The sequence below is a fragment of the Nuphar pumila genome, chromosome 10, assembly GCF_984573655.1.
Source record: "Nuphar pumila chromosome 10, dmNupPumi1.hap1.1, whole genome shotgun sequence".
NCBI classification, from domain to species: domain Eukaryota; kingdom Viridiplantae; phylum Streptophyta; class Magnoliopsida; order Nymphaeales; family Nymphaeaceae; genus Nuphar; species Nuphar pumila.
The window spans coordinates 98,395,196-98,680,357 of NC_143258.1; the positions used below are offsets into that span (position 1 = coordinate 98,395,196).

The 285,162-nt window shown below is 37.0% G+C and overlaps 4 protein-coding genes and 1 pseudogene across 10 annotated transcripts; 3 read left to right on the top strand and 2 right to left on the bottom strand.

Annotated features, from left to right (window-relative positions):
- The first annotated feature begins 3,609 nt into the window (after window positions 1-3,609).
- On the top strand, window positions 3,610-33,019 carry LOC149827535 (ubiquitin-conjugating enzyme E2 34-like; annotated as a pseudogene).
- Window positions 33,020-70,162: 37,143 nt separating this feature from the next.
- LOC149827536 (ubiquitin-conjugating enzyme E2 34-like) lies at window positions 70,163-78,379 on the top strand. 3 transcript variants are annotated; one of them, XM_090019441.1, is made up of 10 exons: window positions 70,163-70,231; window positions 73,575-73,739; window positions 74,029-74,083; window positions 74,709-74,747; window positions 74,929-74,992; window positions 75,120-75,181; window positions 75,267-75,306; window positions 75,408-75,435; window positions 77,223-77,314; window positions 77,599-78,379. In XM_090019441.1, the coding sequence occupies exons 2-10, from the start codon at window positions 73,683-73,685 to the stop codon at window positions 77,858-77,860; spliced, it is 699 nt and encodes a 232-aa protein (XP_089875567.1). In that variant the 5' UTR covers window positions 70,163-70,231; window positions 73,575-73,682; the 3' UTR covers window positions 77,861-78,379. The 3 variants fall into 3 exon arrangements, with proteins under 3 accessions (XP_089875567.1, XP_089875568.1, XP_089875566.1); XM_090019442.1 differs by having other exon boundaries at window positions 70,169-70,239; XM_090019440.1 differs by having other exon boundaries at window positions 70,172-73,739.
- Window positions 78,380-93,372: 14,993 nt separating this feature from the next.
- On the top strand, window positions 93,373-212,096 carry LOC149827537 (lysine-ketoglutarate reductase/saccharopine dehydrogenase bifunctional enzyme). Of its 2 annotated transcripts, none has more exons than XR_016434912.1 (25): window positions 93,373-93,506; window positions 109,241-109,519; window positions 109,601-109,687; window positions 109,786-109,915; window positions 110,350-110,523; window positions 112,350-112,432; window positions 115,869-115,985; window positions 116,206-116,281; window positions 124,925-125,096; window positions 126,138-126,234; window positions 126,407-126,573; window positions 150,668-150,725; window positions 150,955-151,095; window positions 165,087-165,422; window positions 187,439-187,519; window positions 188,597-188,662; window positions 189,636-189,753; window positions 202,123-202,252; window positions 203,212-203,291; window positions 208,901-209,059; window positions 209,209-209,396; window positions 209,746-209,854; window positions 210,653-210,814; window positions 211,061-211,130; window positions 211,760-212,096. XR_016434912.1 is itself a non-coding variant. In XM_090019446.1 (25 exons), exons 2-25 carry the CDS (start codon window positions 109,271-109,273, stop codon window positions 211,816-211,818), a joined length of 3,180 nt encoding a protein of 1,059 aa, XP_089875572.1. In that variant the 5' UTR covers window positions 93,373-93,506; window positions 109,241-109,270; the 3' UTR covers window positions 211,819-212,096. The 2 variants fall into 2 exon arrangements, 1 of the variants encoding a protein (XP_089875572.1); XM_090019446.1 differs by having other exon boundaries at window positions 209,138-209,396.
- Window positions 212,097-229,192: 17,096 nt separating this feature from the next.
- Window positions 229,193-230,450, bottom strand: LOC149827538 (RING-H2 finger protein ATL2-like). The gene has a single exon (XM_090018533.1). The coding sequence runs from the start codon at window positions 230,448-230,450 to the stop codon at window positions 229,671-229,673; it is 780 nt and encodes a 259-aa protein (XP_089874659.1). The 3' UTR covers window positions 229,193-229,670.
- Window positions 230,451-246,669: 16,219 nt separating this feature from the next.
- On the bottom strand, window positions 246,670-254,499 carry LOC149827539 (Pentatricopeptide repeat (PPR-like) superfamily protein). 4 transcript variants are annotated; one of them, XM_090020341.1, is made up of 4 exons: window positions 252,146-254,499; window positions 251,866-252,007; window positions 247,021-247,145; window positions 246,670-246,923 (listed from the first exon to the last, which is right to left on the bottom strand). In XM_090020341.1, exon 1 carries the CDS (start codon window positions 254,210-254,212, stop codon window positions 252,152-252,154), a length of 2,061 nt encoding a protein of 686 aa, XP_089876467.1. In that variant the 5' UTR covers window positions 254,213-254,499; the 3' UTR covers window positions 246,670-246,923; window positions 247,021-247,145; window positions 251,866-252,007; window positions 252,146-252,151. The 4 variants fall into 4 exon arrangements, with proteins under 4 accessions (XP_089876467.1, XP_089876466.1, XP_089876465.1 ...); XM_090020340.1 differs by adding an exon at window positions 250,530-250,605 and having other exon boundaries at window positions 246,670-247,145; XM_090020339.1 differs by having other exon boundaries at window positions 246,670-247,145.
- Between the last annotated feature and the right edge of the window lie 30,663 nt (window positions 254,500-285,162).

The following is a 285,162-nucleotide window of genomic DNA, read 5'->3' on the forward strand; positions in this document are numbered from 1 at the left end:
TCCATGATGTTGCAATCATCTCGTATGCCGATGAGCACCTCCTGCGAGAGAGTAGAGGTGATATAGGAAACAGGGGTCTAATCCCTCTTCATCCAACTGATATATGTTGGATTCTGAATGGTGGATGACAACACAACCACCCTTTTATCATCCTTTTCTTCTCATAATGTGAGCTCTGGTGGGATCTTGACTGATCCATGGAAGTGCCCTGCAAGATCCTGACTTCTAATGAATGGTGAAATCTATATCTTCCAATTCACAAAAGTGGAATGGTTCAATTTTTTAAATACTAGCTGAGGTAGAAAATTGGAGGATAAGGCTAGATGAGGATTTGGATCCATGAAAACAATGAATATTGTGTAAAGGATGAACAAAGTTATACAAGAGAGAGGAAATATGAAAAACGTGAATCATGGGAACAAATGGATTCCATAGGCACAATAAAGAAATTGTTTCCTCAATATTTCATGTCACAATAAGTAAAGAAATCAATCAGAAACCACCGAGAGAAATAAATGAGATCTGCGTTTTTTTTTTGTAGATTAGATCAATGAAACAGAAACAACAAAAAAATATATCAACAGATCAAACAGTCTTCTATTTTTTTATGATGACCTGAAATAATATGCCATGCGGAAAACTCAAAGAGATATATGGCAAAGTATGGGGATCGATGGAAAAAAAATCTTAATATTTGGGACGTTTTTCAGATTTGTAACATACCCAAAACAGAAAACTTAGAGAATGAAGGAAAACATATAGATCGATTTATATGTTATGATGAAAAGAGAAAGAAGACGATGTTGGGTCAAGAAAATATTAAGAAATAGCAACAAGAGTTGGATTAGAAACAAGAGATAATGAAAAGAAGTGACATATCAAAGAGAAATAAGAGATATGGATGACTTGGAGAAGAAGAAATCTAAGTCAGGGTCTTTCAAGTACCATAATGAATCATTCTTCAATCCTATACTCTGATACCATCTTAGATTTTTGGAATCTCTGCTGCATTACCCAAAGATCTGTCACACGAGAAGAGGAAAGATGAAGAAGAGTATTTGGGGGCTGAAGATAGGATGATACCCAATGCGGGTCATCCCTTAGAATCTCACTAGTTATATTAAAAGCACACAACATATTACAATATTGCCCCTCATGAGAATAGTGGTTACATACAATAAAAATTACAGAAATACTCCTATACACATTAAATAAAATACAACTATTCTAACATTTATATGGTTAGATTTAACGTTTAGTGGCCAGATCCATTAAATAAGAGTATGCACCACCATATGGTATCATGGTACAGAACTACCATATATATAAATTCAAGGTTCATTTAAAACCATTAGGACTTCTCCAACATTCATGATCAACTTGCATAACTTTATGCAGCATACTTTGTTGCATTGTGATTCTGGATGAAACCATGGATATGTTTTATAGGCTTATTCATATGGGAATCTTAGTCGAGGAACCTTGATAATCATCTTCTTTACTGTGATTACATTTTTGTTATGCCTTCACTTTTCATTACTTTTGTTTACAATATAATTAGTGTCAATATCAATCTCTTGTTTGTGTCATAAATTTGATGTAATACAGAAATACGTTCAGCCATTTGTCTCAAGTATTGTAACAATGGAATCTGGCCAAGTCCTTGAAATGGCAAAAGATGCTGGTGGTGGACGCATTCTTGAGGCCCTTCTTTCTTCTGATGTTTCTGCAAAACGGAAGTACAAAATAATAGCTAAGTATGCTCTTGAAACTAAGCCGAGAATATGCTGGCTTGATTTTCTGATTGTGTTAGTCAGTAGCATTTATGTGGATACTTTTATCCTGACTCAAAGTTATGTGTTCATTTTGTCTTTGTCCTGAAAAAGATTGTCCTTGCAGTGATGAGTTAAGAAACCCTATTTTGATGACCATGATTGCCATAACCGCAGGAATCATTAAAACAAGCCATTTTGCGTTGTTTGATGTGACTGATGGAACTACTTTCACATAGTTTCATAGCCAATTTTGAAATATTTGATTTGATACATTCCATTCAGATTGCAGATTAACTAAATGTGTATTCACATAGACAAACATGCATAAAGTTTTGTTTGAGAATTGAGGACTAGTTTATATAGGAAATTCCCGCACATGATGCCATGACAATGAGTATGTTTAGTTGGGGTTTGCCTGATACAACCTTGGATAAAGTGCCATTTCATTATTTTCATCAGTAAAGCATGTAAGATGTGGGTTTTTCCCTGGCACTTATTTTGCTTTTCTGTTAACATTTTTTGGAAGCACATGCGGCCTTACCTAGATGCTTGCTGCAGATAGAGGATTGAATATTAGTTTGTTTTATTCAAGATGCAGTTGCATTTAACTAATTGCTGACTGCGTTTATAACTCTTGCTTTTATTGTTTATCTTTTTAATAGACTTGAAGGCCATTTTGGTGAGCTTGCGATGCTGCCATCTGGCTCCTTCACAGTAGAGAAGTGCTTCAATTGTGGATCATTGTCCTTAAAAGAGCTGATAGTGTCCGAGTTGACTTCTATGCAAGTAGAACTTTTCAGGACAAAGCATGGACCCCATATGTTAAAGAAATTTGATGTGTCCAGGTTTCTCTCTCTCTCTCTCTCCATTAGAATATGTATTTACTCTAACCGTCTATTGCTGTATTGAATTTGGTTGTGAGCGGAGTGTAAGGTCATTTCAACGAGTCCATGGAGGAGTAGAGGGACGTTTGAGTTCTTTGCAGTTGGGCTGAACTGCTATAGTGTGCACTAAAGTTTCTCACATGTCCGTCTCTCTACAACCATGCAGTTCTGTCTTTGAATCTTTTGTGCTTGAATAGTGTTGGAAATTAAAGTTGTAGTTTATTTTTTATTGTATATTGTTTGCAACAATGTGCAATGACTGAATGACCCATCATAAACTCTGATGTGTGGCCAGTGTTTGCTACATTGTGACTTGAATCTAGACGTGGGAATTGGAGTTGACCTGACTGGTCAGTTGCTTTTCCTGGGTTCTCTTTTGGAACATGGAGTTACCTAGTAGTTTACACTACCTGTCCCCTGACATGGGATCATGATTTTCAATATCATGAGCAAAGCCGAAGAGAATAGCGTTGAAGTATTACTACAATTCAAATATCAAATGATACAGTGGGTACTTAACCTTGCTGTTGGCTGATACATTTTCTGCTGGCAACAGATTTGCCAGCCGACCCGAACAGTGGAGGTCCATGCAATCATCAAGGCAATCAACGCAAAAGGAGTTTTCTAAGCTGTTTGGATCCAACAATACATCTGAGGGAAGTGGGCTACCAGTGTCATCTTCTCATTCATTAGATGAAAGGATCGGAAAGGATAAAAAAAAGGATGGCATCCCAACTGATGGAAGTGATCGTGCTGTAAAGTTCTTGGGCACAGATATGCCTGGTCTTGATCTATCAATGGCTAAGTTGGGATTCCCGATGAAGAAACTGGCTAAAAAGTCTGTAAATTTCGTCACCAAACCCACAGTCAGGTTAGAAGAGGAAGGGCAAAACTCTGTGTCCAATAAAAAAAGAATGGTGGGGGCGGATACAAGTGGAGTGACTAATAGTGATGAGACTGACATTGAAGTCAAGAGGGAAGATGAAGTTGGACTTTCAGTTACTAATATGCAAAAGAAAGAGAAAGGAATGAAGAGAGAAAAACATGTAGCTTCCTTATCCCCATTCAAAAGACAAAAACTTGGTATAAGGTAACTCCAATTTCCTTTTTCTATACCATAATTTGTTGTTGCCTCATTTTTTTTTCTTTAGTCTTCATATCTGTTTTCTAAAATCAACAAGTCAATCTGGCTTTGATGGTTTTTCAAGAGATATATATCGCCAAACTGTTTCTGTTGTATTTCTAGCTTCCAAATATAAGGTGCTTATGCTTGTGTATGAATTGTTGGACATCTGCATCTTGCATCTCTGTACCTGATGCCCATACCAGTTTTTTTTTCATGAAAATAAATCTGGGCAATAACCCTATGCATTAATTTGTAGCATTAATAGCACAGATTAAATGAACCATGAGTTCATACATCGTGCCAAATCTGGAAGTTTATCCTTCCAGTACATCAAGTTCCATGAACTAGAAACAACATTCTACGTGTTCAGGACCACCAAGTTTTTCACTTTGTTTTTATCTGACGTAATACCTCTTTGCCTCTCGAAGTGCTATAATGGGCTTTGCTCTAAGACCTCCTAGCTTTGTACATGTTTAACTTTGCTATAAGAAGTTTTTGCTTTCTTTTCTTCTTGCTCTTTGCCTTCTTTCTTTTTATGTGATCATGTGTGTATGCTTGTGTTACTGTGTCTGCACATCCATCGAGAGGCCAGCCCTTGGTGTTGGGGAGCACTGAGGCGTGTTGCATGGGCCTTCACTTTCAGCCCATGATACTACATTTGACATTAGGTGAAGAAAATGATTGATGGACATGGTAGAGCAATTATGATTCAATGTTAATAAAATGTAGACAACGTAAAATCGACCATCTTCATCCATCTTCCTTCGTGTTGATCTCGTTACACCATCTCTTGTTGGATCTTATGTTAATCCTATAAACCTGGCTCACCCCTTGCAAGGTGATATTTAATTAAAAAATGATTGTATTGTCCTTATAAAATATCGTGTTTTTAAAAAATGTCTCACAATTTGTTGAAAATCTCTTCATTATCAAATTTTTTATTCTCTACTGTTTTTGGACACTTTTTTTTGCAAATATAACATGATGTTTGCAAAAATCATTTTTGTGAATCCTTAAAAATGTGTGAACCTCTTTTTACTAAAAAAAATTATGTTTGAGGACATTCGTAAATGTGTATGTATTTAGTTACAAGTCTGCAAATATAGTACAACCTTCGTAAATCCTGTAAATCCGAATGTCCTTAAAATGTAAATTCTTTTTACTAAAATTGCATAAGAGGCACACGTAGGAGGACATTCCCAAATGAGTAAGGACATTTGCATGCCAAGGTCAGGATATTTGTAAATGTTGGAGTATTTAATTAAAGGAGGCTCACTAATATGGTACATTTTCAAATTATGAGAATCTCTTTACTAAATATTCACATTTGTGATTGTCCTGACCTCATGCAAATATCTTCACACATTTGCAAATGTATTAAAATACTATTTTTTTTGTATTAAAGGAGGTTCACATATTTTTGGATGTTCACAAAAATTATTTGTGAACGGTGTGCTATATTTGAGAAAGGGGAAAATGTTTTAAAAAAAGTTGAGAATCAAAATTTGAATAGGGTTAGGATTTTGGTAAATTGTGAGGCATTTTGAAGATCCCACCATTTTACAAAGAAATTATGGTCATGTTCCCCCTATTAATCTTTCAAGTAAATCAAACTCGGGATAGACAAGGCCTCTCCCTGTGTTAATAGATTTTTCTGTGTCTTTTAAGGGCTAACAACTTTTGTACTCATTGCAGTCCCTGCCACCAAACGGCATTTGCAGCTCACAAGGTGGAATCCAAGATTCTGTGTTAGGACATGTCCTGCTTAGTCCGCTTCATCTTTTCTATTCTCTTTACAAGTGTCATGCGTTTGAATTGCATGCATCGACAGGACACACGCCCGTCTGTGGACAAGACACTTCTTACTGTCCTACCCTATCCACGGGCCAAAAAAACTTTCTTTTTTTTTGGGTGCGTCTGTGACTGTGTGTCTGCCGCTGTTCTGTGTTGTTGGTGGGGTGGTGGGGGTGCACGGGCATGGAGCAGCAACCTGTTTCAGCCACTGTGGGATGCACCAAATCCCCATCCTTGCGTCCTGCATTTTTGTGGGCATGCGGATGTGCATGGGCGCACTCTTGGTGTGTCCTGCGGACGGGGATTCAAATGCATCTCTTTGTCACGCCACCTTTTTTCTAATGGTGAAAGCTTCTATGCAAAAAGGTGGAAAACGATTTCCCAACAAGTCTTTACCGAGTTATCTTCTCGAAAAAGCAAATCTTTCCCGAGTTCTAGTTATGACTTGTTGAATCACCATATAAATTCTATGATGATTCAAGGAGGAGCCCACAACGGGCCTGCTGAAGCTTGTTCAGCCTTACGACCTATAGCGTCTTGCTCTGTTATGATCTTGGGGATTTTTTGATGGAGTTCCATAGCCGAATTCTGTGTCTGTAGGCTTGTTCCTCTTGTAGCTTCTTCTTCATCTACGCTGGAGTCACTCCTCACCTAAACAAGGGTGAGACAGTAGAATAGGGGAAAGATTGAGGGAAATGAAGATGGGCTGCTAAAGGAGTTTAGAGAGAGAGATACTTTGTTAGTCCTCCCTCCGAGGGCGAAGAACCTCCATTTTTTATCTTAATTCAGCAGAGAGAAACATTACAGCCATGTTCCATTAGTTATTGCCCTAACTAGCAGCTGACAAGAGATATCCAAATACTACTTCCGTTTTATACAATCGACTAAAAACATGACCTAGCTACTACTAGTATATTGTGCCTTAACCATTCAATGTTGGTGGGTTCAGCTCAGCTGAGCTGTCCCTAAACTTTGGATGGGGCAGTTTGCTCCCATCTATCTAACCAATTAGATCACATGTGAAAAGGATGGATGTGAATTGGGATTCCCATAATAGGTAATTGTGATTGATAAGAAATGATGAAAGTTGTTAAGTGGCTGAGAGGGAGATATTGATTGGCATACCAGGTTTATTTTCCATAACTAAGCTTACCAACGATACAGATGATGATTGGAGCCATACAATCAGGAAAATTTGAGCCCCAAATGATGGACTTAAGTTACTAATATTTACATCTAGTGGTTTACTATTACCACCGAGGTGGTATCTGAAATGAAATGGGGATCTTCGAAACACGAGCTTAGATTAACAAGGGCAAGTGTCAAGAATGACACTAAAGCATAACCCTTAAAAAGGGTATAACTGAAAACAAAATAAAAATAAAAATGTATTCTTTATTGATATGAAAAACCAATTGCTTAAGAAGCATTGGAATAAAATACAAGAGGGGCTGCACCCCTTTATATACACAGCTGAAAGAGGACTCAATAGAGCTTTTGGACACAGTCCAACAACTCTATTTAGAGCTGTTGGAATGTGTCAGTCCAACAGCTCTATTAAGAGCTGTTGGACTGTGTCAGTCCAACAACTCTATTGCTAGTCAAGTCTGGACAGGACTTGACTAGCAACAGTCATTCTAGTTCAAACTGAACTAGATGACATAAAGACAAAAAATAAAAATAAAGGAAAAAAATTACAGAAAAGAAAGAAATGAAAAATGTATTTATATATATATAATAATATAATATTATTATATATACATATGTGTACAGTTTTACATTTTAACAGTCCCCCTCAAACTTACGGTACAATGAGCGAAAGTTTGTCTAAGAGAAAGTGAAATCGGGGAGTAGCGAGAGGCTTTGTAAAGAAGTCTGCTAACTGATATTCTGAAGTGACATATGGCAGATCAATTATCTCGTGTAGATATTCCTCTCTGACGTAGTGACAATCCATTTCGATGTGTTTGGTGCGTTCGTGCAATGTTCTGTTAGTGGCAATGTAGATCGAACTTTTGTTGTCATAACACATTTGTGAAGCCTTTGTTGCTTCAGCTCCCATGTCATCAAGCAGTCGTCGGAGCCAAACTACTTCCATGGTCGTGGTTGCCATGGCTCTGTATTCAGCTTCGGTGGATGAGAGAGATACCTTCTGCTGCTTTTTACACCTCCACGAGATCAATGATTCCCCTAAAAAGACACAAAAGCCAGTGGTTGAGTGTCTGTTATTGGGATCACCTCCCCAATCAGCATCAATATATGCAATTAAATCAAGAGAAGAGGAGGAAGATAAGAAAAGTCCTCGTGAAAGAGAGGACTTGATGTATCTGATAATACGTATGACTGCTCCCATATGAATAAAAGTAGGAGCATGTTGAAATTGACTTGCTGTATGAACAACATGTGCTATATCTGGTCTGGTAATGGATAGATAGGAAAGTGCCCCGACAAGCTGTCTATAAGGAGTAGGGTCTGCAAGAAGTTCTCCATCATCAATCTTCATTTTAACATTAACAACCTCTGGAGTGTCAACTTTCTTATCATCAGTAATACCAGACCTGAAAACAATATTAAAAGCAAATTTAGTCTGAGATAATAAATATCCTCTAGGAGAATAAGCAACTTCAATGCCTAAAAAGTATCTCAACAAGCCCAAATCAGTCATTTCAAAATGAGATTTAAGAAGTGTTTTGATTGTTTCAACTCCCTGTTTATCGCTTCCGGTGATGATCATATCATCCACATAGAGAAGAAGCACAATGATCCCTGCATCAGAATTCTTAATAAACAAAGCAGTGTCAGTTAAACAGAATTGAAAACCAATATCAATCATAACACAACTAAACCTATCATACCAAGCTTTTGATGCTTGTTTAAGTCCATAAAGAGCTTTTTCTAAGCGAAGGACTTTACCCTTAGAAATACTTGACCAGGAGGGGGTTCCATGTATACTTCTTCAACTAGCTTTCCATTTAAAAAAGCATTTTTGACATCCATTTGAAAAATAGACCATTTTTTGATAGAAGCTAAGGCAATTAAGGTTCGGACAGTAGTCATACGAGCCACCGGAGCAAAGGTTTCTTCATAATCAATCCCATATTCTTGGGCATAACCTTTGGCTACTAAACGGGCTTTATATCTTTCAACAGTACCATCACTCTTGGTTTTAATTTTATAAACCCATCGACATCCTATAGTTTTCTTCCCTGAAGGAAGATCTTGAATATTCCATGTAGAAGCCTTTTCAAGTGCATCTAATTCAGCTTTCATGGCTTCTATCCATTTGATATCATTTTTTGCTTGAAAATATGTGGATGGTTCTTCATATGAGTGAATTAATGCAATAACTGCCCTATATGTGGGTGAGAAAGACTCGTATGATACAAACTTTCCTGGAGGCCTCGAGATTCGGGATGATTGTCTAGTTGGAATGTTAGAATATTTTTCAAGTGCACATGGAGGATTAGACTCTTGTCGCCTGGAATATTGAATACTAGTATCTCTATGAACTTCTTCATTTTCAACATTAAGATCAATAATTCTTTGATCATCATCAAAGTTACAATCAAGGTCATATTTATCAGATGTTGATATTAGATCTAGCAAAAAGGAGTACTCAGTGACGTCTTTTAATTTTCTAAAATCAAAGAAGCTCTCCTTTTCAAGAAAGGAAACATTTCTAGACACATATAGTTTATTATTTTTGAAGTCAAAACATCTATAACCTTTCTGGTTTTCAGCATATCCTAAAAAGGCACAGGGAATCGCACGAGGGGAAAATTTATCATTTTTGTCAGTAAATATGAAACATTTGCACCCAAATATTCTTAGTCTAGAGTAGTCTGGAGAAATGTTCATAAGTTTTTCAATGGGAGTGATATTTTGTAACGAAGAAGATGACATCCTATTAATGAGATAGGTGGCAGTTAAGGCAGCTTCTGCCCAAAAGTCTTTCGGGACTTGATTTGCTATTAATAAAATCCTAGTGGTTTCTATAATATGGCGATGTTTTCGTTCTGCCAGTCCATTTTGTTGAGGTGTATAAGGACAAGATCTTTGATGGGTGATGCCATGCAATTTAAGATAATTTTGAAAATCTGTGGATAAAAACTCTCCCCTTGAATCTGTGCGAAAAATAGTAATATCATTTTGAAACTTGTTTTTAACCATATTATGAAAAATTTGAAAGTATGAAAATACTTCAGACTTATGTTTGAGAAAGTACATCCACGTATGTCGGGAGAAATCATTGACAAAAATAACATAGTAAACAAATCCTCCTTTAGAAATTACTGGTGCAGGACTCCAAACATCCGAGTGTATTAATTCAAGTGGTCTTGAAGAGAAAAAGGTTCTGTTCTGAAATGGTAATCTTTTCATTTTGCCGAGAATACAATCTTTACAATCAAATGATTCAGAGTTACAAAATTTCCCTAGATTTGGAAAATGTTGGATTTTGGCTATATGTGGGTGACCAAGTCTCTTATGCCACAGTTCCAACTCTATTTTTTGAATATTATAACAAAAAGCTTTCTTCGGCATTTCCAAAAAATCCATGTAATAGAGTCCTCCTTCTCTATGGCCTTCCCCAATCAGCTTGCCTGACTGGCGATCCTGTACCCAACAACCATGAGAAGAAAAAGAAATATTACACCTATAATCAGAAATTTGAGATACAGATAAAAGATTTAAATTTAATTTGGGAACATGTCTAATTTCTGGAATAATTTTTTTTTTTGTTTTATAAATTTTTTCAAAATTTCCTATTCCTTCTATTTCAAGAGAAGTCCCATCAGCAGTAAAGACCTTTGACACACTTGTTTTATTTTTAACACATTTGGATAGACTTTGATTATTTGGGGTCATATGAAAAGATGCACCAGAGTCAAGAAGCCAAGAAATTTTACCTAGATCAGAAAAAGATGAGGCTGCTGCGCCGGTTGAAGCTTCAGATGAGGAAGAGACACCTTTGATGAGAGGCTGAAGAATCTCCATTAGTTGGGCCAGGAAAACTGGTGCATCCTGATCTTTAGGCTCCGATCCAGCAATTGCAGCTCTTTTTTCTCTCAGCTCCTTAAGTTTGAGACATTGTGGCCTGTAGTGTCCCGGTTCATGACAGTGATGACAAATAACTTTCTTCTTATTATAGTCACCATTTTGTCGGTTAAAGTGAGGAGGCCTATATGATCGAACATGATTCCCTGGTCTAGACACGGCTAAAACAGAATCATCTTCAATTTTTAAAGAACCTTTCCGGAGACGATTTTCTTCCATTGTTAACTCTTCAATAGTTTCAACAATAGAAGAAATTTTTCCCCGGTGAAGTAGGGCCGATTTAGTGGTTTCAAATTTCGGCCTTAATCCAGTGATAAACTGGTAAAAATGTTCAGCATCGAGTTGTTTCTGACGAAGCTCGATGTCTTCAGCACAATGCCACTTTGGTTCTAAAAGAGAAAGTTCTTCCCAAAGTTTGGACAACCCATTGTAATATTCACGAATAGTTTTGTCTCCTTGTGTCATCATTCGAACTTTTTCTTGGAGGTTGCACACGTGTGCAATATCTTTAAGGGAATACATATTCTTAAGGTATTCCCATGCCTTGTCAGCATGATCAAATTTGGCAAGACTTGAGCATTTTTTAATGTCAACGCTATTGATAAGCCATGACATTATCTTTGCATGAGATATTCTCCATTCTTTCCATTTCTTCTCGTATGAGGCAATAGTCTTGATTTTCTCTTCTTCCGATAGAGGGACCTCTTTATCTCCCTCCTTTTTAGTAAGAGATAGCTTAGGTTCCGAATCGGAACCATCCACAATCCCCCATAAGCCTTTTCCCCATATATGGTGCTTCATGATTGAAGCCCATGTTACATAGTTTGTATCGCTTAGTTTCATAGGCATGATGGTGACTTTATCATTGTCATCCATCGATTACAAGGAGAGAAAAAATAAGGATAGAAGAGAAATAAGAAGGAAAATGAAAAAGAAAAAAAAACAATACAACAAGATGTGAAATCTTCTCTAATGAAGTGATAAAACACTTCTCTTCAAGTGGCGAACACTTTTGCAAACGGGCACGGAAACCGAGGCAGCTTCTCTAATGAAGTGATAAAACACTTCTCTTCAAGTGGCGAACACTTTTGCAAATGGGCACGGAAACCGAGGCAGCTTTTCCTCAAGATTTAGTACTTCCGCGGCTCTGATACCATGAAATGAAATGGGGATCTTCGAAACACGAGCTTAGATTAACAAGGGCAAGTGTCAAGAATGACACTAAAGCATAACCCTTAAAAAAGGTATAACTGGAAACAAAATAAAAATAAAAATGTATTCTTTATTGATATGAAAAACCAATTGCTTAAGAAGCATTGGAATAAAATACAAGAGGGGCTGCACCCCTTTATATACACAGCTGAAAGAGGACTCAATAGAGCTGTTGGACGCTGAAAGAGGACTCAATAGAGCTGTTGGAATGTGTCAGTCCAACAACTCTATTGCTAGTCAAGTCTGGACAGGACTTGACTAGCAACAGTCATTCTAGTTCAAACTGAACTAGATGACATAAAGACAAAAAATAAAAATAAAGGAAAAAAATTACAGAAAAGAAAGAAATGAAAAATGTATTTATATATATATATATAATAATATAATATTATTATATATACATATGTGTACAGTTTTACATTTTAACAGTATCCCGAAGGCTCAGGATCGAATCCCTCTGCCACATGGGGCAGCTGTTGTTCTGGTAGGGGGTTCGCCCAACCCCAGCTTGCCTTTCAAAAAAAAAAAGTGGCTTACTATTTCTCGAAAGAAAAATATTTACGAGTTGGTAAAATAGATGAGCACCATATGTCTAATTTTGCTGAACAGATTTAAGAGGCGTCCCGTGTACCAACCTTCACACTGGCGGCCAGGGCCAGCTGCCCTCTTTGAGATTTGAGGCCACTGCCTAGGGCCTCAAATGAAAATATATATATAATGCTTATATTTCACATGCTGAGGGCCTCCAATGAAACATAGCACATGATGAGGGCTTCCAATGAAAAAAAATATGGAGAAATATGGGCCTCCAATGAAATATGTCTAGCGCCTCAACTTCTCTTGAGCCGTCCGCCCCTGCTGGTGATCTTGTCCATTGTCTTGGACTTGCCAGTTGTACCCGCAAGGGTGCGATTGGCACGTCTTGTGCAATGCTTTATAAAGAGTCTGCACAGGACACACGATGTCCTGTACTAAATGCTGTGCACCCTCCTGTGTATCAAACATGGGAAAGCACCCGGGCAGGGACCAGCCGGTCCCGGCACAGGTGTGTCCTGCCTATCAAACACACCCTTATATTGCAAAAGATTAACTCTTTCATTCAAGTTGGTATCTCCCAAAGCACCAAAAAGAGGTCAAATGTTAAGCTTGTGTTAATGAACTTTGGCCAATATACAATAATTAAGGGCAGAAGGTGACTGCCTTTTTCTTTTCTTTTGGAAGGAGACCAAAGAAGGCACAACTAATTGTGGGATATGCTAGGCCAGACTGGCCCATTGCCAAACCCAAATTATTATATAATGTGGACAACGGGTCGGGCAGACCATGGGCCGGTACAACAGCTCAATCGATCAGTCCAAATTGCGGGCCAATTTCCCACGAGAGCCGATCATATGATCTGCCCAATTACAATGGATAAAGACTCTAACATCCCCACCTTCTATTACTCCCATCGCACCATTCCTTGTGTATATGGTGGGCCCAACCATGAAGGTATTGATGTCATCCTCAATGGCAGTAAGGGTGTAAAGGGGTTTGGGTTTGGTTAGGACCCAGGTGGAATCAGACCTGATCCCAATTTTTGGGTATGGTAACGGGTCTAGACCTCGGTTTAATCAGACCCGCCGTAAGAGAAACCAGACCGGGGTAATACTCGGTAAAATACTATTTTTTTTCATTTTTACAGTGAAATTTTGTGGGTCTTGATCAGAACTCGGGTTGGGTTCAGGTCTGGTATAAATTCTCATAAACTATACTTGAATCCATGTATTAATCGGACCTTCGGGTTTGGACCCAAGTCTTAATTGAGTCTTCTTATTTATCACCATACCTAGACCCTATAGGGTTTGGTTCGGGTCTGGGGTAAACCCGATCCATTGACACCACCCTTAATTGGCAGTCACGGGGACGCAAACCGTTTGAATCCACAACAGAGAACCAAAATTTGCAAAACCTCCATCTTGGATTCGACCCATTTGCATCCTTAGACAGCCATCATGGTGGTCGTTGGTCAGCCAAATGGATGATGGGGTTAGAGCATTTCCCAGTGGTGATTCGGTAGATCATATGATCTGCCGTGGTTGCCCACCCCTATTTCCAATAGATGATAATTAAGCTCGAGTCACATGATCCAATCGAAATCTGACTCTTTGATGGTCTTGGGCCCATCATCAAATCAGATCCATACCATAGCTGTTCTAACTTCTAGGGTTGTGGAACAAGACGAGTAGCTTGTTGTTTGGCTTGGCTCATGTAAGACCCATAATTTTTCAGTAAATTTTTTTGAATAAATTAATGAGGCATTTCATATGAAAATAGCATATTAACCTGAAATGTGAATCGAATCGATTTCTACGAACCAGTTATACTTAGGATATTCATATCTTTATGAATATATGCTCAAACAGTTAGGGAGCCATAACTTTCTCCTTGAGTAAAATCAGGAGATTTGTATAAGCCAACTTTCTTAGTTATATCGATACGAAGAGAATGACGTACTCAGAATTTTTTACAAAAAAACTATCGAAAACCCAAAATTTTTGCAAGACCCACAAAATGTTAGTAGGACCCACGAAAATATTTCTCAGAAAATATCTTTTGGGACCCACAGAATATTTTATGTAGGCCCCACATAAAATGAACCTTCATTCTTTATCCTGAAAGCCCAAGGCAAATTAAAAAAAAGGAAACTTGGAGACCAAGTTTCCTTTGGTTATAAATAGCCCCATCTCTCTCTCTCTCTCTTCTTATAAAATCGTCCTCCCCTCTCTCTCTTGCTCTCCTTCTCTCTCTAAAATCTCCCCTACCTAGCTTAGCCCTTTTGAGCCTACCTGACCTGGTTTGAGTCTGCCTGACCTGGTCAGAACCCACCTCACCTCATCCAAACCTACTTGATTTGGCTTAAACCTAGTTGGATCTAGTCAAAGTCAAATTCCTTTTTGGTCCTAACCCATATTTGGTTTACCTTACCTAGACCTAGCCTACTTGGGCTAAGTCTGAACCTACCTAACCCAGTTGACTTGGATCGAACCCAATTTTATTCAAACTGCTTGGGTTTAGCAGCTTAACCTGCTCTTCATCTTTCTCAACTAGGACAAACTCATCTGACCTAGTTTGACCTCTCAAAGAAAGTTTTGAACCCAATTTAAAGCAGACATAGCGTTCTAGAATCATTCTTCACCGATCGAAGGGTAAGTTTGATTCATCGATCACTCTCTCTTAAGTATTTGTTGATTTGTGTTGTGATATATATTGTATACGTTCTGAAGTAAAATCTGAACATAATCTTTGGTTTATGCTCTCTGAGACACTTTGGTGTTTACGTGCATCTTCTTGTGACTATCGTTGAATATTTTATGATAAAAAAACTCTTGCTTAAGGCAATATATCTGTATTTGAGATTGCCATCATGTCGAATAATACCAAAGCTATTCTTTTCTGCATATTACATATATATGCATTTGCTTATGCTTTTAAGATTATCGTCACGTCGAACGATGCCAAGACTCCTACTTTCTGCAATTTGCTTATGCTCTTAAGATTGGTGTCACGTCGAACAATGTCAAGACTATTGCTTTCTGCAATTTAAATTACGGATTTAAGATTGTCATCACGTTGAACGATGCCAAGGCTCTTGTTTTTGTAAATATACATATATATTTGCTTTCTGCAAGTTATTTAGTTTGGTTTCTCCCACCGAATATTAAATATGTATTCATTTACGCTGTTGCATTATAAAGCACAGGCTCTTGCTTATATTATATATAGTGCGCATAAATGAGTGTTCAAATAGAGATCAATTCCAAATCGCCAATGTGATTCCATTGTCGCTCTTCGATCAAGATTTTGTTTGATGAATGAATCTCCTATTGAAAAAGCTTTACTTTTGCGCAAAACTACTTTTTCGTAAAAACCTAAGTCACTTGCGCATGGCCTAGCTATGGCCTAAGGTTCCAACAAGCTTCGATGGATACAAAGTACGCACAGTGGTGTGCATCCATCCTCGAGTTAAAGCCTAGCAATTTCTTCACCAAAGAGGACAAATGTTGAAATTTCTGAAAAGATATTCACCGAGCTTAAAAGAAACAACACTTTCTCCGTCAAAGAGAGAAACTGTTGCTGAAATTTTTGAAGAAGCTCAACCTGCTCAGAAAGAGCGTAGCATGTTACTCCATCATACAGAGGAGGTGTCAAGTACTTTGTACAACTTAGAAAGGGTCATCACACTTCTGTCGTGAAAGCAGGAGAAGTATTATCGAAATGGTTAGCAAAAGAATTGCCTTAACCGGTTGAATGACACAAGGATGCCCTATTGTCGAAACGCTGCCAGAATGACTCATTCTCATGTTTACTTCTAAGGGCACTTTACTCGTAAGGGTCGAAGAGCTAGAGTAGTTGTTGCGCCTTGACTAGGCCAAGTACTCATTGCGGTAATATACATCGAGCAGTCGATCCGTTGAGATCGTGTCATATGCATGCTCATTGAGATACTGTTGCATAACTAGACTTGTAAAGGCCGGAGAGTTAGAGTGCGTTGTCTACCCAAAAGAGGTGAGGTGCTCGTGATGGTCGTAGATGCTGAGAGCAAAGTCAAACATGCATATGAATAAAACTTAAGGTCACAGACCCTGCGGTTTTGACCGCACTGGAGAATACTGAATGGGGTCGGGTACATATGTCCTCAGTAAGGGAGGCACTGCCTTTCTGAATGGCATGCAAATATCCGACAAGTAACAGTTAGACCGGCAGACCCATTCACGACTTTTGCTCATGTGGTAGATGGTGATGGTACAACTGCGAGTGACATGTATTTGATTATGAACCTAACAGAGTTCAAGGGGGCTCTCATCACTCAGGGGGTATGGAGGTCATGGTTATCCTTAAATATCTAAGGATTAAACCCAACTACTGTAGCATAGAATGCAACCCAATCGGTTTGGTAGGGTTATCCCAGTATGAGTTCTACTGCCCTACCATGGAGAGGGTCTCTAATGCTCCCAAAATTTTAACCTTAATTATTGTTCAAATTTTGAGGCCATTTTTTTTATAAGTCCAAGTAAATCGGATCTTATAATGCGGAAATGATTTCAAAAAATGGTTAAGACTTTTGGCAAGGTTATACAAAAAACAACAATCAAATCAAAATGTATGGGATATACACATTTCAAACGACATACAATATAAGACTGAAATATGAAAAGTTTTAATTTCATTTCAAATCAGAGTATAAAAACAACACTTCAGCCTCTACATTATCAAGTACTTAAAATGAAAAGATCATGAATACCAAGATCGCAAGGTAAGAGTGGACCCTCAAGGATGCAGCTCGACCAGCCCTTTGTTCAAACTACTCATTATACTTTACCTACATTACCTGTCCCCCATAAAACGGGGTCAGACTCACTAAAGTCTGGTAAATTAACCCAAACTCAAACTTATAGAAAACATATCAAGCATTTAAAAGTAAAGACATGATATATTATTCATCAATTATCAGGTGATAGACCAAGGAACAACGTCCTATGAGTCATTCATTTTAAGCATTCGAACATAAATCATTTCATCACTTAATATTTTATTCAACATTAACTCACACAATAAAGCATAATCTACATGCATTTAAGTCATACAAGTCATCGCATAAATATATATATGCATCTAAGACATTCAGATCATTGCATCATTTTCATATGCATTCATAATTCTTATAAACAATAAGTCAAATCACATTTGATTATTCCTGCGTGAAATACACGCACATACATTCTAACTAATTTAGTTAGATATTCATGATACACATCAATCATGATACATAGGTGTGATATATTCACTCAAACAATCATAATGCAATCATTTGCAATAAAACTATGTAAGTGTGATGTATCATTCACCTAATAACTCAAAACTAGTCATTTATAGGCGGGCCACCTATACGCTAACATAAGCGTCACAATTATAACCTCATATCAAGATTTAAAATCAATAAAGATCTAATTCTCACATTTGAGTTCAGCATATAATCATGCTATAACAGAAAATCCAATTCTATAGATTCATAACTGGGAATCTTAATCAACTCAGAAGATCACCACAATTCATCATACTATTTTTTTTAATCATAATAAATATTTACAAGATCTATGCCAGATCACTTGGTCTGGGAAATGTACAACCTCACAAGGAGTTATCGCCCTAGACGGATGGTCTGCCTGGTCTTGGACAATGCACTTCCTCACAAGAATATACCATCTTCGTGAGCTACACGCTCTTGGACAATTCATTTCCTCATAGAGACTTACCGCTCTAGCTAGATTACCTGATCTAGTCATGCATACCATCACATAGAATCATTTGGGAGCAGTTCTTCAACAGGTACCATATTCAATAAAACTATTGTGATACCTGCATCAATATAATTAACCACTCTCAGGGTCGATAGCCACCAACACGGCACAAACATGTATACAATCAATATGCTTCACATCATACATCACTTCATATAGCACTTAAATCATAAAATCACACATTTAACCAATAACGTTTCATGAACCATAGTTCACTATTGAACTTAAACATTTATCGCATGCCTTCATAATTTTATATCACAGTATTTAAATCATATCATACATAAACATATTATCCTACGCACCATATCATCGCTACAAGAAACATTGCATTTCGTAAATTGAACCTCGAAGCATGCATAAACAAAAGATGAGTTCTATGCATGCATACGTGAACATGCACATTTCATAATACGAAGCAACTAAATCTCAACATACATAACTCCTACATAGTTTGAGATTTGCACACACGATAAAAGTCATATGCATTGTTCATCACATGAATCGATATATCACTTTAGATATAATTGTATAAGGGTAGGTCAAAATCTCATTGACCATCCCACCGTACATCATACACATATATTTCTCAAGAAAATAAGACATACAAGTTCAAGACAATTTATAACATTCATAGTATGCATCGAACACAACTTACACAAATTCATAATAGTTATATGTGCACCATGTATCAAATTCATGCAAATACACAAAGCAACATAGTATGCACAAACCAAAGTATAATGGCACACATTGCGTACATATTATACATTCATAAGTGTATGGGCATTCAAACTCACACACAGGTGTACCTACAACAAACACACTCCATATTTCGCTCACTACAATCATGACAAACATGATCTCTGAACTATAATCACAAGAGTCCTAGATATCCATAACTAAGTGAAGTGTGTGAGCATAACTTGTATTTGCAATTTATTTAGATATTCAGTGCAACAACATCATGCTTACAGAATTAGTGCCTAAACATACTCTCTATAAGTTCAGTTAAGGTATCTTACCTCAATAATGTTAAGAATAATTAATCGATATCCAAAAGATAGAGGGGTTTCAAAGTTTGTAAAGACCGCTACCCAAGCAATACAATAAACCCTTCGTGTGTGATCGTAAATGCCAAAAAACTCAAAAAAAAATCAATTATATCAAGATTAGCCAAAAATAGCAAATTACACTATAAACCATTACCAAGAGCCACATAACGCACAAATACACTCCAATAATTTATAAACTTCATCAAAAATATATTTAAATATAATATATATATATATAAAAATAGTAATTTGTAGTCCAAAATAGTTCTATAAATATAAATTATGCTCTGATTTGCTTGAATAGAAAAATAAACAGGTAATATATCAATAAATAAAATTCAAAAGCTAGAAACACATTTCTAATTTAGAAATAAAAAATGAGTTCTTTAGTTATTAATAGTTCTTAAAAATTATGGGTTTTACAGGGTCAACAAGCCTCTGGGTATTTAAAAAACATAAAATAATCAACCCCAGAACATCACGTTAATGCCTGGGCAAAACTTCTCCCGTGTACCAGGGGGTGAACCGCTAATAACGAAATAATGCATTAGTTCTAGGTTCAGTGATGTATGAATATATGAGTGAGTGGACGTTGTTCTGTCAAGTCCTGCATAACCTTGAGAAAGGTGTCATGATCGGTATACTACTGGACCGATAGGACAAATACACATGTTATATCCGCACGACTAAGCTGTAATATCCTAAAATTTCTAAGTTCTTTTCTATAGCATTGTGAAATGTCTTGAATTTCGTGCTAATATAGAACCCTAATTTCTTTAAAAATTAATGTTCGAGTATATTTGTAAGGCTTAGGGGGTTTAATAAGGTTGAATTGTAGTAAATATAAACCCTACACGGTTTGAATAATTGATAAAACCCTAAGTGATGCCTAATTGAAAATGTCTCTCTTAAAAAGAAAATATTGAATTTTCTTTAAGTAAAGTTAATTAAATAATGTGAATTAACAAAAGTAGGTTGTGAACATATACTTATTAATATGCTTAATAAGTTGTAATTAGTGGATAATTAATGTCTTTACATTTTATATGATTTGTGGTTGTATAAAACACAAAACGATTTTTGTTGGAATTCTATGGTTTTTTAATTATAGTTTAATAAAATAGATTTTTGTTATAAATTAAACCCATTTTATTAGTTTAGTAGGAGCCAATAGGTGGGCCGTCCCATCCTATGTGGCATATTACTTTAAATTTATTTTGAATTTTAAAAGTCTAGTGAATTTTAAGTTTATTTAAAACTTGAAAATCAAAGTGGAGATCAAGGGCTCCAAATTGAGTTTCATTAAAGTGATCAAGGGCTGGAATTAATTCCAGACCATAACCTAACTTAGAGAGCGTTATAAAACCCTCCCATAGCCCACGCCTCCCTCATTTTGGGCTGGAAAAATTTGAGAGCTTCTCTCTCCCCCAAAAACCCTCTTCTCTCTCTCCTCTCTTTCCCTTCCCTCTTCTCTTCTTTTTAGGGTTTCTTTTGGTTCTTGAGTTTAAGATCCAGACCTCAAGGGGTGTGGAGAGGGATCTAAGGTCCTCACCTTGCTGGAAGGAGGAGCTGGTCGGTGGATCGAGCAAAAAGAGTCGTTCATCCATCAAGAAATATATTTTTTCAACAAAAGTTAGGGTTTCTATGCTTTTCTTGCAAGAACGGAGTTCTTGGCATGGATTTTGATGCTTTTTTATGAGTTTAGATCATGATCAAACCCTCCTAATCGTGGGTTTGACTCAGATCTAATGATCCATGGCAAAAACACATTTTTCCCTAAAGAAAACCATTTTTGAAATCGGGTTTATCATAAAAATCAGTTTCTTAGAAATAGATTTGTAAAATATATTTGTATTTGATTTATTCCATGATTTTTATGCAAATATTAGTTTGGATTGATAGATTATGAATTGTTTCATCTACTGTGAATATTTTAGAATTTTCGGAATTTTATTTCATGCGTATTTCCTATTTCTTTTAATTTTTCTTGGGATTCGGGTGACTCAATTTGATTCACCTAAATGCAAATCTCGAAATTCCAGGTTTTCCACTTGACCTTTGTTCAGTAAAATGGTTGTTTCTCCCTCGTCCTGAGGAGTTTTGACGAACGGATTGTTGCCTTGGAAAGCTAACTCCATTGTGCATCCACTGTAGAAATTTGGGCTCTGTTCATGGACCGAGCACGTATCTGTGACAGCCGAAACAAAAACTGATAGGTCTGTAGTAAAACATGCATAACTTCCTCATACGAAGGAGTTTTTACGAACGGTTTGCGGCTATGGATAGCTGACAACAATTCCTATATACTGTAAAAATTTCAGCTCTATTCATGAAGCCAAAAATTTTCTGTGAGCTCTGTACCAGTAGGACAGAGTTAAGAAATTGGAAAAAAATTAGGGCAAATTCATAAATCAAGGCTCAAAGGGTGCATAGTATATATGTTTTTATTCAATTTCTTTATAGAATTAGTATGCATTATGTGAATGATTATGTAGGTCTGATTTTATGCAATCTTATATGATTATGGCATGAATTGTAAATGGAAGGTTACACATTAAAGATTTAGGATCAAAAGGTCCAATGAATACAAGTTTATGTTTTAAATTCTAAAAATGTGTTGACTACATGTATGTTCATGATATCGTGATGATATGATTGTTTCATTGATATGGATGTTCATATATATTCTCTTTGTTGCATTGGCCATTGACATGTATGTGCCTTATGATGTGTGAAAATGAATAAGATATTTATGCTACGCATGTGTTCAAGTGTCTGTTACAAGTTTAATTAAGTGATTTTGTTCAATGTTTTATAAGAATACATCCATGACCATAAAGTGGTTTAAGTTTATTGTTGCATAAAAAGTATGACTGTAATCAAGTAATCATGTGACATTAAAACCCAAGATATTTGCTGGGAGAGTAGCAAATGATACAAAACTTCGTGGGGCAAGTCTGTTATGGGCACGGAAGGTTGCTCCTCCCCTCCTACGATTTTAGGGGGAAAACCTCTGCATTGGACTGCAACGTAGAGGTTATTGTACTCATGAGGAAAAACTGATGCATCGGGTTGAAAGGTGTTGGGAATCTCTATCGTATTAACGTCCCTTACCCCGTCTTAGTGAATGGACCTGACCAGGCTAAAGCCACCCCTGTATGTAAAACACGTCCTGTGTCATGGTCCTGATCTGAGAATGTCTGCCTGTGTCGTATCAGCAGGGCTAAGAAGTGATAACTTAAATGGTGTGTGCATTAATTTGGCATCGCATGCATCATCTAATTAAGAAAATGTAACTAAAGATAAGAAAATATGCATGCATTGAAAGAGCTTTTGCATATGGTAAGTCATTCATATTATCTGTTCATGCATGGTGTATTTTAAATGTATGGATTTATGTTTTTCTGTTATATATGAAAATTATAAACATGCATGAGTTGTTGTATGATTGTTTAAGTTAAATTAAATGTTAAACCATGAAATTTCTATTGAAATCTTTGTCTTGTTATTCTGTCTTACAAGTTTAGCATATTTACTCTACTGACACATGTTGTCTGACCCTATATGGTTTAATATTTTTTAGGTAATGAGTAAGTACTTACGTGCGAAGGCGGAAGGTTGCGACGGGGACTGAGCCTACCTTTCCTCTGCTTCATGAATTCTAAACTCTGATTTTTACTTTAATTTAATTCAAGGACAAATGTGATTAATTTGGATATTTGTGAAACCTAAATATTATTTCATGCATAGTTAATTAGTTGTTAAAGTTTAAATTCTATAATTGTATGGTTGCAAGCATTCATCTGAAGTAGCACGCCAAGTTTTATGCCCAATGTGTTTTCTGCTGTTAACTGCTAAAAGATTTAAATGTATTTCAAAAAAAAAATTCCACCAATTTCGGGTTATAAAAATTGGGGTGTTACATAAGCAAAGCTCGAGGTGCTCGCGTTGGGGTTCGTGGGATATGGATATGCCAAGTCTTGGAAGCTTGAGCTTGACATCCCAAATGAAGTGCTAAAGAGGCTGTTGCCAAGTCGTGGAGACTTGAGCGAAATGTTCAACTCATAGCCCTATGGAGGCTCTCACGATATACACTAAGTCGTAGAGACTTGAGCGTCGTTGCTGCGAACTGGGACCCTGAGTGATCTTTGTATGAGTTGATACTTGTTTGAATATGTGAATTAATGCTTACTTACCAGACCAAAAGTGGTTTTGACCCTGTTTAATGAGGATTTGAGGTGTTGAACCTGCGATGCGATATATGGAACAAGGCGATATCAAGTTCCAGAGTTTCTCTAGACAGTTGCACTGCTTCTTTTATAAAACTAAATATTGATTTTCCAAATAGTGACATTTTTAATAAATAAGTGGTTTTGACAAATGAAACACCTTGGTGGTCAATGAGTGCTTGGCCACATACTTGTGACTTGCTCGGAGTTTTCTAAAACTGGTGACCCATTATCGTCTATTTTCGTTGCTAAAACCTTTCTAAATTTCGCTACAAAGAAAAAAAATGAAATTCATGAAATTTTTAACTTAACTTTGCTTTAGAAATTTGGGACATTACAAAAATGGTATAAACCTTTGTTCGTGGTATCGCATGTAAGTAAAATTTTATACTTTTTGATTCGGTAAACCCATGTCAATTATATATAGTAACTCATGATTAACGAGGCTATTGTTATCGATGCAAGTTCATATACGATGAATAGATTTGCCCATACAAAATCCAAGTCTGTCAGTATTGTGGTGAAGATGGGCATTCAACCAATGAATGCCAAAAGAAATATATTGTCGACCTCGTGCATCAGTGGACCCCATCACTCGAGGGTTGGGAGTAGCAATACCCTATCAACTTTGGATGAATCACCGAGTCTAAGCTACTTCGACTTGAACTTCCTTGCAGAATTCAATAATTCGCCAAGCTACCATCGGGCATCATCTACACCTAGCATAAATGATCCAAATGAAGGATACAACTCCTTCTATTTGCCAATTATAATTTTGGATTCCCTGAGTCATGATACTGACACATCATACGCTGAACCAACATCACTAGTCTATCAGCTAGATTCGCTTGAGTGTGCAGAAGTGCTGCTTGAGCCAACTCCAACTGCGCCTAAGTCAAGGTGATGTGGCGATCAACGGGTCTATCTGAGGTCATTTATGTCAAAAAAGAAACTCAGTTCTTAGAAACTGGTTATGTTTGGAGTCGACAGACTCATATGTATGGTTTTTCGCCGCCAATGTTCGACGATATGGCATGACACTTGTATTTAAAGGTGATGTATGTATGTTGTGTTGCAGTGTATATATAAAAGTAAATAAAATTTTACTTTCCTATATACATCAAGAAACTGAATCGCATTGCTTTTATGTGATTAGATAAATGACTCCTACAACAAGAAGAACCACATCGAGTGAGGAGTCTCACATACAGGAGTTTCTGTTAGAGACCATCAGCAACGTTATGACTGTCATTCGTAAAATAAGGCAGGAATCACGATCACTTGCCCAAAAAAAAAGGATTTTTGAGTAAAGAACTTCTCTCCACCGACTAAGAGACCATTGCAGATGGAAGAAGTCATTCAGCTCTACAAACAGTCCAAACTTTGTTGTCCGAGGTGTAGCTCACATCACCCCAGAAGGGCTTGTCCTCGCGATACAGGGGGTTGCTTATATTGCGGCAAACAAGGCCATTGTGTAAAAGAATATCGCGAGAAGGCCTCATATCATCAATGGAGGAATATGGGATCTGAATGACCATCTCAACAAACACAACAACGTCTCCTATCCCAACGGCTGTCACTACCTAAGGCAGAGCAGAAACCTATGGCGAGCCATGTCTATGCGGTGTCAACTGAACAACTCATGGATAATGACTGTATCAAGGAATCTGAATACCTTGATAACTAGAGTTATGTTGGATAAAAAGGTAGTCTGAAGACAAAATTAAAGGAATGCTAGAGCCTAGACAAGTGGCTCATGACCTTATGTATGGTCATCAGAATCGATATATATTTTTGTTCTCCAAAATAATCTTAGACCTGTCAAATCGAATTTTAAGTGCTTATGTCTAAATTGGTAGTTATCGACCCTATGAGTGAGAAATTGAGTTTGCGTAAGTAGAATGCTAAAAATCACTTAATAAATTAAATCATTGAGGAATTGTTCTTAAGAAGAGAGTCTTGTGAGGTTTTACATATTCAAGATCAGATAGTTTATCCAGGGTGAGTATGTGAGGATGTACCGCTCCGCGTGAGTGTACATGTTCTAAAACCAGTAAGTTTGGCTAGTATGATTCTGTGAGGGTGTACTAATCCAATATCAGGTAAGTCTGGCAAAGGCGAACTTGTGACAAAGCACGTTTCTAAGACCAGGTAATCTGACAGGGGACTTATTCCAATATGGTTAATCCTTTTGAAAATTATCTGTGTGTATGAAATAGTTACACAGAGCGACTATGATTAATAGCCAGTTGGAATGAGATCGATTTAACAAAGTTGTCATTGTTGTAGCAAAATTTGAACTCAGATATGAGAAGCATACCCTCATCGATCATAGATTATGATATGAGGTTATGAATGCGATGTCAAGATATGTTGATAACATTTATGAATTTGATATACAAGAGAAATATCTCGAGTTATTCACGCGACACTCTTAACAGAATTTCGAGGATGAAATTCTTTTAAGGGGCTAACGATGTAAGACCCATAATTTTTCGGTAAAAAATTCTAAATAAGTTTAGCTGCCAGTGCCGTTTGCATTTACCTCCTTCATGTCAACAACTTTGCAGCATTATTGTGATTTCCTCAAGATCCATCTTGCATATTTCAGTGTTAACATATTACCATGAAGATTTCTGTTTTGATATCTGCGGGTTGTGAAGCTTTGGAACTTGAATACATTTTCCTCTTCCTCGTGCATTACTTTTCCTTTATGTGTATTTCCCAAATGAAGATTCCCACACTTTTCTTTCTCATCCAAGTTACCATCATGTTGAGGCAGCATTGGCCATGCTTTTTTCTGTGCGAGCACAATCTTCCTAAAGAAGTGCTGAATATTTGCTGCTTGATGTATAATGCAAGTATTCTGGCCTGCCTTTAGAAAGAGTTGTTTAAATGTAAATACCACTAGTCATGTTTATCCTACTCACTGTATCATCAGCGAAGAATGCACATACTAGTAAGAATGTTGAATCCTTATTTTTTGGTGATTTGTGTATTGGGAACTTATTGCTAAATCATTCCATTTGCTCTTTCTGTCTACTGGTCTATTACTTCCTCAGATGTTCCATTCATAAATGATACTTTCCTCGATTTCTAGCTTTTGCTGATTTCCATTATATTATTCTTTGTATCTTTTCCAATAGACATTAGTTCAATGATTTACTGACCTTTTTGCATATTTTGTTGAGCCGCCTCTTTTTGCATGTGTGGATTTCTCCCATCTCTATCAATTCTTTGTCCATTTGTTTTTCTTTCTTTTTTTCCTCCTGCTATAAACCTAAATAGAAACATCACTTAGAAAGGAGAGATTGTGAAAAAGGTTAAACAAGGAGTCCTTTGCATATTTTGTCGAGCTGCCTCTTTTTGCATGTGTGGATTTCTCCCATCTCTATCAATTCTTTGCCCATTTTTTTTTCTTCTTTTTGTTTTTTTCTCCTGCTATAGACCTAAATGGAAGCATCCCTTGTAAAGGAGAGATTGTGGCAAAAGTTCACAAGGAGTACCACCAAAGTTTCACATCAACATGAGGGTGCAAGAAGAAGAAATATGCTTTCTTTATGTGATTAGGAGAGAAAGCTTATAATGCTTACCAGAACCTGCTGTTGTTTGTATTTGTAGTCTGGTCACTGTGAGCACTGTCAAAACCCATACGAAAAAAGTGAAAAATATGTCTTTTCTCCGGTGCCAACTTCCTGGCTGTGGGTCACAGTGTTATGCCATTGCCAAATTTTACCCACCATACGAAAAGATGAACTCTACAGAATGTTCGTGGAACATTATTTTCTTGTCCTTGAGCAGTCTTGATAGGAAGATCTCATGAAAGAAAAAAGATGAATTAAAGGAACTGTGGCACATCAGCTCCAGGCAGAATGTCGTTGCCAGTCAAGATGGCAATCTCTAGTTTGAATGTCCATACTAAGCAATTTGTAATGTATGACTAGCCAAGCAAATATTTTCACCCAAGGGGAGGACCACTTTCCCTACTATTTTCTGATAAGTATTGGTAAAAGTGCTCGTTCCAACAATTTCAAGTAGCAACCACTTGCCCCTGAATCTTTCTAAATGATCCACCTGTGGATGCGTTTCACTAGCAGAAACCATTTGTTTGTGAGCCCATCCTCCGTTGACCTTCACTCTGAGTTCAATGTACAATCCTGTTCTCTCTGGCCTCACAAAAGAATCCCTTGGAAACTTTTGACTTTTATGAAAAAGATACCTTCAAAATGGAAGAAACTAAGTACTGAAAAAAGACAGCACAACCTTTGTGAAATCTTGCTTTTAGTACAGTTGTTTATTGGGAATTTTCCTACTTCATTTTGGTACTTCCAATCCCCTTTGAAGTCATAGGAAATATTTCTGGGAATAATATTGGAGTGCTACAAATAAATGGAAAAAAGGATTGTTCTTCTTTTTCATTTTGTGAACTATGGTTTTATATATTATTTTTCTATATTAGGTTTGGGGCAATTTTCCTTAGGTTTATCATTCTTTTAAGGGTTCATCAAATAATATTTTGTTCTCTTGGCATAAGACTGCACTTTGCACATCTGGTTTGAATGAAACTGGTGGCTGTCCCCCAGCTTACCTGGACAAAAGAAAAACTGGGGTCAGTTCTAGAAGTGAACTATCATGGTGGAGAAATAAATAAAACTGCTATTTTTCTATTCCCCCCTGCCTAGTGCATAAATCCATATTCAAGTTTTTGTGAAGCCCATGACCACCTTTTATATTCTGAAACTGTTCACTTCCATATATTTGTGTAGGCTTTGAACAAGCAACATCTTCAGGAAGCTTTGCAGATTATAAGAGAAAGGTGCTTGTAGGTGTTTCTACTAACTAAATTAGAGGGTTTTTCTTCTGAAGCCTTTTTCATGGCAGAGAGGGCTTGTGTCAAGCGTCTTCAGAAGGAATATCGGGCGCTGTGTAAGGTATGTATACTCTTTTCTATCTTTTATTTTGATGTTTTTAACCCTCACGTTCGCCAAATTTTTAAAATTTTATGCTTTTGATGTTTTCATAGAGACAGCTTGTCTGTGTTATAAGTCTTTCTTGAAAAAGGCTGTTTTTTTCTTTTTCTGTTGAGGCTTAGCAACACTCTGTCATTTTTCATTGGTACTTAGTAATGCTAGCGGTGCAGCAAGCAGTTTTTTTGTTTCTATTTCTTGTATTATATGCCTTTATTGCCTTAGTGACTTTAAAGTATTTCTGAATTTTTAGGAGCCGGTTCCCCATGTTTTAGCTCGTCCAAATCCAAACGATATCCTTGAGTGGCGTAAGTATAATAATTTATCAAATTCATCTTTTATTGGTTGTACATAACTCATGCTATCAGTATCTATTCTTTACCATCTGTCCTTTCTCAAGCTCTCAGTGATCATATCAAGGTGCTTCATTTCAGCATTCCAGAAACCATGACCATTATGCTCTTATCGTCTACGATACGGGTGTTGATGACTGATAAGCTTTTATTATCATTGGATTTTGGTTGTTTTATGAGGCTGTGAAGGTGTTGATTGAAATGACAGATTCCCAAAGTGGAACAAAGAATATGGCTTGCAGGGCTTTATTGGACACACACTCAATATAAAATACCCCTCTTCATCCATGCTTGCATTTGATGACGAGTCTCAATGCTCGTATATAAGTCTAACATGTATTGAGTGCCAAGTACTGCTTAATGTCAGATATCACAAATTGCCTATTTCTACCAAAAACTACTGCCATCTGACTACCTTTAACTGTGGCTGAAGAAGGCTTTCCTTTGACATTTATGGACATTGCTTTTGTATGTTTTAAACTATTACTGTTTCTATATTTTTTTTTTTGCCATCAAGTCCTTCCAGTCTTCTACTTTGGAGCTTGTGGAGATGATTTTCTTTTTCAATTTATCCTTTCCAGATTATGTACTAGAGGGAAGTGAAGGCACACCATTTTCAGGTATGTGAAGCTTGAATGACAAGGCACACACAGACACAGATTGTGGTGTAGATTGAAGTGTTATGATATGCCATTGTAGTTCTGCTGGATTGTCATCATCTAGACTAGTCTAAGATGAGTTTTGACTCAATATTGCCTTTGTATCATATATTGTCTGAGAACTTTTCTTAATAACATGTAGGTGGTGTTTACTATGGAAAGTTAAAGTTCCCCTCTGACTATCCATTCAAACCCCCAAGCATCAGGTACATGATCACTTGCATTGGAATGAGCTTGGAATTTTAAGAGCTGATATTAATGCATCTCATGCTGTCTAATTTTCCCCATCCTTGAATATCAAAATCCTGATGTTAATGTCTTTCTTTATGCTAGCATGAATACTCCTAATGGCCGATTTGCTACACAGAAGAGAATCTGCATGTCTATGAGTGATTGTAAGTGTCTGCCTATCTTTGGAGAATAATCATATTATTTCATGTGTTTTTTACATGCTGAATGTTGTTTCCCATTTTACTTCAGTTCATCCTGAGACATGGAACCCCATGTGGTCAGTTGCAAGGTGTGTTGAATAAATGTTTTGACTTGGATATATATTACACTCTTAGTCCTTTATATGGTTTATATTTACTAACTTTTCTGCAACTATAATTTCTTTATCAGCATACTCACGGGGCTTCTTTCATTCATGGTGAGTGTGGTTCGATTTTTGTGTCAGTTTTTTAGTTCTTTATAGCTATCCTATAAAGCTCTATGTGGAAGCGTTTTTTCCCTTCAGTTCTTGTCCTCGATTATAATTATGGGGTCCAGTTTATAATTCAGGAGTCTACACTAGCTTTGTGAAATTTTGCTATATTTGTTCTCCTCAAATATGAATTATATCTGATACTGTTGAACTTCAGTCTGAGTAATTTGATGTTGTTTCCTTCTGTGATAGTTTAATGTAGATGTGGGGCATGTGCATATATGCACAAATACAAAGCGCCACCACCCGATGATCCCTCCAGCTCATTTGGACACCACCATAGAAGCTAGTTTAGTCCTGCAGGCATTAACCTGACATCAGACTTAGCTGATTTGTCTTTTGGCTAGGCTCAAGTTCATGTTTTTGCTTCACATAAACTTGCAGATCCTATCTTGTCAAGTGAGTGCTGAGCTATGTAACACAGACTCTTCTAAAAGGTCGACGCACTCGAGTCGAACTTGCATCAATGCGGGTTGACACTTGGACACGGCTTCTGCAGTGTCAGGTGCTATGTAACATGCTATGTAACACGGACTCTTCTAACAGGGCACCGCACCCGCATCGCACTCACACCCATGCGGGTGCACGACTTCCTTTGTGTCAGGTGAAGTCAACCACACTGAGGTCCATTTCTATCTACAAGTAGATTCAGTTAACCCTAACAAAGTCTAGTTTTATCTATATTATATATAAAAATACATAAATGCACACACATACATGTAGTGTTAACTTAAAACTGTTATATATATAGATATATATATATATAATTTTTTTTCCCGCACCTCCGTTCCCAAGTTTTTTTAAAGTGCTGCATCCGCACCCGCACCTATGTGACATAGGTCAGGTGTGGCTAACCGCACCGGAGTCCATTTCTATCCAAAACTGGACTCAGTTGACACTAACAGAGTCCATTTTTATCTATAGCATATACTTAAATACATATTCGCACACACACACACACTCACTATATATATATATATATATATATATATAGAGAGAGAGAGAGAGAGAGAGAGAGAGTAATGCTACTGTTCTCTGGGAGTACCTACTCCCACATATTAGAAATCATGGTTGTAGGTTGTATCTTCTCAATTAAACCTTATGGATGCACTCAACATAGTTTATTTGATAGGAATCATGCTTTGGATCATGTTTTTTTGGACATAAAAATATGATTTTTTAAGTCATGAAATTTTGCTACATTGTGAGCCATTGATTTTTAAAGGTCTTAAAAATCATACATGTATGCTATAATCTCATGATCCAAAACTTGTTTTCTATTAAATAATGCGTATAGATCATCTCTATAGGGTCTGATAAACAACAAAAAAATCAGAAATTTGAAAATTTTAAAGCTTCTATTAGGTGGGAGCACCTTATCATTTACCTATATATATCAGCACCCCCACACCCAAGTTTTTTGCAACTGCCATGTCGCACCCTTCACACCTGCACCCGCACTTATGTGACATAGGTTCTCAGTCATACCAACTTTACTGAGGCACAGTGTCCTTGATGTTTCAAGTTTGGGTCCTTTTTAATCTTTCATCTGTTAGGTCTTTTGTCATTTTATTCCAAAAGATTTTATGCCCTGTAGCTTAACTATATCTTTTAACCCGTGCAGATGGATAATAGTCCTACCACTGGCAGTGTGTCTACTACTGATGCTGAAAAGCAAAGGCTTGCCCAGGCTTCACTTGCATTCAACTGTAAGAGGTAAATGAATACTTTGATTCAGCAAAGTTTCCCATGCTTGTATAATTTTCATTGATGATCAGTCTTTGTTGTTGGGTTGGGCCCTGCCTACTTGGGGTTCTCTATTACTAATCAGGTCTTCAGCCCACACCAGGCTGTGCTTGAAAAAAGGGAGCAGCCTTTGGAATTGACCTTTATAAAAGTTTCACACTTCCCACTAAACGATAGTTTTTACGTTCTATGTTCATCTTCTGATGCTTTAGTTTGGAAGAAAACCATTTTTAATTATTTGTTTTCTTTTGTAGTCCAATGTTCAGAAAAATGTTCCCAGAATACGTTGAGAAGTACGACCAGCAACAAAATCCAGAAAAGCTGAATTCAGATAGATTGGCAGAGAAAGAACAACCTCATGCTGCATCTTTAACTGGAGACATCGAAAGAGAAGCCAATGACAGAGTGGTTGACAAAAGGAATGGGCGGCATACTAAAAAAAATTCCATTTTGGCTGCTGTTTTTTATATTCTCAGTTCTTGGTGCCATAATGGCATTGCCGCTTCTTCAGATTTAATTTTCTGCTAATTTAGAAGAATCAAGCTGCCTTGGTCCTACTCAGTGCAGATGTCGAAGAATTCCTCGAATGATTCTGGTCGATCTATAGGCCTTTCTGAATGCTGGTTGCTTTAGACGTACATCTTTGTATATAGTTAAACCTCTGTAGACTGGTGTACTGAATCAAGGATCATTAAGCATCCATTGAAGTTCAGAAGTAGGTGATTGTCTTGGGACATGACATGGGTGTGCCTCAGACCCAATTTCTTCTGGAGTTTGACTTGGGGTTGCTTCACCCTCGGTGGTTCCGTAATTTCTTGCATTGAAGTTGCTAGTAAGCGGTTATTGCTTCTTCAGTCACTTGATCATGTTTTTCTCTTAGAAATAGTTGGCTCAATTCCAGGAACGACTTTGGTTGGGAACAATTAGGTCAGACCCTTAAACTGTGTTCATCTGGTGACTTATTAGTGAACTTGCAAGGACTCAAGAACTGGGTATATCTGATCCTTATTTTTGTTCAGAAATAAAAGAAATAAACTTTGATCACACACTGATGACAAATGGGTGTGAGGCCATCTGAATTAATGGAGTTAGTGGTTGAGCCATGGCTCTTTTTGAATCATGATTCTGCACTGAATTGAATGAATGCAATATTTGAAAGTCATTTTGAATGAGCAATGTGTTCTATGGCAAAAATTGCTAGAGAAAGGTCCTTGGTTGAGGATGGACTTGCTCTGAATACGTGCATGCAAGCAAGTCTGGCTTCTTCCGAAGTTGTTCTCGGGCTTCAGGTTCCCTTTCTGATGCAATGCCGTTAACGCTAGATATTCTATGGGCATGTTTGATGGCAGTGATTTTTTTTTTTTTTTGCCCAAGAAAAAACTTCCGGGTTTTTGTGGATCCCACGTGCATCATCAAACGCATGACTATATCCTCCCTTTTTTCCGCTGTTTTGAGGCTTAACTTCCTTCAGAAAACGGAGAGAAAAAGTTGGAGAAACTCATCACGTTCTGCAAACACACCATAATTGTAATGCTTGAACATTTGTGTTTGAGGCGTCGGTCTTCTAAACCTTGATACAGCTCGCATTTGGACAGCCATGGTGGAAATTCTCAGGATTGAGAATTCTGCTTGTGTGGTTTAAACACAAAAGTCCAGAACTGTATGGGATTTAGACAGATTTAGGGTTTTAACGGGTATTTACAGTTTCTACCTGTAATGGTGGCAATTTGATTTCTTGAATATTGTGTGGCTCGATGTGTCCATAAACCCAGAGTATTGGGAAAATATAAAGTTTTTTTTTCTACTGCCAATTCTCTCTTACTCAACTGCACCTTTTGATACCAGGCATATGGAATTCAGAAATGAAGCATGAAAAGCATCATTATTCTTTAGGTCTCAACAAGATTTAACTCCTATGAGTCGCCTTTCCTCTCTTGTTTGAAAGCTGCCCTCCAATTTGTGTGAACCACTACGTCTCCTTGCCAACTGAGGATTTTGTAAAAGACTTTAGCTCTTGACGTTTTTCAATTTCTGAAATGAAAATCGGTGATCAAGACTGAAACTTTCATCGATAATCCATCTGTTGATAGGTTGATGAACTCTTGTGGATCTTCTCACAACCTATTCCTTATTAACCACACTTGGCTGCTCATTATCTTGTTGATGCCCATCATGAGCATTACTTCCACATTTGACGGACCTGACCATATCTAATCTCCTTGAATCGGTGAATCTCTATCGTCAAATTTACAAAAGATACCGAATGCATCAATTTACAAAAAATGAGTGTAGCTGAGATGCATATGCTGAGATGGATGTGTGGAAATACAATAAAAGATAAGATTCGGAACGAGGAGATACGTAGGAAGGTAGGCGTTGCACCCATTGAAAATAAGATGAGAGAGAATCGTTTACGGTGCTTTGGACATATTCGACGAAGGCCTAATGATGCTCCAGTTAGAAGGATGGAGAAATGGGAAAATATATTAGTTAAAAGAGGTCGGGGTAGGCCCAGGAAGACATGGATGGAGGTGATAGGAAAGGATATGAATGCTTTGAACCTCACCGAGGACATGGCATTGGATAGAAATGAATGGAGGAGAAGGACTCATGTGGAAGACCCAGAATGATTTTCTTTGTTGGTTCATATCGCCGACCCCAATTGTTTTGGGATGAAGGCGTAGTTGTTGTTGTTGTTGTTGGACCGAATGCATCAATTTTATTTTTTCATAAAGCAAATCCAAGAATAACGGGAATAATCATCAATAAAAATAACATAGTATTTGCTGCAAGACAAAGATGCATTGGGAGCTGGACCCCAAACATCAGAATAAACAAGTTCAAAAAGCTTCAAAGCCCCACCATTCCAAGACTTGAAAGGCGAGACGTGACCCTTACAAATATGACAGCTAAGATATAAAGAATCTTTATTACAGGCTGGATTTGGAAATTAATCCATCAGACACAAGTATCTCAACAAAACCATGATTACAATGAGCAAGACGAAAATGCCATGTAGATTTATTGGACTCTGCAACATTTGAAATGGAAACAACAAGAGAAACTGACTTCGAAGTTGAGACACTAACAGGCGACTCTGATGAATGATCTTATTGATGGTTCATATATTTTTACGTCATTCTCCCTCAACGAACGTATTCTTCGTGAGAAGATCTTTCACATATACAGAAAATGAAGTAAATACAATGTTGGAATTTGTATCATCAACAAGTTTAGATACAAAATTTAAATTCTTCTAAATATTAGGAACACAAAATATTTGACAAGGATAAAAGATTAGAAATTGGTAGAGGAATTTGAGCATTGCCAACATGTGTGATTCCTACCAAACTATGGAATTAATTTGAACACTTACTTACATCACCTGTAGTATGAGTGAGGGTTCCAAAATCAATGTACCAATAACCTTCTTCACTCTTTTTGAAGTTAAAACCCACAAGAGCAGCAATAAGAGAATCCTTTTTAGTTCCTGGTTGGTTGTTAATACACTGTCTCTAGTTGGAATTTTGACCTTGAATAGCTGTTTGGTTCTTATTTTGGACAATCTTGACCTCAAGATTGTAGTTGAGGTCATCCTTCAACCAGCAGTTGGCCTTTAGATAACCCTTCTTCTTGTAGATATGATAGGTTGGAGCACCTCCTCCTCAATTTTGATTAGGAACTCCTAAGAGCTGCATATTAGGCAAGGGCAAAATACTCCTGCCTCCTTGATTGTTTCCATGACCATGACTGCGAGGCTCCCCTCAAAAGATTCCATGTCCTCGACCTTGTCCAGCAGCAGTATTAAGAACATCACTAGAAGACCCTACACCTTTGCTTAGATCCTTCAAACTGTTCAGAGATAACTCATAATGCAAAAGCTTAGATGTAATCTCATCAAAGGTAGGCAAGGCAGAGAGAAGAGACAAAGTAGTGGATAAGACATGAAACTCCAGTTCAAGTCTACCCAAAGCTTGTTGAACTTTTCCTTTTTCTGTATCTCACATCCAACTATGTCTAGTTGGTCCGTGATAGACTTCAACTTGTTATGATAATCAAGAACACTCATGGACCCTTTCCTGAAATTCCTTCACTAATTTAAATACATAATTCCGGCCTTTGAAATATGTGAATAGGTCTGAACCAATCTTCCCCAAAGCTCCATGATGTTGCAATCATCTCATATGCCTATGAGCACCTCCTGAGAGAGAGTAGAGGTGATATAGGAAACAAGGGTCTAATCCCTCTTCATTTAACTGATATATGTTGGATTCTGAATGGTGGATGACAACACAACCACCCTTTTATCATCCTTTTCTTCTCATAATGTGAGCTCTGGTGGGATCTTGACTGATCCATGGAAGTGCCCTGCAAGATCCCGACTTCTAATGAATGGTGAAATCTATATCTTCCAATTCACAAAAGTGGAATGGTTCAATTTTTTAAATACTAGCTGAGGTAGAAAATTGGAGGATAAGGCTAGATGAGGATTTGGATCCATGAAAACAATGAATATTGTGTAAAGGACGAACAAAGTTATACAAGAGAGAGAAAATATGAAAAACGTGAATCATGGGAACAAATGGATTCCACAGGCACAATAAAGAAATTGTTTCCTCAATATTTCATGTCACAATAAGTAAAGAAATCAATCATAAACCACCTAGAGAAATAAATGAGATCTGCGTTTTTTTTTTGTAGATTAGATCAATGAAACAGAAACAACAAAAAAATATATCAAACAGTCTTCTATTTTTTTATGATGACGTGAAATAATATGCCATGAGGAAAACTCAAAGAGATATATGGCAAAGTATGGGGATCGATGGAAAAAAAATCTTAATATTTGGGACATTTTTCAGATTTGTAACATACCCAAAACAGAAAACTTAGAGAATGAAGGAAAACATATAGATCGATTTATATGTTATGATGAAAAGAGAAAGAAGACGATGTTGGGTCAAGAAAATATTAAGAAATAACAACAAGAGTTGGATTAGAAACAAGAGATAATGAAAAGAAGTGACATATCAAAGAGAAATAAGAGATATGGATGACTTGGAGAAGAAGAAATCTAAGTCAGGGTCTTTCAAGTACCATAATGAATCATTCTTCAATCCTATACTCTGATACCATCTTAGATTTTTGGAATCTTTGCTGCATTACCCAAAGATCTGTCACACGAGAAGAGGAAAGATGAAGAGTATTTGGGGGCTGAAGATAGGACGATACCCAATGCGGGTCATCCCTTAGAATCTCACTAGTTATATTAAAAGCACATAACATATTACAATATTGCCCCTCATGAGAATAGCGGTTACATACAATAAAAATTACAAAAATACCCCTATACACATTAAATAAAATACAACTATTCTAACATTTATATGGTTAGATTTAACGTTTAGTGGCCGGATCCATTAAATAAGAGTATGCACCACCATATGGTATCATGGTACAAAACTACCATATATATAAATTCAAGGTTCATTTAAAACCATTAGGACTTCTCCAACATTCATGATCAACTTGCATAGCTTTATGCAACATACTTTGTTGCATCGTGATTCTGGATGAAACCATGGATATGTTTTATAGGCTTATTTATATGAGAATCTTAGTCGAGGAACCTTGATAATCATCTTCTTTACTGTGATTACATTTTTGTTATGCCTTCACTTTTCATTACTTTTGTTTACAATATAATTAGTGTCAATATCAATCTCTTGTTTGTGTCATAAATTTGTTGTAATACAGAAATACGTTCAGCCATTTGTCTCAAGTATTGTAACAATGGAATCTGGCCAAGTCCTTGAAATGGCAAAAGATGCTGGTGGTGGATGCATTCTTGAGGCCCTTCTTTCTTCTGATGTTTTTGCAAAACGAAAGTACAAAATAATAGCTAAGTATGATCTTGAAACTAAGCCGAGAATATGCTGGCTTGATTTTCTGATTGTGTTAGTCAGTAGCATTTATGTGGATACTTTTATCCTGACTCAAAGTTATGTGTTCATTTTGTCTTTGTCCTGAAAAAGATTGTCCTTGCAGTGATGAGTTAAGAAACCCTATTTTGATGACCATGATTGCCATAACCACAGGAATCATTAAAACAAGCCATTTTTCGTTGTTTGATGTGACTGATGGAACTACTTTCACATACTTTCATAGCCAATTTTGAAATATTTGATTTGATACATTCCATTCAGATTGCAGATTAATTAAATGTGTATTCACATAGACAAACATGCATAAAGTTTTGTTTGAGAATTGAGGACTAGTTTATTTAGGAAATTCCCGAACATGATGCCATGACAATGAGTATGTTTAGTTGGGGTTTGCCTGATACAACCTTGGATAAAGTGCCATTTCATTATTTTCATCAGTAAAGCATGCAAGATGTGGGTGTTTCCCTGGCACTTATTTTGCTTTTCTGTTAACATTTTTTGGAAGCACATGCGGCCTTACCTAGATGTTTGTTGCAGATAGAGGATTGAATATTAGTTTGTTTTATTCAAGATGCAGTTGCATTTAAATAATTGCTGACTGCGTTTATAACTCTTGCTTTTATTGTTTATCTTTTTAATACACTTGAAGGCCATTTTGGCGAGCTTGCGATGCTGCCATCTGGCTCCTTCACAGTAGAGAAGTGCTTCAATTGTGGATCATTGTCCTTAAAAATGCTGATAGTGTCCGAGTTAACTTCTATGCAAGTAGAACTTTCCAGGACAAAGCATGGACCCCATCTGTTAAAGAAATTTGATGTGTCCAGGTTTCTCTCTCTCTCTCTCTCTCTCTCTCCATTAGAATATGTATTTACTCTAATCGTCTATTGTTGTATTGAATTTGGTTGTGAGCGGAGTGTAAGGTCATTTCAACGAGTCCATGGAGGAGTAGAGGGACGTTTGAGTTCTTTGCAGTTGGGCTGAACTGCTATAGTGTGCACTAAAGTTTCTCACTTGTCCGTCTCTCTACAACCATGCAGTTCTGTCTTTGAATCTTTTGTGCTTGAATAATGTTGGAAATTAAAGCTGTAGTTTATTTTTTATTGTATATTGTTTGCAACAATGTGCAATGACTGAATGACCCATCATAAACTCTGATGTGTGGCCAGTGTTTGCTACATTGTGACTTGAATCTAGACGTGGGAATTGGAGTTGACCTGACTAGTCAGTTGCTTTTCCTGGGTTCTCTTTTGGAACATGGAGTTACCTAGTAGTTTACGCTACCTGTCCCCTGACATGGGATCATGATTTTCAATATCATGAGCAAAGCCGAAGAGAATAGCGTTGAAGTATTACTACAATTCAAATATCAAATGATACAGTGGGTACTTAACCTTGTTGTTGGCTGATACAGTGGAGGTCCATGCAATCATCAAGGCAATCAACGCAAAAGGAGTTTTCTAAGCTGTTTGGATCCAACAATACATTTGAGGGAAGTGGGCTACCAGTGTCATCTTCTCATTCATTGGATGAAAGGATCGGAAAGGATAAAAAAAAGGATGGCATCCCAACTGATGGAAGTGATCGTGCTGTAAAGTTCTTGGGCGCAGATATGCCTGGTCTTGATCTATCAATGGCTAAGTTGGGATTCACAATAAAGAAACTGGCTAAAAAGTCTGTAAATTCCGTCACCAAACCCACAGTCAGGTTAGAAGAGGAAGGGCAAAACTCTGTGTCCAATAGAAAAAGTGGTGGGGGCGGATACAAGTGGAGTGACTAATAGTGATGAGACTGACATTGAAGTCAAGAGGGAAGATGAAGTTGGACTTTTAGTTACTAATATGCAAAAGAAAGAGAAGGGAATGAAGAGAGAAAAACATGTAGCTTCCTTATCCCCATTCAAAAGACAAAAACTTGGTATAAGGTAACTCCAATTTCCTTTTTCTCTACCATAATTTGTTGTTGCCCCATTTTTTTTCTTTAGTCTCCATATCTGTTTTCTAAAATCAACAAGTCAATCTGGCTTTGATGGTTTTTCAAGAGATATATATCGCCAAACTGTTTTTGTTGTATTTCTAGCTTCCAAATATAAGGTGCTTATGCTTGTGTATGAATTGTTGGACATCTGCATCTTGCATCTCTGTACCTGATGCCCATACCAGTTTTTTTTTCATGAAAATAAATCTGGGCAATAACCCTATGCATTAATTTGTAGCATTAATAGCACAGATTAAATGAACCATGAGTTCATACATCGTGCCAAATCTGGAAGTTTATCCTTCCAGTACATCAAGTTCCATGAACTAGAAACAACATTCTACATGTTCTGGACCACCAAGTTTTTCACTTTGTTTTTATCTGGCGTAATACCTCTTTGCCCTCTCGAAGTGCTATAATGGGCTTTGCTCTAAGACCTCCTAGCTTTGTACATGTTTAACTTTGCTATAATAAGTTTTTGCTTTCTTTTCTTATTGCTCTTTGCCTTCTCTCTTTTTATGTGATCATGTGTGTATGCTTGTGTTACTGTGTCTGCACATCCATTGAGAGGCCAGCCCTTGGTGCTGGGGAGCACTGAGGCGTGTTGCATGGGCCTTCACTTTCAGCCCATGATACTACATTTGACATTAGGTGAAGAAAATGATTGATGGACATGGTAGAGCAATTATGATTCAATGTTAATAAAATGTAGACAACGTAAAATCGACCATCTTCATCCATCTTCCTTCGTGTTGATCTCGTTACACCATCTCTTGTTGGATCTTATGTTAATCCTATAAACCTGGCTCACCCCTTGCAAGGTGACATTTAATTAAAAAATGATTGTATTGTCCTTATAAAATATCGTGTTTTTCAAAAATGTCTCACAATTTGTTGAAAATCTCTTCATTATCAAATTTTTTATTCTCTACTGTTTTAGGACACTTTTTTTTGCAAATATAACATGATGTTTGCAAAAATCATTTTTGTGAATCCTTAAAAATGTGTGAACCTCTTTTTACTAAAAAAAGTTATGTTTGAGGACACTCGTAAATGTGTATGTATTTAGTTACAGGTCTGCAAATATAGTACAACCTTCATAAATCCTGTAAATCCGAATGTCCTTAAAATGTAAATTCTTTTTACTAAAATTGCATAAGAGGCACACGTAGGAGGACATTCCCAAATGAGTAAGGACATTTGCATGCCAAGGTCAGATATTTGTAAATGTTGGAGTATTTAATTAAAGGAGGTCACTAATATGGTACATTTTCAAATTATGAGAATCTCTTTACTAAATATTCACATTTGTGAATGTCCTGGCCTCATGCAAATATCTTCACACATTTGCAAATGTATTCAAATACTATTGTTTTGTATTAAAGGAGGTTCACATATTTTTGGATGTTCACAAAAATTATTTGTGAACGGTGTGCTATATTTGAGAAAGGGGAAAATGTTTTAAAAAAAGTTGAGAATCAAAATTTGAATAGGGTTAGGATTTTGGTAAATTGTGAGGCATTTTGAAGATCCCACCATTTTACAAAGAAATTATGGTCATGTTCCCCCTATTAATCTTTCAAGTAAATCAAACTCAGGATAGACAAGGCCTCTCCCTGTGTTAATAGATTTTCCTGTGTCTTTTAAGGGCTAACAACTTTTGTACTCATTGCAGTCCCAGCCACCAAACAGCATTTGCAGCTCGCATGTTTCAGGTGGAATCCAAGATTCTGTGTTAGGACATGTCCTGCTTAGTCTGCTTCATCTTTTCTATTCTCTTTACAAGTGTCATGCGTTTCAAATGCATGCATCGACAGGACACACGTCCGTCTGTCGACAAGACACTTCTTACTGTCCTACCCTATCCACTGGCCAAAAAAACTTTCTTTTTTTTGCAGGTGCGTCTGTGACTGTCTGTCTGCCGTTGTTCTGTGTTGTTGGTGGGGGGGGGGTGCGCGGGCATGGAGCAGCAACCTGTTTCAGCCTCTGTGGGATGCACCAAATCCCCATCCTTGCGTCCTGCATTTTTGTGGGCATGCGGATGTGCATGGGCGCACTCTTGGTGTGTCTTGCGAACGGGGATTCAAATGCATCTCTTTGTCATGCCACCTTTTTTCTAATGGTTAAAGCTTCCATGCCAAAAGGTGGAAAAGGATTTCCCAACAAGTCTTTACCGAGTTATCTTCTCGAAAAAGCAAATCTTTCCCCAGTTCTAGTTGTGACTTGTTGAATCACCATATAAATTCTATGATGATTCAAGGAGGAGCCCACAACGGGCTTGCTGAAGCTTGTTCAGCTTTACTGTAAAAACCCCTCCGGCGAAGTCGCCGGAGGGGATAATCTTAAAAAAAAAAAAAAGGTAACGGTTTCCCTAAAGGGGAAACCGCATAACAAGAGAGGGGTGAGGATAAACCTCACACCCGAAATCTGCGGGAAGGAGGGGGCCGAGGTTATCCTCAGCCCCTCACCCTGCGTGAGGGTTATTAAAACCCTCACGCAGGTTCCCCTTTCCGCACCCTGCACAGAGTGAAAGAGAGCGAGAGAGAGGAGAGGTGCTTACCGGCGAGGACGGCGGCGGCAGCAGCAAGGTAAGCCCAGCTTCCCCCATCTTCTTCTTCGTTCTTATTTCCTATTTTGAGCTCGAAGGGCCGGCAGCCATTGCTGCCGGCAAGTTGCAGGTTTAAAAACAAAAAAATCTGGTTTGCCTTGTGTGCGACCCAGACCGACCCGCACCCAGGCCGAACCGGGTTGGTCTAGGTCGCACCCAGACCGAACTCGGTCTTGTGATTTGGTTGAACCGGTTCGGATCGAACCGGTTCAGGTCGAACCGATTCAAGCTGAACCGGTTCGGGTCGAATCGGTTCGGGTCGAACTGCTTCAAGACAAACCAGGTTGGTTAATTCTGGTTCGGGTCGAACCGGTTCAGACCGAATCGGGTCTGAACCGATCCGGCTGAACCAAGGTCCGAATCGAACCAGTCGGGTTTGGATCTGGGTTTTCAGTCTGGGGCCAGTTCAATCTGGACCTGTCTCAGATCCAGATTAACCGGGTCCAGATCTGACTGGATCAGTCTCGGATCTGGACCCAGTCAGTCAGGTCTGGACCCAGTTAGGTTATCTTGGATCCAGTCAGGCAGATCTGGATCCAATCAGACTATCCAGGATCCAGTCCAGCAGGCCCAGATCTAGTCAATATGTCTTGGATCCAGTCAGGCTATTCTGGATCCAGTCAGAATAGAATTGATCTGGTTCAGATCCAATCAGACTATTCTGGATCCAGTCAGACTTTCTGGATCCAGTCAAACAGTTTTGGATCCAGTATGCAATGGATCTGAATCCAAACAGACAGGGTTTGGATCCAAATCAGAATTTGGATCAGAAAATAGTCTCGAATTGGCCTGAAATCCGAAATGTGCCAAGATATCCATTTGGATACTTGAGATCCATTTTAGTAAAATGGACATATCTTCGCACTCCAAACTCGGAATCGTATGAGGTTTGATGCGTTGGATTCGTATTGAAGAGGGGAATCCATTGGTCTATGAACTTTAGTCAAACTAGTAATACAGAAACCGTGGTTTCTTTAATAAGATTCGGGAGGGGTATTTTGGTAAATTGATAAGAGGTTTCGTGAATTAATCTAAATATGTTACTTTAATGACCAGATCCTATTGTTAGAGCTTCGTGAGGCTCGATTTCGGAGAGAGTACGTTGTTCGCACTTGAGGTAAGGGATATTATAAGTAGTTTTAGAGGTGAATAAACTTGTTTCACGTTGATTGTTATCATAGAAGTTATGTGATTAGCATGATAGCTTTTAGTGAGACCATGACATGCATATATTCCATGTTTGACATTATGAGTTCATTTAAATACATGTTTATTATGAAATACATGTTAGTTGTATTATGAATGATGAACATTGTTAGAAAAAGTTGATTATGAAAATAAAATGAAAAGTTTTTTTTAGCCACGTTTTCTCTGTGTAAGCTTTGCACTCTTCCCTCTGGGAAGTAATACCAACCGAACTCGAACTCTTGAGGTTCCAGATCAAGGTGTTACAAAGTGGTATCAGAGTCAGGTTTACACAGAAAAGATATTCATCATTCATAATAAGACTCAATGACAAGATGAAAGTCTCTACATGATTAATACATGTTAGTGATTAAATTATTGCGTAATTAGGAATGGCTAACGAACAAGGAAACCACGAAGTCCCACGGGCTCAAGACCCAGTTGAGCCTCCCGTATTAAGAAGAGAGGAATTCTTCACCGCAATGGCGATGGTTACTGGAGTCATCACGAGCATGACTCAAGTGGTTAGAGAGTTAACACCACAGCCTCCTCCGATCTACATTATTCTCAGAGACCGAGACATTTATCATCAGAACTACCCCTATACTACCCAGGGGTCACATCCTTCACCTTACGGAAGGAGGAATCGACAATGCAACTGTCAGAGAGCAAGGTCGGCACGTGGGAGGATGGGAGGAAATCGGATGGCGGCTCAAGGAGACATCGGGAGAAGAGCAGCTCCGAACACAAACTTTGTGCCTCAGGGAGGGTCTCGTATGGCCAGAGCATGGGGACGACATATGTCCTGAGCTAGTTATATGGCAGCCATGAGTGGGGGAAACCAGAGGGTTCCACCTCCATTCCACGAGCTTCTGGTTGAAGAAGCTCGGAGAACTGCATTACAGGCAGCCGAAGCAGCTCGGCAGGCAGTGGGAGCCAACCAAGGTGACTCAGGGTTTGGGCAAGGGCGAGCGATTTCGGGAAATTTGTGAGAGGGAAGTGAGGATGAAGATCTTACAGTTGATCCTACTTCACCTACCTACACTCTTGCTTTACCCTAATATGACTTGAATACTTCTCCTCTGACCCACCTTCTACCAATGCAAAAGAGTTCAAGAAGAGAACCAAGCTTCAGATAGATCGAAGAGGAACATGACGATGAATTTAGGGATACTTAGCTTTATTTAGTCTAGTTCGATTATCTATTATTTTGCTTTGTGTTCTTTTTGTTTGCTTAGTAATATTTTATTTATGTGTACTTGGATGAGCAATGAAATAAAATACGATATTTTGAGTAACTAAGTGGCGTAATCGTTAATATGTGATAGAATTTTATACGAGTATAAATGAATCGAATAAGAAGCCTATTACGTTATTAATTTAATGTAGCGCATGGATTGTTTGACTCTATAGTTACACATAGTTTTACCATTTCAACTTTTGGGAAACGGTTGTCAGTGGCACCTTCACGATTGAGTGTTTCTTACTTAATAGAGACACCCATAGTTGCAACAACCATTGTGGATACAGTGCATCTTAATTGCGTTGTAAAAAATCGAAGATCGCGAGTTGCCTGTGAACTTGTTGCAACTCGACTTCAAGGATCTAGGTGTTATTCTAGGCATAGATTGGTTGTTGAACCATCATGCCACTATCAATTGTAGAAGAAAGTGTGCCAGCTTTCAAATACCCCATACTCCAACTTTCACATACCAGGGTGTTAGAAAGTTACCTAAGTCGGCTATCATATCGTGTTTAAAGGCCAATTTATATATTGAAAATGGATGCATGGGATTCAGATGTAGACATAGTCCGTGAATATGATGATGTTTTTCCAGAAGATCTACCAGGTCTCCCTTCTGATCGAGAGACTGAATTTCAAATCGATCTAGTTCCGGAAACAACACCCATTTCAAAGGCTCCCTATCGGATGGGACCTGCGGAACTCAAGGAACTCAATGAGCAATTACAGGAGTTATTGGAGAAAAGATTTATTCGACCTTCAGTATCTCCTTGGGGTGCTCCAGTTTTGTTCGTGAAGAAGAAGGACGGATCACTGCGTATGTGTATCGACTATCGTCAATTGAATGCAGTAACCATAAAGAATAAATACCCATTGCCGAGAATTAATGATTTGTTCGATCAACTGCTAGGAGCGGCATGCTTCTCGAAGTTAGATTTGAGATCAGGTTATCATCAGCTGAGAATTAAGAAAGAAGATGTAGCTAAGACAGCTTTCAGATCAAGATATGGCCATTATGAATTCATGGTCATGCCTTTTGGTCTGACTAACGCACTAGCTGTTTTCTTGAATATGATGAATAGAGTCTTCAGACCCTATTTGGATAAGTTCGTGGTGGTCTTTGTTGATGACATTCTCATATACTCTACCTCGAAGGAGCAACATGAAGAGCATCTGAGGATAGTTCTACAAACACTTAGAGAATATCAACTCTATGCCAAATTCTGTAAGTGTGTTTTTTGGTTAGAACAAGTGTCTTTTCTTGGACACATTGTTTCTAAAGATGGGATTATGGTAGACCCTGCAAATATTGAAGCAGTCACCAATTGGTCAAGACCCAAGAATCCTACAGAGATTCGCAGCTTTTTGGGATTAGCTGGGTACTATCGAAGATTCGTTGAAGGATTTTTGTTGTTGGCGGCTCCTATGACAAGGCTCATAAAGAAAGATGTAAAGTTCGAGTGGAATGATAAATGTGAGCAAAGTTTTCAGGAGATAAAGAAGCGTTTGACCACAACTCCAGTGTTGGTCTTACCTTCTGGATCTGGAGGTTTCACTATTTATAGTGATGCCTCTCATAAAGGATTGTGTTGTGTTCTGATGCAACACGAAAAAAGTGATAGTTTATGCATCTCGTCAACTCAAAACTCATGAAGTCAACTATTCGACGCATGATCTGGAGTTAGCAGCGGTGGTTTTTGCCCTTAAGATATTGAGGCACTATCTCTATGGCGAGCAATTTGAGGTCTTTACCGACCATCAAAGCCTTAAGTATCTGTTTTCTCAGAAAGATTTGAACTTAAAGCAAAGGAGATGGTTGGAATTTCTGAAAGATTATGATTTTGAGCTAAAATATCATCTTGGTAAGGCGAATGTAGTCGCTGATGCTCTTAGCAGAAAGGCAGGAGCTCTAGCTAGACTTGCAGACTGAGAGTTATTTTTCTCGGTGGCTCATCAGAAGGCAGAAGCTCAATGCTTACCAGGTCAATTATTATTCATGCAAACCACATTGAAGTCAGAATTGTGGGATCTAATTAAGGAAAAGCAACCCATAGACCCAGAATTGATGCAAGTAAGAAAGAAGATTTCAGAAAATGTAGAATCGCAATTCAAAATTGATGATCAAGGACTTATTAGATTTCGTTAGAGAGTGTGCATTCCCAATGATGATCAACTTAGAAATCTGTTGATGGAAGAGGCACATCATTCTAGATATGCCATTCACCCCGGTAGCACCAAAATGTACCGAGATCTGAAAGATACGTTTTGGTGAAGTGGTATGAAAAGAGACATTGCTGAGTTTGTTAGCAAATGTCTAGTATATCAGCAGGTGATGATTGAGCACCAAAGACCAGGTGGTCTTTTGCAACCACTTCCCATACCCGAGTGGAAATGGGCGGATATATCAATGGATTTCGTTTCGGGGCTTCCAAAGACAAAGAATGGGATGGATTCATTATGAGTGATTGTCGACAGGCTAACTAAGTTAGCCCACTTTTTAGTTTGTAAGACCACTCACTCGGGTGACCAATTGGCTCAATTGTTTATTAGAGAGATTGTGAGGCTTCATGGAGTACCACATTCAATTGTTTCAGATAGAGACTCAAAGTTCACATCGCGGTTTTGGCAAAGTTTTCAAGAAGCTATGGGGACACAATTAAAAATGAGTACAGCCTTTCACCCTCAGTCAGGATGGTCAGTCAGAGCGAACCATTCAGACCCTTGAGGACATGCTCCGGGCATGTAGTTTGGAGTATAGCGACTCGTGGAATGATATTCTGCCATTAATGGAGTTTGCCTACAACAACAACTTTCAAGCAAGTATAGGCATGGCTCCATTTGAGGCATTGTATGGTCGACGATGTTGAACTCCCTTGTGTTGGGATGAGGTTAGAGAAAGGAGTTTGTTAGGGCCCGAGATGGTTCAGCGAATGACATACCAAGTGAGATTCATTCGAGAGTGTCTTCTCACAGCACAAAGTCGACGGAAGAGTTATGCGGATAAAAGACGTCGTGAGTTGAAATTTTAGTAAGATGGTCACGTGTTTTTAAAGATATCTCCGTTTAAGGGAGTAATGCGTTTTGGTCGAAGAGGAAAGTTGAACCCCAGATATATTGGACCATTTGAGATACTTGCGAGGGTTGGTCAGACATCATACCGGTTAGCTCTACCACCTTCCTTATCTCGAATTAATAACGTGTTCCATGTTTCCATGTTGCGGAGGTATGTGCCAGATCCCTCCCACATATTGGATACAGTCGAGACTGTATTAGATTTACAAGATGATTTGAGTATGGGAGAAAAGCCCTTCGAAATCCTGGACACGAAAGTGCAAAAGCTCAAAAACAAGGAGTTATCTCTGGTTTTGGTTAAGTGGAGTCATCACAGCAATAAGGAGGCTACTTGGGAGCGTGAATCCGATATCCGCGAGCAATTTCCATATTTGTTTTCAAGTAAGATTCAGGACGAATCTTCTTTTAAGGGGGGTAGAATTGTAAAAAAACCCTTCGGCGAAGTTGCCGGAGGGGATAATCTTAAAAAAAAAGGTAACGGTTTCCCCAAAGGGGAAACCGCGTAACAAGAGAGGGGTGAGGATAAACCTCACCCCCGAAATCCGCGGGAAGAGGGGGGGGGGGGGGGGGGGGGGGAGGTTATCCTCAGCCCCTCACCCTGCGTGAGGGTTATAAAAACCCTCACGCAGGTTCCCCTTTTCGCACCTTGCACAGAGAGAAAGAGAGCGAAAGAAAGGAGAGGTGCTTACCGGCGAGGACGGCGGCGACAGCAGCAAGGTAAGCTCACCTTCCCCCATCTTCTTCTTCGTTCTTATTTCCTATTTTGAGCTCGGAGGGCCGGCAGCCATTGCTGCCGGCAAGTTGCAGGTTTTTAAAAAAAAAATTAGAAACAAAGAGTGGGGGAGAGAGAGAGAGAGGAGAGAGGGGATCGGCCAGCCGGCCGACGCCGGTGGCCGATCTCCCTGCGTTGGGGGCGGCCGGCACAGGCCACCGGTCGATGCCCTCCTGGGTACAGTGGAGAGGGTCGGCAGGTGGCCGCCCCCTCCCTGTAAACGAAAGGGGCTTTGCCCCTTTCGGTCCCTTTTTAAGCAAACCGGGTCAGTCTGGGGTGACCCAGACCGAACCGGGTCGGTCTGGGTCGCGCCCAGACCGAGTACTTTGAAAAAAAAAATCTGGTTCGGCCTGGGTGCGACCGAGACCGAACCGGGTCGGTCCGGGTCGCACCGAGACCGAACCGGGTCTTGTGATTTGGGTGAACCGGTTCGGATCGAATCGATTCAAGTCGAACCGGTTCGGGTCGAACCGGTTCATGCCGAACCGGTTCCGGTCGAATTGGTTCAAGCCAAACCGGGTTGGTTAATTCTGGTTCGGGTCGAACCGGTTCAGACCGAATCGGGTCTGAACCGATCCGGCTGAACCAAGGTCCGAACCGAACCAGTCGGGTTTGGATCTGGGTTTTCAGTCTGGGCCCAGTTCAATCTGGACCTGTCTCAGATCCAGATTAACCGGGTCCAGATCTGACTGGATCAGTCTCAGATCTGGACCCAGTCAGTCAGGTATGGACCCAGTTAGGTTATCCTGGATCCAGTCAGACAGATCTGGAACCAATCAGACTGTCCAGGATCCAGTCCAGCAGACCCAGATCCAGTCAATCTGTTCTGGATCCAGTCAGGCTATTCTGGATCCAGTCAGGCTATTCTGGATCCAGTCAGAATAGAATGAATCCAGTTCGAATCCAGTCAGACTTTTTAGATCCAGTCAAACTATTTTTTATCCAGTATGCAATGGATCTGAATCCAAACAGACAAAGTTTGGATCCAAATCAGAATTTGGATCAGAAAATAGTCTCGAATTGGCCTGAAATCCGAAATGTGCCAAGATATCTATTTGGATACTTGAGATCCATTTTAGTAAAATGGACATATCTTCGCACTCCAAACTCGGAATCGAGTGAGGTTTAGTGTGTTGGATTCGTATTGATAAGGGGAATTCATTGGTTTATGAACTTCAGTCAAACTAGTAATACAGAAACCGTGGTTTCTTTAATAAAATTTAGGAGGGGTATTTTGGTAAATTGATAAAAAGTTTCGTGAAATAATCTAAATATGTTGCTTTAATGACCAGATCCTATTGTTAGAGCTTCGTGAGGCTCGATTTCGGAGAGAGTACGTTGTTCGCACTTGAGGTAAGGGATATTATAAGTAATTTTAGAGATGAATAAACTTGTTTCACGTTGTTTGTTATCATAGAAGTTATGTGATTAGCATGATAGCTTTTAGTGAGACCATGACATGCATATATTTCATGTTTGCATTATGAGTTTATTTAAATACATGTTTATTGTGAAATACATGTTAGTTGTAATATGTCATGCATGATAGAAAGCAATTGTAATTGCATGTCTAATTGATTATTAATATCATGCATCATGAATTAAGTTTGGATTAGAGTCTCATTTAGTTCATTCATGTAGTATGAATGGATATTTAGAGTTCAGCATGCAGTACCCCTTAATTCTCGGAAGTGACGACCTGTGGCCTGGGCTACCTGGTTCGCGGCCAGAGTGCAGCCACCATGGAGAGTGGGCCGCCGGTGATTTAATGATGTAGAGACACTACATCATTGTGTGCTAAGTGAGACCGGTGTGAGTCCTAACGTCAACATGAGATTAAGAATGAGATTGTTGTGATTAGTCATGACACCACTCGAGAGAGAATGAGTAAAATATGAATGTGAGAATATTGTTCAAAGTGTGAACTTAGTTATGGCTTAGGATTTCACTCACACTGGTTTGAGACTCTAAAGGATCATTGATGGTTGATAACCATCATATTTAGGATGTAGCATGAACCATGCCGAGATTGAGAGCTTGACCTCCCGGCTAGCCACCGATGGGGTTCCCGTGGAGGTTCACTGCAGTGCCTGGTGGTCTGGGGACCACTGGGAGTGTATGGTTCATTATCTGGCCAATATGTAGAATTGGGGTGTTCTACAGGGTTGCTACGGTCATAGATGGCTATTACCGGTATAGCCAGCCTAGAGAAAGTTGTGTGAAAGAGAGTATTTGAGAATGATAATGGGAGAAATTAAAATATACAAACATGTGTGGTGTATCGAGAATTAAAATAAGACTAGGGGCTTAGAGCCCACTACAGTTGTAAATTGTTGTTTATTTACTTATGATTATTCCTTACTGGGTTGTAGACTCACCCACATTCTTGTTTAATTACAACTGTAGGTTCTAGGCATTAGATCAGTCGCTCGTGAGAAGCTTTTTCAGTCTTCAGCGGAGCAGTGGTATATTTTACTTTCTTTGTCATTGAAAATAATGTAATTGCTTTTCTTCTATTATGAATGATGAACATTGTAAGAAAAAGTTGATTATGAAAATAAAATGAAAAGTTTTTTTTAGCCACGTTTTCTCTGTGTAAGCTTTGCACTCTTCCCTCTAAGAAGTAATACCAACCAAACTCAAACTCTTGAGGTTCCAGATCGGGGTGTTACACTTACGACCTGTAGCGTCTTGCTCTGTTATGATCTTGGGGATTTTTTGATGGAGTTTCATAGCCGAATTCTGTGTCTGTAGGCTTGTTCCTCTTGTAGCTTCTTCTTCATCTACGCTGGAGTCACTCCTCACCTAAACAAGGGTGAGACAGTAGAATAGGGGAAAGATTGAGGGAAATGAAGATGGGGTGCTAAAGGAGTTTAGAGAGAGAGATTCCTCCCTCCGAGGGCGAAGAACCTCCATTTTTTATCTTAATTCAGCAGAAAGAAACATTACAGCCATGTTCCATTAGTTATTGCCCTAACTAGCAGCTGACAAGAGATAACCAAATACTACTTCCGTTTTATACAATCGACTAAAAACATGACCTAGCTACTACTAGTATATTGTGCCTTAACCATTCAATGTAGGTGGGTTCAGCTCAGCTGAGCTGTCCCTAAACTTTGGATGGGGCAGTTTGCTCCCATCTATCTAACCAATTAGATTACATGTGAAAAGGATGGATGTGAATTGGGATTCCCATAATAGGTAATTGTGATTGATAAGAAATGATGAAAGTTGTTAAGTGGCTGAGAGGGAGAAATAGATTGGCATACCAGGTTTATTTTCCATAACTAAGCTGACCAACGATACAGATGATGATTGGAGCCATACAATCAGGAAAATTTGAGCCCCAAATGATGGACTTAAGTTACAAATATTTACATCTAGTGGTTTACTATTACCACCGAGGTGGTATCCCGAAGGCTCAGGATCGAATCCCTCTGCCACATGGGGCAGCTGTTGTTCTGGTAGGGGGTTCACCCAACCCCAGCTTGCCTTTCAGAAAAAAAAAGTGGCTTACTATTTCTCAAAAGAAAAATATTTACGAGTTGGTAAAATAGATGAGCACCATATGTCTAATTTTGCTGAACAGATTTAAGAGGCGTCCCATATACCAACCTTCACACTGGCGGCCAGGGCCAGCTGTCCTCTTTGAGATTTGAGGCCACTGCCTAGGGCCTCAAATGAAAAAATATATATAATGCTTATATTTCACATGATGAGGGCCTCCAATGAAACATAGCACATGCTGAGGGCTTCCAATGAAAAAAAATATGGAGAAATATGGGCCTCCAATGAAATATGTCTAGCGCCTCAACTTCTCTTGAGCCGTTCGCCCCTGCTGGTGATCTTGTCCATTGTCTTGGACTTGCCAGTTGTACCCGCAAGGGTGCGATTGGCACGTCTTGTGCAATGCTTTATAAAGAGTCTGCACAGGACACACGATGTCCTGTACTAAATGTTGTGCACCCTCCTGTGTATCAAACATGGGAAAGCACCCGGGCAGGGACCAGCCGGTCCCGGCACAGGTGTGTCCTGCCTATCAAACACACCCTTATATTGCAAAAGATTAACTCTTTCATTCAAGTTGGTATCTCCCAAAGCACCAAAAAGAGGTCAAATGTTAAGCTTGTGTTAATGAACTTTGGCCAATATACAATAATTAAGGGCAGAAGGTGACTACCTTTTTTTTTTCTTTTGGAAGGAGACCAAGAAGGCACAACTAATAAAACTTGTTGAGTGCGCGTAGATCAACAAGTCAAAATCCAACGAAGTTGTTGCTGAAGTTTGGAAAAAAAATGATACATAGTTGCCTTTAAATCATGTATATTGTTGCGTGGGAAGAGAAAATTTATATTAAACAGTTGAACTCTGAAAAAAATGATAAATTAACTATTGGACTTTGCCAAATAATGTATTGTTGTCTTCAAAAAAATATGAACCATTGGACTTTTCTAGCATGTATAAGTTGGGAAAAACGTAGGGAATGAACATTAGTTTTTTAAATAGTAATAGACTTTAGTATGTTCATAACATGGATTATTGTTAAACATAGAAAAGGTTTATAGATGAGTGCCACATTGTTATACATACAATTTCAGGCTAAATTGCTTGGTCATGGAGTACTGATGGCGAGCGACCTCACCCAAATAAAGGTTGTGTGCAAAAGAAAGTTATGTTCCTTTCTTAGCAAGTGGGTCATGCAGACGGGGTCAAATGAGATAGCTGGATGGTTAGGTGGCACTATCTGAACCGAGGGGTCACGGGTTCTAATCCCACATGGCTTGCCTCATTAAGGATGCAAATGGGTCGGATCCAGGATAGAGGTTTTTCACTTATTGGCTCTTTCGGATACAACCCGTTTGTGTCCCTGACGAACAAAAAAATTTTCTTGAAAAAAAAATCAATTTAGTGTAAGATTTTCTCTCCAGGAAAATCTCAAAAAAGAGATTTGTGTGTATGCTTTAACTAGGGGTGACCAGCGGGCGAGCCGGTGTGGGCTGGGTCAAAAGCCAGTGTTTTGGACTCCAAGCTGGGCCCAGCGAAGACAACAGACAGATTGGCCAGACCAAATTGTGGGATATGCTAGGCCAGACTGGCCCATTGCCAAACCCAAATTATTATATAATGTGGACAACGGGTCGGGCAGACCATGGGCCGGTACAACAGCTCAATCGATCAGTCCAAATTGCGAGCCAATTTCCCACGAGAGCCGATCATATGATCTGCCCAATTACAATGGATAAAGACTCTAACATCCCCACCTTCTATTACTCCCATCGCACCATTCCTTGTGTATATGGTGGGCCCAACCATGAAGGTATTGATGTCATCCTCAATGGCAGTAAGGGTGTCAAGGGGTTTGGGTTTGGTTAGGACTCAGGTGGAATCAGACCTGATCCCAATTTTTGGGTATGGTAACGGGTCTAGACCTTGGTTTAATCGGACCCGCCGTAAGAGAAACCAGACCGGGGTAATACTCGGTAAAATACTATTTTTTTTCATTTTTACAGTAAAATTTTGTGGGTCTTGATCAGAACTCGGGTTGGGTTCAGGTCTGGTATAAATTCTCATAAACTATACTTGAATCCATGTATTAATCGGACCTTCGGGGTTGGACCCAAGTCTTAATTGAGTCTTCTTATTTATCACCATACCTAGACCCTATAGGGTTTGGTTCGTGTCTGGGGTAAACCCGATCCATTGACACCCTTAATTGGCAGTCACAGGGATGCAAACCGTTTGAATCCACAACAGAGAACCAAAATTTGCAAAACCTCCATCTTGGATTCGACCCATTTGCATCCTTAGACAGCCATCATGATGGTCGTTGGTCAGCCAAATGGACGATGGGGTTAGAGCATTTCCCAATGGTGATTTGGTAGATCATATCATCTGCTGTGGTTGCCCACCCCTATTTCCAATAGATGATAATTAAGCTGGAGTCACATGATCCAATCGAAATCTGACTCTTTGATGGTCTTGGGCCCATCATCAAATCAGATCCATACCATAGCAGTTCTAACTTCTAGGGTTGTGGAACGAGACGAGTAGCTCGTTGTTTGGCTTGGCTCGTGTAAGACCCATAAATTTTCAGTAAATTTTTTTGAATAAATTAATGAGGTATTTCATATGAAAATAGCATATTAACCTGAAATGTGAATCGAATCGATTTCTATGAACCAGTTATACTTAGGATATTCATATCTTTATGAATATATGCTCAAACAGTTAGGGAGTCATAACTTCTTCCTTGAGTAAAATCAAGAGATTTGTATAAGCCAACTTTCTTAGTTATATCGATACGAATAGAATGATGTACTCAGAATTTTTTACAAAAAAACTATTAAAAACCCAAAATTTTTGCAAGACCCACAAAATGTTAGTGGGACCCACGAAAATATTTCTCAGAAAATATCTTTTGGGACCCACAGAATATTTTATGTAGGCCCCACATAAAATTAACCTTCAGTCTTTATCAAGAAAGCCCAAGGCAAATTAAAAAAAAGGAAACTTGGAGACCAAGTTTCCTTTGGTTATAAATAGCCCCATCTCTCTCTCTCTCTTCTCATAAAATCGTCCTCCCCTCTCTCTCTAAAATCTCCCCTACCTAGCTTAGCCCTTTTGAGCCTACATGACCTGGTTTGAGTCTGCCTAACCTAGTCAGAACCTAATTCACCTCATTCAAACCTACTTGATTTGGCTTAAACTCAGTTGGGTCTAGTCAAAGTCAAAGTTCTTTTTGGTCCTAACCCATATTTGGTTTACCTTACCTAGACCTAGCCTACTTGGGCTAAGTCTGAACCTACCTAACCCAGTTGACTTGGATCAAACCCAATTTTATTCAAACCACTTGGGTTTAGCAGCTTAACCTGCTCTTCATCTTTCTCAACTAGGACAAACTAATCTGACCTAGTCTGACCTCTCAAAGAAAGTTTTGAACCCAATTTAAAGCAGACAGAGCGTTCTAGAATCATTCTTCACCGATTGAAGGGTAAGTTTGATTCATCGATCACTTTCTCTTAAGTATTTGTTGATTTGTGTTGTGATATATATTGTATACGTTCGGAAGTAGAATCTGACCATAATCCTTGGTTTATGCTCTCTGAAACACTTTGGTGTTTATGTGCGTCTTCTTGTGACTATCGTTGAATATTTTATGATAAAAAAACTCTTGCTTAAGGCAATATATATGTATTTGAGATTGCCATCATGTCGAATAATACCAAAGCTATTCTTTTCTGCATATTACATATATATGCATTTGCTTATGCTTTTAAGATTATTGTCGCGTCGAACGATGCCAAGGCTCCTACTTTCTGCAATTTGCTTATGCTCTTAAGATTGGTGTCACGTCAAACAATGTCAAGACTCCGGCTTTCTGCAATTTAAATTACGGATTTAAGATTGTCATCACGTTGAACGATGTCAAGGCTCTTGTTTTTGTAAATATACATATATATTTGCTTTCTGCAAGTTATTTAGTTTGGTTTCTCCCTCTGAATATTAAATATGTACTCATTTACGTTGTTGGATTATAAAGCACAGGCTCCTACTTATATTATATATAGTGCGCATAAATGAGTGTTCAAATAGAGATCAATTCCAAATCGCCAATGTGATTCCATTGTCGCTCTTCGATCAAGATTTTGTTTGACGAATGAATCTCCTATTGAAAAAGCTTTAGTTTTGCGCAAGACTACTTTTTCGTAAAAACCTAAGTCACTTGCGCATGGCCTAGCTATGGCCCAAGGTTCCAACAAGCTTCAATGGATACAAAGTACGCACAATGGTGTGCATCTATCCTCGAGTTAAAGCCTAGCAATTTCTTCATCAAAGAGGACAAATGTTGTTGAAATTTTTGAAAAGATATTCACCGAGCTTAAAAGAAACACACACTTTCTCCGTCAAAGAGAGAAACTGTTGCTGAAATTTTTTAAGGAGCTCAACCAGCTCAGAAAGAGCGTAGCATGTTACTCCATCATACAAAGGAGGTGTCATGTACTTTGTACAACGTAGAAAGGGTCATCACACTTCTGTCGTGAAAGCAGGAGAAGTATTATCGAAATGGTTAGCAAAAGAATCGCCTTAACCAGTTGAATGACACAAGGATGCCCTATTGTCGAAACACTGCCAGAATGACTCATTCTCATGTTTACTTGTAAGGGCACTTTACTCGTAAGGGCCGAAGAGCTAGAGTAGTTGTTGCGCCTTGACTAGGCCAAATACTCATTGCGGTAATATACATCGAGCAGTCGATCCGTTAAGATCGTGTCATATGCATGCTCATTGAGATATTGTTGCATAACTAGACTCGTAAAGGCTGGAGAGTTAGAGTGCGTTGTCTACCCAAAAGAGGTGAGGTGCTCGTGATGGTCGTAGATGAATATTACAACATATTTATAATTATGAATATGCGCAAAAGGAAGGGAAATGACTAAAATACCCTTGCGGGTTTTATAAGAAGAGAGAGAAACATATATATATAAAGATAGATACATATACATATATACATCATGTATATATGTATATGTATCTCTCTTTATATATATATGTAAATATTTACATAAGAGAGATACAATTTAACACCCTCCCTCAAACTTAGGGCACAATGACCAAAAGTTTGCTAACACCAAGGAACAACGTCCTATGAGTCATTCATTTTAAGCATTCGAACATAAATCATTTCATCACTTAATATTCTATTCAACATTAACTCACACAATAAAGCATAATCTATATGCATTTAAGTCATACAAGTCATCGGATAAATATATATATGCATCTAAGACATTCAGATCATTGCATCATTTTCATATGCATTCATAATTCTTATAAACAATAAGTCAAATCATATTTGATTATTCCTGCGTGAAATACACGCACATACATTCTAAGTAATTTAGTTAGATATTCATGATACACATCAATCATGATACATAAGTGTGATATATTCCCTCAAACAATCATAATGCAATCATTTGCAATAAAACTATGTAAGTGTGATGTATCATTCACCTAATAACTCAAAACTAGTCATTTATAGGTGTGCCACCTATACGCTAACATAAGCGTCACAATTATAACCTCATATCAAGATCTAAAATCAATAAAGATCTAATTCTCATATTTGAGTTCAGCATATAATCATGTTATAATAGAAAATCCAATTCTATAGATTCATAACTGAGAATCTTAATCAACTCAGAAGATCACCACAATTTATTATACTATTTTGTTTAATCATAATAAATATTTACAAGATCCATGCCAGATCACCTGGTCTGAAAAATGTACAACCTCACAAGGAGTTATCGCCCTAGACGGATGGTATGCCTGGTCTTGGACAATGCACTTTCTCACAAGAATATACCATCTTCGTGAGCTACATGCTCTTGGACAATTCATTTCCTCATAGAGACTTACCGCTCTAGCTAGATTACCTGATCTAGTCATGCATACCATCACACAGAATCATTTGGGAGCAGTTCCTCAACGGGTACCATATCCAATAAAACTATAGTGATACATGCATCAATATAATTAACCACTCTCAGGGTCGATAGCCACCAACACGGTACAAGCATGTATACAATCAATATGCTTCACATCATACATCACTTCATATAACACTTAAATCATAAAATCACACATTTAACCAATAACGTTTCTTGAACCATAGTTCACTATTGAACTTAAACATTTATCGCATGCCTTCATAATTTTATATCACGGTATTTAAATCATATCATACATAAAGATATTTTCCTACGCACCATATCATCGCTACAAGAAACATTGCATTTCGTAAATTGAACCTCAAAGCATGCATAAACAAAAGATGAGTTCTATGCATGCATACATGAACATGCACATTTCATAATACGAATCAACTAAATCTCAACATACATAATTCCTACATAGTTTGAGATTTGCACACACGATAAAAGTCATATGCATTTTTCACCACATGAATCGATATATCACCTTAGATATAATTGTATAAGGGTAGGTCAAAATCTCATTGACCATCCCACCGTACATCATACACATATATTTCTCAAGAAAACAAGACATACAAGTTCAAGACAATTTATAACATTCATAGTATGCATCGAACACAACTTACACACATTCATAGTAGTTATATGTGCACCATGTATCAAATTCATGCAAATACACAAAGCAACATAGTATGCACAAACCAAAGTATAATGGCACACATTGCGTACATATTATACATTCATAAGTGCATGGGCATTCAAACTCACACACAGGTGTACCTACAGCAAACACACTCCATATTTTGCTCACTACAATCATAACAAACATGATCGCTGAACTATAATCACAAGAGTCCTAGATATCCATAACTAAGTAAAGTGTGTGAGCATAACTTGTATTTGCAATTTATTTAGATATTCAGTGCAACAACATCATGCTTACAAAATTAGTGCCTAAACACTCTCTATAAGTTCAGTTAAGGTATCTTACATCAATAATGTTAAGAATAATTAATCGATATCCAAAAGATAGAGGGGTTTCAAAGTTTGTAAAGACCGCTACCCAAGCAATACAATAAACCCTTCGTGTGTGATCATAAATTCCAAAAACTAAAAAAAAAAAAATCAATTATATCAAGATTAGCCAAAAATAGCAAATTACACTATAAATCATTACCAAGAGCCACATAACACACAAATACACTCCAATAATTTATAAACTTTATCAAAAATATATTTAAATATATTATATATATAGTGATTTATAGTCCAAAATAGTTCTATAAATATAAATTATGCTCTGATTTGCTTGAATAGAAAAATAAACTGGTAATATATCAATAAATAAAATTCAAAAGCTAGAAACACATTTCTAATTTAGAAATAAAAAATGTGTTCTTTATTTATTAATAGTCCTTAAAAATTATGGGTTTTACAGGGTCAACAAGTCTCTGGGGTATCTAAAAAACATAAAATAATCAACCCCAGAACATCACGTTAATGCCTGGGCAAAACTTCTCCCGTGTACCAGGGGGTAAACCGCTAATAACGAAATAATGCATTAGTTCTAGGTTCAGTGATGTATGAATATATGAGTGAATGGATGTTGTTCTATCAAGCCCTGCATAACCTTGAGAAAGGTGTCATGATCGGTATACTACTGGACCGATATGACAAAGACCCATGTTTTATCCGCACGACTAAGCTGTAATATCCGAAAATTTCTAAGTTCTTTTCTATAGCATTGTGAAATGTCTTGAATTTCGTGCCAATATAGAACCCTAATTTCTTTAAAAATTAATGTTCGAGTATATTTGTAAGGCTTAGGGGGTTTAATAAGGTTGAATTGTAGTAAATATAAACCCTACACAGTTTGAATAATTGAGAAAACCCTAAGTGATGCCTAATTGAAAATGTCTCTCTTAAAAAGAAAATGTTGAATTTTCTTTAAGTAAAGTTAATTAAATAATGTGAATTAACAAAAGTAGGTTGTGAACATATACATATTAATATGCTTAATAAGTTGTAATTAGTGGATAATTAATGTCTTTACATTTTATATGATTTGTGGTTGTATAAAACACAAAATGATTTTTGTTGGAATTCTACGGTTATTTAATTATAGTTTAATAAAATAGATTTTTGTTATAAATTAAACCCATTTTATTAGTTTAGTAGGAGCCAATAGGTGGGCCATCCCATCTTATGTGGCATCTTACTTTAAATTTATTTTGAAATTTAAAAGTCTAGTTAATTTTAAGTTTATTTAAAACTTGAAAATTAAAGTGGAGATCCAGGGCTCCAAATTGAGTTTCATTAAAGTGATCAAGGGCTAGAATTAATTCCAGCCCATAACCTAACTTAGAAAGGGTTATAAAACCCTCCCATAGCCCATGCCTCCCTCATTTTGGGCTGGAAAAATTTGAGAGCTTCTCTCTCCCCCCAAAAACCCTCTTCTCTCTCTCCTCTCTTTCCCCTCCCTATTCTCTTCTTTTTAGGGTTTCTTTTGGTTCTTGAGTGCAAGATCCAGACCTCAAGGGGTGTGGAGAGGAATCTAAGGTCCTCACCTTGCTGAAAGGAGGAGCTGATCGGTGGATCAAGCAAAAAGAGTCGTTCATTCATCAAGAAATACATTTTTTCAACAAAAGGTAGGGTTTCTATGCTTTTCTTGCAAGAACGAAGTTCTTGGCATGGATTTTGATGTTTTTTCATGAGTTTAGATCATGATCAAACCCTCCTAACTGTGGGTTTGACTTAGATCTAATGATCCATGGCAAAAACATGTTTTTCCCTAAAGAAAACCATTTTTAAAATCGGGTTTATCATAAAAATCGGTTTCTTAGAAATAGATTTGTAAAATATATTTGTATTTGATTTATTCCATGATTTTTATGCAAATATTAGTTTCGATTGATAGATTATGAATTGTTCCATCTACTGTGAATATTTTAGAATTTTATTTCATGCGTATTTCCTATTTCTTTTAATTTTTCTTGGGATTCGGGTGACTCGGTTTGATTCACCCAAATGCAAATCTCGAAATGCCAAGTTTTCCACTTGACATTCGTTCAGTAAAATGGTTGTTTCTCTCTCGTTCGGAGAAGTTTTGATGAACGGATTGTTGCGTTGGAAATCTAACTCCATTGTGCATCTACTGTAGAAATTTGGGCTCTGTTCATGGACAGAGCACGTCTCTATGACAGTCGAAACAAAAACTGATAAGTCTGTAGTAAAACATGCATAACTCCCTCATACAGAAGAGTTTTTACAAACGGTTTGCGGATATGGATAGCTGACAACAATTCCTATATACTGTAAAAATTTTAGCTCTATTCATGGAGCCAAAAATTTTCTGTGAGCTTTGTTCCAGTAGGACAGAGTTAAGAAATTAGAAAAAAATTAGGGCAAATTCATAAATCAAGTCTCAAAGGGTGCATAGTATATATGTTTTTATTCAATTTCTTCATAGAATTAGTATGTATTATGTGAATGATTATGCAGGTCTGATTTTATGCAATCTTATATGATTATGACATGAATTGTAAATGGAAGGTTACACATTAAAGATTTAGGATCAAAAGGTCCAATGAATACAAGTTTATGTTTTAAATTCTAAAAATGTGTTGACTACATGTATGTTCATGATATCATGATGATATGATTGTTTCATTGATATGGATGTTCATATATATTTTCTTTGTTGCATTAGCCATGTACATGTATATGCCTTATGATGTGTGAAAATGAATAAGATATTTATGCTACGCATGTGTTCAAGTGTCTGTTACAAGTTTAATTAAGTGATTTTGTCTAATGCTTTATAAGAATGCATCCATGACCATAAAGTGGTTTAAGTTTAATGTTGCATAAAAAGTACGATTGTAATCAAGTAATCATGTGACATTAAAACCCAAGATATTTGCTGGGAGAGTAGCAAATGATACAAAACTTCGTGGGGCAAGTCTGTTATGGGCACGGAAGGTTGCTCCTCCCCTCCCACGATTTTAGGGGGAAAACCTCTCCATTAGACTGCAGCGTAGAGGTTATTGTACTCGTGAGGAAAAACTTATGCATCAGGTTGAAAGGTGTTGGGGATCTCTCTCGTATTAATGTCCATCACCCCGTCTTAGTGAATGGACCTGACCAGGCTAAAGCCACCCTTTATGTAAAACACGTCCTATGTCATGGTCTTGATCTAAGAATGTCTGTTTGTGTCATATCAGCAAGGCTAAGAAGTGATAACTTAAATGGTGTGTGCATTAATTTGGCATCGCATGCATCATCTAATTAAGAAAATGTAACTAAATATAAGAAAATATGCATGCATTGAAAGAGCTTCTGCATATGGTAAGTCATTCATATTATCTGTTCATGCATGATGTATTTTAAATGTATGGATTTATGTTTTTCTATTATATATGAAAATTCTAAATATGCATGAGTTGTTGTATGATTGTTTAAGTTAAATTAAATGTTAAACCATGAAATTTCTTTTGAAATCTTTGTCTTGTTATTCTGTCTTACAAGTTTAGCATATTTACTCTACTGAGACATGTTTTCTGACCCTATATGGTTTAATATTTTTCAGGTAATGAGTAGGTACTTACGTGCGAAGGCGGAAGGTTGCGACGGGGACTGAGCCTACCTTTCCTCTGCTTCATGAATTCTGAACTCTGTTTTTTACTTTAATTCAATTCAAGGACAAATGTGATTAATTTGGATATTTGTGAAACCTAAATATTATTTCATGCATAGTTAATTAGTTGTTAAAGTTTAAATTCTATAATTGTATGGTTGCAAGCATTCATCTGAAGTAGCACGCCAAGTTTTATGCCCAATGTGTTTTCCGCTGTTAACTGCTAAAAGATTTAAATGTATTTCAAAAAAAAAAATTCACCAATTTCGGATTATAAAAATTGGGGTGTTACATAAGCAAAGCTCGAGGTGCTCGCGTTGGGGTTCGTGGACTATGGATATGCCAAGTCTTGGAAGCTTGAGCTTGACATCCCAAATGAAGTGCTAAAGAAGCTCTTGCCAAGTCGTGGAGACTTGAGCGAAATGTTCAACTCATAGCCCTATGGAGGCTCTCATGATATACACTAAGTCGTAGAGACTTGAGCGTCGTTGTTGCGAACTGTGACCTTGAGTGATCTTTGTATGAGTTGATACTTGTTTGAAGATGTGAATGAATGCTTACTTACCAGACCAACAGTGGTTTTGACCCTGTTTAATAAGGATTTGAGGTGTTGAACCTGCGATGCGATATGTGGAGCAAGGCGATATCGAGTTCCAGAGTTTCTCTAGACAGTTGCACTGCTTCCTTTATAAAACTAAATATTGATTTTCCAAATAGTGACATTTTTAATAAATAAGTGGTTTTGACAAATGAACCACCTTAGTGGTCAATGAGTGCTTGGCCACATACTTGTGACTTGCTCGGAGTTTTCTAAAACTGGTGACCCATTATCGTCTATTTTCGTTGCTAAAACCTTTTCTAAATTTTGCTACAAAGAAAAAAAAAATAAATTCATGAAATTTTTAACTTAACTTTGCTTTAAAAATTTGGGACATTACAAAAATGGTATCAGAGACTATGTCTAAGAAACCTGATTCAAGATCCGTCTTGTTCGTGGTATCGCATTGTAAGTAAAATTTTATACTTTTTGATCCGGTAAACCCATGTCAATTATATATAGTAACTCATGATTCATGAGGCTATTGTTATCGATGCAAGTTCATATACGATGAATAGATTTGCCCATACAAAATCCAAGTCTGTCAGTATTGTGGTGAAGATGGGCATTCAACCAATGATTTCCAAAAGAAATATATTGTCGATATCGGTCAACAGGTGTCGCTTGGTCTTAAAGATGAGACCTCGTGCATCAGTGGGCCCCATCACTCGAGGGTTGGGAGTAGCGATACCCTATCAACTTTGGATGAATCACCGAGTCTAAGCTACTTCGACTTGAACTTCCTTGCATAATTCAATAATTCGCTAAGCTACCATCGGGCATCATGTACACCTAGTATAAATGATCCAAATGAAGGATACAACTCCTTCTATTTTCCAATTATAATTTTGGATTCCCTGAGTCATGATACTGACACATCATACGATGAACCAACATCACTAGTCTATTAGCTAGATTCGCTTGAGTGTGCAGAAGTGCTGCCTGAGCCAACTCCAACTGCGCCTAAGTCAAGGTGATGTGGCGATCAACGGGTCTATCTGAGGTCATTTATGTCAAAAAAGAAACTCAGTTCTTTGAAGCTGGTTATGTTTGGAGTCGATAGACTCATATGTATAGTTTTTCGCCGCCAATATTCAACGATATGGCATGACACTTGTATTTAAAGGTGATGTATGTATGTTGTGTTGCAGTGTATATATAAAAGTAAATAAAATTTTACTTTCCTATATACATCAAGAAACTGAATCACATTGCTTTTATGTGATTAGATAAATGACTCCTACAACAAGAAGAACCACATCGAGTGAGGAGTCTCACATACAGGAGTTTCTGTTAGAGACCATCAACAACCTTATGACTGTCATTTGTAAAATAAGGCAGGATTCACGATCACTTGCCCAAAAAAAAGGATTTTTGAGTAAAGAACTTCTCTTCACCGACTAAGAGACCATCGCAGATGGAAGAAGTCATTCAGCTCTACAAACAGTCCAAACTTTGTTGTCCGAGGTGTAGCTCACATCACCCCAGAAGGGCTTGTCCTCGCGATACAGGGGGTTGCTTATATTGCGGCAAATAAGGCCATTGTGTAAAAGAATATCGCGAGAAGGCCTCATATCATCAATGAAAGAATATGGGATCTGAAGGACCATCTCAACAAACACAACAATGTCTCCTATCCCAACGGCTGTCATTACCTAAGGCAAAGCAGAAACCTATGGTGAGTCATGTCTATGCGGTGTCAACTGAACAACTCATGGATAATGATTGTATCAAGGAATCTGAATACCTTGATAACTAGAGTTATGCTGGATAAAAAGGTAGTCTGAAGACAAAATTAAAGGAATGCTAGAGCCTAGGCAAGTGGCTCATGACCTTATGTATGGTCATCGGAATCGATATATATTTTTGTTCTCCAAAATAATCTTAGACCTGTCAAATCGAATTTTAAGTGCTTATGTCTAAATTGGTGGCTATCGACCCTATGAGTGAGAAATTGAGTTTGCGTAAGTAGAATGCTAAAAATCACTTAATAAATTAAATCATTGAGGAATTGTTTCTAAGAAGAGAGTCTTGTGAGGTTTTACATATTCAATATCAGATAGTTTATTCAGGGTGAGTATGTGAGGATGTACCGCTCCGCGTGAGTGTACATGTTCTAAAACCATTAAGTTTGGCTAGTATGATTTTGTGAGGGTGTACTAATCCAATATCAGGTAAGTCTGGCAAAGGCGAACTTGTGAGGAAGCATGTTTCTAAGATCAGGTAATTTGACAGGGGACTTATTTCAATATGGTTAATCCTTTTAAAAATTATCTGTGTGTATGAAATAGTTACACAGAGCGACTATGATTAATAGCCAACTGGAATGAGATCGATTTAACAAAGTCGTCATTGTTGTAGCAAAATTTAAACTCAGATATGAGAAGCATACTCTCATCGATCATAGATTATGATATGAGGTTATGAATGCGATGTCAAGATAGGTTGATAACATTTATGAATCTGATATACAAGAGAAATATCTCGAGTTATTCACGCGACACTCTTAACAGAATTTCGAGGATGAATTCTTTTAAGGGGCTAACGATGTAAGACCCATAATTTTTCTGTAAAAAATTCTAAATAAGTTTATGAGGCATTTCATATGAAAATAGCATATGAACCTGAAATATGAATAAAATCAATTTCTACGAATCAGTTATACTTAGGTATTCGTATTTTCGCGTATGTATGCTCAAACAGTCAGGAAGTCATAACTTCCTCCCTGAGTAAAATCAAGAGATTTGTATGAGCCAACTTTCTTAGTTATGTCGATACGAAGATAATGACATATTCAAAAAAATTCAAAAAAAAATCACCGAAAACCCAAAAAATTTTGCGAGGCCCACAAAATTGTTGGTGTGACCCACGAAAATATTTCTCAGAAATTATCTTGTGAGACCCATAAAATATTTCATGAAATATTCTATATAGTTCCCAGACAAAAGAAACCTCCAGTCTTTATACAGAAAGCCAAGAGAAATCAGAAAAAAAGAAACTTGGAGACCAAGTTTCCTTTAGCTATAAATAGCCCCCCTCTATCTCTCTTCTCATAAAATCCCCCCCCCTCTCTATCTTGCTCGCCTTCTCTCTCTAAAACCTCCCATGCCTAGCCTAGCCCTTCTGAGCCTACCTGACCTGGTATGAGTCTGTCTGACCTAGTTCAAACTTACTTGACTTGGCTTGAATCCAGTTGGGTCTAGTGAAAGTCTCTTTTGATTCTAACTCAGGTTTGGTTTACTAGACCTAGCCTACTTGGACTAAGTCTGAACCTACGTGACCCAGTTGACTTGGATTGAACCTAGTTTTGTCCAAACTACTTGAGTTTATTACATTGACTTTCTCTTCCTCTTTCTCAACTTGGTCGAACTCATCTAACCTAGTCTGACCTCTCAAAGGAAGTTTTGAACCCAGTTTGAAGCAGACAAAGAATTCTGGAGTCATTCTTCATCGATCGTAGGGTAAGTTTGATTCGTCGATCACTCTCTCTCAAGTATTTGCTGATTTGTGTTGTGATATATATCGTATACATTCTGAAGTACTATCTGACCCTAGTCTTTATTTTATGCCCTCTAGAACATTTTAGTGTTCACGCGCATGTCCTTGCTACTATCATTGAATATTTTATGATAAAAGCTTCTGCTTAAGGCAATATATATGTATTTGAGATTGTCATCGCATCGAACGATGTCAAGGCTGTTGCTTTCTGCATATTACATATATATATGCATTTGCCTATGCTTTTAAGATTATCATCGCATCGAATGATGCCAAGGCTCTTCCTTTCTGTAAATTGCTTATGCTTTTAAGATTATCGTCGCGTTAAACGATGCCATGGCTTCTGCTTTCTGTAATTTAAATTATGCTTTTAAGATTGTTGTAACGTTGAACAATGTCAAGGCTCCTAGTTTCTGCAATTTAAATTATGCCTTTAAGATTACTGTTGCGTTGAACGATGCCAAGGCTCCTAATTTCTATAAATATATATGTATTTGCTTTCTACAAGTTATTTAGTTTGGTTTCCTCCGCCGAACATTAAGTATGCACTCATTTACGCATGCCGCATTATAAAAGACAAGTTCCTACTTATATTACATATAGTGCGCATAAATGAGCATTCAAATGGAGATCAACTCTAAATCGCCAATGCGATTTTATTGCCGCTCCTTGATCAATATTCTGCTTGATGAATGAATATCATATTAGAAAGGCTTTGCTTTTGCGCAAAATTGCTTTTTCGTAAAACCTAAGTCACTTGCATATGATCTAGCTATGGCCCAAGGTTCCAACGAGCTTCGATGGATGCGAAGTACGTCTAACAGTGTGCATTCAACCCTGAGTTAAAGCGTAGCAATTTCTCCATCAAGGATGAGAAATGTTGATGAAATTTCTGAAAAGATACTCACCGAACTTAAAAGAAATGCACACTTTCTCCGTCAAGAAGAGGAAGTGATGCTGAAATTTTTGAAAGATCTCAACTAGCTCAGAAAGACCGTAACATGTTACTCTGTCATACATAGGATGTGTTGCCCAAATTTTGTCAAGTACTTTGTACAACGTAGAAAGGGTCATCACACCTCTGCCGTCAAAGTAGGAAAAGTGTTGTCGAAATGGTTGGCAAAAGATTTGCCTGAACTGGTTGAATGACACGAGGATGCCCTACTGTTGAAACGCTGCCAGAATGACTCATTCTCATGTTTACTTGTAAGGGCACTTTACTCGTAGGGGCCAAAGAGCCAGAGTAGTTGTTATGCCTTGACTAGGCCAGGTGCTCGTTGCGGTAATATACATCGAGCAATCGATCTATTGAGATTGTGTCATATACATGTTTATTGATATACAATTGCACAACTAGACTCGTAAGGGCCGAAAAGTCAGAGTACGTTGTCCACCCGAAAGATGTGAGATGCTCGTGATGGTCGTAGATGTCGAGAGTAGAGTCAAGCATGCATATGAATAAAACTTAAGGTCGCAGACCCCACGGTTTTGGTCGTGATAGAGAATACTGAATGGGGTCAGGTACATATGTCCTCATGCAGGAGGCACTGACTTGCCCGAATGACATGCGAATATCCGACAAGTAACAGTTAGACCGACAAACCCCTTCAAGACTATTGCTCACGTGGTAGACGGTGATAGAACAATTGCGAGTGACATGTATTTGATTATGAATCTGACAGGGTTCAAGGGGTCTCCCGTCACTCAGGGGGTATGAAGGTCGTGGTTATTCTTAAATATCTAAGGATTGAACCCAACTATTACAGTTGATGATGCATCTGAACGGGCCTGGTAGGGTTATCTTAGTATGAGTTCTATCACCCTACTATGAACAGGTTTAACAGGCCTCTGGGGTATCTAAAATACATAGAATAATCAACTCTCAGAACATCACGTTAATACCCGGGCAAAACTTCTCCCATGTACCAGGGGGTGAACCGCTAATATCGAAACAATGCATTAGTTCTAGGTCCAGCGATGCATGAATGTATGAGTAAATGGATGTTATTTTGTAAAGTCCTGCATAACCTTGAGAAAAGTGTTATGATCGATATACTACTAGACCGATAGGGTAAAGACCCATGTTGTATCTACACGATTAAGCAAAGCTCGAGGAGCTCACACTTGGGTTTGTAGGATACGGATATGCTAAGTCTTAGATACTTGAACTTGACATCCCAAATGAAGCCCTGAAGAGGCTCATGCCAAGTCGTAGAGACTTGAGCGAAATGTTCAACATGTAGCCCTGTGGAGGCTTTCGTGATATATGCTAAGTCGTGGAGATTTGAGTGTCATTGTTGCGAACTGTGACTGTGAGTGATCTTTGCATGAGTTGATACTTGTTTGAATGTGTGGATGAATGCTTGCTTACGAGACCAATTGTGGTTTTGACTCCGTTTAATGGAAATTTTAGGTGTTGAACCTGCGATACGATATGCAGAGCAAGGCGACATCGAGTTTCTCTAAAAAGTGTTGTATTGCTTCTTTTATAAAATTAAATACTGTTTTTTCAAGCAGTGATGTTTATAATAAATAAGTAATTTTGATAAATAAAACACCTTGGTGGTCAATAAGTGTTTGGCCACATACTTGTGACTTACCAAGAGTTTTTTAAAACCGATGACTCATTATCATCCATTTCCACTGCTAAAACCTTTTCTAAATTTCACTGCAAAAAAAATCTTGAATTTTTTAACTTAGATTTGTTTTGAAAATTCGAGACATTACAGCTCAGCTCGCCAAGCTACAAGCCAACTCGTTTAGGTAAATGAGCAAAGCACAGGGTAAGCTCAACTTGGCTCGATGCATAAACGATTGTTTTACATATTATATATTATATATTTATATATATTATATATTATATACATAATATGCATATTATATATGTTTTATACATATATTATATATACTTTTACATATTATCAAATTTTAAAAACATTCAGAAAATTCCTTCTGGAAAATGAACCAGCTCGTGAAGCTCGGTTCGTGGTGGCACGAGCCGAGTCCGAGCAGGAGTGGGGCCTTAGCTGCCCAACCCACTTCCCACTTTGCATCTTTCACATGGTCAGTTTGTGACCAAAGAACCAATGGGCCTATTTTATTCCGTAACTACCCCTATGAAAGCACATCTTAGATCATTAAATATTGAGGAGAATTGTGGGTACAATAGTGATTTGACAACCGCGTAGGATGATTGTTTCTCATTATAATCGCCGGAAACCCAAACGAGAACGAAGTTCTCGAAATCCATCGATTTTGTGCTCTTTCCCATCGTCTCTTCTTGCGTTCCATCGTTTCCGTTGTAAGAGGGTCTCTCTCTCTCTCTATCTCTCTTTGGGTGAAACTGTAGTCGCTTGCCATTATTTCGATGAAAATATGCAATCTGGTTTCCATCTTTAATGTCTTTGTGGTCAGATTTGGTATTTTTCCATCGAAATTCGAATTGGGTGTTGGCGTTTTTTTACCACATTGGCGCATTCACGAGAAAACCCCTAAATCCTTTTTCCTGCTTAATTTGGTTTTTCGATTTTTATGGCTTCTATGCGTTTGAATTTATGATTTTGTTCTCTTTATCCCAAACGCCTTCCCCATCTCTTTTTTTCTTTATGGGCAGGGCGGCAGAGTCGTAAAAGTTGTAGTGATTTTCTTTTTACATGAAATGGGGATTCTTGAGAATGAATTACAATGCCATTTACAACACATGGATTTGAGATATTTATTTGTTGGTGTTATAGAGTGTTTGCGTGAGGATGATTTACTTGTTGTTGAGATCAGTGGGATTTTTGGTTATCTGATTCTGAGTTGAGGTTTATGTAGATTGCGTCGAAACTAAAGTTTAGAAAAGCTAAAGAGCTTATGTTGTTTGGGAATTAGAAACTGGATGTGGATGTGTTGATTTTAACTAATGCGGAGTTGTGGTTTATGTAGATTGCCTTTAAACTAAAATTAGGAAAGGTAAAGAGCTTGTGTTGTTTGGGTGATACTTGGGAATTGGAAGTCGGATGTGGATGTGTTGATTCTCTTTCGACTGTTTGTCAACCCAATTCCTCAACCGAATCTGCATCGGTGAAATTCACAGCTACATCCGGATCGTTTGAATTGGAAGCCGGATGTGGCCTGCAAGGAACCACGCATTTCACTGAATCCGCATGGGTGGCTAAGGGGATCCCGGGAGCACACCGTACATCAGAGTCCACAATCTGGGTCATTCCTAGAAGCTCGAAGTGCTACAGTTGAAGGATAACATGAGCTGTTTTGTTTCCTCATAAATAAAATATCGTGACCTTTTTTAGATATTTACGATAAGAGTGCATGGTTACTTCATTGGCTATTGGTATTTGGCATGTGATGCTGCAGGGGTGCTTATTTTTTTGTACAGAATTATTGTTGTATGTAGTTTAGCTGCCAGTGCCGTTTGCATTTACCTCCTTCATGTCAACAACTTTGCAGCATTATTGTGATTTCCTCAAGATCCATCTTGTATATTTCAGTGTTAACATATTACCATGAAGATTTCCGTTTTGATATCTGCGGGTTGTGAAGCTTTGGAACTTGAATACATTTTCCTCTTCCTCGTGCATTACTTTTCCTTTATGTGTATTTCCCAAATGAAGATTCCCACACTTTTCTTTCTCATCCAAGTTACCATCATGTTGAGGCAGCATTGGCCATGCTTTTTTCTGTGCGAGCGCAATCTTCCTAAAGAAGTGCTGAATATTTGCTGATTGATGTATAATGCAAGTATTCTGGCCTGCCTTTAGAAAGAGTTGTTTAAATGTAAATACCACTAGTCATGTTTATCCTACTCACTGTATCATCAGCGAAGAATGCACATACTAGTAAAAGTGTTGAATCCTTATTTTTTGGTGATTTGTGTATTGGGAACTTATTGCTAAATCATTCCATTTGCTCTTTCTGTCTACCGGTCTATTACTTCCTCAGATGTTCCATTCATAAATGATACTTTCCTCGATTTCTAGCTTTGGCTGATTTCCATTATATTATTCTTTGTATCTTTTCCAATAGACATTAGTTCAATGATTTACTTACCTTTTTGCATATTTTGTTGAGCCGCCTCTTTTTGCATGTGTGGATTTCTCCCATCTCTATCAATTCTTTGTCCATTTGTTTTTCTTTCTTTTTTTCCTCCTGCTATAAACCTAAATAGAAACATCACTTAGAAAGGAGAGATTGTGAAAAAGGTTAAACAAGGAGTCCTTTGCATATTTTGTCGAGCTGCCTCTTTTTGCATGTGTGGATTTCTCCCATCTCTATCAATTCTTTGCCCATTTTTTTTTCTTCTTTTTGTTTTTTTCTCCTGCTATAGACCTAAATGGAAGCATCCCTTGTAAAGGAGAGATTGTGGCAAAAGTTCACAAGGAGTACCACCAAAGTTTCACATCAACATGAGGGTGCAAGAAGAAGAAATATGCTTTCTTTATGTGATTAGGAGAGAAAGCTTATAATGCTTACCAGAACCTGCTGTTGTTTGTATTTGTAGTCTGGTCACTGTGAGCACTGTCAAAACCCATACGAAAAAAGTGAAAAATAGGTCTTTTCTCCCGTGCCAACTTCCTGGCTGTGGGTCACAGTGTTATGCCATTGCCAAATTTTACCCACCATACGAAAAGATGAACTCTACAGAATGTTCGTGGAACATTATTTTCTTGTCCTTGAGCAGTCTTGATAGGAAGATCTCATGAAAGAAAAAAGATGAATTAAAGGAACTGTGGCACATCAGCTCCAGGCAGAATGTCGTTGCCAGTCAAGATGGCAATCTCTAGTTTGAATGTCCATACTAAGCAATTTGTAATGTATGACTAGCCAAGCAAATATTTTCACCCAAGGGGAGGACCACTTTCCCTACTATTTTCTGATAAGTATTGGTAAAAGTGCTTGTTCCAACAATTTCAAGTAGCAACCACTTGCCCCTGAATCTTTCTAAATGATCCACCTGTGGATGCGTTTCACTAGCAGAAACCATTTGTTTGTGAGCCCATCCTCCGTTGACCTTCACTCAGAGTTCAATGTACAATCCTGTTCTCTCTGGCCTCACAAAAGAATCCCTTGGAAACTTTTGACTTTTATGAAAAAGATACCTTCAAAATGGAAGAAACTAAGTACTGAAAAAAGACAGCGCAACCTTTGTGAAATCTTGCTTTTAGTACAGTTGTTTATTGGGAATTTTCCTACTTCATTTTGGTACCTCCAATCCCCTTTGAAGTCATAGGAAATATTTCTGGGAATAATATTGGAGTGCTACAAATAAATGGAAAAAGGATTGTTCTTCTTTTTCATTTTGTGAACTATGGTTTTACATATTATTTTTCTATATTAGGTTTGGGGCAATTTTCCTTAGGTTTATCATTCTTTTAAGGGTTCATCAAATAATATTTTGTTCTCTTGGCATAAGACTGCACTTTGCACATCTGGTTTGAATGAAACTGGTGGCTGTCCCCCAGCTTACCTGGACAAAAGAAAAACTGGGGTCAGTTCTAGAAGTGAACTATCATGGTGGAAAAATAAATAAAACTGCTATTTTTCTATTCCCCCCTGCCTAGTGCATAAATCCATATTCAAGTTTTTGTGAAGCCCATGACCACCTTTTACATTCTGAAACTGTTCACTTCCATATATTTGTGTAGGCTTTGAACAAGCAACATCTTCAGGAAGCTTTGCAGATTATAAGAGAAAGGTGCTTGTAGGTGTTTCTACTAACTAAATTAGAGTGTTTTTCTTCTGAAGCCTTTTTCATGGCAGAGAGGGCTTGTGTCAAGCGTCTTCAGAAGGAATATCGGGCGCTGTGTAAGGTATGTATACTCTTTTCTATCTTTTATTTTGATGTTTTTAACCCTCACGTTCGCCAAATTTTTAAAATTTTATGCTTTTGATGTTTTCATAGAGACAGCTTGTCTGTGTTATAAGTCTTTCTTGAAAAAGGCTGTTTTTTTCTTTTTCTGTTGAGGCTTAGCAACACTCTGTCATTTTCCATTGGTACTTAGTAATGCTAGCGGTGCAGCAAGCAGTTTTTTTGTTTCTATTTCTTGTATTATATGCCTTTATTGCCTTAGTGACTTTAAAGTATTTCTGAATTTTTAGGAGCCTGTTCCCCATGTTTTAGCTCGTCCAAATCCAAACGATATCCTTGAGTGGCGTAAGTATAATAATTTATCAAATTCATCTTTTATTGGTTGTACATCACTCATGCTATCAGTATCTATTCTTTACCATCTGTCCTTTCTCAAGCTCTCAGTGATCATATCAAGGTGCTTCATTTCAGCATTCCAGAAACCATGACCATTATGCTCTTATCGTCTACGATATGGGTGTTGATGACTGATAAGCTTTTATTATCATTGGATTTTGGTTGTTTTATGAGGCTGTGAAGGTGTTGATTGAAATGACAGATTCCCAAAGTGGAACAAAGAATATGGCTTGCAGGGCTTTATTGGACACACACTCAATATAAAATACCCCTCTTCATCCATGCTTGCATTTGATGACGAGTCTCAATGCTCGTATATAAGTCTAACACGTATTGAGTGCCAAGTACTGCTTAATGTCAGATATCACAAATTGCCTATTTCTACCAAAAACTACTGCCATCTGACTACCTTTAACTGTGGCTGAAGAAGGCTTTCCTTTGACATTTATGGACATTGCTTTTGTATGTTTTAAACTATTACTGTTTCTATATTTTTTTTTTGCCATCAAGTCCTTCCAGTCTTCTACTTTGGAGCTTGTGGAGATGATTTTCTTTTTCAATTTATCCTTTCCAGATTATGTACTAGAGGGAAGTGAAGGCACACCATTTTCAGGTATGTGAAGCTTGAATGACAAGGCACACACCGACACAGATTGTGGTGTAGATTGAAGTGTTATGATATGCCATTGTAGTTCTGCTGGATTGTCATCATCTAGACTAGTCTAAGATGAGTTTTGACTCAATATTGCCTTTGTATCATATATTGGCTGAGAACTTTTCTTAATAACATGTAGGTGGTGTTTACTATGGAAAGTTAAAGTTCCCCTCTGACTATCCATTCAAACCCCCAAGCATCAGGTACATGATCACTTGCATTGGAATGAGCTTGGAATTTTAAGAGCTGATATTAATGCATCTCATGCTGTCTAATTTTCCCCATCCTTGAATATCAAAATCCTGATGTTAATGTCTTTCTTTATGCTAGCATGAATACTCCTAATGGCCGATTTGCTACACAGAAGAGAATCTGCATGTCTATGAGTGATTGTAAGTGTCTGCCTATCTTTGGAGAATAATCATATTATTTCATGTGTTTTTTACATGCTGAATGTTGTTTCCCATTTTACTTCAGTTCATCCTGAGACATGGAACCCCATGTGGTCAGTTGCAAGGTGTGTTGAATAAATGTTTTGACTTGGATATATATTACACTCTTAGTCCTTTATATGGTTTATATTTACTAACTTTTCTGCAACTATAATTTCTTTATCAGCATACTCACGGGGCTTCTTTCATTCATGGTGAGTGTGGTTCGATTTTTGTGTATCAGTTTTTTAGTTCTTTATAGCTATCCTATAAAGCTCTATGTGGAAGCGTTTTTTCCCTTCAGTTCTTGTCCTCGATTATAATTATGGGGTCCAGTTTATAATTCAGGAGTCTACACTAGCTTTGTGAAATTTTGCTATATTTGTTCTCCTCAAATATGAATTATATCTGATACTGTTGAACTTCAGTCTGAGTAATTTGATGTTGTTTCCTTCTGTGATAGTTTAATGTAGATGTGGTGCATGTGCATATATGCACAAATACAAAGCACCACCACCCGATGATCCCTCCAGCTCATTTGGACACCACCATAGAAGCTAGTTTAGTCCTGCAGGCATTAACCTGACATCAGACTTAGCTGATTTGTCTTTTGGCTAGGCTCAAGTTCATGTTTTTGCATCACATAAACTTGCAGATCCTATCTTATCAAGTGAGTGCTGAGCTATGTAACACAGACTCTTCTAAAAGGTCGACGCACTCGTGTCGAACTTGCATCAATGCGGGTTGACACTTGGACACGGCTTCTGCAGTGTCAGGTGCTATGTAACACGGACTCTTCTAACAAGGCACCGCACCCGCATCGCACTCACACCCATGTGGGTGCACGACTTCCTTTGTGTCAGGTGAAGTCAACCACACTGAGGTCCATTTCTATCTACAAGTAGATTCAGTTAACCCTAACAAAGTCTAGTTTTATCTATATTATATATAAAAATACATAAATGCACACACATACATGTGGTGTTAACTTAAAACTGTTATATATATATATATATATATATATATATATATATATATATATATATATATATATATATATATATATATAATTTTTTTTCCCGCACCTCGGTTCCCAAGTTTTTTTAAAGTGCTGCATCCGCACCCGCACCTATGTGACATAGGTCAGGTGTGGCTAACCGCACCGGAGTCCATTTCTATCCAAAACTGGACTCAGTTGACCCTAACAGAGTCCATTTTTATCTATAGTATATACTTAAATACATATTCGCACACACACACACACACACACACTCACTATATATATATATATATATATATATATATATATATATATATATATATATATATATATATATATATATATATATATATATATATATATATATATAGAGAGAGAGAGAGAGAGAGAGAGAGAGAGTAATGCTACTGTTCTCTGGGAGTACCTACTCCCACATATTAGAAATCATGGTTGTAGGTTGTATCTTCTCAATTAAACCTTATGGATGCACTCAACATAGTTTATTTGATAGGAATCATGCTTTGGATCATGTTTTTTTGGACATAAAAATATGATTTTTTAAGTCATGAAATTTTGCTACATTGTGAGCCATTGATTTTTAAAGGTCTTAAAAATCATACATGTATGCTATAATCTCATGATCCAAAACTTGTTTTCTATTAAATAATGCGTATAGATCATCTCTATAGGGTCTGATCAACAAAAAAAAATCAGAAATTTGAAAATTTTAAAGCTTCTATTAGGTGGGAGCACCTTATCATTTACCTATATATATCAGCACCCCCACACCCAAGTTTTTTGGAACTGCCATGTCGCACCCTTCACACCTGCACCCGCACTTATGTGAGATAGGTTCTCAGTCATACCAACTTTACTGAGGCACAGTGTCCTTGATGTTTCAAGTTTGGGTCCTTTTTAATCTTTCATCTGTTAGGTCTTTTGTCATTTTATTCCAAAAGATTTTATGCCTTGTAGCTTAACTATATCTTTTAACCCGTGCAGATGGATAATAGTCCTACCACTGGCAGTGTGTCTACTACTGATGCTGAAAAGCAAAGGCTTGCCCAGGCTTCACTTGCATTCAACTGTAAGAGGTAAATGAATACTTTCATTCAGCAAAGTTTTCCATGCTTGTATAATTTTCATTGATGATCAGTCTTTGTTGTTGGGTTGGGCCCTGCCTACTTGGGGTTCTCTATTACTAATCAGGTCTTCAGCCCACACCAGGCTGTGCTTGAAAAAAGGGAGCAGCCTTTGGAATTGACCTTTATAAAAGTTTCACACTTCCCACTAAACGATAGTTTTTACGTTCTATGTTCATCTTCTGATGCTTTAGTTTGGAAGAAAACCATTTTTAATTATTTGTTTTCTTTTGTAGTCCAATGTTCAGAAAAATGTTCCCAGAATACGTTGAGAAGTACGACCAGCAACAAAATCCAGAAAAGCTGAATTCAGATAGATTGGCAGAGAAAGAACAACCTCATGCTGCATCTTTAACTGGAGACATCGAAAGAGAAGCCAATGACAGAGTGGTTGACAAAAGGAATGGGCGGCATACTAAAAAAATTCCATTTTGGCTGCTGTTTTTTATATTCTCAGTTCTTGGTGCCATAATGGCATTGCCGCTTCTTCAGATTTAATTTTCTGCTAATTTAGAAGAATCAAGCTGCCTTGGTCCTACTCAGTGCAGATGTCGAAGAATTCCTCGAATGATTCTGGTCGATCTATAGGCCTTTCTGAATGCTGGTTGCTTTAGACGTACATCTTTGTATCTAGTTAAACCTCTGTAGACTGGTGTACTGAATCAAGGATCATTAAGCATCCATTGAAGTTCAGAAGTAGGTTGTCTTGGGACATGGGTGTGCCTCAGACCCAATTTCTTCTGGAGTTGGACTTGGGGTTGCTTCACCCTCGGTGGTTCCGTAATTTCTTGCATTGAAGTTGCTAGTAAGCGGTTATTGCTTCTTCAGTCACTTGATCATGTTTTTCTCTTAGAAATAGTTGGCTCAATTCCAGGAACGACTTTGGTTGGGAACAATTAGGTCAGACCCTTAAACTGTGTTCATCTGGTGACTTATTAGTGAACTTGCAAGGACTCAAGAACTGGGTATATCTGATCCTTATTTTTGTTCAGAAATAAAAGAAATAAACTTTGATCACACACTGATGACAAATGGGTGTGAGGCCATCTGAATTAATGGAGTTAGTGGTTGAGCCATGGCTCTTTTTGAATCATGATTCTGCACTGAATTGAATGAATGCAATATTTGAAAGTCATTTTGAATGAGCAATGTGTTCTATGGCAAAAATTGCTAGAGAAAGGTCCTTGGTTGAGGATGGACTTGCTCTGAATACGTGCATTCAAGCAAGTCTGGCTTCTTCCGAAGTTGTTCTCGGGCTTCAGGTTCCCTTTCTGATGCAATGCCGTTAACGCTAGATATTCTATGGGCATGTTTGATGGCAGTGATTTTTTTTTTTTTGCCCAAGAAAAAACTTCCGGGTTTTTGTGGATCCCACGTGCATCATCAAACGCATGACAATATCCTCCCTTTTTTCCGCTGTTTTGAGGCTTAACTTCCTTCAGAAAACGGAGAGAAAAAGTTGGAGAAACTCATCACGTTCTGCAAACACACCATAATTGTAATGCTTGAACATTTGTGTTTGAGGCGTCGGTCTTCTAAACCTTGATACAGCTCGCATTTGGACAGCCATGGTGGAAATTCTCAGGATTGAGAATTCTGCTTGTGTGGTTTAAACACAAAAGTCCAGAACTGTATGGGATTTAGACAGATTTAGGGTTTTAACGGGTATTTACAGTTTCTACCTGTAATGGTGGCAATTTGATTTCTTGAATATTGTGTGGCTCGATGTGTCCATAAACCCAGAGTTTTGGGAAAATATAAAGATTTTTTTTTCTACTGCCAATTCTCTCTTACTTAACTGCACCTTTTGATATCAGGCATATGGAATTCAGAAATGAACGCATGAAAAGCATCATTATTCTTTAGGTCTCAACAAGATTTAACTCCTATGAGTCTCCTTCCCTCTCTTGTTTGAAAGCAGCCCCCCAATTTGTGTGAACCACTACGTCTCCTTGCCAACTGAAGAGCTTAATGCTAATGATCTCCAAGGCCTGAAAATTTAGTGTTGGAAAAATAGTCCCCCTGCAAAAAGCAAATTAAGCTTGTTATCCCTGCTAAACCAAGCCGTTTTCCAACAGTCTTTGATTTTCTGTGAAACTATAGGCCTTTCCTCTCAGCCCTCTCATTTGTTCTTTCGACAAATTTTTAATCTTTACATTTTTAATTTTTGTCACTCTACTTAGGGATGCAAATGGGTAGGATCCAAGATGGTGGTTTTGCAAATTTTGGCTGTTCTGGATCTGACTCCCCAATGTATTTAGCTGTTCCAGATCCGAATAGTTTGCATCCCTAACACTACTAGTGCTTTGGAGATTCTTTTGGGGAAGCATATGCTTCACCATCAGCCTTGAAAGTATCCTTCTCAACTTGTCTACAAAGCATTCTATCAAACTTGCTGGCCTTGATGCTTGGATTTCAATCATTATTTCAGCCTTCAACCCAGAAATAGAAGTCCCTGTGAGGGTTTCTTGTGATCACCTCGTAAAACCGAGTTACTCAACCTCTCGAATTCCTTTTGATACTCAGGGATGATCCTGGGTTGTGAACCCACTATGGGGTAACATGCAGGTGGAGGGTCCAAAGCATAGAATAAAGAATTTAACAAATGATTCCCAACACAGTATGCTCAACTTATAAGACAATTTATAAACCCATGGGGTAACATGCTAGGCATAAAAAATGACCATTTGTAAGACAAAAAAGACCCTTTATATAAGTAGTCATCCTTCCAGTATGTTTGATGGCTTGCTCAAGATTGAACTGAACGAACGAACAAAACAGAGAGTACGGTTACAGTGATACAGATGAGAACTAACAATTTGAAGTGAGGTACTACTACCCTCTAACTTGGACAAGACTAATTGGTAACTTCAGCAAGGAAAGTGATACGTGGTTGAAGTAAAGTTAAAGACTAAAGTTAATTCAGTGCCAGCGGGGCTCCGCGTGGATGGGAGGAGTTTTCACTTGTCAGTGCAAGTCTCCTTCTTGTGGTGGGACGTTGCAGGCAGGGATGGGCAACATCCCAGCTGTCCATGAGCTCAGCTCGCCGTAGGTCGGATTTGGGTCAAGGTTTTAGGCTCAAGTCTGTGAAGTACCGAGTTCGACTTGTTATATATGTTAGGGATGGCAGTGGATCGGGGGGACAATGGTTTCCTACCCCACCTAATTAGGGATGACAGTGGACGGGGGAAAGCAGGGCCCCGCCCCCTCCTGGCCCCATTTGGACCAGGGATGAAGGGTATGAAACGGGGATGGAGGTGGGCACGAAGGTTAAAATCCATCCCCCGTTCAGGGATTGAGGCGGGGATGAATGTACCCTTTTCCCCGCCCCGCCCCACCTCATTCCCGTTTGAACCGGGGATGGAGGACATGAAACGGGGATGAAGGCGGGGGTGGAGGTTAAAATCCATCCCCGTGTGGGGATGGAGGTTCGGATTTTGAAACAGGGCAGGGGTAGAGACCTTGTCCCCCGCCCCCACCCCAATTCACTGCCATCCCTAATATATGTGGACCGGCCCACAAGCTATCAGACCGGCAATAGGCTTGAGTTATTTATTATTTTTTTAATAATATAAAAATTAAAAAAAATAACTATTGTATAGTAACTTGATAGCTATTACTATTAAACTAATTAATTGGGTGCATGAGAAGTTGAAAACTTGTTAATTATTATTATTATTTATAAATAATTTGGGCCGGGATATATATATATATATATATATATATATATAGAGAGAGAGAGAGAGAGAGAGAGAGAGAGAGAGAGCTCTACCTCTTTTAATACACTTATGATGCCCTCCTCGGGCCTCAATACTATGTATGATTTTCAATATTAATAACCCACTAATGACAGCCAATGGTACGCGTCTCCTTGTGTTGGGAGGTTGCAGATTCAAAATCCAATGGTATACTTGTATAGCTGGTACGGTAGCTTGCCTTTAAAAAAATCGACTAATGACATGCATGACCATTAGTAAACTCTAAATAAACATTTTATATGTCATTACCTATAGGGGTGTCAACCGGTACTCGACCCAGATCAAACCCTATAGGATCCGAGTATGGTGATAAATAAGAAGACCCGATTAAGACCCTGGGTCTGGACTCGAAGGTCTGAATTAATACATGCAAAGGCATAGCTAAGGCGGGGGGGGGGGGTTAATTTTTTTTTAAAAGCCCTGTCCTAGCCCAGCCCTGATTCCATATGAAATAGATTTTTATCCATTTTTGTAGACCAGCCCTGACTGTAGCAAAAAAAAACTTTTGTGGGGGGGGCAGCACCCCCCTCCCCCCTCACATAAATCCTAGCTACGCCACTGAATACATGGATTCGGGTATAGTTTATGAAATTTTATACCAGACCTGAGTTTTGATTAAGACCCATAAATTTTCAACTTAAAAATGATAAACGATATTATTTTGTGGGGTTCTTATCGGGTCCGGGTATAATTTCTCTTATATATATAGTAGATTCAATTAGACCCGAGTCCAAAGCTACCATACCTGAAAATTGGGTTCAAATCTGGTTTCACCTGTGTCCGAACTAAACCCGACCTGTTGACACCCCTAATTACCTAGTGCCCATCCATGTATCCACAACGTGCATAACTGAACCAATATATTAACTTTCTATGTACCCGCCACTTGCATATGACTACATCATCCAAAAACAGTGATAAAGAGAAAAAATGTTCAAAATAAAAATAAAAACTGCCAAGAGAAAATTTTCATATTTGCCGACATTTTCAGAGACAACACGATTATCGCCTCATTGAATAATACCTGAAGAAATATTACATGATATTTAATATATGATGAAAATGAAAACTAAATATCCGGAAAAACACGTGATCAAATATTTACGGTTTGGCTTGGCCCAAGCGTTACCAAAACCGAGATAAGGGCTGCTATTTTCAGAACCACGTGTCATGGTTTTTAGTCTCTTTCAAAATACACTTAAAGTTTGACCATTAATAAAAAAAAAACACCAAAGTTTTAAATATTTTAAAAAGCACCTAAATTTTGGCACTCTTAATTAAACTTTCATCCATTTAAACCAGGTTGTCACTAACCCAAGATGAGTTAAAAGAGTTAATTTACTAGCTAACCCTTCAAAGACTCTGTCACTCTCTTTTATAGGTGTATTTTATTAAAATATGATGATGAAGATAACGTGATAATTCTAGATGACATTTAACAATAGTAAACTCTTCAACCTTTTTAATTAACCATGATATTTTTAGGTGTATTTTGTAAAAGAATTCATAACTTAAACGCCTTTTTAATTATATACCAAACTTTAAGTGCTTTTTTGAAATTTTCCCCCAAAATAATACACCAGCAAAGGCAATGACGTATACAAAGTTCAAACGTTAACGCATTTAATAACACGACGAAATTCTAAGTCGTGTCACCAATCTTATCACAACTCCATGAGGTTATCTTTGTGTGTCATGCTCCTTCTCTTCTTCCTTTCCTGCAATTAAAATGTGTGAAGTGAGCAATCAATCGCATGGCACACTTTGAGTGTATCTCGAAACCTGCTTTTGGAATCATAACTGGCACCTTATCCTTATCCGGGCTTCTTCAATTAAGTCCATCAATTGCTTCTTTGTGTTTCTTACATCGAGCTTGATGGGTCATCTTAAGACATTCAATTTGAATAGTGTTTTAGGTGTTTATAATCTCGCTTTCATCCATTACTTGATCTGAAAATATTTTGGTGACCGAATAATAAATTTTTTTTCGAGGTTTGTGGTGGTAGCAGAGTCTTAGCCCAACCCTGATTCCATATGAAATAGATTTTTATCCATTTTTGTAGCCCAGTCCTAGCCCAGCCCTGACTGCAGCAAATAGTTTGATTTGTCCATATGAAATAAATTTTTATTAATAATTGTAGCCATTTTTTATTTTATCTCAAAAAAAAAAAATTTAGGGGGCGCTGCCCCCGAACCCCCGACTATCAAACCAGTTTTTTTTCCTACACCCCTGTTTGCGCCCCCCCCCCCCCCCCCCCTCACATGAATCCTAGCTACACCACTGGTTAGGACCGAGACTAGAGTTCACTACAAATATATTCCGGGTGCCGGAGTATGGATTGGTATAGTTTTACAATTTTTCTTTTATACCAGTTAGGGTTTTATGCCTTCTTTCTATATATATAGTCGATTTTCTTGAGAGTTGGGTACGAGAGTTGCAGGTATATTGGGGATTAGAGTTTTTTCTTGCATCCTGCAAGTTTTTGCTCTTTCTTTCGCCTGTTAGGTATGAGTGTCGAACCACGTAAATCTCAGGTTTTCTCTTGTTTTGTTTCTTCTCTCTATCTTGTGATTTGTATAACACATGATAAATGAAATGAATTAGAAACAGTTCCTTTAGGGTGTGTTTGAATGTGTTTCTCAGGGGATGGGGTCTTCATCAAACAGTAGATGCATGAACATGCTATTCTGTGCATCCCACAAAACACTGGTGTTGCTAGGGGTGTCAACAAGTCATGTTTGGTTCGGACTCAGGTAGAACCAGGCTCAAACCTCATTTGAGATTATGGTATCCGGTATGAACCCGGGTTTAATTGGATCTACCATAAGAGAAGCACACCCAGATCCTATAAGAATTACATGAACCAGATCCACACCATATGGCCAGTAGAATAATATTTTTTATTTTTACATTGAAAATTTGTGAATCTTAATTGAAACTCGGGTCGAGCTTGAGTCTAGTATGAAATTTCACAAATCATACCCGACTTCATATATTAATCAGACCCTTTTGGGTCCAACCGAGATTCTAATCAGGCCTTCTTATTTATCACCAAACCTTGACCCTAGCTATAGGGTTTGATATGGGCTGGGTTTGGGTCAAACCTGACCCATTGACACCCCTAGGTTTTGCATTTCCCCTTCCCCCCAAAAAAAACGGTGTGATAGGGATGGTTTAAAAAAAAAAAGTAAAAGAAAAAATGTCTTCAGGACAGATAGGACAGTGTGTCCTGAAGAGGGTGTTCTGTCCAAACCTAGACAAGCATTCCAACTTATCCTTAGATCACCTAGTATTTAAAAAAAAAATACACCAAATTTTCTATTGCCTAGCCATATCAGACCGGCCTTAAATTCAATGGTCCCATCGTGACAGGTGCTTGAGAATGACATTAATGTCTCCAATGGAAGCCCTTTTGTACTTTTCAATACCAACTAGGTCAAATTGAAGCCCTTTTGTACTTTTCAATACCAACTAGGTCAAATTGATGAAGCCTTTCTCTTATCATTTTGTTTATATATTTAAAAAAAAAAACAAAAAAAAAAAACTCATCCGGGTAACTTATGACAACCACGTCTGCTTTGTCATATTGAGTTAGGTGACCAACCATTATATTTCTTGAATAAGAGAAACGTGGAGGAGGCAACCAACCAGTGGGAGTCATAAATATATTGTCATTGCTTGGTTCTAGTTGATGAGGTGCTTGGGTGTGATCACCATGAAAATGTGGATTCGAGTCTTCACATTAGAGAGTGAAGTTGATTGGATACAGTTGGGATTAAGTTTGATCCAATCCTAACTAAATTGTGCACAGTTGATCTGAATTCTAGTCGAGGTCTAAATGAAATCCGATAAAATTAGGTTAATCTCTCTCTCTCTCTCCCTCACACACACACACACACATATATATATATATATATATATATAGAGAGAGAGAGAGAGAGAGAGAGTAATAGGTAGGTGCTAAATGATACATGCTAAATGAGTTTTTTTGGGGTTTTTTATTTTATTTGTAAATTTTGACCTTACATATGTGATCTATGTACTTGATTTTATAGGGATCAGCTATTGAATTGTTCTATTTCGACACATAGATGAGTTTTTATAAGGTTCAAAAAATCAACCGTCCAAAATCTTTGTAAAATCTTGAGGCTCCAAATATCATTTTTTTGGTCGAAAACACATGATCCAGGTGTGGATTTCTCATAAATCGACCATTTCCAACACATTTATAGGATCAAAACTGCAAAAAAATACCAAAAGGGCATATAAACCCATTTAACACTTATCACCTACCCATCTCTCTCTCTCTCTCTCTCTCTCACTCTCTCTCTCTCTCTCTCTCTCTCTCTCTCTATATATATATATATATATATATATATATATATATGAGAAAACATTTGAAAATGGCACCATAAGGTACAAACGCCACTAAAAGTCATAGGCACAGGTTGTTTTGATTGAATATCATAGATGTGTTCAAGTAGTAGGAACCAAAATTTTCAATCATGTCGGTCGAAAAAAAATTTGAATTATGTTTTTTTTATTAAAAAAAACAAATTTATGACCCAAGAAAGTATCTCACATGTTAATTTTTGAAGCCTTATTAAAGCATGACTACATGTCATAATCTGACGATTCAAAAGCCGGTTCCCACTAAGCAAAACACATGTATCTTAACAGTTAGTTTTATGAAAAATCAACAAAAATTAAAATAAAATAAAATAAAAAAGATGTATGCACCTCGTGTCACCGTTACCAAATGTTATCCCCACATATATAGAATCTGATAAAAGAAGACCATAAACAAGCTTTTGCATTTAAAAAGTGCAGACTAGTCAGATTTGATTAAAATCCAAATACATATTGATATTTAAGTATTGATCTAAACCTTCTCCTAATCTGAAAATCCTAATTGAGTATATCTAAATAGGATTCATGAGATAAACATATGGATCCTATTTAAAAGAACTAATGTGTTCATATAAGAAGTTCGGCAAAACCCTATCCATTTGCACCCACTTCATTCAAAAGGTAAAAGGGTTTAGGACCATCTTCAGTCAGCTTCTCAACAACCTAAGAATATGGGACCACATTGGGTGTTACCAATAACCCATGACCCATGCCCCATGGTATTTGTAAACGCCTTTTGCAAAATACAAGGGCTGGTTCTTCATTTTCGACTCTGACCAGACACCTACTCACATATGGGCGAAAATACAGGAGTTCCCAAAGCCATGTCAGATTCAGGTCGGCCCAGACTCTGATTTGGATTTGAACTTGTTAACCGGATCCAATATGAGACCCGTACATGCATGTCATGTTTTATTTTATAAGTAAATCGATCACATTCAGACCTTACATTTGGTTTGGCCTACACTAGTATGTCAGAGTCAAGAACCAATCGCGTCCTTGGATTTGGATCCGGGCTGAGATCCATTTTACAAACAAAAATGAAACCATATCCAGACAAACCATCAGCCAACGACTCTCCTGTCAGTTTTTCTTTTTTTATATTTTGCCTGGGGAATCATGTCCGGGACTGGAGACATCTTTAGGCCTATGGTGGGCTTCGGGTAACGCTACCTGGACAGACTATCTGACAGCTTGCTGCAACTACGCTAACCCCTTTGGAGTTGTCCTGTCAGTTCTCACCTAAAAAAACATGACAAACAAGGCAAAGCCAGCGCCACGAGATCTTTGATCCTGGACAAAAAAAGGTTAACGATGTGACATCTCTCATTTGCTCTCATGTCACAACACATAACAACGAGTTTGGTTAGTATAAGGGAAACTCAGGAAAAGCCGTGAAGTTCCTGATCTCTTCCACATGACAACCATAAAAGTAGTCCTGAAAGTTGCTGCGAAAGCGATGGGATGGCCCCTATTTTTACTGGATCCGGACCCGTTTTCACGTGGAATATCTATGAAAAGGCACACTTCGTTTCAACACAATTACAATCTGTGCTATTCAAAGAGATAGGGATGCGAGCAGTTTGGTTTCGGGTCGGACTAGCAAGTACCAGATCTAAATATTGATCAAGCAGATTCAGATTCGGATCTTGAAAAGCTCATACCAAATCTGTTTTTTTGCATGCAACCGGATTTGGATATCTGTCTAGTTCGGATATCTATCAAATTCGATTGTAAAAAAATAAAAACTGTATCTACATCGATTATAATCGGATATGGTTTTGGTTTACCAAGCCTGCCTAAACGAAATCTGATTGGATCAGATATCCAATAAAATCTGATCCCTTGACATCCCTACAAAGAGATCAATTTTAGAGCTCCCATGTGTTAGTGGAGAAAGGTTTTGTGCACTCGTGGGTTCCAAACCTTTTAGTGAAAAGCTTTAACCTTATTATTATTATAATTATTGGGATAATTCAGGGGAAAAGCCCTCATCACAGACCGTATATTGGTTGGCCTCTGGCTGGTAAAACCCTTGAGGTCTCCTCTGCCCACTAGGGAGTACACACAGCTTTTGACCTTGCAGCAAGGTACGCCACCCATGGGTTTCGAACTTGTGATGCTCGATCAATTTAGTGACATTCACATGGTCTCTACCAGCCCTTGTGTGCTATTATTATTATTATTTGCACATCTTACTCTCCTGACATACATGTTTGGATTATAGAAAGCTGACATTTGGATCATGTTTTTTCACTGACAGGTATGTTGGGTTTTTTTAAGGATAAAAAAATCAATAGCTTACAATGTACTGAATTTTCAACAATATTACTTAAAAAAAATACGATCAAAAGACCAATTCTTATTTTTTTGACCAAATACATTCATAGCTTCAGATTTGGTCAAAATAACCTCCTCGTATGAGTTTCAAAAGCTACAAAAGTAGCTAATATTTTACTATTTTTGGCCTCAATTTAAGACCCATATGAGCCTCCAAAGTTTTCCCAATAGCCTCAGCTGCCCTATTACAATGTTTCTTTCTTTTTTTTTGAGCTGCAACTAGAGTTAATCATTATCATCATCATTATTTTTTGAAAAGGCAAGATGGGGTTAGCAAGATCCTTACTTACTAATATCCTGTCAAACTCGGACAAAATGAGAAAGTTCGCATATATTTTATGCAAACTTTTTCAAGTCCGCATATATTTTATGCAAATTTGAAGAAGTCTATATATATTTTATATGGACTACCTCAAGTCCGCACAAACATAAGCGATGATGAGAAAGCTCACATAAAATATATACTTACTAGATTAAGTTTGCATAACACATAAAATATAGGCAGACTTGAGGAAGTCTACATATATTTTATGCATACTTAAAAAAGTAAGCATAAAATATATATGGACTTGAGAAAGTCCACAAAAAATATATGAAGGCTTTCTCAAGTTTATATTTTGCATATTTAAAAAGAAGTGTCTATCTTTAAGAGAACATTTCTCTCCAACTGCTCATTAGATCAAGGTGATCTTGGTGGCAGTGAAAAGCTAATGTCCGGTCTTGTTTTTTTCCTTTTTTCTATTTTTTAAAATTTTTGGCGTGGATGATCAGAAAATAGTATAAAATAGATGAAAAAATGTAGTCGTTATTTTTCATCTTCTGTTTTATGAACATTAACGGGGTAGTGAATTAGATGTCGTTGGAAATATATTTTTATCTAGTTTCTTTATTTTTTGTATTTTTTTAGAATCCTTAGTGAATTAGATGTCGTTGGAAAGTTTCTTTATTTTTTTGTATTTTTTTACAATCCTTCATTTTTTAGGTTGAAACTTTCTTTGAAATATATATTATTCGGTTGCTTCAATCTGCACATGTTTCTATTGCAGCTTTGAAACTCATAAATGAAAACCTTAAAGGATTTTCAATTCTGACTCAAAACATAAAAATTATAGGCATGTATCTCAGCTCTCTAATGACTATAAAAACACAATTTTTTGAGGTCAGATCAAAGAAATACAAATCTGAGAATAAACAATCACATATTTAAAAGAAAGTTCACATATATAGGAGAAAGTTTGCATGTGCAAAGGGTAAAAAGGTCTTTTTAAATCTATATATTTGCAAATTTGGACATGGAAAGAATATCAAAAAATGATTAGTTTTTAAGAAAACATGTCAAATTAGATGCATAGTACGATCATTTTATGTTTTTTTCCCTCCTAATGTTCAACACTCTTGACCAATGACATGTAATCAGGATTCCATATCAAGGGAAAATTTTGTGCTTAACTAAAAATTATTTTGAAAAAACTGTGAAAAATTTCATGTGTAGATAAAAATATAAACAAATATAAATAAATAAAGATTAAAAAATAATATTATAAAAATATCTTGATAAATTTGTATTAATGATAAAAATAATAACTTGAAAATATCAACACTTTATTAATTTGGATCATTTTGCATGCTGAATATATTGCCACAAAGTCATGGGGTACAATATAGCAAGCATTTGCGATTATGCACCCTGACTATCTTCATTTGGTTGGTATTTTATATTGTAATTCATATACATACAATGTTAAACCTTGAAAACTTCACAGCTTTCCATGTCCATACTTGCAAGCCGCTTTCAATTTTTTTTCTCAATCTTCCTACTCATATAAATGCATGCGTGCGCGCGCACACACACACACACACACACACATATATATATATATATATATATATATATATATATATATATATATATATATATATAGAGAGAGAGAGAGAGAGAGAGAGAGAGAGAGATGGGATAGAGAAAAACCCCAATAAAGGGGTTTGAGTCAAAGTGGGCAATGCCTACCACACCCAAATCCACCCACTCTCAAACAAATACTGACCAACCATCACAGCCCACAAGTGGCACATCTTTAGTTGACATATTTTAGTGAATACACACATATGTGCCTACCTTAATTTGGATTTCTAACTAAAAACATGAAAGTTATAGGTTTGTATCTTAGCTTTTCAGCAACTATAAAATACAAGTTTTTGACGTTGGATTATAGAGATATATATTTGAGAACATAGGCACTTTTGAAAAAATAATCACATATTTGAGAAGAAGTTCGCATACATAGGAGGAAGTTCACATGTGTGAAAGGTAAAAAGGTAATTTTAAATCTAAATATTTATGATTTTGGACATGAAAAAAATATAAAAAATTATAAGGTTTTTAAGAAAATACATCAAATTAACCATATAGTATGGTCATTTTTTATTTTTTTTCTCTGCTTGTGTTCAACACTCTTGACCAATGGCATGTAATTAGAATTCCCCAACAAGAAAAAATTTCGTGCTTAACTAAAAACTATTTTAAAAAATGTGAAAATATTCATGTGTAGATAAAAACATTAACAAATAAAGATTTTTTAAGATTTAAATTTTTTTAATATTATAAAAATATCTAGATAAATTTGTATTAATGAGAAAAAATAATATGTAAATATCAACACTATTAATTTAGATTATTTTGTGTGTTGAATATATTGTCACAAACTCATGGTGCACAATATAGCCAACGTTTGAGATTCTGCCCTTGACTATCTTCATTTGGTTGGTATTTTATACTGTAATTCATATATACAATGTTAAACCTTAAAAACTTCACAACTTTCCATGTCCATACTCTCTAGCCGCTTCTAAATTTTATTGTCAAACTTTCTACACACATATATGATGGGTAGGTGTCTAACTCCTTTTTGTGCTTACTGAGCTTTGGAAAGATTGTTTCTATTTTTTCTAAAATTTGACCATACAGATGTGATCTACATGCTTGATTTTGTGGGATTCGACTTTTGGATCATCCAATTTCAACACCAAGTTAAGTTTTTATAAGATTTAAAAATCAATGGTCTACAATTTTAAAAAATATTCAATCCTTAATAATTCATTTTTTCTCAAATACAAGTGTGATTTTCTAGCAAATTGATCATGCAGAACTCATTTGTATGATCAGATTTTTGAAAAACAACGTGAAAGCCCCTATCCAAGGTTAATACACAAGCTGTAAACACAAAAAGCATCAGACACCTACCCATATATATATATATATATATATATATATATATATATATATATATATATATATATATATATATATATATATGGACTAGGGAAAATCCCTAATAAAAGGGGTTGAGTCAAGGTGGGGAATGCCTACCTCAACCAAATGTTGTGCCTCTCTCTCTCTCTACCCAGTGGATACACACACATATGTGCCCACTGTAATTTGGATTTTTGGCTTCATCCGCAAACACACACACACACACATATATATATATATACATATATGTCTAAAGAAAGAAAGATCCAAAATCTACAACTGATGATAATCGACGATGTTCCTTCTTTAACAATTGAGTTTTTCAATTATCAAATTTATATATTGAATTTTTGCAAAATAACCGTATTGTCCTTATAAAAAAGGCATGTTTTTCAAAATGCCCCACAATCTTCATTATCCTCCCATATCCACAATCATGGATGTCTCACTTTTTTAAGACATTTTTATCTTTGACACTAGTGAATCTCGTGAGGTTTGCATGGTACCATGCAAATCTCCTGTAAGTATTGATCGATAAGGAGGTTCGCAAATGTGTGGTGACATTCATATATATATATATATATATATATATATATATATATATATATATATATATATATATAGTACAACATTCACGAACAACCATGTGAATCTCTTTTAAATAATTGATCATCAAGGAGATCCATAAATGTGTGGTGACCTTTGTTTATATATAATACGATATTCGTGAGCTACCATGCGAATCTCCTTTTAAGTAATCGAATGTGAAGGAGGTCTACAAATATGTGGTAACATTCACACATATATATATTAGCCAATTATCTTTAATTATGGATTGTCAAGGAGTCCACAAATGTGTGGTGACACACACCCACACACACATATATAGTATGACATTCATGAGCTACCATGCAAATCTCCTTTAAGTAATTGGAGGTCCGCAAATATATGCCTTGAATCGGCAATTATGTTGTGCTTCCCACCGTACTCCAATAGTCTCTTATTGTGACTTCTTTGATGATCTATTACTTAAAGGAGATTCACATCATAGCACACGAACATCAAGAGGTTCGCTAGTGTTAAAGGTTAAAATTGTTCTTAAAAAGTTGAGACATTCACAATTATGAACATGAGGGGGTAATGCAAATTGTGGGGTATTTCAAAATATGTATCATTTTGCAATGACAATACATTCATTTTTCTGTTAGATTTTTTATCATTTATTTAGTGAACGACATGTTTTGAATTATAAATTTTTGATGTTTAGATGTGTTTTTGAAAGCACTAAAAAACAACTGCCCATGATAATTTATATTGTAAAGTTTTAAATGCATTGTGAGTAGTTGATTTTTCACTTTTCAAAAAACATGCCTATATGTCTTAAAGTGTTTCTGTAAAGCATATTTCTTACTAAATAAATTATAGAGAACAAATATATGAGGTCTGATCGTCAAACATTGGAAAAGGATAGTCATTCGATCATCATTGAGTGTAGATTTTGGACCCTGCTTTTGTTGGGCGGTCCTCCCTTCCCTGTATATTAATGAGATGTGTTTAACATTGCTTATTCACTAAAAACTATGCTTGGAATTGAAGCCAATTTAACAAAATTCATTGATTTTCATGTAATCAAAATTTTCATGCAATGTGAACTGTTGAATATTTTAGTGCTCCAAAACACATTTAAACATCAAAATTATTAATTTAATATATGTTTCTACTAAATAAATTATGGAATTCATATCCAAAGGTTTGAATCAAGCTAAAAACACACAGACAACTATATTATATAAATGATTTGGGAGCTACTCTCTCTCTCTGACCTTAATTTACATTTTTTTATCACGTGATACAACCCCTTGACAAAAAAGGCTTGTTTAAAAACGTGATACATTAACGGAAACAAGTTTTTATCGAGTCAAAAATCACATATATATTTTAAAACACATGCAAATGCTAGAATCGCAAAAAAAAAAAGCAAGAAAATGAGAATAAATGTTTTCAGCCAAGTTTTTTTTTTCATAACAGGTATGGCCATATGACCTCGAATCCATATCCAATTCATCACACATCGGATTAACTTCAGCAAGGGAACCCAATGCCGAACATTCGGACCCGGTTCGGTTCTGATCATTCTGACCGTAATCCGAGCAGCGGGACACTCCTGTGGCTCACTGAAAATAGTAAGGGCAAAAAAGTAATCTCAAGGAGACACTCTTTAGTAACTCCAGCGAGTGACGTCGGGCTCCGCGCATTTCGTATTTCTTTGGCTACTTCTTCTTCTTTCACATTTACAAGCGCCACGCTGCGGATACGTTCAAACCGGCGACGCTATAACTCCTTCTCGTCGTTCCGTGCAATTTCCTGCGAGCAGCGATTTTCAAGGTACGTTCCGTTCGTCGTTAAATTCAGCAATTTCACGGGATCTCCGTCGTCCCGTTAACCGATGAAAGTCGAACGTTTTCTTTCCTTTTCTATGTAAACGCGATTTCCGTGATTTTTTTCGTCCTGTAAATTCCGATTTTATGCAAGAAGTTTGAGGAAGGCGAAGGATTTCTTTAGGTTTTGATTCGTGGAGAAGGTGAGAGTCTCTTGTTCCGTTTCAGTCATGCGCATCGAAATTCACGTTATTTTCGCTTGACAACGAGCGAAATAGCTTGAATCCGAAGTTGGATCGTGTTTTGTTGAGCTGTTGTAAATCGAATTAGTTTTACAGTGATAATATTGGTTATTCGTATAATTACTCCCATTTACAGTAAAAATAAGGGGTTTTATCTGATTTTGGTTAGTGATTTACCTTAATGTATCACGTTTTCGTTAAAATTAGTTCGTTTTTTTTGCGGTTTTTATGTGGTATATTTTTGGATTTTCATGTCAAGGAGTTGTGGAAATTGTTTGGATCGTTGAGGGAATTTGAGTTATTTATCAAAGATTTTATTTTTTGGAGCTTATTATTGTCTTTTCCTGCAAAAGTTTGCGTTTTTTTAATCATGTTTTAATTGTACTCTATCTTAATTTTAATTTTCGGTTTGGTTATTTCAGAAGCAAATGGAGCTTTCCACTTTTTTTTGGTTGAATTTTAGGAAGTCAAAATCTACTCTTTAGTTGTGTAGAGAATGTGAGTGATATATGTGATTTCAGCATTATTTTAATTTTTTAGTTTTTCCAAACTGAAAATTTCCAAAGTCGCTATCAGAAGATGTTAGTTGTCCGTGGCTCTGTGCTTGTAGAGGTTACTTACATGAGACGCTGCATTACTTTTTCCCATTATTTAGTTTATGTAATATTTTTAACAATGATGAGTGCAGTAAATCTAGATTGTTCATTCAGTATTTATATTTTCATGAGTTTCGTGAAGGATATGTGAAATGCGTCGGTCCTTAGCAATCGAGTCACGGATGGACAAGTATGTGTGATTTTTTCTGTTGTTTTTCCGCTTTAAATAGTTTGCCGGGGTACTTTCATGTCAGATTTTAAGTTTGTTTGAGGAAAAAAATTTGTAATGTGTTTTGTCCAAAGAATTGGAAGCTTGTTCTCTGGAGTCCTTATGTTTTCTTATGTCAACTTAAATGAAGCCCATATTGTAACGACCCCGACTCATATCCCTTGAAAATACATATATTTTTTTTAAGACAAGTTGCGAAAATATTCCCAGAGATCCGGGGCCTTTACAGTTCCACTCACAATTGGATAACCATCCACCACAATAGAGCTTATACTTATCATTCATACCAAACCAAACCATTATTCATTTATTTGAAAGAAAGAATGTTTAAGCAATAATTGTAAGAGACATATCAGAGTTATTTAAATGACATAAAAGTAAATAACAAAAAATGAGCCACACTGTCCCTCTGTGAATCGTCTAGCAGGAATGTGGCACTTGTAACTCTCCCAAGAGCCAGTCGCTTCACTGATCGCCTGCGGCTGCCAAAAACTATAGAAGTAGGGTGTCAGAACCGAAGTCTTGAGCACAGGTACTTCTAATGAAACAAGTGAGCATAACGAAAACAAATAAGATTTCATACAATCATTTAGAGGAAAGCAATTATGACAACTTCATAATTTCAATTATGCCTTCATGCAACAAGGAATGATTTCTAAGCAGAAGAGAACATTAAGCAATATCAGGGATCACAATTTAAATATGCAAGACATTTAGTATGCATTAGAAATTAAACATCATGCATTCACTATCATGTAATAATTAAAGGAACAAGTACAATATGCATGTTCTACTGCATAGCAGAAATATGCATGATTTATATGCAATGCATGAACATTTTATTATCTTTTCTTAAAGTTTTCTTTTTCTATATGCATGCCCTATTAAATGCATGTAATTTAAGTTTCTCTTTTTAATTACTGTTGCCCACGGATACACCAAACAGATACAAGCCTCGAGGTCAAGTTAGGTTCCCAGGGTAGCTTAACATACAATTTGTATTTTATTATTAGGTTCCAAACTTTGCCCTCGACCGATATTAGGAAACATCACCATCCATCGAAACATTAGACCTCCACATCTAATGTCGGGGACACCAGAGACACCCCACGCCCACAAGTCTCACTTCTTTGGTACCAAAATTACAGTTGTGTCAAACACACCACTCCAGGTAAACTGGCGGACTCTCCCTAAAACCATGGCTAAGAGAAAAAACCTCCATATCGGGTTCAGGAGACAAATAAAGCATACCGAGTTTTTGTATCCTCACAGTCTCCCTAAGACCGGAACTCTAAGATCCCATTCTCCATATGGGAGATCCAAGAAAGTATATTACACTGTTCTTAATCATTATCTTTTTATTTAAAAGTAAATTATTGAGTTATGCAATTCAGCATATAAAAACAAGGCAAAAGCTCGCATCTACCCCTGCGAGATCCATCACGAGACTCCTGCTCGTAGAAACACATAGAACAATGCAATATAGTGCAATAAAAATAAATATGATTTTTGCGATGCATTTAAACAATTAAAGAAAGAGCAAACAAAGCTCAAGGCTCTCCTGTGATGATTCATTTAGACCATCCATTCATTCATATGCAAAAATCTTAAGGAACATGCCAATGCATTCTGTTCATATCACATGCCTTTCGATGCACAATCATGAATGTCAATTTAGAGATGTGCATGAAATAATAATAAACCTATGCATGTGCATGAGTTTACAATTTTGTATTCATCATATGCTTTTATTTGATTCACATTTATGTCAATTGCCTGACTTCAGTCAATACATTTATTCACGGCAAATGCATACATAAATTCACATGTTCATGTCTCATGCAAGCTTTCATTTGCGAACCCATTTAATTTAACATATGAGCATTCCTATCGTTGTCTTCATGTAAAACATCTTACTTTCACGTGTGCACTAGCATAGAGAACAACTATACAGTAACACCAAGAACATGCAAGTCATAAACAGTCTAGGCATGTGTTCAGAGTCATTCTTTATGGCTGAACATGTCATGAGTGAGAAAATCTGGAAGTTTGCATGCTTGATAGATCGTCATACAAGCTCAAGTAGGCACTAACAACATGCATAAGGTAGGAAAGCAGTCGTGTCAAAATGTGAAATCCATTGAGCAACAAAACTAATCATATGCATATAACACAAATTTTATGTTCATTGTATGAACAACAGCCTGTACATCAAATCCCATTAGGCTTGAGAGAAATATAACACATAACAACAACAACAACAACTACGCCTTCATCCCAAAACAGAAACATAACACATATAACACAAATTTTTTTTTGAGATACATGACCCATCCACACCCAGCCAACTCAGTAGGCTGGGTTTCCAAACATGTCGGCTGAGTTTGTCTGGACTGAACCCAGGCCTGAACATACCCAAACAGGCCCATACACAGGCCCAGCCCGGGCCTGTGTGCACGCTGTTAGGGCTAGCTAACAGCCCCACAACTACAAATTTTCTCTGTTGTTCCCCACATAACCTTCCTCAGAAGATGTTCCAACAATATCTGACTGGTCATAGAATGATTTTGATTGTGAACGCTCTTTCTTACTTTGTAGAAAGTTCATAAGATCTACCTCTATCCGAGGAGTGTACTGCTTTAGTGCTCTCCTCATTGCATTTTGTTCCTCCACAGATAAGCCAATAATAAAATTTAAGACAGCAGCAGAATCAAAATGGGTATAAACTGATATACTACCAGCTATAACTGTCTCTTTAAGCTTCAAGTTCTTGCCATTAACCAGAGGTGCCAACTTAACAAACCGCAATTTCAACAATCCACCACCACTAGAACCATCAGGATTTGTTGCATGTGCATTGAAGGAATTAATAGCAAATTCAATTACGGCAATTTTGGCTTTTGGTGACCGCTGCTCATCCAGTGAACGAAGAAAAGCAGGAAGCAATGAATCTATACCATATGTGTTACCAACTATTTCCGAGGTTGTTGAACAAGACTGCCCAACAAGCTCCTTTAAATCTATTAACCATGAGAAAACATGAGGCAAGATCCTCTCAAGAATACTTTCAAAAGGTTTTCTGAACGCTGGAATCATCTCAGTCAGTGTTGTAAAAGTTGCTTGAGCTACTTTATGATGTGGGTCATCTAAGTGCTGAAAAAATAGCTTCATAGTTTTTCTCAAAATTCTGGGTAACTTCTTGCATTTCTTTAGGACCTTGCTGTACTAAACTGTGGATAAAATTAAAAGCAGAAATCCTTACTGACCAATTGAAACTAAGACTCAGTCCCTCAGTTAGAGCTTCATTCAATGACATAGGACCATCTGAGTAGCTAGACATTTCTCCGATTTGAAGATGACTTTCCTCAAAACTATTTCTTCCACTTAAAGAGACCCTTCCAGGAGTATGCTTTCTCAAAAGTGGTCTCTGGAAATTCGGGATATAATTATTCTGGAGGTCTTTGTAAGCTGGATCTTTATAAGGTGTATCCAGCTACTGCCTATCATATTGCATATACGGAAACCTCCTGGTTGATTTAATATCAACAATATCTTCAATGCCCTCATGTGAGGACATAGTAACCCCTTTTGGCCGTGTGAGTGAGAGACAGGGTTGACAAGTGATAAAACATGCTGTACTACAAGAAACAATGAATGAAGCTACATGAAACCTGTGTCTCACCTTTGTTAAAAATAAAATTGTATCCAAATACCCAATAAGGGTATTTTTGTCTTTTATCATATAGTACAGTCCACTAAGGACTGAAATGTAATTTAACATTATAATAAATAAATAAACTGTCATACAGCTTAGGCACAACAATCATATTTATGGCTGTTGTTCACAACAGTAAAAAATATGACTGTTGGGCAGCAGTCCAACTAGACGTTGGACTGCCACCCAATGGAAGGCAGTCCAAAGAGCTGGACTGCCTCTCATGTGTTGGAGTGAGGCTCTATAAATAGAGCCTCACTCCCTTGTTATTCCTCAATGCTTTTAGAAGCATTTGAGGGTTTTCTCTAGAGTTTTTTCCCATCTTATAGGCTTGTATGCCTCTTGTGTTGTTTGGTATTTTTATCTCTTTTGAGATTGTATTTGGTCCATTAGTGACCAACTTTAAGTGAGTTTATTAAAGCCCTTTGTTGGCATTGTGTTTGTTTCCCTATTGTTCTATTGTACCTTGTTTCATTACATGGTATCAGAGCGAGGTTCTTGAAAGAAGGAGAATCTCGTGAAGGAAGTGTTCTTCGATCATTGATCATTCCCTATCTTCTCTAGTCTAAACTCAAGTATTCATTATGGGAGAAAGAGAGTTCGCCACCGTCATCACCTACAAACTCAATGAAAACAACTACTTGATGTGGGTGACGACTATGGAAAATCATATCAAAGGAAAAAATTTGTGGGGTTTTGTTAGTGGTTCTACTAGTGAACCACAACTCAAATTGACTAGAAGAGAAGGAGATCAAGTCAAAGCCTTGTCCGAAGAAGAAAAAGAAAAAGCCTTAGAAGAATTCCAAAATAAATTGGAAGATTGGGAGGCAAGCAATGCACAAATACTCTCATGGTTTATGAATACCATGGAGTTCAAGATCGCCACCAATATCATCAAATTCAAGAAGGCATGTGACGCATGGAGCTTTCTAAGAAGTACTTTTATCCACAAGGATATGGCTAGACTTTATTATCTCCAAGATAAGGTACGTAATTCAAAACAAGGAGATAAAAGTGTAAGAGATTTTTATGGTATTTTATCTCCTATTTGGGATGAATTAGCCATGTTGGAACCAAAATGGGAAGGTTCGGCTATTGATATGAGAATGACCCAAATCGAAAGAGAAAATCTTTTCTCCTTTCTTTATGGCCTTCGACCGAAATTTGAGCAAGTAAGATCTTCCTTACTTCATAGGACCACTTCTCCTTCTATAAGTGAGGCCCTTGCTCAAATTTGTCAAGAAGAGACAAGATTTGGAATGCACAAGTCTAATGATGAGGTCCTTGCCATGGCAAGGCCCAAAATTTTTGTGAAAAATATAAACCACCTCACTTTGAGAAGAAGTTCAATGGAGAAGAACACAATGGAGGAGGATACAAAGGAAAAATTATTTGTCATCATTGTACGGAACCCGGACATATAAGGCCAGAATGTCCTAAATTTAAAAAGGTGGCCGCCTTAAGTGAAGAACCTCAAGAATCAAGAAAAGGGGGCAGCTTCAATGAATTAAATCTTGCTCAAATAGCAGAAGCCGTCTCACAACTTCTTAAGGCTGCACCTTCTACATCCGGAGCTGCCATCTCTTCCTCGTCTCCTCCAGGTAAGACCTCTTGGATTCTAGACTCAGGTGCTTCTTTCCACATGACTCATAATGAGTCTCTATTATCTTATTGCACTAAATCATATTTTTCATGTGTGTCAACTGCCGATGGTACCTCTTTAAAAGTCAAAAGCTTAGGAAACCTTGATGATATTTCAAAAAAAATCTTTGTTCCAAAAGTAAGAGTCATTCCCAAACTGGATTTGAATTTTTTTTCGGTCTCTCAAATTGTTGACTATGGTTGTAAAGTATTCTTCTAATATAAGGCGTGTTGGGTGCAGGATCTCCAGTCAGGGAAGCTGATTAGGCAAGGCCATAGACGAGGAGACCTTTACTACATGGATTTCCTGTGTTTACCAAAATACTCGTTTTGTAATCATGTCAAAGACATTAATATAGATCTTAGGCATAAAAGATTAGGACACCCAAGTATATCCAAATTATCTCTTTTTCCATTTTTGGAAAAATTTTGTATGTGAAGATTGTATACTTGGAAAAATGCAAATGATACCTTTTGGGTCTAGAACCTCTGTGACACATAAAATTTTTGAATTAGTGCATTCGGATGTGTGGGGTCCCGCCCCTGTTATGTCAAAAGGTGGTTATTCATACTATGTTACATTTATAGATGATTTTAGTAGACATACTTGAATTTACTTTCTAAAACTCAAATCCGAAGTTTTTTCATGTTTTAAAAACTTTCATAATCTAGTTAAAAATCAATTTAAAACAAATATTAAAGTCTTCCGCTCCGACTCTTGGGGAGAGTTTCTTTCAAATGAATTTCAATTATATCTAAAAAATCATGGAATTGTGCATCAAAAATCATGCCCTAGGATACCTCAACAAAATGAGATTTCTGAAAGAAAACATCGTCATATCATTGAAACTACTAGAACCCTACTTATTTCAAAAGAAATTCCAAAGCAATTTTGGGCTGAAGCTGCCCTAACCGTAGTCTATCTGATAAATAGAATGCCTTCTCAAACTTTGGAAAACAAGTCTCCTATTGAAAAACTCTTTAAAATTTCTCCTGATTTAAAAAGGCTAAGGGTATTTGGTTGTAAATGCTTCGTGCTTCTTGAAAAATATAGCAAACTCTCTCCTAAAGCCATAAAATGCGTCTTTCTTGGTTATGCTGATAATAAAAAATGATATCGATGTTATGATAAAACAAATGATAAACTCTATGTTTCTAGAAATGTTACCTTTCTAGAAAATGACAGTGGATTTGATTTTGAAGTTCCTAAAAAAGAATCCAAGTATGCTTTCTTATTTGATTTGTTACCCAATAAAGGTATTAATAATGATATTGAAACCTTCGAGTCTATTAATGACTCAAGTAGTGAACCATCTCAAGATCTTCTTCAATACTCTAGACGAAATACTGGGGAGCATCCATGTGCCCTTGACAGATATAATCAATTAACAAATACTGAAGAAACTAGTGTTAGAAGGTCAGAACGAACACATAGGCCTCCAAGTAGGTTTGTCTCATATGAATCCTTCTTACCAAACTACATGGCATGTCTTCTAGCCATTCATTCCTATCATGAACCATCCAACTATAACGAGGCCAAAAATATAAACGAATGGGTTGAAGCCATGAAAATTGAATTAGATGCATTACACAAGGCTCACACTTGGGCAATTCAACCTCTTCCTATCGGAAAGAAGACAATAGGGTGTAGATGGGTGTTTAAAATTAAAACAAAAAGTGACGGGTCTCTTGAGAGATATAAAGCAAGACTTGTTGCAAAAGGATATTCTCAAGAATATGGTATAGATTATGAAGAAACCTTTACCCCAGTAGCTCGTATGACTACAGTTAGAACTCTAGTTGCTATAGCATCCATTCAAAAATGACCGATATATCAGTTAGATGTTAAAAATGCATTTTTGAACGAAAACTTAAATGAAGAAATATATATGGATCCTCCCCCTGGTCTGTCTATTAAAAAAGGCATGGTCCTTCGTCTTCAAAAAGCCCTATACGGGCTTAAACAAGCCCCTAAAGCATGGTATGATCGGTTCAGTGGTACGATATTAAAACTTGGATTTAAATTTTGTTACACTGACACTGCTCTTTTTGTGAGATCTACAGGTACCTCATTGATCATTCTTCTTTTGTATGTTGATGATATGATCATCACAGGGAATGATCAAACGAAAATTGAAGATATTAAAATTTTGCTTAAAAAATCTTTTGATATGACTGATCTTGGTTTTTTGAGATACTTTTTAGGAATTGAAGTAGCCTACTCACCAAGAGGATATATTTTATCTCAAATCAAGTTTGCAGCTGATATTGTTGAGCGTTAAGGAATCACGGACACAAAATATGCTGATACTCCTGAAGTAATAAATGCGAAAATGCGAGCTGAAGATGGAGTATTATTAGATGATCCAACCCCTTATCGACAACTTATTGGATCGTTGATGTACCTGTCCATTACAAGGCCAAATATTGCGCATGCCGTATATTCTGCAAGTCAATTTCAACATGCGCCCACAACCGTCCACATGAGTGCAGTATTAAGAATAGTTCAATATATCAAGAAAACTATATCTAAAGGACTATTCTTATCCTCTTTCTCATCTTTAAGTCTTATTTCTTACACTGATTCTGACTGGGGAGGAGATCCCAATAACCGTCACTCAACTACTGACTTTTGTATATTTTTAGGTGATTCTCTCATTTCTTGGCGATGCAAAAAACAACAGAAAGTGTCTTTATCCTCTACGGAAGCTGAGTACAGGGCAATGGCTACCACAACCACTGAAGTTGTGTGGATGAGAGCACTACTTTCCGATATGGGTGTTGATGTCTCAGAACCTTCAAAGCTATGCTGTGATAATAAAAGTGCCATCTATATAGCCAGCAATCACACATTTCACGAGCGAACAAAACACATTGAGATGGATTGTCACTATGTTCGCGAAGAATATTTGAAGGGGACCATTACATTGCCATATGTCCAGTCCGAATTTCAGATTGCAGACTTCTTCACCAAAGCTCTTCCACTACCTCAATTTTTGTATCTTCTTAGCAAACTTTCGGTGATTTCCCCATAAGTTTGAGGAGGAGTGTTAAAAATAAAATTGTATCCAAATACCCAATAAGGGTATTTTTGTCTTTTATCATATATTACAGTCCACTAGGGACTGAAATGTAATTTAACATTATAATAAATAAATAAACTGTCATACAGCTTAGGCACAACAGTCAAAATATGATTGTTGGGCACAACAATCAAAAATATGACTGTTGTGCACAACAGTCAAAATATGATTGTTATGCACAACAGTCAAAATATGACTGTTGGGCAGCAGTCCAACTAGACGTTGGACTGCCACCCAACAGTCATAATAATGATTGTTGGAAGGCAGTCCAAAGAGCTGGACTGCCTCCCATGTGTTGGAGTGAGGCTCTATAAATAGAGCCTCACTCCCTTGTTATTCCTCAATGCTTTTAGAAGCATTTGAGGGTTTTCTCTAGAGTTTTTTCCCATCTTATAGGCTTGTATGCCTCTTGTGTTGTTTGGTATTTTTATCTCTTTTGAGATTGTATTTGGTCCATTAGTGACCAACTTTAAGTGAGTTTATTAAAGCCCTTTGTTGGCATTGTGTTTGTTTCCCTATTGTTCTATTGTACCTTGTTTCATTACAACCTTATATGCATATAGATACATTTGAGAACGTTAAAGGAATATATGCACACGACAGTCCATTATCTATATCAGTCATGGGATCCAATATTTATCAAAAAAAACATTAAAAGAAAACACTTCTACTATTACTAAAATTTTTGTTTTAGAAGGTACAAAATTTTTAACAATGGTTGACAAATCTTTTTAATAAGATTTGGTGGACAAATAAGATGCCTAATGAGTGGAGGAAGAGTACTTTGGTGCCTCTATATAAGAATAAGGGTGATATACAAGATTGCACAAACTATCATGGTATAAAACTCATGAGTCATACTATGAAACTTTGGGAGAGGGTGATTGAGTCTAGGTTGAGGAAGATTGTCATGATATCGGAGAATCAATTTGGTTTTATGCCTGGAAGATCAACTATGGAAGCTATACATCTTCTTAGACAACTTATTGAGAGAAATAGAAAGAGGAACAAAGATTTGCATATGGTTTTTATTGATTTGGAGAAGGCTTACGATAGAGTACCTAGGGACGTTCTCTGGTGGACAATGATGAAGAAAGGTGTTTCTCTCAAGTACATTAGTATAATTAAAGATATGTATGAAGGAGTAGTAACCAATGTCCGCACTTGTGGAGGGGTGACAACCAATTTTCCTATAACGGTTGGGTTACATCAAGGATTTGCTTTAAGCCCTTTCCTATTTGCTATAGTGATGGATGAGCTTACAAGATCAATTCAAGAAAATATGCCGTGGTGTGCGTTGTTTGCTGATGATATTGTTTTGATTGATGAGTCTAGAGCTGGGGTTAATGCTAAGTTAGAATTATGGAGACAGACATTGGAAGCAAGAGGTTTTAAGTTGAGTAAGAGTAAGACAGAATACATGGAATGTCGATTTAGTAAGCAACGAAGTAGTGATGGGAGTGTAGTGAAGCTTGGTGAGCACGAAATACCGGTGGATGATTCTTTCAAATATTTGGGATCTATCATTCAAAAGTATGGAGAAATTGATGGATATGTAAATCATAGGATAAAGGTTGGGTGGATGAAATAGAAGAGTGCAACTGGAGTGTTGTGCGATCGTAGAATGCCATTGCGGTTGAAGGGAAAGTTTTATAAGACGACTATTAGGCCCGCTTTACTATATAGTACGGAATGTTGGGCTGCCAAGAGACATCATATTAAAAAAATGAGTGTAGCTGAGATGCGTATGCTGAGATGGATGTGTGGAAATACAATAAAAGATAAGATTCAGAACGAGGAGATACGTAAGAAGATAGGCGTTGCACCCATTGAAAATAAGATGAGAGAGAATCGTTTACGGTGGTTTGGACATATTCGACGAAGGCCTAATGATGCTCCAGTTAGAAGGATGGAGAAATAGGAAAATATATTAGTTAAAAGAGGTCGGGGTAGGCCTAGGAAGACATGGATGGAGGTGATAAGAAAGGATATGAATGCTTTGAACCTCATCGAGGACATGGCATTAGATAGAAATGAATGGAGGAGAAGGATTCATGTGGAAGACCCATAATGATTTTCTTTGTTGGTTCATATCGCCGACCCCAATTGTTTTGGGATGAAGGCGTAGTTGTTGTTGTTTGTTGTTGTAGAAGGTACAAAAATTTTCTCTTTTGAAAATGTGAAAAGAATAAAAGATAACACACATATGAAAGAGGATCCATGGATCTTCATCCATATATCATAAAGTGAACATATGGATTCACTCTTTAATCGTGGATTCACACCAAATATTGCATGGAAAGTCAAATCGGCATTCGATTTCTCACTCAATCCAAAAGAAAGAACTCGTACCTCAAAATCGATGCAGGGGCGAGTGTGCTCTGTTGCGCAAATATGCGGAAGTGTGAAAACTTATAAGGTTGTAGCCATACTAAAGAATAGAAAGGGACATGGGTACAACCCCGGTCCGCCTAACAATAGTAAGCGATGGGACAGGGGCGTAGCCCTTGTCCGCCATACTACTGGTAACCCTAAGAAGGGGGCAGTGGCAGGGCTTGCCCTGCCGACGGAGAGTAAGAGCGGCAGGGGCCGAGGCCCCTGTCATACCGAATCTGACGAGTGGCGGGGGCCTAAGGCCCCTGCTTATCGGAGAACAATGAACTAAGGCCCCTGCCTGACAAACCTCGAATGGCAGGGGCTGAGGCACCTGCTTGACAAAACTAAATTGACGGCAGGGGCCAAGGCCCATGCCTGACAGTAGCGGACGATAGGAGCCGAGGCCCCTGCCTGTCAGACATCGAATGGCAGGGGGCCTCGGCCCCTGCCTGAACAAGACGAACAACAGGGGCCTTGGCCCCTGCAGATGGACCTCGAAATTGCCTAACAAAAATGACGAAGTGGGAGGAAGAGCATGGCAGTGGCTGCCAGCCTTCCGACAACTCAAAGAAGGGGGAAAAAGGTGCGGCAGGGGGCCGCCGGCCTCCTGTCGACTTTTCGGCGACCACAAAAAGAGAGGGGGGGACAAGGAGCGATGGAGGGCGCGACAGGGTCGTCAGCCTCTTGCCGACCCTCCGTCAAACACGGGCTGAGAGAGAGGGAGGCAGGGCTTTGCCCTGCCTGTCGAAAGGCTTAGGTGGCAGCCAGCCATAGGCAAGGCCTCGCCCTGCCATCAACGAAACCGAGCGGCAGGGGCGGGACCCCCTGCAGGACAAATATCACGATCGGCAAGGGTCCAAGCCCTTTCCGAATGAGAGAAGAAGGAGAAGATAGAGGGAGAGGGTGTGTACCTTCGAGGTCGCCGGCACCGGCGATGGCGGTCGCGAGGATGTAGGGGTTCTCTCGCACGCCGAGAGCAAGAGACAAGGAGATGAGCACAGGGAGGGGAGGAGGAGGAAGGCACAGGCAATGGGTGCCTCCCCACCGTGCCTTTAACGAGAATCGGGGAGCCGAAAAGGGAAACCCCCAAAGGGGTTTTCTGTTTTCGCAAAAAGGATAGGGGAGCACAGCTGCGGCACAGGGGGAAAAGAAAGGTTTTTTTAAAACCCTAACCCCTGCGCTGCGGGTATTAACCCCAATGGGTCCGGGTCCAAGACTCGCGAACTTGCCACAGATCCGATGCTTATTAGGGTCCACGATTTGGACCCATACGAATCCAATTTCGGGTCTGAAATACCGTTTCATAATATATATATTTTGTATTTTAAAATTTGATATATATATATATATATTCAATAGGTCTATATGTATATGAGGTTATACGTATATATGGATCCTGGATCCGGAACTCGGATCCCAGGCCCAAATCAAACCATTTACGTATTAAAAGAATTTCCCATTAATAATAAAAAAATGTGGTTATTACACATATTCCGGAAAAGATGGGTCAAGCACATTAACTAAGAATGTCCCTCTCTTATTGTCTTTTATTTGAGAATGGATGCAATGGGGCATAGTGAAGTTTGGTTCCATACAGTTCTCTTTTAGTTCCATGAATAAAAAAGGCCTGCATTATATGCCTTCCGGAAGCATTTGCAGATTTTATATTCATTTAAAAGTTCTTTTTCTTTTCAACAATATTACTTTGATGATTTCTTTACTCTCTATTTTTGTTTGCTGATCGATGCGAGTTAGACACGTGAGTTAGATTTTTTTTTGAAGAATAGGACACAAAGACATAAATTTTTAATTTTTAGCTAATAACAATTTATTTTTTTATTTATGTCATAAACACTTCACTTAGCATGCATATCCCGTGCCAACATGACATGACACTTGACACTTTATGGACACTCCAAGGCACTTCATTGACACAGTCAAACCAGCTTCAAAGGTTGTCAATGTTGGGCCGTTAACTTCATCTATTTCCTTTTATGATCTTATTTACTTCACTGGAGTTACTTTTTTCTTTGAAAGTTTGTCATGGATTACATTATAATTCAATTCTGACTTAGTTTCATTATTTGTGCTCCAAATTATGGTGATTTAGAATTTCTGTTTTATACACACACACACACATGCATATACATATGTGTGTACAGCCATGTCTCGTGTCCTAACTTTCGAGAATTGTTGTATCGTACTAAGCACATCTGCATTTCCGTCCATGTGACATAGTTTTCGATGTTTTAATATATAAAATGTATTTTTTATTAAAATGTAATAAAAAATATTTAAAATTTATTAAAACATAATGTGTTCAGATTATGTCAGTGTTATAGCATGATCCATGCATTATAAGTGTTTGATAGCACATCAATCAATAAAGTTTTTACAGAATTTTTAAATGGAAAAGTTATTGTTTAAAAAAAAAGCTGGCTTAAATAATGTTATTGCGGGATGTAAGGGTAATGATTAGTTTTATGGACAGATTAGGAAGCTCCATGGACAACTTGATTTAACTCCTCAAGTTCTTCCTGTTTTGTTATACAACTATTAGTACCGTTAGGATGGTTAAGTTCTATTTTGCATTCATCTGTTGGTCAAACCATCAAAGTTTATCCGGCTTTCCTATATGATGTGCAGTTCTTTCTAATCCTTCTCACTGGTTACCTTAAAGGCTTTTGTTTGTTTTTCTGGCCACGCTGGATCCTTTACATGGTTTTCATAAGGGTGCCAGTTTTACTTGTGAAATGACAACCTGCTTGCAATCTACTTTTAAAAATTCATGCCAATGAATATTTTGCATTCAACTGAGGAGTTGTTGGGAGTGTTGATCTTCTTGGTAGTTTAAAATAGAGAACACTGAGATAATTTAAGAGTTTGCAACATTTAGTAGTTATATGTGATTGTTTTTTCTTCATTGAAATGTGGGCCCAAGCCCATTTACTGGTTTGATGCACAAGATATATGGGGATCCAACAATGCTCTACCATTATAATAAACAGCTCGTGACTACTGATATCTCTTTTGTGTACAAAACTAGTCCCAAGTTAAAAGAGATGGACCATGTTTTAGTTATGCATGTTGCTTGCTTCTGTCTGGCTATGAATTTGTACTTTTTCGTGCATGGGTAATGGATGATGATGTTTTCTTCCAGTTGTTCAAAGGTGCAAACTTGAATTAGAGAACCACAGAAACTGTGTAGTTCTCATGAAACTATCTCTGCATGAAGTCTTTTCCATATTATGGAGTATATTAAAAAAAATTGTGCAACAATTTGCTATGAATTATTTCTGAAAAAATTTATGTTCCACGGGAAGAGCGATGTTGATTTGAGCAAAATGACACAGATAAAGCTGGCTGATAGGCAATAGATGCTTCAGGTGATATAGTCTGTTTGAGTCTTTAAATTGTTGAAGAGTCTTTTTCATTTGCCATTATATCTTGATCAGATGTCTAGTGGCTGTGACTTTTGCAGTATAACACCCAATTGTGGATATTTTACTGAATGCTTGATTTGGAAACCGTAATATTTGTGTCAGCTTGGTTATATCTCAGCATAGTAAGTTCCAATAAGTGTAGAATTCTTGGAATTGGATCCTTCTTAAAGATACTTATGACAAGCTTCATCCATAAGATAGATATTTTAGTTTCAGCTCTTGCATTGACTTTGGTATATTTTTGTGGTTGTAAAATAGGATAGCAAATGACAAAACTATTTATGTTGATCACTAAGGAAATTCTCTAAATTATTTCTTCAGCTACAAAGCATTGGTTTTATTGTGACTACATGGATGTAACTGGATGTCACCAAGAATACTGTCTATTTTCTGAATTTTCTTTGACCTATTTCCAGATAATACATCCTTGTTGCGTAGGGTGAAGTATGATTGGAAATGGAGTGGTTGGAATACTGTCTGAGTCTTGTAACATATGGGAAAGGAGAGCTCCTCTTAATCCATCACATTGTGCTCGGCTTCTACATGGTGGCACAGCTAAAAGTGGAGTCAGTCGCATAATTGTACAACCATCCACAAAGCGCATCTACCATGATGCACAATATGAGGATGTTGGTTGTGAAATATCAGATGATCTGTCAGAATGTGGTCTCATATTGGGTATCAAGCAACCGAAGGTGTTAATGCAAAGCATGCTTTGAGGTGCTACAGATCTAATGAGAACAAATTGGCATCATCCTTTCTTTCATTTCTTGCAGATGGAGACAATTTTACCTGATAGAGCATATGCATTTTTTTCCCATACACACAAAGCTCAGATAGAAAATATGCCCATGTTAGACAAGGTGTATCTTTGGACTATTACCAATCATTTTATTTGATATTGTTTTTCATGTGTGTTAAATTGAACTCAAAACAACCTTGCGGATTTCTTGATATGCAGATTCTTGCAGAGCGGGCTACACTATTTGATTATGAGCTTATTGTGGGAGACAATGGGAAAAGGTTGTTGGCGTTTGGAAAGTATGCTGGAAGAGCTGGAATGGTAGACTTTTTAAGTGGACTTGGAAAAAGTGAGTATAAGTAACAATTCTTCATTGCTGACAAGATTTTTTTTTCTGATTATATTATGCATACAAGTGATTAGAACACGTATCAGTACTCTCCAGCTTTATAAAGAACGAGCCCAGCATAGTAATAGATATTGAGTTTCCTTGGAAATAACCAGATTTCTACTAATATCATAGTTCATATTTTTGTCCTTTATAAATTTTGAGATCTGGTTTCGGTGAAGGTGGTGCACTCTGATCATAAAGATAGATAATTCCCAAAATATGGAGTACCAAAAGAAGCAGTGGGGATGAATTTCGGCATCTGACAACAGCTTAAATATAGGAACCAAATGCAGACAGTTGTTTTCAAGGAAATGAAATGCAGACTACTTCATGTTATGAGTTTTCAAATCTCTACTCTGTCAAGTGTTTGACAACTTCTTTGTTGTTTTCAGGATATCTGAATCTTGGATATTCGACACCTTTCCTTTCTCTTGGAGCGTCTTATACTTATCCTACCTTATCTGCTGCAAAGGCTGCAGTTATTGCTGTGGGTGAAGAAATTTCAACATTTGGACTTCCCTCTGGGATTACTCCTATAATCTTTGTTTTCACAGGTTCTGGAAATGGTAAGAACTGAGAAGTGTAAAAGATATTGTTTGTAGAAAATTATGTTTTTCCTACTTAACGTAAGTGGATTATGGATGACTTTTTTTTTACCCTAGCGACCATTTGTTGATTCCGTTATATAGGAAGAACCAGGAATAATTTTGTACCATGCTATATATTTGAACTTCATAGGAAGGAACAAAGTGATCTTTTATTTTTTTCATTGTGTTTTGCTAGAAAGCTTTTCATAGGTTCAAACTAAGTTTGGTATTTAACACACAAGGAGTTGTATCTCAAGAAATTGACAATGGACCTCATTAAGTGGGTCCCAATCCAGATCATTGTGACAAACAAGTTACCATTAGTAAGGTTGCCAAAGGTGTTGCAGCATGATATCAATGAATTCAATCAAGAAGGAAAGCTGCAGCTAAGCAAACAAAATCAGAAACCATGTGATATCAATGAATTCAATCGAGATGGAAAGCTGTATCTAAGCAAGCAAAATAAAAAACCATGTGATATCCTGCAGCTAAGAAAATCAGATGAGAAACCATATGAGATCTCTCAAAGTGGTAGGATAAGCTCAAAATGTTGACAGATAAAAATGAGAGGACGTGTGGATAAGGCAAACCTGAATTCATGCCTACAATTGAGATGAAAATTGTATTTATTCATGATTGAATAATAGAAAGGTGTGTGAAAGGACTTTACCGTGGATGTAGGTTCATTAGAACTGAACCACACAACCTGTTTTGTTTGTGTGATTGTGTTTGCATTTCTGTAAGTCAAGTTTCTTGATGGTAGATATGGAAACTATGGCACCCAGACACTCCATTTTTCCCTCCGTACCAGTGTCAATGCCCCGACACGGCATTTTACCCTCCGTACATACAAGTTTGTATTCAATTTATAATTTATAATTATATTTTCAGTTTATAACTTCATATTTTCAGTATATAATATATACTTTAGATATAGCATATATATTCAGATTATATTCAGTTTATTTTGAATTTATTTTGTATTTATGTGATATTTAATAAATATATGTATATATATAGCTGTGTCTTCATACCCACATTTTTTGAAATTGCTGTGTCGTACCCTCCATATCCGTACCCGTACCCAGGTGACATAGTGTGGAAAACACAGAAATTTAATGATGGGAAATATTGTTTGAAACTGTAGTTTTGTACTAGAGTAGGTAAATGGATATTCTTACCTTGAATTTCTTGATACTATGGACTATTGATTAGCACAGTCCCCCATCAGGAAACCGTACAACCAATAATGTGGTGCATAATCTGGATTCTTCTATCCATCATCATCAGCGTCTGGACAGTCATAGGACAATCATGAGTTATTTGTATTTTCTAAATCTTTTGTTTTCATTCAGCAGAAAAAAATGTGAATAGAATTTAGCCTGTTGGATTTTATTTCAAGTCTAAAGAAGAGATAGAAGTCTTTATGAAGAATCCCAAGAAGTCCATTTTCTCATAACTATTAAATATTATAATTTCTCATCTTTTCTACTGTTCTCTGTGATCCAGCAGAGCTTTCCTAATGAACAATATAATGCTTTATATGTGCAGAATGCTTTATCATAAGATTCCTTATTAATGGTTAGAAAGTACAGTGGTGCTATTAGAAGAGATTGTTTCAGTTCTTAATAGTTCATGACTTCTTTGAAATCTGTTTGTTGTCGATTCACAACTTTATCACCGTATATTTTTAATTTTTTTACCACCATTACTGTTCAAAATTTTAGTGATCAGATCATGATTTGGTATTGTTTTAACATGCGACATTATCTCTTACATATTTAATATATTTTGCTACATTTTAGTTTCTCAAGGTGCACAGGAAATTTTTAATCTGTTGCCTCACACATTTGTGGATCCTTCAAAGCTTCCAGAGCTTTTTAAAATGGTAATTGTGTATGTAAATTTTCTTTGTTATTTTTATCTTCTCTTGTTAATTTAGAAAAAGTTCTATTTCATATTCTTCTCACACCTGTCAATTATAGTATGACATGCCATCTAGTGTAATACCTTCCTATTTAGGGAACTTCAGATGGATCTTTTTGTTTATCCTTGGATTCATGAATGATGGATGTATTGATTTAAAAAATGGGAAACGTGAGAAATTCATACATGCGATCTTCGGTACAGGGTTATTTGTTGTGAGGATGTGTATTTTGAAAAGTCAATCAGTCAAGTTTCCATTGAGAGAGGGATGTGGCAGAGAACAATACGAACCTTTATTCTAGAGAATGTCTGTCTGTTAGTGGATCTTTCATAGTTTCAAAGCTTTGTCTTCCTTGCATAATTAATCAGGACATTTTGATAGTTCAAAATATTAGAACCCGGGTTACCGGAAATGCTCTAGGAGGATGGGAAACACATTACTTGGGAAACCGACAGTTAAAACTACATTTGTGAAATGTTTGAGAAACACTAAAAAATTATGAGAAATGTGTTTCCCATACTGTGGAAAACATGTTGCGCACCTTAAGGGGGCGTTTGATAGTGAAACTTTTGGTTATTGTGTGGGGCCCACACACCCTATCAAACAGGGAAGAAAAAACTCCTTGCTTTTTATTGTTGGGAGGTTTTTCTTCCTGTATTTTTTAGGAGAAAGTCTCCTGGGGTACCCAGTGACTTCCCGCCCCCGCCCCCGCCCCAGATAAAGTTGATCGATATAACTTTATCTTGCAATTAAGGGAAACACATTTTCTTTTTTTGGGAAACGTGCTTCCCTTTTGTAGGCTACAAATTTCTCATGTTTGATTTTATTGTATTGTGTTATTAAGGCTTTTCTTCTTAAATGTTTCCCATTCATGTCCCAGTCATTTTTCCCCATTTCTTGTTTCACATGCACCTGACAGACCTCGTTTCCCTTTTCCATTTCCTTCTTGGCAACCTTTGCTGAAACTGTAGCCATTAACATTTTTGTATAGGAGCAAATTTGTAGTCATTAACATTTTTGATTAGGAGCAAATTTGTAGTCATTAACATTTTTGATTAGGAGCAAATTTGTCTGTTTATGCTTATAGCCTATTTTTGTTATTACTTGTATTTCTAGGGTATTTTTATTCTTTACTTCATGTAATATAGCCAAGGCAATGAAGTTATAGGTTTTAACACTAAGTATTCTTATCTCTGTCTCTTTTTACTCCTATATTGCATAGTTCTGTTATTACTTGCACGTTTTAGGGGTATTTTTGTTGAGATGTTCTTTACTTCATATAATATACTCAAAGTAATGAAGTGATGAGTAAGTTTTGATGCCCTAATTATTCTGAAGAGAATGATCAAGCATTTTTAACAATGGTAATATCCCAAAGATTTTCAATAAGGTGTACTATCAGTAAATGGTCTTTTTCAAAAGAAACATATTTTATGCAAAACTACTTCTGGTACACTTTATAGGATGTGTGGAAAAGAATGCTACACTAGTGTGACCTTCTTGGGCACCTAACTTCCTTTTCATTTTCTATTTTAGAGAGTATAAGTTTAGGTTCTCTTTCGGTGCCATCAATCAAACCCCATAGACCCTTTTTCCATATTTTATGTCTCACTATGGATGCCCACATCACATAGTTAGTATCGTTGAGTCTTACAGAAATGGAGACGACTACTTCTATTTCGTCTTACAATAATGAGAGATAAAAAGAAAGAGAGAGAAGAGATGAGATGAGAAGACAACAAGAATGCTGTTGAAGAAAAACTTTGATGGTGTGCTTCCCAATACAACGATCTCACAAACCGATGCTCCATCAATGTCACAAACCTCCTCTTGGTCTTTTCAAATGAGTCACAAACCAAAAGGTATCAAAGCTCTAATACCATGTAATGAAACAAGAACAAGAGCAACCAAGTGCCTCTTATGAGCTTACAAGAACACAACCACACCACAATAGACCACTAATGGGTCAATGCATATCACCCACACAAGGGTCAAGAGAGAAGAAATAAATGCTCTTTGTATTACAAATGCTTGAGAAAACATTGATGAGATAAAAGGGGAGAACCCCTATTCATAACAAGAGAAAGGGAGAAGGGGGCAGCCCAACGGTCACATTCCAACAGCTAGTTGGAGCTGTCCGTGTTATGTACAGAGAAAAGCTAAAAAATAAAAACAAAAAAATAAAAAACACAGTCAGCCCCTAATGGGCTGACGACTATTACAAAGTAAAATGACCGAAATACCCCTCGATGGGTATTTCGGTTTATATATATGTATTAATATATACATATAGATATAGATAATGCACATACATATATTAGATACACAATCTTAACAGCCTTCCTAGGAAGACTAATAGTGAACACTACAGGTGGCAGAAAGAAATGCAGAAGCTTTTAGCAGAATGATAAAAAATGCACACAACACTAATCGTATGTATGCTCCATTAGGAATCTTATCTCTACCTGTGGTGCCCATTTAGGGAATGCATTGTGAAAATGGGTTGGTACAGTATTTTAATTAGTATTTAAATTTAATTTTATAGATTATTGTTGCAGAGTTTGGTGCTTATTTTGTTACATATTGAATCTACTCGCTTTCTTCAAGGGAAGTTGTGAATCAACATGACCAAATGGCTTTATATGATGCTTAAAAATCCAGTAGATGATTTGAATGTCTCTGAAATTTGCTTAGTCCAGTGCTGTACCAGGATGTCAAGACTAATCCACTGTCAAAAGTCTTGTATGAGGAGCGCACCATGCTGACATAATCTCCAAACTTGAAACGTATTCTAAGATATATGAAGTGGGGCATGCAACTATGTTTTTGCTAATGAACAACAAATTTCTATCCTCGTAAGAAACTTCAGGAAATAAAAATTCTGTTGCACTGCAACATTAGTACTTGTTGATTGTAAGCTATTAAGAAAACTCAGGAAATAAAACTTTGTTGCATTAGTTGAGATTATTGAATATATTGTGAATGTAATTCTAGGACTCTGCTTGCATATACTTGAAAATGGACAGACAAATGATTTGCTCTTGTACATTTCCAAAGTCAATAATGAAGCCCATGAAATAATTAATCATATAATATGAAATGCTTAGGGTTCTTTTTATGACATTGAGATTTGTGAGAAATGAAGTGTACTGAATTTTGTTTTTGTCAGTCTTCTTATGAAGGTTGGGAGATTTTATGTGTTTCAATCATAATTTTATGAATAAATCAGACATAACCTAGACGTTTATGAGGTGCAAGAGTAAAGATGTACTCTTATTCTTTGTTTGTGGTATAAGTTAATTTTTCCTTTGCCTTATTTATGTCTGTTCTTATGATCTTATGAGCAGTCTTATTGACCATATTCAACTAGTCTCATTGCATATTGTTTTTCTTTTAGGATGATAATACTGCTCGACAGTCGCATGCATCAAAGAGAAGCTTCCAATTATATGGCTGTGTTGTAACCTGTAAAGACATTGTTGCAACCAAAGACCCATCAAAATCCTTTGACAAAGTAATCTGTCTCATCCACTCTCTTAGTTGATATCCATCTTAAGAATGGATTCCCTCAGCATGTTAATATGTGACTTATTGACCTCTTGTAACTGTTGCTGACTCTCTCTATAGTTGCCAATATTTCCAAGTGACATTTTGCTCGTGATTATTTTGATTACTTAGCTTGCTGCTTCTACATATGATGTGGCATCATACTAATCTATCTTACTCTTCTATAGGCTGATTATTATGCACATCCAGACCACTACAATCCTATTTTCCATGAAAGAATAGCTCCTTACACATCTGTGATAGGTATGTGAAAAGGTGATCAAGCTAAAAATATAAATTATATAAGGGGTAATTTTGTTAAAGCAACTTGACTCCTATGTTGTATTCTACCAATCTTTACATGTGAATATTTCTATTTACTTGGAATGTGCTTATTGGCGCTTTAATTATTGATGATACTTTAGAATCTCATGGGAAAATATAATAATTTCATAGGTGATAAAAACTCTGACAAGTTCATGTTAAATTATTGGCAAATGTGCATATGACAATGTTAGGTGTACAAGGGAATTTTCACCATTTTACACATGCAAGATAGTTTTGTTATTGCACACATGGGTAGGAGCATGTCGCGAAGTGGCATAGAACCCAAGACACTGCCAAATTGAAAACGAAAGGGACTAAATGCATAAAAATAAATCATTTAGCCAAATACAATGAACAACATATTTGTACATTTGCAAGGACACCAAGAAATAAAATAAAATAAAAAAATTTATTAATGATAAAAATATACAAAATTTATAGTACAACTTCACTGAAAAACACTCATGCCCACATTCACTTTTACACACATCCTCTCAATTGCACCACAAAAATAATGAGCAATATATAGAGGATGGCACCTAATGACTAGTTGGTCATTCAAAAAAATAACCAACAAAACAGAAAATAAAAAATACAAAAATCCCAATGGCTAGTCAAACATGCTGTTAGAGTAAATCCCAATGCCAATGGTTAGTTGGTCATTCAAAAAAATGACCAAAAAACGTAAAATAAAAAATTTAAAAATAAAATAATTTGTCATTTTAATAATGACCAAAAAATAAATAAAAAAACTAATCTAACTTAAAGTATAAATTAAGCATACTTAACCTAAATCCTAAAAGATACACATAAAACATACCTAAATTGAAGACTAAATATACAAAAAGTATACCTTTGGTATACCTTGAATACAAGGATAAATAAAACAAAAAGAAATAGAAAATAAATACCTATAAGTACACTTAGCATACTTAGGTATGACCACAACCTAACATACATATTAACACTCCCCCTCAAACTTACGGTGAACCACCGAAAGTTTGCAAAACAAGACATAGATAGAAACAAAACATGAATGCCACCATTTACAATAAGGTCTTCAAGAGCTTCCGGATAATTAGAACTTCAAACCTTCAATGGAACTTAGCTCAATCCATATCTCCTCTTAGAACCTGTAGACAGAGACAAAGAGAACTAAAAGAATAATCATTACAATATATATATATATATAGTGATCTAAATTACACATGCTAAATGAGTTTGTTTGGCTTTCCTGTGTTTTTTTATGATTCTGACCCCATAGATGCGTTCAGCATGGTGGATTTACAAGAAATTGACACCCTGATAATGTGTTTTCGGTGAAAAAGCAATAGGTGAAGCCTAAAAAATTTATAATGATTTGCGATCGTTGATTTTTTGAACCTTATAATAACCCACCCATGTGTTGGATTCAAACACTTCATGCGAGCTGATCTCTATAAAATCAAGTACTTAGATCACATTTGTACAGTTAGAATTTAAAAATAAATCAAAAGAAGGCCAAAAAATCCATTAGCATGTTCACATCACTCTAGATATATGTATGTATCTATCTATCGTAAAGAATCTCACAAATAATCAAGTTTACTAAGAACTTGACAAGATTATCCACTCGTTAAATGCACTAAGGCATAAATATCATCAAATGCACTAAGGCACAAGACACATGAAATACCGATCTTTATTGAGAATAAATCTCACTACAAAGTTACAATTTACAATGGGGTAATGACCCAATATTTATAGATTGGGAGAAAAGCAAGTAGCCATTGGGTTACCTCCCAATGGCTGGTCAAATAGTCAAACATTGACTTTTAACATTGACTAAAAAATAAAAAGAAAGAAAATGAAAAATATAAAAATGGGAATTACAAAAATGAATTTCATTTACATACTTTATATATATATATATATATATATAACATGTGAATTTCTAACATGTATATGTATTAAACACCCAAATAAAGGAAAACACTAAAAATAACCATTAAGAATCCTTATAAAACATTTTTAAGAGACACGTGAACAAGAAAGACCAAGAAATGAAACCAACCATAATAATATTGGACCTACAACATTAATATGGCCAAGCAAACACATAAAGACATAATAGAATATTACATGAACAATCTAATATTTATAGAAAAGAAATAAATGAGCTATATTTTGAAATCTCCCTCCATAGAAAACAATTTTTGTAATATCGTGTGTTTTTCTATGGTTTTTACATTCAAAAACTGTGAAATTTTGGCTAAGTATTTTATGAGATTGATAGAAATCATGAAAAATATCCTCAAATATAGGTGACGTCAACTGGGTCTGGGCATGGCCAAGGGCCTACAAGACCTAGTTGAGACGAATAATATTTGAGAAAATTTTCATTTTTAGCCTTTAAATTTGAGCAAAATTCATGTTAAATTCAGGCAAAATTTGGAGGTAAAAATCAGGTAAGTATGTTGTTAGATACGCCTCGTAATTCTGAGAACATTGGTATTTTGTTTTTCTGAAATCGGATTACGGTTGGTTCGAAAATCGTGTTTTTTTAAAAATGACCCGCCTATTTTTATCTTTTTTTGGATTGGATCGGATCGGATCGGATCCGAGTTGATATGGATCTTGACATAGATCATGACCCATATTAACCAGAATCTGGTCCAGGTTGGATCCATATGGATTTTGGATATGGATTTGGATCTTGGATATGGATTCGGATATGAAATCCAAGTATATCCAATTTAAAACTTTAAAATCATTTTAAAGGTTAAGTTGAGCAAGAATTCCACTATGAGAGGACTTCCAGAGGGGGGCGTCACCCTCTAGAATATTCTTAAAATTTATTTTTTAATAATTAAATATTAAATAATTAATAAAATATAATAATTAATTAAATTTCAAATATTATTTATTTAGATAAGGTGGAGTTCTACATGAAGTAGAACTCTACCTAGATAGGTTCTCTAGAGGGGGCATCACCCTATAGATAAACCTCTAATTAATTAATATAAAAAAAAGATAATAAGAGGATAATAAGGAGAGGTTAGAGAGATGGGGTTTTACCTTTTGTAGAACTCTACCCTCTATAGGATAAAAACTCTAGAGGGGGTATCACCCTCTAGAGGAATCTTTTAGAGATAAAACAAAAATAAAATAAAATTTCTAGAAAGATTATATAAAGGGTTGGATTTCCCTCTCTCTAGAATCAATATTCTAGAGAGAGAGGGAGCCCAACTCGTGGGAGAGAGAAAAAGAGAGAGAGAGGGAAAAGAAAGAAAGAAAGAAAGAAGAAAAAAAAGATAGGAAGGAAGAAGAAGAAAGGAGGAATCCATCATTCTCACCAAGAATCGGACGATTTTTCGATCCTTCTACTCTTCCAAAATAAGGTATGAGGTTTTCTCTAACTCTTATGGGAAGAAAAGGGTGTAAATCGGGTTTGATGTATACATGTTAGAGTAAAAAGGGAAATATGGAATTAAATACAAAATATATATAAATATGTATAATGTCTATCATATATATATATTGATTGAATCCTTAGTGATAATCGATTTCCCTATGTGCGCAAATGTGGAAATATATGTAAATATATTTCTAGATTTGTCGATACTCATGATTTTAATTTTTACATGAGAAAAAATAATAAAGGAAGCATGTAGATAGATCTTTTATTTGATATTTTGTTTATGCTCATGTGACATGGCATGTAATCTATGGTTACCAAGTGTATTCTTGCTGAATATATATACAACAACAACAACTACGCCTTCATCCCAAAACAATTGGGATCGGCGATATGAACCAAAAAAGAAAATCATTTTGGGTCTTCCACATGAATCCTTCTCCTCCAATCATTTCTATCCAATGCCATGTCCTCGGTGAGATTCAAAGTATTCATATCCTTTCCTATCATCTCCATCCAAGTCTTCTTAGGCCTACCCCGACCTCTTTTAAGTTTTAACCAATATATTTTCCCATTTCTCCATCCTTCTAACTGGAGCATCATTAGGCCTTCGCCGAATATGTCCAAACCACCGTAAATGATTCTCTCTCATCTTATTTTCAATGGATGCAATGCCTACCTTCTTACGTATCTCCTCGTTTCGAATCTTATCTTTTATTGTATTTCCACACATCCATCTAAGCATACGCATCTCAGCTACACTCATTTTTTGAATATGATGTCTCTTGGCAGTCCAACATTTCGTACCATATAGTAAAGTGGGCCTAATTGTCGTCCTATAAAACTTTCCCTTATATATATAGTGTAGGTGTGGTTTTGGATTTGGATACAAATCCAAATCCATTTTAAAAATCTATTTCTACGTTAAATTGCATTGGATTGAGATTGGATTGGATCCAATTCCAATTCAATGCAATTGTGTTGTATTTAGATATTGGTTGGGTCCGTTTGGACCCAAACCCAAAGCTATTCAATGTGAGACTCATTTTGGGTTTTGTTCGGATCTTGGATCCAACATGACCAATCCAATCTGAAATAACAACACCCAAATGATATATATATATTAAATAAATATGTAATTAGATTGAGTTGGGTCCAAATGGGCCCAACCCAATCCGACCTCATTAACCGATTTCCCCTCTCTTAAGATGGTTTGGATCAAGGTTCGACCCACTTAGATTCAACCCAGATCCAAACACTCTAACCGACCCTCTTAAAACAAAGGGTTTAGATCGAGGTTGGATCCAACCCTAATCCAGACACTAGCCGACCTCCACCCCCGACTCTTCCTCTTCATGACAGTCTCTCTCTCGTTCACTCCTCTCTATGTTTATCCCCACACTCCCTCTCATATTCCTCTCTCTCTCTCCCTCTCTCTGCTCTGCCTACTCCACTACCACCACCAAGAGCGTCGTCGTCGCCGCCCACTGCGCAGGTGAGTCCCCTCCTCCCTTTCTTCTTCTTCTTCTACTTTTCTTTTTTTTGCCGTTGGCGACAATTGTAGGGTGAGCTTACGCGGACTGTTTGCCTCGCAGAGAGACGAGCAGAGAATGAGGGCCCTCGATATTAACCCTAATTTTCAGTCAAATGGGGGCTTCGACCCCCATTTGACAAAAAATTTGAGGCGTGTACCCCTCACTTTGAGGCGCGCCTCGCCCCGAGGCGTATGCCTCAAAGCGTATGAGGCGTACGCCTTAGGGTATTTACGCTTTTATGCTGCGCCTCAAGGCACAAAGGCCCTCGCCTTGAGGCGAGGCATGCTTTTTGCCCCTTGAGGCGTGTTTTTAATAACACTGGTCGGCGCACAAATGCTTCGACCCATCATGCTTCGCCTGAAACAGCACGGGCGCTTCAAAGGGAGCTTTGGATGGTTGGATGATCCCTGCTTCGAGCATATCATCTAATTGTTTGCATAATTCCTGCAGCTCAGGAATTGCCATGCGATAAGGAGCCATTGCGGGTCGCTGTGCACCTGGCATTAGCTTAATTTGGTGGTCTACCTCACGCCTCAGAGGTAGGTTCTTCGGCAGTTCGGCAAATATAACATCGCCAAACTCCTTCAATACTAGCGCTAAGGCCTTTGGGACATCTGTGGCTTCTTTCGCCTCGCCTGTAGCACGGATTGTGACAAGAAAAGTCTGGTCACCGCTTTTCATGGGTTGGATCCACTTCATGGATCCAGACTTAGGTCTTAATGGTTTCATGTGCTCTGGATCTCCTCAGAGTTCCATTCTTTCTGAAATATTATGGACCTGGATCAAGTCTACTAAATGAATTCGAGTCCTTGTTATATGCTTTATAAGCTCGGATCCATACTGGATCCGAACATAATAAACTCAGAGATTCAGTAAATCTCGTGAGTGTCAAAGGTACCCTCAAAACTGGGTTTCATGGATGTCGATTTGTGTGGATCTTCTACCAAGATCCAGATCCATAAAGTGTTTGATTACGCTCCAAACCTTTTTAACATCCAAAAGTTCATTGATTTATTCATGGTCGATGAATTTCATAAAAATACTGGAAATGAACACAGAAATTTTGTGGACTTTACACTTCCTCTTATTGATCATGTTCCTTAGCTATTAGCTTGCCTTTTTTTTTTCCTAAATTGGCAGTGAAGTGGTAATTTTCTATTATTCTTTGGTTAGTAAATTAGTTTTAAACAAGTCATGTAATTGATGGGATGTACAAGGTGGAGAGTCTTCATCTTCTTACCTAGTCTATGTCCATTTAGGTACCCTCAAAACTGGGTTTCATGGATGTCGATTTGTGTAGATCTTCTATGAAGATCCAGATCCATAAAGTGTTTGATTAAGCTCCAAACCTTTTTAACATCCAAAAGTTCATTGGTTTATTCATGGTCGATGAATTTCATAAAAATACTGGAAATGAACACAGAAATTTTGTGGACTTTACACTTCCTCTTATTGATCATGTTCCTTAGCTATTAGCTTGCCTTTTTTTTTTCCTAAATTGGCAGTGAAGTGGTAATTTTCTATTATTCTTTGGTTAGTAAATTAGTTTTAAACAAGTCATGTAATTGATGGGATGTACAAGGTGGAGAGTCTTCATCTTCTTACCTAGTCTATGTCCATTTATCTTCTCAGGCTGAATTCATCATGTATTCTGACCATCAACCTAAGATTGCACTATGGCCGTGTTCATTCGGTTGACTTTTCTATTTTGAGCCATTATTTGCAATGGTATATTTTGGGTTCAAGTGCTATTGGTATATTTTGAGCTCTTACAGTAATGATACTAATAAACCCTCTTGTGATCATTGCAAGATGTCTAAGAACGTCCTTTTTCTATCATTAAGTTTATGCTTACTTCATTCTTTGCCTTATATCCATCCAAATGTATATTGCCTACTTTTTGAAGCATCAGTTGAGAAACAGTTGTTCTTACTATTGTATGGGATTAATGGATGGAACATGCACAACAGTAGTTTAGTGATTTTTTTGAAGTTTTGAATTCTGACAGTTTCTAGCATTAAATTTGGTTCATTTTAGGGCGGATTTCAAGTGTCGGGGATGAAGGGAAATTATGTGGCAATTGTTCCTCCTAGTTGCCAAAAATTTATAATTTGGCATATTTTACATGTTTATTGCATGATTTTGGCCCCATGCATCAAGGACATACAAATAAAGTTGCTAAATATTTAAACTCAATATTTTGATATTTTTCACAGACTTTGCATTCCAAACAAATGACTTGAAATTATACCTAATATAATGATGAAAAGATTTTATGACTCTAGGTAATTTAACCCACACCAAATATAATCATCAGTCCTATTGCAGGAACATCCTTTAAACTCTCTCTCTCTCTCTCTCTCTCTCTCTCTCTCTCTCTCTCTCTCTCTCTTTCTCTAGGCACAAACACACGCATATATATTTATCTATATGCCTCAACAAAAAATTTGGTGGACCAAACTGGAACTTTTACTAACCTTCAAATCTGAACAGATCTAATGGTCAGGGATGGCCTTTTCAAAAGGGACCAAAAGTAGAAATTGTAGGTTCCACGCTTCTTTTCTCTTTCCCTTGTTTTGGGTCTCTCTCTCTCTCCAGCAAACATCAACCCACAAACCCACCCCTCCCAACCTCTCATGAACAGCCAGACATTGATGCTTTCCCTGCTCACATTGTCATGGACACCACCCTGCCACCTGTCTCTCTCATTGGCAAGCACTAAGGGAAAGTATTGTGAATCATTAGGTGACAATCATGCTTTGACGAAACCATAAAGGTGGCTGTGAATTTTTATTTGTCCTTTGACATTTGTGTATAATGCCACCATTTAAGTTCTTATGCATTTCTTTTTGCCCATCTTTATTTCATGAAGTAAAAAGACAGCTTGTCAAAGAGTACTATACAAATTATTGATTTGTCAGTTGAATATGGTAGCTGAACTGGTGCTATGTTACACGAGTACAGCTTGAATTGCAAGCACCATTGGTGGTATCCTTTCTCTAATTAGTGCTTCGCCAAAGTGGTAAGATGAAGGTGGTAAAATTTCCATGGCCACTACAAACCAGTGCACTCCAAGGACAGATGTTGTTTCCTTTGGTTTGTATGATGGAAAACACTAAACATGGAGGACCTGAATTTGATGCCTTTATTTATGTTTAAACATGTATCTGTTGGTACATATCAATTTATTATTTCCTTTCATTTTGTTTTCAGGACAGTGTTTTTCTAAAGGGATATAAAACCCTTCTTTTTGCTGAGCATTCTAATTTATGATTGCATTTAAGCTGTTTCTTGAGGACTTCTTTCGGTGTGGTTTTATTTATATAACTAATGTATCTATTTTTTGGTTGTGTTCCATGTTTGTTACACTTGACCAACTTTTATGTTTATGACTGATGCACCTGGCATGGGTCAGGCTCCTACTGGATCTTTTCATTGGCAAAGCTCTGTTACTAGGGATACAAATGGGTCGGATCCAGGATGAAGTTTTTGTAATTTTTGGCTGTTCCTGATCCGATTCTGATCCGAATCCCCATGTATCTGGCTGTTCCAGATCCGAACCGTTTGTATGCCTATCTCTTACACATATAATAGATAATGTCATTTGTGAGATATGGTGATTATGTTTGTAAACTTTTCATATTGCAGTCAATTGCATGTATTGGGAGAAGAGATTTCCTCGACTGCTAAGCACTGAACAGTTCCAAGATCTAATGCGAAAAAGTAGCCCACTTGTTGGAATTTGTGACATCACATGTGATATCAGTGGTTCAATTGAATTTATTGATCAAACCACTTCAATAGAGAATCCTTTCTTCAGGTATCGTACAGCCATGTGTAGTTAAAGAATGCAGTAGCCTATATTTTGGACATGTATTTAGTTTTCAATTTTTGAATAAATTTTCTGTTGTTTGCACATGAGTTGATCTTGATAATATCCATTTTTTTCAACTGAGGCATGAATGTTGTAAATTTTCATTTATTTTGTGCATATATTTCCCTTTCATCATTTGCATTGGAAACTTTGTTGAGTACATCTTTGCAGAAGTTATTATGGGTCTTTTTCTCATTTTCGAAAAGGCTTATGATCTACTTAATTTTGGGTTGCAGTAGCAGATCATACCTGTTTGATTTTTTCATTAAGAGTTACTTGTCTTTCTTTCAGTGCTCCAGTATATGAATTTCATTTATGATACCTTGTAAGTGCAACATAGAAAGTGCAGGGGACTGAATTATGAAAATGAGTGCTTTCCAACCTTGCATGGTGAATGTTGGAGAGCCTGTTGCTGATATTTTCAAACATCAACTTTGTGAGGCCTGCAGTGCCATCTCAATGCTGGCATTTGGGTGCCCCATTGCATGCCCTTATATGTGAGCATAATTTTGCATTAAGATTACATGTGGCCTCACCCATTCACATCAATGTGAAAATAGACACATTTTCATAGCTAGGTTAAGGATGTAATTGTATGCTAGTCTTCAGTGATACGAATTCCCCAACATGCCACCACCTTATGTATTTGGAAATTGGGATTTGTGATGCTGATATTTGCAACTACAATAACTACAGTACATATTTTGATCAAGACGTGTTCATGGCACTGCAAGTCATCAAGCATATCAAGAACACTAAAAGGAAACACTAAGACTAAGCATCATCACTTGGAGAAATTACTATTGTTGTCTACCACCATAGATAACCCATTTTGGATGATTCTTTGTCTCAACAATAAAGGGTGATTTTAGAACTTGTAATACTTTATAAACAAATTTTATTGTCTATATTGCTTGGGTGCATTTTCAGATTATCTTATTTTGAATAAAGCATCCTTATTTGGTTGGTGTACTGTATGATTATCAGGTACAATCCTTTCACAGATTCATATCATCAAGACATGAAGGGAAGCGGTGTAATATGTCTAGCAGTGGACATTCTTCCAACAGAGTTTGCTAGAGAAGTAATAAGAACTTTCCTGGTTCTATTTTTCTATTATTGAACTTATTTGTAGTCAATGCATCTCATACTGTCACTTGAATAACATGTTTGGATATGATGGAATGGCACACCATGTATTGTCACTTGCATAATATGTTCTGCCTCTGATTATTTTTTTTGTCAACATTGTAAAGGCAACCCAACATTTTGGTGATGTTCTCTCCCAATTTATCGGTAGCTTGACATCTACCAAGAATATTTCCAGCCTACCTCCACATTTAAGAAGAGCTTGCATATGTCATGGTGGAGCACTCACCTCTTTGTATGAATATATTCCCCGTATGAGAAATTCTGATTCACTGTAAGGTTCTTAGTCTCTTTGTTATCTTCCTTTTCATTTATCAATTCGTGGCAATAATAGTGTGAATGCTCGGATTTCAATTAACTTATCAGTTTAGGATGCTTGCATCAAGCCTATGTCTCTTAGGTGGGGGGATGGGTGCGGGTACCAAGTTTCTTAAAAATATGGATGCTCAGTTATGGCTATATATATATATATATTTATTTATATGAGAGAGAGGGAGAGAGTAATGAGTAAGTCCTAAACAATCTTATCTCCTAAACGACTCTAAATAGTTTTAAAAGGACAGTTTCGAGTGTTTGCTTAATATGAACTCATAAACGTATTTTCTATAGCTTAGTAGAAAACATGTATTAGATTAGGCATTTTTTGTGTTTAGATGCGAATTTACAGTGATCGAAAATCAATGGCTCATATTGCATTAAAACTTGGCAAAATAGAAATCAAGGTTTCACATTAGATCAATTTGATTCAAAGTATGAATTTTAGTGCATAAGTAGGTTGAAGCTGTGCAACTATGTTTTTTAGAAGCGTTTAGGACAGTTTAGTACATAATCTATCTAGGAGCTGATCATCTCTCATCTCTCTCTCTACATATATATTTGTTTATTTATAAAGAAAAGGTATTTGGTACCCTCGTGGGTAAGGAACCCCTTGGTTGAAACTCATAAGGGAAGGTTATTTTGACAAAATCAACATGGTTAAAATTAGTAGGAATTGACCCTTGGATTGTATTTTCTTGATGTAAAAATATGATCTTTTGAGGGTTAAAAAATTGGTACATTATAGGTGGTTGATATTTCAACCCCTCAAAAATCCAACATACACATTAGAAAAATATGGTCAAGTGCCAATCTGCAAAAAAACACTTTTTCATTAGGGGGTTCCTTATATATATATATATATATATATATATATATATATATATATATATAGAGAGAGAGAGAGAGAGAGAGAGAGAGAGAGAGAGAGCGGATACATGATCCGTGATAAATATGGTACACTTCTAAATGAAACATTTTATTGGATATCTGGTGTTTTTTCCAAATTATCACCATACAGATGTGTTATATATGCTTGTTTTTATAGGAATCAGTTCTGAGAGCATTTGGTTCCGATGCATGGATAGGTTTTATGAGGTTTCAAAAATCAATGGCCTACAATTTTCATAAATTTTCAAGGCTCCAAATACCCTTTTTGCTATCCAAAATGCATGATCCAAGTATTGATTTCTAGTAAATCAATCATGCTGAACAAATCTGTATGGTCAGAATTTTGTAAAAATACCAAAAATGTAATAAAATGTTTCATTTAGCACCATGTCATATTTAGCACTGATATATATATATATATATATATATATATATATATATATATATATATATATATATATATGTGTGTGTGTGTGTGTGTGTGTGTGTGTGTATTGGCACTAATGAAGGTATGAAACTATTGAGTAGAACTCCTTTCTTCAAAATTTTTCAATTTCTTGGTGATCAAATATTACATTTGTGATCTACATGCTTTGTTTAGTAGGGGGTATCTTTTGAATCACTTGATTATGACAAGTAAGCATGTTTTTAAAGGGATTCAAAACTCAATGGCCGACAATGTGCCCAATCTTCACAACTCATCAAATCATGTTTTGTCATTAGAAAAACTCGATCCAAGGATTGATCCTTAGTAAACAAACCATGTTGAACATATCTATATGGTTAGTTGAGTTGATACAGTTTGCACCTATGATTTCTTGCTCAATAGTTCTATACTTTCGTTAGTGCCAAATATCTATACAATCGTTTGTATGTACAAACAACTTAGCAAACTAATTTTTTTTTTGGTCCAAGGAACCCCATGGATATGATCTATATGCTGTTTTTACTTTTGAATCACAATAATCCAACCTGAGTACTGGTTTTCCCGACAGTGCAAAAATCAATGGTTGTAAATGAACCGATTTTTCCCTACTAAAAAACATGATTTTTCATCGGTTAGATTGAGTGAAGACTTGCATCGTGAGATTTCAACTAGATTGTCACTACAATCAATGGTTTAATATTTGGTGCTATTGAAGGCATGAAACTATTGAGCATAAATCACCTTCTTTTCATATTTTTTTGATAATTTTTTTTATTGGACCTTATGGATGTGATCTATGAGGTTTGTTTAGTAAAAATTGAGTTTTGAATCATGTTACATATACGTAGTTTTTTGAAGGGCTTCAAAAATCAATGGCTCATAATGCTCTAAAATTTCACAACTCAAAAAATCATATTTTTAGATTGAATTAACTCTATCCAAGGTTTGATCCTTAGCAAACTAACCGTGGACATTTGTATGGTCAGACTGAGTTGATAAAGGTTGAACATATGCTTTTCAGCTCAATAGTATTGTGCCTTCAATAGCACCAAATATTAACCCTAGAGAGAGAGAGAGAGAGAGAGAGAGAGAGAGAGAGAGAGAGAGAGAGAGAGAGAGAGAGAGAGAGAGAGAGAGAGAGAGAAGGCGGTAGTTGTAACGCCCCAAAATTTCGACTTGTGATTTCAAAAACATTATCGAAAAACCTTTCAAAGATTTAAAGTTTTAACTTTTAAAAACGACATCGGAAGACATTTAGAAAAGAGCACAAGTCAACAATCCTGGGTACGTTAGCTGGAAAACTATCATTCACATGAACAACAACTTAAAGGATTTGAGGAATTAAGGCAATAGATTAAAAATCTGCAGTTTATTACAAAATGAGCATTTTTCCAAAGTTCAATAATCTAAAAAAAAACTCAAAAAGACTCAGAGCCAAGCCGCCAACAGAAAGAAGGTAAATCTTGAGCCATATTGCACCACGCCATCGGCCGTCTGTGAAGTCTACTCCTCACCTGCCCATGAAATGTGTCAGTTTCATAACAAACTAGTAGGTGCACAAACAGATAAGTAGAATGAAAATAAAGCAGGACATTCATGAGATAAGCGATTATTATATTAAAACAATCAATACAATTCTAATCTATTCTAACAAGTGTAACATGTGCAAAGAGCTATTGTTTGAATCATTTCAAGCAGGGTAAGTTTCAATCATCTACAACTATTCAAGAAGATATTCTTTAAGTTTTGATATTAACTCGCCTGTGGGTACGCACAGACGCGAAACGTAGAAACAGCCGAGACCGATCCAGGGGTTTATTATGTCAGGTGTTTTCATTAACCCGGATGACTGATTGAGTCCGCTCCTAAGGGGACGGTCAGTGACCAAGAGAGTAAATCCCCAAAGGCATTCGTGGCCCATGGATGCATCCAACTTCTGCAGAAGTACCTGGGAGTTACCACCTAGGATAATTTATGGTATTCCCAATTCCCCTAACTCCGATGACTGGGGAAGCCGAGTCTTTTGCCCGTGGGGTGGTTGTTAACAACCTGACCATCGGAGTTTTTTGTACCATCCATCCTCTCCCTTGATGAACCATGAAGGTCGAATGGGTACGACGGAGGTTTCTTAATCGCCGCCCTATCCTACATGCTCTCGTCTATTAGACTCACTCGAGCATCTTGCCTGTGAAGGCGAATGGTCACCATTTATGTGATCTCAGCATTGTGCTAAATGTACGCATCGAGGTTGCTACAACCTCATCATCCAACCATCGTAACCCACATGGGACATACTTGTCTAAAAGTACGATCGTACCTTCCTAGAGGTATAACTACGATGAGAGGGCAACATATAAAGTTTTATGATTCTTTTGGTTCATACATGACATGTATTGCTCTTTGAGCAATTGGCCTGTGGAGGCCGACATTATCCCATCTATATCAATAAAGTGTTGAGTTCCCACTTCAAGGTACTCCATGACCTCTCGTCAAATTTATATCATCCCTGCCTTAAGGTTCGGTTATAATAGTAATTGCAGTGAGTTTCTCTCCAGAAATGAGTCTATTCACAAAGTTTACATTAAGTATGCAATTTCAAAAAGAAAAGCATGCAGGACAGACAATCACAAGTCAAGAAGTCCTACAGGTAAACAGGTATACCAATTAAACTACTTGATTCTCTCTAGAATGAGTCTACCCATAGAGTTTACTCTAAGCATGTAGTTTCAAAAGAATCAGAACGAGTAAAACACTGAGTAGCAATTCATAAATTAAATACTTCTTCAGATAAGCAGGTATGTAAAATAACTATTCTATCTCAGGAGTCTTATTTTATTTTATTCATCCAAAATCCTCGTGCGACTTTCCCCTACCTCGGGATGTCGTGCAGCTGCGTGCATCTACGAGTGAAGATGATACGAGGCTCAGGCCACAGAGCCAGAGCGGGGTTCGATGCGATGTCTGCAAAAGTATGAATATTCAATGCTACATTATTTATCATGCGGAGAAATAGAAAGTCAAGCTTGTCGATCGAAAAAGAGAGAGGCAGCAGGGGTGTGCCCCTGTTTGCCGAAATCAGAAAAGTGACAACAGCGGGGCGACAGGGGATGAGCCGCTGTCGAAAGCACTGAGGCGGCAGGGGGTGTGACGCCCCGAAATTTAACCCAAATTTGTAGGATTTTTTTTTTCCAAGCGGAAACCACTAAAAATTCTCGGGTTAAGCATTTCAGAACGATACAGGGAGGTAAAAGCAAACCACACCATTTATTTTCACTTTAATAATAATAAAGTCCAACATCAGAGTTTTCACATTTAGTCTCAAAACAAAATCTCAATCTGAAAGTAAGCAGAACCGCCAGGGAACAAATGGATCAAGTCTCGGTCAGCGCCTCATCCCGCATCGCTCATAGAACTATTCTTCTCCTGAAAATAATAGAAATTATAGGAATTAGACTACCACGTCTAAGTAGGAAAACTGTAATTATTCTTGCAAGTAGATCATGTGTCAGGTGTGTGATGTGGGTGTCGTGGTTGAATTTCAGTCTAAATATAAACACATAAGTAATTCGATGTAACAGCAATAACAGACCTATATAAAAAGGTAAATTATGTAACAGCTATACTTAAGCACAAAAAGCATTTTAGGCATCTTCGCCAATGGAGCAAGTAAGGTATTAAGCAATTAAAGCAGAATTTACACTAACATGAACAACATCCATAATATGAAGTCAATTAACTAATAAATACACAAATTAGGATGTCGTTTCATCATAAGCACTAAATATAAAACATGATGAAAGAGTAAGCAATGGTCTCTTTAATGACTCCCACACAGTGATACCTAACTGTTCTAGTTAGTGTTTATCTTTTCTTATCCCGCGGGTACACACGGGCCAAGGCAACCATCACAGAAGAGAATGTCCGGGGGTATATTATTCAGGGTGGGTTTATTTACCCGAACATTCTAACTGTGACTGAAATCCCAAGGGAGCGGCCAGTGACCGAGAGAAACTCCCAAAGGCCAAAACCAAAACAGGATGCATCCCTCACTTCTGCAGAAGAACAAAAGAACTACCACCTAGGATAAATTGGTAGTCTGGGTCCCCCAACTCTGAGGACTGGGACCAACGAGTCGCTTTACGCTCGAAACCAAAACACGTGTCCCCAGAGTTTTGTACCACTTACCCTCTCTAAGGTAAGCCCAAGAACTGGGTGGGTTAATCTTTTCATCTAGTTAATTCCCCGAAGTATGGGGCCTTTCCCCAACTTCTTTCTACTATCATAGTAGTAGGATTCTCAACCTTAGTCATTCTACCCAGGTGTATATACCAGTCTTAGTCATTTGTCATTTTAATTGCATAACCCACCCACAGTGCTCCGGTGCCTTTAAACCAGTCAAGCACACAATTTATTATTTAATTTCCTTACCAATATACTAGAATCAGACCACCCACCTTCATTAGGTACTCAGCCCGTATCGGGTGGTCCAATCTGTCTTGCCCATTAGGCAAGGTACAGGTCTAAAGATTTCAGTGTTCATCAAGTTATGTGTTGAATCAACATTTAATGTGTAACAACTTCTATGTATGTTCAGCATAATTTATTATCATGTAGGGTCTCAATATGAAAATTCCCCACAACCATGGTAACTACCCATATCTTCAATAGTTAACATGATTTATCATAAGCATGCCATATATCCCAACATAATACATAGACAAAATAGATTAACAGGAATTTACCTAGACAAATTAGGGTTTACATAATGAGAGTGTCAATCGGCCAGCACAAACATGCTGTAATTTTACAGGATGAAACCCTTAACATCTCTCCACATAAATTATGTTATGTTAATCATAGGTTTAAATAATGATTTAGTCAACATAGGCTGATTGTAAACTATGCTACATTCAGCATAACTTTTACAGAATAAAGTAATCAATATCAGTCAATCATAAACTATGATGGTTCAGCATAGCTTTACAGGATAACACATTCAACCTCAGCTAATCATAACTATGATAGTTCAACATAGCTTTACAGACTAAACCATCAACATTGAGCAATAACAAAAATATCAAGTGGCTGGTCAGAATTAACATGGACAACTGATAATCACCAAGCAATAGCTGTGCTAATCGGCCAGCATAAGTATGCTGTATTTCACAGGATGAAACCATAGCATCTGTTCACCTAAATTATATTATGTTTAGCTTAGGTTTTCATAATAATTTAATCAACATGGGCTGATTATAAACTATGCTAAGTTCAACATAACTTTACAGAATACAATAATCAACATCAGAAAATCATAAACTATGATATTTCAGCATAGCTTTACCGACTAAACCATCAACATTGAGCAATAACCAGAATATCAAGTGGATGGTCAGAATTTAATATGGACAACTTGTAATCACAAAGCAATAGCTGTGCTAATCGGCCAGCATACATCAGTACAAGCATGATATAGGTTTCAGAATAAGAAAATATGATATGTTAAACAAGATCTTTCTAAGCCCAATTTGTAATACAGCATTACTAAAAAAAAATTCAGCCTGCATCATCACAAATCTGGAAACAACCCCTCTAAATTTAGTTTTATCCCCTGCTACTTCAAAAATCATCCCTTTACAAAAACTGTGAAACACGGACAGTCCCCTCTTTATCTTTATCTATTTTATTATGATTATTATTATTTTATTGTATGTTATTTATCCCTTTTTTTTTTTTATAATCTGGACCCCCCCCTCTTTGCTAGTCGACCCAATTGGTTTTGGACAACCCACCCCCACCCAATCCATAATCGACCTGAAGAAGAAATTAGAGAAACCCTACCATTATCCGGCGAGGGTGTTGCGGCATCCACGAGAGGGGCAGTCGGTCCGGACAGCACCACCACCGAAAGGGGTCGGCTCTTCTCTTCAAGTTCTCGAGTTGCAGGCCTGCGATCGGAGGAAGAGAGGTAGAAGAGAGTGAGAGAGGGAGAGAGAAGAAAGAGGGTTCGGGGTCCCTCCTTTGTAGGTGAGTAGCCTCCCGAAAAGGAAGGAGCTCCTTCTCCCCACGGCGGCTGCGGTGTGCTCCCCCCACCTCCCATCTCTTTATGTGTTAGGGTTCGGCTGAACCCTAACACCCGTAATCTCAGGGGAGAGGGTTTCCCCTCTCCAAACTTTTATCGGGCAACCCATATCGGGTTGCCCCCCCCCCCTATTAACCCCTCTTTATTTTCTTAACAGGGTGTGGGTCGGATCCGGGTCCGAACCACTACCCGCGATGCTGGATCCGATTGCGGTTTGGATCCGGGTTGCATGGCTAGCAGTGGATCCAAGGGTTGGATCCACTTGGGTCCAACAGTGGGTTTGAAGAAAAAAAATATTATTATTATTTACTTATTTATATCATATTACTAAAATACTCAAATATGCACATTTTCCTTCTGGATCCGCTAACGGATCCCAGGCCCAATTCACGTTAATTAACTAAATATATATATATTTATATATATATATATATATAAATATAATTTCTTTATGTTGCATAAAGTTTGCGGTTATTACATCCTTTCCTCCTAAAGAAGAATTTCGTCCTCGAAATTTACCTGTAGGTGCTTACTTGAAAAGGTTGGGGTACTTCTCCCGCATATTAGCCTCCGGTTCCCACGTGCTTTCATCGATGCCATGGTGTTTCCATCTCACCTTAACGAGAGGAATGGTCTTTGATCTCAAGACTCGCTCACTTCGTTCCAATATCTCCACTGGTTTTTCTTCCATGGTTAGGTCTTCCCTTATATTTACGTCCTCATATTGGATGACATGTGACGGGTCTTCAAGATATTTTCTTAACATAGATACATGGAATACGTTATGTATCTGAGCATACTGGGGAGGTAGGGCTATACGATAGGCCGTTTCTCCAATCCGTTCCAAAATCTCAAAAGGTCCGACATATCTGGGACTCAATTTTCCTTTCTTACCAAAACGAAACACACTTTTGGTGGGTGATACTTTCACAAATACCCTATCCCCCACCTCAAAAGTGAGTTCTCTGCGCCTTTGATCTGCATAACTCTTTTGTCGACTCTGGGCTGTGAGCAGTCTATCTCTTATAATCTTGATCTGTTGGGTGTAATGTTGTAACACGATTGGTGATTCTATCGACCGTTCTCCAATTTCGTCCCAATACACCGGCGATCTACAGGGTCTTCCGTACAGAGCTTCGAAAGGAGCCATGCCGATACTCGCATGGTAACTGTTATTGTAAGCATATTCGGCTAAAATAACATGCTTATCCCACTCACCTTTCCAATCCAGCATACATGCTCGCAGCATATCTTCTAGTGTCTGGATAGTCCTCTCTGATTGTCCGTCAGTCTGGGGATGAAAAGCAGTACTCAGCTTTAGTTTCATACCCAAAGCCTGTTGCAACTGACCCCAAAACCGAGAAGTAAATCGAGGATCTCGATCTGAGATAATAGAAACTGGTACTCCATGCAGTCGAACAACCTCTCTGATGTATAAGTCTGCTAAGCTCTCGAGGGATTGATTTATTCGTATGGGTAGAAAGTGAGCCGATTTGGTTAGTCGATCCACTATTACCCATATAGCGTCATGTTGTTTCCGTGTTTTGGGCAAACCCACCACGAAGTCCATGGTGATTTCTTCCCATTTCCACTGTGGAATCTCCATTTGCTGCATCATTCCACCAGGTTTCTGATGTTCTACCTTGACTTGCTGACAAGTCAAACACTTCGAGACATAACTTGCGACCTCACGCTTCATTCCATTCCACCAATACCCACGTTGTAAATCTTTAAACATTTTCGTGCCTCCTGGGTGTATGGTGTATTTGGACCTATGTGCTTCCCCCAATAGTTCTTCCTTCAACTTGGGATCACTAGGGACCCAAAGTCGCTTTTTCATCCAAATACTGCCATCTTCCTTGAGTGAGAAATGTGACTTCCCTTGTTGGGCTAGTGACTTCAATTTCTCATATTGGGGATCCTCTTTTTGACCTTCAATAATCTTTGTAAGGATCTCCGGATGAGCAGATAAATTAGATAACTTGATACTCCCCACGACATCTGAAAACGGTTTCCAATCCATGAATTCTTCCACCAAATTCCACCCTTTTGTCAATAGACTGGACAAACTGCAACCAGCTTTGCGACTGAGAGAGTCAGCTACCACATTTGCCTTTCCTGGGTGATAGGAAATGGTAAAATCGTAATCCTTTATAAACTCCAACCATCGTCGTTGTCGCATGTTCAACTCTTTCTGGGAAAACAGGTACTTGAGACTCTTGTGATCAGTAAATACCTCGAATTGTTCCCCATACAGGTAATGTCGCCATATTTTCAAAGCGAACACTACGGCTGCCAATTCGAGATCATGAGTTGGATAGTTTCGCTCATGAATCTTTAATTGGCGAGAGGCGTACGCTATCACCTTACCATTCTGCATTAAAACACATCCTAACCCAGTACCTGATGCGTCTGAGTAGACCACAAAACCACCATGACCTGAAGGTAAAGCCAACACTGGTGCGGTGGTAAGCTTCTTCTTTAAGATTTGGAAACTCTCCTCACACTTATCCGTCCATTCGAACTTGATTCCTTTCCTTAGAAGTTTGGTCATGGGCATGGCGATTCGTGAAAAGTCCTGAATGAATCTTCTATAATAGCCTGCTAATCCCAGAAAACTCCTGATATCACTGATATTCCTCGGTTGACCCCAATTTAATACAGCTTCAACCTTAGCCGGGTCTACAGCGACTCCGTCTCGCGATATGACATGACCCAAGAACATGACCTTCTCGAGCCAGAATTCGCACTTGGAGAATTTGGCGAACAACTGGTGTTCCTTGAGAGTCCCCAATACGATCCTCAAATGTTCACGATGTTGCTCTATGCTTTCTGAGTATATGAGTATATCATCAATAAAGACAATTACAAACGTATCCAAGTATGCTCTGAATACTCGATTCATCAAGTCCATGAATGCTGCAGGAGCATTTGTCAGTCCGAATGGCATAACAACGAACTCGTAGTGACCGTACCTTGTTCTAAAGGCTGTCTTAGGAATATCATCGTCCTTTATCCGGAGTTGGTGATAACCAGATCTAAGATCGATTTTTGAAAACACTTTAGCCTTTTGCAATTGGTCGAACAAGTCTTCAATACGAGGTAGGGGATACTTATTTTTTACTGTTGCTTGATTCAACATCCGATAGTCTATACACAACCTCATAGAACCATCTTTCTTTTTCACAAAAAGAACTGGTGCTCCCCATGGTGATACGCTCGGTCTAATGAAACCTTGCTCCATCAACTCCTGGAGTTGTTTCTTCAGCTCCTCCAATTCTACCGGGGCCATACGATAAGGCGCTTTCGAAATCGGTGCCGTCCCAGGCACCAACTCGATATGAAAATCCACCTCACGCTGTGGAGGTAGTCCAGGCAACTCATCCGGAAATACTTCCGGGAATTCACGAACCACTTCAAGTTCTTCTAATGGTGTGACTTTCGACTCGCCGGAGAATACATTTACTAGGAATGCTCGACACCCCTGTCGCATATACTTCTGAACCTTTAATATCGATACAATTCGGCCCTTCCCTGTAGGTCTAGAGAGTCGAAACTCAACCTTTGGCAATCCTGGTCGGGACGAAACCACTTTCCCTTGTCGACAGAGAACGTTGGCATAATGTTCATATAACCAATCCATCCCCAAAATGACATCATATTCAGTCATATCGAGCAAGATTAGGTCAGCAGGTAAGTTCTGCCCTTCAAGTACAATTATGACATCAGGGATGTAGTTTACACATATCGAATTATATCCTATCGGATTGTACACATATAATTCATGTTTCAGAGATTCAGTATGTGCACCAAGTAATTTTGCAAATTCTACGGATATGAACGAATGTGTGGCACCACAGTCAAATAGAACAAGTGCAGCACAGCCATTGACAAATACCGTACCTTGTACCAGATTTCCTTTCTCCAACTCTTCCGCAGTGGTGGCATATACTCGTCCCGGCACCCTCTTCTGTGCATTTTGCTGCGGTGTTTGCTGCGGCTGAGATGGTTGGTGTTGCTGTCCTCCCCCGGCATTTCGTTTCTGCATATCCGCCATCTTCTTGTGGCACTGACGGGCATAGTGACCCATCTTTCCACAGTAAAGACATGCTCCTGTGTCTCTAGGGCAAGGTTGTCCATAATGGGACCGGTTGCACTTCTGGCACACCCGATTTTGTCCTTGATGCTGCGGAGGACGATTTCCACCATTGTACTTTTGCTTCTTGTAAGGTGGCTGGTACTTCTTGCCACTGTGATGCTGCGGCGGACCGGCTCCCCGTTTCCCCGGTGTGTCTTTTTGACTCTTCCTTGATCTCTCCCATTCTTCATTCAGCATAGTAGCCACTTCAATGGCTTGTGCGAGGGTAGATGGAAGATTTATCATCACTCGTGGTCGCAATCCGTCCTTGAGTCCGCGGACATACCTAGTTGCTCTGGCTTTATCATTCGCGAACAAATTTGGGCAATACCGCTCCAAGGTCCGAAATTTGGTAGTGTATTCCACCAAATTCATATTTCCTTGGGTAAGCTCCAAGAACTCCTGATGCTTCTGATCACGAGCGTACTGGGGGAAATATGTCTCGAGAAATGTTCGTTTTAAATCTTCCCATGGAATAGTATCCACTCCAGCAAAGTGGATGGTTCGGGTTGTGTCCCACCATTTCTGTGCATCTTCCGTCAAGCGGTATGTGCCGAAGTCCGTTTGCTTATCATCAGGAACAGACAGAACCCGAAAAGCTCGTTCTGTCTCGGCAATCCAACTCTCAGCTAATTCAGGATCAGCCTTGCCTGAGAAGGTAGGCGGGTTCAACTTCAAGAACTTCTCATAGGTGATTGTGTTTGTATTATGCCTTTCACTTATGGCTGCGGCTAACTCCGCCTGATGGCGCATCTGAGTGTCCATGGTTTGAGCCAGATTACCGAGAGTTTCCATCACGAAACCCCTTTGGTCCTGCCATTCGTTCGCCGTGCTCGAACTAGCTTGGGATCGACGATACATCTAATAATCATTTCAATACACACAGTTTTACTATCTTTGAATTGTAGTGTCCCTAAAATCATCACATGTATATATCTATACTTATATAGAAAACAATGCAATTATCATGCCTAATAAAGTAAGAATGATAAAAATATACTCACAGAGCGATCTCAGGATGTGGCATGACCGTGAACTCTGATTTATTGTTCCCAGGCTCTGATACCATAACTGTAACGCCCCGAAATTTAACCCAAATTTGTAGGAATTTTTTTTTTTTCCAAGCGGAAACCACTAAAAATTCTCGGGTTAAGCATTTCAGAACGATACAGGGAGGTAAAAGCAAACCACACCATTTATTTTCACTTTAATAATAATAAAGTCTAACATCAGAGTTTTCACATTTAGTCTCAAAACAAAATCTCAATCTGAAAGTAAGCAGAACCGCCAGGGAACAAATGGATCAAGTCTCGGTCAGCGCCTCATCCCGCATCGCTCATAGAACTATTCTTCTCCTGAAAATAATAGAAATTATAGGAATTAGACTACCACGTCTAAGTAGGAAAACTGTAATTATTCTTGCAAGTAGATCATGTGTCAGGTGTGTGATGTGGGTGTCGTGGTTGAATTTCAGTCTAAATATAAACACATAAGTAATTCGATGTAACAGCAATAACAGACCTATATAAAAAGGTAAATTATGTAACAGCTATACTTAAGCACAAAAAGCATTTTAGGCATCTTCGCCAATGGAGCAAGTAAGGTATTAAGCAATTAAAGCAGAATTTACACTAACATGAACAACATCCATAATATGAAGTCAATTAACTAATAAATACACAAATTAGGATGTCGTTTCATCATAAGCACTAAATATAAAACATGATGAAAGAGTAAGCAATGGTCTCTTTAATGACTCCCACACAGTGATACCTAACTGTTCTAGTTAGTGTTTATCTTTTCTTATCCCGCGGGTACACACGGGCCAAGGCAACCATCACAGAAGAGAATGTCCGGGGGTATATTATTCAGGGTGGGTTTATTTACCCGAACATTCTAACTGTGACTGAAATCCCAAGGGAGCGGCCAGTGACCGAGAGAAACTCCCAAAGGCCAAAACCAAAACAGGATGCATCCCTCACTTCTGCAGAAGAACAAAAGAACTACCACCTAGGATAAATTGGTAGTCTGGGTCCCCCAACTCTGAGGACTGGGACCAACGAGTCGCTTTACGCTCGAAACCAAAACACGTGTCCCCAGAGTTTTGTACCACTTACCCTCTCTAAGGTAAGCCCAAGAACTGGGTGGGTTAATCTTTTCATCTAGTTAATTCCCCGAAGTATGGGGCCTTTCCCCAACTTCTTTCTACTATCATAGTAGTAGGATTCTCAACCTTAGTCATTCTACCCAGGTGTATATACCAGTCTTAGTCATTTGTCATTTTAATTGCATAACCCACCCACAGTGCTCCGGTGCCTTTAAACCAGTCAAGCACACAATTTATTATTTAATTTCCTTACCAATATACTAGAATCAGACCACCCACCTTCATTAGGTACTCAGCCCGTATCGGGTGGTCCAATCTGTCTTGCCCATTAGGCAAGGTACAGGTCTAAAGATTTCAGTGTTCATCAAGTTATGTGTTGAATCAACATTTAATGTGTAACAACTTCTATGTATGTTCAGCATAATTTATTATCATGTAGGGTCTCAATATGAAAATTCCCCACAACCATGGTAACTACCCATATCTTCAATAGTTAACATGATTTATCATAAGCATGCCATATATCCCAACATAATACATAGACAAAATAGATTAACAGGAATTTACCTAGACAAATTAGGGTTTACATAATGAGAGTGTCAATCGGCCAGCACAAACATGCTGTAATTTTACAGGATGAAACCCTTAACATCTCTCCACATAAATTATGTTATGTTAATCATAGGTTTAAATAATGATTTAGTCAACATAGGCTGATTGTAAACTATGCTACATTCAGCATAACTTTTACAGAATAAAGTAATCAATATCAGTCAATCATAAACTATGATGGTTCAGCATAGCTTTACAGGATAACACATTCAACCTCAGCTAATCATAACTATGATAGTTCAACATAGCTTTACAGACTAAACCATCAACATTGAGCAATAACAAAAATATCAAGTGGCTGGTCAGAATTAACATGGACAACTGATAATCACCAAGCAATAGCTGTGCTAATCGGCCAGCATAAGTATGCTGTATTTCACAGGATGAAACCATAGCATCTGTTCACCTAAATTATATTATGTTTAGCTTAGGTTTTCATAATAATTTAATCAACATGGGCTGATTATAAACTATGCTAAGTTCAACATAACTTTACAGAATACAATAATCAACATCAGAAAATCATAAACTATGATATTTCAGCATAGCTTTACCGACTAAACCATCAACATTGAGCAATAACCAGAATATCAAGTGGATGGTCAGAATTTAATATGGACAACTTGTAATCACAAAGCAATAGCTGTGCTAATCGGCCAGCATACATCAGTACAAGCATGATATAGGTTTCAGAATAAGAAAATATGATATGTTAAACAAGATCTTTCTAAGCCCAATTTGTAATACAGCATTACTAAAAAAAAATTCAGCCTGCATCATCACAAATCTGGAAACAACCCCTCTAAATTTAGTTTTATCCCCTGCTACTTCAAAAATCATCCCTTTACAAAAACTGTGAAACACGGACAGTCCCCTCTTTATCTTTATCTATTTTATTATGATTATTATTATTTTATTGTATGTTATTTATCCCTTTTTTTTTTTTATAATCTGGACCCCCCCCTCTTTGCTAGTCGACCCAATTGGTTTTGGACAACCCACCCCCACCCAATCCATAATCGACCTGAAGAAGAAATTAGAGAAACCCTACCATTATCCGGCGAGGGTGTTGCGGCATCCACGAGAGGGGCAGTCGGTCCGGACAGCACCACCACCGAAAGGGGTCGGCTCTTCTCTTCAAGTTCTCGAGTTGCAGGCCTGCGATCGGAGGAAGAGAGGTAGAAGAGAGTGAGAGAGGGAGAGAGAAGAAAGAGGGTTCGGGGTCCCTCCTTTGTAGGTGAGTAGCCTCCCGAAAAGGAAGGAGCTCCTTCTCCCCACGGCGGCTGCGGTGTGCTCCCCCCACCTCCCATCTCTTTATGTGTTAGGGTTCGGCTGAACCCTAACACCCGTAATCTCAGGGGAGAGGGTTTCCCCTCTCCAAACTTTTATCGGGCAACCCATATCGGGTTGCCCCCCCCCTATTAACCCCTCTTTATTTTCTTAACAGGGTGTGGGTCGGATCCGGGTCCGAACCACTACCCGCGATGCTGGATCCGATTGCGGTTTGGATCCGGGTTGCATGGCTAGCAGTGGATCCAAGGGTTGGATCCACTTGGGTCCAACAGTGGGTTTGAAGAAAAAAAATATTATTATTATTTACTTATTTATATCATATTACTAAAATACTCAAATATGCACATTTTCCTTCTGGATCCGCTAACGGATCCCAGGCCCAATTCGCGTTAATTAACTAAATATATATATATTTATATATATATATATATAAATATAATTTCTTTATGCTGCATAAAGTTTGCGGTTATTACAGGGGGCCATCCCCTGCCGACAACAACGAAGCGACAGGGGCTGAGCCCCTGCCGACGGCATCGAAGCGGCAGGGGGGCCAGCCCCTGCCGACAGCACGAACGACAGAGGGCCAGCCCCTGCCGACAGCATCGAAGCGGCAGGGGGCCCTGCCCCTGCCGACATCACGAGACGGTAGGGGGACTGCCCCTGCCGATAACATCAAAGCGGCAGGGGGGCCAGCCCCTGCCGACAACACGAGACTGCAGGGGGCCAGCCCCTGCCGACAACATCAAAGCGGCAGGGGGGTCAGCCCTTCCGACAACATTGAAGTGGCAGGGGCTGAGCCCCTGCCGACAACCAAGAGACGGTAGGGGCTAGCCCCTGCCGACAGCAACAAGGAGGCAGTGGCCAGCCCCTGCCGACAGTCGAGAGGCGGCAGGGGGCCAACCCCTGCCGATAGAGAGAGGGAGAGAGCTCGGGACGGGGGTGACAGGGGGACAAGCCCCTACGTGCCTAGAATCAAGGGGCAGCAGAGGGATATCCCCTGCCCTCCCAGAAGCCAAGAGGCGGCATGGGGGCGAGCCCCTGCCAGCCCAGCGAAACAAAGGGCGACAGGGGCATTGCCCCTGCCAGCCGAGACAGGAAGGCGACAGGGGCACTACCCCTACGCGCCAAAACCCTAGAGGCAGCGGGGCGAGCCCCCGCCTGCCGGGAAACAGTAAGCGGCAGGGGCATTGCCCCTGCCTACCGGTGATCGAGAGGTGGCAGGGGGACTAACCCCTGCCAGAGAGAGAGACCGGGGCGGGGGGGGGGGGTGACAGGGAGGGCAACCGACCTCCCGTCGGTTTCCCTATCACCCACAGGGGTGAGGGGGGGTGGGGTATCGCAGGGGCCTCGGTCCCTTGCCGGCACTCCGGCGAATTCCCAGAGGGAAAAAGGGAACGACAGGGGCCCCATAGGCCACCTGTCGGGCCCTCGATGGGCACAGGGGAGGTGGGAGGCCGCGGCAGGGGCTGTGAGCCGCCTGTCGGCCTCCCAGCGAGGTGACAAAGAGGGGTGTGTGAGGAAGATAAGAGGGGGAGTACTAACCTGGGAGGAGACCCACGACGACGCTGGTGGCGTGCGCAGGGAAGGAGGAGTGGGGGTCGTCGCGAGGGGAGCGAAGGGTTGTGTGCCTTCGCCTGCCCCCCTGCAGTGCTTTTAAAGTCCTCAGGGGGATGATGAATGGGGAAACCCCGATGGGTTTCCCCTAATCTTCCCGAAATCGCAAGTGGAGGGGGGGGGGAGTCGTCGCGGCGCTCGAGAAGAGGATTTAAATTCCTCTTTCTTAGTCGGGTTATTAAAAACCCTAATGAAGACGGGCCCGGGTCGGGTTCGGACCCGACCCGACCCGGCCGGGGTCCAATACATATATATATTTATATATATATATATATATATATATATATATATATATATATATATATTTTTTTTTTTAAGTGTGGGTTTTTACAGTAGTTGCCCACCGCTGGCTTGCTGGGTTTTTTAAAGTTTTTTTTTATGTTTTTTCTTAAATTCGACTGCTACATGTTTGCTTTTATAGCAATCGACTCTTGGATCGTCAGATTTTGATATGCAGCTATATTTTATTGGGTTTAAAAATCGACAGTCTAATATTTATATAAATATTCAAGGCTTAAAAAAATAAATTTTTTATCATAAAAACATGATAAGTGTTGATTCCTAGAAAACCAACCATGCCGAAACCATATGGTCAGATTTACTAAAAACAACCTGAAAGCACCGTTCGCTCGTGGTAGGCTAGAAAAATTCCTATATAGTGCAGGTATTATGGATCTGAATCATACTAATATGTATATCCATTCTTATAAAAGGCCATTCTTATAAAAGGTGTGTACATAAAGTATGAATGATGTCGATCTGGATCATATTAAGATCCATATCCAGTTTTTAATAAAAGAAAGAGAAAAGACCGAGTGGTTTTTTGTCTTTTTCCTCTCTTAAATAAAAGAAAGAAAGAAAGAAAGGGAAAAGATGCGAAACACTCTCTCTCTCGTGGTCGAAGAAGGGGAGAAAAGTGAAGGTTGTTAAATTATGTAATCAAACTTGTAATTTCGTATATATATTTTATATATATAAGGTAATACATATACATATATATAATATATGTATATGTATTTACCAATTATATATATAAAATATATATAGTCATAGTAAGGGTAGTTTAGGAATTTAACACATTCTTTTTCAAGAATATGTTTTTTTGTATTTTCTTTTTTCCTTTTCTTTTTGTATTTTTGTTTTTTGCATTTAATGCATTGTACATGCATTGGGAGGGGCCCAACCCACTAGTCGTTGGACCCCTCCAACGGTCACAAATGTGACCGTTGGAGGGGCTCCAACGACTATGTGGAGCCCCTCCCAAGGCCTCCTCCAAGCCCTATTTATATGGGTAGCTCCTCTTGTATTTTCTCAAGGGATTTGGGATTATAGCCCAACCTCTTTAGTGTTTATGAAACTTATGGGTGCAAGTGCACATTTGTGATTCGGTGTGTTGTGTTTGTTGTGCACAAGTGTTCTTGGGTGTGTATGTTCACACATTTATTCTTAAGGTTATTGTGTTATCGACTAAAGTATCTTGTTGAAGATACTTTTACATGGTATCAGAGCCTCGTTGAAGAAGAAGAATTGCGACTCGCCTTCTTTTGCATTCCTCGGGAAGCGTGCCTTCAAGTTTTTTGAAATCAAAGAGGATCATCTTCTTCGAGCAATATTTTAGGAGCTCCTTTTGTCAAGAAAGACGCAAAACGTAATTAAGGTACATACTATCTCTTGCATTCTTTCCTCTCTAATGGGCGAAAAAGACTCCCATTTCTCTCTTGGGTTTAAGCTTAATGGCTCAAACTATCATGTTTGGGCCGGTAATATGGAAGCCCATATTAAAGGAAAGGGGCTTTGGGGTTACGTTTATGGATCCATACCGGAACCGGAACCCAAAATTACCATTGTTGAAGGAGGTGATATTAAGATTCTTGAAGGGGATGAAAGACAAAAGGCCCTTGAAGAGTATTCTAAGAAACATGATGATTGGGAAATGAAGAACTTCAAGATATTATCTTGGATTTTCTCATCCGTTGAGACCAAGATAAATGCCAACATCATCAAATTTAAAAGGGCTTCCGAAGCTTGGGTATATCTTGAGAAAATGTACACCTCAAGAGATCTATCCCACAAGTACTTTCTTCAAAAGAGGGCTTTGACTCTCCAACAAAATGACATGACCATTCGGGAGTACTTTGCCGAATTATCCTCTATTTGGGACGAGCTTGCAATTCTTGAACCTAAATGGAGTGGTGAGGCTATCGAATTAAGGCACAAACAACTTGAAGAAGACCGGTTCTTCAATTTTTTAAATGGCCTTAGACCCGAATTTGAACAAGTTCGGTCCTCTCTTCTCTCCGCCTTCACATCCCCCTCACTCGAAGATGTTATCACCAAGCTAAGTGGTGAAGAAACCCGTATGGGGATTGGCAAAAATAACCCTAGCATTCTTGTTACTTCTTCTACTCAAGAAGATGGTGAAATGGCTAATGTCGTGTCAAGACCGGGAAATAACATGAGGACCTATAGACCTCCTCATTTCAAGAATCAAGGTCAAGGAGGAAATGATCGGTATGGCAAAAGAGACTATAGCAAAGTAACTTGCTATCATTGTAAAGAACCCGGACATATCAAACCCTTGTGTCCTAAATGGAAGAAATTGATTGCAACGGCTATGGCATCTCAAGTTGAAGAACGACCCCCTTTATCAAGTGAGTCTCTTTTTCTTCAACAAATCATGGAAGCCCTACAACCTCTTCTCAAGGGAGGTACCTCCGGAGCCGCTATGTCATCCTCTTCCCCCGGTAAGACATCTTGGCTTTTAGATTCCGGGGCATCCTTTCACATGACCCCTAGTTATTGCACTCTTTCAAATTTTTCTAAAAGTGCTTTTCCATCCTTTGTATCAACCGCGGATGGTACATCTCTTGAGATTAAAGGAATAGGTAATTTTGAAAAACAAGACTTCTTTGTTCCAAAAATTCGTTTTATCCCAAACCTTAACCTAAATCTTCTTTCCGTTTCCCAACTCTCGGACCATGGTTGCGATATAAAATTTTCTTCTAATAAATGTTGGATACAGGATCGCCAGTCCGGGAGATTGATTGGGGAAGGCTCTAGAAGAGGAGACCTCTACTACATAGATTTTCTTCAAGTTCCCAAGAGTCAATTTTGCAACGTCTTCCAAAACAAAGACATTCATGTATGGCATAAGAGATTGGGTCATCCCAATATTGTTAAAATCTCGTATTTGCCTTTTGTTAAACATCTTTGTAAAAGTGACTTTTTGTGTAATGAATGCATTCTTGGGAAAATGAAATGTTTGCCCTTTCCTCAAAGATCCATGTTTACGACAAAACCATTTGAAATTGTCCATTCCGATGTATGGGGACCGGCTCCGGTAATGTCTAAAGGAGGTTTTTCATATTATGTAATCTTTGTGGATGACTATACTAGGTTTTGTTGGATCTATTTCCTTAAACATAAACATGAAGTTTTTTCAACCTTTAAAAATTTTCACATGATGATTTCAAATCAATTCAATGGATCTTTAAAAATTTTTAGGTCTGACTCTGGAGGAGAATACCTCTCAAATGAATTTAAGGGTTATCTTGAAAATTTTGGAATTCTTCACCAAAAATCATGTCCAAAAACCCCTCAACAAAATGGGTTAGCCGAACGAAAACACAGACACATCATTGAAACAACTAGGACTTTGCTCATTTCTCAAAACATTCCAAAAAATCTTTGGGCTGAGGCTGCTCTTACCTCTGTCTATCTCATAAACCGACTTCCATCGAAAAATTTAAACAAAATTTCTCCCTTTGAAAAACTGTATGATAAGGAACCTGATTATAGCAGGTTAAGGGTCTTTGGGTGTAAGTGTTTTGTTCTTACTGATAAGAATGACAAACTTTCTCCAAAGGCCATTCCTTGTGCCTTTCTTGGCTATTCTGAAACCCAAAAGGGGTTTCGTTGTTATGATATCAAAAGTGATAAGTTGTATGTTTCCAGGAACGTGAGTTTTTTGGAAAATGTTAGTGGATTTGAAAGTTGTGACCCCCATAATGAAAATATGGATTACTCTTTTTTATTTGATTTACTGAATAAGGACGATGATACTAGTGATAATGAGTCAGATCAAGATAACCCAAATGAACTTGAAACCGAGGAAAACATCTCCTTGTCTCCTTCGTCACATCAACCTATTGAATTACCTAGAGACCCTATCACCTACTCTCATAGAGATCAAAACAACTTTAGGAGTGCTCTTGACAGATATAATGATGCCAGTTCCAGTGCCTCTCAGAATGAAGTGATCCCTCGTAGAACTGAGAGAAGTAGAAGGCCTCCTTCTAGGTTCATTTCCTATGACTCTTTCTCACCAAGATATAGAGCCTGCCTTAGTGCCATCCACTCTTATATAGAACCTAGAAATTTTGAAGAAGCACATAAATGCCCTGAATGGATTAATGCCATGGACAATGAACTTGAGGCTCTGAGAAGAGCCAAAACCTGGGAATTCCAAAATCTTCCTAAAGGCAAGAAAACAATAGGGTGCAGATGGGTTTTCAAAGTAAAAACTAAAAGTGATGGATCCCTTGAAAGGTATAAAGCTCGCTTGGTTGCAAAAGGATATAGTCAAGAATATGGTATTGACTATGAAGAAACTTTTGCTCCTGTAGCTCGTATGGTCACTGTTCGATGTCTTATAACCGTTGCCTCTATCAACAAATGGAACATCTATCAAATGGATGTGAAAAATGCCTTTTTAAATGGCGATTTAAGCGAAGAAGTCTACATGGATGCTCCTCCTGGAATGGAGACTCCTAAGGGAAAGGTGCTTCGTCTTCAGAAAGCACTCTATGGACTAAAACAAGCTCCCAAGGCTTGGTATGATAGATTTAACTCTGTTATGATTGAGAATGGTTTTTTCTCTTGTTTTACTGACACTGCTCTATTTGTTAGAAAATCCAATGCAGGGATTGTTATTTTACTTCTGTATGTTGATGACATGCTCATCACTGGGAGTGATTCTAACGGGGTTAAAAATATAAAATCTATCTTAAAAGATAAATTTGAAATGTCTGACTTGGGTTTTTTAACTTATTTTTTGGGAATTAAAGTGGCATACTCTCTTCGAGGATATTTCTTATCTCAAACTAAGCTTGCTTCTGAGATCATTGACAGGTCAGGTATTACAGATGAGAAGCTGTGTGAAACTCCTGCGGTAGTAGGAGCAAAGATGAAAATTGATGATGGAGTTCCCCTATTGGATCCTACACCTTACAGACAGCTTGTAGGGTCCCTGATGTATCTGAGTATTACCAGACCAGATATATCCCATGCAGTCCATACTGCAAGTCAATTTCAGCATGCGCCTACATCCGTTCACATGAGTGTCATCTTACGGGTCGTAAGATACATAAAGGGTACTCTAAATAAGGGAGTTTTTCTGTCCTCTTCCTCTGATTTAAAATTGATTGCTTATACTGACTCAGATTGGGGAGGTGACCCAAATAACTGTCACTCCACCACTGGTTTTTGTGTGTTCTTAGGAGACTCACTAATTTCGTGGAGATGCAAGAAGCAACAAAAGGTGTCGCTCTCCTCAACTGAAGCTGAATATCGTGCCATGGCCACTACTACCATGGAGATTGTTTGGATTCACCAACTGCTAGAAGACATGGGGATCAAAATTGAAGGACCCACCAAGCTATGCTGCGACAACAAAAGTGCAATCTACATTACAAAGAACCACACCTTTCATGAGCGGACAAAACACATCGAAATGGACTGTCACTATGTTCGTGAAGCATATCTCCGAGGAGTTATCGACCTTCCTTATGTCACGTCCGAATATCAGTTGGCCGATTTCTTTACTAAAGCCCTGTGCGCTCCGCGGTTCAACTTCCTTCTTGGCAAACTATCGGTCATCTTGCCCTAAGTTTGAGGGGGGGTGTTAAATTATGTAATCAAACTTGTAATTTCGTATATATATTTTATATATATAAGGTAATACATATACATATATATAATATATGTATATGTATTTACCAATTATATATATAAAATATATATAGTCATAGTAAGGGTAGTTTAGGAATTTAACACATTCTTTTTCAAGAATATGTTTTTTTGTATTTTCTTTTTTCCTTTTCTTTTTGTATTTTTGTTTTTTGCATTTAATGCATTGTACATGCATTGGGAGGGGCCCAACCCACTAGTCGTTGGACCCCTCCAACGGTCACAAATGTGACCGTTGGAGGGGCTCCAACGACTATGTGGAGCCCCTCCCAAGGCCTCCTCCAAGCCCTATTTATATGGGCAGCTCCTCTTGTATTTTCTCAAGGGATTTGGGATTATAGCCCAACCTCTTTAGTGTTTATGAAACTTATGGGTGCAAGTGCACATTTGTGATTCGGTGTGTTGTGTTTGTTGTGCACAAGTGTTCTTGGGTGTGTATGTTCACACATTTATTCTTAAGGTTATTGTGTTATCGACTAAAGTATCTTGTTGAAGATACTTTTACAAAGGTATGATTCGCTGACCCCCTCACCGTCTCTGCTCCTCCTCTTTCTTCTTTTCCTTCTTCCCTCTCTTTTTATTCTTCTTCTCTCAGGGACGACAGAAAAAAATTGGGTTGTAAACAGATTGGTCTGGTGAAATTTTTGTTTAGGTTTTGCTACTCTTGTATATAAAACCAAATCTGATTTTATGCACCTGTATGTAGTCATCAACACAGAGGATGTAGTAGGTAGGTGAAAAAAAAACTTCATGCTCAAGGACTAAGCCATAGCTCAAATGATTTTTTCACTTCCAAAATGCACCATATGAAGAGCATATTGTGATTTTTTCATTCAGATAAACTAATACTAAGTGATGGTCAATAGTGTTTTACTGAGCTTAGTAGTTGTGCATGTATCTGATAGCAGTTTTGGGCACACTGCAGTGATTTATCACAAAATAATTCCAATGACCGAGTTACCAAGAAGAAGTTTGCTACTCTGGTGAGAAATTGTTCTCTGTTCTTGAGTAAATTGAAGTCCGGCAAATTGAAAAAATAAGTTTATCGTTTTTGTTTGTGTTCTTTGCCTAGTTTTTTTCATAGATAAAATGTTTGTAACAAAGTGGCGTTGTACGTGATGTGTTTTCTACTTGCTTATTTTGTTCTAATAGTTTCTATCTTGTAAGAGTTTCCTTTACAAGCTTTGACATTATCTCTCTGGAAAATAACAGGTATCCTTAAGTGGCCACTTGTTTGATAAATTTTTTATCAATGAAGCTCTAGATGTTATCGAAGCTGCTGGTGGGTCTTTTCATTTGGTTAGATGTGAAGTTGGTCAAAGTGCTGATGCCATGTCTTACTCGGAGCTTGAAGTACGTCTAATTCTTTGAATTCAAACTTTTAGTTTTGTCTTGGTGATATAAGTTCAACCTATGGTTTATGTGACCGAGTTTTACCACTTTCTGATGTCCTATCATGATATCTGGAAGTATTGCCACAATGAATGCTATGAAACAAATGACACCTGGATTGCATATCTGCCCAATATGAAGAACTGAAATCAGCAACTTAGTTTATAAAGTCTGTGGAAGAGAGTGGAAAGTATGATAAGAAAAATCCCTGATAAAAAATGATATTGTCAATTATATTGATGTGTAAGTGCTTTTCATATTTTATATAAAAGACCTTAGTCAAATTGGCATCTACAAATAAGCTATGTCATGTGTACGCATCACTTAGCATGTGTATCCTGTGTTGACACGGTGCAACACTTGGACACACCAGGACACTTAATGAACATAGTCGAACCACATTAACTTTATCTATTTCTGTTTATGATGCTGATACTTGTTTTTGTCCACTCACATTCTTTTTCTTTTAAAATTTGTCTATCAACTACATTAAGTTTCAATTTCAAAAGTTCAACTTAGTCTTCTTATTTGATGTTTTCAATTATAGTAATTTAGAATTGTTGAAGAGTTTTCACTTGAGATGATATTTATGTTCCATTGCTTTAGGTTAATATCTATATCTATATATATATATATATGTGTGTGTGTGTGTGTGTGTGTGTGTAATATCTCGTATTTTCCATGACTTTTAAAGTATAAAATATAATTTGTGTATTATATATTTATATTTAAAATTGATAAAATCATGGAAAAATGATTTAAATTGAGGTGATGTCAGCAGGGTCTGGGCGTGGCCCAAAGCCCACTGACATGAGCTAATTGAGCTAAGTATAATTTGAGAAATTTTTAGTTTTTAACCTTTAAATTTAAGCGAAATTCAGGCGAAATTTGAAAGCGAAATTCAGGTATGACCACTGTTAGATCCTCCTTGGAATGTAGATTGCGTAGGCGACCTGTTTTTTCGAGACCGGATTACGGTTGGCCCAAAAAATGTATTTTTAAAAAATGACCGGCTTCTATTTTTAAACTTTTTCTAGATTGGATTGGACTAAATCCGCTCCATTTAATCCAAGCTAATATGGATTTGGACCCAGTCCAGTATCCATATTGACTAAGATCTGGTCCAAGTTAGGATCCATATGGATTTGGATATGGATAGATCCGATATCCATCCATGGCAATTTTAAAACTAATTTGAATTTAAAGTTTTAAAAAACACTTTTAAATAGGATGAGATAGAGTTCTACCTGGGATCTTCTAGAAGGGGCATCCCCCCTAGAATATTCTCTAAGAAAATTAATTAAAAATAAAAATAAAATATAGCAAATATCTAGAAGATGAGGTAGAGTTCTACATTTAGTAGAACTCTACTCTTTAAGGAGAGATCTAGAGGGGACGTCACCCCCTTTCTAGACAAATCAACTAAATATAAAAAGGGGATTAGAAGCCTCTCTCTAGAACTCCTGTTCTAGAGAGAGAGTGAGGGAGAGAGAGGAAACTCGTGTGAGAGGGTTTAGAAAAAAAAAAGAGAAAGAAAAGGGAAAAGGAGAAGAAAAATAAAATAAAATACTATGATTTTTCTAAGTTCTTCATACTATAAATCAAGGTATGGGTTTCTTTCTTAATTCGCACGGGAAAGGGGATTTTATAAACTGATTCAAGCATAGATTTAGGGGGAAAAGGGAAATATGATTTTAAAGCTATATGTATATATATATATATAAATTTTTCATGGATGTCAATTTCCCTATTCATGCAAATATGAAAATATTGGTATATATATATAAATTTATGGTTTGTCGAGTTTCATGTTCATGCATCTAAAATATACTTGTGTTTCAGATTTAGTCGATCTTATTGTTTATGCATATGAAAATATGCATATAATTTAGATATGTCAATTGTAATGAAATATGCGGAAATAAAAGCAATGTCCTACAATGGACATTCACAGGTAGAAAGCAAAAGAACAAGTCCAAAAAAGGACATACACAAAAGCCAACAATGGCTTGCAAACATAAATTCTTATAAATGCAAGAAAGGGCTTGAAGAAGCCAATCCTTTACAAAGGGGGATACCTCACTTATTTATAGGCAAGGAAGAATGAGAGAAAGGGAGAAAAGTAAGAGAGAGAGACCACATTGGGAGGCCCAACAAGGTGTCGTTGGGCTCCCAACGGTCATAATTGTGACCGTTGGGGGCCCAACGACTCTTGGTTGGGACCCCAATGTGAATGCATTAAATGCATTTTTAGGAAAAAAAACAAAAAAAAAACAAAAAGAAAAAGTAAAAGAAAACAAAAAAGAAAAAGAAAAAAGACTACAATGCCCCTATTGGACAAAATTACAGGAATACCCTTATCGGGTATGTTTGAATATATATATATATATATATATATATATATATATATATATATATATATATATATTGATTACATGTATTTTAACACCCTCCCTCAAGCTTTACGGGGATATAACCGAAAGCTTATTAAGAAGGAACATAAAACGAGGAGCAGCAAGGGCTTTAGTGAAGAAGTCCGTCAACTGGTACTCGGATGTAACGTAATGCAGTGCTATGGTTCCTCTTAGGTATTCATCACGAACGTAATGGCAGTCCATCTCGATGTGTTTAGTACGCTCATGGAAGGTGTGATTGCTTGCGATATAGATTGCGCTTTTGTTGTCACAACACATCTTCGAAGGAGTAGAGATGACTATGCCCATATCACTGAGAAGACTTCTAAGCCACACAAGCTCCATGGTTGTAGTGGCCATTGCACAATACTCCGCTTTTGTTGAAGACAATGATACTTTGTGCTGCTTCTTGCATCTCCAAGAAATCATAGAGTCACCTAAGAAAACACAAAAACCGGTAGTTGAGACTCTATCATTGGGATTTTCTCCTCAATCAGCATTAGTATAAGCAATTAAATCAAGTGATGACGAAGAGGAAAGAAAAACTTCCTTAGTTATGGTGTTTTTTATGTATCTGACTATCCTTAAGACTGCACTCATGTGCACAGTTGTAGGTGCATGTTGAAACTGACTGACTGAGTAAACTGCATGAGCTATGTCTGGCCGAGTGATGGATAAGTAGGTCAAAGACCCAACAAGTTGGCGGTAGGGAGTAGGATCCTCGAGGAGTGTTCCATCTTCCAACCTTAACTTTGCATTGATAACTTCTGGGGTTTTTGTTTTCTTATCATCGGAGATGCCAGACTTGGAACAAATGTCAACAACAAGTTTCATATGAGAGATAATGTAACCTCGGGGGAGAGTACGCTACTTAAATTCCTAAAAAATATCTTAAGAAACCAAGGTCAGACATGCCAATTTTTTTTTTTTTTAAACTTTCTTAATATCATTGATTCCTTGCTCATCACTTCCAGTGATGATCATATCATCAACATAAAGTAGTAGATTAACTACTGAAGACCCTGCACTTTTCACAAACAAAGCAGTGTCAGTATAGCATGAGCGAAAATTCAAACTTGTCATTACATTGCTAAATCTATCATGCCAAGCCTTTGGCGCTTGCTTTAAACCATATGATGCCTTTTTAAGTTTGAGAATTTTATTTTCACCAATATATACTTTTGGTGGAGGATCCATGTAAAACTCTTCATTTAATTCACCATTTAAGAATGCATTCTTAACATTTAATTGACAAATAAGTCATTTTTTAACTGACGCAACCGCAATAAGAGTCCTAACCAGTGTTGTGAAAAGCGTTGAGGCGTAGCGAGGCGCTCCACCAAAATCTGAGGCGAGGCGTAAAGCGTAAGCCTCAACATTTTCTTTTTAAACTTAAAAAAAAACTATAAAAATATCTAAAATTATAAATAAATAAAAAAATCTTTATTGATGAAGCAACAACCAACAGAAAATAAAAAATCTCAAATAAATACTAAAAAAAATCTGAGATTAACATGTAAAAGTAACATTAATGCAACAACTTGATCTATGTAAGTATCTAAAAAATAAAACATGTACATTCATTAAATTAAAAATCGTTTCACTTTCTACAGCTACATGCTTTCTTGAATAAAAAAAATAGAAAAATTTAGAAAAAGATAAACAACGTACATCTGCGCATGAACTGCAACATAGAATATCAGTAAGCATCCTTGTGGACAAAAAATAAATGAATTATTCTTTTCTAAAAAGAATCAAAACTGCCCTGGAACTTAACACATAGATCACTTTCTGTCAAATTTGGCAAGACTTGAGCATTTTTTAATGTCAACGCTATTGATAAGCCATGACATTATCTTCGCATGAGATATTCTCCATTCTTTCCATTTCTTCTCGTATGAGGCAATAGCCTTGATTTTCTCTTCTTCCGATAGAGGGACCTCTTTATCTCCCTCCTTTTTAGTAAGAGATAGCTTAGGTTCCGAATCGGAACCATCCACAATCCCCCATAAGCCTTTTCCCCATATATGGTGCTTCATGATTGAAGCCCATGTTACATAGTTCGTATCGCTTAGTTTCATAGGCATGATGGTGACTTTATCATTGTCATCCATCGATTACAAGGAGAGAAAAAATAGGGATAAAAGAGAAACAAGGAAAATGAAAAAGAAAGAAAAAAAAAACAATACAACAAGATGTGAAATCTTCTCCAATGAAGTGATAAAACATTTCTCTTCAAGTGGCGAACACTTTTGCAAACGGGCACGGAAACCGAGACAACTTTTCCTCAAGATTTAGTACTTCCGCGGCTCTGATACCATGAAATGAAATGGGGATCTTCGAAACACGAGCTTAGATTAACAAGGGCAAGTGTCAAGAATGACACTAAAGCATAACCCTTAAAAAGGGTATAACTGGAAAGAAAATAAAAATAAAAATGTATTCTTTATTGATATGAAAAACCAATTGCTTAAGAAGCATTGGAATGAAATACAAGAGGGGCTGCACCCATTTATATACACAGCTGAAAGAGGACTCAATAGAGCTGTTGGACACAGTCCAACAACTCTATTAAGAGCTGTTGGACTGTGTCAGTCCAACAACTCTATTGCTAGTCAAGTCTGGACAGGACTTGACTAGCAACAGTCATTCTAGTTCAAACTGAACTAGATGACATAAAGACAAAAAATAAAAATAAACAAAAAAAAATTACAGAAATGAAAGAAATGAAAAATGTATTTATATATATATATATATAATAATATAATATTATTATATATACATATATGTACAGTTTTACATTTTAACAATTGTGACCATTGGGGGCCCAACGACTCTTGGTTGGGACCCCCAATGTGAATGCATTAAATGCATTTTTAGGAAAAAGAAAACAAAAAAAATAAAAAAAAAGTAAAAGAAAAACAAAAATGAAAAAAGAAAAAAAACTACAATGCCCCTATTGGACAGAATTACAGGAATACCCTTATCGGGTATGATTGAATATATATATATATATATATATATATATATATATATATTGATTACATGCATTTTAACATCGATTTCATACTCATGCATATGTGTTTCTGAAGTTGCCGATTTCATTAGAAATACTTATACATGGTTGCCGATGTCATGGGTTTAATGAGTATGTATGTGTATCTCTCTTTTGTTGATTCCCCATGCTCATGCATACTGAATATATATATACATATATACAAATATATATATATACATATATATATATATATATATATTCCGATTTGTCGATTATGCATCTAAATGAATTTTTGTGATTCAGATTTGTCGATCATACATCTAAATGAATTTTTGTTATTCAGATTTGTCGATCATGCATCTAAATGAATTTTTGTTATTCAGATTTGTCGATCATGCATCTAAAAATATTTTTGTGATTCAGATTTATCGAGCTTAACACTCATGCATCTGTATTTATGTGTTTCAGATTTATTGAGTTCAATACTCATGTATATATGCAGACCAACAACCTATGTCACATGGGTGCGGCGCAATTTCAAAAATTTTGGACACGGGGACTTGGCTATATATATATAACAATAATAAGTCGGTTATAGCCCATTAGGGGAATGTTGCATATGTTAACTGTAGACTAACATAACCCATTAGGAGCTATGTCACATGGGTGCGGGTACGGGTGCGACACGGGTGCGGCACAATTCCAAAAAATTTGGACACGGGGACTCATATATATATATATATATATTAAAAAATATATATTATAAATAAATATTTTAAATATATATAATTATATATTTAACAATAAATTAACACATAAAGATTGTAAATTTTAAAACAAAAATAAAAAAGCAATTCTTAACAACACGAACTTACCAAAATATAACACATAAAGAAGCTTGTGAGTGTGATAAACAACAAAACTTATCATAAATCCGCCTCATCGTCTGAATTAGAGGGAAGAACAGGATCGAGGTAGTCCATGTTGAGAGTATTTAAATTATGTTCTCCCTCCAAGTCAAAATCTTCTGGATTTACATCCCAATTCTTGGATGGTCCACAACTGCATCAAAAAATGACTATATTAGTATCTAACTTAAAACTTTGAATACAAATATTTAAATACAAACTTTGAATACAAAGAAAAAAAAATACCTATACTCTTCTTTGGTGCGACGAAAAATTAATCGTAGATTCAAGTGAACATAAACCAAATCCTCTGCTCTTTTACTAGTGAGTTTGTTTCTTTTAATATTGTTAATTTGAGCATATGTACTCCAATTTCTTTCACAACAAGATGATGTAACAGGTTGGGATAACAACTTCATTGCAAGACGTTGCAGATTTGGTGTCTCTGATCCATATGTTGCCCACCAATTAAGGGGATCTTCCTCGTCCCTTGCCACAAGTGCTGCTAAAGAATCAAATCTCCCAGTAGAAAACTTGTCAAACTCACTGTTTACAATCTTAAACATGTGAGGATCATTAAAAAGTCTTCCCAGATATATATTATTCTATTTCTTGATATCTCAGGATCTTCATTTGGAGAAACACGACTAACACCTGTTGTCAACCATTTTTTTGCATAGTATTTTGGATCGAGATAGTGTGTCATGCAATGCAAAGGTGTATTGCTTTTATCCCATCTTCTCACTAAAACTGAATGTACATGATTATAAAATTCTGAATCAAGTGTAATATCTTTTTTCTCATGTTTAAAAATGATACTTTGAACTTTTTCAATCATATTGTCCCACATTTCATAAATTCTATGAAGCATGGGTACATCTCTGTCAACTTCTCTCAACATTTCCCAAATAGGCTCTGTAAATTCAACAAAATATGTAATTTTATCCCACCAAAAATTATCACAGATGCATTTTTTGATAGCTTGAGCCTTGACATCATCTTCAGTACGATAAAAATCCCAATCTTGATCAGCCATCATCATTATCAATGCATTCTTGAGTTGCTTAATTCTTTTTATCATAACAATGAGAGAATCAAAACGAGTTTCAACAACTTTCAGTAACTTGAGATCAGAATGCCTATTAAATATAGAAAGGGCATGATGATGGTTTACAACAAAATTTCTAATATTTTGAACATCATGTTTTATTTCCTCAATCCATAAGCACATTTTATGTGCATGTGCATCATCTTTTGATGGATTGCATATACTCTTAAGTGCTAAATTTAAGCTGTGTGCTGCACAAGGAGTCCAAAAAATATGTGAATATGTATCTTCACTTGCCAAATTCATTCCTGCACGACTGCAAATTGGAGCATTGTCAGTAATGATTTGCACCACACTTTGTTCACCCACTTCTTTTATCACTTCGACAAATAATCTCTTTAAATATTCAACATCTTTATACTCTCCAGATGCATCAACAGTCTTCAAAAAGATTGGCTCATTAAGTGAGTAAGCAATGAAGTTTATCAATGATCGCCTTTGTATATCAGTCCACCCATCAGAAACAATCGACACTCCATGTCGTTTTCATGCAAATTTTTTGGTCTCTAACAAGTCTTCAATTTTATTTTTTTCCTCTGCAAGAATGACTGTTCTTAGTTTTTCTGAACTAGGAGGCACATGACCACTCAAATTGCAATTAGCCAAAGATGTAATCATATCTTTCCAGTATGGACTTCTAGCTACATTAAAAGGAATTGAGTTTGAGTAAAAGAATCGACCAATCTTTTTATCAATTTATGCTCTTGCCATGTTTTTGAATGACACTTGTATTGTTTTATTGCTTTCTATCTTTCTTTTCTTTAAAAGTTCTTCTTGTATATCACTAGCAGTAGGAAAAGACAAATTAATCGAATCGCTTCTCATCTCTGCAATTTTCTTCTTTTTAGCTTCCTCTTGTTCTTTTTTTAATTGCTTTAACATGTCTTTGTCAACCCCAGAACATGCCCTAATTCCTTGACCACAAATATGCAAAAGATGTGCTTTCACACGCATATAAGAACCTGTGAAAACAGTCTTACATAGATTACAATGAAACTGCACATTCCCACCACCACCACTACTAGCTTTTACCCCTTTTGTCACAGGCCTCCAAAGTGGTTGAAAAACTTCTAATTCAGGGTTAGAACTTGAACCAAATGTATTGACACTACCGCTAGAACTCACCATTATATTTGAAAAGTGAAAACTGAAAAGAAAATAAGTAAATAAAATAAAGTTAATAAACACTTCAAAATAATAGTAATAGAAGCTCCAGGTTCGTTCCCCCTGTGCAAATAAGGTTCAAACCAGACCCTCCTCTACAAACCAGGTTCGAGATAGGGGGCCTACCCCCTATCTAACGCAAAAAGGAGGGGCAGGGCAAGCCCCTGCTGAACCTTATTCGTGCCAGGGGCTTTGCCCTTGCCAAAAAGCCAAAGGCAACAGGGGAAACGAGGAGGGGCTCGACCCCTCCTCGTTTCCCCTGTTGTTTGGCGGGGCTAGGATCGGCCTGTCAGCCGAGCCCCCTCCTTCCCCCACTCCTACTTCTTACCCCTGTGATAAAAGGGAAACGATCTATGAATCAGAGGCACAGGGGGGGGGGGGGGCGGCGAGCCCCTCTTCTGCGAGCAGAGGGTACAGGGGGGGGGGGGCTGCCTGACATAAGCGAAACGAGGAGGGGCCAAGCCCCTCCTTTGTGAATAGGAGGCATAGAGAGGGGCCGAGCCCCTCTTCTGCGAACAGAGGGTGCAAGGAGGGAGGCTGCGAGCAGAGGGTGCAGGAGGGTCGATCAACATACCTGTTGAGTATTGACGGAGGGGGAGACGGTGGCTGCCTCTGCGTACTGTCGCCGGAGTCTGGATCGCCGGTGTGGGTGTAGGAGAAAGCTGCAAGGACTGAGGGGGAGAGGCAAAATCGAGAGGGTAAGCCCCTCCCCCTGTCGATAAACCCTTTTAGGGTTCGACTGCAAAAGAAATTTGGATCTGGGTCGGGTCCAGACCCGGATCCAAAACGTAATTTAAAAATTGAAATGGACATTTTTGGACTCGGTCAATGTTGACCGAGTCCAAAATGTGGACAAACTCGGCCTCGACTCATTGACCGAGTCCGACTCGGCGTTGACCGAGTCCGGGTTGAGTCTGAAGTCGCACCCGTGTCGGGGCGTGTCGACTCGGGTGCGACACCTCCTTAGCCGAGTCTGTGTGACATAGATTAGGAGACTTCAACTGTGTACATCTGTCTCTTGTTGTAGCCCATTAGACTTCTCCTAATGGGCTATAGGACATGTCCATCTTGCTGTATACGTTAACAGTTGCACAAACTGTGCAATGCAGTCTGTGACTGTGCATAGTCACAGATTGTGCAATGCAATGACTGTGCAGTTGCACAGTCTGTGACTGTGCAACTGCATTGCATAGTCTAGTTATATATTTTTTAAAAATATATCTATATATATAATGATTATTTTTTGTTTTTTGCCCTAAAAATGGACATTTTTGGACTCAATCAAAGTTGACCGAGTCCAAAATATGGACGGACTCAGCCTCGACTCGTTGACCGAGTTTGACTGACGTTGACCGAGTCTGGGCCGTGTCCGAAGCCGCACCCGTGTCAAGGTGTGTCGACTCGTGTGTGACGCCTCCCTAGCCGAGTCCGTGGGACATAGCCAACAACTATTTTACTTGATTATACAGGTCTGGCTAACCCATGTACATGATTATGATCATGTACATGGATCAACTAGCGTGCTATATGTGTGTATAGGTCTGACCGACCCATGTACATGGATCAGCCAACATACTGTATACATGTGTGTACTAGTTTGGCTGACCCATGTACATGATTATGATCATGTACATGGATCAACCAACATATTGTATACGTGTTTTTACAGGTCTGACCGATCCATATACCCACGTACATGATTATGGTCATGTACATGGATCAACCAACATACTTGTTACATGTTTATTTCAGTTTGGCCGATCCATGTACATGATTTAACCCAGCCATGATTATACATGTGTCTGGCCGATCCATGTACATGATTTAACCCAGCCATGATTATACATGTGTCTGGCCGACCCATCTACATGATTCCGATCATGTACATGAATGAGACCAACCGACTGTTTACATGTATATGCTTGTCTGGCCGACCCATGTAATTATGTATATGGATTAACCCAAAAGTGGATATGTTAACTTACGAATAAGCTCGGATGATGATATTTGTGACTGGTCGATACATGTACATGAATCAGACCAGCTGTGGCTAGTTTTTTTTATGGTCGATACATGTATATGAATCTGATCATGTACATGAATCGAACCAGCACAATGATATTTTCTGTTTTGCCGATTTGTGTACATGAATTGAGTATGTAAATAAATGTGGTCGGCACTTAAAAAATTTCTGCATAATCGCTTTACATACATGAAGATGGTCATTTACATGATTATGATTGGAATATGCATTTTTTGAGTTGATATATAAATTTGATCCTAAATTGATCAATATGCAATTGTATATATCATACACATGAATCTGAAAATAATTTGATGTTTACATGACTGTGATCTTATGTATGTTTGGTTGATTATATGCATGAAATTGATCATGAATGGTGTGGTCTGCAAGCATTGTATTCACATGCGTATGTACTTAGCTTAATGTGTATTCTTTTTTTGTTTTGAATATCTATTGTGAACATGTTTGGAAACTATGTGTGTGCTTTATGTTCACTGAAATTTTGCAATTTGCATAAATCATTTTTGAGATGTGTAAGTGGTCAGATGTAAACCACTATGGGCCGTGTAGGTCAAGAGCATGTGTTGCTCCAATGTTGATTTTACTTATGCATTGCAAAATACTTTCTGAAAATTATTGGTTTTTCAAAATTTAATTACACAGTTAAAATTGTGAGGGCTAGGGCCTGAAATTAGTTTTACATGTTGATTTGCAAAACGTTTTTTGTGTAAATAACTTGAAATTGATTTGAAATGGTAAAAGAGACCAAAAGAGTGTAATTAATCTTTTCCTTGATGTCCCTTCTAGAGTGATAAAAGTTAAAAATGACAAATCTCGAGAGTCAAAAACTTAGGAGATTTTAAAATTTTTCATAATTTGTGCATTTTTGGCAAAATTTTGGCAATACAAAATATATTAAAAAATATTTTTTATAAGAAATTATAAATAAAACACATTTAAAAAAAATCTTGAGATAAATATCTGCTAAAATGGTAAATATCGTGATATTTGTCACAGTTTGAAAATCTTGAGAGAAATTGCCGTTTTAAACTGTCAGGCAATTTCTCACGATAATTTTATAAATCTCGCGATATTTGTTACAGAGTTTCCTTTCACAGTGTGAGAATCTTGGATAGCAGTTATGGAGGATCGTGAGGATACTAAAAGTCCGTGTACGATTGTGCCCCAGAATCCGATATGGTGGTTCACCTCCCGACCACGGTTTTAGGGAGATTTCAACTACTTTGCCTGAGGGTGTTGTTGTTGACTCAACTGTAGTTATTGACATACCAAGAAAGAGACGGCAGTGGATGCTGATTTTTCTGATGTCCCGACATTATATGTTTTTTAATATTCTGATTGATAATGTTAATTCCTGATATCGGTTGAAGAACAAGTGTGAAACCCAGTAATAAAATACAAATTGTGTGTTAAGTTATGCTCGAGAACCTAGCTTGAACTTTGAGAATTGTGCTCGTTTTGAGTATCCGCGGGTTTAAGGAAAAGTGTAAATTAGATTTGTGTGCATTTAATAAGGACATGCATACAAAAACAACTCTGATAAATAATTTAATAAGTTATTCATGCATGAGCATTGAATCATGCATATTTTACTTTACAACATTAGTTCATGCATCTATGCATATTTGGCTTTGCATGATATTTGATTGTTGCATGATATTTGGTTGAATGCATGAATAGTAAGATATTTGTGGTAAGTTGTTGCTTGTGATATTCCTCTGAAATTTATGCATGAATTTATTTATGCTATTTTCTTTACTGTTTAGATTTTTAGAGAAATTCGTACGAGGACTTCAGTTTTTAGCCATTTTTTTAAAACTGTTTTATAAGCACAGATGCTCAGTGATGTCTTGGACTGGATAGCTGGAGACTGCGAGACTTGTGATTGGTGTTTGAGCTCTGACAGATAGCATCAATTTGATATAGTCGATTTTGATATTCTAGACTCTTCAACTTTTTGATTAATTAATAAAGTTTGATTTATTACTTCAAGTTGATTCAATGCATGAAATTGTTTGTGGTTTGGTATATTAAACCTTTGATGTGCCCCGGGTCCTTGGGAGTGTTTTTCGCAATTGTTAAAAAAAAACACTATTTTCGAGGGTCAATTGGGGTCGTTACAATATATATATATATATATATATATATATATATATATATATATATATATATATATATATATATATATATATATATATATGCTACAACCAATTGTACCTCCAATCTAGTTGGAATCTCATAATTCAGTTTTTTTTACTCAACCTAACCTCATAGATGTGTTCATGCTCAATTTAGTAGGAATCTACTCTTGTATCATGTTTTTTCAACAAATGTTTTTATAAGTCGGAAAAAATCGATACATTCATAGCCTGATTTTTGGATCGCCAAAAAACCCTGCATATAGGCCGGATTTCAGTGATCCAAACACCGGTTCCTACTAAATAAAACATATAGATCACATCTATGGTGTTAGATGTGACAAAAAATAAGAATCGGTGTTTTGCTAAGTCAATTATTTTTACAATTGGCTGTAGCAAACTTTAACCCATATATATATATATATATATTTATGTATGTGTGTATATATATATATCTGTTTGTGTACTGCCATGTCTCCATGTCCTAATTTTTGAGAACTTCCATGTCATACCAAGTGTATCGGCATTATATCCCACTTTTGCATTCATATCCATATGACATAGCAACTAAGCTGTCAATTAATAGCAATGAACTTACTAGTATATTTGCTGTGTTTTAACCTACCTTGCAGTTCTAATGAAAGATTGCAGGCATATATAGTTACATATATGACATCAATTTCGAATCTTAAACAATATAAATGCAGATGCATGTTCAGGCAATTCACTGCAGGGTTATCCACTACTTCGTTCACACTTGACCATATTGAACTACATTCCTTAACATGAACAATGGTATGAAATATTTCTATCACGATCCTCACTTCTCACCAAATTCATCCAAAAAAGAGTTAGCCAATCTTGCTCTGTTCTTAGATACCATAACACCTCTATAAAATGAAAAAATGGATACTTTAATGATGAGTCAACAATTACCTGCAGCTAGAATTACCATAATGTATACACAAATTTAAATTAAGTGAAATATTATCCATCTTCCAAAAAAATTGGTTGTTACTTTCTACAAAGCTTATATGAGCGCTGTTGTCTCCTTATGGTTGATCAGTGGTTATAGTTTCTTGTGTATAGTCATTGGAAACCATAGAAACTGTGATAACATCTCTTTTATGTTGCTCTACTTTTTATTTTTATTTTTCTAAAACATATTGTTGCAGGTTTCTGCTGATGATAGTGGCCAACTGAACCAAATCATTGATTCTCTTTCTGTTATTGCCAATCGAAGTGATGATTGTGGGGCAGTGCGGAGTAGGTTTTCTCTGAAGGTTGGCAAGGTTGATGAAAGTGTTGTTGAGAAAGATCTTTACATAAGAAGTAGGCCAGCAGTTCTTATACTGGGTGCAGGTCGTGTCTGTGAACCTGCTGTTGCTTTTTTCTCTTCAAGTGAAACAATTGCGAAGAATCAGTGTGGACCATGCCTAGGGTGTGATGTTGAAGGCCCAAAAGATGTTCATGTTATTCTGGCATCTCTTTATCTAAATGATGCTGAAAAGGTAATCCTTGTGGATATAACTGCTACCAAAATATGTTCTGACCATATTTTGTTTATGAAATTATTTTAAACCTGTACTTATTTTTTGGTATTTTCTTCATTTGTCGGTCCACCTCAGCATCATGATGTTTGCTTGAGCTTATCGAGTAAAAATTATTGATCTTCTGAGATTTTTGTTGGATTTGGAGGAAAATCAAATGCTGGTAGACAAGTGTTTTTTTTACAAATTTTTCAATAATTTAATGAGCTTTGGCGCCATGACATCTAGTTGCCATTTATGGATTTGAATATTAAAAAGTTTTTTAATTGGAAAGCAAGTATATCTGAGTTTTGACCAATGTCGCAAATATTGTTCTTGGGATATTCCTAGAAACAAAATATCTTGGAATATGAAAGAGTTCTCTTAGGAAAAATCTCAGCAAGTTTTAAAATTTAAGAACATTTAAAAATCTAGAACTAGAAAATAAAAGTAAAAATGTATAGAAACTGAAAAAGATGTTATCTTTTATGTTAAATAATTTATGTGTGTATTGAATTTGTTGAGTAGGATGTTGATTGGAGAGAGAGAGAGAGTATTAATACATAGTTTGCTTTCTCTTTTTCTTTAGTTTTTTTTATATTGTATGTTCTATCTAATTCAATGCATTAGTGCAAAAATGAGCCTCTTTCGTGTTGGTTATCCTTCTTTTTTTCCTTCTTACTCCTAATTATTGTGTTAGTATGTTTTATTTAATGCATGTAAAGGATGGGGCATTTCAAGTTTCCTATGTCAATGGATGAGGGGCTACTAAAAACATGGGTGAACTAAGCTCATGTTTATTAAAGCCAGTAACCTCAAAATGTTACTTTTGAACTATGTATTTTTTATTTTAAAGTTTGTAAGGTCAAAACATCATGTAGATTGCAATTAAACAATGATTTTACCACAACCTAATAAAAAAGTTGCAATAAAAATGTGATAAATGCAATTTATTGCATTGTTAGATTTATATATGAGCTACTGAAATTAGCATGAGAAAAACACAATAGATCCAAAATGTCGGTGATATTTATGACTATTGTTTGGAATCTTTGGATATTCAATTGTTGAAGTTGCTAATAATGAGAGGAGAATAAGAGCAAAGGTGATGAGTTGCAGTCAAAACCCAAGCGGCTATATGAGTAAACAAAACAATACCAAGCTGTCTTTGCCCAAGATTCACAAGGTAATGTTGCTGAAAGAAGCGTAATTCACACAATCTCAAGGATATTCCTATTCTTTTGTTCTGCAACACCATTTACGCTGGTATATATGGAAAAGACCTCTAGTGCATGTTAAATTTTGGTTAAGAAATATCTCAAGAAACCTAGATCAGACATATCAATTTTTTTTAACAGATTTAATTTCACTTAACTCCCTTTTTATCATTTCATGTAATTATTATGTTGTCAACATATAATAACAATATCACAATATTTATACTTGTGTTCTTAACAAGGAGAGCAGTGTCAGTATAACATGATCGAAAACCCAAATTTATCATAACAGTACTAAAACGGTCATACCAAGCCTTAGGAGCTTGTTTAAGATCATATAAAACCTTTTTTAATTTTAAAAATTTTTCTTGTTCAATCTTAAAATTCGACGGGGGATCCTTGTAGACTTTCTCACTAAGATCTCCATTGAGAAATACATTTTTCGCATGTAGTTAGTAAATAGGCCAATTTTGGGTGGATGTAACAACTATGAGAGTTCTAACAATAATCATTCTGGCTACAAGGAAAAATGTCTCTTCATAGTCAATTTCATATTGTTGTGCATAGCCTTTTGCAACTAACCTAGCTTTGTATCGTTTTAAGGTTTCACCACTTTTAGTTTTAACTTTAAAAACCCATCTGCATCCTATAGATTTCTTTCCAAAAGGTAAATGTACTATCTATGAAGTGTTTCAAGTTCTAAATCATAGCCTCAATCTAATGAGGACAATCTTTGGCTTTACTATAATGAGAGGGTTCATGATAGGAATGAATAGTTAGAAGACATGTCTTGTAGTTTGATGAGAAGGATTCATAGGATATAAACCTATTAGGTGGGATGGAAATTCTATTGGATTTCCTAAGTATAGTGTCTCTATTTGACAAATCTTGACTAGGAGTTTCATCTAACGAAAGGTCTTTGAGAGTCTCTCTCATATGTTTGGTTTTCTTGACTACACCGGGTATAAACTTGAATATTTTGAGAGAGGTTCTCAACTAAATTATCATTATTATTATGGAATAACTCCAAATTACCATTATCGGGATCTCGATCATATAAGGAAGTATCATTCAAAGAGATATTGTGACTCAATTCACACTCATTTGATTCATGAGAATCAATTTTATGCCTTGGCAAGAAATCAAACAAGAAAGCATAGTCTACTTCTTTGTTATTTTCTTTATCAAAACCATTTTCTTTTTCAAAGAAAGTCACGCCCTTGGACAATTAGAGTTTGTTACACTTATAATCGAAACATCTATATCCTTTTTGCGTTTCCCCATATCCCATAAAGGCACATTCACTTGCCTTTGGAGACAATTTATCATTTTTGTGAGAAAGTACGAAACATTTACAACCAAAAATATATAATCGTTTGAAATCAGGTGCTATTTAGAATAATTTTTCAAATGGAGAAGTATTTTGCAAAACCGAAGGCATTTTATTTATTAAATATGTTGAAGTCTATGTCACAGGGATTCGGCCAGGCAGGTGCCGCACCCGCGTCGACGCGACGCGGGTGCTGGTGCGGTCAACCCAGGGTTACCTGAAGCGCCTAGCTAAAAGGGGAAGCACGCTTCGAAAGCGCGAAATGTAGCGCTTTCGAAGCGTGGGGGGAAGCGTCCCCCTTTTTTGGGAAGCACGCTTCCCTTTAATGGGGGACGCGTTTCCCTTTAATGGGGGACGCGCTTCCCTTTAATGGGAAGCTCGCTTCCCATCACGCTTCCCCCTCGCTTCCCCTGTTTTTTTCAATTTTTTTGTATTTTTTATTTTTTATTTTTATTTTTTTCGCTTCCCCCTCGCTTCCGAGACGCTTCCTAGGTCGCTTCCGAGACGCTTCCCGAATCGGTCCTAAGTGGTCCCACGCTTCCCCGCTTCCTAAAATTTTGAAAGTGCCTCGCTTCCCGCTCCCGCTTCCCGTATCGCTTCCCGCTCCCGCTTCCTCAACTGGCAACCATGGGTCAACCCGACCCTGGGTGCGGTCAACGCACCCAGGGTCATTTTGGTCCACTTTTTGGATTTTTTTTAAAAAAATTTGCCCTATGAAATGGGGTGCGGAATTTAAAAAACCCCCTTTTGGATGCTTGCAAATCTCTACAATGAAAACCGATATAGAAATCCCACTCTATAGTGATCGGTGTTTGTGAAAGTGATGTTTTACAACCCGTACATAATTCACTGTGTACTGCTTGTTTGGGGTTTTAAAGCCCCCTTCATATATTTCTTCTTTTTACTCAAGAAATACCATGGGTGACACTAAACAAAGTACAACATTTTCATTGACAAGAGATCCTTTAAAAAAAAAAGAAACCCATGAAACAGACTAAAACCAAGGAGAAGCAAAAGAGAAAAAACTAATGGAGAAAACAAAGATGGAGAAGAAGAAAGAATGAACAAGTAGGAAATTAAAGAGTACCAGCAAGTTTAGGAAGGGAGCGCCAACTGCCATGGCCATTCTTATTGATGTAATCGACCAAGATCTCGTCTTCTTCAGCCGTCCATAGACCCTTTTTTAACCCTTGCTTTTCACAACATGGAGCTCTCCCCATCTCTCTCTCTCTCTCTCAGACGAAGGAGAGCCAAAAGAGTGTTGTGTTATTGACTCCTTTAACTATAAAATACTCAAAAGTATTTCGTAGGATTCAAAAACCCCAATTGCTGCTCTTTCTTACTCAGGAGGCAAAAAGACTACAAGCAGCACGAAAACAAAGGCGACATAGAGAGAGCAATGAATGAAAGGTGACCCGACTGGTTCAATACTGCGCTCTGTCAGGCATGAATTAAATGACTACTGGTTCAATGCTGCGCTCTGTCAGGCATGAATTAAATGAGTTGTGCAGAGTTCACATTCACCTCTCTAGCTCTCCACCTCGATCATCACGTCAGAGAGAGAGAGAGAGAGATTATTATCACTACTCTTATGAGTGCGAAGCGCTGGCCCCACCACATTATCGCTCGTGGTTAGGCCCACTTTCAATTTCATGGTGTCAACGGGTTGGGTTGGGTTTGGTTCGGATTTAGGTGAAATCAAACTCAAACCCTATATGAGATAATGGTACCAGGCTATGGACTTGAGTCTAATGGAATCCATCATAAGAAACCATACCAGGATCCTAGACTAGAGTCTAATTGAACTCATCATAAGAGAAACCATACCCGAACCTTATAAGGTTACATAAATGATAAATCAGATCCAAACCATACCTGCTAAAATAATATTTTTTTATCATTTTTACATTGAAAAATACTAACTTAATTGGAACTCGGGCTGAGCCATATGAAATTTCACAAACTTAACACTCTTAGGCATAAAAAAGAAATGGTTGGTTAAGGAAAAACCATGAAAAGACCCATTTTTGCTTATCACAAAAATCATGTTTATTTTATCAAAAGAATTTAATGAGAAGAACCCCCGGACCCCCCTTATATATATATATATATATATATATATATATATATTTTTTTTTTCCGCACCCCCGCACCCAAGGTTTTTGAAAGTGCCACATCCCCGCACCCGCACCCGCACCCATGTGACATAGGTTGAAGTTAAGACGACTTCGACCGAAAACCTTTTAGGAACATATTTACAAACAAGGTTCTAACGGTTTTCATGATATGCCTATATTTTTTTTCGCCAACTCATTTTGTTGAGGAGTTTTAGGGCACGATCTTTGATGACAAATACCATTTTTTTTTAAATAATTTTGAAACTCATTTGACATGTATTCTCCACCTAAGTCAGATCTAAGGATAAAAATGCTACTTTAAAATTGATTTTTGTCCATAACATAAAATTCTTCAAAAAATGAAAAAATATTAGATTTTAAATTAAGGAATTAGACCCATGCATATCTGGTAAAGTCATCAATGAAAACAATATAGTAAGAGTAACCACCCTTTGATATGACCGGAGAGGGTCCCCATACATCCAAATGCACCAACTCAAAAGGTCTATTTGAAATAAAAGTTCTTTGAGGAAAGTGGATAGATTTCATTTTTTCAAAGATACAATCTTTACAAGTAATATCTTTTTCATTCTACTCCATAAATGGGAATATATACATCTTGGAAAAGCTAGGATGTCCAAGTCTTTTATGTCATATTTCAATATCCTTTTGTTGGACATAATTACAAAATGACTTAGAGAGAATAGACAAAAAATTCATGTAATAAAGATTTCCTCTTCTAGTTCCTTGCCCAATTCGTTTCTCAGACGAGAGTTCTTGCATGGTGCAACCTTTTAATGCGAAAGAGATTTCACATCCGTAATCAGATATTTGAGAAACGGAAAAAATGTTTAAATTAAGTTTAGGAACAACTCTTATTTTTGGAACAAGAAATTTTTGGGAGGAATTTGAATTTAAAATCCCAATACTTTCAATTTTTAAAGAGGTCCCATCTGCGGTTGAGGCAATACCGGCACCTGATGTAGATGATGATTTGAATATTTGTTGAACTGCCTCCGATAGTTGAGAAAGAGAAAATGTGTCTTTAGAGTATCATCTTTTGCTTGTTTCCTCCCTTTTGGGTATGAATTCTTCAATGAAAGTCACTTTGTTCTTAAAATTACCATTGCGTTTAGGACAATTAGGCCTTATGTGTCCTGGCTCTTTACAATAGTGGCAAATAGTTTTCTTCTGCCATAGTTACTGCTATTATAGTTATTATTATTATAATTATAGTTATTTTGCCTTCCAAAGTGTGGAGGCTTATAAGGCTTCACATGGTTGTTGGGTTTAGATACATCCAACACTTCATTTTATCCTCTTTTAGACATACCAAGACGAGTTTCCTCTTGTCATATTTCGGCAACGACATCCTCTAAGGGAAGAGGAGTAGATCTATGGAGAAAGAAAGATCTCATTTGCTCATATTCGGGGCGAAGGCCATATAAGAATAGAATCTTTTTTCATTTGTTGGCGCCTAAGTTGTAATGAGATATGCGGAAATACAAAGAGTGCTATAAGCACTTACAATGTCCTACAATGGACAAACAAAAGAGACAATAGCCAAGTCCACAAAGGGACAATACAAACACAAGCCTTTAAGAAGGCAACAATATAAAAAGCCTCTTATTGAAAAGAGAGAGAGCTCTCAAGAATGCATACATACAAGAGGTTCACCCCTATTTATACAAGAGGGAGTGAAGGGAAAAGGAAGGCCAAGGGCCTCAAAAGAAGAGCCCAAAAGGGGGCTCCCATGGAGTCGTTGTTGTGACCGTTGGGGGCTCCAACGACTCTATGGTTGGAGCCCCTTTTGGTTCCTAAAAAATACAAAAAACAAAACAGAAAAAATAAAAAAAGAAATTATATTTTATCAAAAAATAAAAATAGTTGTTTTCTAAAACAACTATGTGAAATTTCAAAAATACCCCTATCGGGTATTGATGTTATATATATATATATATATATATATATATATATATATATATATATATATATATATATATATATATATATATATATATATATATATATATATATATATATATATATATATATATATATATATATATATATATATATGGAGTACATTTTAACACCCCCCTCAAACTTTACGGGGAGATGACGAAAAGTTTGCCAAGGAGAAACATGAAGCGGGGAGTCGGAAGAGCTTTAGTAAAGAAGTCCGCCAACTGATATTCTGAAGTGACATACGGTAGAGCAATTGTTCCTCGTAAGTATTCATCACGAACATAGTGGCAATCCATTTCGATATGTTTGGTACGCTTATGGAAGGTATGATTGCTTGCAATATAGATGGCACTCTTGTTGTCGCAATATAGCTTTGAAGCTTTGGTAATATCAACCCTCATGTCTTTAAGCAGACTGCGAAGCCATGCAAGTTCCATTGTTGTGGTTGCCATAGCCCGATACTCAGCTTCGGTAGATGATAGTGAAACTGTCTGCTGCTTCTTGCATCACCAGGCAATCAAAGAGTCTCCTAAAAAGACACAAAAACCAGTAGTTGAGACTCGATCATTAGGATTACCTCCCCAATCTGCATCAGTATAAGCAAGAAGATTCAAGGAAAAAGAAGATGATAGAAATAACCCTTTATTAATGGTGTTCCGAATGTAACGAATGATCTGGAGAACACTCATGTGCACAGTTATAGGAGCATGCTGAAATTGGCTAACTGAGTGAACTGCATGGGTGATATCCGGTCTTGTGATGGTTAAGTAGGTGAGAGACCCAATGAGTTGTCTGTAGGGTGTGGGATCTTCCAAAAGAACCCTATCATCCAACCGTAATTTGGCATTAATAACCTCGGGAGTCTCTACTTTTTTATCATCTGAAATGTCAGACTTAGAACATATATCTGCAACAAGCTTCATCTGTGACAAAATATATTCTTGAGAAGAATATGCAACTTCAATTCCAGGAAAGTATCTAAGAAAACCTAAATCAGACATATCAAAATTATTTTTTAACATATTTTTAACATCAACAATACTATTTTGATCATTCCCAGTGATAATCATATCATCAACATAAAGTAACAACATAACAATACTAGTACCTGCATTTTTAACAAAAAGAGCAGTGTCAGTATAACAAGAGTGAAATCCTAATTTTATCATGATGTCACTGAAATGATCATACCAAGCCTTAGGGGCTTGTTTAAGGCCATACAATGCTTTTAAAAGCCAAAGAGTTTGACCTTGCTCAATATTAATTCCAGGTGGTGGATCCATGTAAACTTTTTCATTTGAACTTCCATTTAAAAAGGCATTTTTTACATCAAGTTGATAAATAGGTCATTTTTTGGTTGATGCGACAACTATTAAAGTCCTGACACTGATCATTCGAGCCACGGGAGCGAATGTTTCTTCATAATCAATTCCATATTCTTGTGAGTATCCCTTAGCGACTAACCTAGCTTTATATCGTTCTAAAGATCCATCGCTTTTAGTTTTGACTTTGAAAACCCAGCGACACCCAATAGGTTTTTTGTGTGTGGGTAGATTAACTATTTCCCAAGTATTAGCCTTTTTTAGTGCATTTAGTTCAACTTGCATTGCTTCAACCCAATGTGGTATAGATTTAGCTTGATTATAGTGAGCGGGTTCAAAATAAGAATGTAGGGTTATTAAACATGCTCGATAGTTGGGTGCCAAAGAATCATAGGATACAAACCTATTTGGTGGTATTGATATTCTAGAAGAATGTCTAATTTGTGGTTTCTCTGTAGACTCAGAAATTTGGGAGTATTTTTTGAGGGCACTAATAGGGTTTTCTTGATTTCTTCTTGAGTAAACATTCATATTTGCATTATTATCATTTGAGGATATTATATTAAGATTGGACACCTCATATGTATCTTCTATGCTTTCAAGAGAATCATTTTGTATGTCATTAATAAGATCATATAAAAATATGTAATCAATTTCATATGTTTCTTCTATTTTATCAAAACCATTCTCATCTTCTAGAAATGTTACATCTTTTGAAACATACAGTTTATGATTTTTAAAATCATAACATCTATACCCTTTTTTATTTTCACCATATCCTAAAGAAACACATTCAATTGCTTTTGGAGACAACTTATCTCTTTTGTGCAATAGAACAAAGCATTTACAACAAAAAATACGAAGTCGATTGAAATCAGGTGAAAATTTAAAGAGCTTTTCATAGGGAGAAGCATTTTTTAAGTTGGAAGAGGGCATTCTATTGATTAGATAAGTTGCGGTTAGAACGACTTTGGCCCAAAACTTCTTTGAAATATTTCTAGAAATAAATAATGTTCTAGCGGTTTCTACAATGTGCCTATGTTTCATTTCCGCTAGGCTATTTTGTTGAGGGGTTCTAGGACATTCTTTTTTATGACAAATTCCATTTTGAGTTAAATAGTTTTGAAATTCATGAGATAAATATTCACCACCGGAATCGGTTCTCAAAGTAGATATGTTACTTTGGAATTGATTTTGGATTTTTCTATGAAAATCTTTAAAGAAAGTAAATACTTTCGACTTATGACTAAGAAAATAAATCCAAACATGCAGAGTAAAATAATCAATAAAAGTAACATAATAGGAATAACCCCCTTTAGACATGCCCGGAGAAGGCCCCCAGACATCCGAATGCACCAATTCAAATGGTCTTGACGAAAGAAAAGTTCTAGTTGGAAACAGAATAGACTTCATTATTTCCAAAAATACAATCTTTGCAATTTTTTTTTCCTTACAAAATTTATTTCCAAAAGGAAAAAATACATTTTGGAATAACTTGGATGACCAAGTCTTTTATGTCAAGTTTTCATATTTTTTTCTTGGACATAAGAACAAAAATAATTTGTGGGAAGGTCTAGATGATTCATATAGTAGAGGTCTCCCTTCTTATGGCCTTGCCCAATCCGCTTTCCGGACCAGAGATCCTGCACAAAGCAACCATTAGATAAGAAAGATATTTCACATTCATGGTCGGCAATTTGGGAGACCGAAAAAAGATTTAAATTTAGTTTGGGAACAACTCTTACTTTTGGAACCCAAAATTTTTGAGTCTTTAAAAGAGCCAATACTTGAAATTTTAAAAAAGGTTCTATCGGCCGTAGAGACACAAGAACCCTTTGAATTGGTGTAAACATCAACAAGTGCATTTTCATGGGGGGTCATATGAAAAGAGGCTCCGGAGTCAAGGATCGAAGAATACGTACCGGGTGATGATGTAGAAGCAATATCCGCACCCGATGTGGAGGAAGAAACTTTAAGAATTTGTTGAAGAGCCATAGATATTTGCCCAAGAGTTTCTTTGAGGTCACCATTCTTGCCTTCATCTTCCTTGGTGGTAGTTTCTTCAAGAGAGGCCACCTTAGGCTTGAAAGTTCCATTAAGCTTTGGGCAAGCGGGCTTGATGTGATCCGGCTCATAGCAATGATGACAAACAATCATTTTTCTTCCTCCATTATAGTTTCCTTGTTTCCCAAAATGAGGAGGTTTATATGTTCTTACATTGTTGCCGGGTTTGGATACTGTTGAGAATATGTGGTTTTAAGTGAAGTCCTTTTATATTAGATGCTATTTGTAATTTTGCTTTTATAATGGACTTGGTTGTAATTATTCTTTTAAGCCTCTCTCTATTTAACATAGAGAGATGCCCTAATAACATATTATCGAGTTCTCTCTTCCTGTGCAGCCGTCTCTCTCTCTCTCTCTCTCCCTCTCTCTCTCTCTCTTCTCTCTCTCTCTATCTAGGGTTCGGTGCATCTTCTACATGGTATCAGAGCCTAGCCGATCGTGGGAGCGTGATCGATTGTGATCAAAGCACAGTCGATTGTGAAAGTTTTCTCGATCGTGATCAAACTTCGATCCAATGAAAATATTTTTCCACTCAGGTCAGCGATTAATATTTTTTTAAGATCTGATGACAGATCTGGGCGTGCTGCTGGTCGTGGATATTTTTTTTCTCGTGACTACCTGTTGCCGAGTTTTTTTTTGTGAGTTCCTGCCGTGATTCTCTGTTGCCGAGTCTTATTTCATTCCCGGTTGATTCTGCTGGTGGTAAGTGTTGACGAATGTTGGTTAGTGGTGATTCTGTTGTTGGTTATTTCATTCCTTGGTGATTCTGCTGTTGCTGTTGGTGATTCTGCATATGTTTGGGCCCTGTTTTTTTTTTCTCGTGATTTCATGGCGTGAGATCTTGATATCGTGGACATGGGTACAGTTTGCACTGAACCACGTTAGCTCCTGTGTGTTAATCTCTTTGCTTTCTGATCTGCCGTGAATGTGTGAAAGATATCAGTGTTTTTATTTCAGCCGTGATACCCTGATATTTGGGCCCCGAGTTTTTTTTTGTATCGTGATTTCATGTCGCGACTTCCTGGTTTTTGGAGAAACAACAATCAAACTCGTAGTGGTGTTGCTCGTGATTGAAAAATGATTGATTGTCGAGCTGTATATGACTGGGGAGCAGCCCCTGTTATGAAACAGGTTTTGCGTATGCAGAGTTATGTTGGTCGTGATTCACTGACGTGCTGAAGAATTTTTTTTTTCTGTTTTGTGGGCTGCTGTTCACTACTGTCGTGGAAACTGCATGCTAGATTCCCTGTTGTGCTGGGAAAGTACTCTTGTGTGAACAACAGAGTTATGTTGGTGTGTGAGTGTAACACACGCTTTTTCCTGTGTTGATTGGAGTCTGTCCAGTTTTTTGTTTGTTGAACCAGAAGTATGGCTGAAACCTCAAAATGTGATTCAAAATTGGAAAATATTGGAGAATATAAGGCATTTGTCAATCCCTTTTCGTACGACTCGTCTGTAAAGTTGAATAAAACTAACTATGCCAGGTGGTCCAGAACATTTATGATGTCGGTATTTGGACATTGTAGAAAACATGTCTTGTTGGAAGACGAACCCACTGAAAAGGTGGGAAAATATGTTACCTGAGATGAAGATAATGACATAGTTATGTTATGGATTATGAATAGTGTCGAACCCCATATTGCAGATGGTTTAATTTACTATAATATCGCCAAACAGATGTGGAACAATCTTCGAGATACGTACTCACAAGAGACTGATGTGAGTCGTATCCTGCAAGTTGAACAGGAAATATATAATTTACATCTGGGAGATCAAATCTTGGCCCAGTACTATGCCTCCGTAAAAGCTGCCTTTGAAAGACTTAATGCTCACAGACCCCTTTGTTGTTCGAAACAAAAGGATCATCAAGAACAGACTATGGTTGCTCGGTTTCTTACAGGTTTATCTTCAGAATTCTCTGTTGCAAAAGTCCAAATGTTGACTGGTTCAGATATACCTACTCTTGCTGAGGCATATAATCGTCTGAGTAGACTTGCGATCTCTCTTCCACATTCTCAGCCTGTGACTCAGTCATCTGCTCTAGTTGTCTCATCTGGTTATGGGCGTGAAAATCTTTAGAACATCAGAGGACGAGGTCACGGACGAGGTGTGGGAGGCAGAGGAAAGCTTCAATGTACATTTTGTGGAAAATCTGGACATTTAGAAGATCGTTGCTGGGATAAGCATGGCCGGCCAACCTCCTCTTCATCAAAGTCATATGCTCCTAAAGCAAATGTTACTACTCTCGAGGCATCAAAGTCATATGCTCATAAAGCAAAGGCACATGAAACTATCTCTGCAAGTGACAGTACTATCACCCTCAGTCGTGCTGATAGCTCTTCGTCCTTTGAGTTCCACCTCTCTTGTAGCTGGTGTTGCCTATTCAACCGGAAATCATCTTCATCCGACTGACAGTAAGTGGATTATTGACTCTGGTGCATCCAGACATTTGTGTGGAAATTCACTTGTTTTTTCAGATCTAAAGGATATTAAGGCTCAGCTTGGAGTCTCATTAGCCGATGGGAGCTCCTCCTCGGTTGTTGGTCAGAGAAATATTTCTATATCCTCCTCATTACAGTTGAAAAATGTTCTTCATGCTCCAAAATTTCCTCAAAGTTTACTCTTTGTTAGTTGCCTTATAAAAGAACAAAACTGTAGAGTAATATTTGATCCGATGGGTTGTCATTTTCAGGATTCGCTGACGGGGAAGAAGATTGGTGGAGGCTATGAAGAAAATGGAATTTACTACCTACATCATCCAATGGGTACTGTTCATGCTGCAGTGGAACATTCATTCAGTCCTGTTCAGTGGCATCGTCGTCTTGGTCATCCTTCATTGTCAAAGCTTCGTTCGGTCTTTCCTCAGATTCCTTCCACCACATCATTTCAGTGTGAAGCATGTCAGTTGGGCAAGCATCATCGAAGTTCGTTCCCTTCGAGTCAGAGTCAGTCTAGTAATAAAGTCTTTGAACTTCTTCATGCAGATGTATGGGGTCCTAGTAAGATTCCTACTAGGACTCAGTGTCGATACGATCTAGTTATTGTTGATGATTTCTCTAAGTTGTCATGAGTGTTTTTAATAAATGAACGATCTGAAGTTCCAAGTATTATCAAATCTTTAATTCTTGAAATAAAAACTCAGTTTGAATCTATTGTCAAGATTGTTCACACTGATAATGCTCTCGAGTTTAAATCCAAAGGTCTGTTACAATTTTACCAAGATAATGGCATCCAACCCCAAACTTTCTGTGCCTATTCATCTCAACAAAATGGGGTGGCTGAGCGAAAACATCGTCACCTGCTTTATGTTGCCAGGACCATTATGATTCAATCCAATGTTCCTGCGTTATACTGGGGTGATGCGATTACAACTGCTTGCTATCTGATCAACTGCATGCCTTCATCTTCTGTGGATGATCAAATTCCAATTCATATCCTAAAACCCAATACCCCCCTCTTCTCCCTCTCGCCCAAAGTATTTGGATGTGTTTGTTTTGTACACAAACTTGGCCCTGACCGTGATAAATTAGCTGCTCAAGCTACAAAATGCATATTTATAGGTTATCCCAAAAATCAAAAGGGATATCGATGTTATGATCCTACTTCTCGCCGAGAGTATGTCAGTGCGAATGTATCTTTCTTGGAATCCACTCCATATTACTCTAGTACCGGTTCCCCGCTGCAGGTTGATCCAACTGAGTCTTTTCCATTACCTATACCTCCTTTTCCTTTGGAATCTGTGCCCTCATTCCCGAATCAAACTTCACCCTCTTCCAGATTTCATAATCCTCCATTGGTATATGTGCGTAGAGCTCCACCTCCGCAAGTGCCTTCATCTTCTTCTTCTCTTGAGGTAAGTTCTACTGACAATAGTGATCTTCATGATGATGATAACAGGCCTATTGCTCTACGAAAGGGGACACGACAATGTACCTCATATCCCATATCTCATTTTGTCTCCGATGCCAGAATTGGAAATCAGATGAAATCTTTTATTTCAGCCTTATCTGCTGAAACTATTCCTCTGAACTATCAGCAGGCAGAGCTTGATACTTGCTGGAAGCTGGCTATGCAAGAAGAAATAGATGCTTTAATATCTCAGCATACATGGGATCTAGTTGATTCCCCAGCAGATGCTGACATTGTTGGATGTAAATGGGTATATACCATAAAGTACAAATCCGATGGTTCTATTGAAAGGTACAAGGCCAGATTAGTAGCCAAAGGGTATACTCAGACATATGGTATTGATTTCTTTGAAACCTTTTCTCCTGTTGCACGGATGAGTACCATTCGTCTTGTTCTTTCAGTAGCTGTTCAGCATGGTTGGAGCTTGTACCAATTAGATGTGAAAAATGCATTTCTATATGGGGATTTATCTGAGACCGTTTACATGCAACAACCTCCAGGATTCGAGGTTGAGGGGGAGTGTCAGAAGGTGTGTAGATTGAAAAAGGTGATTTATGGCTTGAAACAAAGTCCTCGTGCATGATTTCAAAAGTTGCTTGAAGTGATGTCACGCTTTGGTTTTAATAGGTCAGCAACAGATCATACACTATTTATAAAGAAAACTAGCTCTGACATAATTGTTATGGTGGTATATGTGGATGTCATCATTCTTACAAGAGATGATGTGAAAGCTATTGAAGCCACAAAGGCTCATCTTCAAAAACACTTTGTTACAAAAGACCTTGGTTCACTCAGGTATTTTCTGGGTATAGAAGTTGCCAGGAGCTGTGAAGGGATGGTTTTATCTCAACGGAAGTATGTTCTTGACTTATTAAAGGAAACGAGAATATTGGGAGCTAAACCAACAAATATTCCCATGGACCATAAAGTTCAATTGTTTGAAGAAGGGTCAAAACTGGTTGATAGCAAAAGCTATCGCTCCCTAGTAGGGAAGCTACTGTATGTAATTGTGATCAGGTCGGATATTGCTTTAGCAGTAAGCAAAGTTAACCAGTTTATGGACAAACCAACTGAGGTACACTGGAATACAACTATTATGATTCTCAGATATTTAAAATCTTCTCCTGGAAAGGGGGTTATTATTCAGAAAAGGTGGAACTCTGGAGATAGTGGCCTATTCTGATGCTGACTATGCAGGATCTGTAGTGGATAGAAAATCTACCACAGGATTCTGTGTGTTCCTGGGAGACAACTTGATCTCTTGGAGAAGTAAGAAACAAAATGTGGTTTCTAGGTCGAGTGCAGAATCAGAATATCGGGTTATGGCCCAAACAACTGCTGAATTGATGTGGGTTCGTACTGTTCTTCAGGTGAAGGTTTCCTCTCCCATGACCATGCTGTGCGATAACAAAGATGCAACATATATAGCGAACAATCCTGTATTTCATGAGAGAACAAAGCACATTGAGGTTGATTGCCACTATGTAAGGGATATGGTTCAAGCTGGTCATATCACTACCAAATATCTAAAGTCGGAAGACCAAGTTGCAGATATGTTTACAAAACCTCTTGCTAGACCAAATTTCTCAAAATGTTGTGACAAGCCGAGCATGATTGATATCTATGCTCCAGCTTGAGGGGGACTGTTGAGAATATGTGGTTTTAAGTGAAGTCCTTTTATATTAGATGCTATTTGTAATTTTACTTTTATAATGGACTTGGTTGTAATTATTCTTTTAAGCCTTTCTCTATTTAACATAGAGAGAGGCCCTAATAACATATTATCGAGTTCTCTCTTCCTGTGCAGCCGTCTCTCTCTCTCTCTTCTCTCTCTCTCTCTATCTAGGGTTCGGTGCATCTTCTACAGATACGACAAGCACTTCATCAACATGTTTACTCATTCGGCAATGGCATTCTCAATTGGAGGAAAAATAGATCTATGGAGAAGTGAAGATCTCACTTGCTCAAATTCGGGACGTAGCCCCAAAAGAAATTGAAACAATCGTTCTTGTTCCATTTGTTTTTGTCCTAATTCAATATCTTCCATAGCAACCCATTTTGGCTCTAAAAGAGTCAATTCATCCCATAGTGGGTTTAAGGCACTATAATAGTCTTGAATGCTAGAATCACCATGTTTGGTGGTTCTAATATTTTTTTCTTACAAAAAATACGCTCTTGCAAGATCCTTTTGGGTATACATACCATTCATAAAGAACCAAGCCTCATTGGCCTGACGAAATTTAGCTATATTAGCACATACCTTGAGTTCAACATTGTTCATAAATCACGCAAGGATTTTTGCGTGATTGCTTTCCCAATCTTTCACTTGTTTTTAATGATTTTCAATGGCCTTGAGGCGAGCATCTCCTCCAAGAGCTTTCTCTTGACCTCCTTCGTTCTTTGTGAGCATAAGTTTAGATTCTGGAACGGTACCCATGACAAAACCCCAAAGTTTCTTTCCTTTGAGGTTGTTTTTCATTGCCGATGCCCACATCATGTAATTCTTTCCATTGAGCTTAAAGGATAGGTCGATCTTTGCCTCCATGATGTTTCCAAAAAGTGAGAAGAGAAGAGATACACAAAATATGAAATATACGTACCACACTTTTCCTTCAAGAACCGAGTGGCTCTGATACCATGTAATGAGATATGCAGAAATACAAAGAGTGCTATAAGCACTTACAATGTCCTACAATGGACAAACAAAAGAGACAATAGCCAAGTCCACAAAGGGACAATACAAACACAAGCCTTTAAGAAGGCAACAATATAAAAAGCCTCTTATTGAAAAGAGAGAGCGCTCTCAAGAAAGCATACATACAAGGGGTTCACCCCTATTTATACAAGAGGGAGTGGACGGAAAAAGAAGGCCAAGGGCCTTAAAAGAAGAGCCCAAAAGGGGGCTCCCATGGAGTCGTTGGGAGCCCCCAACGGTCACATTTGTGACCGTTGGGGGCTCCAACGACTCTATGGTTGAAGCCCCTTTTGGTTCCTAAAAATACAAAAAATAAAACAGAAAAAATAAAAAAAGAAATTACATTTTATCAAAAAATAAAAATAGTTGTTTTCTAAAATAACTATATTAAATTACAAAAATACCCTTATCGGGTATTGATGCAATATATATATATATATATATATATATATATATATATATATATATATATATATATATATATGTGTGTGTGTGTGTGGAGTACATTTTAACATAAGTCCCACATCTTCAATGACAACTCATTTAGTCTCCAAAAGTGCCAACTCATCCCATAGAAGGGATAGGGCACTAAAAAAGTTACGGACATTCATATCCCCTTGCTTGGTACTTATCTTTTCTTGCAAAAAATATTGCCTTGCAAGATCTTTTTGGTTATACATACCCTTCATAAATGACCATGCTTCATTAGCCTTTCTAAACTTAACAATGTTGGCACATATTTTCATGTCAACATTGTTCATAAACCATACAAGAATTTTTGCATGGTTGTTGTCCTAATCCTCTACTTTAGATTGATAATTACTAATGGCTTTGGGACGATCATCTCCTTCAAGAATTTTGACTTGTTCTCCTTCTTTCTTGGTGAGCAAAAGTTGAGGTTCAGGAATAGTGTCCATTACGTATCCCCAAAGCTTTTTTCCTTTAAGATTATTCTTCATGGCGAAGGCCCACATCATATAATTTGTACCATTTAATTTGAGTGAGAGGTCTATTTTGGAATCATGCTCCATTTTAAATGTGAAGAAGAAGAGGGAGATAAAGAAGTAAATATTAAAAAATACCTCTCTTTGAATCACCTCAATCACCGTGAGCACTATAACACTTGATGGCCACTCTCCACAAGTTCAAGAACACTATGGCTCTGATACCGTGTAATATGCAGAAATACAAAACAAAGTGCATACACTATTACAAACCCAATATGGGATAATACACAAAGCACCAAGGCATACACAAGACTTCAAAGAGTCGAAAAGATCAACACAATAATGTAAAAACTATGTATTGTATTGCACATAACATGCTTAGAGAAGCATAAACAAAAGGGGACAAGTATATACATTACAATAGAGGAAGAGGGAAAGAGCTCCCGACCGTCACCTTTTTTACTGTTGGGAGCAACTTCCAACGGTCACAAATGTGATTGTTGGAGGTAAACCATTTTACATAAATACAAAAAAAGTAAGAGAAAAAATATAAAAACTGTCCCTAGTGGACAGTACCTGTTACAGGCATGAAATGACCAAAATTTGGTTTACACGAATAATATATATATATATTAACATAGGCGACTAGACCTATTCCTGTCACATGCACTCATGAAGCACCCAATATTAACCAAAAAGAAAAATCAAGAGCATTACCAACAAAGTTATTGTGGGTGAACTTTGAATAGGGAGGACTCTATGTCACAGGGATTCTCCAACTGGGTGCCACACCCGCACCCAATGCGGTCAACCTGACCCTGGGTGCAGTCAATGCACCCATGGTCATTTATGTCCAACTTTTGGACCTTATATATATATTTTATTTATTTTTTATTTATTTTTTTGCCGCACCCCCACACCTGGGTTTTTTGAAAGTGCCGCACCCCCGCACTCGCACCCATGTGACATAGCGTAATTCTTTAACATTTTATAAGCAAGTCAATAATAAGGCAGGTTGGTGTGACAACATGATCTAGAATGCCTTTACGTGCAACCAAGCACTCATTTTGTGACATGCCTTTGATCTTCTCCATTACCCTTATAAGGTGAACGAGTGAGACTTGCAGCCAAACAATATTATCCATCTTTTTTCAATCAAGCAATTATCAAACACTTGGTGTGCACAAAAAAGAACAATTCCTTACATTTTAACAAGTATCGGCCAATCCAACCTTACAAGCCTAAAAGACAAACCAACAGTCTTCAATATGCTACTACAAAGCCAAGTATGGCAACAAGCCTCAAATTTTAGTTGTCCCTATACAAATCTACAGCATTAGGGGGCATCACCATTAGAGAAGAAGAGAAAGATGGGGAAAGAACAATATGCTTCGTTACTTCCCAGCAATAGAGAGAATACATCCTATAAGGGGTTCGACCCCTCGAGGCACAAAAAGACAGAATGTTAACCTTCTACAACTAACTAATGTACAAGGACAAGAATACCCCTATAAATAAAGGTATGCACATAAGAAAGGGGTAAAACCAAGAATATATGTAAAAGCTCATATTACATAATACATTTCAACAATTCCCCCCATTTTTCTTTTATAAAAATCAATAATACTTAACAACCCACAAATTCTTAATACATGCAGTTCTCCATGTTCCTCCATCAGAAACAATCCAAAAGCAACCAAATCCCTCAAAAAAGCCCCAATTGGGCCGTGAATGACAAAACTTGCAAATTTTGAAGATTTGCCTCCAGATTTTTTGAAAATGTTAAAAAACTTCTGAACTCACTCAATTCTGATTCAAATGACCTGGAATTTGTTGCTATAATCTTGTTTTCAGATCATCTTTCAACAACAAAAGGATCAAAGACTAATCAATCACTCTAAAGCTGGTTGTTCTAGGGTGTATGCATAAGCACCAAGAGTGATCTCTAACAAAAATAATAGCTTCCACTTGATTCATAGCAATAATCTAATTTCTGTTTCACTCTTTAAGCTTAGGACAAACCTTTCTTCTTTCCTTTGACTCTGGACACCATCTTACAAATGGAGGATCAAGGAGGGAGAGAGAGAAACAATGTGTGGGTACCATGTATCTTCCATTAGATGCATCATACATATGAACCCATGAACCTTTGAATACACTATATATATTGTAATATCTCGTAAATGTGTCTATATTGTTAAACTCGAAAATATAATTTTTATTAAATAGTTATATTTAATATGTCAAAACTGTGGAAAAATTATTAAATATGGTTGATGTCAATGGGGGTTTGGACTTGGTCTAGGGCCCATTGAAGGTATCTAAATATGATACGTAACACATGTGAATTTTATTTATTTTTAACCTTTAAATTTGAGCGAAATTAAGGTTAAAATCAGGTTAAATTTAGGCAAAATTCAGAAGTGAAATTGATCTAGGACCGTAGTTAAATCCGTTATGGAACGTAGATCTCATAGGAGATCTGATTTGTCAAATTTGGACATGGGTTGGTTTAGAAAATGTGTTTTTCTAATTTGACCGACCTCTATTTTGGGTCTTTTTCAATTTAGATCGGGGTCGACCCACTCCATTTACATTTGGGTTGACGCCAATTTGGATCTGGACCTAGTCCATGATCCATATTGACTAGTGCCATGTATGAGCTTAAATCCAAATGGATATGAATATGAATTTGGATCATGGGTCCAACCCCGACCCATAATCCATCCATAACTTATTTAAAACAAAAGAAAATTTAAAACTTTAAGAAACATATATATATATATATAGTAGTTATGATAGTTATGATAGGTTGGAGTTCTACCTTTGGTAGAACTCTACAGTTCTACCCGGCATAGCATAATCTAGAAGTTAGGATAGGGTAGAGTTCTACCTTGTCATGACATCTTGCAGCCATATCTTAAAGAAATTATAAATATTTAAAGGTGAGTTCATCAAAGCATGGTCATATTCTCAGACACTGGGTTTTGTCTATTAGGAGTTTCCAAATCTGCTATGAAGGATCCAACAGTAAAAATAAATTATATAATGGTTCATATGAAGTGGACTTGAATTTAGAATGTTTTAATTTTTCTATCAAATTATTCTGAAGAAACTTTTAGGGATTAAACTCCAATTGTCACTTGCATTCAATTTTGTTCTGATTGTTGTCGGCTTTGCAGTACTAAAACCATTTGGAGTTTTTAGGACATCACTGCAACTTACCATCTCCTACTCTCAATTGTGTAATTGTTTGGCAGTTTAGGAATCATGGCAGTCATAATATGATTATATGGTTTAAGGTGACCAAATAAAGGCATATTATATTTCTAAATGTACATAAAGAAATTGTTTTAGGAGCAAAATGATCGTCACATGACACAGCTTTAATAAAATTGAATTATTGTTTCTTGGATGACCTATCTATTGAGTTTCTTGATAATGAAATGGAAATTAGTGGACCCCAATATGTGAATTTTTGTCTCATATAGAGAATTCATGTACTATGTGTCACGAACTGAAGTATATATATGCCTTGATGTGCCACTTATGTGCAAGAAAACACTTAGAGAATATGACCTCTTTTGGGTCAACACATGAAAACACAAGAATGAGCCACTAAGGGCTGAGAGCACACTTAAATAATGGATAATATTGGGATCTACCCAACGGCTAGAAATCTAGACGTTGGGTAGAGTCCCAATATCTCTATCCTAATTCCCAAAAAGCCCTCATGGCTAAGAATATTTACATTTTACAAAAAGAAAGAATAAAAAAATAAAGATACATTAGTTCCAGATTTACATGTAAAAAGACTAAAATACCCCTTACTAACATATGTACAGAAAAACATATGTAAACATATCTGTTTACGTTAACACTATGCTCCTGATAAAATACCTATTAGTGGTCTTGTCCTTCCAGTGCACATCAAATTTACCATAATCCCAGTCTTGGCCATCTTAATTAATGCTATTCTGTCTCTTTTTGGACAAGAGATACAGAAAATATGTCAATATATGAATAACCACAGATAAATTTTTAGAACTTTATTCCCATATAAAGCCTGACATCTTGTCCATGGGTAAAAAGGACATACCCTATGTCATTCTATATTCCATGGTGCTACAGAGGGGCAAACAGGGCTTTTCTAGCTTGTCTATCTGTATAAGTTGGGAATGTATTTTATTCTTAAATGTAATGCAAAGATGCACATCAAATAAAAAATTGTGCCAGATGTTTTGCATCATCATAATTTTGAGGTGGCATTTTGAGTATGAGTCCTGATTTTTAGTGAGCCCAAATTTGTTACTGTTAGTATATTGCTTTTCCTGTAGCTTCTTGCTTATAAACTCGGGAGAACTTTCTAGATGAAGGTTGTAGTTATATATTATTTGTAGCCTATTATTCAAACAGTATGTTTTTGTAGGCTATTGAAGGCATCCCAAATGCAGAGGCAGTTGCTCTTGATGTAATGAATAAGGAAGAATTGTATAAGTACATCTCTGAGGTAATTGTATTCAGTATTACTAGTCAGTAAATGTAGATCTCCTGGTTTTGTCAAATATTTTTTGCTAAATGTCACTTTTTATGAGATATTGGTTAATTATTCTTCCAAGTTCTCAAGATGTTGATGCAATGGGGCATGTGAGACTAATGTCTAACACGGTTAGTCTATGTGTAAAAATTTTGTTTTAAAAAAAGGAACAACCTATTTATAGAATTTGTATGTGCATTTCACATTGTTAGGAAGGATTAACAACCAAGGAGGGTATTCTAGCCATTCAGTATATGAGAGCGGCACCTGTGTAATATGGATATGTTGAGGAATCTTGACAATTGAAGTACTTTGCAAAGTGCAAACAAGTTTATTATCTAAAGCCAGACACATTTGGTATAGAACTGAGCATGAATGTTGTGCTATTAAAATGTTCTCAAAATGTAGTATGTTTTATAGAAGTACATTTTACATGTACTGCTAAAGGGATTTTTTAACATTCTATTATTCTTGGACAGGAAGTCTTTTGCATAAATTTTCAGGGGCAATCACCTATTTTGCTAGGGTTGTTAGAGGTTTTGCATCATTTAGATAACCCTTTCTCATAACATGGAGTAGGACTGCTAAGAAATAAAAACTTAAAGTTTGATTATGGAAATTATATAGGTAATTGTATGACTATTTGCTTAGCTTTTGGATCCTTCGATCATGATCTTCTCAAAATATTGGAAAAAAAAGAAGGGCAAAGAAAACCTCAACTTTTGTGGAAGAAACTATTATATTGATTTATTAGATGAGATTCATAATGTATGATTTTCATGTATCAAGATTTTTTTAATCTAAATTTGTTCCAATTTATTGGTTTTCTTTGTTAGCATTTCTCTGTGTTTCCTGTTTTAAATATTGATTTACTAAGGCCTTCTCAAAATCCATTAATGTTGGTTCCATGTATTGAATCATATTTCAGCTCTTTTATTCAAGAATTTTATCACGAGCATCCAATTTCAGTATATTAGCATATAACATGCTTTGCTTAGTGCACATTCTTATATATCTAGTCTTAATTATGACATTTCCTTTTGTTTGTAGGTTGAAGTTGTGATAAGCTTGCTTCCACCTAGTTTCCATCTTGTTGTAGCAAATGCATGCATCGAGGTATTCCTACATTTCTTCATTAACTTATGCACATATAGGTTGAGGTGGAAATTTGGAAAAAACGACTAAATACGTGAAATAAGTTAGTGGATGAAGACAATTATGTGAGGGTGAGTTTATGTGCCGGTTGGTTTCCAAGCTTACCAAGGGGGCACATATTGTCAATCTTCTGTTTAGTCCTATTACAGCATCAGCATCATCAAGTATTTTTCCATCTGCATCAGATTAGCATTGTGATTCCTCCTCCATTCTTTGTATGCTTTAGTTATTATATCTTATAAACAACAGAGTTTATTGTCTTCATCATATGGAGTGACTACAACATGTTGGTTGTCTAAGTTACCACTGTTCAAAACAACCCACTCCCTTCAAAGAGCATGCCTGATGTTAGGTCTTCTCAGTAGCCCCATTAACAAGAGTTTTCTAACCCTTCTTTCATCCAAGCATCTTCTAGTCCAGGTTTTGTTTATTATAGATTAAAATAACACAGCTGAGGTTTATTTATACTATGTATATATCTTGTAGCCTGGCCAATATTTTCAAACTCCAGTTTCCTTTTTTGTTAGGTGCCGGGGCATATCTTTAGTCTTATTTAGAATTCTTGGCAGTCTATCAGCCTTTCATCACCAGCTTATTTGAACTAATTTAGTGGATTTACATGGTTAGCTCTTGAAATTATGATTAAAAGTGAGATCAAGAATATTTGAAAGGTTAGTGAGCAGTTTTATGCATGTATGTATCAACTTTTTAAATATAAAAAAGTTGAAAGAGTTATTTGAGGAGTTTATTATTTTCAATTTTGCGCTGTGATGTAATTATATACAGTACCTCTTGCTTGAACCTTTACTTTTTTTTCTAATTGAATCTTCAAATAGTTTTCTTATAGATATACTCAGGTGCACATTATGTCTGGCACAATTGTTTGTCAATCAGGTGATACATAATAACCAAAGAATATTATTTGCTTGTGCAGCTGAAAAAGCATTTGGTGACTGCAAGCTACGTCAGTGATTCTATGTCACAGTTGGATAGCATAGCTAAAAGTGCTGGCATCACCATTCTCTGTGAAATGGGTCTAGATCCTGGAATCGGTAAGGGTGCACAGAACTGGTCTACAAATGTGACTAACAACACGTTGAAAATTTGTAAATCTTGGAATTAATATAGGCAGTCATCTCTCTCTCTCTCTCATATGATGCACTTAGTTATCAACTAAAAATTTGTCAATCAATAGAATAATTAATAAAGGACATTAGTTTTCTAGAATTGTGTGTACAACTTTGTACCAGTCATGGTTACTTGCATATCTTAACTAGCATGTAAATGTCAACATGGTATCATATCATAAAAAATCATAGGATTTAATACTTAAGTTTTAATTTATTTTGAAAAGTAAAAAATTGAATTGGTACATCACAAGTAAATAAATAACTTTTCTGATACGAATAAAATTTTGTGTTTAATGATTGCACTCTACCATAAATTCTATAATATTTAATCATTTTTTTATTCTCTAGTATATTTTGAAATTACAATAATTAAGTGAATAGACTACAATCCACAAAAGATAGTAGATTGTGGGAAAGGTCTGTCATCCTCCTCATTATAGTCCCTCCTAGAAGCCATAGCATTCCATTGGAATACAGTCCTGATCATCGTAGCTTTATGCATAGTCAATACTATGGCTACTAATAAAATATGACTTGGAAATAAAAATTGGATGGAATAATAGGTATTAAATAAATTGTCCAATGTGTCCGAATTAGTCCAACTTCATACTTTCTGGCATGAACTGTATAGATAAGAGAGGGTTTTTTTTTGGTTTGTAGTAATGGAATGGTTTCATTATCTAAACTGAACATTTCCCACCAAAGGATCAGTCCAATATTCATTGATAAATAGCACAATCCTTCTTCGTAAGTCTCCCTATTTGAGTATTAAACATCATAACCACTAATAGGAATAAGGCGGCAGTAGCTTCTGTATGAGGTGTTGGGAAGATCATGGAGAAGTCAAGACCTAACAAAAAAGCAAACTTGAATTGTTATGTGAAACACTGGGATGGGAAATGAAATGGGATGTCCTATATTTTTAGCACACAACCATCAAACCAGATACCAAAACAGGGCTCGATGAAACAAAATATATCATGGCATGTCATCCTCGTTGTGTAAGGGCAGGCAACACCAACAATGCATGCAAATGATGGAACAAAAGAGCAAAATCTATCTCCGATACAAATTGGCTATATGGCACCACCTGGACTGAGTCAAAGAACATTTTTTGAAAATGGGCAGATGAAAAAAGGATGCACCAGTAAAGGTGATAAGGCAACTTCCTAAGTGGCTTTCTACAATAATGATAGAGCAAGGTACAAGGTGGCATACTCTCGATGTTCGTAGTAGTAGACTTTTCCAGTTGTCAACCGTAAGTGGTGCCATGTCGTGCTCCATCTTGTATGGTACCTTTGATTGAGACTGACATTCTACCCAACACTAAGTCAACGATAACAAGCAGTGATTACCACATAAGATGTCAAGACTCAAGATATCATGTCTTCAACAATTAGAAAAAGAAATAAGGCAAATTGGCCAAGTAGAAAATCACATATTTCAAGTCATAATTTTACTGATAAGAACCATCTAAAATCTAAATAAAATGTTTTAAGTTTTACAGCTCTCTCTCAACCCTCAACTCTTAAGTCAAACACCCAAGCTAGCGAGTGGTTGATCAATCACTATCTTCTTTATTTGCCTTTTTTTCCTTCCTAAGATCATCACCATCATATTCATTTCTCTTGATCATCAAACTTTTTGTTCCTTCTGCATTAACCCAATTTGTCTTTTCTTTATTTAATACATCAAACTTTTTTTGAACACATTCATTTAGGGCACGTTTGGAAGTGAGAAAATACAAGGAAAAGTGAAAGTACGAAAGAAAAAAGTACATCTTTTCCAACAGTTCCAGACGAGACAATTTTTCGAAAGGAAAGTTTTTCTAAAAAGTATGATTTTTGATAGGAAAATTTTGCCTATCAAAAGTTCTCTCTCTCTCTCAATGGGTTGTGCAAGATTGAAGCATGTTTGTCGGCAATCAGCCCCAACTTATTGAGCATCCCTCTCCCTCATAGTTGCTCCTTACCCATCCGCCACCATTCTGAGTGAAAGGGCGACAACTGCCACATCGTTTCCCTCACCTCCACCATGGAGCAGAAGGTGACATTGTTTGTGAGACACATGGGTGCTCCAGAAAACGGTGTCTCCGATCTTGGTTCACCATTTGATGAATTGGGTATCCAGATTTCACCCTCAGAATTGAGGGAGACGGCCTACGAGATCTTCGTTGTTGCGTGTAGACCAACCGGAGGGAAACCCTTGACTTATATTTCTCAATCCGAGAGGAGCGGCAACAAGGAGAGATCACAAACTTCATCGTCGTCGTCGTTATCTTTCTCTTTCCCTACTTCATCTCCTTTGCACAAATCATTGACCTACTCTCCCACAAGAATAGTGAAGGAACTAGGGTTGAAGTCCTTCAAGAAGAGCCTGCTCAAGGATGGAAGCCCATCGAGAGGAAGGCAACACCGTCTCTGACGCCCTCCGACGAGTCTGAGACTATGGACGCATGTGATCGACCCACCTCTCTCTCTCTCTCTCTCTCTCTCTCTCTCTCTCTCTCTTTAACACACACACACACACATTTTTCTCACATTTTTTCACTTTGTTATTCTCATGCTACACAAACAAGCAAAAATTTTCATTTAGAAAAGTTATCATATCAAAACTTCTCATAGGCAAACTTTTCTTTTCCTGTGAGAATTTTTATTGCTTCCAATTGTGCCCTAGTATGTTAATCTTTTCTAGGATAATGAGATTAAATTGTTCTTTGTGCCTTCTTATAGTAGTTGCAACAAAATTTGACTTATTTAATACTATTTATTTTTGGTATCTTACTCTTAGAATCATAATCCTACCAATGTTGTGAAAAGCGTTGAGGTGTAGAGATGTGCCCTATCAAAATGTGAACCGAAGTGTAAGCCTCGAGGCATAAAGCATACACCTCACAAATACATTTTTAAAACTTAAAAAAACTTTAAAAAACATAAAAAATACAAAGAAATAAAAGAAATTCTTTATTAATGAAGCAATAACCAATAAGAAATAAGAAATCTCACATAAATACCGAAAAATATGAGAATAACATTTAAAAATAACATTAATGCAACAACGTGATCCATCTAAGTATCTATTCATTTAAAGTTCTAAACAAACATCAAGCTAATTTTTTCATGCATGCTTGCTTGAAAAGTTAGCTTTATTAAACTACTAAAATCACACATAATAATCCATATCTAGACTTAGTCTCACAAACAAAAAACTTAAACTTGTTTTTCAATTGAAAATTTGTGAACAATGTATGCTTTATGGAATTACAAAGCAAACAACAAACATTTTCATTTATCAAAATATTATTTTAAATTTTTGTGACCTAACAGTCTGTAACGACCCCAACTGACCCTCATAAAAATAATGGTAATTTTTTTTTAAACAATTGCGGAAACTCACCCATGGATCCGAGGCCTTACAAATTTAATATACCAAACCATACTCTAAATTGTGCATTGAATCAAATGAAGAATAAATCAAACTTTATTAATTCAATAAATAAATGTCAAATAGTCTAGACACAAAAATCATCTATCTTAGTAGAGTCACTTTGTTAGAAAATTAGAAACCAGTTACAGGGCTCACAGTCTCCAACTAGCTAGTCGGGACATTACTGAGCATTCGAGCCTGTAAAACAATTTTAAGAAAATGAGTAAAAACCAGTCCTTTCTACGAATTCCTCTAAAAATTCAAAAAGTAAAAGAAATAGCATATACCAAATTCATGCATAAATTTAAGATGAATATCACAATTAATAATTTACCACAATCAACTTACCAGTCAAGCATTTAAACAAAATATCATGTAGAATCAAGTATTATGCAAAACCAAATATGCATAAATGCATGAACTAATCTTAAACAGTAAATATGCATGATTCAATGCACATGCATGAATAACTTATTAAGTTATTATCAGAGTTGTTTTTGCATGCATGTCCCTACTAAATGCACACAAATTTAATTTCTAATTTTTTTTAAACCCGCGGATACTCGAAACGGATCCAAATTCCCGAAGTCCAAGTTAGGTTCCCTGTTATAGCTTAACATGCAATTTGTATTTTATTACTGAGCTTCACACTTGTTCCTCGACTGATATCAGAAATCCTCACGTAATGCCAAGACGTCAATGAAAATCCTCAACCACTGACGCCACTTTCTTGGCATACCAAAATCACAACCGAGTCAAAGTATCTGAAATCTCTCTAAAATTGTGGCTGAGAGGTGAACCATCATATCGGGTTCTGGGGAGCAATTGCACACGGAGTTTTAGTATCCTCATAGTCCCCTATGACCACCATCCAAGATTCCTACACTGTGCAAGGGACATCTAGGAAGAAATTAATTATACTGTTTTGGTCATTTTTACCATTTCAAATCAATTTCAAATTCTTTACATTAGAACTGTTTTGCAAATCCATATGCAAAACTAACTTCGGGCCCTGGCCCGCATGATTTAACAGTGTAATTAATTTTGGAAAACCAATAATTTTTATAAATAAAATTTTGCAATGCATAAATAAAATCAACAAGTGGAATAACATATGCTCTTGGCCTACACGGCCTGTAGTGGTTCACAACTGACCACCAACGCATCTCAAAAGTGATTTATGCACTTTTGCAAAATTGTAGTGAACATGCAACACACTCGTTGTTTCAGGACATGTTCACAATGAATATTCAAATACACAAAATAAATGCACATGAAGCCAAATATATACACATGTCAATCGATGCTTGCAGAACACATTAACATGATCAATTCCATACATAAACAATCAAACATGCATATGATCATATTTATGCAAACATCAAATAAATTTCAGGTTCATGTGTATGATATACACAAGTTCAAGTCAATCAAATCAAAATCATGTTTATGTATTATTTCAGAAAAAATGCATACATCAATCTTAAACATGATTAAATTCATGTACTAATTCAACCAAGGTTTTAAAACTCGCCGAGTCAACTCGGTGACTCGGCTGACTCGGCCCTCCAGCGAGTCAACCCAAGACTCGGGCCTGACTCGGGCGAGTGTTGGTTCTTAGATCATACTGAAGAAAAAAAACTTCTAGTACATATGAAATTGTTTTTATCTAGTTGTGCATCAAAATTGTCACTAGATTATTGTGTGCATCACAAGGACCTTAAGAGAAGTCCATCACTATGATTTGACCACAGCAATCCAATTCATCTTACTATAAGAAATATTTTGAAGGTAAAAATTAAGGAAATATCAGTCTTATCCATCACACGCTCAACTATGTGCTTTCATCCTTGACTTTGCAATTCTACGTATCTGTATTTTCTGTTAACCTGTGACTTGTAGGTTCCATTAAAGACAATGCACCAGTAAAATTTTAACAAATAACATAGATGTGCATTCCTAACACATTTGACAACACATCCAAAATTCCAAATCATTTCATCTTACCATAACAAATTCAATGAAGGAGAACATAGAAATTGCAGATCAACTGTAATAGAAAGCTTCTCTGAAATAAATGATAAACATAAAGGTAACAGGGGAAAAGAAATAGAGGGTTACAACAACACGAGAAAAAGAACAGATTTAGAAGGAGAAGTGATCAAACAGTTCTGAGAATTTCTCATGTTCCTTTACAAGAATGACCATTATGACTAGATCCAAGAAAAACAGACTCACCAACCAAATTAAAACCTCAAATCACAAGGATGAAGCAACTATTTATCATTTCTCAACTATTTATCTTCTAGTGCATATTTATATATTGTTTTTCTTTTAAAATCAAAAGTTAACAAAACCCGGTCCGAGTCACCGAGTTGACCCGCCGAGTCACGAGTCAATAAAGAACGAGTCGAGTCTCGAGTCACGGGTTTTAAAACCTTGAATTCAACTATGCAAGAATTTCTTATCGAGCCAACAACTGAGGCTGATCTGAATTCACAAATCAAACAATCATTCATTCGGTAGATCTGGACCAGATCTGCTTAATTCATAAACTCGACAGATCTGGTCCATAACAGTTCGCCTAAACTTGGCAAAACTGATCAGATTTGTGTACCCATGAAACTCAACAAACTAGAACCAGATTTGCGTGTACAAGAAACTTGACAAGTCTTATCAGATTTGCACACTAAATGAAATCAGCAAGTCTGATCAGATTTGCATACCAATGCAACTCAGCAAATCTGATCTGATTTGCTTACTAAGGAAACTCAGCAAGTCCGATAAGATCTGTACACCTGAGACTTGGCGGATCTGATCAGATTTGCATATTATAAAACTGAGCAGATCTGATTAGATTTGCATATCATAAAGCTGAGCAGATCTGATCAAATTTGCATATCTATAATAATCGACTTGTCTGATCAGATGTGCACACAGTGGAATGTGGCAAGTCTGATCAAATTTGTACATAATGAAACACAACAAGTCTGATCAGATTTGCACATAAATAAAAGTCATCAAGTCTGATCAGATTTGCTTACCAATAAAACTCTGCAAGTCTGATCAGATTTGCACATAAATAAAAATTGACAAGTCTGATCAGAAACAATGCACCCAACCTAACAGATCTGGCCAGATCTGCACACTTAAGAAACTTGACAGATCTAAACCAGATTTGTCAACCCATGCACTTGGCAGATTTGCCCAGATCTGTCACTATGTGAAAGTTGTCCGATCTGTCAAGATCTATATGCATGCATCAAATATAAATCTGGAACAATAAAACCCATTCAACTATATGCATGTCAAGAAATTATCAAATTTGAACAAAGTGTGTGTGTGTGTGTGTTATAAACAAATCTGAACCATATGATATTTTTCAGAAACATGCTATAAATTCATCACACAAGGGTCGTATGCACATGTTCAACAGTATGATCAAAAGGTCGATAGGATTATATTTATATATATATATACAACATGAAAAGCCATTAAAAGAAAATCGACAACATGTATTTTCAAACACATGGAATAGGAAAAAATCGTTAATCCATATGGCATACTCACATCAATTATATATATATATATATATATATATATATATATATATATATATTCTTTTGAATCAGATTTTTTTTTCATCTAATACTTATACATAAACTGATTTATACATATTTCTTTCCGTAAAAACTTAGAGAGAAACTCGTACCTTGAATCGAAGTGTAGAAAAGATAGAAAAAATTGATGGATGTACGAAGAAAAACTGATTTTTCTTCTTTTCTTTTTCTTCTCCTTCTCATTTTCTTTCCTCTCTTTTCTTCTCTTTTTCTTTCTCTCTCCCCACACGATTTAGGGGTTTTCCTTTCTTTTTCCTCTAGCTCTCTCTCTCTCTCTCTAGAACACGAGTTCTAGAGAGAGGTAGAGATATACCCCTTTTATATTATTTTATCTTCTTTATTTTTTTTATTTTTCTAATTTGGATTAATCTAGAAGGTGACATCCCCTCTAGATAAGGCCTTAATTAAGTAGAGTTCTACTCTACATAGAATTCTACATTGTCTTCGAGATTATTTTTTAATTAATTAATTATTTTATTTCATTTAATATCTAAAGAATATTCCAGAGGGTGTCGCCCCCTTCTGTAAGTCCTTTATGGGGTAGAGTTCTACCCTTGTCCTCTTTTAATTAAAGGTGATTTTAAAGTTTTAAATTGGCCATGGATGGATCTCGGATCCATATCTGGATCCAAGATCTAAATTCATATCCAAATCCACATGGATCCTATCTGGACCAGATCTTAGTCAATATCGATCTTGGACTGGGTCCAGATTCATATTAACTTGGATAAAACAAAGTGAATCTCGTCCCATCCAATCCAGAAAAAGTGAAAAATAGAGGCGGGTCATTTTTGAAAAATATGATTTTAGGATCCACCGTAATCTGAATTCGGAAAAACAGACCGCCAACGCGATCAGCATTCCGAGGCGCACCTAACGGTGTATATACCTGATTTTCGCCTCCGAATTTCACTTGAATTTTGCTTGAATTTAAAGGTTAAAAACAAAAAATTCTCAAACTATAATTGGTTCAACTAGGCCTTGTCAGTGGGCTCTGGGCCATGCCCAGACACACAGTTGAGGTCACCTATATTTTAATATATTTTTCCATGATTTTTATCAATTTAATTAAATATATAATTTAAAAATAATTTTTTTTTGAATTTAAAAATCATGGAAAAATATGCGATATTACATAGTCAATTGCATGTACATACTAGATTGCATGCATATTTGCAAATAATCATACAAACTTAAAGTAACAATTTGAAAAATATGATTTTTATATAAACAAACTTAAGCTTAAACAAAATAAACAAATTGACACTATTTTTATACACACTTACCCAGTCAATTAATTGCAAGAAAACCCAGTCACTAAGAAGAAGAAGAAGAAGAAAGAAGAGAAGAAAAAGGAGAACAAAAGAAGGAAAAAGAGAGAGGGGGGGTGGGGGGGGGGGGGGGCTAGGGTTGGTAAACAAGATGAACGAGTCGAGCCCACCTTGTTCAAGCTCGGCTTATTTACCATTTAACTAGGTTCGAGCTCGGCTCGTGCTCATAGGTGCATGAACTGAGCTCAATCCCGATCCAAGCTTCGGTCAGCTAAGCGGAATCATGAGCTCGCTTGTGTAAAAAATATTACATAAAGTTAATGCTAATGTTGATGAGATTTGAACCGAAAAGCTCTCTATCATGTGCTATATTGACAAACCAGATGTACAAAATTGCATTTTATGATAAATGTTGCAACACTTAAATTTTATATCTTATGTTCATACAAGCTTACATGAGCTGAACCAAGTCGAGCACCCTTTGTTCGTACTCGACTCGTTTTTTATTAATGGGCTGCTCATATCTTGGCTCGACAGTTGCATGAACCGAACACAAATAAGTTCACGACGAGCCGAACTACAAGCTACTCGCCTTGTTTCCAAGTCCTTGGGGGAGTTTTCTTTACCTGTCGGGCCTCCCTCATTCTTTTGTTTTTTTATGTATCAAATTTGGGTTAAATGGGGGCTTTGACCCAAGTTGGTTGAGGCCTGCGCCTTAGCCTAAGGTTGTCAACGGGTCGGGTTTACCCGGACCCGACCCAGACCAAACCCTATAGAGTTCGGGTATGGTGACAAATAAGAAGACCAGATTAAGACTCTGGTCCGGACCGGAATGTCCGATTAATACATGGACCTGGGTATAGTTTGTGAATTTTTATACCAGACCCGAACCTGATCCGAGTCCAATTAAGACCTGCAATTTTCAAAGTAAAAATGATAAAAAATATTATTTTACCGAGTATGATCCGGGTCTGGTTCGTGTAGTTTTTATCGGATCCGGGTATAGTTTCTCTTATAGTAGACCCGATTAGATATGGGTCTGGACCCGATACCATACTCGAAAACCTGGTCCAAGTCTGGTTCCACTTGGGTCCAAAGACTCCGAACCAAACCCGACCTGTTAACACCACTACCTAAGCCTAAGGCGCGCCTCGCCTGGAGGTGTACACCTCAAGGCCTACGAGGCACACGCCTCAAGCCTTTTGCGCTATATATGTGCGCCTCAAGGCACAAAGGCCCTTGCCTTGAGGCGAGGCTTTCTTTTTGGGCCTTGAGGCACGGTTTTTACAACATTGAATCCTACTTATAAAAATGTGTTACAAAAAATTTAATACCTCTCTTTTCTATAAATTATAGTAAAAGAATTAGTGAGCTGTTTATGTTCTAAATAATTTCCTCTTTGTGTAGATTTGCTCGAACACACCCACATCCACTTGCAATGCAAGTTTGGTTTAAGATGTGAAGTGAAGTCCTTCAAATTTGGGGTGGCATTTCCAATCCTACTCTACCATAAATCTAAGTGGAGAGCCATGATAAATAGTTCAATAGTGGATGATATTAAACTTTTAAAAAAGAAGACATATTTAACATAATAAGTAGATTTGTTTTTAAAAACAATCACTAATTTATTAAATTACTTGGATGCACAGCAGTATGATTTCTTACTGCAGTTTTTGTTCCCGTATCGTAAAGAGCATTATATAAATTTCCTTATCTATGAACAGTATTTTATTTCTCATAGTCCAGTACCTAACTTGAATTGTAAAACATATCTGAAATCAAGTACAGTAATAAGCAATTGTATAAAGGGACGGTGAAGTTGTGCAGTGCACCACTTATTTATGAGGTCCTATATGGGCTCATATTCTTTCTCATTTTTTTAAAATTGTCTCTGATGATTTTTCCTGCTTTTGTTGTTTCTCCATAGAGATATCTCATGGCTTTTCTTTCACCACTAATCGCTATCCTAAGCATCTCAAGTAATGGCATTGTTATCTTTAACAACTTCATGCATAATTCCCATAAGCTACCTAATTCTTTTGCTATTCTTTTGTTTGTATAAGATGATGCACTTCACTCATCTTATGAAAACATTTATCTAATTATGATTCAATTTTTACGAAGTTTTGCATCATCAAATAGTTGATGATGAATTTTGTGACTACTAGATGAACCAATTCCACCCCTTGTTTGGGCTCGCATTAAGTGAACTACCATGCATGGCTATATATAAATTTTGTAATAGATGTACTACATTTGACTGTTCTCTTGATTTGTTCAATTTTCCCTGTTCCTCCAAGTATATGGTCTAAGAGATATCTACCAACTGCATATTTGTTTGTTCGACCATATGTGTTGTAAGTCATAGCAGAGCGAATTTCAATTTGTGCCCTGAAGGTTGCTCATGGAAAATACAACTCAGGATATTAGCTCCTTGAGCCTCCCCTTCTTTTGTTGTTCATTATATCGCTCCTAGGCTTGGTGGGTTTTCTTTGACAGCTTCATGCCTCAAAATTCATAATACTAGCAAGAAATTGTTGGCAGCCTGTATCGCTGAAAATGAAGGGAGAACTAGATGGATATCTGGGATGAATTAATATGTGTTCAGATTCCCACATTTCCAGACTCTTGTGTCTGATCCTTGCCCTACCTTGTCACTCATGCTTAAGCAAGTTGATGATTCTAGGGACTCTATTTGCTGATAGGATAAACCACCTGATTGACGGCCTTCCACTGTTGATCATTAATGATTGTAATCATTTTTTTTATGACGAGGAACCCTTGCTTAAGCAAGGAAAACCCCGGGTGATGCCCCATGATCACCCTGCCTTACGTGGCCCACCTCTGAAAGCTACTGGCGCACCTGTGCGCCAGTGATGTTTGTTCCGGTGTCTTCATCTTAACACCCTCACAACCACCCCATCATTTTGTAACTGTGCTATTATCGATATATCAATGACTTAGGTGCAAAAGATTATTTTTTGATGGGTTGGCTTTCCAAAAAATGAGGATTGTTATTAACAGTGTTACTTTGAGTGCTTATGTTAGGATCTTTCATTGGGAATGTTTTTGTCTTTCTAATGTGGAATTATGTTTTGTTTTCCTTTTGGAAACTTCTAGACATGTTCTCTATTCCCGTTCTTCTCAACTTTTTTTCCTTTTTTTGGTGTGGGCAACAAAGAACTGCAGTACTTTAGAAAAAGTGCTTTCAAAGGTAAATATTGGTCAATCACCTACATACTGAATAAACTTGTGGTATAATAAAAAAAAGGAAAAAAGTTGAAAAACCTATATATATATATAGTCATGTCCCCGTGCCCTCATTTTTTGAAATTGCCGTGTCCTACTGTCCGTACCCTCTGTACCTGCACACGGACCCATACCCTTGTGTAATAGATTCTCATAATGCATTTGGCTAGATACAATAAACCATACATAGCCATGAGGAAAAACAAGACATAAAAATTAAATATTTTATTAATGAGAAATATTCACACAAATATACAAGTCATGGCTATATATGTTCACACAAATAACGGCTAGAAGATCCCAACGGCTAGTTGGATTAGCTATAATACAAAAAATAAAAATAAGAATAAAAGAAAAGAAAAACCTAAAACTAACCTACAAGTATACATATCCTAAGAATCATAAGAAAAGGTATATTTTATACCTCGAATACAATACAAATAAGAATACAAAAATACACATAAGAAAAAGGAAAATACCTAAAGTACACTTAGATGTACTTTGGTATTTACAAGACAAATACAATAACATAGAGAAATGTTACATATATATTAACGAATGGTTGCTACTTGCTATTTAGGCGTTAAAATTTTAACTATATCATATGTTGAAAAAATTATTTATGCTCATCTAACATCTAAATTTATTTGCTAGCATTGTTCATTTCAAGGGTGGAAAACATTTTAAGTTGATCTATATTGATTAATAAACTCTTCTACCTTTAGATCATATGATGGCAATGAAGTTGATTCACGAAGCGCATGCTATGGGAGGCAGAACAAATTCTTTTATTTCATACTGTGGGGGTCTTCCTTCTCCTGCAGCAGCAAACAACCCATTAGCGTATAAGTTCAGGTGTGTGTGTCTAAATCCATTGGTCCTGTTTTAAGGTTACTTAGGCTAGATTCTTTTAGAGGATTATTTCGTGAAGCATATCCTTGATCATTCTTCACTTTTTGCGTGCAGTGAAGTATTTCTAGTTGCTGCATCTAATCATTTACATATTTTTACTATTTTAGATGTTATAGTTGCTTCTGTTTTTCTTTCTATGTAATATGTTTCTGAAGTTCTGATTGTAGGGTATCTAATTTCCTTTTTTTCTTTTGAAATTTTTATTTTCAAATATACAATTTGATCAGCTGATTTCGCAGACGGGCAACGGTTGTATTGGAACTTGGTTGACCATCCAAAGATTTTTGAGTTTGATAAGAAGCTAACTCTCCTTCCGATGCCATGTTAGCTTACATGCAATAAGTTTTCCTTTTTCTGGTCAAACCAGATCTTACCTATTGACTTGAAAAAATAAGCAATGTTGCTCAGAAAAATAAAAAACAAATGGAGAAATGAAATCCAAAACATGTGGACTCCAACAGCATATCAAGCATTCAAATAGTTAGACCAGTATGTATGTGTGTGTGATTTTTTTCCCTTTTTGGTCTCATAGTCATTTTGATAAATTTATTAAGGCATTTTCTTAACTTCAATTCTCTGTGCACTTCTGTTTGTTTGAGATGTGATCAATCTATATGTTATGGGAATTTGTTTGGTCCTCATGGATTATAGTCTAAACGATGTGAGATTATTCTAATGAAGTATTTAGTTTCCTTATAATGTAAGATGTATTATGCAGGTGTATAAGACAAACTTCTAATATAAACAAGCGCAATATCATGCAATGACTAATCATTCTATTGTTACTGGTGTTACAGTTGGAATCCTGCTGGAAGCAATCCAGCCACATTCAAATAGCAAGAAAACCTTATAAGCTCAATGTTATGCAGTGACTAATCATTCTATTGTTACTGGTGTTACAGTTGGAATCCTGCTGGTGCTATCAAAGCAGGACGCAATCCAGCCACATTCAAATGTCACGGAAACCTTATAAGGGTACAGGGTAAGTCTTTTATTTCTATTGCTGACGTTTTGGATCATGTTTACTAAAATTTACTTTTTAAAGGTTGTTAAATAGGACATCGTGGGACTGGCTTACCTAATATATCCTGAAAGTTTAAAACTGAATCCTTGCTGAAAGGCACAACACTCATCTGAACTTTTCCATTTTACAGTCTTTATTGTCATGAGAATCTCCAACCCAAACTAAAGCTTTTGCAAAAAAGAAAGATAAAATGAGCATCATTCTACTTGTCCAAAGACTCATTGTTTCTTCAATTATTAGTCTGAAAGCTAAAACTCCTGTTAACATCTGGTCTGATCACACTTGGGGTCTGTCTGCCTCATGCTCCTGGCATTGTCTTTATAATGGTGGGTTTGAGACTTTGAGTACAAATATTTATACATGCACATATTTCTTTAAACAATATCTTCATTTATGCATGTAAGGGCCTATCACTCTTGGATCCTTCCTCTCCCTTGGGATAGGCAATCCTAGCAGGACCCATGCCTTGCTTCATGACTATGTGGCTAGGGATGTCAATGGGTCGGGTTTACCTGGACCCGACCCAAACCAAACCCTATAGGGTCCCTGTATGGTGATAAATAATGAGACCCGATTAAGACCTGGGTCCAGACCCGAAGGTCCGATTAATACATGGACCTCGCTATAGTTTATGAAATTTTATACCAGACCCGAACTCGACCTGAGTTACGATTAGGACCCACAAAATTTCAATGTAAAAATGATAAAAAATATGGTTTTATTGGGTATGGTCCGAGCTTGGTTCATGTAGTTCTTATCAGGTTTGGGTATGGTTTTTCTTATAGTGGACCTGATTAGACCTGGGTTTGAACCCAATACGATACCCAAAAACCGGGTTCATGTCTGGTTCCACCTGGGTCCGAGCCAAACCTGACCTGTTGACACCCCTATACGTAGCTATTTCGAATTCCAACATGGGAGAGGAGAAATGAAAGACAAGACCCGGGAGAAAGAGAGATTGAGAACCCCAATTGCTTGCATAATGTAACGCCCTCAAAATTTTAACCTTAATTATTGTTCAAATTTTGAAATTTCGAGGCCAAAATTTTTTTTTTGATAAGTATAAGTCAATCAGATTTTATAATGCGAAAACGATTTTAAAAAAATGGTTAAGATTTTGGGCGAGGCTACGCTAAAGATAATAATCAAATCAAAATGTACGGGATATATACATTTCAAACCACGTATAATATAAGACTGAAATATGAAGAGTTTTAATTTCATTTCAAATCAGAGTATAAAAACAACACTTGAGTCTCTACATTATCAAGTACTTAAAACGAAAAGATCATGAATACCAAGATCGCAAGGTAAGAGTGGACCCTCGAGGATGCAGCTCGACCAGTCCTTTGCTCCGACTACTCATTATACTTTACTTGCATTACTTGTCCCCCATAAAACGGGGTTAGACTCGCTAAAGTCTGGTAAAGCAACCCAAACTCAAACTTAAAGAAAACATATCAAGCATTTAAAGGTAAAGACATGATATATTATTCATCAATCGTCAGGTGATAGACAAATAAACAACATCCTATGAGTTATTCAATTCGAACATTCGAATATAAAGCATTTCATCACTTAATATTCTATTCAACATTAACTCATGCATTCAAGTCATACAAGTCATCGCATAAGTATATATATATATATAAGACATTTAGATCATTGCATCATTTTCATATGCATTCATAATTCTTATAAACAATAAGTCAAATCGCATTTGACCATTTCAGCGTGAAATGCACGCACATACATTCTAAGTAATTTAGTTAGATATTCATGATACACATCAATCATGATACATAGGTGTGATATATTCACTCAGACAATCATAATGCAATCATTTGCAATGAAACTATGTAGGCATGATGTATCATTCACCTAATAAGTCAAAACTAGTCATTTGTGAGAATGTCACCTATACGCTAACATAAGCGTCACAATCATAACCTCATATCAAGATCTAAAATCAATAAGGATCTGATTCTCACATCTGAGTTCAACATATAATAATGCTATAATAGAAAAACCAAATCTATAGATTCATAACTGGGTATCTCAATAAACTCAGAAGATCACCACAATTCATCATAATATTTTGTTTAATCATAATAAAGATTTACAAGATGTACGCCAGATCACCTGGTCTGAAAATATACAACCTCAGAAGGAGTTACCGCCCTAGACGGATGGTCTGCCTGGTCTTGGACAATGCACTTTCTCATAGGAATATACCGCCTTCGCAAGCTACACGCTCTTGGACAATGCATTTCTTCATAAAAACTTACCGCTTTAGCTGGATTACCTGATCTGGTCATGCACACCCTCACAGAGAATCCTTTGGGAACAGTTCCTCAACGGGTACCATATCCAATGAAAACTATTGTGATACATGCATCAATACAATTGACCACTCTCAGGGTCGATAGTCATCAACACAACACAAGCATGTATACAATCAATATGCATCACATCATATATCACTTCATATGACACTTAAATTATAAAATCACACATTTAACTAATAAGGTTCCATGAACCATAGTTCACTATTGAACTTAAACATTTATCACATGCCTTCATAATTTTATATCACATGGCATTTAAATCATTTCATATATAAGCATATTATCCTACGCACCATACATTCAAAGAGGCCTAAGCTTCTATGGTGAGGCGTGGGCCTCGTAACTTGCTTTTATTGTGCATAAAGTCATAATAAATTTGCCGATTATATGTCTAGCTTATACTTGAATTGACATTTAAGCACAATGAATGTATAAAAATCTCACCTATTTTTGAAGGTAAAGAAACTAAATAACAAATTTAACATGATATATTTTGGCCATTATCAAAGATGAAACGCAAAGGGTTTGAAGAAAAGGGTTAGATGTATCAAAGATGAAACGCAAAGGGTTTTAGTCAAAGATGAGGAGATTAAGGAGAGATGGAAAAATTATTTTGATAAGCTATTTAATGATAGTCATGCTCAAGATCTTGGAGACTTCTCCATTCCTTTTCATGAGATAAATCGTGACTTCATGCGCAAGATTCAAAAGAAAGAAATTGCAGAGACTTTGAAGAAAATGAAATCAAGAAGGGCAGTTGGCCCAGATGGTATACCTATCGAGGCTTGGAAATGCTTGGGAGAGAAAGGTTTAGAATGGTTGACAAATCTTTTTAACTTGATTTGGCGAACAAATAAGATGCCTAATGAGTGGAGGAAGAGTACTTTGGTGCCTTTATATAAGAATAAGGGTGATATACAAGATTGCACAAACTATCGTGGTATAAAACTCATGAGTCATACTATGAAACTTTGGGAGAGGGTGATTGAGGCTAGGTTGAGGAAGGTTGTCATGATATCGGAGAATCAATTTGGTTTTATGCCTGAAAGATCAACTATGGAAGCTATACATCTTCTTAGACAACTTATTGAAAGATATAGAGAGAGGAACAAAGATTTGCATATGGTTTTTATTGATTTAGAGAAGGCATACGATAGAGTACCTAGGGACGTTCTCTGGTGGACAATGATGAAGAAAGGTGTTTCTCTCAAGTACATTAGTATAATTAAAGATATGTATGAAGGAGTAGTAACCAATGTCCGCACTTGTGGAGGGGTGACAACCAATTTTCCGATAACGGTTGGGTTACATCAAGGATCTGCTTTAAGCCCTTTCCTATTTGCGATAGTGATGGATGAGCTTACGAGATCAATTCAAGAAAATGTACCGTGGTGTATGTTGTTTGCTGATGATATTGTTTTGATTGATGAGTCTAGAGCTGGGGTTAATGCTAAGTTAGAATTATGGAGACAGACATTGGAAGCTAGAGGTTTTAAGTTGAGTAAGAGTAAGACTGAATATATGGAATGTCGGTTTAGTAAGCAACGAAGTAGGGATGGGAGTGTAGTGAAGCTTGGTGAGCAAGATATACCGGTGAATGATTATTTCAAATATTTGGGATCCATCATTCAAAAGTATGGAGAAATTGATGGAGATGTAAATCATAGGATAAAGGTTGGGTGGATGAAATGGAAAAGTGCTGCTGGAGTGCTGTGCGATCGTAGAATGCCATTGCGGTTGAAGGGAAAGTTTTATAGGACGACTATTAGACCCGCTTTACTATATGGTACGGAATGTTGGGCTGCCAAGAGACATCATATTCAAAAAATGAGTGTAGCTGAGATGCGGATGCTTAGATGGATGTGTGGAAATACAATAAAAGATAAGATTCGGAACGAAGAGATACGTAAGAAGGTAGGTGTTGCACCCATTGAAAATAAGATGCGAGAGAATCGTTTACGGTGGTTTGGACATATTCGGCGAAGGCCTAATGATGCTCCAGTTAGAAGGTTGGAGAAATGGGAAAATATATTAGTTAAAAGAGGTCGGGGTAGGCCTAGGAAGACTTGGATGGAGATGATAGGAAAGGATATGAATGCTTTGAACCTCACCGAGGACATGGCGTTGGATAGAAATGATTGGAGGAAAAGGATTCATGTGGAAGACCCAAAATGAATTTCTTTTTTGGTTCATATCGCTGACCCCAATTGTTTTGGGATGAAGGCGTAGTTGTTGTTGTTGTTTGTTGTTGTATATTTTGGCCATTACTTTATGAGTTTCCTAAAAGATATGGAATGGTAAAAAAAATACTTCTGTGGTTCCTATTGCTAGAAAAGAAGACAAAAAGCATCAGAAAAGAGGATGTTTTCAGCAAAATTAATTAAAGGTAATTCTTTTGTCTTTATATCTTTTATTTTTATTTTTATATATTTAATCTAATATTTTGATTGTTTAACTATTCATTGTATTTTTTAATTTAATCTTTTGCTTGCTGGTAAAGCAACAAATGGAACATGTTAGAATTGAATTATTGTTTTGGTTGCATTGACCAGTGGCTGGTGCTCTTCTATCATATATGGATAATTATTTGTTGCATGAGTTTATCTAATTTTGTAAGTCAAAGAATCTGTCACATATTACATATATTTGCAATGGTTATCATGTATGTTTTATAGTAAATGAAGTACTTTATTATAGATCTTTTATGTTTTTAGCTTTATGCCTTGAAATATACTAATGCTTACACCTCGTTATGCCTCATTCATATTTTTCAAAAACACCTCATTATGCCTCACGTCTTTAGAAACCTTGGGCGTATTTGAGGTCAAAAAATAGGTTTGACATGACATCAATCCAACCATGACATACCCAGGTCCAAAACTAGGGAATTGTCTTTTTCTTTTGGTGTTGAAGCTGAATGGTGATTTAAGAAAAAACTCATAAAAGGCTTGAGAACTACAGCAGAGACACAAAAACATACTTTCTAAATTGAGTAAACATTACATACTGCAATGATCTCATACAACCTTCCAACTTGACAAAGGACAACTCCATGCCAGAGCCAGCCTAAACTCCTATTACTGGGGCAGTTCCAGAAGTGACTCTATGGAGTATCTTAAGGAAATTCTTGGGCTGTTCAGTCTCAATACTTTGTTTGAACTGAAACCTTTTGTTCATGCATGTGGCAGATTCTAACCTCTAAATGGATACATTTTGTAGGTGATGAACTTTATGACTCTGCAACAACGATTCGTTTAGCTCATCTTCCAGCGTTTGCTTTGGAATGTCTTCCTAATCGTGACTCCATGGTTTATGGAGACCTATATGGAATTTCTGGTGAGGCAACAACTATCTTCCGTGGGACACTTCGCTATGAAGGTATATCATTTCATTTGGCATCGATTTGCTTTTATCAGTGTATCATTCTCTTTTCATTTATGTCAAATATTTTTCCAGGATTTAGCAAAATAATGGGCAGCCTGGCAAAAATTGGTTTATTTAACACTGACATCCATGCGCTACTGAAGGAAGACAGAAGGCCAACATTTAAAGAGTTCCTCAGGAATCTTCTCAAGTTTGATAAAAATGAAGTCTTGACGATGAATGCAAGCACAGATGTTTCAGCAGGAGAAGAGAGACAATTGGTTGAAAGATTGACCATGCTTGGCTACTGCAAAGAGAAAACTATAGCAGAGAAAACTGTTAAAACAATCAAGTGAGTTAATGGTGCCTTCAGCTGTTGACTTATTTATCTCATAATTGAAGCCCATGTCAAGTACTTAGAGATTCTGCTGGCACCTTATGCAAAATGATCGCCTTTGGTCAGATTTCTCATTTATTGGGTCTCTAAAAACCTCAGGATTCTTGGCCAGTTATCTTAGTTGACAAGCTACAAGCAATTAGTATGAGTCTGACATTATGGTCTATATTATCCATGAGAATCCATAAAGTCACAAACTCCATTTTTTTAATAGATTGAAATGGGCGGTTAATACTTGTTTTGTTATCCTGTCTAAACTTGAACATGACTAGCCAGATATTATAGATGTTTTGTTTGGTAATAGGTTTTTGGGGCTCGATGAGGATTCTGAAATTCCCAAAGCTTGCCACAGTCCCTTTGACGTAATCTGCATACGGATGGAAGAGAGGCTAGCTTATAGTGATACAGAACAGGTAATTAATTTGCTTTCTTTCTGCACTCTTATTTTAACCTGTGTGGCTCGTTTTAGTGAAAGATCCATGGTGTGTAATCCTACATCGAGGGGAACCAAATAACGGCTTTGATACAGTTGTAGTAGTTGAATTCTGTCAACAGTCTGTCTTGCCAACTATATGGTGTTTTTCAGTGATATCACTTTGTTGCCCATGAAATATTTTGTTTTATTGAATTGAACTCCATATTTGCTATTGAGGGCAAAATCCAACCCAGAAGTAGCAGCTTGCATGCAGTTGTAAGCAAAAGGAACAACAGAAAAATGAGGAACAAAAACAGAAGTATTAACCAAATTCAGGAAAAAGGGTTGTGAATCAGCAGTTTTTTATTTTTTTGCATCTAGCTGAATAGAAAATTTATCTGCTCTTTTGCGGAGTATTGAGGATATCTTCATCTTTGGTTAGGAAGAAGGTCAATTCAATTTTTTTTATCATTCTTTTCGTGGATGGAAAGAGATGTTGTCCAATGGAATGGATCACTTGGTGCCTTCTCAATAATAGACTTGGGATACCTGACTAGCTTATGCCACTCTGGACTTACTAGTTCCTCAATCAATTTGGCCGTGTCTTCCATCTTTATGGCACAGACATGGAGCTTCGTTTGTGATCTTCTTCAGGAATGCGCACGTGCAAGCAAGCACAGACAATGTTGTCTGTGCCTCCTTTATATGGTTTAGATATCTGTTCTTCCTTGCTGCACACACACACACACACACACACACACACACACACAGTTCTCATCATTTCTTCATGATGCAGGACATGGTACTTTTGCACCATGAAATGGAGATATCTTTTCCTGACGGACGCCCAAAAGAAGTCCATCAAGCAACACTATTGGAATTTGGGAAAATGGATAATGGAAAGATGTCCACTGCAATGGCTCGCACGGTGGGCATTCCAGCAGCTATTGGAGCTATGGTATGATAATCGGCCTCCAGATTACTTCATAAGCTGAATAAACTGAATACTTCCAGCTGTTCTGGGCAACTGAGAAATGAGACTTTAGGTTTAACCAATCAGTCTGGCTGGTCCTCTACCATTACTTTACCTGGACCCACCCCAACCCATATCCTAGCTTAGTGAACTATTACAAACTTTTCTTTTAAGCTATCGGCTGATCAAGTTTTTATTGTGAATCTCATATATTCATTCCTAATGTTACAGCTCCTGCTTGAAGGTAAGGTCAAGTCAAGAGGTGTCCTTAGACCTCTTGAACCAGAAGTCTATATTCCAGGTAAGAACTTTTTTTCTGGGTAATCTCTGTCACATTTTTCTGTCCGAGATTGATTACTTGAGTGACCCTAAGACTGCTGGCTTCTTTTAGTCAAGTCTAGGGTGCAAATGAATCAGATATGAGCTGGATCTTGCCAGATCCAAATCTGAGTCTGAAATACTTTTAGTAGATCCAAATCTGAATCCGAATCTAAATCAAATGTGGAAATACTAGATAGCAATTTACATGTAAAAAATGCAATCAGGTTGGATTTGGATCTGAATTTGAATTATATTCGACTTAGGGTATCAAATCTGAATCTGATCCATGTCTGATAATAATCCAATTTGGTAGATCCAAATCTGATTCAGATGCACCAATTTTACTTGAAAGGATCCTAATCCAAAAATAACATGTCGGACCGAGATCGGATATCTGACTATATCTGATCCATTTGCACCCATAGGTGAGTCCATGCGCCAAGCCATCATGACAAGTGTCAGGCTTAACAACTAAAATTTGATTCCAGTCAATTGAAATTGTTCATTGGATTGACCGAACTTAGTTGATTTAGTTTGGTTAGTGATGTTGCATCAGAAATTTCTGAGCTATATAATTTTGTATTCATCTGTTCTTTTTTTATTTGACAGCCTTGGATATCTTAGAAGCATCTGGCATCAAACTCATAGAAAAGGTTGAACTCTCCTGATCAAAGATCCATAATTCAGATGATCCGTTTCTTGCTTTGCAGAGATCGCATCGCCTGCATGTACATATATAAACCAATCTAAGTTGTCCTTATGATGAATAATCTCTGAAAAAATATTAATTGTTGGTGAGTCCATTTGAGAGGCTCAGATTGTAGTAGGCATAGCCCTTTGCTTTGTTTTTTGTTTAGCAATGAATTAACTGCATGATTTCCTGGAAGACTAGCCTGTTATCACTAAGTGTATCAATTTTATCGATTAATATATCATAATTCTTGGAGTTGGATTTCCCTTAGTGATGAATTAGCCTCCAAGATTTCTTGGAAGATTAGTACTTTTTTTTATTATCAAGGATGGTAATTATGGATTGTTATAGTCATCAAAGGGCTGAAAGTGTAATCTACTATCAGGCGCGTTGAAGCATTTTATTCAACAACATATAAGCCAAACTTTTGTGCAGATTGTTTCTTTTATTTTTTCTAATGACTTGTGATTCATGTAGAAATTTGGGTTTATCTGGTTCATCAGGAGCTATATATATATATATATATATATATATATATATATATATATATATATATATATATCTTTCATAATGCAAAACTGCATGTGAGATTGGAACATGTATTCGTTCTAACCCCTTGTGATTCATGTACGAAATTTGCATTCATGTGGTCCGTCAGGGGCTATGTTTGTTCTGACTATCGTTTCACTATGGTACTATCTAGAAAAAAAAATCACTTTCTTTCGGAATGCAGTCCCCATTCAGCCTTGGAGTATTGTGGGCCAGTCTTTGTGTGCAAAACTACAAACCTCTTGCCAAGGTTTGGTTATTCACCCCATTCTTTTCTGATGTTGAAACAAAAATTGCACAGTGAAAAGACTACAAAACATTGCACAGTGAAAAGATTACAAAACACGACCTTACTGAACGGCAAAATGATGCGTTTTCCAAAATGCCCTATAATTTTTTAAATCAGCTCGATGTCCAAATTGTTTACTGTGAAAAGACCTTTTTACCTTTTTCAAAAGTGATTTATTTTAGATATGTGAACTTTCTCTTAAATATCGTGAAAGTTCTTCCGAATATACGATTTCTTTTTTTTAAATGTGATTTTTTTTTACACATTTACGGTTACTTTCCTACTTGTGCCCCTAATGTGATTTTTTTAGGAGGCCTGTACATTTTGAAGACATTCACAATCATGAGTTGCGTTCTCTCAAAATGTGTGCACCTTTTTTAACCAAATACTTTCCTTTTTTAACCAAATACTTTTACATTTGCGAATATCCCGGCCTTCATAAGTGAATGTCCTTACACATTTGTGAATGTCCTCTTGCCTGTGCCCTTTATGTGATTTTAGTAAAAAAAGTTCACACATTTTGAGGACCTTAGCCACTCATGGCTGTGAATGTTTGCAAAAGTGCCGCTAAAGGTAAAAAATACCTTTACTAGTACTTTTGAAGCATGGTTAAACTCTTTAGCGACGTTAAAGTTTTTAAGAGAAAATTCACATATTTGAAAAAAAATCATATATTTTTTAAATTTGAGAGAAAATCGCAGGTAAAAAGGTCCTATTACAGCAAAAAGTTGACAAATTTAAACATCTGGAAGATTTCAAAATTTGTAGAGTATTTCTGAAAGAGCATAATTTTTTAAGTACGGTCGAATAAACTATGTTATGTTTTCTCAAGTCAGCTTGTTGTACTCTTACCGGCTGCCATGAATGTATAAATTTCTCATTTACAGGTCCGTAACTGACATGTGAACCCCACTTGTCAAGCAAATCGCAAACAGAACGGCGGAAAGAGGGAAGTGAGGGTGCTGGCTATAATGCTAAAAAATTATTTTAGAAAACTAAACATCGAGAGCCACACGCATATGCACGACAAACAATTCTTTTCAAATTTTCGTGTGTTATGTTTGCCATTGAAGAGATAAACAACTCATGTTGCACGTCTTCCATGCAAGGCCAACAGGGTGATGGCATGGCTCGGCCAAAGAGAAACAAGCAAACCAAGACTCCAAACAATTAGTATAGGTAAAGCCTATCAACTCTTCTGCCAAGTGAAGGAAATAAAAAGTTATTTGACAATTGAAAAAGAAAAAAATAATAGAGAGATGGTCTGCATTTATGTACTAAGTGACCAAGTAAATAGGCCTAGCAGCCTGTATGTTTTGGTGGTTAAGGTGGTGCAAAGATGCATAAGGGATGTTGCTGTCAAGTGGCCCTGACCGCAGACGGCTCCCTCTGCAGGTGGGAGTTACGGTTGTTTCAATCCCATAAATGGGTCCAGACATGGCACCACGTCCCTTCCTCCATGCGGAAGTCATTGATTGATTGGTTTCCTTTGGGGTCTTAGTCTTTTTCTCGGATCTCCTCCAAAAGAGGAGCGAGTTCTTCCATGACTTCTTGTTCTTTATGGCTTCTTGTGTGGCTGCATTTCTTTCTTCCTCTTCTGGTGGTTGTGGGTTCCTCTGCTTCTCCTTTGCGTGCCTTCTGGCCTCTTCCATAAACTGAAGAAATAGAACCCACGCCAGGAATTGAGACACTGCCAGCATGTTTAAGAAAACAATTGGCCAACCTAGCACCTTGGGCAAAAACCATTTGAGGTGCTGCTCGCCACTCGACGAGTCAACTTGGGGAAAAGATCAGGTGCAATATGATTGCACAAATATTTGTGCATTAAGCACCTGATCACCCTCCATCTTCAGGACAGGGCCTATCAGTTGTGGGGCCCAAGGCCTGATGGAGGGCAATCAGGTGCTTAATGCACAAATATTTGTGCAATCATATTGCACCCAATCCGGACTGCAGAATCAAGTGCCATCACATGGCACACTCTCAGTGTGCCTCTGCACATGGCTGCCCTCCATCTTTGGCTGACAGTCTGTCAGTTGTGAAGCCCAAAAGCAGATTGAGGGCAGCCAGTTCAGAGTTACACTCAAAGTGTGTGATGGCACCTGATCCTGGCTCAGTTAACTTGGTTGCCTCAGATTATTCGGGATGTTTTAATAAAATAATGTTTTAAGATATAAAATTATTCATAGAAAATGAGACATGCATTTGAAAATATAAAATTCCCCCAGGTCTTCCAATGGACCTACATGAAACATATGAATAGAAAGAAAAAAAATGCAAAACTGTAAGCAAGCCCCTGGAACAAAGCCCCAAGGGGGGTTGGCGTAGTGAGGACGGGTAGTCAAGGTTCGATTCTCATGGGCATCACCCCTCTGAGCAAGCCAATGCATAGCATAGGCCCCGGGGCAGGGGTCCTAGCTTCGGAGTTTTATGCTGCAGGTACGATGACCGTAGGTATGTCTGGCTGAGCCAGCGTGATCAAGTCTTCATGCCAGGTGCGGTTCTTCGGGTTATAGATTAAAAAAAAAAAATTGAAATTTTTAAGGACTCCCCTGTTACTACTGTCAACGGCTTGAAAGCAATGTGAAATTACAATGCTTTTATGCAATAGAAAGTATACAACCACTAACATGAAGAAGCAAATTAATAGAATCATTGATATGCAATAAATCATAATCACAACCACCGAAAATAATAGAAAATGATCGTACTGCCCTTACAAAATGGTGTGTTTTGTAAAAATACCTAGCAATTTGACATCTCCTGCATATCTAAAATTTGGATTCTCAAATTTTTAAATGCATTTTTACTCATACTTGAGAATGTTCCAAAAATATGCAAAGCTCTGTTAAAAAAAATGGCTCAGGAAGAGGACATTTGCAAATACAGTACTACCTTCACTCTGTATATGTGAATGTTTTTCTGCCTGTGCTTTTTTTTTACGAGGACCTTTGCAAATATGTGAGGACATACTCACAAATGTGAAAGTATCTAGTTAAAGGAGGTTTGCTCATTTTGGAGACCTTCGCAACCTCACATTTACAAAAAAGTGGTCGTTGCTTAATCCATAGATACCTCAATGGAATGCATGTACGATGACCAATGGATGGTCAGTGCGCAAAAATACACAAAAGAGCTTTAAAACGCAAAAATGATACTTTAGCGGTGCTTCAGAATACAGCTAAAAGATGCACCAGTCTTTTTTTAATTGACTTTAGCAGCGCTTTAAAAGCACCACTAAAGGCCAGATATCTTGACATTCTCATGCAAATGTCCTCACACATTTGCAAACGTCCTTCCTAAAAAAAATGGCACAAGCAGGAGGACATTGGCAAATATTAGCAACCATGGAGTTGTAAAGGCTATACGATATTTGCCAATGTCCTTCTGTCTGTGGCATTTTTTTTTTTTATGAAACTTGGTTCATTCTGGGGATATTCACAAATAAGAGTTGTGAAGGTCATTTGTAGAAGGGTAAAATGTTTTAAAAAATCTGGAATCAAAATTTTTGATATGCAAAGAATTTTGTCAAATTGCTAGGTATTTTTGAAAAGTGTGCTATTTTGCAAGGGCAGTACCATCAATTCCTGTGAAACTAATTGTCAAGGATTATTTTTCCAAGAGTCCTCTCTTGAGAAATGGATATATCAAAACTGGTCACTCACAATGTATGCTGCAATTAAAAAGGAGCGTGCTATTTCGCAAGGGCAGTATACCATCATTCCTGTGAAACTAATTGTCAAAGATTATTTTTCCGAGGACATGGCATTGTATAGAAATGAATGGAGGAGAAGGATTCATGTGGAAGACCCAGAATGATTTTCTTTTTTGGTTCATATCGCCGATCCCAATTGTTTTGGAATGAAGGCGTAGTCGTAGTTGTTGTAGTCCTCTCTTGAGAAATGGATATATCAAAACTGGTCACTTCACTCACAATGTATGCAGCAATTAAAAAGGATCTTGAATTCGGCGAATCCAGGCGAGTTACCATTCAAGATGGCTTGCCCGACTTAGAGACGAGTTTGGGTCCAAAAATGGGTATACCTGACTCGTTATGTCGATTGGGATTAAATGAGTCCAGTTGGCGAGGTGAGTGTGTGCCCATCATGCAAGAAAAGCCTGTTTCTGTCGCATCTTTCAAGCAACCTACAACGATGACAAAGTAAAGCCACCGCACTCATTTACCCTTCAAGTTCATTGGCGTAAAAAATCCAGGTCTGCTTTACACTTCAATAAAGTACACCCAGTTTCAGCCTTATGGCAAGAAACAGGCACCCATGAGTCTAAAACTCGTGAAGTCCCTTCAGCTTGGTATATAATTCACGAGTTTCAGCTTCTCAAGCAGAGGAAATGAGGAGAACTACTGCGTGTGTATTTGTAAATTTTACTATAAATACCACAGATTCTTCAATAACATCTCAATGACAAAAGTTGGTTGAATATAAGAAAATTTAAAAAAAAAGAGAGCAGTTACTGGCATGATTGTCTCTGGGAGTCGCTTGTAAATTAATGAAAATTATCCCCATTCTTCCCACGAACGAACGCAAAAAAACAAAAGTATACAACATGGATAGAAATCTGGAGAGGCAAAGTCATATGCATGTTCAAGGGTTTCCCTTAACACTACCTATATATACTGTTCAATTAGCTTAAAAAATGAACCAAAAAAAAATCGAACCATGAGGACAGAAAGCATGTTAGAAGCAGCTTTGTTTTGTTTTGTTTTGCTCAAAGGGAAGATCGGTTACTTTGAAAATATACCACTATGAAAGCAAGATTCAGGCAAAAAACAGGAAAGTGTAACATTCTTTTCACAATTTTATGTGTTTGGGATTTTCTATAAGAAAAACAAGAGGGAAAGAGAAAAGAAAAGGTAACCATGAAAATTTCCCATGAAGTTTATGGGAACAAAGAACATGAGAGAAGGATATTAGAAATGGAGGTGATCATACCTTTGCATAGTCCACCTGAGCATCGAATTCATCACCTTCGTCATACCCATTTTCAATTTTCCAAAATACTGTACCCCTCGACGACATCTCCGAGAGAGAGAGAGAGAGTTGATGGATGGAATTGGGGTAGTTGAGACTTCAACCGCAACCGGATACACCCACCTACCAGGATACAACTAGTTGAAAATATATTTGGAAGTCTTTTCTTCAAAAGGAAATGCTTGGAATACAAACCTCTCTCTCTCTCTCTCTCTCTCTCTCTCTCTCTCTCTCTCTCTCTCTCTTGCATGATTAAAGAAAGCAAAATGACATTGAAGAATACTTACAAGAAGAAGATGAAAGCTTTGCAGTGCAGTAGCTTGTCTCAGACCAAAAGTACTCTTGAATGTGAACACTCAACGAGATGCAGTGCCATAGGTTACCACTTACCAAGACTACAAAACAAAATAAAGGATGAAAGAGATGCTAGGAGTGGAACAATCAGGGAGAAGAAAATAAGGAAGCAATCCCCAGAATTTCAGAGAGAAAAATAGAAGGTAAAGAGAACAATCAGGGAAGAGGGAAATAAGCTATGTCAGTTGGTACCCATTGAATGTCATTGAATGCTAATCAAATATAGATGGGAGCAAGCATGGAAAGAAATCAACCGGTTAGGATTTGGGAGGAAGGAAATTAATAAACAAAGCCTGTTGCATTCTGACCAAGGGAGATGCGATTAAGTCTAGATATATACCGCAACATATATGCAGCAAAATTACTGAGGGCCCCCGCCTTAATCTGCTGGTCAACAACCACAGTAATGGGAGTAAAAGAACAGAACCGGGCCCACCATGTTGCTCTTTTTGTCTTAGTAGCGATTTCCCTTCCTTCCATGGAAGTTGTTAGCATCTCATATTTACTTGTGACTATTCATAGGGCACCTCTTCCTGTCCTTGACCAAGAGTGGCTGTGAGATCTCCTCTGAACAAGCCATGTGCAGAGTGGGTAGTGATCGGTACTGCAGGGATCGTTTTGTACTGTCATACGCTAATCAAGCGGTATGTCTTGGGGACCACCCTTTGTTTTATCTGCAGTAAATCGGTGGTGGAGTAATTTATTGAGGCAAAGGCACATGAGGTGTATACGCATCGTATCGGCAGAAAATCGATACTATTTCGGGGTGAATCGGTTATTTTTTAATAAATGCAAAAATACTAAAAATTTGTTTTTTTAATATTATTTTAATAGTTTTGACACGTGTCATATTATGATTGACATGATATTTTTTTTTATTTTTTGATACAACTGAATCGGTGGCCAAACGATTCAGGGCCACGATAGTGGCAACATTGTGTTAGATTGTTAGTTTCCACTAGGGATGATAGTATGATAGTGGACCAGTGGGGATCAGGGTGATAAGGTCTCACCCCGTCTCAAAATTTTGTCTTCCGAGTCTTGATTTTAACCTCCATCCCCGTTTTATGTCTTCCATCTTCGGTCCAAACAGGCCGAGGCAGGGTGAGGCCCCCATTTCTCTCCATACCACTGCCATCCCTTGAGGAGGTTGAACCATCAAAGGGTCAATCGACCAAAAGAAGGAGAGTTAGAGAGGGTCATTTTAGCTTTAGAGTTAGAAATTAAGAATATATATAAAGGAGTTATATGAAATTTTATTAAATCATTAAAAGTATTTTAGTTATTTTACTAACGAGGATTAGAGACGGGATAGGAGAAAGTGTAAGTCCATCCCCGCCTCCATCGTTTTGATTTTAAACTTCATCCCCACCTCCAACCCCATTTTATATCCTCCATTCCCAATCCAAACGGGGTGAGGTGGGGCGGGGCCCTGGTTTCTCCCGATCCATTGCCATCCCTAGTTTCCACTTGTGGTAGGTGCTTGCATGTGGATAAATAGACTCCAGATTAGGGGTGCCAATGAATCAAGTTTGGTTCAAACCCAGGTGGTACCAAACTTGGTCTCAGTTTTTCGGTATGGTATCAGGTCCGAACCCGAGTATAATCATCTCCACTATAAGAAAAACCATACCCAAACTTGATAAGAACTACATGAACCAAACCCAAACCATACCCGCTAAAATCATATTTTTTATCATTTTTACATTGAAATTTTGCGGGTCTTACTCGAAACTCAGGTTGGATTCGGGTCTGTTATAAAATTTCACAAACTATACTCGGATTCACGTATTAATCAGACCTTCGGGTCTTAATCATGTCTTATTATTTATCACCATATATACTCGGACCCTATAGGGTTTGGTTCGTGTCCGGTCCGGGTAAGGCCGGTTGACACCCCAACTCCTCATGCATTCAATGAGATCCATATGTCATTCGAGAAAGAAACATGCGCCAGAAAAGGACGATATATCAAAACAAGAAGATGGGTTTCTCTCATAGTGACAAATGTTTTTATCGACAATTTCTCGTTTTTATAAAACTCACGAGAAATTTAAAAAAAATCACAAATCTTGATTTTTTTTGGCAAAATCTCAGCAATAAAAAAGTTAATTAAAAATATAAAAATATTTTTTATAAGAAAATATTAATACAAATTATTTAAAAATAAAAATACATGAATTTTTCGTAATAAATAGTCGTTTAAAACATAAATATTGCATTTAAATCACGGTATTTAGGTTTTTTCATAAATCTCGCGATATTTTGTAAATCTCACGAGAAATTGCCCTTTTAAACTTTCAGGCAATTTCTCGCGATATTTGTCACACTGGTCTCTCTTATATCCATTCGATCTTAGGATGCAAACCATTGGGATTTCGGATCCCAATATACATTAAGGAATCAGATCCATTTGAATTTGAAACAACCAAAATTTGCAAAATCCTCTTCCTGCATCTGACCCGTTTGGAACCCTAAATTTCGGTCCCATGCGAGGCACATGATCACCCTGCAAGTCATGTGCCCACCATCCTTCCTTTCTTTTTGCTCGTGAAATTGTACAGATATTCGATTTTTTTTTTTTTTTTTTGCCTAAAGTTCAAGCTCGAGAACACGTTACTAGGCAAAGCATGTTGAATCGTTTGAAATTGTGTAGGGACAGCTTCTTGTGACATAGTCACGGATGTTTTAGATATTTCAATGCAGCCTTTCCCTCTCTTTTTTAATAGAGGGATTTTAATTAGGGGTATCAACGGGTAGGGTTTACCCCTACCGGCTCCTAACCAAACACTATAAGGTCCGGGTATGATGATAAATAAGAAGACCCGATTAAGACCAGGTCTGGACCCGAAGGTCTGATTGATACATGGACCTGGGTATAGTTTGTTAAATTTTATACCAGACACAGGCCCAACCTGAGTTCCTATTAAGACCCATAATTTTTTAATGTAAAAATGATAAAAAATATTGTTTTACCGGCTCTAGTTCATGTAGTTTTTATCGGATCCGGGTTGGTTTCTCTTATGTTAGGTATCATTAGACTCGGATCTAGACCCGATACCATACCTAAAAATCGAGGCCAGGTTTGATTCGGCTTGGGTCTGAACCAAACCCGACCCGTTGACACCCTTAATTTTAATGCAGTCTTTCAAAAAGCTAAAAAAAAATACCAGCAAAAGTGGTACTTATTATTATCTTTTATTAGCTGTAATAATTTTTTGATGAAATTGAGAAATGGGTTTCACTCATCCCCTATGTCATCCCTATTTTCGTAACCCCTTCTTGGACTTTTATTGATGCAAGTTGTTTTTTACCAAATCAGACTCCATGGATGTGATCTACATCATTCATTTATTAAGGATCGACATTTAAATCCCCGATCCGACCTGTTTGCAAGATTTTTTTGGTGAATAAAAAGTCATAAAAAAAAATTTTTTAGTCAAAATCATGCTTGAGTCGATTCTTATTACATAATCTAAGATCATATTTGATCAAAACAACTTTTATCATAAGATGTAAGAGGGGTATCAAGATGAGCGATGACATAGGGGATGACTGGAACCCAACTCCCAAATTAATGGGATACTACAACTTTTCACTTCTATATTTTTATATATACGACATTGTATTATAGAGTTTTAATTTATTTATTTATTTTTATACTGAGGAACTGGCCTGGACCCTTGTGAGGTAAACCTCTGGTGGAGAGCCCACCATTGCATGCCTTAACCATTGAATGAAAGAAGTGTGTGTGTGTGAATATATATTGCAACAGATGAAGCCTATCGGATGACTCAATTTAACATTATAGATGCCTTTTTTGTGTTTTTTTTTTCAATGAAAACATATTTTTTGAATAAAAAATTTGTGGTGCATTTACATTTTTTATTTTATCTCACTAAAAAAAAAAACTGTACACAGTTCAGATTCTAATTATATAAAAATTGATTCTTACTAAATAAAGCATGTACATCATATGTAGGGCAGTAGGGGTGTCAAGGGGTTGGGTTTACCTAGCACCAACCCATACAAAACCCTATAGGATCCGTGTATGGTGATAAATAAGATCTGATTAAGACTCGAAGGTCTGATTAATACATGAATCCGGGTATAGTTTGTGAAATTTTATAACACACACTCGTGTATGACTCTAGTTTTGATTAAGACCTGCAAATTTTTAATGTAAAAAATGATAAAAAATAGTATTTTAGTCGGTATGGCCCGTGTCTGGTTCATGTAGTTCTTATTGGATGCAGGTATGGTTTCTTTTATGGTGAATACCTGAGTTCGGACCCAAAAATCGGGGCCAAGTCTGGTTCCACATGAGTCCAAACCAAACCCCGACCTGTTGACACTTTAAATTTACCAAAAAAAAAATAAAAAACACATAAATGATTAGCATACATATTTATTTATTTTTTAATTTGATAACTTTTGAGTGAATACTTTTCGGACATGACATATATGAAATGGTCAACTTAGCAAATAATGAGTGTTGTAAGCAACGGAGCTGTCAGTGCACGTCTCCTTGTGATGAGACGTTGCAGGTTCAAACCTCAGTGTGACAAATATCGCGAGATTTATGAAAATCTTGGGATAATATTGCAAGATTTATGAAAATCTTGTGATAATATTGCGAGAAATTGCTTGAAAGTTTAAAACGGCAATTGCTTGCGAGATTTACAAAATATCGCAAGATTTATAAAAAAACATAAATACCATGATTTAAACATGATATTTACGTTTTAAACGGCTATTTATCACGAAAAAAAATCATGTATTTTTATTTTTAAATAAAATTTATTAATATTTTCTTATAAAAAATATTTTTAATTAAAATTTTTATTGCCAAGATTTTGCCGAAAAAAATTGCAAGATTTATGGATTTTTTTTCAATTTCTCACGAGTTTTTTTGAAAAAACGAGAAATTGCCGATAAAAATGTTTGCCACTGCGCTGGTGGGTCTGCCTAACCCCATTTTGTCTTAAAAAAATAATAATAATAATAATAATAATAATGAGTGTCATAGGATCATTAATCACCAAAAGTGGTTGGACTTGGACCAAGGACAGGGGACGATTCTCCCTTTTGGTTAGGGTTCAAACCACCAACTCCCAAGCATGTGCTCCTTACTTTATCATCATGCTACCTTGGTTGGACTTGGACCAAGGACGCCGGACGATTCTCCCTTTTGGTTAGGGTTCAAAACCACCAACTACCAACCATGTGCTCCTTCATCATCATGCTACCTTCCGTTTTTGTTCGTATCCAACCCCTCAGCCGAATGCCTATATTCGTCGCACCTTGATCGGCGGTTTGGACTTTGGGCACGTTCAGGCGGAGCCCAGGCCCACCACTCAAGCTCCTTTTGGATGTGGGGGAAGATGGAACCATAGCGATAAAAAGTTAAAAACGGCGAAAAATCGGCAGCCAAATTAAACTTGAGAAAATAGATTTTTTTTTTAAATCTCAAGTTTTTTGACAAATCTCAGCAATAAAAAATAAAAATTAATTTTTTATAAAGAAATGTAAATAAAAATATTTAAAATTACAAAATACATGTTTTTTAGATAAACAGCCAACAAAAACATAAATAACTTGTTTAAAACTTAATATTTATGTTTCTGACAAAAAAAAACACGAGAAATTGTTGTTTTTAACTTCCAGGCAATTTCTGATGATATTTACGTAAGTTTTCATAAATCTTGCGAGATTTGTAACACTGGATGGGACCCACCTAGAGGTGTCAATCGGTTGGGTTCTATTGGGACCCAACCCATACCACTACAACAAATCAGTGGATTAGCGACGATTTAATTTCGTCGTTAATTCGTCGCTAACCGGCTTAGCGACGGATTCGCGACGGATATCTTCTATCGCAATTTTTTTGACGCTAATAAGCGACGGCATATATTTGTCGCCAATTCCGTCGCTAAGTTGCGACAGAATAACGAACGGCAACGTCCATCACAAAGTCGTCGTTACTAAACGGCGACCTCAATTTGGTGATGGCTTTACAGTCGTCGCTAACTTATACATCTAGCGACAGATATATCCGTCGCTAATCTGTCGCAAACAAGGAAAAAAAATAAAAAAAAATATTTGAAAATTAAATATCGAGAAAAAATTTCTCGCGCTACAATTTATATTTCCTGTGAATAAAAAACAAAGTACGCATAAAATTACATATAAAAGGAAACTAAAACAATTAATCGTTCCACTTTAAAATTCACAAGTTTTAATTATTTACAATTCAACAATTACATTTTTGAAACAAAAAAAAAGTAGAACAAATTCAACACATTAATCTAATCATCGCCAAGATTTTGTGCGTCTTCTTATTCATTGCCTTGATCTGTCCCTTCAGCTCTGCTACGCTGATTATCGCCAGCAACCTACATAAAAAAAGAAAGGTCAGTATTGATAAACAAAATATATTGAAATAAAAAAAAAACTCTATATGTGATTCTATCATGCTCATATGTGCTCTAAGGCAGGTAAAAAACTCTATATGTGATTCTATCATGAATGATGTATTCTAAGGCAGTCAAAAAACTGAATATGTGATTATAGCATGCTCATATGTGTTCTAAGGCAATCAAAAAAACTCTATATGTGATTCTACCATGCTCATATGTGCTCTAAGGCAGGCAAAAAGTTGTATATGTGATTTTATCATGCTCATATGTGTTATAAGGCAGTCAAAAAACTGAATATGTGATTATAGCATGCTCATATGTGTTCTAAGGCAGTCAGAAAAACTCTATATGTGATTCTACCATGCTCATATGTGCTCTAAGACAGTCAAAAAACTGAATATGTGATTATAACATGCTCATATGTGTTCTAAGGCAGGCAAAAAACTCTATATGTGATTCTATCATGAATAATATGTGTTCTAAGGCAATTTCTCATCTTTGGGCAACATACTCTTCACAATCATGCACAAATGGACAAAACATGATTGACTCAAATTATACTCGGACTTCAAATTCATTAGTTGAAGAATTGCATACAAGATAGTGTGACTCTCGCAACCGGTCCAAAGTGGCTCATCAGCATCTCTAAGTAATTCATAAAATCTACTAGCTGCATCGTTTGGTGATTCTTCTTCTACTGCAGTTCTTACATCACTAGGACTCATAGCAGAACCCAGTTCTGTTCCTGCGGCATCAAATATCAAATTCATATATGGATTATCGTGCACCACATTCACCCGTGCATCAAAATTGTTTCTAATTTCTTCTCTATGAAACATTCAATTCTGATAATCAGTCACAAAACTCTTCTTGTATAGGTGATGTCTAACGCCATGAGGTTCTACAAATCGATTATTCTTACAAATCTTGCAGGGACACCTAATCCGACCTGCAGGATCCACTGTACTGACACTTGCCGTTGCAAATTCAATAAAACTTTCAACACCATCCATATATTCATGCGATAACTCATTATCCACTATCCTACGGTACATCCATTCACGGTTTGCAGTCATTTTGTCGTATGATGTTACGAATAGTATCCTAACCAGTTAAAAGAGAAACATCAGAATGCTATGACGAAGAAAATATCAAATTTATCATGCAATATATGATGTCATATAATCACAAGAATTATGATGCATGCATTGATAACTTAATATTTTCATGTACAAACTATTCATGACACAATACATTCATTTGAAGCATGCTTTCATTATACAATTTCACATGAAAGCCATAATCAAATTAAAAGTAACTACATGTAAGCATGGATACAATCACATCAAATATTGCAATATATCGAAATCATTCATATCAAACAAATGTCAAACATGTACCTGCAGCAAACACACTTCAATATCTCGTTAACTACTACCATGTCTAGCATGAAATCCGTACTCCAAAAATAAGAACACTTTTATTCTCATACATTAAAATCATGCTTAGCATGATCTCCGAACTCCAACAAAGCAGTCCTAGATATCAACAACTAAGTAAGTGTGTGAACAATAAAGTGTTACATCCAATAAATTAAATAACATGTGATGCGCTTGTATCACTTACTCACCACGGGTATTTACCCGATTTGCATTGTTTTTGTCACTTACTTACCACGGGTGGCGGGGCACAAGCGAGTTCCGTTGAAAAATCTGCAAAAAACACAGTGTTAAAATGAAGTCACCACCTGCCGAAAAAAAAAATCGAGGCAAATGAAAAAATCTTGCATAGACCTTTTATCTAAAAAATGCGGCCCTTCCAGAAGCCGAGCTTTGGTGCACGTATTAGCTCTAGCTTTACTAGAGTTATCCGAGTAGCAGGAACCATCAAACAAACTATAACTGATTTAATGAGTCATTCGTAGTTTCATAGAATGATGCAGTTTCACAGAACGCAAGGGGATGACCCCCCTGCCGAAAACGCAGGGGGGGCGACCCCCTGTCTGCCAAAAACGCAGGGGGGCGACCCCCTGCCTGTCGAAAACGCAAGGGGGGACCCCCTGCCGGAAACACAGAGCGGCGACCCTCTACCGGAAACGCAGGGGGTCGACCCCATGCCGAAAATGCAGGGGGGTCGATCCCCTGCCTGTCGGAAATGCAGGGGGTCGACCCTCTGCGCCCTGCTGCCGAAAACGCAGTGGGTCGACCCCTTGCTTTCGAAAATGCAGGGGGGTCGACCCCCTGCCGGAAATGCAAGGGGGTCGACCCCCTACGTCCTGTTGCCGGAAACGCAGGGGGGCGACCCCCTGCCGGAAATGCAGGGGGGTCGACCCCCTGCCGACAGAAACGCAGGGGGGTCGACCCCCTATGGAAAATGCGGGGGGGGGGGGGGGGGGTCGACCCCCTGCCGACGGAAACGTTTACCTGCGCGTCGCCGAGCGGCGGCGGGAGGCTAACGGGGAGTGGTGGACAGTGGGGGCCGAAGAGAGGCCGACGAGCGGCGGGAGGAAGAGGGAGGCGGGAGGGAGAGGGCGGCAGGTGGGAGCAGTGAAAGAGGCAGCGAAAGAGAAAGAGAGTTGGGATTAGGGATTTACGCGACATTTAGCGACAAAATTATTCTGTCGCTACACCATCGTAAATCAAAATACGAAAATAGCGACGGAATCTATTTTGTTGCCAAATCTGTCACTAAATAGCGACGGAATAGATTTCATCACAAAATACGTCGCTAAATGGCACGACTATTACGACAAAACCTTCCATCGCAAAATTTGTCGCTAATTAGCGACGGCGTTTGCGACAGAATCTATTATGTCGCTATTTTCGTAAATATTATTCATTTTAGCGACGGATTTGTTTATCTCGTTAATCCGTCGCTAGTTAGCGACAAAATTATTCCGACGCTAATTCCATATTTTCTTGTAGTGTACCAAACCCCGTACGGTCAGGGTTTGGTGTCAAAGAAAAAGGTTCGATTAAAATATGGATCGAACCCATTTGGGTCTGATTAATATGTAGAGCCGGATATAGTTTGTGAAATTTCATACCAGACCCAGGTTTGACCTGAGCTCTAATTAAGATCTATAATTTGTCAACCTTGTTCCTCAATACCTTCTCCAGGTGATCTACTATCTCTATTGGTCGCTCCTCCATGGTCAAATCTTTACACACTTCTATGTTGTTCTGCTGAATGATGTACGAAGGATCTGGGACATACTTCCTCAGCATCGATACATGAAATAAATCATGCATCTGAGCGAACTATTGTGGTAACGTAATTCAGTACACCGCCAATCCAACCTTTCTGAGAACTTCTATTGGATCAATGTAGATCAAGCTCAGTTTGCCCTTCTTATTGAACCAAAATACGCTTCGGGTCAGTGTGCTCTTTATAAAACACATGGTCTTTAATACCAAACACAAGTTGTCGATGTCTCCAATCTACATAATTCTTCTATCTACTCTGTGATGCCAATAAATATTGTCAAGTCATCTCTATCTGATTCGAGTAGTGCTATATAATTAAAGGCGATCAGATCATCCTTTCACCAACGTCGCTCCAACAAGTCGGTGATCTACAAGGTCTCCCATATAGGGCCTTGAAAGGTGTCTTCCTGATGCTAGTGTGATAGCTATTATTATATGTAAACTTTGTCAACTTCACGCGTCGATCACATTCTCCTCATCATTTTAGGATGTAAGATCTGAGCATATCCTCCCAAGTCTGAATGGCCCTTTCAGATTGTCTATCAGTCTGCGGGTGAAATGCAGTACTAAATCTTAGGTTTGTCCTAAGAGCCTTCTACAACTGCTTTCAAAAACAGGATGTGAAACGAGGATTACGATCATACATGATAGATCGTGGTACTCCATGCAACCTAACAATTTCCTCAACATATATCTCGGCTAAACCTTCTAGTGTACTGATTCGATTGATCGAAAGAAAATGTGCGAACTTAATAAGTCGGTCCACTATTACCCAAATAGAGTCGTTATGTCTGCAAGTCTATAGTAGTCTAACTATGAAATTCATAGTTATGTCATCCCACTTTCATTCTCAAATATCTAAGGGTCTTAACAAACCACCAGATCTCTAGTGCTCAATCTTTACCCTATGACAGGTGAGACGCCTCAACACAAAATTTGTGACATCTCTTTTCATGCTACCAATAAGTTCTCTACAAATTCTTATACTTCGTACTCCTGGAATAAATGAAGTACCTTAATGGATGTGCTTTCGCAAGTAGTTCCGTTTTTAGATAGAAGTCATTAGGGATCCACCATCTTCTCATGAATTTAATAATCTCATTATGATCACACGTGAATCGAGACTCTTCCGGCATTATCCAAGAATTTATAATAACCATTAAGATTAGGCGATCTTATAAAAAAATTCTGGCGTGACAACCATGTGCCATTACCACACACCACCGGTTAAATGAATGAAATTTCTAGCCTAGTGATTATCAGATAAATCAACCGTTCAAAGAGCCTGCAATAAACTGTTGGATATTTGAAGATATCTTCACCAGATGAACTTAAACATAGTTATTCCTCCATAGGAAATTCGGCAGGTTAGCACTTAAATATCCCATTTCGTCCAAAATTTTTAGAGTGTATTTCCACTGTGATAAATAAACTCTGGTTTTGGACCTTCAATTCCAGGAAAAATATTCAAGAGGTTCGTGATCCCTCATATGAAAAATACTTATTTAAATAGATTTTGAGTTGAGATATAGCATCTTTATCATTTTCCGTGATGATTAAATTATCAACATAAACTAATCTAGCAATGGTCCAGAGTAAAAGTAAACAAAGAGTAGTTTACTTTTGATTGACAAAAAAAAAACATAATTTGAGAGAGCATAAGAAAACTTTGCAAAACAGTTTCTCGGTGTCTATTTGAGACCGTATAGAGACTCGTTTAAATTGCACACAAAGTCTCCTCGTGATGTAAAAATCTTAGGGGCATCATCATTTAGACATCCTCGTGAAGATTACGAAGACCAAGAAACAGAACACAAAATTCTCGACCACGAAGAGGCAATAGACTAGTTCAGCATCCTCCAACATCATCATTAGCCTTCCTACATTCTTCCCACCCACCACGAAGCTGTGCCTCATCGAAGAAGATGATGAAACAATCGGCACGAACTTGGTAGATTTTCCACTCTCAATCAGAACCCCAAAGAGATCAGGGGACCGAAATCCGACTAGCACCGAACAGCCTATACTCCTTGCTCGACATCCCCAGACGTCGACCCACAACTCACAGGCCGCTTATTCTTACTCAGGAGCCTCCGTAGCGCTCTCATCGGCGTGCTGGGCGATTTCATAGACAAGCCACCCGGCGAAACCCCCGCCTCCGCTCTCGGCGAATTCAAGACCACCCCCCTGGGCGGGATCTCGATCGAAATCGAGACCTCCTCCGGCTTACACGACGAGCTCCCCTTCTCTGCATTGCACATTGAATGGACCCTGTTCCCGTTCCCATCGATCGAATCATTTGCCGGGAAGCCGAATGCGACCGGCGCCGCCGTCGCTTCGGGCTTGACGAGGGCTCTACAGAGAGGGCAGGTCGAGTGGGTTCGGAACCACATGTCGATGCAATCGACGTGGAAACTGTGGCGGCACCGAGGTAGCAGCCTCGCGGCCTCCCCCTCCTGGAACTCCGAAAGACAGACGGCGCAATCCAGGCCGTCGTCGGAGCTGGAAGCGCAGAAAGTGAAGACGGGGAGGGATCGGACGACGGAGGGGTCCATCCCCCGCGTCCGTACCACGACTGGGTCCTGCTCGGCGGCGAAGACTAACCGGCGCCTCCGCTGCCGGCGGCGACTCCCGATGGACATCCTGCGACCCAAGACCCACCGGGCGTAGAGATAGAGGAGGATCACGAGCACCACCACCAAGAAGAGCAGGAAGATGGAGGCCACCATGATCTTGCCGCTTATGATGGCGCCCCTCGACTCCTCCACCTCCACCTCCACGTACGGGTCGGGGTCCGACATTCTTGCAGCTTCGATCGATCGAGAGGAGAGGAGAGAGAGAGAGAGAGATGAAGTGGGGGTGAGGAAGGAGGGGGAAGGGGTGGATTTTTTTGTATGAGAGGCTGCTGCTGCTGGTGGTGGTGACCTGCTTGAGGCGGCCATGAAAATTTTTCAAAGGGTAGGTTTCGTAGGCGGTGCGGTCTCTACTCCCTCCCTCTGTTTAGTTTGACTTCTCCTTCCAAATGCAGACTTGACGAAATCCAATTCAGATTGGGCTTTGGATGTCCCGTCCTTTTGGTTTTTCTTTTCTTTTATTCGTGTTAATATTTGTCGGATTCAGTAGCAAAAATTAAAAATAGTATCTACATCTCATTGTAAGTGGATATCCTACGTGGTAATGTAGAAGAGGATTTGGAGGGACATGGAGTTCGAGGGAGGGAATCTGCCAACCCTAACTCCAACTCCTTAAAATTATACATTTGAACTCCCTTAGAAAGATCAGAAAACGACACTATATGGGTAATTTGATGTAATTTATTAAAAAACTTATAATTTTTTATATATTTAAAATGGTAAATATCTAACATCATTGTGATACTTTTACCTTTTGCAACTATGAATTTATTCATTTTTGTAATAAAGCTGCACCTATTGAATATGAACAAACACTCACTTAAATCCAAAATCACAGGTTTTTTATGTGAATTTGGACCTCACGAACTCAAATAAATTTATTTGCAAAATATCGGCAAAATTGAAACCACTAAAATCACAAATATCATATTCTTTTACATATATGTTAATATTTTGCAAAAATATATTTATGAAACACTTGCCATTAGTTTCGTAAATATCTCACTTTTTGCATATATTAAACACTCTTTCATAAAGTTATTTGTGAATATCCAGATGTCTCAAATATCATACTTAAATATTTACAAAATTATGACAAATATATAAAATTTCTTATTTTTTACAAATTTTTCAAATCAGAGTAGATTTGTGCATATTGCAATCCAAATAACACTGGATGCAAGCAAATAGATATTCAAATAATTTGAAAATATATAAACATATAAACAATAACATTATATAAAAAACAATCATGAGTACTTTCAGTTTGAACATTCAAATCATTTAAAGTGCAAGAAGAGTGGTTTAACTTTAAACATTCAACAATGATTTCAGTTTTACATTTAAATATTCAATCAAAGATATTATATACAAATGGATGACAAACAAACGGCTCTATATAAAAATTTATTTATAAAAATATTCAAATAATATTATACACAAATCAATGAGTTATAATGTTAATATTCGAATATATACAAAAAAATAAAAAACAATCAAATGAATCTATGATTGAGGATGTTGTGAGTGTCATGATCATAGCTCCTCGATGACCTTATTTGCGTTCTTCAGAAAGCCAGCTTGAGTATGTATCATATCCTCTTAAGTACGTACTATATTCTTCAACATGCAAATTTGATCATATATAAGAGTCAATTCTCCCTTTGATCCAATTACGCTGCTTATATGCTTCTCTCTAACTTTCTTCTCGCCTTGAAAGGCTCTCTTTGTCATTGAAGAACATGCAACTTGTTAGGTGGCTACAAAATCGTCATTGGTGGCATGTTTCATAGATGACAAGTCAATGTCTTCGTCGCCCTCACACCAGTCTTGAAGTTTGAAGAGAAATATCATGGGGTAATCCTTTGTTCGATCCTTTGTGGCATGCGATAAAATTTTGCTAACAATGCAAGTGTGATTGGTCGGTTACTAAACAAACTCAAACTGTCGAATGACTAGGCTGGCCATTTGACGGTTAACTTCATTCATGTTATGCATCCAATTGTCCTTCCTCGTGATATCCTTTGCCTCCACAACCACATCGGTATTTTTTTCATCCTCCAACTTACCTTTGTAGGGGCACTAGTTTACCTACATTTCCTTTATGGTTAAGCCTATAAACATGTATTTATTCAAATAAAATATAAAATATCAACAACAATACTTATGTTTACCCTAGTCAGCCTGCGAAGCGATACAGCGCAGTCGATACGTTACATACGAGGACTCACCAATCTTTGATCACAATCATATTCGTTGCATGACCGACTCTACATTGCAACACGTGAAATTTTATCTTCCACATTATGCATTAGGGTCATTCAATGAATATATGCTCTCATATTCAAACCTGCATAACAATGATTAATATACAATATATATCAAAATACAGTACGTAATATAAGAATAACTATAAATCAAAAGTTTAGGTATAATGAAGAAATAAATACCTCCAACAACACCAACATTCATACAAAGTTTTTTCTTTTGCTCATTATGTTACTCAAACTTGCATACAAGTATGCAAGTGCAGCATGCTCACCATGCATATTAATCGATGTGATCCAGGTATTTCAATAGTTCGATGTACGATGCATGGATCGATTTTCTACCTATGTTGATGAATAAAGATGAGCCAACAAAGTATAACAAGAATGCTCTCATCATCTAGTCTACCCTACTATTGCCCTTCCCTTTAACACACAATAGTTTTGTCTTCCTCCTAAGCCATAAAAACTTGATCTTATTGGCTTCAAACGCATCATCATATGCTTGCAAATAAATATCACCCAACTGTTTAAAATTTCTCCATCATTGTCCACTAATTGACTCTCCATGATACTTCAGTTTAGTTATTCGTGTCATGTTCTCTAACGTGATGATCATCTCAAGATCACTAAACTATAACGATTTGGTTGCCAGATTCAAAAATAGCACAATGACCTCTAAAAGGGGGTGATTGATGTTCTACAGTGTGATCTTCAAGGATTTGCAAAAAGACATTTAAGCGAACAATTCATTCGCTTTTTCTGTTAAAATTATTTGTGTACTTGATTCTAGTAGAATTGATGCATGCAAGAGGTTGGCTCTTCTAAATCAATTGGCATGAGAATCATGCAATCTAAATTAATTTTACTCAAATAAGTCAATTTCAATAAATTCATGTATAGCATCAATAGCAATAGCAATATATATATATATATATATATATATATATATATATATATATATATCAATTTAATCAATAAAATTAGTTAATTGCAATAAACTTTTATATTTTGCATACATACATGACAAACTAATCAATTGCATTAAGATATAGTAGCAATATATATATATATCAATTTAATTAATAAAATCAATCAATTGCAATGAATTTTTATATTTTGCACACATACATTACAAACTAATCAATTGCATTCATATATAGTAGCAATATATATATGTGTGTGTGTGTGTGTGTGTGTGTGTGTGTCAATTTAATCTATGAATTCAGTCAATTGTAATGAATTTTTATATTTTGCATACATACATGACAAACTAATCAATTATATATATATATATATATATATATATATATATATATATATATATATATATATATATCACTGAAATCAGTCGATTATAATGAATTTTTACATTTTGCACACATACATGACAAACTAATTAATTGCATTAAGATATAATAACAATATATATATATATATATATATAAATTTAATCAATGAAATTAGTCAATTGTAATGAATGTTTACCTGTCCACAAGCACTGGACCTTCTTCCCTGTTGAAACCTCTTCTTCACAGCATAAACTTTTTCCTACGCATAGAGAGCGGCATCGAACTCTTTAGCGGTGTTTGCATCCAATCCAACCACATGACCCTCACTTACATCTACTTTCTGAAGAGGGTCAACATTAATCTCATCCACTTCTTCAGGTACTTCCCCCGCCCTCTCACCACTGCCACTGCAGGTGGCTGCATATGCAGCTTCACTTATCTAGGCATTGAGGTTAGCAACAACCGCATTGTCAGCCAATGGGTCACTGATCATGCATATATTTCACATTTTATTAATCAGTATTTATGCATGATCCATGTTAAAATTGCCTTCAAAACTCATTTTTACCATTAGTTTTGAGAAACTACATTGAATTGAATTTTATCAGAAAATCGTATTCTTCAAAGCTTTCCCTGCATATTTTTTTTTTTAGTGTTTCTATTATAGTTAGAATTTCTTAATTGTAGTTTAGTTTGCTTAGGTTTTTATTAGCTAATTTGTAATTTTTAATTAGTTTAGAAAGTTTGCTTTTTAGACAATAAAACATGTTTTACTAAAGTGGGTCTTTTGGAAATTATTGAAAACTGTTGGACTTATTTTGAAATTTTTGTTTTACCCTAATATAATATTATAAAAAGTATATTGCAGCAGAAAAAAAAAGGCGTCTTCTAATTTTGAAGCCCACGACTCCCCTCTCTCTCTTTTCTAATTTGTCTCTCTCTCCTTCCCACTCTCTTCCTTCTCCAACCAGCTTCTCTCCTTCCTTTTCTTTTACTTTCTCTTCGTTCCTCTCTCCTCACTGGTTGCTCTTCCTTTCATCCTCAGATTAGTTGGGACAACATGTGCATAGTTGGGATCTCCACTCTCTTCTTCCCAATCCATCCATCGGAAGCAACCCACGGTTTGTTTATTTCCTCTTGTCTTGTTTCGCTTTATGTAGTGCATAGCATTGCATTTTAGAAATATTTTATTTTATTTTTCATCACTGCATCGTGCATGTAGATCTGCATAGCATATTACATTCATCATCTGAAAACTTCCAAAAAAAATTTACTGAAAAAAAAAAGGTGTATCTTTCTTGCTAGGGTAGCCGAACTCGTGCATCTTGAATAGCGTTGTCTTTTATACAACATAGTTTTTATTTCCAGATTTGTTATGGTTTGTTAGCATACCCATGAGTTACGTCAGATCGTTCTTTATTAGTTAGCCTAGGGTAGTAGGAGTTTCATGAGATTACATTAGAAATAGTCAGATTTTGTTATTATCGTTTTATTGTTCTTTGGATTATCGTGTATTAGTGTAGTCGATTTTGAATAGGGCATCTTTTCTGTTTTAGATTACATCAAAAGTTGTTTTTCAACACTTAGAGTAGGGTTAATTCTGTAGTTAGGATTAGTTAGGTAAATTTGATTGAATTCAATTAATATAGTTTGTAATGGTTAGTAGTTGATTTCCCTTATATTATCAATTATCGTGTTCTTTGATAATTTATTTTTTGTGTGATTGCATGTTGCTGTAGATTAGTTCTAGATTGATTTGCTGCATTAGCTAGTTCAAATCAGGTTAATATATGTTAGATGAGTGTTAGAGTTAATAGCAGTTCAGATTTTTTATTACTTTCATGCATCGTTAGATTTATTAAATCATTAATAGCGGATTTGCTAATCACACGGTTCTTGTTTGAAATTGTTTTTAGTCATTAGTTTTTATTAGAATTGTGTAGCAGGTAGATGTGTTGGGTGTTGCATTAGGTCTGATAGCATTAGAAGTCATTTGCTTGGTTTGGTTATTTTCATATTATGTTAAACATTAGCTGATTTTTAGCTTTTCCTAATTGTTGGTTGTTACAAGTCCACTTTATTGTTACGTATTGCACTGTAGCTTAAATAGTTGTTATTTAGTTAGTTTAGATTATATTGAGTGCACAGTTTGCTTCTATTAGTTTATTTGAGTACTAAATAACTTAGGTTAAACTTTTATTTCTAGTCTTATTCATTCAGTGCAAAAGTCGTATAGCATATTTCATTGTGTCAATCATTAGTTAGTTTGTTGCAAGTGAGGTTCTTGATTGTTAGTTAGGTAGTTTTGCTATTTCGTCATTTAGTGTAGGTTGTTACAAGTTGATTTCTTTAAATAGTTTAGTTCATGTTTAGTTTAGTTTTATTTAGTCAATTCAAATCTTGTTTTTGTTGAATTCTTTTTATCATTAGTTCATAAATTTGTGTTAGTTGTCTGCGTACTGCTTGTTTTGTGTTTTTGTGTTTTGCAGGAAAGCGTTGGAACGTGCGGTGAGCTCCTTTTTGTGCCCTAAAAGCACCCTCAAAGGTCCCCTCAAGAGACTCTCAGACCCTCAGAAAGGTCCTCAGGGAGCCCTGAGAAAAGCAAAAGTTGAAGAAAACAGACATTACCTCAAGAATGAACAAGAAGACTCGAAGCACTGAAGCCTTTTCTTTTCTTTTAGATTAGGGTTTTATTTTATTTTATTAATTGGGTCTGTAATAAAATCATTTATTTATTTTGTTTAAGGCCTCTACGTAGTGTCGTACTCCCTTAGTTAGTTAATTATTTAATTAATTTCTTTTTATTTTGGCAATAAAGAGTAGTTTAGATTATGTGTTTGAATACGAAGTATTTTTCGTTCCCTAAGATCGACTCGGACTCCACCACTTGTGCGAGCCGGTTTTTATATTTTTGGTGTCTGGCTTTCACTGGATTTTCATAAAAAATATTGTTTTAAAAAGGGTTTTCATAAAACTCACACCAGTCACCTTTTTCTTCTTTAGATGCTTTCGGGATGGGAGACAAGATTGTGCCTACAAACTACTTAACTTTTTCTACACATTTTGCCTTAGATACATGCTACTTTGAAATTTGTAGCTCACTGCTTGAATGTAGTTGTATCTGATTATCGATGGTGCATTTTTTATGAAAGATGTTTGATACCCACGTTTTTAGCAATGGATGTGGCTACCTCTCTACCTACTTATGCACACTAAGTCGTGCTTCCAAATTACTAGGATGACCTAATTCATAATTTTTTGTTGGCTTTTGTTGTTGTGATTGAGAAATTTTAGATGATGTGGGTGTGGTCCTTTACGATGAAGTCTTCTTCTTATTGGTCATATTGTATTGATAAACATATTCAAAATTTTCTATAATAACAATACCGAGAATATTGAACAAGCATTGCAAAACATAAATAACATATTTGTGTTTCAAAAAACATTTAAAAAAATAAAAGTATACATTATTTTATTTATTCAGTTGTTAAACAAAATGGAACGATGTTTGATTGAACCATTAAACAAAATGAAAATAGTGTTTGATTTAGTCGTTAAACAAAATGGAACAGTGTGTGATTCAACTGTTAAACAAAATGTCATATTGTGCTTAGGGATGGCAGTGGACTGGGGGAAAGCGGGGCCCCGCCCCGCCCCGCCCCGCCCCGCCTCGCCCCGTTTGGACCGGGGATGGAGGGTATGAAACGGGGATGGAGGCGGGGACGAAGGTTAAAATCCATCCCCATCTGGGGGTGGAGGCGGGGATGGACTGGCACGTTCCCCCACCCCGCCCCGCCCCGGCCCCGCCCCGGCCCATCCCCGCCCCGCCCCCGGCCCATCCCCGGCCCCGCCCCGCCCCCAACCCTTTATATTTTTCTACATGTTTACTAACCCTAACTCCCTTCCCTAATTTCCTAACCCTGGAGCCGCCGAGCCGGGCCGTCGCATCTTCCCCTTCCCCATCCGCATTATCATTGGAGCTGGGCCGTCGCCGATCACCGTTTGCCGACACCGACCACCGTTGGCCGACACGATCTCTCCCTCCTTCCATGGCTGATGCATTGTTTGACATCTTCTGAGATCTTAAAAACAACTTTTGACATGGCTGATGCATTGTTTGTTTGTCAGCGTATGAACTATCAAAAAAAGAAGGTAAGGTTAGGACACCTGAGAGACCACTCTCCAATCTTGGTAATCTAAGTTATTGTGGCTACTGGACTAGGGTTTTGCTTGACATTCTGAAGAAGCATAAGGGCAATATTTCCATCCTGCTTTCTTTCTGGACCTTCATGTTTTAAATCTGTGTTGCACTTTGTGGTTTTGCTTGTGCTGTCAAATCTTCTCATATAGTGGACACATTTTTCTGTGATTATAAAGCAGGTTTCAATAGGTTATTTTTTTTATTTATAGTGGTTGTTTGATTTGGCTTAATTTTTTTTAACATTTCAGATCAACTTATTTGCATATTCATTTTTCTAATTATTAAATAATATTCTCCAGTTCAGAAAAAATTGGAGGATGAGGAACTGAGTCCATTCAATATCTTCTAGAGCATGATCCATGGATGTTATGTATTAGTTTACTAGGCATAAGTAAAATCTAATTTTTGTCTGGGCTATGAAGGCGGGGAGATCATGTTTTCCATGTGGATGAATTCATTTATCATTAACTGAAATATTAACGTGAATGATTTCTAAGTAGGGATGCAATTTGACAAACGGGGACGGGGACGGGGACGGGGCGGGGGCGGGGACGGGGACGGGGACGGGGCGGGGACGGGGACGGGGACGGGGACGGGGCGGGGGTGGAGGACATGAAACGGGGATGAAGGCGGGGGTGGAGGATAAAATCCATCCCCGCCGCGGAGGCGGGGCGGGGGTGGAGGATAAAATTTTGAGGCGGGGCGGGGGTGGAAACCTTGTCCCCCGCCCCGCCCCACTGCCATCCCTAATTGTGCTAGCGGAAAAACTTGTCGTCGATAGTTCAACAGCAATGAAATGCATCTGATGAATAGTTTATGAAAATAGTTGCTGAAAATAGTTGTTGAAAGGGAAGCAGATTGGGGACCACTAGTTGGTGACAAAAGACAAAAAACATCTAGATTATACGTAAATAATCAGGTTGAATACCACAACGGGTTTATATATGATTCGAGAAACTATTTTGCAACAAATAAGTAGTATCACATATGTGTCGTGCTTTCAAAAATAGTTAAGTACGATATTTGTGATATAAGGCTATTGCAAATTACATTATGCGAGAACGTGTAATATATGTGAATAACTAAGATATTTACAAATTTAGTGGGGATTCCTAAAATGAAATAGTATTATAAATTTATTTGATATTGTGTTGTATATACAAATAAGTAAGATATTTGTGAATTTGGTGGTAAGTGCAATTTCACACATAAATTTATACTATTTTAGAAGTATATGAAAAAAAATATGATATTTGTGAATTTAGTAAGTGGTAAGTGGAGTTTTGCACGTATATTTTTGTGATTTCATCAAATATATGTGAAAGAGTGATATTTATAATTTTTGTGGTTTCAGTTTTACCGAGATTTCACAAATAAATTTATGTGAGATCATGAGGTCTAAATTTGCATAAGAAAAACCTAGGATTCTATATTTAAGTAGGTGTTGGACATGTTTGACAGGCGATACAATTTTATCGCAAAAAATGCCAAAATTAGTAGTTGTGAAGGGTAAAAGTGTCTTAACGAAATTTGTGATTTTCGACATCAGGAGAATATCGAAAATTATAAAGTTTTTAAAAAAATCTCATCAAATTACCCAAACAGTATGGTCGTTTTTCGTAGAACGATGAGGTATTTATGAATCCTTGATTCACAAGGATTCCGGTGAGTCCCTGAAAATCTGATGGTTTGAATCTTTTGCAACATCCACCACACTAAATCCCCTATTTATCACGTGGGAAATTTTTTACAGCATTTACTACAGTAAATGCCCTATTCAGTAGTATAGATTTTGACTCTTATTGAGTCTCTTCAGTAAATTTTTTAAAGCATTTTTTTTTCTTAAAAAAAATTTACAACAACATTTACCACAGTGAATGTCCTGTTCCAATGAATCCCTCAAAATCTGAGAGTATAATTTGACTCTCCTCCATGCTGCATACGTTGGGTTCCTTTAATGTTGGCTTTCACTGGCATTTTCAATTTGAACAGGAAAGAGGTATGGTATATTATTTTGTTCTTATTATTTTATTAAGTATTGCAGAGCCGAGGACATGGCATTGGATAGAAATGATTGGGGGAGAAGGATTCATGTGGACAGGGGCGTAGCTAGGATTCATGTGAGGGGGGGGGGGGGGGGGGGGCAAACAGGGGTGTAGCAAAAAAAAAATTATTTGTGCGATAGTCGGGGGTTCGCGGGCAGCCCCCCCGAAATTTATTTTTTTTAGATAAAATAAAAAATGGCTACAATTATTAATAAAAATCTATTTTATATGGACAAATCAAACTATTTGCTGCAGTCAGGGCTGGGATGGGCTACAAAAATGGATAAAAATCTATTTCATATGGACAAATCAAACTATTTGCTGCAGTCAGGGCTGGGATGGGCTACAAAAATGGATAAAAATCTATTTCATATGGAATCAGGGCTGGGCTAGGACTGGGCTTTTAAAAAAAAAAAATTTAAACTGTTTCGGGAGGTAGGACTGGGCTATAGCCCAGTCCTGCCCCCCCCCTAGCTACGCCCCTGCATGTGGAAGACCCAGAATAATTTTCTTTTTTGGTTCATATCGCCGACGCTAATTGTTTTGGGATGAAGGCGTAGTTGTTGTTGTATTGCAGAGCCTAATGTTAAGTCTAAGAAAGTCAAAAGTTTTGTTATTTTGTTAAGTGTTCGTGTTATTTTGTTAAGTATTGCAGAGCTTAATGTCAAAAGTTTTCATATTTGTCTATGTTATGCTTTGAAACTAGAATGGGCTCAATTAATATTTATGTTTAATTTAAATGTCACTAGTTTGTAAAAGAATAAATATCAATGATATATTTAAATTTGATATTACATTTATATACATTCTTTGCTACTCAAATACAATGTTACATATTTCAAACTGATTTGAGGAATTAATAGTTGAAAGCATGAATCTCTAAGGAGTTATTTATGTGAGAGGGAGTCCACAACTCCTTTGAAATTCATTTCCCTTGAACCTTGAATTGAATTGAAATGAATTCAGTTGTATTTCAGGTAAAATCCAAACCATTGTCATTCTTAAATCCGCTCGCGCTTGGTCAAACTTATAAAGTGGGCTCGACGAGCCCAGTGCAGACAGGTTTTAGTTTGGCTTGACTCATGTAGATACATTAACCAGTAGTAAATGTTTTTCAAATATACTTTTTTGTTTTGTATTGTAGTATTGAATAAATGAGCCGTTCATTTTAAGTCACTCCGATGCCGTTCATCCGGATCATGAACCACATCAGGAAAAAAAAAGGGAGGCCCATCCAAGTGATGGGCATACCATTCGCAGTGGTTTGGATGCCATTCATTTTGAGATGAACGGCATCAAAGCAGTTCTGACGGTAATACTTTCAGAGCTGCCTCTGACCTGATTCCGTGTCATGCTTTTGTGCAAAATTTTATTTGACAAACTTGTAAGGATGCAATTTGGTCTGCCACTGCTTTTCTCTTTCGAAACCGTACAATCAGTGCTTTATTGACTAAAATCTTTTCTGGCGTTGCTAACGGGTAGGGGTGTCAACGGGCCTGGTTTACCCAGACCCAACCCTAACCAAAGCCTGTAGGGTCTGGGTCTGGGTCTGGGTCTGGGTCTGGGTGGTATGTTGATAAATAAGAAGACCCGATTAAGACTCGGGTTCGGACATTAAGGTTCAATTAATACATGGACCCGGGTATAGATTGTGAAATTTTATACCAGACCTAGACCCAGACCCAGACCCGAGTACCGATTAAAACCCACAAATTTTCAACGTAAAAATGATTAAAAAAAATGGTTTTACCGGGTTTGGCTCATGTAGTTCTTATCGGGTCCGGATATAGTTTTTCTTATAGTAGACCCGATTAAACTTGAATCCGGACCTGATACCATACCCCATAATAAAAAATCTGGTCCAAGTCTCTTTCTACCTAGGTCTGAACCAAACGCGACCCGTTGACACCCTTAGTCAAGTCGTATAATGGGAACTAAAAATTATATGAAGAGTCTGCTGGGTCCTATGTTTCCGATTAAAAAAATGATTTATTTTCTAGGAATCACCTATTGAATTGTGTTTTTATGATTTTTGTGAGCTTTGAAATTTATTAAAATTTTGAGTTGTTGGATTTTGAAAATAGGAACTTCATCGCATGTCATACTTAAATTATTCAAAAGTGGATTCCTACTAACAAACCACGTAGATGAAATATGTAAGGCCAGAATAGAAAAATGAACCAAAATATAAAAAAAAAATGAAAAATAAAAACCATCGATTCATTCCTATCTGAGTAGCAAGAACCAATCACTCTATAAATAAATAAATAAATTATGTATATAATGTATTGTCACAGACATTTGTATGTACAAACGCCTTTAGATTTCCATTGTGTAGGTTGTTTTGTTCCAAATGGACTTCATGGATGAATTTAGCATGTCCAAAAAAGCAAGGATAACTTTTGTTTCATGTTTTTCGATTAAAAAAATATGATTTCTGCGAAAGTATTACACGCTGTAACCATTGATTTTTGAAGCATTATGAAAACCTGACTAAGACCAATTTAAGAGCCAATTCCCACTAAGAAAAAACATGACACAAAAAATAACCAAAAAAAAAGAAGTAATGAAACCCAAAAAAATTTAATTATGTCTACAAACATTTGTATCAAATATGATCTATATATATATATATATATATATATATATATATATATATATATATATATATATATATATATATATATATATATATATGTGTGTGTGTGTGTGTGTGTGTGTGTGTGGATAGCATTTGCTACCCTTGTGGATGAGAAACTTATAGGGAGGGTGTTTTGTTTTGACCACCTGACCTCATGAATGTGTTCAGCGTGGTCAAAAATAGTAAGAATCGACCCTTGGATGATAGTTATTCGATGTCAAATATGTTTTTTTGAGGACAAAAAAATTGTTACATTGAAGATTGTTGATTTTTCAACTCTTGTAAAATCTGACAGATACGTGAGAAAAACATGATCCAAAGGGCAGTTTCTACAAAACTTAATATGTAGATCACATTTTGAGAGTCAAATGCGCAAAAAAACTGAAAAAAAAAATTTAAACATTATATTATTTTACTAGGGGTTCCGTACCCACGAGGGTAGCAAACATTTTTTCATAAATATATATATGTGTGTGTGTGTATGTATAATGCTCCCGGAGTACCTACAACTACCTAGTGAAAACCATATGGATAGATTGGATCTTCTCGATCAGACTTCATAGATGCATTCAGCATGGTTTATTTGATAATAATCATGCCTTGGATCATGCTTTTTTTATAGGAAAATAAGATTTTTTATGTTATCAATTTTGGTATATTGTGGGTTGTCGATTTTTTAAGACATGATCCAAAACTTGTTCTCTACCAAAAAAAGATTATAGATCATATCTACAGGGTCTGATCAACCAAAAACTCAACAATTTAAAAAAAATGAACCTTTTATTATGTGGGAGTAGGTGCTCCCGGAGCACCCTACTATGAGGTTTTAATCTTATTAACATTATAGCAACGTTCAATTGGTTGAAATGGCCACAAAGACCTTAAAAGAAGTCACATTTTTTAAAATATGTAGTTTATTTTTTAAGGCAAAAATGTTAATTTTTACCTCTCGAATTCAAATTACTAAAATATTTTGTTACTTCTTTTTTTTATAAAGAACCTAATCCGTCCTTAAAAGTAATTACACAAATTTAAAATTGTAACACACCTTAGTTTGGGATTGAATCAACAAAAACAAGCAGATTTAAAACAAAAGGTGCAAATTTCAATTGGAAGAAACTACTCATGGATTAGAGAAGGTAGAGTTCCCCTGCAAACAAATTAAGCTACAACTGGTAATTGTTTTTGTCCAATTTGAACTGTATATGGAGTTTTAGGGATCAAATTTTGAAAATATCATGAAAAATTTCTTGTGATATTTTTAATTTCTCGTAATTTTTCGTTAGAAACATAAGTATCATGTTTTAAACACGATATTTATGTTTTTATTGGCTATTTATCGTAAAAAAATGCATGTGTATTTTATTTTTAAATATTTTTATTTCTTTAATAAAAAATTACTTTTTTATTTAATTTTTATTGCTGAGATTTTGCCAAAATTTTGTTGGAGTTACAAAAAATTATTCTCTTTTACTTTTGTTACTATGCTCGTGCCTCTTATGAAGAATTTGGATTTTACTGAACTTTGTCCATCGAGTCAAACGGCTCGCCCTATGGGTAGGGCTGGTAAATGAACCAATCAGCTCGCGACTTGGCTCGGCTCAGCTACAAGCAACTCGTTTAGCTTAAACGAGGGCTGAGCTTAGAAGATGACCTTTAGATCATATCTTTCTGATGTACTGGATTCTATGAGGGTTGAAAAATCAATAGCCTACAATGTACCAAAGTTTTTAACATAAAAAAATTTATTTTTATGTCAAAAAACCTTGATTTAAGGATTTATTTTTACTAGTTTAATCATGTTGAACACATCCATGAGATCAAATTTGATCAAAACAACATTCCCCCTTTGAGTTCCAACTTGGGATTCCTTACCCATGAAGGTAGCAAATGCTATATACCCAATATATATAACATAGGATTTTGTAAAACAAGTTTGGGATGAGGTGAACTTGAGCTCAGCTTGGCTGAACCCGAGCCGAGTCACAAGCTCGGTTTATTGATAAACCTAAATAGCTCAAACAAAGCCCACACATGTCCTGTTTGGTTGGTTCGGCTTGTTTACCATCCCTACCTGTAGGGTTTCAAAATAAATCAGGTAGGGTCTGCCTGATCCCAGCTTGCCAATCAAAAAATAAATAAATCCTTACAAAACATCCATTGCGAGTGTGAAAGTTTTCGACCACCGTGGTGGTATCCCATGTGGTAAGCGGGTGTCTTGTATCAAGCTGAAGGCCCAGGATCGAATCCCTCTGCCACATGGGGCGACTGTTGTTCTGATAGGGTCCGCCTAACCCCCAACTTGGGGTTAGCCTGTTGACCAAGCTAGCGTGCGTTCACATAATCTAGTGTTGACCAAGAAGGCCAATAAGAATACACAATATTTCTTTTTAGCATTTGTCAAAATGTTGACGCTCCCAGCAAACTTTGAGGCAATTTATTTATTGTTTTTGGACTGTCTTAAAACTATTTTATTTTTATTTATTTATTTCAATTTTGGATAGACAAGCAATGATGTGCACTAATTGCTCCTACCAGACAAGCAGAACCCATGTTGGTAATTGCAAACCCAACTTTCCAAGAACCATGATAGATGTAGATTTACATCTTAATCTAATCTAGAGGAAGAGGCTAGCCTACCAACGATGAACATACAACCAATTGAGAATGATTTCATTCTAGGTCCCCATGCATCATAAAAATACTATAGAATTGCATTTAGGACCTCAATAACAGCATTGCCCTTGCTCATTTTTTAGCACCTGGAGAAATGATTTTTCTTTTTTTGGGCATTCCCATACCTTTTAAGACAGAAAACACAGACAAAAGTGGTATCAAGTGAAATGGTAAGTTGCTTCCCCCTGTTGATGACACAATACAGACGTATTTGCTAAGGTAGCCATGCATCTATACTGAACTTAGTTTGTTCAATATGTTTATGAACTTTGTTGAATTGATCAAAAACCCTGATGTATTCCAAATATCATGCAACTTCACAAGGCAGAGTGCATCGGGCAACCAAAGAACTAGTTTGATTAATTAGTTTTTTTATTTATAATCCAAATAAACCACACCCGGCATGAAGACCTCATCGCACTGGCTCAACCTGCCATACCTATCGTCGTCATGCCAACAACGTAAAACTCCAAGGCTAGGACCCCTCATCGCACTGGCTCAACCTGCCATACCTATCGTCGTCATGCCAACAATGTAAAACTCCAAGGCTAGGACCCCTGCCCCCGGGGCTTATGCTCTAAGCGTTGCTTTGGGTGAGTATTCAAATCACGTGTTAGGAGATAGATGATTGTAGACAAGACATTTGCAAACGCACAATCAATCTTATTCTCTTGAAAACTACCATTTAATTGACTATTATGCTAAGCGTAGGGCTCACAAATGAAAATTTATGTAAGATGACACAGCTGATACAGTCATTAAACTCTCTACTAGTTGATTTCTTCGTGATCTCCACAACTCTCCTTTAGAGTGTGACATTTCAATCACCCAAGATGAGCCACCAAAGGTCAATAGAGATTGTTAATATGCACTTCACTTTGTTTATCATAGTAGTTGTGCCCATAAATGCCTGTCATTGACCAACTCACAACTTTCTTATGAAACTGTACATACAGAATTGGAGAATAGCTGAAGTTGTTCTAAAGACTTTCACAAAATTCATCCTACCAAGCTTACAACAAACATTAAATGAGAATTACAATCAGATTCACTTCAAAAGTGTGTCTATTAGCAAAAGAATGCATACCACGATTTTGAGACGGGGGCGGGGGTGGAGACCTTGTCCCCGGCCCACTGCCATCCCTATTTGGGCAGTGGACATGGGTTCAAAAACCAAACCATACCACGTAAATATTTTCCCTTGTGTGAGTGTGTGATAGGTTTTCTAAATTTTATACTGGGTAATATAGATAAATAATCACACATACCTCATCAAAGTAATCATAAATTTACAAGGTACCTATCTAGTTTGGACTGGACATTGCCCCTCCATTTTCAATTATTACACTAGGTAAAGTTGAACTTAGGATCATAAACTTCAAAAACCATCTCATCTCTTAGAATCAAACATGATCTAATTAATATCCATGTTGAGATTTCCACTATTGCTTGTCCCCTTTCTTTTTCCTTCTCATCCTTGCTTTAACACCAATCTTCGTTGGTCTCGCTCCCAAATTTCCTAAGAGATGTTCCTCAATCAATACAGGAAGAGCTGAATTATCTCCTCTAGAACTGTCATCACCATAATTATTCTCTGCACAGGAATTAGTACTCACCAAGCTATCAACCTGAAGGATGTTCATCTGCCGGTTCTCTACTAAATCTGGCAATAAACTCGCTTGCTGAGCATCAATGCAATCTTGACAAACTTCAGCTGGCACAAAAGCTGCCTGATCCAAACCTGCATTAAGCAGACTTTTTTTGAGCAACTTCTAACCCAAAAAAAATATAATATCTTAGCTAACCTAAGTCCTTGATTTTCAAATTCATGTTGGAGGTGATGCTTGTTTTGATTGTTCTCGTTATATCATTATTACAATGTCATCATAAATTAACACCCTGATCATTCTTTTGTGAATTTTCCTACAAATAAGGATGAACTTGTTGTGCCTTTTTTAAGCTCTGCTAGAAAGGCAGCAGTTAACCCGGTGAACCATGCTCTAGGAGATTGCTTTGTGTCGCCAATAGTCAAGCTTTTGTTTTTTATCTGGACAACTGGGTAAAAGTCTCATATGAACTTCCCCTTCTAGATCCCCATAAGCAAGTATTAATACATTGAGTTTTGCTCGTTGTCATCCTATTAGGAGGGATGTTACAGTGAACGGACTGAGTACCTTCCAAGGTACTCGGTCCAATCACTGACAGCCACACCCTCCCACCCCTTTGGAAGGAAGGGGGCAGGTCTGGGGCGTGGCTGTCGGTGATTGGACCAAGTGCCTTTTGCAAGGTACTCGATCACTGAATCTGCTCCTCCCATCGAGGTCACTTGTGCTTGTGACCTCTACCAAACTGGGTTGTATCAGAATTCAATTAACTCTTTAACAAAGCAATTTTCATGAAGCGGCAAGAATAAGAAGGGTATGTATGATTCCAGACAAACTTATTTTTACAAAATCAAGATTTCCTCAGTTAAATAAATAATTAATTAAATATCATCAGTTGGTACAGGCACACCAGTAAACAGAAGTCAACCAGGGGGATTAAGGAGGGGGTGGTGGTGGGGCCTGTGTTTGGAAAAGGAAAATAACTACAAATGTAACCATAACAGCATTTATCATGGATACCAATGTCATTCCTGGAAAGCAGGACCCAAACCAAAGAAAGGCCATGATCAGGCCCTTGATGAAAGCTGCTTGCCAATTCTTAATCTCCCACTTACCACCACCTTCAGAGATACTGCATTTTTTTGTTAATAACTCTAAAATGAAATTCAAACCAGATCTTCCACTAAATTTTGGCATTCATCACCACCAATGAAACCATACATTTGTTACAATCAGGAAAATTGCTGGTGCATGAGGCCATGAGATGAGTTCAGAAGTTCAGCACCCTTCTCTAGCCTAGAGTGAAGAAAGAGACTGCAAAAGGAGTTACATGACTTAAAAATTTTGCATGGTGGTTCTGAACGGTCATGGTTTGATCATGATACAAGGTTGTCTTTAGTTTCTGCAGACTTTCTTAGAACTAAAAAAAAGAAACTAAATTTATAAAAATTCAAATCATAAAATCATGTGACTCAGTCAACCTGGCAAAGTTGGATAAGCTTTATTCTGCAAGAGTCATGGAAGACTTGCGTGACATGATCAAGTATCTATTTGATTTAGTTCAACTTTAAGGAGAAGGGATCACTTATTATTTTTAGCTTTGGCCAAGCATGGCCTCACTTAGGACCAAACCTGAGCTCAAACTTGAGCAAGCCTAAAAGCTTGGACGCCAGGCATCACTACAACTCCTATGCCACGACAACTGCAAAAAACTTTATGATCAAGTCAAAGTATTAAGAGTTACATGAATCCAGACATCAATGTCCTGTAACTAAACATAAATTCACGTAATTTTGGCCATTGAAAAGCTAATACATTAAGCAGTACAGCAGAACCCACATCAAATGGGGAAGCATTCCCTAATCTAACATAATTTTGTAAAAAGTCCTTGCAAACAATCAAGTTTTCAAATAACTTGATACTTCAAATGATAGCATAAAATAGCATTCAAATGCTTTACACCACAAAAGAAAAGAAGTGCAGTAAATGCTCTGTTTTTATAAATGTAAGGAGACAAAACTCCTCTCTGTATTACACTACATACAATGGGCTCACACAGCTCTTATTTATAAGGCTCATTAACTCTAAAAGAGTCGTTGGGCTATTCCCAACGGCTCTAATTAGAGCCGTTGGGAGTCGGCCCAATGACTCCTTATTTCAAACTGTGTACAACAGTCAGTGGCTGACTGTGTACAGAAATAGTACAGAAAAATAAATAAAAAATTACAAAAAATAAGAAAAATTAAAAGAGGAAGAATTACAATCATACTTAAAAACATGAATATGCATAAAATGACTAAACTGCCCCCTACAGCTAATACAAGAAAGAAATATATATTTTATATATATATAAGTAGATGGATACATGTACATATATATGAAATATATATGTATATGTATCTTCTTTTATATATATATATATATATATATAAAATATATATATAGAAAATACATTGTCTTATGAATTACAATTTGACAAATTTAGAGGTTTATAAACTCTCACCAATACAAAATAACATGCACATATTACAAAGGTAACAACAAAAAAGAAAAGGAAATAAGAACTTATAATACAAAATGAAAAGCTATAGGAGCCATCACAATTCTCATATTTATATTCCTATTAGTTTCCTTGGTAAAACATGCAACCAAACCATGAATCACATGCTTAGATATAAAAATCTTTCAACCATAAAATGATCCAATGATCCTAAACTAAAAATATGTTTTTGGAATGAATAAATAGCATAAAACACCAAAAGATTTCCCCACATGTCCTTAGCTGTCATCGATATGAAACATGCCGGAAAGACCATGAACAGCATAGAGTGTGTATCTGACAATTGCTACATGCATTGCAAACAGCCATATACAGATACATTATTTTAGTAGGGTTCATATCATACTAGTTGCTAGGGACAGAAAGCCCTTGAGACCAAAAGTTGGCTTGGGTAGGAACCTAAAACTATCTGACTAGAAAAGGAATAAGAAAAGCCACAAAGACTAGCGGACATGCTTAAATAGCGCATGGAATAAGGGTGGAAAATAAAGAAAAAAAATGTGAAGGAAAGAAAAGAAATAATGTTATCACATTAAGAAATAAACCTGATCTTTAAATTTGCAATTACAAAACTAGCAGACATGCTTAAATAGCACATGGAATAAGGGTGGCAAATAAAAAAGAATGTGAAGGAAAGAAAAGAAATAATGTTATCACATTGAGAAATAAACGTGGTCTACTTTAAATTTGCAATTACAAAGCACGTCAATTTTCTAGAAAAAGAAATTAAAGCAAGTTTTCTCTACACCAATAAGAATTTAATTAGTTTTTAAAAAAAAATTATGGAATGACCAAGAAAATTGAATTCTTCAAAGAAAGATAAACATATTACATCAATTTTATAATATTAAAGTAAAAAAATCAGTTTCTTTAAAGAGGAATCAAAATAAAAAAGAAACAATATATTGAAGTTGAAATTTGGTTTGGTTAGAAAAGGGGCTTTAACTGAACCTAGTATTACCAGGCATACTCCACTTCTGCTCCTACCCTATCCCTTTACATGGTTTCTACAGAAGTCCACCACATAATTAGTAACCCTGCAACATATAATTACAGTTCATTATCACATTGTACAAATCAATTTCTTCTAAAATAATAACCAAGCTATAGCATCAAAGTCTTCAGACCTGCATGACAGGAAGACAAAACAAGGAAAGGATACGTACCATTTGTACCAAAAATTGTAATAAAGTAATAATCTCAAACTTATTCCCACATAGCTACTAAGCAGAACACTCAGTATAATCAGGAAAATGTCAACACAAACTTAACTCCTCCAAGCTTAAGGATACTTTATCTTTACCTAAAGAATCTTGTCAAAAAAATGGAAGATAAAGTGCCTTAAAAACATGGTTAAAGAGTTTGATTGTTGAATGAAGAGTATTGATGATAAGAAGAAAAAATACACCATCAAAGACTTTTTACCAGATGGTGAAGATGAGGAAGATGACAACATTGAATATAAACCATAATTGAATATAAACCATAGCCACAAATCTCGGTCTCGGCAACTTCTGGGCAAGGTTTTTCTCAGAAGCTTTTTTTCAAAAATTGTTTTGTATCGGAAAAATCTTGGATGTTTTAAAAGAATTAAAAACATAAAGAAAAAGAAAAAAGGATAAGAAATAGTAGGTTTTAGCATATTTTTTATGAAATTATAAAGGAACAATTAGAAATTTTTCTAAGGATTAAAATAAATAAAAAAGAAAATATAAACTTAAAAAAAATAAAATATTATGATATCTCTGATATTTATGTGATAACCGATATTTAAAAATAACGCAATATTTGGCCATTAACATCAACTGGAGCTATTTTCTTGTTAATATTGTGATATTTCCAAAATCCCAGTGATATTTGTGGCTATGATATAAACCCTAAAATTGCTGCCTCAGAGAGAGAGAGAGAGAGATGGCCATTGTACTCTTAGGTGCTTTCACCCATTTTCAGGCAATGGTAGCAACAATAACCGGCAGGGCCCGTGCAATCCAGATCAAGTGGCACGAACCCAGCGATTTCCGCTTATCTAATCTGAAATTTGGTGGAAATGCAAGGATCCTAAGTCTCTGAAAGCAACCCTACACCAAAATACTAAATCTGGCTGTTTCCATCCATGGCAAGGCCAGAAACTAGCATGGGGGCTGGATGGTACCATCCTGGTTATATTATAAGTATAACAGTGAAATTATCCTGTGAGGCAACAATAGCAATGATATAAAGAAAGGATTACACAAAATGATGATGAAATATGTCTGTAAAGAGAGGAGAATTTTGAAATTTATGGTCATAGCTCAAACCTTCATGCCCGCATGTAACTATCTTGCCAGTGACAACTTTGAACAGCCTGACTAGCAAAACAAAAGGCATCCCCAGTAGACTGGCATCTAGCTTCAATGTGGTATTGTATCATAAGGAAAATTGTGATACCCAATCTAATAACTGAACAAAAAAATACATTCATCAGCAAATCTATAATGAGAAGATGAAAACTCCACTCCAAACCATTCTGTCATGTAAAATCAATACAAAGCAAGAGTCTCCTTAAAACTCTACATAGTTAACCATATATACTATTACCTTTTTTTACATTCTTCTCTTTGTATCCTTCATTTTGAGTGAAATAACTAAAGTCTCAGATGTTGCTGTGTCAAGAACATATCCTTTTTCCAACATCTGATCCCATACTTTACAGGCCATTGGAAGCTTGCCTTCTCTTAAGAGCCCACCAATTAATAATTTGTAAGTCAGGTCATCTGGATGGCAACCCTCAGTACCCATCTCATGGTAAAGATCCATGGCTTTGGTGACCCTAAATGCCTTGCAAAGTCCATCAATTAAAGCATTATACAATATGACATCAGGAGCAACTCCTTTCTCTTTCATGTCCTGAAACATATTCAGTGCCCTTTCAATGCGACCAGTCTTACATAGGTGATCAACAATGGTTGTGTATGAAACAACATCTGGAACCAACCCATTTCCCAGCATATGCTCGAAGAGCTCCTCTGCTAAATCCAGATAACCTACTCTGAAGAAGCAATTTATTAAAGTGTTATATGTCACAATATCTGGAAAGATATCCTTCTTGTCCATTTCCTTAAACAATTTGTAAGCCATTCCCATTTTGTTGGCCTTACAAAGTGCTGCAATTATTATGTTACAAGAAACCACATCACACAATCTAGCAGCCTGCATCTTTTCCACCATTACATATGCTTGGTCCAGTTGGTTCGCTCTGCACAACCCTTTTAGAAGTTGATTATAACTATAAGCATCAGGTTGCACACCACTTCTTTTCATTCTTTTCATCAACCTGTCTGCATCATCCAGCATAAGTTTATCACAGCAGTGGTTCAGAAGGATATTATAAGTAATAATATCAGGCTTTAATCCATTCTGTCTCATGAACAGTAGTATAGCTTTAGCCTTATCGCTGCTACCAGCTTTGCAAAACCCACTGATCAATGCATTATAAATGGAGGCAGTCAATTGTATTTTCTTCTTAACCATTCTCATGGTAATGTCGTATGCTAAATCTACTTTTCCATTAGTGCAGAGACTAAAAACCAATGTCCCACATGCTACTTGATCAATGTTTGGAAATCTTTCAGCCATTCGATTCCAAACTTCAATCGCTTTCTGAAACATCCGGGCTCTACAAAAACCGTTTATAAGTGTCGTGTACGTGACCATATCGGGTTCTCTTCCTCTTTCAGACAGTTCATCCATTACTTTCATTGCAAGATCCAACATGTTCTCCTTACACAAGCAATTCAGATATATGTTACAAGCCCAAATATCAGGAACAGACCTAATTCTATACATGTCAGAAAGAAGATCCTGTACAAAACCCAGGTCATTTTTCTTACAGAGAGCAGAAATAAATCTAGAATAAGTAAAAGCACTCAAAGAGAACCCTTCCTTTGTCATTTGCAGGTAGTACTTCTTCACCAAATCAAACCGGTTCTCCTTAATTAAGACGCCTATAAATCTATTGTAGTCAACACCAAAGACCACACATTCAGATGCAACCATTTGTTCAAATGTCTCAATCGCTAAATCTATCTCCCTTGCCTTCACATAACCAGATATGAGAACTCTATGTATTGACCTGTGCACTACGAACCCAGTCTCCCGAATTCTACGAAGCACCTCGGATAACAGCTTGAATTTCCGGTCTCTAAGCAATATAGAGATAATTGATTTGTATGTAAAATAATCATGTTGATAACCCGACTGCAACTCAGCCCATGTAAAAAAGGCAAAGGCTAGATCAGAATCCAAATGGGTCTTCAATACTTGGTTAACAATATAAGTATTCAACTCTATGTCCAATGCATTCAACTCAACCTCCACGCTAGGAGACCACTCCTGAGACTGGATGGCCTTACAAATTCGAAGAGCCGAAACCAAAAACGGCTCTTTTCGCCTGGTGTCCAAAAGGTTTTGAAGCAATATTTCCCTTTTCTGATTTCGAAAGGAAAACTTTGCATCTGAATTGGGTTCTTTCTCACCACCACCACCACCACCACCACCATGAAACTCTGCGGTGGATGAGCACAACCATCTGACAGAACCGCTATGTAGAAAGCAAGGAGACGTTTGGATTCTCGAAGGCGAGACGATATAGAAAACACCCACCATGACCCACGCCAAGGAGTTTTGCGGATGGCTCCTAGATGAAGCTCAAGAGTTCACCACTTTGAGGCATTTCATCAAACAATTGGTGGGCAGTGGAAGCGAAATGGCTCAATTGCATGAACGGGCCTCTTGGGAAGAGATCAGGGGTCCTCAGATCCATATTATACCATTAATACGACCAACTCTTTCAACAAAAGCGTCGTGTGAATTTGATTTCCCAGCCGACAAATCACAACACGATTCCTTTCTCTTCTTTGCTTGGACTTGGTAGCTTGGGTCCAGGGGATCGTTTTCCCGCGAAAGTGTTGTTTTTGGTTATATTTAATATAATCCCTGACAAAGGGCGGTGGGTCCCGCCGTGCTTGATCTAGTGGATCTTAGCGGGCGTTTGAATGGCGGAAGCGCGTGGACAGGACAGTGCGTCCTGTCCCGTACTCTCTGCAGACAGGACATCGCAGTGTCCAGCACCCTCAAAAAAACAAAAACTCGTGTGTTCGGCCGTGTCCGTCCTCCGCTGTTCCGCGGGGCGGGAGCACGGAACAGGAGGAGATGTTGTTTTCTCATCCATGGGACGCACCAGAGATGCATTTGCGTGGGCGCACCGATGCGCGTGGGGCCCACTGATGGTGCATCAAACACCCCTTAAATCCGGTTCCGATCAAGCATGAACTAGGCCAAGTCACTTATGCTCCAACCAATCTCAGTATCGGTGCGTATCGGCCTGTATCTGTCGATTGTATCGGCAGAAAATCTTCACCCCTGAATCAGCAATTTTTAATAAATATAAAAATACTTAAATATATTTTTTAATATTTTTTTAATAGCTTTAACTCGTAATATTTTTTAATTATCTTTTATCCATTCATGTACTGGCAACATTGGCTACAACAGCCGATTTTACTGAAAATGGTTGTTTGGCTACAACAATCGTACGGGTTTTGATTTTAACCTTCGTCTCCCCTTCCATCCTCGTTTCATATCCTCCATCCCCGTTCCAAACGCGGCGAGGCGGGGTGGGACTCCGCTTCTCCTTGGTCCATTGCCATCCTTAAAGAAGGATTGGAGACGGGACGGGGAGGGGCAAGGCAAGGTGGGGACAGGGACAGGGACAGGAACAGGAACAGGGACAGGGCAGGGCGGGCAGGGCTGCCTCCATCCCCGCACGGGTTTAGATTTTAACCTCCATCTCCATCTTCATTTCTGTTTCATGTCTTCCATCTCCGGAACGGGGCAGCCTCGTTCCCCTCCCGTCCATCCTTATGCGTGGGCTCAAAAAAAACAAAACATGACAAGGAGAGGAAGGATTTAGAAATCATGCATAAATTATGGGTAAATTTGAAAATGAATCTCCACAGGAAGCCCCATTAAAAAGGGTTCACTCATCTGGTAGGAGCTGCTAGTGCATGTCACGTTGCAAGTTCGAATCCCATTGGTATATAGATGGGTGAGTAACTGTTGCAGGAAAGGGCCTTAATTCCCCATCTATGTTATGAAATAAATAAATAAATAAATTTACTTTACTAGTGCAACCATTAATTAATCAAATGGTGAAGTGGCAGTGTTAGTGGACATCTACCAGCACCCATATGCGCCACGATGAAAACTTTCATCGGTGCAAGGGTGTACCAACGGGGGTCTCCGCTTGTTTGGTAGGAACTGTTAGTGCATGACACCATGTATTGAGACGTTGCAAGTTCAAAACCCAGTGGTGTGTATGTAACTGGTGGGGTCTACCTAACCCCAACTTGCCTATAAAAAAAACAGGTTTGTAGGTCATCATAAGAGTTTCTTGCAAGGCAAAATATTGGTTACTAATTAAGTTTAGCATTTCATCTAATTTGGTGATATTCTTCACAAGCAACCTATGTCACAAAGATACGTTGACACAAGGACACCTAATGCAAGTTTGACTCATAAGTACGAAAAAATCTCAAAAAAAATAGGACACAATGACATGAATTTTTTTAATCAATAAAAACTATCTTTATGTTTTTAACAGTAAAAAGTGTTTTTTATTGAAATAATATTAAAATATTAAAATAATGCCCAAGCATGTTAGTGTCTGTCATTGCATCCGCTCGGATTAGGGACACTCACGCAAAAATGGCACGTCCCCATGACGTAACAATTCAAGCAATTCAACCACATCGTTGATCACGTAGGAATGAGATAATTTCATAAAGTAAGCATAGTGAGCAGACTTGGTTAATCGATCCATCACCACTAATATTATTGATTTTTGGTTTGCCTTGGGTAGCAATGAATGAAATCCATCAATATTTCCTCTCACTTTGCTTGGGATTGGTAGGATTATAAAAAACTTGGGAGTTTCAAGGTTTCGTATTGTAAGGGTAGTTTGATGCATTTTTTTAAAAACCATACAATTTTTTAGATTTTTTTCATGTTCAAAATTGCAAATATCTAAAATTTAAAAAAAAAATTAGCCTTCGCACATGTGAACTTCCTCCTATATATGTGAACTTCATCTTAAATGTGTGATTTTTTTTGCAAAAAAAAAATTGTTCTCATATATGTATCTCTCCGATCAGATATCAAAAACTTGTGTTTTTATAGTCATTTGAAAGTTGAGGCATAGGCCTATAACTTTCATATTTTGAGTCAAAACTAAAACCCCCACTAGATTTTTGTTTCTGAGTTCTAAACCGAAATGGAAACATGTGTTGCACCTTCTAGGGTTGCACATTTTTTTGCTTGTTTTATGCTATTTTCTAGCCACCTGCACCGAAAATCCAAAAAAACAAAAAAAAAATGAAAAGAAAAGATCAAGACGTTATCTTTCCACTACCATTAAGATCACTTTGATCAGATAGATTGGAGAAAAACGTCATCTAGAAAATAGATTGTTCCTCCTAAACATGTAAACAACGAAAATAGGTGTGAATGAGGAAGTCCACATAAACTATACGCAGACTTGAGGAAGTTCGCATAAAATATAGGTGGACTTGAGAAAGTCCAAATAAAATATATGTGAACTTCCTCATTTTGTTCAAGTTTAAGAAGAAGTTTGCATATAATTTTATGCAAGTTTTGTGAAATATGCAAATATATATATGCGGACCTTATTTTAAGTGGGCGTATGCGGCACCTGAGGAGCGGAGTTATATATCGCACAAACTTTATCAGTTCTACGCATACAAAGGGTAAAAAGGATATTTTAACATTGGCTATTTGTGATTTTGGACATGGAGAGAATATAAAAAATTATAGGGTTTTTAGAAAAACATATCAAATTACCCATACAGTGCGATCATTTTTCGTTTATTCTTCTAGTAAGAACGACATTCTTCTACATGTTTTTTTCTTAATGTGGTTTATGTGCTTTCTAGAAGTAAGTTAGACATTTTGGAAATAAGAATTTGTCCCTAATAAGGACTCAAGGAGCCATGTAACGCTTAAGTTTATTAGTTGGTTGTCTTTCCAATTGTTGTAGCAATTCAGTCATCTCTTTCTTATGTCCATATCCATCACCAATCTCTTAGCTTCAAGATTCACTTGTGCTACACTAAAATGGTTACTTGATCGTTAAAAAGGTACTTTTGTTTGATTCATGGGACAAATGTCATGCAGGAATACCATGGTTTTGTTGAAAAATTAACTAAGTGGAAATGGCAACTGAAGTTGAACCAAGTAAGCCCGAAAGCAAGTGTTGAATACACTATCTTTCAAGCCATAGTCACTCTAGGATCAAGTTCTTAGTTCAATAGGTATTTGTGTAACTTCGCTTTTAGGATACAACTGAGCTTTCGCCTATTCACGAAAGTCAACTTAAGCCATGCACATCAATAATTCAACATTGACTATCTTGAATAGACTCTTGACTCAAACTAGGTAGACCCTAGGCTCAAATAAGCCATACTCCCAACTAAGTTGATGACTAAATTTACTAGAGAGAGAAGGATTTTAAGGAACTAACGAGCTCAAGGAGCTAAAGAGCTCAAGAGGTGATTGTGATTGAGAGGATGGGAGAAGGTTTGGGTTTATTTGGGCCCAAGCCCAAAGTTTATAAATAAATGTTTAGTGGATAATAATAAAGTTGCAATAATGGGCAATAAGTAGTCCTAAATTGGCTCAATAGCCAAGAATGAACGACTTGGTCAAATGGCTAGTCATTAGAAGTAAATGGGCTAGGTGCACTTAATGGACTAAAAGAGCATTCCTAGGGTCCAAATGAACTTGAAATGACTAAAAATGTCTACCAAGAGAGGTGGTCAATGGATAACTACATGGTCAAACCCTATAAAAATTCTAAACCGTTATGACCATTAAAAAGTGCATTCAAGGGTGTTGAATAGGTCATGATCAGGTCAAATAGTCAAAGTTCTAAAATTACCAATAAAAAACCTAAGTCAAAATCATTCCAAGTCAATTAAAACTAGGTATCTTATAATTTTCAGACAATTACCCAACAAATTTTCTAACTAGAACAATGCCCCTGCCACCCCCACCCGACAAGACAAAGTACATCCCACATTGCATGTTTCAATGATGTAAGACAGGATGTGAAAGTCAACCCCACATTTTGGACAAATGTTGTTTGGCATGACTGGGTGGCATTTGTCCAACAAGCATGCCATGATAGGAAATGGAAATAGGAAACATGTTGAGAAACATAAACAAGGAACAAGACTTTCTAAAACCAATGTGAAACAAAAGTTTGTTATATTTTATAAAAATGAGTGCATAGTTGCTTTATTTTTAATAGAATAGTAAATATCATAAATAAAACAAAATTTGTTTTTATTGTATGATAAAAATGATGCATTTCAAAAAAAGCCCCATAATTTACCAAATCTGCCAAATAAACAATTACGCAGGTTTCCACTTTTTTTTAACACTTTTACCCCTCGCAACTGCAAAATTTTTATTTTTGCGGGTCACAACGCTAAAATTGGATGCATCAAAACACTTGTAAAACTCATGATGAGTATCACAAGGCACATTGCGAAAATCCTTTAAATGTTGTCAAAGTTTGTACCTTGTGAAATTCAAAAATAATATTACATGAGGTACTATGAAATTATAAAAAACTTGTGAAAGTTTGTACCTTATGAAATTTCAAATGAGTATTGTAGATGTATTGCAAAATTTTCTTTTTTTTTGCAAAATTTTATTCTATATAAATGATGCTTCGTTTCTCAACCCCTTATTTGCGTCTTGATGCTTTATTTTCGCAACCCTAGAATTCTTGTGGTTCTTAATCCCTTATTTGCATATGGATGCCCTATGTGGATATAATTTTGACAGAATGAATAAAAACTTTGATATCATTTGGATATAAAATTCATTCATGGTTATATTTAAAAACTTTGTTGTAATTTTGCATGTAAGGTTGACAAAATCTGCAATTATTTTGTTATGTTTGTGAATGAATTCTAGTTGTAAATTTTAGTTCTATTTGTATGTATTATTAAATTGTTAAACAAGGGAATATTTTTGTAACAGTAAAATTTAAAGAAAAAATATTGCATAAATAGAAAATTCATATATTTTAAAAAAAAATTGCATATATATATATATATATATATGTGTGTGTGTGTGTGTGTGTGATTTTTTATACAAAATCCGTATGTATATGTGTGATATATTCTTTCACAAAATAAAGTCGCTCATACATTGCATTCATTCCATTCTTTCACAAAATGAAGTCGCTCTTACATTGCAATCATTTCATTCTTTTACAAAATGAAGTCGCTCATACATTACATTCATTTTATTCTTTCACAAAATAAAGTCAGTCATAAATTACATTCATTCTATTTTTTCACAAAATAAAGTTGCTTATATATTTTATTCATTTCATTCTTTCATAAAATGAAGTCTCTCATACATTGCATTCATTCTATTCTTTTACAAAATGAAGTTTCTTATATATTTTGAATTAATTTTATTTTTTTACAAAAAGAAGTCAATTATACATTGCATTCATTTCATTCATTCACAAGAATGTTGCTTCTCACTACGTCTTTAATGGAAAAAAACATAGTATGTGAAGATGTGCCTTTATCTCTTCAGCTTTAAGAATGTCATATTGCATTGCATCTTTGATAGAAAGAAAACACATTATACTGTCGTTGATTCTACATTATGTGTTATTTTCCTGATTTTTTATATTCCACCCATACCATGTGATCGAACAAATGCTGCCTATGAGATACATTGACTCTATATCATCATCATCCAACACATCTTTTCGACTATCATAGTTCGTTAAAGTAGATGTCTTCTACATCATCATCCTTCATGTTCTCTATGATGAGAATGCAATACTCACAAACAACTCACAAACTTTTACTGAAAAAACTCATTGTCAATGAAGTGTCACCCATGCTTTTACCAAAAAACTCACCTCAATGAAGTGTCGCCCATAATTTTACCCGAAAAACTCACCATCAATGAAATGTCTCTCATGCTTTCAGGGTTTACCACCGCCGATAAACCACTGTTGATGAACTACCACCAATAAGGGATTTTTGCAAAGCCTAAATGTCGTCAAAATGTTACCAGAATGACATCAAAATATCACTAGAAGAATTGGGAATCACCAATTGAAGACCAAAAGAATCCTAGGATTGCGAAAATAAGGCATCCAGATGCAAATAAGGGAATGAGAAACAAAACATCATTTATATAGAACAGAATTTCACAAGAACCCTACAATACTTGTTTAAAATTTTGCAATGTACAGACTTCTGCAATACTTAAAGGATTTTTGCAATGTGTCTTGCGATACACATTACGATTTTTGCAATCTTTTTTGAAATATCGCAACCTCATATGTGATTTTGCTATGCCATTAGTGGGTCCATCCACTTTCAGCATTGTGACTCGCAAAAAATAGAAATTTGCAGTTGTGAGGGGTAAAAGCGTTAAAAAAAAGTGAGAACCTGCCTAATTGTCCATTTGGAGTTTTGGTAAATTGTGAAGCATTTTTTAAAACACGTCATTTTTTGTCATGCAGTACCGTCATTTTACTTAAATGCAGCATATGTTTAGATGGAATCGTGAAAAAAAAAGAACATTGATATTTAAGGAAAACATGCAAGAAACATACAAATAACATGTTTCCTAAATAGGGGAAATGAAATTCCCGTGTAAAGTAGATTTCCCAAAAGCGGGTTTCTCTTTCGATGAAAAATGTGTTTCTAGTGTAGTTTAAGAAGTTTTCCATAAGTTTGGAAAATACTAAGTTTTTGGTTTCCAAAACATTTTCCCAAACGATGAGTTACAGTTTCCAGTAACCCTCCAGCCAATCGAGTGTGCCCTAAGTTATGAATTGATGACCCAATAATACAATCACATAAGTCCAAGAATACATGTTAAAGAAAAGATAATGATTAACCAGTCAATTATTTGATCAAAGATATTCCATAAATAAATATTCATGTGGTTCTTTAAACAATATAAACAATATAACCACATATCTGCAATTTAGTAAGCTTCTGACTATCTTTCCATATTTCAGAATATAAAAGAGAGCTTTATGCAAATTTCGAAAGAAATTAGACCTCTCTTTTACAATGTCACGCAGCTATATTCAAGTTTTATGCAATTTAAAAAAAAAAACATGGACAAAAAGATATTTATTTTTGCCACTTACATGTCTTCTAAAATTTAAATAATTCCGAGGTGCCACTCGTGCAATTCAACAAGACCCGAACAATAGTCAAGCGATTTAGCACAATAGAATATATTACGGCCCAGGCACTTTTCTGCAATTAAGGGAGGCACTAAATAGAAATGACCATAATCTAAAGGTACTGAAATGAATTTTTAATAGGAAGAACCATTGTGTCAGACATTCAAGAAATTCAAAGTACTGATTTGAATATATATATATATATATATATATATGTGTGTGTGTGTGTGTGTGTGTGTTAGAACCACAATACTTGAACTTTCAGAAGATGTAGCTTCTAAAACATAAATAAAACAGGCACCAAATAGTAAATTTTGCTATATGCACTATTGAAAACAAATAAGTTAGATTTCATTAAATAAGGAGAACTGATAGATCCGTTAGGCTCTATAGTTTTAAAATGTTTAATGATAGATCTGAACCGTTAGATGTGTTTAGCGTGCTCGATTTAGTGGAAATCAACTCTTGGATCATGTTTTTTCGACAAAAAAATATATTTTTATGAGCCAAATAAAATTGATGCCCTCATAGCTATTGATTTTGGATCACCAGAAAAACTAATATACAGGTAATATTTCGGTAAATCCAAAAGCCTGTTAATACTAAACAAAACATATAGATCACATATATGGTGTTAGATGCGAGACAAAATATAAAAAACTATGATTTTTAAAGGGTCCTAACGGGGCAGAACCAGAAAATGGGGAAGAACGAGTGCATTACTCTTAAATAAGAGACCCAATAAGCTAGCCCAGTCATAGGTAAGAATGCAAATGTATCGGATTCAGGGTGAAGGTTTTGCAATTGTTGGTTCTACCGATCTGATCTGGATTCGACACGTCATATATTTAGATGTTTCGGATCCAAACCGTTTGCATCCCTAGTCATGGGGATGTAAACCTGTCCGGCTCAGGTTGGATGAAGGCATGACCAAGTCCAACCTAACTGGATCCGACCTAATTAGATTCGGATTATATCAGATAAAAAACAGAACCCAGATCGGGCTAGCTTAAAATCTGACATTTACACATGCCCGGTACTGAATCTGAATCTGCTTATAATCGAATCCAGACTTTGACTACCAAGAATCCAATTTACGGATTCAGATTCTGGTTAGATGTCCAGTTACATACGACCCGTTGACATCTCCTGCCCCCAGTAAAGAGGGTGATTGATCCACAAGAGTAGGGATGAAAATGGGTCGGATCCAGGATAAATGTTTTGCAATTTTTAGTTGTTTCCTATCAGACGGGATCCAACTTTTCCATGTATTTAGCTGTTCAGGATCCAACCCATTTGCATCCCTATGCACGAGTCCTTGGGATTTCCCAGATGCATTATGAAATACCCAAAATGCCCTCAGCGAGGTTTCCGGTCGTCGCGTTCGGTTCGATGAAAGCGGAAAGCCATTTTAACTTATTCAAAGGGTCATTGTCGAATGACCGCCAAAAGTTTTTACTTTTTAATTAGTATATCCTCGAAAGGTTATTTTACTTTTCAAATACCCTCCCAACCCCCACACCCACTAAGCACATGCAGGTTGACACAATTTGCTCTTGCAAAAGAAAACTTTCCACCATAAAAAGTTTTCTTCCGTTTGTGTGACATGAGAAAATCAGATGGAAGGAATAAAATAAGAGTTTTTTTCTCATTTGTGTGACATAATATTCCCTTCCTTTTCTTTTCCTTAGGTCACGTTTGGCTTTCCGTCCTGAACTCAAGAACGTCTTGTAGGACGTGGGCTCTATGTTTTCGAGATGGAAAGGAGTTTGGAAGCCTTAAATAAAACTTCTTCTCATGTGATTCACGAACGATATTTCAGAAGGAGAAAAAAAATCATTCTTGTAGGAAGGAACGGAATGGCATTTTTTTCTTCATCGGGATGGAGCGGTAATGACGTGCTTGGACATTGTTGTCCAAGCTCATTCATGTTAATTACCCATATGTCACATGTAAAAATGTAGCATTATGGTTACTTTCATGATGCTTCTCGTTTTTAGCTTGTCTAAAACAACCCACCACTCACACAATAAGGAACAAATTGCAAAGACACAAAGATTTAACATGGTTCGGTATAAACTTACATCTATGGATAATCTCTCTTTATTCTAACTCGTGAATAGAGGTTCTCTTTATATGTATTGCATTGGGAGTCCAAAATAGCCAAAGTTACATGAGGATAGGGAGTTCTAAACTTAGTTATCACTTGATCATCCTTATCTCTGTGTTTTGATAAAACCGTATGGACTTTATTGAGCTTATGGACTCTTCTCTCAACCGAAATATCGTGATCTTCTGGAACCTCATTTGCTTTATCCTGCTCTTCATTAGGATTCTCAGTAGTCGTGCTTCTCAGCCAGACTCTTATGGAGTTCTTCGAAATCGTAACTCTAACATCCCCCCTCAAACACAATGGGTCTTCACGCACATTGAGTTTGAACTGCTCAAATGAGAACCATTGAGTCGACAAGGGTTTAGTGAACACGCCAGCCAATTGATCATGAGTATGTAAATAACGAACTTGCAACTGCTTCTTGGAAACTTTGTCACGAACGAAATGAACATCGATTTTGATATGTTTCGTACGCGAATCAAACACCGGATGAGAAGCAAGATAGGTGGCACCAATGTTGTCACACAAAACGATAGGAAGTGGACCAACAAAACCGAGTTCTTATAGAAGATATCCAACTCATGTGACTTTAGCCGCAGAATTAGAGAGAGCATGGTACTCAGCTTTAGTGCTTGAGTGGGAAACTGTGTTGTTTCTTGGAGCTCCAGGAGACTATATTCGGACCAATGAACACCGCATACCCACTGGTGGATTTTCAGACATCAGGGCAACCAACCCAATCTGCATCGATGCATAAGTAACCCATAGAAAATTGTGAACTTGAGATAGCGAAGAATATGCTTGACAACTTGCCAATGATTGAAAGTCAGGCGATGCATGAACTAACACACTTTATTCACTGCAAATGACACATATGGTCGAGTCAGTGTGATGTATTGCAAGGCTCCCATAATGTTGTGATATAACATGAGATCTTCAAATGTTGTGCCATTGAAGGTCGATAACGAAAGACTGGTTGCCATGGTAGAAGTAATGGGTTTGGCCCCAAGCATGTTTGACCGACTGAGTAGATCTAAAATATACTTGCGTTGGCATATGAGCAAACCAGTAGAAAGAGAACGAACCTCGATGCCAAGGAAAAAATATAGTGGACCCATATCCTTGAGAGCAAACTCACGCCCCATATCATCTATGCGAGACCAAATATGTGATAAAGAGTTGCCAGTCACAATAATGTCATCCACATAGATAAGCACAAACATAATAACGGGCGATTTCCAGAAAATAAATAAAGAAGTGTCCATCTGAAAACCAATAAAACCCATTGTCAAAAGGAATGCGCTAAGGTGATGATACCAGGCATGCGAAGCTTGCTTCAGTTCATACAGTGCATGGTGCAACTTGCACACATAGTGGGAAAATAGAGGGTCTTGAAACCCTGGGGGTTGAGCCATGTACACATCTCCATTAAGAACACCATGAAGAAAGGCATTTTGCACATCAAGTTGCTGGATCGACCAGTTGTGACCAGTTAGAAGAGCAAGAATAATGCGAATAGTGGTGGGTTTAACCACAGAGCTAAATGTTTCAAAGTAATACACACCTTCTTGTTGACTGAAACCCTTGGCGATAAGTAAGCTTTAAAACGTTTAAGACTGCCATCAGACCGCTGTTTAATTTTGTAAATCCATTTGCAGCCAATAATATGATGGTGAGCTGGAGGAATAAGGTCCCAAATGTCATTCTGAATGAGAGCATTAAACTCTAAGTACATAGCTTGCCTCCACTGAGGGTCGTGGTTGGCAATGGTAAAGGAAGTGGGTTTGATATCCTGGGTTAGATCGGAAAGAAGAGCAATGAGAAGTGGATGTTTGGTGGAAAGGAATATTTTTGGTTTACGAATGTCGTCCAAGGTGCGAGTAACCATGGGATGAGTGTGGATCGGTATCGGAGATGGAGGGACGGATCCTGAAGAAACAGGATCAGGATCAGTGGGTGGGGAAGGAGGGTCCACTCTAACCGGCCAAGTAGAGGAGGGTGAGTTTGATGATGAGATAGGTATAAGTGCGGCTAGAGTAGGGAAGGATGATGGATAATAAGTGGGGCCAACGCAGGCAAGGAAGAGAGCGAAGATGGGGATCGAGGAAGGCTGCTAGGTTGGGAGAAAGGAAACCAGGATTCATAAAAAATAACATGCCTAGAAAAAGGAGTTTGAAGGTAGTCATGTTGAGACATACATAGCCCTTGTGATGAGGACTATACCCTAAGAAGGTGCATAGCGTGGAGCGAGAATCAAGTTTATGATGACAATATGGGCGGAGACAAGGAAAATAAGCACACCAAAAAACATGCAAAAAAAGTATAATCAGTAGAAGTTTTAAAAAGAAATTCGATGGGTGTTTTATTTGCAATGGTATGCGACAGAAGGCGATTAATAAGATAAACGACAGTTTGAAAGACATAGGACCAAAATTTTAAGGGAACGGCAGACTGAGCTAGAAGTGTCAAACCAACATCGACGATGTGTCGATGTTTTCGTTCGGCACTCTCGTTTTGCTCATCAGTATGAGGGCATGAGACCCAGTGGCCAATGTCGCAAGCATGTAAGTAGTTAGAAATATTATGATACTCATCACCCCAATCCGTGTGAAGAAATTTGATCTTTCTATTACAAATATTCTCAACATATGCCTTGAATTGTCTGAAAATATCAAAAACTTGTGATTTCTGGTGAAGCATATAGATTCAATAGCAACGAGAATACACATAAATAAAACTGACATAATATCATTCATTATTAAATGCAGCAACAGGGGCTGGTCCCCACACATCCGAAAAAATCAAATCTAAAGGTTTATCCACTCGATAAGAAGAAGAAACAAAAGGTAAGTTATGACTTTGGTCAATTTGACATGCTTCACAAACTTTGTTTTTAAAACGCTTATGAAAAGGTAAATGAAAATGATTAAGCATATGATGAACAATCTTAGATGAAGGATGACTGAGGCATTGATGTCATTGATCAAACCGAGCCCGTTCACCACCATTGCTTTTATATGTTGTCTTGTTGGCAAAGAAAAAAGATAAAGACCTCCATCACTCTTTCCGCTGGCTAGAAGTTTCCCCGAAGCCTTGTCCTTGGTGTAACAACAATCAGGGTGAAACTCAATAAATAAGTTATTATTCTGGGCTAACTTATTAATTGATATCAAATTCTTCATAATGGAAGGAACATGTAAAACATCTTTGAGAATGAAGGGAGCTTTGGGAAAACGAATCGTACCCACATTATGAATTTGCAAACCTAAGCCATTGTTGACTTTAAGCATGTCATTGCCTTGATATTTTGTGTGCATGGACATATTGTTAAGGTCGTTGGTGACATGGTGAGTGGCACCAGAATCAGGGTACCATGAATTATCACCGTACATCATAGGGGCAGTATGATATGCTTGCGAGGAGTTCGACTGATAGAGTAAGGCATATTGGAAGTACTTCCTTGCCATGTGGCCTAGTTTGTCACACACTTGACAAACAACATTATTTGATGTATTTGCAAGGCCTCCATAATTTTGTTCGCTACGAGGTTGAGAGCCTCTATTGCGGCATCAATAGCTACCATGGTTTCTATTGTTTTTTCCACGATACCCGCCTTGCCAATTCAAGTTTTGATTTTAGCGGGTAGAGAGGTAACCTCAGGGACAAGTTCATGTTCACTTATTTGGGCTTCATGAATCATCAGAAGTCTATGGAGCTCAGTGAGCGTTATAGGTTCGATGCAAGTCGTGATGGCAGTTTAAAACAAGTTGAATTCAGATGGTAGGCCATGAAGGATATGAGCCATTAAATCATCTTCAAAAACTGATTTAGTAGCAACTGCCAATTGATGCAAGATTCTTTTCGCATCTTGAATGTATTCCTCAATACTTTAAGTGCCTTTCTTTAGCTCAAAAGGCTATTTTTCAGTTGCATAATTCGGTCTCAAGACTGAGTAGCATAAGCAAGTTTTAAAGAGCTCCATACCTCATAGGACGTGGAGAGACTCACAACATGGGTATGGACGGATTCCGACAATGACGATAAGATCTAACTAAGTAAAATTTGATCCTAACGGTGCCATAATATGAAGTTTGAATTAATTTCATTTGAATCCATATTGAATTTCATAGGGCATGGCTTAGACCCATTAACATGACCAATAAGGTCGTACGATTTTAAAATAGGCAGGAATTGTGACTCTCTTAATAAATAATTATCGATCATTAATTTGGTAGTTAGAAAATGGTGAAGACCGGATTGAAAATTTGATTGAGGTAAAATCATACTAATATTACCTGAAGCCTCAGACTGATTTTCTGGTTGTTGGAGAACGAAGTTGAGTTTACCATCGATGCAACACCTGATGCTCTGATACCATAAAACAACCCACCACTCACATGATAAAGAACAAATTGCAAAGACACAAAGGATTTAACTTGGTTTGGTATAAACCTATGTCCATGGATAATCTCTTTATATGTATTACATTGGGAGTCCAAAATAGCCAACTTTACATGAAGATAAGGAGTTCTAAACTTAGTTATCACTTGATCATCCTTATCTTCTTGTTTTAATAAAATCGTATGGAATTTATTGAGCTTATAGACTCTTCTCTCAACTGAAATATCGTGATCTTCTGGAACCTCATCTACTTTATCCTGCTCTTTATTAGGATTCTCAATAGTTGTGCTTCTCAGACAAACTCTTGTGGAGTTCTCCGAAACCGTGACCCTAACAAACACTATCGACTACAGCCCCACCATCATCTTCCTGAACACCATCGTCGCCTCCTCGACACTTCCCCATTAACAATAGGGTGAGCTTCACTCTCTCTCTCTATTGTTAGCTTGAACCATTGTTTCATTTTGATGTGAGGTTTTTATTTGTTTGGGGTTTTTTCTTAAGTCTATTTTGTTTGGGAGTTTTTCTTAGGTCACATTATTTCGTTTTGATTTAGGTTTTTATTTTGTTTGGGGTTTTTTCATAGGTATATTTTGTTTGGGGTTTTTCTTTGTTTGAGGTTTTTATTTTGTTTGGGGGTTTTGATCTATGCCGGGATTTTAGAATATGTATGGAATGATCTATATACTATATGTCACTTATGTTGTTGAACCATTTATTAGGATGACATTCGTGGAGAGGGAGAAACTACAAATAATGACCATCAAAATTAGTCAGATCTATTAACTAAGTTTAGTCATGCTATGAATGAAAAAAGAAAATAATCTTTACAAAGTAGGTGGACCAAAAGTATGAAAGGGAACTTGAAGAAAACTTGTATCTTCTCCTAGATATTATTAATCAGAATACTTTTTATAATGTCTGTGTCTACTAACAAGTTTGTTTCACTTGCCAATCTCCTAATTCTGTATAGTTTTTTTTTTAGAATTGATTTGTCCAAAGCTTCAAGTTGTTCCATTTCTCCCCTTGTCAATCAGAAATGGCTAATTCTTAGGATTAATAGTTGCAGTAGATTTCTTCATTTTTATGTTGATCTCACCATTGAAGAGATTTACTGCATCATATATTTTTGGCTGGAGTAGCCTAATTATTGAAGTTTTCTATTAGTCAACTTACTATTTGTGTATATTTCTCTATCATAAGTCTCTCTGAGTCTTGATTTCTTGAATAGATTCCTCCATGCACAGATTGATCCTATGTAGAAAGAGCCATGCCTAAACATCTAAAAATTCAATGCCAATCTGTTGCTATGTGAAGGTTGAACAGGCATCATGAGAACTTAGTTTATTGAAGCATTTGTTGGTTGATAGTTAGCCATGCTTGTGTTGCTTTTCGCCTTTTTAAAAGTTTAAACTTGGGCACCTTGCCTGTGGAAATTTATCTCAACATCAAGGATAACATTCTTAAGATTCTCACTATTGTTAGGGTTGGGCTTAGGATCTAACATGTCTCTAACTTAGTCTTTTTAACAAATCTCTTATTTGCTAAAGTGGCTGGCAGCTTCACTAGTGATAAGAACCACACACAAGTTTGTTTAACAAATCTCTTATTTGCTAGTGGTTGGCATCTTCAATAGTGATAAAAATTGAGTGTATTGTTCTATGTTTTCCATGGTATTGAAAAGGCACTTCCAAATGGAAATTAGCTTTTCAGTGTTTGGATAGGTTCAAGTAAAATGTTTGAAACCTTGAAAGTGATTATCTCAATTAAGGTTGATTTGAATGAATGCATCCATTATATATATATATATATATATATATATATATATCAGCACCCAAAAGCACCATCAATGTCACAGGTATGTAGGGCATTCTGTATTAACCTTGTCACAAAGAACTTTGGATTTCATTCTTAAGCATCCAGGCTAAGAACAAAAATAGGTTGCCCTTGAACATGTGTTTCTCCTTTATCCACTCAACGTTTTATCTTTGTTGACCATACTTCAGTTCATATAGTTGTTACTAACATGATTGTCATAAGTTTATATGATACTATACCCTATACAATTAGGTCAGATCTAAAAGTTGTTCCAAAATTTTTAAAGTTTTAAATTATAATTAAGTTATCACGTTTCTCTTATAGTTGTTTTGATCATGAAAATGGGTACCATTTGTAATTTTCCTTTGTTGCAACTATTAGTTTTTTCATTCAACTGCAATGAGTAAGGAGAAGGTTCACATGCTATAATGATAAGTTTTTCCACTACAATTAGTTGTATTTTGACACTGAGATTCTTAGTCTATTCTTTTTATATTAATTATGTGGCACTTGAATTCTTGGAACTTGCTGCTACCTTATTGCTAATATTTAATCTGTATATTAGGCTATGGACAACGAAAATAATCAAGAACCATTGCCTATAAAAAAGGCATATTGGGTTAACTGCACACAGAGAGCTTTCATTGAAATCTGCCTATAAGAGGTTCATAAAGGAAATAGGACTCAAGCGACTTGGGTGATCATGAAAAAAAAATGCTGAATCAACTCACCTTGCTTACACGTCCAAGCAGTTAAAGAATCACTTGGATAATGTGAAAAATGATTGAAAAGCATTGACACACCTTTATAAACAAACTGGGTTGGGTTGGGACCACATCTGACATATATACACTGCATCGACTGAATTTTGGGTTGAATTTGCAAAGGTAAACTTGAAACATATTTTTTTGTATGAAAAAATCTTGAATTTTGGGCTGATTTGTTGTATATACATGTTTTATGTTTTGTAAAAGTTTAAAGATGTAGATAAATTTTGGTTGAAAGGACTTGAGTTTCCTAATGAATGTGATGTTCTCTTTGGGGGGGACTACTGTGATGGGTGACGATATTTTGACCACATCCGAAGTTCCTTCTACAAGAGTGAAGTTTTCTACTACTCGAAGCAACACTCATAAAAGAATAGGATATATGAGCTCGAAGAGGAGGAGGAGGTTGTCAACACTACTACTCCTAATAATAGTCACTACTTACATGATGTAGTAGGGAGTCCATGGAGGTATCAAATTTAGATGATGCTGAGAACAACACACGTCGTAGGAGGAGGTCTAATGTAAATCAGATGACTGAGAGGTTTAACAAAATATGAGGTGATCAATGATAGATGAAGTAATAGAAAGTTCAGCTTTATAGGTGAAGCAATCAAGCTTATGGAGATGATTGAGGGTTTGGAGAGACACATTGATCTTCATGTATTTGGCTATAAACTTCTTAGTAATAAGGAGAAAGTTGAAGTATTTCTGGCACTTCAGATTTATGGTTGAATGATGAATATGACAACCATTGACACATTGATTCATGGGCTTATAATAACTTTGATACTTTGATCTTCTAGTGATTTGTGTTTCTTACAACTTTGATACTTTCACGATCATTGATTTATGGGCATGTAATTGCTTTGATACCTGACTTTTGGTTTGTGCATGTATGTTTATTATGGAGTTGTTTGTGTATGTTTAGCTATGTGGTTGCAAGAACACTGATATATGTCTTTTGTATGCTTTGTGAATATTTAATAATCATATCATATGAGTATGCATTTATCTTTTATGTGAATGGACTTATGCTATTAATTATAGTAGGTGATTATGGATTCATATGAAAAAACATATGATAATGAGAGGTTTTAAGAAGATCTGTTAGTACTTTCATGAATGGGTTGTATCATATCATATTTTTAAAATTATATGATAAAAGTGTTTGTGCACAACTCTTTCGTTCATGGTATCCATCACGTGCATCATATACTTGAGGGCCACTGGAAACTTACATATGATACCATTCGCATGAGGAAGCATGTCTTCAAGAGATTGTGCAGTTATTTTAAAGATAATGACTTGTTGTGCGATAGCTGAGAAGTTGGGGTGGAGAAACAAGTGTTTATATTCCTCATCATTGTAGCTCATAATGAGAGGAACAAAATGGTGCAGTACATGTTGAGTCATTCAAAGGAAACCATTAGTAGGCACTTTACTAATGTATTGAATGCAATGATAATTTTGGCTCGTCCTATCAACATTTGAGGAGACGCCTAGTTATATTTCTAGGTTAATGAAATATATGTCATATTTTTAGGTAATTTTTTATTCTTATTTTATAGTTTATATGTGATTGTCTCACCATGATTTGATCTAACACTTGTGGTTTATTTATGTATATTTTGCATATTTTATAATTGTGTCAGAGCACTCGATATTATACACGTTCATGCCATTATACCAGTGAATAAATAGGTTCCATATATAGGACAGAAGGGGATATGTACCCAAAATGTTTTTGCAACATGTGATTTTAACATGAATTTTACATTTGCGTAAGCTGGGTAGGAAGGGACGTCAAATTATTCTCGAGTTCTGAATAATGTCGTCAATACTCAAAAATATAGATTTCCTAAGCCCCCTCCTAGTAAGAAGTTTTGTGTTATAAGTATACAAATATACCTGATTTGTCACATATTATATGTGCAATTTAATATATAATTACTTATATTTTATAGAAAAATATTATGTTACTGACTCTGGGTATGCCAACAAGCCTGATTTTTTAGCACCATACAAAGGGGTTACATATCATCTCCAAGACTATCAGAGACATACCCCAAGCATGAAAAAATAGGTTTATAATCATCTTCATTCGTCCTTGCAGAATATCATAGAACACATATTTGGGGTGTGAAAAAACTGTTTTCCAATTCTACGACAAATGACTTCTTTTCCATATCGCAAGCAGGTGCAGATTGCCATTGCAACTATAGCAATCCATAATTTCATTAGAAAGACCGACTCAGAAGACCTGTGGTTCAACTAGTATGAGAATTATGAGGTCGTACCCAATATGGATGAGGATCTAGACCAGGGTACAGAGGAGGTCCAAGTGGATGTGTCCCCAATGGAAGAATTGGAGATGCATAATATTCAAAAAGCAATTATAGATGAGATTGCTCGTGACAAGAGAATTGCTTGAGTTGTCTTTCCAGTTTTGTCTATTTTTTATTTGTCTATCTTATGGTTTATTTTTTTTACGAACATGTAATAATTTTTATGGCGCTATCTTCTTTGGCTTACTGATGAACTGATTATAGAGTTATCTTGTTAATTTTATTGTATCTTCTTAAACCCTTTCTTATAAACATTGTAGGTACTATATAATATTTGAAGCAAAATAGAACATCAAAGAGTAGTATTTTGCTACTGTAGTGTACAATCACGTTTGAATACGACAAAAAAGATATCACACTAGGGTGAATAGTTTTATGGGTGTGAACTACGATGCAAAAATGGGTGCTGCCTAAAATGCAAGTTTATTGAGTCAACGGATGGTACTGGAGAAAGTAGTAGTTACATTCCATTCACTACTTCTGCCATGAGGATCCAACATGCGCATATGTTGGAATCCCTTAAGTCAATAATGGAGTTGTTGAAAGGAAAAGTAGACATTCCATATGTGGAGAGGTAGGAGATGATGATTGAAAAAATACCAAAGTCGAAAAAATGTTGTAGCATCTCTATTTGTCTCACACTTTTCATTGTATTTTTTATCTGATTATATTAGATATATGTATTGTAGGAACTGTATTTTATATGGATCAATGTCAAAACCTTCCTTATTTATGTCATGATCGATAGTATTTTTTAATAGTAGATTGTCTGCATTTGCTTCTTATACAATGCTTCTCATTAGTGAATTTACTCCATACTCATCTTGCTTGCAACATTAAAGCATTTGCACTTGTATTAGTTGATAACTTCTCATAGCATATCTTATTATGAACTGCTATAAAATTAAAGAAAAAAGTTTTAAACTCTGCCATTGGCATGCCGACCAATGCCAGTCCCCAGACTGGAAAGAGGAGGAGGGGAAACTATTTGTAGGATTGCATTTGTATTGAAGAATTTGTATTTGTTGGATTGCATTTTTATTGAAGCATTTGTCGTTGAACTTGTGTGTGAGAGAGAGACAAAGTGTGTGTGTATGTTTATTCCTGTTTTGTGATTAATTGCCATCATATAGCCCAGAACCATCATATAGCTCACAGCTAAAAACATAGTTTGGTGATTAATTGCATTTGCATATGCTTGTCTAACTTATGCTTATGCTTATGTTGGATTTGATCCATTGGTTCTTCTCAACCTGATTCATATAATATCTTTGCCTATTTTTTGATAAATGACCATATGTTGTTTGGTATCCACAGTGTGCATGACATCTACTAACTGTGATTATGCTGGTTGTCCTTGGGTGCAATTTAATTTTCACTTGGTTGTCCCTGGTTGGTGATCAAAACAGTTTTCTAGGCTGTCTATGTAGTGAGTTATAGTTCCATTTTTTTTTGCTCAAGCGTTTATTCAAACAAAGCTTGTCTCTCGAGGACTTGAAGGAACATACATACGCTTTTTCCATTCCAGTAAATAAAAAGCAACGATGAATCAAAGGAAAAATAAGGAAAGGAGGGGAATAACAATATAATAAATTTCCTTCATATCATAGAAATTATAATAGCTCTTGTTGCTGCTTCAATAACATATTGAGTTTTCAAATTTATAATTTTAGGTTTGGATTCATTGAAAAAGGGAGGAATGGCCTGGCCAGTGCCTAGCCAGGCCGGGAGAACAAAAGAACCTTTCAGACGAAAGAAAATCAAAGAGGGATGGATCTTTTTTCTTTTAGAGATATCTGTTTTGAATGGTTGTATAAATGGGATTTTTTATACAATTCATATATATAGAGAGAGAGAGAGAAAGAGAGAGAATAAAGAAAAAGTCTTCATGTCTGCTAATTTTTTAGTCCTTTGACCCTGATATATCAACGTGTATAACTATATTGTTGACCATGGTATTAACCTTTGCCAAAATCCCTAGAGAAGTTACTTCCGAATCTCTTTGCATAAAAATCAATGTTTGATTTATTGATTTGTTTGTGTGGGATGCGTATATCAATTTTTAGTTGTTCACTTTTCGTTTTTTGGATTGATAAGCTGGGGTTAGGCAGACCCCAACCAGGCTGTTCACTTTTATATATGCCCTAGATGCATGAGTTATATGCAAACTGTCATTTTCAGTCTGCTTCCTTGTTCTTCAAGATTTGACTTATGTATACCAAAGATTTGATTAATTCAGACTCCTCACACAAGTTATTAGGACGAACAATGTTGCTCCTTGAGTTGGCTTTGAGTTGCATTGAATCAATTGGTGTGTATGAGTTGGCACTAATTTGGGACTAGTTGCTTTAATGAGTCCCTATCACCTAATTCTTGCTCTGAAACCCCATGATACTGATGCATGACAGGAACTTAAAAGTTTGAAAATGAATAAGGTCTTTGACTCGTGTTGCTCTAGTTTTAACTTTGGTGTTTGTGTAACATCAGACATCACATCCTTTAAAAAGCAAAAAAGAGAAAAGAAAAAGAGAAAAACTCTGGTCACTGGTTAACATTGGTTTCAAGTCAGTAATTGGTGGGCTTTATGTAGGTAGCTCTTTTTAAGTAATTCTTTGATGTATTGTGCCCTTGTTCTGTTCGATTACTTCTACTTGCTACTTGCATTTTGACTTTTGCATATTAACAGATCTCAACTATCAACTTTAAATTGGGTTCAGGTTGGGTTGGGTGAGTTTAACCTAGACCCAACTCACCTCAAATTGGGTTCAGGTTGGCTCGACCCATGACCCGACCAGACCCGACCCACCTCCAGTTGGGTTCAGTAACCAACCCAAACTCAACCCATTTTAGAAGGCTGATGGTAAGTTGGTCATTTACTAAAAAACAATGATTTAGAAGGCCTTCTTAACTAATGCGCCAAACACATCATTAATGTTTAACTTCTTCATCCAGATGAAATTTTAAATTTAGTCATCCCCACAAACCTTATTATTGTTCTTCTTCCTCTTCTTTTCTTATTTTCTCTTCGTCATCTTCGCCCAATTTGGGTCATATTCAGATATTTTATATACCAAAATATGATTAGGTATACTTATAATACTTCCTTTGTATTTTTAGTTCTTTTGTATTTCTTATTTTTTTGTATTAAAGCTATTCCTTTGGTATATCTATTAGGTATTTAGTCTTTAGATTGTGTATACCCAATGTATACTTGTAGGGGTAAAATAGATATTTGTAATTTCTTTCATTTGTATTTGTATTTTTTATTTTTAATCATTGTTTAAATGACTAATATTTTTGTTTTTTATTTTTATTTCATGTTTGATCAACTGAGTTGACCAGCTATCCATTAGGACTAAGTATAAGGGCTTGAGAAGAAAATCTCTCTCTCTCTCTCTCTCTCTCTCTATATATATATATATATATATATATGATGAATTGATATTTGAATCTATTGAAAGTCCGAAATTATTGAGTATATATTTCCATCTTTTCTTATTTTTAGGAGCTTCGCTCATTTACTAGGGGTGACTTGTGACTGTCACCAAGTTGAGAAGAAGTCACAAGATTGAAACCCATGGGTGGCATCCCTTACTGCAAGTCAAAGTTGAGTGTATTTCACTTTTGGCAGGCATACCTCAAGAGGTTTTACCAACTAAAGGCCAACCAATATTGGGTAGGTGATGACTTTTCTTTAAACTAACCATTTTTTTTTAAATCAGACCTTATAGGTGTAATATATATAAGTTTTTTAGTAAAAAATAAATTTAGAACCATATGATTATGATATGTAACGGATTTGTAAGGGCTTCAAAAATCAAGGGCGATCAACAATGAGCTAAAAAATTCATGACTAAAAAACACATTTTTTTAGATTGAAATTGCAGGATCCAAGGTGGTTAGTAAACACACCATGTTAAACACATCTATGTGGTTAGGTTAAAATCAATAAAGCTTGAACCTATGATTTCTACTTCAATAGTTTCATGCATTCAATAGCACCAAATATTAATCTATATATAATAATACTATATAATAAGTTTGAAGGTATATAATATTATTTAATAATATATACTGTAACACCCCAAAATTTCAAACTTATAAACCTTTTTTAAAAGTTTAAAAGGCTGAAAAATTCTTTTCTTATCAGAGTTTTTGAAGGAGTTTTGTTTAACATATCGGCGAAAATAATTTTCTTTGAATAAGAAAGATGAAAGGCAAGTTGACAACCTTGGGCGTGTTAGAGTAAAAATCCACATTTTCACATAGAAGTATAACTTGCAAACATTTTAATAAGCCATTGCATTCAAAATAAGATCTGATTGTACAAAAATTGGTTTTCCTGAGGAAAACCCTTGCCAAAAACCCAAAAGTACAGGATGCGAGCTGACAGCAAAATAGTGGGATCTCAAACCGTCTCGCAATCACGTCATTGCCTGTCCCCCAACCTATTTGTCACATGTGTCCATGAAATGGGTCAGTCTCACGAAAAACTGATAGGTGCACAAATAGGACAGAAGAGAACATAATTAAGTGTATGCATTTAATTCTATCATGATCAACGGTTTATACCAGTGAGAAACTATATAAGCAGTTTATCAACACAAGTAAATGCTATAATTAGCATAAGCAGTTCGTCAACATAAGTAAATGCTACAATTAACATAAGCAATTCATCAATACAAGAAAATGCTATAATTAGCATAAGCAACAATTAACAAATAGTACAAAGCAAACAAGAAGTGAACATGATAACTTTTGTTTTGATACTTAGCCAGCCTGCAGGTACGCATGAAGCATGAATCGTAGAAACAACTGAGACTAATTCGGGGATCTATTATGCCATGTATTTTCAAATACTCTGAATAGCTAGTTGAGTCCGCTCTTAAGGGGATGGTCGGTGACCATAAGAGGATTCCCTAAAGGCATACGTAGACAACAGATACATCCTACTTCTGCAGAAGTTTGTGGGATCTACCACCTAGGATAATCTCTAGTAGTCTTGTCCCCTAACTCCGATGACTGGGGATACCGAGTCGTTGCCTGATGGGTGATTATTAACAACCTATCCATCAGAGTTTTTGTACTGTCCCATCCTCTCTCTTGACAGGAAACAACAGGTCGAATGAACGCTTCAGGTTTTATTTAACTGAAGACTCATTCTGCATGCTCTGGTCTGTTTGACCTAACTCGAGCATCTTGTCGGTGAAGGCGAGTTATCACTATTTATGTGATTACAACATTGTGCCAGTAGCACGATTCAAGGTCATATAATTGTCTCATCCAATCATCGTGGTACTAACATGACCCGCATATCTACGAGTACGCTACAACGAAAGGGATATAAGTTTCACAAAAAAGAAACCCCAACACAAAGTTTCACAAAGTTGCAATATAATGCAGAAACTCCTTTGACAAGTTTTATCTTTCAAAACTAATGTACAACATTTGTGCTATTTGCACGCTATGAAATTGCCACCTATCTCTTGGTTGTTTATCAGAGTATATATATGCAGCACATAGCTCGATACTAGTTTGATAAACAGGACATGGGTTTCTTAAAAGAATCCCACACAAACACATGTTTGTATCAATGAACCGGAGGTTATCCAAGTCGTATCGGATACGCAAATGGAGGTAGTAAAAACCTCTCTCCTAAATACGTTGATTCAGGAGACTGGGTTGCAAACTTGCAACGACAAAGACTTCCAAAATCCAACCCATCATGGCTACGCATTTGGTAAAACGGATTTACTTTTAGGAATTCCTTTTTAAAAACCGAAAAACACAAGTGTCACTTGTGTCATTTTGAAACAAAACAAGCGAAATAGATGTTGCTCTAGTCTTAAACTTACGCATCTGTAAGTTAGCATGGAAATGCTAGCTCATGCATAAGGCAGTGCGACAACAAGGTGCCAGCAATCCTTAAAGTGTGAAGACATGCATTGGGTGCAAGAATGCGTAAGCGGTGCGTGAGGTATGAAATCGTACCTCGGCCACATAAATGTGTCAACAATAGAGGCATAAGCAAGTAAATGCACAAAGCAATGCATGAGGTACGAAACTGTACTTTGGCTAAATAAATGTGTAAGTAGGTAAATGCAGAAAAGCAAATAGCATGTGCACTAAAGCGCGGTGGTGAAAGTAAATGACAGAAAGTGATGCTTGATATGTGAAACCACATATCAAGCCAAATAAATGCATAAAGAAAATCAACATGGGCACTAAAGCGGGGCAGCGAAAGTAAATGACAAAAAGCGATGCTTGATACGTGAAACCACATATCAAGCCAAATAAATGTATAAAGAAAATTAGCATGTGCACTAAAGCGCGATGACAAAAGTAAATGACAGAAAACGATGTTTGATACGTGAAACTGCGTATCAAGCCAAATAAATGCATAAAAGAAATCAACCTATGCACTAAAGCGCGTCAGCGAAAGTAAATGACAGAAAGTAATGAGGACAAGGATCGCAAAACTGCATCCTTGAGTTTAAAAGTGTACTATTATAAATATATATACATATATATTTATTTAATTATTTAATTTATATTTTTAGTGTTTTAACTTAGTCCAGTTCGTCCAAAGTCTATTGCGCAACTTTTCCCTACCTTGGAGAGTCTCGGGGTTGCGCTTGCCTTCATGTGTAAGTAACAAAGAGCTCAAGCCACATTGCGCGAGCAGGATCCATCGTGCAAGCTGCAAAATAGCAAAGCATGAATATGTATAACAAGCTCGAAAGGTAAAACAGGAGAGGGAGGTGGGCTTGGCAGTCGAACCGGGACTAGCCCTGCCTGCAGCAGTCAAAGGTGAAGGGTGGACTCGATTGATTTGTCAAACCAGACCCCAGTCCCAAACAAGAGTAGGGAGGGGCTCAACCCCTCCCTTTGTGTAAGATCATGTATTTTGGTACTTAGTCATTTTATGAGATTTTTGAAATTTTGGCTAAGTCTAGAAGAAAAATTGTTTGAGGCTTGATTTTTAGACTGATGTCTTTAAGTTTGGGCTTGACCCAGGTCTCATCGACAAGGTCGAGGCGAGCCAATAGAAACATGGTAAAAAGTTTTATTTGCAACCTTTAAATCTGAGCAAAATTCAGGTTATTTTTGGGCAAAATTCATAATTTGGCATCGTGTAATATATCGTTGGATGTGCCTCAGAATTCTAAGCGTGATGATATTTTACTTTTCTGAATTCGAGTCCCAGTTGGCCCAAAAATCATAATTTTTCAAAAAAAGAGCAGTTTGTAGAAATGGATCCGGGGTTTGATCAGATTGGATCCAAGGCCTAGGATCTGAATTTCTATGTGTTTGGGTTCTATTTAGGTCCTACTTCAAATCTGGATTTGATCCAGGTCTTGATCCATTTTTATTTTGGGTATGGGTTTGGATCTTGGATCTGGATCTAAATCCAAACCTAAGATCTTTCCAACTTTAAATTCAATTTAAAGCCTTAAATTGGAGTTTATTATAGTTAAGAAGCCTCTAGGGTTAATTTGGTTAATTTTGAAAATTTTAAATAATTTTAATTAATTAATAATAAGTAAATAAATAAATAAATAAATAAATATTCCAAATTTGTATTGTTGGGCTGAGTAGGACTCTCTAAAAGAGTCTCTATTCTTACCTAAGAGGGGTTAAGGGAGTTTTAGAAAGTTTGAAAGTTTTAAAAATAAGAAAAGTCGACTTTCTTTTAAAAGTTTCAAAAAAAATAGGAAACCAAAGGATGAGAGAAAGTTATAGAGAGAGGGCTGGAGAAGGGGGAACGTCACCCCCTCTCCCACCCTTTATTTAAAGTGAAAAAAGGGGAAAGGAAAGAGAGAAGGAGAGGAAGGAAGAAGAAAAGAAAAAAAAGAAGGGTTTGCCTTCTTCTCCGATCGTCCAACGCCCTTTTCATCTCGATTTTGAATAATAAAAAAAAAGGTGCGGGTACTTTCTTTTGAATCTTGTGAGAAATCGAATTCAGATTCGATTTCCATGCATTATTTAGTACAAATTCATGGAAAAAGAGGTGAATATATGTGTTAACCCTAGATTACATGGATGAGGATCCTTAGATCCTCCTTTATATGGGTATTTTCGGTCCTTTACACATAAAAAAATTTCTGTGTATGGGGTTTTTATTCAAAATAGAATTTTGTTCATGATAGGTAGATCTTTCATGGATCCGTTTTTGCTAGATATGAATATTTCAATGGTGGGTTCAATTTGGACGATGTAAAAACATGTTAATACGTGGTGCAATCGTGGTTTACACATGCATTTGAACCATGACTTTGTTAATGCATGCAAGTACAAGTTCTTTTCTCTCATTTTAAATAGGAAGAGAGTGCTTAAATATGATTTAGGCGATATTTGGTTGGTAGGATCATAAATTTGATCCATCTCCCATGTTTAAAATGTGAAAGAAACCAACAAATGTGCAGTGAACATTTATGTTTCAGTTATGTACTTGAATCTTCATAAAATATCATATGTTTATGCAAGTGTATGGACATATACGCACACGTGCATATGAAAATATTATATATGGAGTTGCATCACATGTAGGAACACACACACACACACACACACACACACACACATATATATATATATATACATAATATGTACCTACTTAAATCTAGACCGATCTGTCCAGGGAGATGTCGGCTAAATCAGGACCAATCTACTCATTCTCGGAGTGGTCAAAATATTGAGACAAACAAGATAGATCTGTCCCACTGCTCTGCCGCCCATTTTGGACAGATCTGTTCACTACTGTGGTGGACAGATCTGTACAAATCGGAAGTCTAAACTTTATGGAAAAAAATGTAAATGTATGTATGTTAAAAATCTATGGGACAGAATGAACAACCATCTAGTCCCAGCCTGGACAGTCGACTGGGACAAGATAGTCCTCTGTCCAGTCTCAGATAACTATCTGGTGTAGGGCTGGACGGCTATCCTTGAGAAAGAAGAAGATTTTTGATATATGCTTACATATGTAGTCATTTACCTGTACATAATGATATTCATGTATAGGTTCACATGTACATGGATTTACGTGTGTGTGTATATATATATATATATATATATATATATATATATATATATATATATATATATATATATATCTTGATATGCATAAGTATATCTTGATATACATATATACAAACGTGATAGCATGTGGCACTCCAACAGACCGTCGGCTGGGGCCAACATGCTGTCAAACACAAGATTTAAGGAATGTGCAACCTAGACAGTTGGGTAGACAGGCAGCCACTAGTCGAAGTTGACTGGTTGTTCTATACGTAAATGCAAAATTTTTATTTAACCGATATAGTTTCATATGCATATAAAGTTTATGATTGAATGCAGAATTTCACTTACCTGTAGATGTTCCTGTTAATACAAAATCTACGTAGCATCTTCACTTAACATGTATAGTTTCACATGAATACACCGTTCACTTATAAATAAAGTTTACTGGACTGGGTAGTTTTTATTAATAGTTGACACATGAAGGTGGAATGATACATGACATTCAAAACCCCACATAAGTATGGAATTACACAAGAGAGCAAAAGTATTCACATAGTTGGCTGAGGTTATGCTTCAACAAAGATATATTGCACAGATGCCTCATGTGCAGGTGTCTATTTAAATTAATTCGGGGGCACATGTATGCAACTGCATGGGTGTTGACATGCATTGATATGAATATGTACATAAGGAAAAAAATGTAATGGATATGATTATATGCGATGAATAAACATATGAAATTGTTTTGAAAGTATGGATAAATTGGAAGCATGCAATGAATATAAAATTGTGAAGTCAAGCACATGCATATGCTTATCATTGTTCTATGCACATTTTTAATTATCATGCATGAATGTGCATTGTGAAGCATTCAAAAGTAATGCATTGTGGTATGTTATTGATGATTTTTGCATCTGATGCATCGATGGTTTAAACGAATCATCTTGGATCAGGTGGGCCACAAATTTTGGTTTGCTCTGCCTTTATGTATTTTAAATGTATCACAAAAATCACATTTATATTTTGATTTCACTATATTGCACTGTTCTATGTGTTTTCACGGGGGGTGGGAGTCCCGTGATGGTTCTCGTAGGGGTAGATGTGAGCTTTTGCCTTTGCATTGCATGCTGAATTGCAAAACTCAATAATTGACTCTTAATAAAAAAATAATGAATAAGAACATTGTAATATACATTATGAGATCTCTCATCGGAAGAATGAGAATCTTAGAGATTTGATCTTGGGGAGACTCCGAGGATACAAAAACTCTGTGTGCTTTACTTTTTTCCCTGAACCCGATATTGAGGTTTTCTCTTCTGGCCACAATTTTAGGGAGAGTCTGCCACTTGACATGGGGGTAGTGTGTTAGACAACTGTTGTTTTGGTATACCAAGAAAGTGACGCTAGTGGATGCTGATTTTCATGGTGTCCCCGACATTGGATGTTGATTTCCAATGTTTCGATAGATGGTGTCGATTCTTAATATCGGTCGAGGGCTAAGTTTGAAATCAAGTAATAAAATACAACTTGTGTGTTAAGTTACCTTGGGAACCTAACTTGACATCGAAGATTGTACCCATTTGGTGTATCCGCGGGCAACAATAATTAATTAAAAAGAAGAACTTAAATTGTATGCATTTAATAGAGCATACATATAGAAAAGTAAAACTTTGATAAAAGATAATAAAATATTTGTGCATTGCAGTTAAATCATGCATAATCATGTTATGCATTAGAACATGCATATTTTATCTGTTCTCTTAATTGTTACATGATGGCAAATGCATGAGGTCTAACTTTTAATGCATGTTAAATGTCCTACTTATTTAAATTGTGATCCATGTTGTTGCTTAATGATTCTTCATGCTTAGAAAGTATTCTCTGTTGCATGAATGCTTAATTGAAATTATGAAGTTGTCATAATTGCTTCCATCTAAATGATTGCATGAAATCTTATTTGTATTCGTTATGCTCACTTGTTTTATTAGAAGTACTTGTGCTCAGGATTTCGGTTCTGACACTTTACTTCTATGGTTTTTCGCAGCCGCAGGTGATCAGTGAAGCGACTGGCTTCTGGGAGAGTCACGTGTGTCATGCACTTGCTAAACAGATCACAGATGGACAACGTGGCTCAATCTTCTTTTTTTTTTTTTTGTTTCAATCAGTTGATATTGCACTATGCACATTTCCTTTATGTAATTATCTCGAGACTTATTACTCATTATTTCAATAAAGGTTTGGTTTGTTATAAATGATAATTGTAAGCTCTATTGTGGTTGGTTGTTTATCCAATTGGGAGTGGAACTGTAAAGGCCCCAGGGTTATAGGAAGATTTTCGCAACGGTAATAAAAAAAAAATCTACATTTTCAAGGAGTATGAGTTGGGGTTGTTATACTTTGCGTAAAAAGGGAAGCAGGGAGACAAGGAGAGGGCTCAACCCCTCTCTTTCGAAAAAGGAGAAACAGGGAGGGGGGCGAGCCCCTTCCCTGTGTCTTATAAAATAAGGAGATAGAGAGGGGGCTCGACCCCTCACTGGCAAAATAGGGAACAGGAAAGGGGGGCCGAGCCCCTCTCTCGTATCTCGTAAAACAGGGAGACAGGGAGGGGACTCAGCCCCTCCCTGACGAAAAAGGAAAAAGGGAGGGGGTCAAGCCCCTCCCTTGCATTCCCGTTAAACAGGGAGACAGGGAGGGGGCTCGACCCCTCCCTGGCGAAAAAGAAAAACAGGGAGGGAGCCGAGCCCCTCCCTCTTATTTTGAGAAGGCAGGGAGAGGGCTCGGCCCCTCAGCTACTAAGGGAGAAAGGACCAGGGTAGGGGCTTTGC

Bases quoted from the DNA above. Each gene is read 5' to 3' on its own strand.
- LOC149827538 (XM_090018533.1), bottom strand. From the start codon at position 230,450: ATGTCGGACCCCGACCCGTACGTGGAGGTGGAGGTGGAGGAGTCGAGG.
- LOC149827537 (XM_090019446.1), top strand. From the start codon at position 109,271: ATGATTGGAAATGGAGTGGTTGGAATACTGTCTGAGTCTTGTAACATA. The intron at 126,235-126,406 runs GTAATAAGAACT...AACATTGTAAAG, and splicing joins CAACAGAGTTTGCTAGAGAA to GCAACCCAACATTTTGGTGA. The intron at 165,423-187,438 runs GTAATCCTTGTG...ATGTTTTTGTAG, and splicing joins ATCTAAATGATGCTGAAAAG to GCTATTGAAGGCATCCCAAA.
- LOC149827539 (XM_090020341.1), bottom strand. From the start codon at position 254,212: ATGGTGGGTGTTTTCTATATCGTCTCGCCTTCGAGAATCCAAACGTCT.
- LOC149827536 (XM_090019441.1), top strand. From the start codon at position 73,683: ATGGCAGAGAGGGCTTGTGTCAAGCGTCTTCAGAAGGAATATCGGGCG. The intron at 74,748-74,928 runs GTATGTGAAGCT...AATAACATGTAG, and splicing joins TGAAGGCACACCATTTTCAG to GTGGTGTTTACTATGGAAAG. The intron at 75,182-75,266 runs GTAAGTGTCTGC...ATTTTACTTCAG, and splicing joins CTGCATGTCTATGAGTGATT to TTCATCCTGAGACATGGAAC.